The following is a 288,358-nucleotide window of genomic DNA, read 5'->3' as shown; positions in this document are numbered from 1 at the left end:
GAACATTTCCTTCGCTTCCGTGCACTCTGGCAACCTAACTTCAACCAAAATTAATTTCACCCAGTCTCTTATGTAAATTGGACTTTACAGTATTTACACTGTTACAGTATTCGATACGCCCTTTCCAAGGTTCAAAGATCAACCGGACGATTTTTCACAGTGCAGAGAAATTCTAAATATTCCCGGAAGCACGGGATGGATTGTTCGGATGCTGGGCGTAAATTAGCGTGGCGTTGGCCGAGATTTTTTCCTCTTTTCCTCGACTCCTTTGTCCCAGAGCTGCAGCCATTTCCCTGCTCTTTAGGTGGCCCTTCTTCCTGGTCGCTTTGTCGTTCAGGAGAACACGGCAGGTCCGTGCAACTCTACTAAAACGATTATCCTGTCGCGTTCGCGAGAGCAAACGAGGCCACAGCTCGAGCGAGAAGGGCTCCCTTTGATCGGCGCCTTAATGAAAGGATCGCCACGACGACGTCTCCGACCGGTGACCAAACTAGAGGGGAAACCCTCGGTTCTAAGGACCGAAAGACTGCCCATCGTAAAATAACACTCCCGACCTAACGACCTCTCGCCCTATCTCGCTTTCTGTTTTTTTTCTTTTTTTCCTGCCCCGCCACGACTCGCGCCCTGTATCGCCCTTTCGAGAAGCCGAGCGCCTCGGTCAAAGGCCCATACCCACTGGATAATTCGATAATGCAGCCAGTGGGTGCGCGGCCACGCCACCCGAACAACCTTGGGAGTGGCGTGCAACGAGCTTTGATTCGAACGGTCTGAGATTACAGAGAGGAAAATTGGATACCGAATTCCTATGTGCAAGTAGTTTCCGATGCTGCAAGAAAATTAGCCGACCGGGTCAATTACTTCTATGGGAATAGAATCCGTAATCGTTCTGACTATCCATAGAAGCAGATTCGACGGAAGATGTGAATGATGACGGAAGTGACGGTGATCCGTTGGAAAGTTAACAAAGTTTCGTGTGATTCGAGCAACGTGCTCTCGAGCTGGAGACAAGGGCGTGCCGTTTGAAGCGCGGCCCTGACAAATTTCATAAACTCCTACTTAAAATCGTAATTATTATTAACCTCGTTAGGCGAAGGGCGCGGCGAAAATGAGAGACTTTCACGCAGCGAGGGAATAGTCCCCCGAAACGCGGCGTCGAAAAGAGAACCACGCCGTAGGAGGAGTTACGCGAGTGAACAGTTCCACGGGGTGTCTGGCGCGCGCGTTAAGCGATACATGCTCTCACCCTTTGCTTCTTTGTGCGGCGTGACAAAATTTAACGGGCCGCTCTTGTAAGCGCGCCATTAAACAGGAGGGGAGACTACCCCCCGTCGTCGTGACGAAAGCCGCCAATTTACGCTGTGCAGTAGCTACACAGGCCGCTGTTCGAAGGGACCGTCGTGGATGCGGGAAATCTTGCGGGACATAATGGAAAATACGACAGGGAAGGGGAGTTGTCGGCGCCTTTTGCCTCGATTCGACGACCGGCTTTTCTCGGAAAATATTCCTCGCTAGAGATTCGCGCGCGTTTCTGACCGTCTGGCTGCTGCTTTCGTCCGAAACCGCAAGATCTAGCGCGGCTCATAGCGACGCGCTTCAAAGAATCATGGCCATCGAACAGGCTGGATCCATAGAAAGGTACAGGTTGGAAAATAACCAGGGACCGTGTATTAAAGCGACGAAAAACGACGCCGAGCAACGAGAGCAAAGCCAGGTGGCTTTGTGCGCTGGTGTGTCGACTGGAAGCCAGCCTCGGAAACGACGATACGTTCGAAGCTAATTATCGTCGGCTAATTAACGCGCATTACCGCCGCTGGCTGGCGTGCGGCAGCGTTCGTTATCGCCGGTGCGCAATCAAAAATTTGGGCCACGCCGACGGCCGATTGCCAGCCGGGAGATGTAAATTGCAGCTTCCGTCTCTCGTTATCGTCGCTGCGTAATGCTATCTGCTGTCTCTCTCTCGCTCTCTTTTTTATCCTTCTCCATCTTGTACCCCTTGTTTTCCTTTCGTTCTTTGCTTTTTTTTATTCCCTTTACTTTCGTTCCTTTTTCTGTCTGTTGTGCCTCCTTTTTTCGGTGGCACGTCCTGCCGCAATATTGCGTCGCGAGATTTATAGCGACACGGCCAGAAAGGACGCGGAATCCAGTGCGAATCGACGGCTTCTGCGTCCGTGCATCGCGCGCCGTTCGCGATATCGATATGACAAATAAACGTACGAAATCTCCCGTTTCGAAGCTTTCCTACCGCTATATCGGGTTTAACCAGCACGGATACGGACCCGCGTATACTGCCTGCTACCAGACAAATCCGGCCCGGAACAGACGCGCGCGGATTTCCTGCTCGATCGCTCGAGAACGATACGCTCGCGATCGTCCTGGAATTATACGCGTTAGCGCCACGGGATTTTGCGTCTATCGACCCTCGACGATGTCGACGACGATCACGGCGTAGACGCGCGAGTTTCGTTCGCGTAATTTGCATTGGCCGATCGTTAAATCCTAATTGTATCTTACCAAGCACAGTTTTAATATACATCAAGTAGAAATTATATTTTTATACTTCCTTTTTTATCTACTTTAAAATATTTATTGGACTTCTCTTGGTGCAATTTTCTACTAAACGTTTCAGGGAAGTTTCTAAGCTTGCAAGCAGTCGTTTAATATGTCGAACGCACGCCTTCCAGCCGATTACTCGATTTTTCCGTGTCAAGGTATCGCGATTGTCCCGCGTCGCCGCGAATTTTCCCCGCGATAATTAACGGAGCCCCGTACCGGGGAAATAAGCGATCGCGATCAATTACGATGCACGCTAACAGCGTAACCGATTTGAGGTTTCATTAACTCGAGTAAATTCGGCGCGCGTATTAAGCGCGCCTATACGCGCGCCACCCGTGTGCTTACCGCAGTTTCTGCCGGTTCTCCATTATTTCCGAGTGCTTCCAGCGGTAATTCCAGTCTGGAGAGAACGTTCGACTGCAATTATAAACGCGCCCTGCTGGATCGAATACGAATATGTCTGGGCTACCCCTGTTTAGACCTAAACAATGAAAAGGTCCTCTAATTTCGTTCAATTCGATTCTCCTTTGCCTTATTCCGTTTGTAATCCTCCGTATTACTTCGTAGTAAAAGTCTTCTACCGTAAAATAAGCCTGTTGAAGGTCGCTGCATTCTGATCCGTTCCACTCTTCGTTAATTTTGTTAATTTCATTGTATAAATCGCGATCACGCGAATGTGAGGAAAAATTATAAGGCAAAGGGTCAATAATCGAGTTCCTTTGCTTATAACCTACAATATGGCCCTAACCGTGAACTGAAGTAACCTAGAAAGATGTTAACGCCGAGTTGTCGTATTTTCTCGGCTGATACGGCCAGCCGAAAATACGATATGCGAAGATTTACGAGGCGGTGTTGGACTGTTTTATTAGAGCCGTGTTTTTGTGTCAGCAGCCGTTGTCGATCACAATATCGGTCGTAATTATCGCCGGTGGCCGGCATTATCGAAACGTATGGTTCCAATGGTATTCGAAACCTGAAGGGACCGAGGCTCGAGCTGGCGCACGGTGAACGCGAAATTCGACGGGGGAATGGCAGTGCTCTGATATTGGCGAGTTCCTCTGCACGGCGAAATATTCTAACCGCTCGATGCCCGATCGAAATAATTCAGGGTAGACGAGGCAATAGCAGCAGCAGCTTTTAGTCGGAAAAGCTAGCATCGAGAGTGCGTTTCAACCGCTCTCTTGAAATTGTTGCGATACAGTACTCGATCAACAAAAATATCCGAGGAACGTTCCCGCTGATTAACTTTTATCTCTATAGTTTCTATTTGGATCTGCCTTTCCCTCGTTCTCATTTTTCTCGTTGACAGATTTTTTCTTTTTTTTTTTTTCAATTTCTGATTCGAATGTAAAAAGTCTCTGATAAATATTAATGAAATTCTCGGATGGCCGTTGGCGGATTTATTTTGCCGCTGGATAAGCGTACGAATGAAACAAATTATCGACGGGCAAGCTGCTGCTTCGCAGCACGAATCTCGTTATTTTCGAACCTCTCCGGCTATTTATTGATATTGCTTTCGGATATGAAGCCATCGGCGGTAAAACTAATCGCTTTGTAACTATCCATATTGACAGTGTCCGCTGCAATTGCATCCGTAGAACCGCAGCTGCAAGGTTTTGCGATTATAATCCGGACATACTTTGCTACTCGCGATATCTTCGTAAGCCGCGAAAAGAATTGCACCAGGGAAACGAGTAGTGAGATTATAAGTTCCTTTTACGTCACTCCGTGTTTCGACGTCAAAAATAAGCTACCAGGCAGAAACGGGAACATAGCGAAATCGGGGCAACTTCGTTCCGCGGAAGTTACGTCCTCTAAAGACAGCGAAAACAATGGACGATAGCAGTTTGAAAAGCTGCTTAAAAGGAACTTTAATTAGCGGCAGGGAGATGAAAAAAATTTCAAACAGCCGACAGAAAGTATTTGGTGCACGCTGCCGATACTCGCCCGAAATACGTCCGTGACTATGCTCTCTCGTTCGAATGTTGCCAACCTTCGAAATAATCGTCGGCTGACGTGTATCGACCGAGTTGATGTTAGAATTCGCGGCAAAATACGCGAAAAACTCGATATCGGATGAGTTCGTTTGTTCGACGAGAATGTTCGTTGTGCTTTATCCGCGAACTATTCCGGTCCTCTTTTTTCCTTTTTTCATGCACCGGAAAATCTGCAATTCCTTTTCGATTCTTTTTCACTTCTAAAATAGCTATTATTCTCCGAAAGAAAGAGGAATCCTCGGAAACGGCGAAACCTTTGTCTAAAATCAGAGTAGAGGAATTAAAGAAATCGAATATAAAGGAGAAGGCGTGTTGCATGGATACGAATGTTGAATTTTGTGACAAAGCAATGGGGTATCGCGGCAGGCAGCGACGACTCGGCGGCTGGAAAATTTAATTTTCAAGACTGTAAAGTCCTGGTAAGCGTGAAAAAAAATATGGCCTGGCAGGACGAGCAAAAACGAGGGGCTGCGATGTACGAGAAAGTAGCTGGCAATTTTCCGCCGTCGAAATACCAAAGACACGCGGCCTTCGTCGCCCCTTGCGCGTTCGGGAACTCCGCCGCTTCAAACGACCAGCTATAGATCTTTTAATATGACGCGACATAACCTTCTGATTGTGGCCCATCAATTTTTTATGTACTTCTCCCCACATGTTAACCAGCTATTTACCTCGGGATTCGAGGGTGGAGCACGCCTGGCCGATTCCACGAATTTTCTCTTCCCTTTCGTTTTAGAGGGGGTGGTAGCCGAGCAGAACGAATCACGGGGAATTTTATGGATCGCCATCTGCTTTGTACGGTTTTCTTTCGTCTTGGAAACTAAGGATCGAGGCGGTAGAGTATATTGGGAGCGCGAGATGAGCCCGTTTTTCTCCTCCTCGAATCAATTGCCAGGGCCCGAACATATTTATTAGAAACAATTATCGGAAAAGAAAACAACAGGGTCGAACTTTAGCTGCCTTATTACTTTGCTCGTTGTTCGTTAGCCAGCTTGAAAAATCGCGGAGAACGTAACGACCGGCCGTAAAATTTCGTTCGAGCCCCAGCGAACGTTCTCCTCCGAGGGTGAAACTTTCCATTCGTTAGCCGGGGGTTAGCTGCGCGAAAGGATTTGTTCGAGGAGATCGGGACGCGCCGCTTGTAACGCTCTCCGCTAAGAGATCTACCCAGAGGAAAACGTAGTGGCGATCGTACGTTAATGCTTGCCGGGTGAACGGCTTCTAATCGACGATTTCACCCGCAAAAACTACCCCTACCGATTCCGTCTTGCCGCCATCCCTCGAAGAATCGCCGCGATAGAAAACAAGCTTAACGTTATTTTTCCCCGGTAACCGTTGTCCGTTTTTTGGCCGCTCCGATTGTCGATTTAATTTCCTTCGGGCCTGCTCGACCGGATTAAATCCTTTAAACTTTGTTGGCCAGCTCGCGACGACGTTTCGTTAATTACGCTTCGAATTCAATCAGTCTTCCGCCGAACGATCTCACAATCCCTCTTTCTTTTTTTTAAGAAAAGAATTGTTTCTCTCTAACGAGCTGCTTCTTTTCTTACGCGGAACATTCGCAACACTTGGAAATCGTCTTGCGATCGAGATAAGAACGATGACGGCGATTCCGCGCCAACGGAAAACCGCTTTTTCCATCGAGCGGTATTATCGGAAATCGTAGCAGTAATTACGCTTCGATCGACGACGACCGCGATTACGAGCGGGAACGGGTAATGAAATATGCCGAGCGACCGAGGAAAACGTCCTCGGGACGACCAAGGAATCAACGCCTGTCCATCGAAAATTGATTTACCGCTGCACCTCCCCTCCGACTCGATAAAAATTCCGCGATGTCCGTTCGTGCCTCCAAGTAATTTCACAGGTGACTCGACTTCGCGGATAGGCAACGTTTCATCGTCGCTTGGTCGACGTCAGCCGTGAAATAGACGCAAATGGCGTTGCCTTCTGTTCGTTGACGCTGGAGCACGCGAAAATCGATTTCACCGGTGTATAACTTTGCTGGTCTCCAGATATTCAATCAAAGTGGATCACCCTATAGACAAGGGAATACGTACTCGAGCCCTCGAAATTTCATTTTTGCCCATAAATTCCGACACGTCCATGGGGGGGGGGGGGGGGGAGGCAGGAAAAGGAAGAAAGAATGCGAAGTTAAACACACACGCTCGATTCTCGAGAAACGCTGGTGTAGCCATGGCAGTTTTATTTCGGTCACGTTTCGACACAATCAAATGTGCAGTCTGCGTTGAGGCCACCGGTACAAAAACAGCAACCTCGCCAGTCACCACCCCCCAGTGCCGACAAATAGGAAAAACATCGTAGGATAAACTTTAGCGAAAGGGAAGCGATAGAGTGGGGGTGGTAGACGGTCTTTAGACGCGCGAAAAATCCAGAGGCACGATCCGCGTTCGTTGAACGGCCAACCCTTAATCTGGGGAACGTTGGATCCGGGCGCGGGGAGAGATTCGACTGTTCGCGCGAGAGAAACTTTCGCAATACTCCGGTGCGTTTCTCTATTCCAGCGACGCCCTTCCTGCGCGATCAAAATTTTCATTTCTCAACTTCTCCCTTGGTTCTAATTTTCCTCGATTCGCTAAACGAGTCAGCGTTTGCAAGAAGTCGTGCTTGTCTCTCCGCGTTGGAAGATCGCCGACGCCGAGTGGAAAGGGATTCTGCAGCGGATATTTGTGATCGATCAAGCATAGAGAGGACAAGTTTAAAGAAAAAGGGACGACGTCGTTGCTTTCGCAATAGTTTCTTCGCGAACGTTCCTCCGCCGTCTTTTTCCTTTAACGAGGAAATTCTAGAAGTTGAGTAGGAAGTTACAAGAAACCAGGAAGAAAGAAGTTTCATCGAAACGAACCATTTCTCCGTCCGCGTTTCTTCGATTTTTATAAATTTCTAATTTAGGAATCGACGACTCGGCTTCGTACAAACGAAGCAGCGAGAAGAACCGACAGGCGGTTCCACTAAATCTGATCTTCCTGGGCAACGACCACGTGGCACACGGTACGAGCAAGTTATTACGCACTCGAGCGACGCCAAGCCGGCTTCAATTCCGAAGGACGTGTCTAATGGTAAAGCCTCTTACGAGGAATAATTAAACATGGTCGGTCCGAGCGAACAAGCTTCGGAGCAAGATCGAAGCAACCGTCAAGCAAAACGCCAAAGCTTGGTTGCAAGGCGCACGGCCCTCCTCCTTTTAAGAGGATTTCTCCCATTATTGCCGACTGACCGAACGGTCGATCGAAAAACCGTCCGGCTGATACTACGGCCATTAAATATTCAAGCTGGACGCTGATAATTAATTTGCCGGTCTCGTGAATTCGTAATATCGAACGAGCAGGTTCCCTGACTCCTTTCTAATATGCATAGCCCGTTGATGTGAAATTAATTTTCCCACGTGTCGTCCAGATTTTAAGCTGAAATCAATTTCGTGGAATATCTTCGATTTAGTGGGAAAAAGCGTAACGATGTTTCTACAATAATAAAAGGAAGAAACCTACGATATTTCAGCCAAGCGAGACGAAGGTGCAGCGGTATGAGAAAGCGGCGGAACTCGTTTAAACGTGGAGGAAGTCTCGAATCTCTTTCTGGCGAGGAGAAATTAAAACGTCGCGTCGCCAGGAGGAACCGACCGAGTCGGCAGACGCGACAAAAGAAAGAAACTGCGTCGGGAGGAGAGAGCCGCGTAGCGGAGTCAACATTAATTTGCGATCGACGTGCATAAATCTCCGTTAGGGCGCGCGTTTACGAACGCCGCGCCAAAGGGGGAGGCGAAACTCTGAAAAAAGAAGGAGCAGGGTAAAAAGAAGAAGGGTATACGGTGTTTACCTCATCAAATTCTCATCTGTCGGAATGTCGACGAGCAGAAAAGGAGGAACGAAGATCCGGCGGACGATCGACTCGTCCTGTTGGCGCAGAAAATTAACAAACAGGCGAAAAAGCGTGCGAAGGAAAGCAGGGAAGTGGAAGAAAGCGTCGGAGGAAGGAGAAGCGCCGGATAGGAATCGAAAGGGGGCAGAATAAACGAATGAATCGACACTTTGGTAGACGAGTCGAAACGGTGGCGATAAATTACGAAATTCATCCGTCGACAACGCCCATGGCGGATACCTCCTGTTCAAGTGGCTTTGGCTGGCCATCGATCCGCGACGATCGGCGCGACGATGAATCTCTAGAAGCTGGCGGAAGCTATCGTTGTCTAGCACCAGTTTCGCTATTCTACAGTTGCAATGGAAAAGTTCGTGTATTGGAAATCGTCCGAGAAAAAGGAATACCTTCGCCATTGTTAAATTCGTCGCATTTTCCCTTAATTTGAAACGTACCGTTTGAAGGCGAATTAACAAACTACGATTTACGCTTCTACACTTTGGATGTGTAAAGCGTGAAGCATTTTTTGCTCGCTCGAAGACTCGAGCACAGTTGGAAAGTACGATGGACTATCCGGTCGCATTCCACCGCGCGAGTTCCAACGTGGACACGGTTTTCGAAATGTCCGAGGAAGTTGGTTCTCACGGTCGAGCAAAAGAGAGCATTGAAGAGGGCACGAAGGAAGGAGCCGATCTCGATAGACAAAGGAGCCATTCTCGATCGCTGTGACGTCGATAGGGGAGGAAGCTGGACGACTCGCGTCTTCCTCCGGGGAATAAAAGGCGCAGCACGTCGGAGATCGTCATAGCCAGTGAAAAATAAAGGGACACGGGCAAGAGTGTCCCTACAAGATAAATGAACCAGCTGGCGTCACGGTTGAAGACTATGCGACCACTGAATACATTTCCTGTGCAGATATACAGGTAAACACACGTGACCACGGTGGAGAACCGGCATTTTGAACGCGACGTTCTTCCTGGTGCATACTTAAGCGCCGACGATTGCTATTTTCTCCCTTTCTTTCTACGAGAACGTCTCTGTTTCCGGATCGAGTACGTGATGTCATATATCTTACCACCGGTAGTAGTTTAATTCAGCAGGTTAGACATTGAACAGACATTGGACTAGTGTCATTGGTCGAAACGGTAAATGCCATGTGTCTACCAAGAAGTCTATCCAACAATAAGAGGGCAAGACAGACGTGCAGCCCCTTATTTGCTCGATTTAAGGTACGAGTCAAAGGGTTGACATGGTAACATCCGATGGAACCGGCCTACGTCGCCAAGTCACACAAAACTTACTTTTCTACCACTGAAAGTCTAAAAGGGTATGAAAAGGAAGGGTGGAGGAACGTTTCCCCGTACCGCTATCGAATTACATCGCGATCGTACTCGTTAAACATCCCTTCGACCGGTCGAGCCCCTTATCCTTTCACGGTAACACTAATAATAATAACGACGGCCATAATAATAAGATCGTCGAGCTGCGTCACGAGGAGTCTTCCCGGATAACAACCCCCTTTCCATCTACCTGCGCCCCTCTTCTATCGAGCCCGCGAAACGAAGTTAAACGACAGGACCGAAACTCTCCAGTCGAGTGTCACGGGAATCGAGAGACGAGAGCGCGGAGGGACAGGTATCCTTGAGGGATGGGAACGACGCGAGCGCCGAAGAAAAGAAAACAGAACCAACAAGAAGGAAGGGAAGAGAGACGAGTGACAGGCAACGGGGTGCTCGTGTCTATCTTCATTAGAACGTTCGGTGCATTCATCGTGAGGAGCACGGAGCAGCCGGAGCGAACGAGAGAAAGGGAGAGAGGGCAAACTCCGATAGAACACACAAGAGAGAGAAAGAGAGAGAGAGAGAGAGAGGCAGAAGGAAAGGAAGGGTTAGAGCTGGCAGGTTAAACCGCGTATATTGTATTCGAATTTCGTATTCCTATTCCGTTAACGCGCTGAATGCTCCGCGTACCTAAACGAACTCGTACGTGCATGTATAATTTTACGCGATTGTACCGGGCTGGGCGGCATTGTGCTCCGAGCTCGGCCCCCATTGTACCCCGAGGAGCTGTCTGTCAAAACTTATAGCGTCAACCGACGGTGCTACTATTAAAGACATTCATACCCTGGTTTTTACGCCGCATGCCTCCCACCAGGCTAGACCGTAACGCCGCCACGACCATATTCCACGAGAATAGAATATATTAACGGGTATGGCTTGTCCGTGGTTCCAGGGCACCGGCCAAAGGACCACCGGTACCTGCACAGCGCTTGGACGTTTCCGCGGAAGCGTAAACGTTTATTATAGGGAAGCGAGGCCCGTGTATCGCGACCGTGTTCCGGAAGCCGCCCCGTTTGGAAAACTTCCAGCTCGCGATGAACTGCACGACGATAGCTATCTGCCCGTTTATGGGCCAGAAAATGAATTTTTTCGGCCAACCCCTTCCCTCGATGGAGTTGATCGTGCATATTAATTTTTATTGGCTGGTCTCTAGATACCGATCGATGATGAAATGATTTCCAATTTCTAAAGTTGATCGTGAACGCGACGAAACGGTATTGATTAAATTTTTCGGCAACGACCGTGGTTCTTTTGGGAAAAAAAAAAAAAAAAACGAAAAGATCGATTATCAGAATACAGTTAATTCCGCCTTTAAAAACCTCTCGTCGCTTTATACGTAGTTTGTTCAAGCAATTCTCTGACACAGTTCCACACACGTGACTCTCTTTAATACTTTGACGCGTCTCATGCTTCAATATCGCTCTGTTATTATTTGGTTTCCAAATTATGAACGTCATAACGCGTTAATCGAAAGCGTGCAGCATAAATCCGGTTAGTTTCTTACGCGATCGATTCGCCTATGTCTATGTTGGAATCGCCAACGAGGCGATATTTGAATTAGAATACAGAAGACACAGAATACAGGCTCTGTGGCCAAAACAATGTCTGGCCATGACCGTTTGACCGGGCTTGGAGATACGGTGGCCATTCATTTTCCATGGACGCACATGTGGGACTGAAGACAATGTCTCCAAGGAGGAAAAAACAAATTGAACTCAGACTACTAGCCATATCGGACAAGATTATTTCAGTATTGCTTTCTCGTTTCTTACTTGGACAAGACGTCGTTTTATCATACTTATCTTTCCATTATTATCGTCTATCTTATACATATTGTACTGTTTTTTTTTTTATTACGCATTAATTATTTATTGCGTTCCCTGCGTTATCGATATTTTTGACTAAAATTATTCCATGTAACACAGTGATATCGTGTTATATTTATACCCATAATTATCGTTCTATTGCATCGTGGCTGGGATTAATGATCCTTGAGCAACGTTGCACCGTAACCGACATAAGCTTGTCAACCCCGGCTCGTCTGCTCTCCAGACATTCTTTGCGAACTTAGTTGTTATACTGCAGCGCGTCATCTAAGAATCGGCGCTCTCCTTGTAGCTGAAACCCATCGCACGCTTTAGGGCCGATATATCAGGTCTGTAAGTATGAAACCGGAATTTGCCTATAGATGGTCCTAGCTGATAATGTAGTTATCACTAAACTGCGTCATTGATGCCAAAAGTCTTTGTTGACATCTCACAAACATTTTCGACTCAGAACAATACAAGTTTCATACAACAGCATAGTTTGTAATAGCGTTGAACATGTCAAATTTTGTGCCTGGAAACTACGATTTGCGGACAGCATTGATTTTCTGTTACCATTTGAAGAAAACTGCTACAGAATCGCATCGAATGCTTGTCGAAGCTTACTGTGAGCATGCTCTTGGTAAATCACAGTGCTTTGAGTGGTTTAAAAAATTCAGAAGTGGCAATTTTGACGCGAGGAACGAAGAACGTGGAAGACCACCGAAAAAGACCACCGAGCTGTTAAAACCTGGCGAAACCGTTAATACTGAGCGCTACCGACAACAAATGATCGATTTGAATCAAGCTTTGAGTGAAAAACGACCAGAATATCAAAAAAGGCAACACAAACTAATTTTGTTTCATGATAATGCACCATCGCATACAGCAAAACTGGTCAAGGAAACGATCGAAGCGTTCAGTTGGGAAATACTTTCGCACGCGGCTTACTCACCAGACTTGGCTCCGTCCGATTACTATTTATTTGCATCGATGGGACACGCACTTTCTGACCAGCACTTCACTTCTTACGAAAATGTACGAAAATGGCTCGATGACTGGTTTGCCTCAAAAGAGCGACAGTTTTTTTGACGTGGCATCCACCAATTGCCAGACAGGTGGGAAAAATGTATAGCTAGCGATGGGCAATACTTCGAATAAAATATTTTTAATCATTTTCATACAATAAACGTGTATTTTCTATACAAAAATTCCGGTTTCGTATTTACATACCTGGTAACTGGTTTAATCTCGTAAATGCTAACAATTTCTGCGACGAACTTAACCTTTTCTCCTAAAATCGCTTGACTAATCTCCTGCGAATTAATCTTTTTCTCTTCTTCTTTCGCTACGTTTATCTTATACTTTATCAATACCTATGTAATCGTGCATTTTTCGTAACAAACAAATAATAGTAATAGAAAGAGAGACGAAGTCACCTTTCGCTTTCGGTCGAACCTGGCCCTCTATAGCGAATCCAATAACGAGAGGATAAGCGATCGCTTATTAACGATTCAGCAATTTCTTTAAGTGGTCGCACAGAATTATCGTTATTAGCGGTCGGTAGCTGCGCGCCGTTAAAAAAGGACACGGTGAACGATGGTGTTTCTCATGGCGCAGGTGTTATCCGCACCATTTCTGTTAACGATCGTGCCCGATGCTATTTTATTATTCGTAAAATATTTGTGGCGCATCCGTAGAGACGGCCGGTGGTGGTGAGATGACGAGGGTGGGTTGGGACGGAGGAAGGTTGGCGTGTTAATTAATTTTTATCGCGAGTACGTATCGCGCGAACGATTGGAATTCTCCATTGTACAAACGCGAGTGCGCGATTCCCGCCGATGTTACTCGAATAATAATAAAATTGGTCCTGCTTCATCGATCGGCAAAATGTAATTGCGAATAATTGCGAAAGAGCCGAAACCTTTGGCCGCGAACGAGCCGCTTGCTGGAAACCCCGTGACTAATTAAACATCGCGCCCCGCGAACGCGGAAATAAAATACAAGCCCGGAGAGACTTTAAAGCTTGCCTTTCTCTTTCGCTTTTCCACTCTTTTTCCATCCCTCTTTGTTCCGTGGCCCGATCCGTTGTTATATTTTCAACGTTAATTCAATTAATTAACGAGGCACCGAAAACCAGAAAGGGAGAGAGAGAGAGAGAGCAAGTGAGAGAGAGAGAAAGAGAGAGAAAAAAAATAGAATTCGCCTGACAAGTAGCGTACTCGATCCCGCGAGCGGAGAAAAATCTCGGACAACGTATCGATACGAAACCGGAACGACGACTGTAATTACTATGATTGAGCGGATGAAACAATCGACGGCCAGGCTCGGTTACGGCCAGGGCCAAAGAGATCGATAGCAATTTCGTGAAAAGGCAGGAAAAGCGTGGCTCTTTGTTCGACGTTCGTTGCGCAAGATCCGGGAAGCGTAACTTTTCCACCTTGTCCTGTCACCCTTGCCCGTGGTGGGAATACGTCGTGCGGCTCAGTTTTTTATTAGCTCCGTTGTGAAATAAATTAGGGGTGAAATTATAAAGCGGCTTCCTGCCACGTCGCGCCGCCCTCCACTGTTCCTTCGAACGTTCACCGACAACAGCAACGTACAGGCTTCCCGTGCTAGCTTTGCCGTGTTCCAGAGGGTGTAGCGAGGGAAGAAAGAAAAGAGGCGAAGACAGAAGGCGAGGGAGCACCCTCCGAGAATCTGAGCCCATCCATAAGGTTAACCTTCCACGCGACGCCGTAAAAAATCGCTTCCACCCCGCGAAAGGATGGGGTGAGGCCGGCTTTTCGGGGGCAGATCAGTCCCGGCCGCGAGCAGAGAGGAAGACGGATATTTCCTCCCGCGTTGCCTGCATCCACCCCGCAGGACACCGGTTATACGTCAATGCCGACGTGCGAGGGCAGGACGAGGCAGGCAACACCCTTCGAAAAATCTCATTTCGCCTTCTACACGGGTTAACACCGAAAACACGTGCTGCCGACTTATGAACTTCCATTCTTAATGGTTCATGAAATTGCCTTATATTTCACGTCCGGCAAACGCGGACACAGAGCGGAACGAATTTCAGAGGGTTGCACCGGTGTAGAGTAGGCGACCGAGACGAACGGCCGAGCTGAAGAAATATTTAAATTTTTCCTTCGAACATGGCCCACGCCTGTTCCAAGTTACGTCAAATATGTATTTAACCCCGCGACTCGCCCACATGAGGTGTGGTGTTTGCATTCGATTAAAAGCCGTCTATTTTTATCGCGCGATGGTGCAGCGCCTTTGTGGATTCTTAGATGGATCGAAGTTGTACGTTGAACAATTTCCAAACATCCAATTTTTTACTCCGATGTAGCGATACATCTGGGGAAACGCGCGGATTGAATCTTTTTCCTCGGCGAATGGTTGGAGCGGTGGTCGAAAAATGGATTTCAATGGCGCAATAATTTCGACGGCCGGTTATCGGTGGCCGATCGGTCGGCTGCGTCGAAAGATAATTCACGGCAAACTAATTTCACGAGTGCGCATGTATGACGGTGCATCCGAAAGGTCAATAAATAATGGCTAGATCGTATCGCTCGCGCCGGTTTATGAAGTGCCGTTTGTTTACCCGCTAAGCGTGTATGTCCAGATGAAATTCGAGCGTATCAGTTACCGGTGGACGCGGCCTCATTCCGACAGCCCGAATTATTTACCGCTCAATTTTTCCCGCCCTCGAGACCTTGTCGGAGTGGTGTAACGCTGGATCTATCCCATTCCGAAGATTTACCACGAAAACAGACCATTCGCTGGAATCCAAAGCCACGCCAAAGCGCATCCACGCTTCGTACAACCGTTCCAGATAGCTCGCGATTCGACGATACATCTTCTCCTGACGACGTATTGCTGATAATGATCAGCCGACGAAAAAACATCCAAACGTTTCCTGTGCTTAGTCGTTCGATTCTATAGAGATAAACTCGGTGGAGTATTCGATACGTGCCGCGATACAGCTTTTCTCACCTTCCCGTGGTATTTTCGCTTCGCGTCGATCGAGCAGCTAGCACGCGTGGCCGATTTTCAAGGGTCGGAAACGATATCGTGACCGTATTAAAACGCGCGGAACGCCAGGAGACCGGCAGAAGACCGGCAGGAGAACAGCTTATTAGTAAAAAGCATGACAAACGACTGGTGGTTTACCCCGGCTTAGCCTCGTGGACCAACCCCAGTAGGGTCGTAACCGGCATGCAACACGGTGCAACAGTGATATATGGCGATTTTTAGTCACGCCTTTATACAGATATAAATCCCTCCGGTTAACGTGTAGCTCCCCAGATTCCCGTAAGCACGCGGCTCCATATCATTGGCCTGGCCGCCGTCGCCAAGCGACGAGAGAAGTCGTTACGCGGTAAAGTCCCCCTCCGTGGACTGGAATTTTCGCCGATTTATCGCGCCGATTAACTACTCTGGCCAAACCTGTCCGCCGTTGCTTTTTATCGACCGAAGACGGCTGAAGGCTTTGATACCATTCTCGTTGGAGAAAACGCGTGCTTTGCACATTAACGCGTTCATTACGAAGTTACCGCTTTGTTATTTCGTATGTATTTCTTTCCATCGAGACAAACAAAATGGTATTTGTTCGTTGAAACGCGAGAGGACGGAAATATACTCGGCGCTCCATTAACGACTTTTGCACTCGTAAATCTCGGTGAAAAGTTTGCAGGGTTAACAGGCCGGAACGTGTAACTCGAACGTTGATGATACGCATCGGAGAGAGTTGGTCAGAGTACATAATTTTTCGCGGCAGACCTTGAATCCGCCAGCGTTATAGTTTGGCCTAAACTTTCGCAAGCAACGCGGACTAGTACTACGAACTGTCCCACTTCGCGGCGAGATTCGAATTGCACGAAGCAAACCTCGTGTACCTTATCTGGCGCGACAGGATCCCCTTGCCGCGGCTAAGCTCATTAATCTTCAGGAACACGCGGTGGAAGGCAGCCGGAAGTCGGTGAAAACAACGGATCGTTGCCACGATCACTGCGCCACGATCTTCGGCCGCTAACAGGCTAATTCGCTAATCCACGAGGGCTCGTCCTCGATCATCATTATGCGCGATTTGTCGGATAGTCCCGAAGGAAGGTGGAAACGGGACCGTGCGAGGCAATGATGATTAATACGCTGCCTCTTCAAGCGGCGAGCTAATCCTCGCTGGAAATGCGGCCAGGGACTTTAGAGTAGCGACACCGTTTGCGAATGCAACGAAGAGAGAAAGACGAAATGAGACAGAGAACGGCAAAGAGTTAACGAGCAACCGTGACGGGTATTTGCGTGTCGAACGAAAACTTCAGGCCTACTAAGTGACGACCGGATGGGAACGACACTCCCCCGAATTTAAATACGGCTTAACATCTCTCCGGCGCTATTTATTGCGGCGCTTGGTGTCGATTTGCGACCGGCCAATTATGGCAACGCTAATGGATCTCGAGGAGGAACCGCTGTAAATCACGAAATTGAGCATCGTCCAGAGTTTGCGAGGGAGCGACCTGGCTTGGAACGAACCTCTGGGCCCCGGGCCCGCGATCGTAAAATCGTTGTACCTAATGGTCCCTCGTGACTCGCAAGGAACAGTCTTGCTGGTCTGCGTCCTCACGCAGGTGTGCGGCGTCGATTTTATGGCGCGTACTCTATGACCGTCATTAACGTTATAATTAATGGTTAATAATGTGTTTAATAATTCACGTAAAGCGGGTGAGAAGACATTGAGAGGCCAAAAACAGATAGAAATCGAAATCGTTTAAAAATCAGTCGAGAAAATTACAGAGATTGCATCATCGACAGAAAGCCTCTCGATATGAAGTAGATGTATTACGAGCGTAACCTTTCCGAGATAAATCTTTTCCCGAGAAAATCTGGCATGTACTTTTGGAAAGCGAAACGAAGATCGTAGCTACTTTAAAGAGAAACCTCCTTGGCGCTCGGCAATTTGGAAAGGATGTACTAGACAAATTTTCTGGGAGCAAAGTCCATAACGTGTCTCTTTGAAAACACACGCATTTAAGCGTGACGCTGCAACAAAAGTCTGAAAAGTGCAGCCCTTGACCGTGGGAGGTAGTCTATTGAGCTATAACTTCGCATCAGGAGCCTGTCAACGTCCCGCCGTTTCACTTTCTTCCTCCATCCTGTACTTCGAACTACAGAGCGTTACGTCAACGCGAAACACTCACAACCTTGTCTTACAATTGCACGTTACCAACAGCGAAGATTATGACAAAGAGATACTTAACTCCGGGAAACGAGAAATCGATGGCTGACCCGAATTTCTACGTCCATGGAACTCGTCTCGGTCTACGGGTGGTAGGGAGGTAACGATGTCACGGTGTGTTTTCGAACGTTTCAGGTAGCTTTGTTCGCAACGATTTCCAAGCTCGTAATCACCGTTCAATGCCCCGACACCGACTATAATGGACACGGTAGCGACTCCCAACTACGAGTGATTTAGGATCGCGGAATGAAACTAGCAAGGTTACGACGCTGCTGGCTATTTTACGGGCCGAGAGTCATAAACGACGCGCACCGATCATGCTGCTTTCTTACCAGCGACAAAAGGAGAAACGCTTTGTCCTCGGAACGAAAAAAACTTCCGGCTGTGTTACGCTCTCACCACGAATTTTTGAGGAATTTTGTGTACATTTTGTGTACAACGGGTTGATATACATACATCGTAGATCGCCCATGACAACACCTCGAGTACACAGCTTTTATTTCTGCGCCAAGGAGACTTGAGAGAAAATGATCTTTCTCGTAAATAATGTATATTTCTCCCACGATCTTCTCTTGCGTTATGTTGATTCAGAGCTATCGCAACTATATGGTTGTGAACGACGCAGACAAGAGCGATCCGTATCTCCATCAATTTGACGTAAATGCTACAATTTACTGCTTGTAAATATCGGACAATATGTATTTTCTTAGCGTCGGAAATAATAGGATTAAAGAAGGGCGAATACCAGCTGGAAACACGACCGAGGTAATTTTAGCTTGCAGTTGAAACAACGTACGATCTTTGCTCGCTGGTCGTTTCTTTATTTTCCAGAGAAAATTGTAGAGTGAAATGGTTGGATATCGAATCGCGGAATAACCAACGGTGGAAAGTATCGGGGATAACGAAATTGATTCGCCTATAAAAGACGCGGATTTAATTTTAGTAGAATTCGTTGGCGTAATAGCGCGCGGATTTTAAGCGGCACGTGCACTTTGTCGGAGGCAACGGGGCGAGTTTCCGCCGCGATCGTACGCCAACTTCCTCCGCGATCGTCTCTGTTTCGTTGAATTAACGTTTATTAGTTTTCTCGTGAGCGGAACGCGAATTCCGCCGGTTATCGTTTGGCTTCGACTGCGCTAATCCGGAGGCAGGCACGCGATGCACGCGGCAACTATTCCGAAATTTCAGCAGCTTCCTTTAATCTTTCGTTTTATTTGAAAATCGTTCCCTACTCGGTTCCACCTCGCTTCCATCTCGCTTCCATCCTCCATCCGTACTTCGTACCATGGTTCCACGCTTTAATAACTTCGCAAGCTCGAAAACATCGAAGCGACGACAGCTCGAGGCCGAGTCCTTCCGCGAAAACAATTTCCTGGATCCCTCCGGTTACCAGATACCGCTATTCGGTTTCAAAATCAACGCTCGTTTTCGGAAGACGTAGAACGGCTTGGAAAAAGTTGGGATCCCTTGTGCCATGTGCTTCGTCGTGTTTCCATCGCACGCTGTTCCCGCATAAGCACGTGGCAACCAAAAATCGCTCGGCGTTTCCTTTCAGATGATCTGTACCACGTGTTCCAGGACTCCACCCGAGGAAATTAACGGCTATTAGCGTTTCCTGCTGTTCCTTCAACACTCTCCTGAATTACAACCTTGTGGATTCTATAAATCAAGGCCAAACTCCCTGACAAGCGATTACCTCACGTTTTCTACCGTACGTTTCCTTCGAACGCGATCGAACTTCGGAAAAATTCGTCTTGTCCATGTGTTACACGCAGCTACGTGGTATAAACCGTATAAACACGTAGAATGCGCAAATTTCGCGACACGAAATTCGTTGACTCGAGCAGAGGCAGCGGCAGTGGCATTATTTTACAGGCTGAACCGGGTGAGTGGGCTTTAAAATAGCCTGAGAGGTGGGCAAACACGGGAGCCGTTCGTTTCGTACAACTATGCAGCAATGCTTTATCGGATAGGATTGATATACGCGACGAGCGGTGTGCGCTCGCAGAAACAGGATAACCAATTCAATGAAGCCATATTTTATTAATGCTGCCGGAGAGAAAATACTAAATCCATACAGTGACCTCGTTTGAATCGCGAGCGCGCGCGTGCGAGAAGGGCCGGGATCGTGCGCCGATTATAAAAGGTTACAAGGGGGGCGGGCAATTGGACGGGCAGAGGAGCGAATCGGCGCGGAACGCGAGCCGGCTGTTGGCGCGAAATCGCGCGGCAAAAGGGAAACGGTGATAAAGCGACGGTGACGCTTTTAATTCGAACCTCGAACGGTATTTGATTTAGCCTTTTACCGACGGAACGAATGCTCCATTGCGGCCGTATTATTTCACGTGGACGCGCGAACGCGTTGTAGTTTTTACCTGGGAGCAACCTTTGTCATTAGCTCGGTCGGCTAGCGATCTTTGTTCGCGAGCGGTGCCGCGAAAATTTACTCGCATCGAGCTCCATTTTTTCAACTTTTACACCAGCACGCTACTCGATCACCGGCTCGATAAAGATTCACCGCCACCTCTGGTTGGTTAACGATCGGCGATGCTCGACCAACGCCGTTCTGATTATTTTACCATTTCGTGATCCGGTGCCAACTTTTGCGTCCCTTTTTTGCACCAGTTAATGAATTTGTAATAAACCATCGAATGTTTCCCTTTAACAATTCAACTGACCGAACAACCTCGTGAACTCGTTTGCAAATCTGCAGATTCATCCGCTGTAAAGCGCAATTGCGTCGTAACTTTTTAACCGAATCCCAGCAACATGAGCTGCGGCATAATTAAATTAACGAAAGCACCGGCTGCAGATGCGGAAGTTGCTTGCTCGCGTTTATCCAGCTCGTTTCCGGGAGAATGATCGTCTCTCTTTACAACGACCACGTGTTACCACGAGGAGACGCCGCCTTTGGGAAGAACGTCCCGCGACGTTTCCTGGAGCGTGGCTGTCGTCTGAAGCTTCGGTGGCTGCCACCTGTCCCGAGATCCTCCGGCAACGAATTTTGGCTGACGAAACTAGGGCCAGAAGATCTGGAGATGGATACGGAAATTGGGGAAAATCTCAGACAGCCGGTGGAATATAGCGTCACGGGGCGCGCCACGTGCCGGATACGCGAAGAATACTCGCATGTTTACTCGCTCGACTATTACCCGAAAGTTGGAATATCGGTCAACCACGTTCCACGTTCCAGACAACTTTCCCTGCATTTTCCGAACTGAAACGTCGCGGGTGACCAATGGCGGAATACTATTGAAACGCGAAGATAGACGAAAGTAACGAGATTTCGAGGATAATGGCTGGAATGCTGATTCGAGTTTCCATGGCAGGGAGGCAGCCATTTGGTAGCTAATGTGATTTTAAATCTGACGATCAGGGGTCTGCCGTTGATTCGTAACGAGAAAATAAAGTCCGAGCATTGAGGCGGATAATACGATTGCGACGGATTAAGGTGCTCTCGATTTTCATTGTGAGCGCTCGGTGAGAGTTAGGTTTCGCAGTAGCCTGCCACTATTTTGAGGACCTATTTGTGTATACACCGGATTTGGAACATTATAATCTTTTCTTATACAAATGGGATTAGGGTCGAGTTTCGAGGTAAGGATTTAGAGGAAAAGAAGTCGTCGACAGATTGGACAGCATAATTAATACCGGCAGTCACCTGGCAGACGGGTGATCCACGTAGATTCGGCGTCCGATAGGTTGACCGTTTGAACGGGGAAACACGCGATACCTGCTTGAAAATAGCGCTTCGAGCGACAATTTTCCTTTTCCCATTTAGACGTACAAAGACACGAACCGCATAGAAGACACTCCTCTGGAGCCGGGAAATATCGCAGGCGGGAAGAAGCGACGACGTAACGCACGTGTTTCTTTGACCCTTGCGGTTCGCCAGCGCTCGAATGTTTTATAAGGACACCCGTCGATAAATTCACGCGGAACGCAGCCGCACTCCGCCTCTGGGCTCGATAAATTATCCCAGGGATGACAGAGACGTTATAATCCGAGGATGTAATAAAAAGACTGTTCTTGCCGCCGTTACTTAGCAATAATTCGCGTCCGGAAGGTCCATAGGGGCGAGAAGAAAGGGCTGTACCTTAGACAGAGACGGTACGATGAACGGGTCCACCAGACTGGAGAAAGATGGAAGAAGAAGGAGAGAGAAGACGAGGGTAACTAGCGCGGAACTCTGGACGATGGAAAGAGGCGAGCAAGATGGAAGAAAAAAGCGAGACGAAGGAAAAACTAGGAGAGAAGGGAAACGAAGTTTTAGGAGGAGGAGACGAGACAAGTCGCCCCAGATGGAAGCGGCGGTGTCGGACAGATGTCGAAGAGAAGAACGCGCACAAAGCTGTGGACTATCGACAATGAAGAGCCGTCATGGATCCAGCCATACCAAAGAATCGGCAGATGATTTATCGAATCGTATTTGTAGGTAATACGGGAAAACACAATCGACCAGGGTCTCGTTCCACGATCTTCACGGAAAAGGAACCGAAGAGGGTACGCGTTCTCGGTGAACTATGTCGAGCCATTGTCGCGTCGTTCGGCGATTGACCACGGACGAACGTCTTCCCTTCGATTTTTGCATCGAATTCCTTTGGAATTCTTTTCGGCGCGATCGATAGACACCTTGGTGGATTCTCGCAGAATAGTCGTTCTCTCGAGTTTACGTAAACCAGCGAATCGGAAAGGAAGATTAACCGTAAGAAATCATGAAATGTACAAAGTCGAGAGCAGTCGATGAACGGTCGACTTGGTAATTGTTTAAAATAGCACGGGACTGTGAATTCGCCTCGGGGCGGCGTAGAAAACTCTGATTGACTGTTAATCGCGTTTCGTCGCGATCGTCGAGCCGCAGAAACGCCTGGGAAAACGAAATTCCCAGCCGACAGTCAATTATGAATCCGCGGCGCCGTTCAGACAACCGCGTAATCTCGTTGCGAAGATCGCGCTGATAAGAACGCGGATCGCGGCTGATTGGTTCGCGCAATGCATCCTTGATGAGTCTAGACACTCTGCTTCGTGCCTCCGGCTAGGCTTGTCGCCTCGAATCTAATTAAAACGGAATACATTAAACCGTACTTTCTTCTCCGAGCCGATCGCTCGATCCGTTCGAATCTTCGAGCGGTAACGCGTTGTTTGCCGTGGTAGAAACATTTGGAAGAAATAATGGATGGTCGTTCGTTCGTCGGCGTTCAAAAATTCAAACGCAGCCTACACAGCTCCGCTTGCAGACTTATCCGGTTTATCGAAGAATTCGCGCAGCAATTTAGGAACGAAGGTATCGATGTCGTTAGGATAATATCGTTTGTTCTACGCGCGTTCCTAAGAGTCCTTAATGAGGCTGTGGCACGTCTGCCGTCTGGAGTCTCAGGTATCCGGCGCGGTGGATCGACAGCGCAAGTGGCACAAGTATGCAAACTATGCGGACGAAGTTCTCCGTCAGCGACGATACACGACCGTGTCGAACGTGTTCCTTTCGCTGCAGGGGCAAGAGGTGTTTTAATGAAATAGCCTCGTTAAATTCTCTGCCGTACACGAACACGGTCACTACCATTTTTTTCCTTCCAACCGCCTTCAACCTCTGTTAACGCTTCCGTTAGCGACGTTTGCTGCTTCCGATGCTTTCGGAGTGTTCTCGCTTGCGAGTAAACGTCCTAATGCGTTAGCAGAGCTTAGAGGAAGACTCGTTGTTTATCGAGAATGGGCCATTTTCGGCAGGATCCGGCGTTTCAGCGAGAGTAGCCGCTCGAAATAGAACAAATTCGAGCGGTAAATACGGCCGCGTTTAAAGCCACGACAAAGTCGGTCACTCGACGAATGGCTTCGCCTCAACGATGTATAGGATGCCCTCCTTCGTGAAACAATAGCCGCGAGCAGGCGACAGTATCTCACGATAACGGTAACGACAATGGCGATACGCTCTTGCTATCGAGATTGCTGCGTCATTGAGATGCTTCCGTCCTCGCTGACATCTGCTCCGATAATGACACCTATTGGCGAATCCGATGCCATCCACGTACATTCCAAGATACTCCTCGAGATCTCATCCGACACATTCCTCTTCCATCGAATACGCTCGACGAAAGACGCGTCTATTTAATGCATCGAAGCGAGACATTACAATCGCAAAACGATAATTTCCAGAAGGAGTTGCACGAATCGAGACCGTACGTTACAGACGATTGTCTCGGTAAACAATGCTATCGTAGCTTAATATCGTGGCATTCGTTTCCTTCCTGCAGAGGGGAGGCCGAGAGACGACGAGACAGTGAGAATCCGGAGTAAACAGGGCGCAACGAGGTCGAAAACTTGGACCGAACTCCGACGAGGTCAGATATTAAAACAACTGCAGAGCCGGCGGGGTTAGGTAAACGGAAACTGTGACAGTTGCTTCCAAAAATATATGAAATTGCTGGCTCGGCTGCGAGAACTGCTCGCGCGAATTATGCGGGGATTATTAAGTCGAAGAAGGCAGGTTCGTTGAATCAGAGCTGTCTGTTTTTTAGCCGCCGATCTCTTCAACCAACCCGTCTCCGAGATGAAGACGCGCCTGGGATTCAAGGGTTGGCGGTTGGAAGAAAGGCAGAGACTCCGCCCTCTTCGGGACATCCAATTTCTCAAAGAAGTTTACGGCCATAGAAACGAGGAAAATTGCCCGTTATATATTAAAGACGTCTTTAGAACGGTAAACAGAACGACTTCCTGCGGGAAGTTATGCGACAGTCCTTGAAGGAGGATTATCAGACGCGTCTAGGCTGGCTGCTCTTTGACGAAACGCCGTCGTCAACCCCGTCGTCGACGAGCCTCAGCCACACGGTTCCCTCGCAACGCTGGTTCTCCGCCTAATTTTCTACCCCCGGGCCGCGTTCTGGCGGCCGGTTGCGACGCGACCAACTTTTCGGCAAAAGGATATGAGATATCCGGATGAAAGGAATCCCGTCGAGTCTGCTCGTTCCCCTCTTCGTACCACCATTTTTCGCCGCGCCATCGAATCAGTTCATAGTGTACCTTCGTCGTTGAACGCGAGTCCCGTACGACTCGTATCATGGCCAATTACAACGTACAGGCGGGTTATCGAAGAATCGTTTGCACGAGTGACGGCGGTGTTGTTGCTCGATAGTTGGGGGGAAAATTAGGTGGCGGATAAAGTGGCCGCCCGAGGCTACTTGAACGCGAACGATATCGTTGCGACGCGGAAACGTCCACCGGTATATTCATGCTTGGAACTCTCGCTTTCTTTTTACTCGCGCTTACAAGTTTCCGAATTCCGAATCCTCGAGGAACGATACCCGGCCAAGGATACTCGACAAGTTCTCGAAAAGACGCGAGGGACCGATAAAAAGCCAGTCCGCGAGAAATTCAGGGCTGGCTAGAGACAACTTAAAGACTCTCGTTTTATAACGCCAAAAAGGAAGAGTTGGCGGTGCTGCAAGTGCTATTCCAGCCGAAGTTAAACGCTCGTCGAACGCGTTAATGGATGTTTTCGCGTTTTCTCAGCGACGACGAAGCAGCAGCAAGCTAACTGTTTTTCCATGATTTCTTCGTGGAGAACGCGCTCTCGCCTGGATGCTATTAACTTCGTCACGAACAGATCACTCTGGCACGCGAACGCTTTTCCACGTAGCAGGACGTTGATCGATCGCCCCTAAAATTCGCTGAACCGAACCAACGACCAACCTGTACTCGTTGCTCGCGAGATTTTCGCCACTTGGAATCGGTTAAACGCGTCTCGAGACGTCTCCTTTCCAAGATCCCAGTCGTCTATTCCTACGGATTTAAAATTTGAATAAAATCATCTGCCATCCACGGCTCGATTCTCTTCAGACGGAAGCAACTACCGAGAGCACGTATCTCGGATCAAAATATTAGCCGCGTTGAATAGGGCCACGGTGGGCGGTGGCCGACAGAAGAAGGAGGATCCCACGTAATATCGAAGTCGGGTAGCACGCGTACAAAGACGGTGCTCGGTAGGTCGGGACGCGGCGGTGACGTTGGAGCCAGCGGCAACCTGACTTGCTTCGGAAGAATCCACGTAAACGTGGATCTAGAGCAAGGGAAGGGAAGGAAGGGAGAAAATTGTAGAAGCACAGAGATATCGAGAAATCACCTTCCATCTCTGAACGCGACATATGAGATTTAGAAGCGAGAGAAGGTCTAGAGACCTGGAATTTTATTTACTGGTGCTACAGGCGAGCCGCAGTTATCGCAATCTCCAATTCATAAAGCTCACACTACGCTTATTCCGGGTGTACTTTCCTCAAATTTTCCAAGAAGGTTTCACCATTCGGTTACAGATTAGGGTAAGATGGAATTATTCGAATCATCCGAGCTTCGACGTTTCAAGAATCAACAGTTTGTACGCAGTAGCCAAGCTTGCTGGGTATTACAGGAGACATTAGGAGAAGACGAGAAAATATCGCGTACCTTAGGTTGAGCTGGGAAAAAATATGACAAACGAGAAAACAACTGGAACGATCCTATCGTACTTTAACTTCAAATACAACGGCGTAGTTATTTTCGAAGAATTCCGGGCATTCCTGTGTAACTCGGCAATTAACTCGAGCAATGTGTGTAGGAGAAAACTCAGCGACGCGAGAACAAGGGTAAACCGAGGGAAGACACCTCGTAACGTCAGCCTGTCTGCCACGTAACCGCGATCAGTTGCAGCACGAGGCTGGCAATAAATCGTGCGGCAAAAACGAAGGGACGCAGTTTTCCCGACGCCACAGCCTGCTCGCGGACCACGAGGATCGGATAGCATCGCAAAGAGAAACGCGTGCACGGAGAAAGGACAGCGGACGATGCGTAATACGAATATAATAATTTATGGTGTATCGAGGTATCAGCGCAAGGTGTTGCCAGCGGCCCCTTCTTGCGCTGCCTGTTTCAACCCCCTTTCGCGTCGGCCAAAGCCTTCCTCCGCATTATCTACGCACTCCATACGTACAACCACGTTGAAACAGCTCGGCCTGACGTGTCTGCGAGGAAACTAATGCGCCTCGCCGGTGAACCCGTCGTCCTGGCTGATTCGGGATACCGGATGGATTTTGCTCGGATGACGCGAAAATCTCGTGAGCCTGGCTTTTGAATCCTGCTGACGAAGATTAAGGACTTGAAAGTTGGAGATGGCCGACACAAACGCGTAGTTCGGATATTATTGCGAATAGGTTGACGCGTTAGTGGCAGATTTGGAGATCGCTTGAAAATTCGTCACAGATTACGAACGAATGGTAACAGTAGAAAAATATACGATAAACCGCGCGATCTACGGAACAAACGGCAGTTCACGTGTTCCGTCCGATAGGAATCTCCTCGAAATTCTGACAGCGCGCGAAAAATTACACGAATTTGAGCCGCGTATCGGCCGTGTCTTATCGACGAACAGGAGACACCCAGTACATCGAGGTATCAGGCGCGCCGCGACATCGAGTACTGATCAATGCCAGGGGCGCGCGACAAGACCAGATAGAACGGTGAAATATTATTTCTGCGCGACGAGAGGAACGCGGAGGGGAAAGAGAGGAGTCCGCCCGCGTGTTGCAGCGACGACGGTGAGCCAGAACGGTGCGTATAAAGAGAAAATTGCGACCGGTCGCACGTCGATGGAACAACGGGGATCTCTCGAAACGTCGCGTATCGCGAATCGAGCTAATTATGCGTGCTAAATTTACGGCGGCCCGTAAATCAACAAGAGACTCCATCGCGTATTACTTTCATCCACCGACTGTGTACGCGCACTTGGGTGCTCGTGCGCTCCGTGCAAAAAACGCGCCATAAATATCGTTAAAACGGAAGCTGGATAATTGTCTGCTACTCGTTCTCTTTTACGCGGAATCCTGTAAAGTTCTGTAATAAATTTCGCCTCGAGTGTCGCCCGGCCGTTACATCTCGCGCCGCCAAACGTAAATTTGTAAGCTTTTTCTTTTATCAACGAAGGTGCCAAATGGATAAAATTAGGCAACGTTAAAAAAAGGCCTGACGCGTTATTCAACTCGTAACACGCGCACACTGACCGCTACATCCGGAATTTCGTTTCGGTCATAAAAATTTCATCAGCGCGCCGGTTCGCGCTGGTATCAGCGGGAACTTAGGCGCGAGCGTAACACGCGGCCGGAATTAATTTCTCGACCTCGGAATGGCTAATCTGCATATTACGAAATTAAAAAAATTCTCCACTCTAATTCACCCGCTGCGATGAATTCTAATTTGCGGATTCAAGCGAGCCGGCTTACCAGGCGTTTCTTTGCGCTACCGGAGAACTTGCTGATGAATCGTTTTCCGAGCGCGTGCTTTGTTTAATTCCCACCGTGTACAAAAGGGTCGATGTTTCGCGAGGAAGCCACCGCCCGCACCTTTTCCACGTTTCCCTCGCCGCTGGATCGCGCAGCTATTAACGCGAGCAACCCCGCAGATCCACCGTCGAACGGTTTGCTGCTTCGACTCGCGTTACATCCTCGTCAAACGTTCATCCTCCTGCCCCAACGAATCTTTGGCTCGCGTTAACCAGCGCAATTTGCTTCGTAATCTCCGGTCCGTTGATTTATAAGCGACCCACTGACGCGTACGTATTGTCATATTCGCGGGGACGAAAGAAGGGACCGGGTAGGAGATTCGTTTTTCGAAAGCCTGGTTAATCCACGTCCGTTTTTATCCGTCGCAAAATTCTATATAGTTACATTTAGTCCGTATACACGTTACACCCTATATATAGAAGGAGGGTAATAAGTTACGTTGTGGATTTCGATCGGTTCCCTATTCGCTTCGAGGATCCTAGCGGAGTAGCGTTTGATGTGATTCGACCGTTTGGGGATTTGGGATCGCGCGCGACCGAGTAAGCCTCTGGAGCGAAATTGTCCGCTCGTAAAGCACGCCTTAATACATATTATTGGCGTAGCCACCGCTTGTTCCTGCAGTGATTTGGGGCAACTAGGGATAGAGGATAATAGAGTTGGTGCGAAGAGAAAGGATCGATGGAAGAAGAATATTTAGCTTCTGAACGATAAAGAGAATGAGTAGCTTGCGATAAGTTTTTTGCAGGGTGTATTTCCATGCCAGTGAAGTTGCACGTGATTTTTAATAAATTGTTACCACAAAGGAGAATATAGGGGAGAATGCGGTGGATGATAGAACGATAAAACAGGAAGACTTATAAATGAGAAGTCTTCCGAGTACAATTTTCAAAGGATCCCACGACATGTTGCGTAAGTATGATCGACGAGAGTTGCATAAAAGATAGAATAAACAAGCGTTTCTCGTTTCCAGAGAAAAATATCCACGTAGAAAACCAGAGAAACGAGGAATAATCTGAAAATGTTGGAAGCGTGCAAACGAACGAACGATAATAACAACACGATAGAAGAACGTCCTCCGTTGCGATTTCGGTCGCTGACTTGTACCTTGCTTCCGTTTTAACCGTATCCATTGCCGGTCGTTTAATTAACTTAATTCTCAAATAATTTATATTTTCCAGTGGACAGGCGTGAGAGTAAAGGGGCGCGGGGAAAAGAAGAAAGAATCCTACTCGTCGGACACGAGCGTACTCAGCTGGAAATTGGTTCGAAACCTGTTCGGAAGCTATGCCACCCACTGCTGCCCACTCTGCTTCTCTCCCCCCGTCTGTTAGCTCACGCAGGATTATCACGCGAACGACCGAGCCAGCGAACGAACGAGCCGCGAAACTTTATTTGGTTTATTAGCCGCGTCGGTGTTTGCGCTTCTGCCTAGCGTCGAAATAGAGAACGCGCCTCCCGGAAGAGATATTTAATGCTTCACGCGCAAAATGGAACGCGGCTCGGATTATGCCGCGATTTAATCTGCGAATCAGCCGAGGAATTTTTTACGATACCTCGAGCGACCGGTCGTGTCGGGAACAGGCATCGCGATAACATCCACTGAAACCGTATGCAGATAATCATAAAGCGTTTCCCAACGTTTCCCGGTTGACACGCCATTTCGTGGATTATAAAGATTAAATATTTCGAACGTTATTGGGTTCGCGCCGAGCCGAGCCGAGTCGAGCCGTGCGCCACCACGCTATGAAAACGTTCGCTCGGATCGTCGACGCGATTCTCGTCGGTGGATCGACTCGATCCGTGCAATTTTTCGCTGAATGCATGCGAAAGCGTGTCTGCCCTGTCTATTACGATCGTTGGGATTATCGCCGACGCGAAGGATTGAATTGGAAAGTTGAGAGAGCAATTCTAGATGGGTCTGAATCGCTTGGAAAGAGCTGTCCTGGAAACCTAGCGATCTGTTCGTTAACGCGAGACAGAAAAGATCGACGTTACGTTGCATCGCTTGATTCGACTCGTTCGTAGCCGGCGATCGACGATGAAACAACGAGTCTTTGAAGTCTTAGGGAGTAAGAAGGTCAGCCGCGTGGAAATACGGTCAGTCGAGGAGTCGGCCGGAAGTTCGGTGGCGCGGCAAGACACGGCAGCAGCAGAGTAGCGGATAAGAGGACAAGTTGGAGGAAGAAAAGGGAATTCATGACTAGTATCCATTCGCCGTGGAATAGGATATAGGTTGTCGAAAGGAATAGTTTGTGCGCTCGAATAGTAAAGAGAAGGAAGTGGAAGAAGATTCAGAGAGGAGGGTGCAACGAAACGTAGAACGCGGTCGTTTGACTTTCGCGGAATCGAGGGGGATAGAGTACTCGGAGTTCTTTTGTCCTTTGTTCTGCTTCCAGTCACTGAACGTTCTTACGAACGGGGTGTTCCTTTCTACGATTTGACAGTCTGTTGGAAATAGTCGCCGATGCTGCTGCAAAGAAATCAGATTGTCCACTTGTTTTTCATGTACTCGAATATTTCGCTTTATCGCATAAAGACAGTAAAATGGAGGAAACGTTGGAAGATAATTATTTCCTCTGACAGAAATGCCTTTTTAGAAATCTACAAAACGCATTTGTATTCCATCTTTTAAAAGAGATTTTCCGTAGCAAAGAGTGACAGCACGTTGATCGAATTATTGGGGGAACAGAAAGGTCGAGGGAAAGAAGAAAGCGAAACAGGGATCAAAGCGTCGAGGCTAAGGGGGTGAGCCGTCGGACGAGTGGCAATCGCAAGGAGAAAGAATGGCACTCGGTAGTTGGTCACAGAAAAACCGACGTATTTTTTCGTTCGCGAACAATGATCGCCTTAAACGATTCTCATCAGCGTTTTACAAGGTGAATATTCAAAAAAGCAGCCCTGTCGTCTTTGGGAAGACGGCTCCGCGGTTAAGAACTTGAAAGGCAGAGGGTGGAAGACCCCGAGGGCGATGGTAATCCGTCAATGGCTATAGTGGCCAAAATCCACCGGAAAAGCGACCGTTTAGACGCGACGCATTGTGCGGTCGAGCGATGGGATAAATTTAGCGTGAAAATATGAAAACTCGCGGACGCTCTTGTGGTCGTTCGACAACGGAACCATCGAGTGGTCGACGTTCATTGATCGACAAATAGTCGATGTACGGGGTGTTCCGAAAGTGAGGATAAGAAATGTCGTTCGAGTCGACGTTGCCCTTTGCTACGAATCGCTTATACCCAGGTACATCTCCTGGTACACTTACTCTAAGAAATACGAGAATATCGCGCGAAGTGCGATACGTACTCGAGCTTTCAAATTTCATAACGATTATTACGTTTCCAGATGAAGACGGAAAGCAACAAACTTCACGTCGATACATTCCACTTTCAAGACACCCTGTAGAAAGACGTAGCTAGGATTGAAACTCACCGGAACATCGGGAAGAAGTCCTTTGACCGATCCCCATCGCCTGTTAATGCGATTAGGCGAGTGCGTGAATATGCGGATTTTCAGCTTTCCGCGTTCTCTCGCTTCTTCGATCCCGCTTCTGTCCCTCTCTCTATCGACCGGTGCAGTCACGTTTCGAGTTTAACGAACGCATCTACGTCTGACCGGTCACGGGGAAACACCTGAAACGACGACGTCGCTTCACTTGCTGTAAGTCTGATTACGTCGTTGGAAAAATTAGCTGCGCGGCCAGTAGAGCTGAACGATCGTTGTATTTGCGATTGCGCTAACCTGTACACAAAAAAAGACGAACTTGTTAATCCTCTCGGTGTAAAGCAGAAAACGTTACGCGCCATTGAACCACGTTCAACGAAAAATTGACATTTATTGGAAACTATTTTGGCGGTTGCAACGGTATCGATGGCGGAGAAGAAATTGAAACTGCCATCTTGACCTACTTAAACGGATAGTTTAGGTTTAATTGGAAAGTCACATGTACAAAAGGAGACGGGCGTCCGCTTAATCCCCATTCTTGCTCGAGGCTTCGAACCAAAGGAACTCTTACTTAATAATCCTCCGCTGAATGACCCTTCTGTAGCTGCTTTCCACCGTTCTTCCCCTCGTCGATCCCTTTCACGATGACCGTTTGCTTGCTCCGTTTCTTTTCTACCCTTGGCGATCGAGCATCAACCGTCCACGATTTCGCCTTGTTTCCCTCGCAGTTGTTTTCTTAATTACACGGAAGAAAGAAGAGGATCATTGGAAAGACGATTCCGTGGAGCAGGCTTAAAAGCCTGGCTCGAAGGAGGTCGTTTGGTAAGAGAACGAATTAATTAAATTCCCGTAGAAGTCATCGGAGGAGCGCTACCCCTGAAATTGGCCGGAACGGAAGCGTTCTCTTGGTTCGCCGCGTCGCGTCGTGCCGGCTCGACTCGGAGCCCGCCGGCGCTGTTACGACGACTGACTGGCAAGCGAAAAAAATAAATAGCGATCACGAAAGAAAACAAATGGACACGGTGAATCCATGCATAAACGTACGAATATGTGGGCGGTTGCTGTTGCCGGCCGATATATATTCACGGGCCGGGTAAAAGTTAATTAAAAAACGTAATGAAACGCCACGAGCGTATCGCCAGGGACCACCGATAATTACCTTCCTCTCCCCGTTGCCCCGGCATCCATTTCTCTCCCTTTTCACGTTACCGTTCGTTGGTTGTTTCGTTTTCACGAATCGCCAGGTGATCGTGTTGCACCGATGGATGTCTTCATGCGTGGCGAGCACACGCTCTCACCCTGCGTGAAATATATCGATGTAAATAATAAACAAACGCACGGATGGCGCCTACGATAGCGCCGCATCCCCCGTTTCGCTAATTTTCCATTCTCATCTGCCACGCGTCCTACCGCCCCCGCGTAATTTACCGACCCGACTAACTACCCGCTGCCTCGACACTCGTTTCCATTCTCCCGAGCATGCACCGCACATCTCCACCCAAACCAGCCCTCGGTCGTCGCTCACCTGCCCCGCTCAGCTTTAACCCCCCGTGCGTCGTTATATTTCCATCGTTCATTAACATTTCAACCGGCATGAGAATCCATGCGCCATCGATACGAACCGCGCGGCTGCCCGACACGCGTAATTCGATTTCCGTGCGACGCGAATAAAGTTTGTAGATGAAATAGACACTAACGAGGGTGCGGCTAATAGACGTTTCGAACGCGCCCCGCTCTGGGCCCGGTTATTCCGCGAATTTGTCCGATCCCCGTGGCCCTTCACCACCCCCTACAATCCTCTTTCAGCTGCACAACTGCGCTGTAAAATAATTTGTTGACCGTCTGTAAGTAAATATTTCACCTACACTCTGGTCGGTCAACGGCCACGGGGCTAACGAATATTTCGAAAAGCGACCACACTCTCGACGCGAGCCGCGTATCGCGCGAAAATAGAACGGGAAAATTCAGCTGGTTTTGTTTGACGATGACGTACGCTCGCCGCTGCGTTTCCACGCTCGATCCCCGCGTCGCGTGCGCGCCAAATCGAATCTCCGAAAGATTGTTCGAATCCCGAACCACGCTTGAGTGGATTGTCAAAGCGTAGCTAACGTTCGACGGTCTGCGAAGTTGGAAATTTGCGGCGGTTTAAGGTCGACGAATGCCGCATTCGATGAGAGGCGATCCGTCGGTTTAAACGTTTCGAACACTCGTTTCATCCGAACTTCTCTTCTCCAAAGAAAGCTTCCTTTTCAAAGAAGAGACGAGCGAAAGAGTGTTGTTCTTTTTGATGGCGCGTGGACGAGGTTCGCAATGGTCGCCTGCAACGACGATATCCGTCGCGATTTCACGGTTTTGCCAAGTGGACGAGTCTCTACGGAGCGGTATTCCGACGCGTGTTTATCGCCGGAGGGTGGCTGAGTGAATTAACCCTCGGCGAAACGGTGGCGAGAACGGTCCTTGAAGTGGCGAGGCCGCTGCTCGAGCGGTGGCACAACGTTTTACGCGCTAGGACCGGCTTAATTAGAAAATGCTTGACCCTCGTAAAGTCTGGACTGAGCATCGGACGCGTTCCCCACCGTGAGACTGCCATCAACGCTTCCAGTAACACCGACCTACGCGGTCACCTCGTGTCTTTCTGCGAATATTATAATCCCCCTGGGGAAAAGGATGCTCTTACGCCTGCCATCGTCGTAATTTCTTTCCCACCCGCTCGCTCGTGCACGTAAAGCGTTTGAATTCCTTCGTTAACGGTCGCTCGACCCTTTGCAAATTTCGTCTCTAAACGCTCAAGCCACACGGACGCGCGATACACCACGCTCTTCCGACCGTTTTCACCCGATGGTCGTGTCCGTTTCCTGTTTAGCGTTCGCACGGAATACGTCGTTGCAATTTGTACTAGACGTTGTTTGGCAATAGCCTGAAATGCAGGGTAGTTCTTATCAGGCGTTAACGCTCGTGAAATGCAAATTCTCGTTGAACGTAGAAACGTGCTGAGACGAAGCTCGCGTTCGACACTCGTAGGTATTTCATCGTTTCGTTACACCGTGAAATATTCGATTGTTTGGAAAGTTCGTAGTTTCTTTCGCCAACTTGTATCGCATAACGAATCGTTCGAGCGAGTAGAATGGTAGTTGGATATAAAGAGAACGAAGGAGAAATATTTGGAATTCCTTTAACGGAACGTTCAACTCTGCGTGTAACATTCATCGAGTATAGCAGTTTAACGTAATTTCTACAAAACTTATTCAAAAGTTATATGCAAGCGATCGTTTCGATCAACCAGGTAGAAATTTTCTCAACTTAATACTCGCTTAAAGATATACGTGTATATATAACGCGATTAGACGAACAACTTGGACAAAAGGGGTAATTAAAGCGTACGTTTTATAGGAGAATCGTAGGCGAGGGCTCGTCAAAGAGACACTAGTTCTCGCGTAAGATCGACGTACCGTCGTCGGCATTGTTTCGAAGACGCGAAGGACGGAGACGAGGCGGGAATCGCGTTCTCGTCGTAGTCTCGCGGAACAATGGCATCGATAACAGGCTGTACGCGACCGAGATAATGCGAACGACTCGCGGCAGAAGTTGTGAAGGGCGGACTCGTGCGCGAGACATCCAGTTAATTACGGAACTACGGGGACAAGTTTTCCCGTGGAACCGGCTAGGAATCCGTCAGCTGACGCCACGACAGATGTCCTCGTGCCAGCTCAGCTCCGTGCCCGCCCCCTTGCTGCTTTCGGTAATTCTGACAATTTAGCGATTGTGTCCTGAGCATAATGGGGGCCCGGAGTTGGCTGGGACCCCACGAGCTGGGGGTGTGGCACGAGCCGCAACGATACACACGGAAAGAGGAAGAGAGAAGAAACGTTTCTCTCCTTATTGTGTTTAAAATCGCTCGTTCACGAAACTGCGCTTTTGTCCAGGCCAGGAAACGTGGGCGCGATTTGTCCTCCCTGACAAGATTATATTAATGCTCGTTATATTAAGGCAACTGTGCCCATTGAATCGAGGGACCGGGTTTGCCAAGACTGTATTTGGGCAAAGCAGTGCTGGGAGATTTTGCGAGACGAGGGATAGGGTAATGGCGATCTTCTTTCGAAAGCAATCGTCCATAATCCAATGATCTACGAATGGAACTCGTATATACCTTAAACGCTCTTAAATCCTAGTTTAACGAACTTCTTACAGTGGCCATAAGAGGTATCGGCTTTTCCAGAAGAAACTTGATCGTAAAGTTTTCCGGAAAGGGGATGGCGCGGGCGATCGTGTCACTGTCACGGGGGTCGGTTTCGTGTGTCGCGGTGATACGGGCAAAGCGTACGTTTACGGAACTCTATAGCCAGGTCCATTGTCACCGTCTCCATCGATCTTTAATCTCGCGTTGGAGCAAAACGTATCGATTGTACTTTTGTCATGCGACGGCCGAGCGAACGATCGATCCCACACCCTGCCAATAGTGCAAACGCCTCCCTTCACATTCGCATTCTTCTGCGTCCGTAGCATTTTCGGAGGGGCCACGGAAACGTGTCGCTAACTGCACTCCGGCATTATTAAGGACGCGTCCCGCGATGCCATTCCGTCGTTCGTTAGCAGCCAGACGCACCCTTCGTTCTCCGGCGCCCTTTGTACGCCTTATGGCAATTTATCGGACCAGTCAATCCCCGGGCCTCAGGAATCTCCATTACGTGCCCCCCTGTAAATTACTCGATATCGCGATAAGGCGGTACGTCTTCCCCGCGTCGCGTCGCTTCCAGAAATATCGGCGATCGATCATCGTGAACTGATCGTCAGCCCTTTCATTAGCCCGCGGAATCCGACTTATCGCGTTAACGCAGCTGCCATCGGCGGCGTCGCTGCATTTCTTACTCCCTCCCTCGCTCTCTTTCGCTCGAATTTTTCGTTTACCCACATTCCTTCCTCTGCTATCAGGCTCGTTCAGCTATACGGCTTCTCCTTTTTCCACGTTTCGACGGTTTCCACGGGGCAATTAATCGAGCGAAGTCTTTTTTCCCGAACCGCGGTTATTTTTATTGGCACGCCGCGCCGTTTATACGAATGTGCCCCATTTTCCGGAATGGAAATAGGCTGCTGTAAGTCTGACAAATTGTTCGAATCTCACAGCACCGCCGCATCGATTATTATTACCGTTGACCGTAAATAACGCGTTTCCCTATAAGTATATGAAATTAATAATTGTTTTTTTCCTGCCATCTCCGGCTAACGAGAAATCGCTTCATCGGAAAGCGATAACGAGCGAACGGTATTGCGCCAACTTTTCCATAATAATCGTTACCTAACTAACTTAATCTAACAGCTATTGCTACTGTTACTGTATCGTTTGTGCAAAAAAGCTCGCAACAGATCGTCCGAACAGTCTCGGCCAAGAGAAACAAACGGGAAAACGCCGAGGGTGTTTAAGACGCGCGAAAGCTGGCGCGACCACGTTTTTCAAGCGGTAGGTAAATTTAAAGAACCACGCCGGGATGCCTACGGTTCCTTCGATTATGTATGCCAAGTAGCTATAGTGTCGTGCATACGGGACACGGCGCTGCGCGGCGAGCAGAGCCGTACTTCTCGAATCGCGTGTATATTTATGAACCGGAGGGCGTGTGCACGCGCCGCTGCAACGACGCCAGCCACCTTCTAAAAGAAAACAGTTATTCTGGAAGAGAGTCCGCGCACGATCCTGTTTACCGCTGTTTCCCGCGATGAAATATTTAGCGAAACATTTTCAGAAACAGCCGGTTTCGGCATGCTGGAAATCTCGCGCCGCCGCAACCGAACATCTGACGTCGTTCGTATTCACTAGAAGCATCGCGAAAAATGGCTGGTTATTTCTTAGACTTTGCAGGTATATAGGATATAGGACGTACGAAGCAGCCGAACGCCTTCGAAATCGTCGTTTCTTGGATGTTTACCCACGTACGAGACTGCTAATTGAAAGAACTACTACGCGTTTTTCAGTCGAATGCAATCGGCTCGTTGCTCGCCGACGGGAACAAATTAGCCCGTGCATTGGTGTTATCGTTGTGTACTTTTCGATTGCCATAGGTATTACGGCCGTGGGCTGGAAAAACCATCGCCGGTTGTACAGCGTTTGGGTTATTAATAACTTGGCAAGTAAATGTTTACGCGACAAACAGCGAACTTTACGCCTGATTCCTGTAGAAAAGCGATACTACGAAAACAGATCGAATGGCGTGGCACGGTGGGAAAGTTGGCAACACAGAGTGCAAGAGGGGATTGAGAGAATCGGGCATGAAACGTACGGGAAAATATAGGATTTTAATTTGCGTTAACAAAGCGTCATCGGCTGACAAATAATAACTCTATTAATTATGTGGCGGCGTGTCCTTTGGGTCCCGCATCTAACACGCTCGACTTCGCCGATAACGAGTTCAATGATATCGACGTCTCGTACCCGTCTCGTAACCGACCGTGTTAGTTTCGACATTACCGTTTCCCCGTGGATGGCGAATACACGCGAGCGCGCGTAAATACACTGCTAGCAGCCCGGTCCTATTCGCGGATCGAATCTCCATTAATTTCGACGAGCCCCCGTTCCGCTGGAAGCCGCAACATTTTTCCGCTCTCTCGACGCTACGCCCCGCGGCTCAGTTAATTTTTTTTTTTTTTTTTTTTTTACCCGGCAACGAGCGGTCGCTATTTTTCCGCCGCGAGATCATACGTTACCGAGAGGAACAGAAACGAACGGCAGAGGGAAAGGGCAAGAGAGAACGTAGAAGAGAGGGAGCAGGACGGACGATAATCAATCGATCGTTTGTCAGAATCGCCGGCAACGATATAATTGATTTCTATAGAAAAATGATTGGCGGATAATGAAGCCGCGTTCGATTGATCCGATGCAAATATAGCGTCGTCGATCGGCATTCGGTTAAATATATGCGGGCGTAATTCCTAGAAATCGGAACTGTGATTGATAATATATTTATTCGAACAATATCCGCGGTTAATTAGGTCATAATTAGTAATGATTCGATAACGGATTCGGGATAAATTTGATTACGCTACAACAATTTTGATTAGTAAACCGTCGATACGCGGCTGCGATAATTGTTTGTTATGCGACGTTGACGGGCATCGATTTAAAAAAAGATTCTCTAACACGTTGTTATATCGTTCCAAAATTTGTACTATTTTCACTCATCTCTACTATCTTTGCTAATTTTTCCTATTGCCTAAAATTGTCGATACACGCGATTCGATTACTAACGATCTACATTAACGAACACCAAAGTACATCTCGATAAGCAAATTCGATTTTTTGCCAACTATGATCATTTGCCGAATTTTTCGTACGACGTGCCATTATCGCCAGCTAGTTATTCCGTCGTAAACGATGTCCGTGGCTGTACTGTCGGTTCAATTATGAGCCGTGCTACGGTTTCCAAATGACACTCCACGGTCCAGCCGCTTGTTGGCTCGAACGCGCGCGCCGCCGCTCGCGCTCACCGATTCAATCTGCATTATAACCGGCTGTTCCGATATGCGAGGCTGTGTGCTCGATACCTGCCCGTATGAACTGCGGCTACAAATAGCAAACTACGGGGTTAAAGCGGCAGAACCGACACGTAGCAACCCCCGAACTCCGATACGGGCATTACGCGACACGGATTGCTAGAATCTTCGATCAATCGAGCCGGCGAGCTCGTCGAAGCGATTCGACGTTCCAGATACGTCCAGTCGATTCTATGCACAAAGGCGCGTCGAAATAGAAATTTTCTGCCACGGAAGATCGATACGTTCGTTCCTGCGATCGTCTCAGTTTCCTTCGACTTTTCTTCCTCCGGCATGAAATACGCTATGCTTAAATCCGCGATATTTTATCGTCGAGCGACAAATACGAAATTTTCGGACAACTTTAGACAAACCTCTTTGTCATCGTCCACCGAATCGTTTAACGAAACTGCTGCCGGGCATATGAAAAGAAACTCGGACTGTTTCGTTCCACGGAATCACGGCCAAAGAAAACGCGAAGCAGTCGGAGAAATAAACCGGTGATCGAAACAAAGAGTCCGCGGGTCAGACAGTTTGCAGTTTCGAGACTGCGAGCAGCATCTAAGCCAGAAACGCATAGAGGAAGAAAGAGGAAAGACGAGAAGTTGAGAATACGGTGGACGAGTATCCACGAGATGCGCGCGGCGCATCGAATTGAAACTGCGCTGCCAAATGGGACGCGAGTACAACGTGAGCCGCGTCTTGGCTCGCCACGGACTCTGGTAAAAGCCAATAATCCTCGAGGCAATAGAAACCCTTCTGGATATTCCGGCGTATTACTCGGGTTCCGTTCTCCGCCGGCTTTCGTCGCGGCGGAACAATCGCGAGGCGTGCACGATTGCACGACTGTGTGGTTACTTGCGACAACTTTTATCGTCGCCGGTGAAAGTCATCGCCAGGAATAATCTGTACAGCGACAGAAAAATCACTTTGTATATTTTATTTTCAATACAGTGTCTATTGTCTTGGCGATGTTTGTCAGACATAGAGATACCTCGTTAGAGACGATTGTTTCTGCCATCTTGATAAAGCGTTTTATTTGAATGGAAGACTGGTGCTAGCTTACTCCTCAGAGTACGTGTATCTGCGAAATGAAAAAAAGAAGCAGTGGCTCGTTCCAAGTTACCGTACTTCCGCCAGAGAAACAAACAGATCGCATTACCGTTCGAAGCTGGAGAATGTTTCGGAGCGTTCTCATTTCTTCATCCGGAAAAGGAGTAGCGTCGCTTTCGTTCCAGCTTTCGGCCATTTGCATGTTCTCGCGACGTTCGAAAAAATATACGCGCCAATATTCCGTATACGTTAGAGATATGGGCGAAAAGTTGCCAGAGCAGGCACGACCGAGATGGCCAAGATCCCGAGATTCCGAGAAAATGGAACGGAAACGCGGGACGGATGAACGGCGGCTTATCGATCGGCGGAGTCCGTTAATAGTTTCGCGGGCTGGCTGTTCCTTTCATCCGCACAGAGAGAGCTCCAGAGTCTCTTTCTTTGTTTTACACGAGGCATAGAGTACCGGAGGATGGCGATGATGCCGGAGGGCCGAGCAGAAGCGCACACAACCGCCACTTGTATCCATTACGGCTCGCGAAGTTATGAGGCCGACGTTTATTGGCTAACTTGTAACTCCTTGCAGCCAGTCTGAATTATTCCCTGGTCCTTGCAGAAGCCTCGTAAGTTTATTTCAATTTGGACCCGTCCCGTCTCCCCCTCGTCACGTTCCTCCTCGTCTCGAGCCCTGTCTTTCTTTCCTCCGTCGTTTCCGCTCCGAGATTTATTACATAGCTGCAGCTACGAATTTTCACGAGGTCAATGCGAGCTCTGGTCAGAGAAGGAAAAAGAGAGAACGAAGCTAGAGAGAAAATGGACAATGAAAAGAATATTATCTCGCGAGTCTTAATTCGTAACACCTTCAGGACTAGGCGGTGCTTTGAATCCAAAGGTTCTCTGGCTGGCAGTAGAACACAGGCAACGCCGCATCTCCTCGTAAAGCGTACGAGTTTAAAGCGAGTCGCGAAACAAAGAAGAGAATTTTTCTGGCCCGTGGATACACCGCAGGGACGCGGAAAGGAACGCGTAGACAAGAAGAAAATAAAGCGGAAGGTGTTAACGAAACGGGAACCGCTATTATTCCAGCTGCTGGACTTGTCTGCGTGCCAGATTCGTCTCCAGCTACGCTCGTTGAGCTCCGATTGGATGGTAGTGCGTCTCTCGAGGGTGTTCGAATCTCGCCGTCCCTGAATTTCTTACAGGAAGTTTTTTCCGAAAATTCTCCATATAGGCGAGCTCTTAAGGACCCCTCTACTCTTTCGTATTATTAGACAATTAAAAGGCCAGATTGACAGCCAGTCTCTCTCCCCCCATATGCTGTTAATTGTCCCACCCGTGGAGGTTCTAGCCGGTAAAAATCCGGCACTACCTTGTGTTTCCACCTCCGCAGGGAATAAAGGTGTCTATGAAGATTTCCTCCACGTAAAACAAAAAAACTTTTTTTGGCGGCAGCAGTACGAGGCTGTTCGCATTTTTTGCGAGCAAGTTACGATGGAATTCTCAATGCGAGAATTGATTGTAAATTTCAATAAATAAAAAAAAAAAGTTACAATGGTAAAGGAGCGGGCAGAAAGGCAGAGAAAAAGAAGCTCTCACCCTTGTAGAGTACCGTAGTGGAGAGCGACGGCGGTCAGGTGGCCTGGGGCCGCGCTACCGCCGCCCCCCTCGAGCGATGACTAGCAGGGAGGGTAGCTAGGGGCAATGGCCTCCCATAACGCCACATTTAATCAGTTGGGTAGTTTACAGGATTGGCTCAGCGAGAGGACGCGGGGAGTGCACCGCCAGTAATTCGCAAGAGGTCCCGGGGCACTCCTGTCAAACGCGTAGATAGGCCATCGTGGAATTTTAGTCGGTAAGAGTCCGACACTGCTACGCTGTTCCCCCAGAATGCATCGGAGTGTCCATGAGGATTTCTCCAGGTACAAAAAAAAAAGTTTATCTTCTTTAGAAGCGCATGCTGTATCGTTTGCCTCATTAACGAGACAGTGTCATGCATCATCCTCCCTTTTCCTTTTGTCGAATTTACGTCGATCAGCGGAGCGGCGTTAATCGAGAAACGCGGAAATACCAGGTCGGTGCGAGAATCTCGTCGACGCTTGTATTCCTTCTGACTTTTTCAACTTTTCAAACGAAAACCTTCGCCTCGCTAGGATTAGACGGCGCCTGGGACACGCGAGGTAAATTCGTTTCCAGACTCGCGCAGAGGTAATTACGCGATAATTAAACCAAGACAAAGAAAAATTCACGGCTATGAACGTGAAAGACAAGAACCGGAACGAGCTCGAACGTCGCGTCGTCGAATGGAGAAACGTGAACTTCTATAACCTACTTTCCGTTGTCCATAGGAGATGTAAGAAACATAAGAGGTACCCGAGGAGGCCATTAATTTTGAAAGACATTATTAACCGCAAAATCGTTTAGAACGCTTTATACCTATCTTACGTTCAGGGAAGAACTCCCACGGGATCGTTACTTACTTCTCAGAGATAAATATCCTTTTACCGATTTATTTTTCATTCGAAACTCACGCCCGAAAGCGACGAATAATAAATTTATAATTGAAGCGGAGAAAAATGTTTTCCGAGATTCTTCTCTCCTCTCTCTCTCTCTCTCTCTCTCTCTCTCGCTCGCTCATTGCGCCAAGGTATCTCCCGTGGCCGACAAAAATGTAAAGAAGTTCCTCGTCCACCCGACGATTCTTTGGCAAACGACTCGACAATAAAAACGGCAACAACGAAGCTCTTTCCACGGGAGAACTCGAGTAACATCAACGACTCTTTCTATCGTACCAACTCTCCGGTGCGGCTTCTTCGCGGTCTTTAACCGCCGCGATATTTTCCACGGCGAAGTTTCGCCGGAGCAGCCACGACGAACTTTTCCCCGAGTATTTCCGCGAGCGGCAGAGCCGCGAGTGCCACAATTATACGGTTTCCCTGGGTATAAAGCTTCTCGAATGAAAGAGGCCCTCCACGTCGTATGTCGCGGTGTAAACAGTTTGCAAGCAACTTTTTCACGAACCAGCCCATTGTGTCCCGGATGTCTCGCGATTTCATCGTCCAGTCCTTAGAAAAATCAACTGAAAGCCGAGATCGACGCTAGAGAAGAAGAAAGAGACACGACATTTCTCGATGAAAGACAAGGGAAGCGGGTGGTCGTCGGGCGACCGCATTCACAGAAATATCACGAAGTTTCGTAACAACTAGGGCTTGATTCTCCGCGTATCTTGGCGACGCAGTCATGAACATGCGAGTTTATCGTTCGTTATTAGCAAATGTAGCGCGTAAAACGAGGGTGCATCGAAAGGTTGATAAAAGAAGAAGAAAGGGGAGGGGCTGGGAAACGAAAGGAGACAGAAGAGAAGACGAGAAACGGGTGAATGTGAAAGAGTCGTGAGTGAGAGCGGGGTGAGCCATGGATGAGGCAGATATCGGGTGCGCCGAATTTTCGTTGTTTCCACTCCGCTAGACATTGAAAAACTCGAGGAAGAAAATTAAGTCTCGGCTCGAGAATCAATTACGCGCCGGAGAATAAAGGGAACGTAAAGAAAGACAATCGCGTACATCCCTCGAGAGAGAAGTCCGCCCATGACAAGACGACAACTCGCGTGTAATTTGTTTCTCGCGGAGTCAATCGTGCTTCCTTTTTTTTCCATAAACTATCCTGCAGGCACACGCGTCAGGTAGTTTCTTAATACACGAGTAAGATCGCAGAAGTCCGTTTATTCTGTCCGGCGTTTCCCGGAGGACGCATACTGAAACACGGATCGAGCATAACCGAGCACAATGTACAGAACGTTTCTCGAAGAGTGGTCGGAGCTTAACCAGGGAAACGCAGCACGCCGGACGATGCAGCCTTCGCTGATATCAGTCAATTTCTTGTAAATGTTGCAAAATCCTACAGCAAATAAGACGAAACTTATCATACGTGGTTACCCCAGCAAACCTTCGTACTCGAACGTACAACCGGGCTCTGATCGATCCTGTAGACCAGAGGAAAAGCACGGAAAAGGGAGACGTGACGCGGCCAATGGTCAGAAGATTGGCTGGGAAAAAAATGGCAATACCTCGGAGAAGAGCGTTCATTCGGTATTTTATCACGCGGAGGCCGGTCGGTGGCGCAGCAGGCGCGCGATTCCAAGTCCTTGGGGAAGTATTCGGAGGGTTTGGCGGAGGAAATCAGTCGGGCAAGAAATTAAATATTACCCCGAGGAGCGAGGGTGAGCACCGCGAGTTTCGGTGATCGGGTCGCCGTGGAGGGAATTCCATGTCTCGAGTGCTGGCCACCAAAAGGAACGGTCTGGAAGGGGCAGCTTGATACCGCGATGTACGGGCTGTGTCACCGTATCCCACGGGTATCCAGGACAAATAACATCCTGACATGGACGCGGCAAACAAGAAACCGCTCTTCCCCCGTCCGGGCAACCCCGTGTCTCATCTTGGTCCCTTTAAAACGCACCTCGCTGCGTCTCTATTCGTTCGCCCGAGAAATATCGATTCGACACTCTCTCCCCTATGGTTTCACGTCGAAACGAGGCAGCTTCGTTTCGTGCCGGTTCATCCGGTTGTCCCGCGCCGAGAATCCAGCGTACGCAGTCGCCCTGTCAATGTGATCGATCGTCTTAGCCGGTAGTTTTTGCTGCGACAATTTTCGTCGGAAATTAATAACATGCTGCCGGTGATTTATTCTACGCAACAAACTCGCGGCCGCGCGACCATTCCGCGCGAGACTCCATATTAATTATGCGCTTAATTAGGAAGCTTGATTAATCGCACGTCGCTGCAACAAGCCGGCGTAAGCGAGCAACAGCCGCGAAACGGGTTAGTTCGTCGGAGAAAATTCGCAAAGACACGCGCGACCGACGTGAATTTTGGGGACGAACGATGGCGGAATGGCGTGGAATCGAGCGGAAGGTGAAAGAGCCACGGCGAGAATGGTGCTAGAGCGACGCGTTATCCGCGCTTTACGGTTCCGTTGTCTGGCGGGTTTAACGGGCGGCTCAAAGCGCGGCCACGTTTAAGCCGGGCGACAGAGAGGATTCTAATTAAACCAGCCGCGCGGTCCTCCGTCTCCACCTGTGTAGTTGCAGTTATTGTTGTAATTATCGTCGACGCGTGCACTCGCAGCGTGGCTGTTGCCGCCGTTGTTACCGCTCTCGCTCCTCCCGTTGTTGTCGTTCTTGTTGTTGTTATTGTTTGTTGCGAAACTTCTCGATCTCGCCTTGGCTGCCGCGTTCATCCCTCGAGTCCCCGTGAGCTCGCGTTTATCGCGAGTTTCGGTCTACCACCAACTTCTCCTACGTATTCCGGTAACTGGGTTTGCTCAGCACCTCTAGTATCGTCGCGTTTCTAACTATGCTCGAATCGAGTCGTCCACCATGTGTTCGTCCCTTCGGCGAACTGGTTCGTTAAACTTGCCATTTTTTTCGAACCGCGCGTTATCCTAAGCGCGCTGTGGCGTGTACCACTACCGTGGCGATTCAAACATTAATTCGAAAACGAAAGAAATATAAAAATAGTAAGGTCAGGTTTTTTGTTAAAACTTTTCTGTTCCAGAATTATGAATGCCGAATGGCACCACATTGTCACGTTATTCTATACTCTCATCGTTTGGTATAACGCGTCAAGGAAATTTATCAAATCTCGAGAGGTATTCGCCGAGACAGGAGATCCTTTTTAACAGGCGTCTATCGCGCAGCTCTGCGTAATACGGCGAGTTTACATACGCGCGGACGTAAGTAACACTGTTTCGCGGGTTTACAACGTGTTTAGCGCCGTTCCGTCGCGACTCAAAGCAAATGCAGTTGACGAGCTCTTTGTCCCGAGATTGTACGCGATGTCTCAGCTTCCTTCGTCGCCCGCGCTCTCTCGCTTCTTTCTTTAGTATGGCGCAAAAGCTCTTTGACACTGCACGCAAAGAACGTCTTTCCACGCGTTCCGCACCACAAGCATAGATAGAAAGCGATGAGGCGTAGATACAATACGCAAATACCCAAAAATATCGTTCCTCGAGTTTTCGCGTCACGAGAATGTTCTATTCTGAAACCGGATTGCTCGTAACGACGCTCGATTCGTCCGATTCGCCGTTGATAAAGTTTCAACCTACGTTAACACTTTCGCACGAACTTCGTAAAGCGTATTCGGACTTGTTCATCGTGTGTAAAGGGAATTTCGGCCGTTTCAGCGGTAAATGGTTGAGGCAAACAGCGATGTTATTGTGGCTGAATATCTGCTGCACGATGCGACGTGGACAATTGTCTAAGATCTTATTGTTAGACACGTAAAGGTCTCTGCTCTGTAGCGAGAATTCCAACGCTAATAATCCACGGTTCTTGCAAGCACAGTGGCTGTGAAATTCACCAGGCACTAAACCAACGTACCAACGATACTCATCCGGCGCAACTTTTACGGTTTTTGAAAAGTGATAGGGTCGAGGCAACGAAGGTAGCTCGTGAGGGAAAATGAACGCGGTTCGATACGGAAGAACAACCGCGAAATTAATCGCGCGACGCTCGAACCTCGTTTTATGGCGTAGTCTAAATCGGCAGCAGGGAATTGCGAGCGTGCCGCGCGACGCCGATTGCGGCCGACGCGACGCTAAAAACTTTATCGCCCGGCAGCACCGAACTGCATTAACTCCGTTCACCGGAAGCGTCGCTCTATATACAGCTTCATCGAATTCGGCGACGAATACCCAGGGGGAAAAGTAGCCCAACGTTGTCGGGGATACGAGCACTCGTCTCCGTTTTCTCTCTTTCGACCATCACCGCTACCCTAAACCAAATCCCTCGCACGACCGCTCTGCGCGTCTTTTTTCTATCTCTCTCGTTTTTCTTGTTTCTCACTTTTTCGCTCCTTCCGAATCGCTCTTGTTTTAAGCGAGAGAGTCGGAGCTGCGGTTCTGACCGAGCGAAAGTTTTCGTTACTGTTCCGCGGTACGATCGTTACACCGGCCGTGTAATAGAATTTGTTGGAGAAGTTGGCCGCGCGAAATGCCGTCTCGTAAAAAATCGAACTACGCTTACGGCGAGCCTTGGTAGCCACCGTTTCTCTCTCTTTTCCTTATCGTTTGCTGTGAAACTGCGTTCGCCGAGATCCGCCCGATCCGTTTCGAATAGTTTCGCGACCCGAGTATTCCTTGTTGTCGATTAATTCAACGGCCACTGTAATCCTTTGTTCGTTACTTTTCCCAACTGTTCGCCAATCTGCGGATTTTCCTAAGAAAAAAGGCCGGCGTGGAATCGTTCGTTGCTGCCAGAAACGGGATGATAGAATGATTTACAGAGACGTCGGCTTTAAACGGGGGAATTAGTGGGGGAAGGGTGTGTCGTCGTATACCCGCAACATCGATATTCTGGTTATTGTTACGATACGTTCTCCCGTCGCACCATTTTCATATTTTATTCTATCAACGATATTAATAACTTCTAATTTAAGGGAAAACCAATTTCCACGAGAATTAATCTTTCATCCGTGGCGCGCCCTTTTATCCCCACTCACCTCCTCTTTAGGGGGGTGGCGTTGCCAGCCAATAAAATTAATCTTGTTCTATCGACTCCCAATATGAACAGGCTTTCAGAAGACCGAAGCTGTCCCCATATTAAAATCCATCGTCAAAAAGAAAGCGATCTTCCTTTGAACGAATTCATCGTTGCGATAGAAAGACATTGCCACGACACGTGTCGGCGACACGGTTCGACCCGACCTGCCCATCGACCTGCCCGTCGACCTGACAGCCAGTCACGTGGCTTGAATCTCATCAAAGTTTCGTTCTTGGCGCGAACACTGAGCACCCCCGCGGTGCCCAGCGGCGTTTTCCCTTGGAAGAGCGCGTCTACGCACCGCGGGATACCTTCGACACCCGCGTTCCTCGATTTCCGCAACGCAACTGGCATTAAACGCGCTTCCTATTAGCGGCACTCGTAAATATTCGCGCAGACCGGGGGCGAACGGTTATTAAAATCGCGGGATCAACATTAAGGACATTAATCACGCGCGTGTAAACGGTGCCGGCAAGCGGCTAACTCGTAGGGGATGGGGCTAACTCACGGCTAATTTCTTTCTCCAGGGGCTGGTCATCGAGGGGAAACGACTCGCGCGTGTTTCGTGGGCGGGGTGACGTAACGATTGCTCTACGAGCTTTATCGACGGTAGAAGGCCAGAGATAAAGGACAGACGAATCAATTAGGGGGAAAGTTGACGAGCTTTATATCGTTTCGCCGGAGAAGGGTGCAAAGTAGCCCGAGTGCTGTTGTCGCTGAAGGATTCCGTGTTTCGAGACTCGTAACAACGTGCATCGATGGGTACCGAAGTGGTACTTTGTTTCCTTCTCCGTCGATCAATCGAACAATTAAAACGACGAGACTCGGTCGGATCGTGTGGGGTTTAATAGTCCTATCTCTACCGAGTTAAGTATTTTTTTTTTTTTAAGTAATCGTATTTCCACCGATGGTTCGCCTCGATGGAGGGTACTTCGCGGCTTTGTCTATATCACATTGCTCGGAGAATACGAACGTGAATAACCCTACCGAAAGACGAGGAGGAACTGCAAAGTCTGCCTGGAAAGAGAAGATAATACCGTGTTACAAATGCTCGGCAGATTCTCGCGTTCCTTGCCAGCGCGCTCTTCTGCTCTTTGTGTTCCATCAATTTCGCTGCTCGGACCACACGCCATTAACTCCGAAATTTAAATGTACACGAACGTTTAAGCGCGACGCAAGTACCATCGCTCGCGCTCTCGGTAACGAATCGAGAAAGCCTTCTTAGGCGACGAGCTCGCGGAACTTTTTACATGACATCTGGCGAACGTAGACGCCGCAAGGAGAATTGTAGGTGGTAGTTGTTCGTGCAAGAGTCATAACGCGACATCTGGTTGGAATGAGCGAGATTCGAGCTCCGGGGGTGGATAAAGACGACGCGAAAGGAGGAAAGGGAGGTTAACGGCGGGGAGGGGGAGGAGTGGCGCGCGGTCTCGTCGAGAGAGTACGTAGTTTTTGGCGCATCTGCATCGGAGCACGAGACGGTTCACGCGACAAGAAGACGAAGAGAGTACCGACGACACCGAGACCGCATTATCCCGTGTGCAAGGCATTACGTTCTCGACGCTGGTACGTGTCGTACCACGAAAAACACCCCGTCTCCGTACTCTCTCTCACGACTATGCCATGATTTTCGTAGTTTTACACGCTCTGCAGCTCGCGTAATTCGTTTATCGTCGCGCGATGACGACGAAATAATCGCCTCGTAACGTATATTCCTGCGTCGTTCGGTGTGGCAAGGAACGTTAAAGGCGATGCTGTTTGGGGACAGTTGGCCGAAACTCGAGCCGCTTTTTCGAACGCGAAAACCCGCACGTCGAGATTACGTGGTGTCTTGCCACGGCGTTTAATCTCGCGGTCAAAAGAGGAAAATATCTCGATCGTTTATGCACGGATTGCTTTCGTCCGTTTCCTTCTTGCGCGACTACGCGGCCCAGACGCCGTCTGACAGCGGCAATTCCGACGTCTCTGCGCACACAGAATTCCGTGGCCGGGACAGATACGCGATGCGCTCACCGTCCTGGAAACCGAAAGAATGCGAAATGAACAGGGGATTCCGTTTATCTCTCAAATAATGTCATCCGCTCCGTGACCGTTTTTATCGAGTAACGCGCACGCGCTCTCCCCGCGCCGACCGTACCGTCTCGCGTCCCGATTCTGTCACGGGAAACGTTACCTTCTCTCGGGAACATTGAATCGAATCGGGTTTACGCTATGCGTCGGGACGTGTGTCGCTGGTTTTCAAAGTACCCAATCCCTCGCTCGAAGAAATTCGAATTTAATTCTACGCGCGAGTCGAACGTTCGAGGACGAATCGCTTCTAATAACCACGCTTCGGCGCACCGCTTAAGAATCTCACGAGGCGTCTGCCGCCGATTCTCGTGGAGAGTCTGCCGGCGAGATCGCTCGGATTTTTACGACGCTCGCCCGGAACAGATAACAACGTGACCGGAAACGCGGCATTTCGACTAATTCGAGCGAATGACGGAAAGCGAGATAACGGAAAATAGGAGAAAGGGTGGCTCGCTACGGACGCGACAACGGTGTGTGGGTGAGTTGCCAACTGTCGCTACACCGGGCCTCGTCGGGTAATCACGGGGCTAAACTTTCTCTATAAATCACGAAACGGTTCGCGGATGTGCCGTTTCTGCGGCAATGGACGGAAGAAGACGAACGGACGATGGCGGACGGGGAAGGACGCCAGTAGGGAATATAATGGATATTAATGTCGCTTCTATGCTGATTTCGCCCGTGGCCGTATACGCGCATCGCATCTTCCTCCGTTTTCGCGTCTCTTCGCTGCGAATTTCTGCATTCCCGAAGCATCGAATCCTGGTTTGCAGACTATTCGTATCCTATCGTTTCTCCCGTTTTCTTCCGTTTCTCCGCTATTTTTCATGCATAATTCTGCTTCTCTGTGCTGCCTTTTTCGCTCGACTGAAAAGTAGCTTTCTTCCATTTTTTCATTTCTTCTCGCGGGTTCTATCTTCCGTCCTTTCCCTCTACATTGCCTCCTGATTTTTTCACCTCCGTTTGGAGACTCGTTCGATTCGAAGGCCACGGACTCTTCCTGGGAATCCTTCCGTCGGGCGAGCTCTCGCAGAATTATGGACCTCCGGTTCCGAGAAAAGCCAGCCATCGAGATTTAGGTGAGGCACCTTCCTAACTACGTGTCACTCGATCTGCACTCGGCGAGACGACGAAGCTGCGCGCGCTCCGCAACGCCGACTTCCGTTCCCCGGAAACGGAATTATCGAGACCGCAATGACGTAGAATTTCAATTTCGACGTTTTAAACCGAACTTATCCCTGCCCATTTATTTCTCTCCTCGCGCTGACTCTTCTTCCTCTCTGCTGTCTTCCGTCTAGGCGACGGGACGATAAATTTCGTTACCTTTGAAACTCGCCTGCCGCCGAGCTTTGTAGCCATCAAACGGTCTTTCATCGCGACGTGGAGCGCCCTCGCGGCACCGCCGCGTGATATCGTTCATCCCCAACGGTTTCCATTCACTGGCCAAATTGTGGCCAATCCACGGCCATTCGTGCAGCGAATTAACCACGGCAACCTCGCGAGCGCCCTTAAACCGTTTCCGCAAACGCTCAACTTTGTTCCTTGGCGCTAAGCTCGCTCGGGTAATTTTATCGTTCGTCTGCCAGCCAGCTGGCCGGCTTCTGCTCTCCTCCTTCGTGACAACTAATTTATTTGGCCACGGGAGAAAGGAACCGGGGGAAACTGGGCAGACGACGGGAAAGGGACAGAGAGGGGAAACGTTGGATCGAAAGGTGGACTACCGCGAGAGAAAAGGATTGCTCCTCCCTCGCCCAAGGAATCGATCGAGCACTCTTCCAGATTTCGCTCCTCCGGAGCCGCTCTAGCCCGTTTTTGTTCCCTCTTTTTGCCCTTGTTCTCCCTCGATCCGCCGCGCCGCAGGAAATTTTCTACCCGCCAACCGGTTAGTTACAGCCTCCTCTTCTTTCAAGACGATTTCGTGGGATTACGTTATTCGAGTTTAAAGGACACACGGATTAAGCACAGTTCTTCTCGAACGTTGATCAGCGGTGAACCGGTTAATGTAAAGTATATTAATACCCAGGGGACGGACATGCAGGTGTATGTAGCCAGCAGGAACATCGCATGTACTTGCTAGTGAATCCTCGTTGGCGTCTGGAACACGTGTTTCCAGCCACCTCCACGATATTAATTTATCCGAAGAACAGCGGGCGAGAGTATCGGCGAGGCGCAACCATGTCGGAATTTACATTGACGCGGATTTAGTTAATATCGAACCTGGAAACGAGTTTAATTAAGGCCGGTGTATGCGTACGAGCGTGGGTACGATGTCCCGGGACAACAGTCGGGTGTGAAAAAGTGGAAAAGAGCCGTCGTCGAATTTCGAGAACGTTCGGATGTTTGCGGAAAGAAGCGTAAAAAAGGTTTTTGGTAAACACGGCGCCGGTCCCTCAACGGACACGCGATCGCGTTTAATCCGAATAAAAATATCATGGCGAATGCTGTCAAACAACGGGACATTTTTATTCGGATTAAGGGAGGAGAGAATGGAAGAGAGGACAGATGGTTTGCGAAACGTCGTGTAATAACATCCCCAAATAACGGTGGCCAAAGTTTGCCCGGCCGCTTTTGTACCGGTCTGTACGCGCGACAACTTTCCTGAATTATTGTTTCGGTTTCGCGAGATAAGCCTTTGATAAACCGTCTCGTGATAAATGTTCCTTCGACAGCGTGGCGACGACGCGTATCGCCGAATCGTCGATCGGCCGAGAACGGTAATGCGGTTTTTTCCGCGGAAATTGAAAAGTTTTCTTCCACCTTCTCCCTCCCTCTCTCCCCCTCTAGGGGCGCCCGACCTGATAAAGATTTCGCTCGGTCGCGGCTCGAAGAACGCTTTGGGGCTCTGCCTCCGCGAAAGATGAGATATCAAAATTGTTTTAAAGTCCCGATCGAGTTGACGAGTGTCTGCGGAGGTTTGCGACGAGAAATCTTATCGACGATATAAATTCGCCGCGTTATACAGTTTTCGTTCCGATCGCTTCGAAAGAACCTCCATCCTTCGGGAAAAAATCCTGTCCCGATAGTGCGCGCTCGTTGTGTTTTATTTTTTTTATTTTTTATTTTTTTTTTTTGCTTTATTCGAAGCGTTTAGTTGCCTCAATATTCAATATTCAATAAATCAATATTTTACTTAGCCAACGCGTGTTCGCCCTACCATCGGCACGCAGTGTGCGAAAAATTGGGCTCTGTATCACGGATTACGTGTATGAGCCATCGCTGCGCCTCGCAACCACCACCACTCTCCTCTGTTTTCCGTCAAACTTTCCGATAACTAATTCCATTAACCTGGTATAACGAGGCTGTAACTCGGCATTCGAAGGTGTTTGTTGGAAGGGCCGATTCCGGCAAAAAGATCGATCCATCTCTCTTAAGAGGTGATTGATTCGACGTTGAAATCCAGTATCGCGAAGCTTTACCTTAATTTTAATTTTTAAATCGTTGCAATCCATTTTCGTGTCAACACACACGCGGACCGTTTAATAAACCTCGAACGTGACGGAGAAGCACGCGAATTCCGATTCGAAATGGTAAACCGACGATCGAGTCCACGGCCACTTTCTCCATCGACTGGGGCCGTCACTGGAACGAGTTTCTTCACGGCGATGTCCACTCTCGTAGCCCGAGTGTCTCTCGCGTTCTTCCCATCGTAAATTCGACGTGCCGCCGTAGGGACGCGACGGTTTTATCCACGTTCAGGTGAGAGACGAACTCGTATGGCCGCGATTCCCTTGGACTTTCACGCGCGAGGTGGCCGCGACACGTGGGCGTCCAACAGTTTATGGCGTGGGAGCGGTCGGAGCGCTTCTAATTGCCGAGCTTGCTACCGAAACCGCCAATAGGATCCGTAGAGCGGAAGTCGTAGCATCGAACGTCGGAAGAGGCGACCATAAACTGTAGTTTCTATGCAAACGACACGCGCAATGTGCCACTAAAAGCGCCGTATCGACTCCGCTTGTTCCCCGACGTTTGTTCGTCGCGCGCGCGTGAACCAACACCGAGAGAAATTCGATGAAAATTCGCGGCAATTAACGTTGAAAGTTTTCCACCTGATTCTCAACCAGGTCGCCGAACACGGTCGGCCAAGTAATCGAACGGTCATCCCTCGAATTGGTCATCGCGACAGCGTTTTCTAATCGGCGACTGTTTGCTACGAAATCGACTTTTCCCGTTCTCCGCTACAGCCGTTTTTCATCTTTTCTTTTTTTTCTTTTTTCTCACATTCATGTGAATTTTGCAGAATTGTTGCAAATATTCCACGGGAGCGATCGCAGCGACGCTTGGACGAAGCGAAAGCTTGGCGATCAACAGGGTGGCTTCGGGGGAAACGCGTCCCGAGAGATCTCGAAGGGAGATGGTAAACGAAGGGAAATGGTGAACGAGGGGGAGGAACGAAGGGAAACAAAACAGCGGAGAAGAGCAGAGGAGAACGATCGACGAATTCGTAGGAACCTTTTAGTCCCGGCGGGCCACGCCAGAACAGATTATCCATCCATTATTTTGGGGTGCTTACCGAGGGGGCGCATCGCAGATCGAGAGAGGGTCGGACTCGATGGAAAGATGTGGACGATGAGCCGCGAAAATGCGCGCGGCGGCGCTAGAACGGTCAAGTTTTCGAAAGGACACGCGGCGGATAGATTTTAAACGCGCACGCCGCAGTCTCGTTATATTCCGGTGTGCTGCGCTCGATTCGTTTCCGTCGGTCGAAAGGATGTAATTAATATCGTCGCCCGGCTTTCGAATTTGCGACTGCGCGCAGTCCGTCTCGCTCTGGGCCGCTCGCCCTCTCGTTTCAGCCCGCGGCTTGCCTCCCTCTTGCTCTCTGTATCTCGCTCTGCCACCCTCCCGTGGGGGTGGCTCTCGTCGCCGAGGTTCGAGCCTCTCAGTCGTGCCGAGAACCCGCTTCGTTGCGGGATCACCTCCTCTCTCGGTGAGCTTACCTTTGGTATACGCGTTCGCCAACACTTTCGTCGCGACAACAACCGCTCTGACCGGCCGATCGCGTGGCCCTCGACAGCTCGCTGGACTCGTGAATCTCTGGAAACCTCGTGTTCCGTTGTTACATCGTTCGATTACGATCGCCGATAAACGCGGTTTCGATTTCGTTGCGCGAGACCCATCGCGCGACGAGATGTTGGAAATCCCGGGGCAGGTTCGACTGGCGTAATTTGACGTGACTTTCGATCGAACCGTATCTGCCGTTTGTTCGTACCAGCGAACCAGAGACTGTGCAGCGGCGTGGAAAGCGCGCCTGTTACCAAAACAGAGCGTAGTGGCCTGGAGTTCGTTAGGTGGGAACTCGACTGTGGCGATTTCGCGGATCCACGCCTCTCTGTTCCGGGTTAACGAAGACCGCCTGGCAAAGCGGTAGATAAAGCTAGCGGGGATCTTGCGCGACCTTTTTCCGACGGGCGAGGAGCGAGCGTGGAAGAGAAAAAGTGACCGATCGATCCCAGTAATAAGGGAACTTTGCGTTGGGAGCGGTAGCGGCCCGGAGGGATGGTGGTGAATCCGTGGAAAAAGGATCTCGCCACCCTAAGGAGAAGAAAGTGGACGACCCTTCGTGGAGCTCGCGCTCCTTCCCCGTCTGCGAAACTCTTTTGAGGAGAAAGAACGATCCTCTCGGGAAACCGCTGAAGCGCATCGGAGAACCGTAAGAGACCGTTGTCGAAGAGACCGGGAGCGTCGAAGAGCAAACGAGTAGCTTTGCCTTTCTTCTTTCCCTTTTACCTTTAAGGGATCAAATCGCCTGGTCGTCCGTCGTCGTCGCCGATCTCTCACGATTTTCGTCCTCGCTCGCAGCCGATCGTGGGGCCCGTCGAACGGTGAATTCGATCGATCCAGTTCGGATCGTTGAGATTTCGACGTACAACTCGCACGACATTCGAGGCACGCCGTACGTAGCGCACAGTGGGTAATTAAAGATACGATTAATGGCCCGACAATTAAATATAATTAACTCGAGCGACAGGATACGCGGTGTTCGGCTGCCAATTAGCGCATTAGCGCCTTATCGAACATCGACCGATCGTCTGGCCACGTTGCATCCTCTCGACGCAATAAAATCGCCGTAGTCGACGGACCAGCCTAGAGTTAGACAAACGGGCAAGAAGAAAGGGAAGGGATTGGCGAGAGGTTGCGAGATCTGCTTTCGATCAGCGGATCCAGTAGAACGACGATCGAGCTACCGCGTAACGAGGATCGATTAACGGGTCTAACCGCTGCACGCGTTTCTCTCGACCGTTGTCCCATGTAAAAGCAACGACGATTCGTACGACCCTTCGACGATCAACCTGGAGATCGTCGAGCCAAGATAGAAATCCTGGAGAATGGAACGCGTCTGATCCGCTGTGCAAAGTCGGCGAAGGTTTCCTGTTCCGAGACGAGGACGAAAGAAACGCGATGAGAATAGCGAAACGAGTTAGGGGAAGACCTTGAATCTTGGAGAAGTTCAAAGTGAAGGAACGAAGAGACACTTTCGGAAAACGAACCGGATTACATGGTCGAGAATAGAGGGAAGGGAACCCGCTGTCCGTCGCTGGTTTTCCGTGGAAACGTCGGCAACCCTGAACTTGACGGCTGCACGCACGTTGCTCACCGAACGATACGTCGCGAGATCCCATAGAGGACGAACGAAAGTCAGCCAAGGGGAAAAGTGGACACGCCAACTGTCACAGCGAAGAATGCTGGCAGCGCAATCGTGACAAACGGGGCTTCCGTCCAGGATCGAAAGGTAAGTCGCTGCGACGTACGTACTTTATTAGCGGACAAGATTGGCTGTAGGCGCGCACCATAGTCATGCCGGGAGAAGAATCGGAAAAGGAAGAGGGAATGGGACGGGGAACAGACTCTCACGGGAAATGCCGGCGAAGCCCGAAGCAAAAATTTCTTTATGCGCTAGCTGGCTGACTTGGCGACCTTTCGCTCGTCTCCGAGGAATTTCTCGGTCTATTACTTTCTAACCCTCGACGACCGTCAGACTTTCCAGAGTATCGCCCCCGTAATAGCTCTGCGTTATTCTTTCCTTTAACCCGAGCCGTATCTCGCATTTCATCCTGCAATTTAACCATTCTCGCGTGTTCTTTGAAGTTGAACGAACCCCGTTGATTGCTCTTCGGAATTGCACGGGAGGTTAGTCTTTGCCCTTCTCTTCTTTTTTCTTCTTTTCTATTTTATTTTTTTTTATTTCGAAATTAACAAGACACAAGGAGCGCTGCGGTCACTCGACGATCGAATATACACGTAGGACGTGATGCGAAACGGCGATGCACCGCGTATAACGTTTATAGACAAGTAACCACCTAAGCGCTAACCGTGTCTAACGCAGCTTAACTTGGATGATCAAACGAAAACTTCCCGCGCTGCGAAGTTGCCGGTAATTAATAATTTCGAGAACATCAAACCAGGGAGTACTTTCGTATTTACAATATATCTCCGACTAATTCGTATTCCACGGGGACCGGGACTCTCTCTCGGTTATGGGTACTTTCCAGGAAATACGTTTGCGTTTCGCTCTTCAAACAGGTTTGATTTTCCCCGCTCCTCGCCTTGCGCTTCGTCTTCCCACGCGACCAACTTATTCCCAAGAGAATTATTCTTAGCAAATTATTCCGTTTACCCGTATCGTTAAGCTCGAAGATCGCGAGAGGCTGATGCCTCTCGAATCAAGTTTAACGCCCCTGACCGATCTCCTGCGGCAACGACGATTAATTATTTCGTCACCGATGTCGCTCTAAAGAGGTTATCGAATCTCCCTCGAGTACTTAGTAACTTTACGCTGGTGGCGCGAGGAGGGTGGCTTTAGCCGGTCGTAAAGCCGTAGAGAGGCTCAGATTTTGCGAGTCGGTCTGGCAATTCCGGTGCACCTGCGTCCGTCGTGCGCCGCCGGGGGGCCAGACAGGGAAAAGACCAGATACCAGGCGCGCAAGAGAGAAACAGAGAGCAAGAGGCAGAGAGGCAAAGACCACGAGGAAACGGTTCGAGCGCATTATTAAGGACCTCGTGTCTTCGCTCATTACGCCATCCGAGAAAACCGCGCCGTACGTTCTGGCTTATCTCCATTAGGCGGACCCGAATTACGTAGATATCGTATGGTTTAAGTGCGTGCGGACGAGCACCGACATAAATACTTGTCCGTCCCCGATGCGACCGGGTTCGCGGCACCCAGACCGTACGCGGAAACTTTGTAGAACTGTAGCGTGATAAGGGGCGACGATTAAAGACGTCTTTAAACGTATTTCGATCGGGCAACTTTAACGAGAACGGTCGCTCTGATTGCCGCCGGGGGAAACGTCGTGGAATTCGTTAAGGTATCTCGTAACGATCGCGTTCGAAAGATTCGGTATCCTCGTGATATTACGGTTCAGCGACGCGACACTGAGCAACGCGACGAAATCAAATGGAAATACAGCTCGATGGAAAGGAAGGAAGAAAGAGACGCGTGGCGAACGACAAGGGAACGCGTAGCTTTGCCAAAGAACTCGGTACTCGTTAGAGCGCACGATAATTGTTTATCCGTGCGGCTGTCAGCGTGATGGCGTGGCCGGCAACTGCAAAATAATTAATTAGAAGTCACCTAAAGCGCGTGCCGCGTTTCACGGCAGCCCGTTCGATTTGGATAATGCGTTTGCCGTGCCGTGATTCCGCCACTGCTTTCCGCAAACCGTGCAATTTTTCGAGACATTCGACCGGCAGAAATTAATTTCGCGATAGACATGACAGACACAAAGCGGTGTGCAGCTTGCGCCAGACTAATTAGCAGACAAACGATAATCGAACGCGATTTCACTCGTGTTTTGCGTATCGTCTTTATTTGCGGCACGTAATGCTACCATAAATTATTTGAATCCGGCGCTCGGTTTTACACCTTCCAACGAAAACACTTACGTACGCATTGGCGTTAATTAACCGACGCGTCCTATTTTCGTCGGATATTTCTCGGAATCGATTCACACTTTCGAACGTATTTGCGTAACGCGCTCGTTAGTATTCGAATTTTCCCGCGCGGGTAAATAGGAGACAGCGACACCCACGCGAGTCCTTCGCACACGAGGGGAACGATCGCTTAAAATTCCGTGGCCGTGTAAAGAAGCATGTAAATAGGCCCGTCGCGTGTGACTTACTAATTCTCGGCTCACGGTTCCATCAAAACTCCACTCTGTTGCTATATCGAACACGATCTGCCGACACTGCGCGTATTTTCCCTTCCGGCTCACCTATTCGCTCTGGTCCCGTCGACGCTAAATTCATCAAATTTTTCATCGTCGGCTTGCCACGGATTGCAGGGAAAATCTGAGAAATAAACGGTTTCCACTTAAGCGCGGCTATCCAAGTGTCCGCTGGTTGTTACTCGGCTCGCTCGGCCGTTGATCCGCCCCGAGGTCGCGGCAAGGTGTAAAGACGCTCTTAATCAAAAGCTTCCCACCTCTGATATTAGTCAACGTCACCCGAGCTTCCTACCGTTGCCGTCGTAATTTCATACTGCCTCCGTGGACTCTCCGCGAGTTCAAACGCTAAGTTACCGCATAAATCATTGCTTTATCGCGCATCCTTCTCGTCAACGGTTTTTTAACGCGCCGTCGAAAGAAACGAATTAATTAGATATCCGCGTAACGGCGAATATAATGGGATACGCGGTGCTTCTGATCGTACTTCCATCCGCGCCGTTAAAGAAAATTCGCTTACGGAGGGAAAACGAGTCTCTTCGGGCTTCACGGAGAGATTTCACGGTAGCTCGCGTCCCCGAGACACGATAACGATCGCTGTTCGAACGACGCGCTATCGGGCTTCGATTTCAACCGGCAGAATAACCGAGCTCGCGGGAAACGCTCCTGGCGGAACGCCATGGCGAGCAAAATGAATATTGGCTGAATCGTGTATATGGCAATATCCACTAACGATATCCACTTGTAAGAGGTGGAAGTTAGGTCGCGCGAACGAATTACGTTGAAAATTCCAGCTACCGCGTATCTGGCGAAGCGGCAGCAAATTCCTTGACAGAGAAAATTCCCGAAAAAGAGGATCGGCACGAGCGGGCGTTCGTTCGAAAAGAAGGAGAAAGAAAAGTAGAAAAACGAACAGGAAAGAAGTAATTTGGGCTGTTGATTTTCGATTTCGGACAGCGTGCAATTAAATATCCCGCGATGGAAAGCAGCGTGGCGTCTGCCATTAGCGGAGAACCAGTCGCGGAATATATCCGCTGGAACGAGCGGCGAACCAACGTACGAAAGGGAAGCCCGACGGAAAAATGGGAGGGAACGATAGCCCGGAAGCGACCCAGTTCTTGCTGCGTGGCGCGTCAGATAAATTGGATCCGAGCAGTTTTATCGTAAAACGCTCCTTCCCTGTTCTATCGACGGTGCCGCGATGGCCCGGTCATCACCGAGAAAACTTTAACTTCGGATCTCGAGGCTGGCTCGTCTGGTCGCGACAGCCTAGCACCGATCTCCTTTGCCTCTCCGCTCCCTTCGCCCTTCCTCTTTACGAGTCAACTTTCCTCGCCTTTATTCTTCCTTTCCGCCATCGTTTTCCTCGCTCTTGGCGACTCGCCGACCACGTTCCTTCCATCTTTCTTTCTTCCATACACTCGGACGCGTTCCTTCGCAGACTCTCTTCCGTCGCTCGACTCGCGCGATCATTTCACGCCCCCGCCGCTCTCCAATTCCAACGACCAGTACAAATCGACTGTCCTAATTCTCGCCACCGTTGATCGCGTTTCGTCTAACAAACCGAGACTTGCGAGCTTGTTTTCCAGCGACTCTCTACCGGCTTCGGATAAAATATCGTCGTGTTTATTTTCGCGATCACGCGCGAGTTGGCCGCTATGATTCGCGCGTGTATATCGTGTTCGAAGGCGGCCGCCTGTCTCCTTGTAAAATAGGAGGTCGAGCTCCAGCTCTGCTGGCTGATTCTCGTTGGCAAAGGCCGCGCGTTAATCCAGCGCTAAGTATTATTTAGTGGCGGCGGCCGGTGACAAGTCGATTTAATTTATATCTCGCGCGGGGGCGGTCGCTCGCAGGAATACACGACGTCTCACGAAACATCCACGCGCGACGGACCTACGTTTACGAGCTCGTCACGTCTCAAAGACGCCTTTGGAGGCGTTCCAACACCTCATCGTTCGGAGGTCGAAACCCTCGCTTTTATATCGCGATCGAGTCGGCAGGCACGAGGGAGAATCGGAAATTGTGCACGTCCCCCTGCGTTTAAATTATCCTTGATCATCTACCGAAACGCCAGAGACAAGAAATACAGCGGCGTCTGTTTCGCGAATTTCATTTCAAGCCCACTGTATTTTTCTCTTCCTTTTTATGAATTTTTACGCTCGTAAGAAAAGGCCACTGCCGAACGCTGGAGAATCAGCAGCTGCCACCAGACAGAACCTTTACGGCGTTTACGGCGTTAGTTTTTGCGGGTCGATGGACGCGCCCGAACAGATCGCCGCACGCTTCCCGGTAATTATGCAAATAGCGTATCGATTACCGGTTAAATCGCGGACAAAAATAATGCGAATCCGCGGTCGTCTCGTGCTCGCTTATCTCTTGATTCGTACCGAATCGACTACAACGTTGCTGTCGGATACGCGGAATTCTTTAAACGATGCGTTGGAAATTAGGGGACATTAGCGAGATTCGTGATACATCCGTGAACGTCGGCTGGAAACATAACGAAATGAAACACGTAGTTGCAGCGGTTCGTTCTTTCCAACTTCCCTTTCGGACAACGTGTAATTTTCGAGGCATGGAAATGTTTTATAATATTATGACATAGACAAAGGCAACGAGGGGTAAGCTGAACGATCGAAACGGCGAAAAAGGTAGGTTCAACCTCCGCAATCAAACAACGATCACGCCCCTTAATGACCGAGTGACTGCTGTTACTCCTTCGTTCGTTTTGGGGGTGGTTCGTGGCACGGGGTTGAAACAGCTGCGAGTGACACCCCCCACTTGTACACATCTCGTCCTGCCGTTATTTTCTCTGTCTCTCTCGCTCTCCACAACCCTCTCTCCTTGTTTCTCTCTAACTTTTGCCGCTGTCAGAGCAACGCGAGACCCCAGCTCGCCGACACCGCTATGCATAATTGCTGCGTCCACCGCTATGCCTAACCCTCGCGGTAGAAATTTGCATTATCGGTGCCCCCACCGTACTTGAGAGGGCGGGACGATGGATCCTCCGAGCAATCATTAAGAAATCAATCACACGCGCGCCGATTTTATCGCCACCATGAACGTCGTGTTCGCTGTAAACTCCGGCACTCTTCTTTTAAACGGGTTCGGATATTTTTATAGCCTCGTAAATCATAGTACGAAATTTCACGCGACCTTGAACTTGCAGTGGCTCAGTAAGCAACGGAAACCTTGCTTAGCTTGAACCGACTTTCAATCGAAAACGCAACTTGCGTATTTCTCATTTCGATGGAAAATCGAAAGTTTCGCGTTGCTTCAAGCTAAGCAACGTGAAACGACAATACGTTTCAACCCTCTGCACTGCGAATTTTATTTCAATTTCGTTGCCAGCAGCTCTTAACGTTTTTAAGTATTTCGTTTGAAATTTACTTTAACTAAAAAATAAGACAATTTGAAATAATAAAGGAGGAAACAAGTTCGCGTAAATACCAATTTTATTTACACTATTTTTGTATTTTGTAATTTGTAAGTGTACGATACATTTTGAAACAATTTCCAGTATGCAATCCTAGTTTTCTTTCGCGCGTTTCACAAAAGAAATGCGGGACTGAATGAACGTCGAGTGGCACTCGACAAAGGAGCTGCTGAGATAAAAATTGATGTCGAGTCGTACTCGACATAGGAGTGCAAAGGGTTAATGAACAAGCAAACGGCGGTCTGCGATAACGCGATACGGTTCTCGCGCAGCGATTTGCGTTACGGTTCACGTTGCACCGTTAGCTCGCTGACAAATCGCTAGCGAGCGGATGTATAGGAAACCGGATTTCGAAAAGAAGCGGAGCCACGATGTTCTCGGGGGAAGCAGCTTATTCGAAAGCAAGCAGCAGTTCCATGGACTGCGCCGAAAACTTTCGTAATACTCGAGCGAGTACCGGACCGAGATTACGAACGTTATTTATTTCTCGTCTGTCCGTCCTTTGCAATCGGACCCCTCGAGATTTAAGTCGAAGACGTTCGGTCTCTGACCGTGGGACGGTCTTTGTTGGACGATCGAATGGCGGGCAAGGAAACGGAACGAGGGAAACTCGGAGCGATCGTGTCGGAAGCGCGAACACGAGCGTAGAAAGTAAAGATGAATTCGGCACGACATCGTCGAACGCGATCGCGCAAAGACGATGGTATTTATGGAAATCGTCTGTGCGATCACTATTATCCAAGCACTGGCTTCTTCACTACTATGTTCCACACTTGTGAAAATGACTCGTTATCTCGATATACAGGGTGGTTGGTAACTGGTGGTACAAGCGGAAAGGGGGTGATTCTATGCGAAAAAAGAAGTCGAAAATATAGAATAAAAATTTTTTGTTCGAGGCTTTGTTTTCGAGAAAATCGACTTTGAATTTTCACTCGGTACGCGTGCGGTGCGTTATAACGGATCTCACTGTAGATCGTTGTCTCGATAGAAAAATTAAAAAAAAAAAATTAAAAAGAAAAATTTTTATTCTATATTTTCGACTTGTGTTTCCGCGGCCATTTAATCCGCTGCTAACTCGACTTGCGACATCGTAACCTCGTTTTGGACGATCGAGTTTCTTTCGCTCGACTCGAAATGACCAGTTGCTTTGACGGATTCAGCGTTTCCTCGCACTCGCACGCTCGAAAGAATCGAAAAACTCGAGCCTGTAGAAGCGCAACGCGCGTAAGCACTTTGATCCGCGATAACAATAATGTTTTCCCAAACAGGTCACGAAACTATTCGGAAGGGGTGAATTTTTTTTTTTTAGCGACAGAGCCCCCGCGCAACGCAAACGAAATCGAATTAAAAAGGAGTAATAACATTTGCCGCGGTCGTTAGGCGCAGTGCAAGACCGACATCTGTCGCTCGATGGGGGTCCGGTGAAACGTGGAGCGCGTCGATATACCCATAGATTAGACGCCTACGTTACAGTGCCTCCCCCATAGTTGCGCGATATCGTGAAAGCTATGCAGTGGCACCGTAGGGTAGCGCGGTCGAACGAAATGAAACTGATATGTATGGAAATCACTCGCATCTCTATGTATGAGCTGGAAACGTTACGTTACCGTATATAATACACAATTTTATATGTTTACACGCGTGTGTGTGTGTCGAACCGGGCATCCGCTCTGTTATAGTCGACGTTTTAATCGATCGATAAAATCGACTGGCTGAGGGAAACGGGTCGCCTAGCCGAACACGGTAGCTGCAAGCCTTTCGCTGCCGCTGGATCAACAAGTTCATCCTGCGCTTATTATCTCAGCTTTGGAAAAACACGGAAATAATACGGTTCTCGGTGTGACAGGTTGATTCGAAGATTTAGCAAGTTCAACACGGAATCGCGAGAAGTTCTATGCTGCGGTTTCGGGGCTACGAACCGAGGCATTTTTGTTCCCGGAGAACTTTCCACGCTCTCTTGCGAGAAACGTGGCCGCGAGAAGCGACCATGGTATTCGTTTCAACCTTTGCCACGGATTTTGAAAAATATTTCCTAGACAAATTTGACCTTCGTCGAGAGGATCGATTCGTCGCGTTGCATAAGCGAACGAGAAACGCAGAGAGACAGAGGAGCAGACAGAGGTGGGATTCGCCGATTGCCACGCCGGTCGTGTATGTACAAGCGGCGGGACGCGAACAATCGCGCACAAATCACCCGTAACCATCGCGCGCGTGGCCATCAACCATCCTGGCTTGCAAAGCCGCGATGGATCCTTGCATCGCGGATCTTTTGTCCGCGGACAATCCCGTCGATTCCCGGTCCCATGTACCCTCTCGGTAGCGTGTAAACGCGACAGGAGTGGCGCTTTCATCGCTCCAATTCGCGTGCTGGAATTTCAGTCTGCCGCCATAAATCAAACGCTGATTATTTCCGCGGCCGGTGTTCCGTGTGTGTTTTCGTTTTGCCGTGTGTATCCGCACGGCGTTCGGAAATCGCTTCCGTTAGGAGATTCGCGACTTTACGACGTTCCGTAAAACGCTTACGAGGTCGTTCCTGTTATGCATGCGATATCCCTGTTTTCCTTACGACACTGTTGCGATTCGATAGAATGGACGCGCGTATGCGTTCGCGGAATTCGACGTATCAACGGGTCTGTTTGCGCACCAACCGACAAACGTTTCTACGGGCCAGTTTCGAAGTTGCGTAAGATTGTGCGAGTTACGTTGTTTGGTCACCTCCAGCCAAGAATCTGCAAACGGTCGACTGAAATCTAGAAGAAGCGATAGCGTTATTTGCGTTACGATAGCTGCCGCAGCAGCTGAATATATATACATACTTCTAGCGTTACGTATAATGCGACTATTTAGCTGGCGTAATTAACCGAGTATGTAGGGAAAATCTATCCGGCTCACTCTACTCGCTTGTATACGTTTTGGGGTTACGGGGAAATGGACGAGGAACGGGAACGAAGCGGAGAGGAAGAGGCGACGGTCGAAAAAAAGCCGAAACAATTTCGTCGATCGAACGTGTGTAACGTATTGCATACGTTCCCATGCCTTTCCTGGTAGGATCGGTAAATAACTTTCCCGTTACTCTCGCTGCTTTAGGCAACTAACGAACGTGAAATTAACCGCGGCCACCCGGTAACCTGGGAAATAATCAAAGTAACGACGCTTGAATGCTCGAAATCGCATCGTCGTACGCCTCTTCCTCGTCGCCGACGTCCGTGGTATACACACGCTCGTCCAGACAGTAATTATCGACCTCGTCAAAGAGTCCCTTTAACGCGGTGGTACGCGCAATTAAGTGACATAAGCGACGCCGGTATCCCCGGGTCCGCGCGCTCCGGTCGATCCTCTTTTTAATCCCGCCGGGTGGTCCTTCACGACGTATTAAGAGATATCAAAGCCGCTAAATGATTTCCCCTCTACGTCACTGCCTTCCTATCCTCGAATTTTCGTATTTATCTTTGCAATTTTCCTTCTTCTTATCTTTCCTCTCGTTTCCCTCTTCTTCGCCTTTTTCTTTCATCGCGATCAGACGAATCCTGTCGTAAAAGGGTATAAAAAAGAAAGGATATACGGTCGGCTTGCCGAAATATCCTGGCATTCTTCTTGGTTTTACAGTCTCGAAACGACTGTAATCTCGCGTAGATGTGTAAAACCGTCTATCCAAAGTAAACACTGGCAGGCAGTGGATCGATGTTTCGTCGACAGGCTGCGATATCCCTATCGAGGCGAGGCTACGCGTATTCGCCTCGCTCCGTAAATATTGCTCGTGAGCCAAACGATTACGAGTTATCGGTTAGACAGGTCGTGGTGTCGACTATCGCCGTCTCGACGCAACGGTTCCCGGTAGTCCAATCGTTTATCACAGTTGCTACACATGAGCGCAACTTTGTTATCGGAGTGCAAACGCGCGCGTGTCGCGATATCCGATCGTTCCTCGAGGTGTTACGCTCCCGTTGCATTCCGATCTGGCCGTGTCGCTTCGAGCCGATCGTCCACCAGGATGACGTAATCTCGGTCCGTGCGTTATCGGAACATCGGGTCAGAATTTGTTACGTTGAACCTTGCCCTCCTCCATCGCTCTCTTTTTTCTCTGACCGAAGCTATTCGAGCGTGTCTCTTGTAACTTTCCGTTCCGATCTGTGGCGATTCGAATTACGGTTGGAGAACGAGTGCAATCGTTAGATAGTCGACGAAGAGAAACAGGATCAAAGTGGGAAGAATACGGTTCGCATGGAAACTGCTTCGTTACGAAGGCGTCGAGGCTGGCGAACCCCTCGACGCACTTTTCTTCTGGTCTGGCGAACAAACAGCTTAAATAAACGCACGTGATTGGATCCGATGTATGCGCATCTGGCTACTGAACGACAGGGGAAACAACCCGCTTCTTTTTTTTTTCTTCCTTCCCACCGAAGGAACACGCCCCGTTGGCCCGCTTTTTCCACCCCCTTCGAGTAGTCTGGAGTAGGGCACTCGGAAGCACGCGGCTTCTTTCATGCGCAAATTCGCTCACGGTGTGCCGCGACTCTCGGCATCCCCCTTTTAAAATTACTGCCGCCGACTGTGTCGCGCGATCACATTAGATTACCCATCCCTTCCGCGAGCCGCCACCCCTCTGTTGGCGCGGGCTCGCAACCGGGTCGTTCGTGCGCCGAACAAAACTACTTTGTACATGGATACACGTAGTTGCTGCGAGTCGCGGCAGCTGGGTAGGCGAAGGACAAAATTCTGCGATTCCCTCTGGCTCCTCCTTTTCCTCTTCCTATTCCGAGGGGGTGCGATCGCAAATTAACGAAATACGAGCATTAGCGCAGATTGTCTTTATTTTTGCTGACGTCCGCTGCTCGGTTGAGGGAACTGCGACAAATTCACGAAACTTTGGACCGCGCTAAGCCGGATAATGGCTCTAGATCGTCGCCAAGATCGTAGGACAGTGTAGCGAAATTTTCCTCGATCTTGGTTTCAATTTCGACTGGCAAATGCCACGTGACAAAGAACTTCGTCATTTTTCGAGCGCGCGAAATCGCCGGTCTCTTGACGCGAAACACGCGCGCCAGGGTGACGCGTGTCGTTGACTGAAAGGCAGAATAACATTGGATTACCCATCCCCATCGTCGACGCCCTGCTGGCAGCCCCGTACTTTTTACACCCTCTTCAACTCGCCAACCACCCCGGAGCAGGCACCCCGGCGAACAAACGCGTGCGTGCAACGTGCTTGTTTCTTGTGGCGCGTCGTGGACGAGCGCAGCAAAGGGAAAACAATCTTTGGCGGAAAACAGCGCGTCGAATAATTTATCGGTGGTGGGCCGAAGTTGCAGGGGCCACGACCATCTTGTTATCTATCACCCCGGATTCGCCCTGCTCTTTCTCCGTGTACCCTGTCTGCTACAGGCCTCTGCAAACCAACCGCCAGCGTATGTTCTCGGCCTGACAACTTGCCAGTTGCTGGTCCGAATTTTCCACGGAGAAAGTATTTCTTCTCGGTGCGCGGGTTTTCGAAAACTTTGCAGGCGAACTATAGCGGGGAGAAAGTTGTCGGGCAGCGAGCGATAAGCAAAACGAGGAGCCACGAACAGAGTTGGTCCAGGATTTTAATTCGGCCGGTAAACGAGTGGATTTGGTTTTCGCGCGAGCTAAAAACCACGTTCGTACGTTTTTAATCCGAGTAAAAATTTGAGGACGTCGCGCAACTGGATTTGCTGTCGTTCTTCCAGTTGGCCGATGGCACGTCGTTTTAGAGGCGGTCTGTAATCGATGTTGCAGGCGTGAAGTTACATAGCGCGGTCGACTAGCGGCATTAACTTTCCGCGTAGGGTTATTTACCACAAGAGTTTGTGAGTCAGCGGGCGAAAGGGCGCGGAAAGAGAAACAGCGGGAACCGACGTAAACGGCAGTATAGAAGAGTGAAACGACGATGGAAGATGAAACGAAATGGAAGATGGTAGAGAAAGACAGAGAATAGAAGGGTAGGTTGGTGTCGACGGTGTGCATTCCTCGATCTAGTTTCCTCTGGGGACTGGAAGGTAGGGTGGAGAGATATCGTGCAACAGAACTAATCAACGCGAGGCAAGAACGATTTCTCTCTCGTTCACCCCTGTCGTTTCGAATAAAAAATAGTTCCGACCGATAATATCGCTCTCGGGAAGATAGACTTTTTTCAGTTTCTCCCTCGGTTCTCGTCCCCTTCTCCAACGGTCTGTTTATTCTTCCAACCCGATACGGGCAAGCTGCGAATTCCCCGAAGCACTGAAACGACTCGTCTTAAAGCCGCTCGAATATTTTCACCTTTCGGATTAACCTGTCCGAGTAAACGAAGATTCTCGAGGCTGATTAATTGGCCCCGTTGTCTGCCATCAGACGTCGTTCCTTCGCTCTCCGATGAACCCTCCACGCGTTGCATACCCTTAACCACATCGCTTTGGAAAGCAGGCTCCGCGATCGAAAGTTCCATCGCGTCGCGTTAACTAGGAAATTCGCTCGAAATGACGGCACGCGAATACGGGTCCAACTGGAAATCGATTTTTTATTGCCACTCGATCATCGTGTAGACGATTGAAGTGGGTCGTTGGGTCGAAACTTCCTGCTGGTTCTCTCCATCGGCCTTTCCCTCTCTATCTTCTCTCCTATCCCTCTCGTCACTCGTTTAACTGACACATCGGCGTGCTTCTCTCGTTCACACGCTAATTCGTGACTCAGTCGGGCAATTAATCAAGTTCATTCGCATGGCGCTCGATCCGCCGCTCCAGGTTTGGTTAAGTTCGTCGTTGCAACGGACGCGCAGTAACTCGACGATAACTTGGGCTCTCGTGGATGGAAGTGCCCCCAAGAACCAAGCAAAGCGTGGAAAACATCAAAAATGTTGCGTTCACGCGCGCTGCTTCGGAGATACTTTGCCAAACAACTTCCTCTGCGTACTCGTACTTCCTCTTCGAGATCCTGTCTTTGCCACTTATTTATTTTCATTCTTAATTATAGCAGCTTTTTAAGCACGAAGCGTTTTCAAATTTTCCACATATCCGTCCAATGGCAGACTTTTTAATCTTTCGGTGTAATTCAGGTTTGAAGGAGGGGAAAATCGAAGAGACGCGCAGCGTAAGAAGTTAATACGAGGATCGTGTAAACAGGGTCGTAAAGTTGTTTGCTCGTGAAGATCTCCGGAACGACGTAAGTCGAGAGGTACACATATAACTGGAACACGATGAAATAAATCAATGTTCAAACGTATGTAAGAAGTCTGGCGCTAGGATATTAACAAAAAGTATGTGGTACAGAAACCAGTAACGAACAGAAACAGTTGTGTCTGGCGTTACAAAGATGGAACGAAGAGGATGATTGGAGTTAGGCCGGGAGCAAGGGCCACGAATTACGAGGGCATAGGTAGCGGTGGAGCGTATATGAATGACGTGGCTGATCTCTGACATCGGTAACGTAGCTTTAGAGACACTGCAGACATCAGCTGCTGTTTCTTAAACATCGTTCAACATGTCAGCGTGAACACGCGTTCCTGCACCCGTGCACGCGTTCCGAGAATTCGACGGACCTGCTACACGACAGGCGACAGTCGATTAATCGATTCGCCGTGACCTCCCACAACGTTTCTTCCGTTATCGACGTTTCACATTGGCTCGATTCAACCATCGACATTACTCTGATTCTCCTATTTTATCGTCGAAGCTGTAAGTATTCGAGTTTCCTTTCGAATCTTCCGTGAACTTTGCGCAATCAAGAGATCGATACTTCGGCACGATAACTTTGTCGTTCGAAAAATTAAGCTTTTCTCCGATAACTCTACATCTCGTTTTTCGCATCCGGGAATTTCTATACTCTTGGACGAGTCTGTGGTGGAAGGCGACGTTGATCGGTTTGATTACCGAGAGATTCAGCGAGGAATCGAGTGACCTAGCAACAGTTGGATACCTTTTTATCGGGAAAATTGTCGTATCGATGCGCAACACGGTGATCGTTAAGATGATTCGCGTTAGTCCTCGTAATGCACGCATCCATTAACAGAACGATGCATATAATCGATGCTCTATCGAGGCTCGTTCGTATCGATACGATGGCCGAGAGACGGGAAGTCGATAGCGACGAGGTCGCGACACGCCAGGTAATTTAATCGTTTAAAAAGTTTCTCCTCGATCTCGAAAGAATTTTCTCGCGGCTTTGACGTAGCGCCGTCGAGACCGCCCGAGCCTGTCTCCTTAAATATTTGTCGATAAATCGAGAGAAAAGCCTGACAGGAAATTTTCCGCGTTCCTCGTTGTTTCGAAACAGCCCGATACTCGGTCGCGACAACCGAGTTTACCAGACATTTTCACGGAAAGGTACAAGTTTTACGAACGAGTCGACGGATCGATCGTCGTAATTATTTGGTAGAAGCTTTGGCAAACAAACGAGCGTTCGTTGGGAGAGAAGCGAAGGAAAAGCGAACAACGAGCAGCGACTGCGGCAAGTAAGTAACCCGTAACTCGGGTGAGAGTGAAAAAGTTGGAGCGCCGTTAAAAATAACGTGGTCCTTCCTGGCCTGGTTGCCCGGCAAAACTATTGCCGCTCTTCATTCTGAGATTCCACGGGAACCGATTGGTCGACGACTAAATATACCAAGCCGCCGCGAGTATAAATATTTATAAAATAGCGCTGGCAGATGCTGGCTGGTTTTAGTTACGGCACTGGACTCGCTTTCCACGCGTCTCTCGTATAGTTATTACCACTGGCCGTCCTTATATTGGACATGTCGTGGATCACGACCCGCGTCGCCAATTTCTCATTCACGGGCGAACGCGTAAACTACACGGAAAACCTCTACGGTGTATAGAAAGTAAACGCGAAGTTTGAAATATGAAAAGGGGCGGAGGTCCGCTATTCAATTTCATCGTGGTCTTTTTATCGAAGCGGCAACTTTCCCAAAACAACTTGTCCACTCTTGGTCGACTTAGTCCCGTTCTCGTAGACTCGATGCAACCTGAACGTCCGGGATAACCAGGAGAACAGCTATCTGTTAGCGTTACCGTTGTCGCCGGTGCCGTTGCTTTTGGATGCTGTTTTATCGTGGGTGTGTGTACTCATTAATAATTTATGTTGGAGTAACCGTTACGTGTACCGGACGTGCCGTGTTCCGTCCTGACTTTACCCACGCAAATGCCGGAGCATCGGTGTACACGAATTTCAGATGAGAATTTCAACCGGCAGCCAGTAATTTTTCTTATCCAACAAACGGAGGTTATAGTCGATGGCAGACGTGGCTTCCAGCTGGGAAGCCACGAATTTGTTGCACGAATTTCCGAATAATTCAGAGACCGTTCTTTGTTCCAGTTTCTTAGTTCGTTTCATTTTTAGCTCGTTTTACATTTAGTTTTACTTCGTCGTGATCCAAGATGTTCGATGATAAGTTTCGAGGCTTAGGTTCGCGATGACGAAGCACAAGTACGAAACTCGTACGACACACTTATACCGCCTATTTCTTGCTAATTCTCTAATCAGCGTGACTAATCTCTCCAGTAGGTTCCAACTGGTTTCACTACGATCTCTTGTTTCAACAAAATGCCAGCTATCTTTCATCAACGAACATCGCTTCATCGAAGGTCCGATCAATTCTCGTTGTAGCATGACGAACGAAGTTTTTAGTCAAATGTATAATGCATTCCTCTGTGGTGTACTTTCCTTTCCAAAATAACCGCCGATTCTTCCGGATTCCGTCGTTCAATTCCGCGAACGTTTCCGCGCGATTTATTCGCACGCGGTTTCATCGGACTTTCGGAGGCCTATATTTCATTTTTAATATCGCGCGTATGGTTTGCGGCGATATGTTTCAACACCGGCCGACCATCGCGTGGTGGAATCGCCCTTCGGATCAACCCGATTCCCGATCGCTTCATCCGCCAGTCGATTCGTTCCGACTCATTATCGATCGATACTTTCATCGCAGCTGTGTACTTCTATTTTTTCCGCTTCTCTGCTTCGACACAGAAGCGATCCATCCCGTAAAAAAATGAGTAAATAATTACACAGGCAGTGTGCGTAATCACCGTTCACGCAACACAACGTTAAATTTCGTGGGAACGATAATTCGTAGGCGTGAAACGGCATAATCGCGCGTAATTAAGTGGTTTGCTTCTTAGCACGCTTTCTTGGACCATCGGTTCGTCGTTTCGGACACTCGTCAGCGAACATTTGCGTTTCTCTATGGAACGAGCTCACCCGTTTATTTGGTTTGCTCGCGAACGTTACACCAAGTACGTAACAGTGTGTGTACTTACACGACAACGTGTACGCGTTGTTCACGTACATGCGTGGAAAATGTAACAGCCAACGTTTGCCCGGTGCTTCGAATAACGAGCTGGCAGCTGGTGCTGCACGGAATCGATAAACACCGCGGCGAGAAGTCGCGATTGCTACGCGAAAACGCGGGCGTCTGCGATTAAGGTGTAGGTGCGATGTCGTGAAAATTCTCTGGTGGAAATCGATGAATGGCCTTCGGCAGTGGCAGCGTGTGATTATGACGTAACGAAGCCTGATTCCCCGGCAAAACACACCGCAACTCGCTCCTTCGTTTCCGCCTTTCAATCGAACCGCTCGCGACAATTGCCGCCAGGTAATTTTCAGCGCGTCGATTTCCCTCGATCCGTGGAAGGAACAACGCAATTAATGGCGGCGAACGACGAAGCTGGATATCGCGGACGCGCGGCATCACTACGGACTTTGTTGTTCCGGGAAATGTGTGTCACCGAGATCGCGAAGGTGGGCGATTCAGCGACTATCCGAGTCCATGGGGACGCTGATTTTCTTAATTAAAATCGCGAGACTGCCAAAGACGCGAGATCTTTTCATTTTCAAGTAAGAAGCGAAGTTTTATCTCGTGAGAAACGGTAAATTACCGCTTGCTTCGACACAACCCGGATTCGAGTGTTTGCGACTTTCGCCGATCGTAAATCCGCGAGAATCTGCTGCGGCACGGCAATCGGATGAAATTAATGCTCGACAGAATAATTCCCGTGAATTTTTTTTCTCTCTTTATGCTCGCCGCCCGGCGAACTTCCAACGCGAGGATCCTTTTTGTTCGAACTTAATCCCGGCACCGACCGGAGAAGGGAAGTTTTCTTCCTCCGGCTGCAGCCACCCCCGGTTGCAGAGAGAACCTTCGGAGACTTTAAATTTCGACTTCGCCAGCGCCAACGACCGAGAGTCGAGCGTTCAAACTTTTCATCCCTGAACCATTACTGGATTTCGAGCACAGTTTAATCTCGTCGTTTACGTGGAATAATCGCGAGACGCCTCGAGGATGTGCATTAAAAGTCATACTTTCCCCCCTGGAATTCCTCATCCTTGCCAGTCTTCCTCGAGTGCTTCGTCGTTTACGATCCTTCGGCTCTGTGCGTAATTTCGCCGAGGCGAGGCAAAACATAACAATCGAAATTTCAATATTTCGATAACTCGTACGATACGCGATCGCCGATTACCTGCAGCGATTCAGCGATACTAATTCCCCCCGCGAGGAAACATCCGACACACTAGGGTGCTCGATAGGAACAATTACGAGTTACCGTGCGAATTTCTGAAGTTACATCTCGGCAATGCACGCCTACCGCGTAAACGCAACTAGCAGCAGGTACAGGCGATTTTACGTGACACAGGACCGTCGCGTGCCCAACGAATGCGAAATTGGCGAAACCAAAGGCGAATCGCGGCTGCGAGCTTTCGACCTCTTCGTTTACTAGTTTTCCATGTTGACGTAATAAGAAGACGGGTGAACGATCGGGGAACGTGGAAGGAAAAAAAGAAAAAGAAACACGTGATTCGAGTAATCTCGTTATTTTCAGTCGAACGGCATCGTAGCGAACCGCGGACGGACGAAAGTTATTTCGCCGGTTACGACGTCCGTGAAAACCAGACTCGGTTAAATGGAAGCGTAATTGACTATGAAAAACAGCATCCATGGAAAATCGAGTGGATCTCTGCGGGGCTGGCTCGGTGTCGATTCGGTTTCGCCCGCTACGTCAAAGAATCGCGTTCCATTTTCTCGATCACCGGATCGTCCCTCCCTCGAGCTTTCGAATTCCAGCAAGGAAATGGCGCGATATTCGATTATCCGTGGAAAATTCGGCGTGATTGCAAGCTGACCGGAACAATGGCGATATTTATCGAGGCGCGCGATACGCTGCAACGTTTACAACGATAACAACGGTGCATTGTGTTATAATAATACATGCTGATGCATAGACGAGAGATAATGAAGGGCGAAAACAAAGACTCGTTCTACTTTTTCAGAGCGTTCTGTTGGACGTTACGACCCGCATGCCGGCGTCCGTTCTCGTCCAAAATTATCGACTCGTTCGACCGGCCGCAAAATTCTCATCCGCGAATTATCCGCAAAGGTGGCGCGTATTGATATGACTCCCCGATGCGGCACTGGGCGTAATTAATCTAATGCACGAACGAATATCGGCGTTGCGCGCCAACGATACGAGTGACAATGACCGGTCCACGGAACGGATAAGCCTGCAACTGTACCGTTTGTACTTCCGTACGACCGCACCCTGGCCGATCGCTTTGTGAAAGCTATCCATACGCATCCGTGATCAAGGTATCAGCGACGATTTTATCCGACGAGAATCTATGCCGAGGACACGCTGCTCGATTCCCACTCGCCACCCATTCGCCCACTCACCCAGTGGCGTGCACGGCTGAGCCACCCAATGCTGCCAGTAGCCGGCCACCCTTCTCTGTTCAACGAGTTTAATCGCGTCCTCTGGCGCGCAGAATCGTATAATTTTCATGGAACAGCTTCCGCGTTATTTGAACTACTTCAAGCCGCGTCACTGGCTGGCCTTTGTTCACTCGATACGGAAAATTCGATACTTTTGGCGATTGGAATCGAACGTTGGGAAAATTGCTCGCTGCCTTTACCCTGTCACCGTGGCGCGGCTAAATTGCTCTTCGATTAATAAAATATATGTCGACGAGTATTCGAGTGGGTGAAAAATTGCAGTGGCCGCGGTGAATATGGAGATATGGCCCGTAATATGTACGGCGTTTGACGTTTGCTCTAAGCTTGGCGATTTCTAGATTTCGCCGCGGTCGAGCAAGGAATCGATCTGTTATTAATTTTAACCGATATTTTCGATAACAATACGAACAACGAGGCTCGTGCCAATTCCCAGCCGCGCTCTTTCATTTTTCTCGCTGTTGTTTTAATCAAACTCGAACGTCGCTTTTTATAATGGAAAACAATTTCTTTTGGAACACCCGGCCGACGCTTTTTTCATTAAAACTGCACGTAACTGATCCAATCGACGGCCGTATGTAGATCGTTCTTGTTTCAACAATTCAACAGATACACCATAATCTCGTCTTGAATTTCTCCTTTAGATTGTACGTAGCATCGTCAAAGTCCCTTTCTTCGTCGACGTTTGCAACTATAAATAGATATCTGTCAGCGAACGAGTAATAAATTCACGATTATGAGCAGCGTTTCGTTGAAACGAGGGGTAAAGTTTGCGGCGGTACGTTGCACGACTCCGCTCTCCCCATGAAATTAATTTCTATTTTGCTGGTTGCAGCGGCACTAAAATGAGCCAAATTTGCCGAGCGTAGCCTGCGGCTGCGTCACGGCCTGCCTACAGACGAGTGGCGAGTTTGATTTTTATCAAGTGTATCGAGCACAAACGGAGAGCCCGAGGCAGCGAGCCACCGATCGTCCCCGTGCGGCTAATGGTTTCGCGTGCGAGCCAAAAGAGGAGTCGCGACAGGATGTGGCTGAAGCCAGCGAAAAATCGCCAGGACCCGAATGAAATTGCCGAGTGCAACCTGCTACGAAGCCACCGCATCGCATGAAAATCGAACGTTGTTCGTTCTGCCAATGTCGCAGATGCGTGCACTGTACACCGGCCTCGTATATGTATCGTATATTATAGATATGTGCGTTGCGTGTATATGAACATTTGGTCCAGGCAACAAAAAGGCAAGTCAAAAAACTCTCGAAGCGGAACAGGCTTGCAGCTCGGTCTCTCTGTTTTTGTTTCCTCGTTGGCCCGGAAAGTTCAACGTGACACACTGAAACTCAGCGAACGCTCGCATTCCAAATACCGATCCTTGCAATCGGAAATAATGCACTCGCGAGTCTTTTTTTCTCTGAAGGATACGCGTTGTCTCGTCGTCTAAAAATTCTTCGATGTTTCGAGGGGAATATGGAACGAGGATGAGAGACTGGGTGACAAAGAAAACTTTAATATCCGTCAAAATGCAGCGCGATAACATGGTGACCGGCGAAACGTTCCGATCGAATCAGACGCGGTCCGTTCAAACTGAAAGATGCGCGATATCGTGAAGCGAAGTTTTTCCTCGCGACGAGACAGAGATTTATTTCGACCGTACGAAGAAATTCGTTGGTGAATCGCGGCGAATTGAGAAGAAGCAAGATCGAGAGAAACGCGTTACGTCCTGGAAGAAGAGGTTCCTTTAACGCGTTTTCTCTGGCTCCCGTCAGCTTTATCGCTTCGAAGAATCGTAGCACCGTGTATGAGGGCTCGATGCAGTCAAGGGAACACCTACGCTGCTATCCAATCTCGCGTTAGTGGATTCGGCTTGTTTCGCGCTGCGATATGTTTCGAGAAGAAGGAACATCTGGCAAATAAAGCTGGTTGTTGCGCGATTGTATCGTCTCTGGACCATCCTCCAGAATAAAGTGGACCGTTTAAACGCTTCCATTCGATCTTCCCTCTTTCAGCTTTCCTCTTTCGTTTCCACTTTGTAGCGTGGTCGCAAACCGTCCTAACCGTTGTTGGAATTTCGCAACAATGTCGCACCGTCACGCCCCTAAGCCGTCAAAATGCGAGACGCCTCGACCAAGTTGCAAAGAGTTTTGACATCTCGCAACTTCGCCACCATATCGCGCAAAGTTACAAGATGCTCTGGGGCATAACGAAATCTCACAATTGCGTTCCACGTACACACGACGCGGTATGTCTCGACGTTGCAAACTACCCTAGGACAGTGTTGACATCTATTTTCCTCGATGTATAGTTTATAGCATTTCGATGCGATTCCATTCGCGGACAATATCTTTTAATTTCATTAGAAAGCCGATAGTAGATGCGCGTAGGTGGAAAATCGGTCGATTTCACGCGACTTTTAAATCATTCGCAGCGTCGTATCCGCTCGGGAAATCAGCAGCCGCCGGTGCTGCTTGTTTCTGTGGGGATTTTACGTATGCCGTAGTCGCTATCGGCGCTCGCACATCTCGAAAATCCGAACACGCGCAGGGCGCAACGGCACGGCGTTAACGCGGATATTAATGTAACCGTGTTCGTGCTTGCAGGCCACTCGCGTCCCTATATAATATTCGGGACTGACAGTAAGTGCTAACTCGTCGCCATTTCCTCGGCACCGGCCGTGCGGCGAACGACCACTATTCTCGAGCTACGAGTTGCAACTTTCTCTCTTGCTCGCTCATAGTCGGTTCCGTCGCGTTTTCATCCGCGCCACGTCGTGTTTCCGGTATCGCAAAAAGAGAAAGAGCTGTCGCGACACCAACCGAAACACCACCGCGTTCGCTCGCTGCCGACACTAATTCTGTAACGAAACTGTTTGCACCTCCCTGCGAGCTTCCTTCCATCGCTGCCGCAAGTTACAACCTTGTCTCCGCGTAAATTTAGTCGTTCGTTCGTTTTGATAGTTTGGAATTGCCCTCTTTCCGAGTCGAGACGTCGCTCAAGTTACCACCTTCCCTTGGCCATTGTTATTCAGAAAGCGAAAAATGCACGTGAAACGGGGAAAAAATTTTCCTCTCGCGTAGATTCATCTATTTTGCGTTCGTAAAAATCGTGGACGAGTGAAATAGGCGCGTTCGCGTACGTCGCGAGTTCGTTTCATACTCGAGTTGCCGTATTCTCAATTATGTGAATTTTTCGTTTGCTTGGAACTCTGTCGCGTTGGCTTCATTTCGGTCAATTTTACGGGTCTTTCAGCGCGACGCTCGGCTCGAATCAGCGCGTGCACCCGGTTTAGCTGCAAAATTGAAATTAACGATGGAAAAAGCTCGCATGAAAATGCGCCTGAAAAACGGGCAGCAGTCCGGTTCGAGTTTCGAACAGCGGCTCAGGAAAACGTAATTACGAGACGCATAACTGCACGCCACGCGACTTCCTCTCTTTCTCTCTCGCGATAATCAATCTTGTTCTTTTAATCCGTTGGTCAAAGATTCGCTTCATTAGTCTCGCGTACCGCTGATAAGCCTCTGCTCCTTGCTCGCTGTGTTTCTGTACCTCGTTTCCGAGACATTCCGCCGAAACGAACTAACTTTTCGTCTAATTGAAAACTCTCGCACTGGTGCAACGATATCGTTGTTTAACAGTTTTCCGTTCGTTTTCTGTGAAAACGATCCGCGTTGAAAAGCGGCCGTTGCGGATTTATTTTGTCAATCGACGCAGCGTGCATAGCGCGATGGTATAAAACGATGTAAAAGGATCACCCGCGAGATTGCGAATGTCGCGACACAGAAACACGTGGCACTGTGGAAAAACCGACCACGTTAACCGTCGAATCCTTCGTTTCCTTATCTCGCGGCACACGACGAGTCTTCGCAAACGATCGCTCGTACAACGAGAACTTCAGCGAGTTCTGCTCTTGCCGTGATTTCACGAGATTCTCGGCTCGTCGAGTTGCGAAATGTTTGCGATAACGACGACGGTTCGAGCGTGGCGTGAACGAGACGCTGCCGCAGCGAGAGAGGTCAAAACGATATCGTGGCGCGATTTTCGCAGCGTCGACAGAAGTCGTACACGATCGTTGAACACGAACGCGAGCTGCTTCATAGCACACGGCGAAACCAGACTTCCCGATACACTTCCTTAAGGAGTTTCGATTCTCCAGTGGCTTAACTCGCCTCTGCTCGCACGTGCCACGCTTACGGAATTCCTTTCGTGATTTTACAAAAAAAGAAAAAAACATTGCCTCTTTGTCAACGTATAAGTTCGTAGCAAGTGACAAACGCGCCGGATTTTAGCAGAGTAACCAACTCGCTCGCGTCTTGCGGCCGTCGTAAGCTGTTAACGGTGGAACGACGGTCAAAAGAACTAATTTCCAGCAGGCTGAATGCATCTTTGTTAGGCGCGCGCGCGGTAGTTATGTTTTTGTAAATGGATTCTCTCGGTCCGCGGAAAGAATCGCAACACGCGCGAATAAATTCTCGACTGGCGGCTGACGCGGCCCGGTAACGAGACACGTTACACAGCGAAAGCAAGTTAGCCTTTTGTGCTGTGCGATGAGATTCATAAAATCTCGTCGTCCCTTTCGTTTCGCTGGTTTGATTACCGTCGAGGGATGTGCTCGCGAACCTCGGCGCGACTACTTTATTTGCACGTTGTTCGCGCTGCTATCGCGATGAGAGCTGGGAAAAAAGGGCGCAGGCACGCGGTGGGAGCGGGCGCGAGTATAAATCCGGACAACGACGTGAAACGGGCATAAATCTCCGGTTCAGAACAAAGACTTTCGCAGGCAGTGTTTGCACAGAGTCCGTTAGGCAAACTCAATGGCCGAACGCGAACGACGGCCAACGGACATTCGCGCTTTTTGTTCGTCCATCCGTCTTCTTCCTGCCCTTCGTTCCCTTTTTTCTTCGGCCATGTCGTCGTTGTCCTTTGCCTCTTCTCGCGCATCTATCTGGCTCCACGAGCGCGGATATTATTTTCTCTCGTCTCTGCCGCGCCCCTCTCTCTTTTGCGTCCGTTCGATGCGGTTAACAGCGCGAAACGACGATTTCCAACAAAGCGTCTCGCATCGACAAACCTACTACCAAGAGCTTCTCCCTTTTTCTCTGTCCGCCGTCCTTCTCCTTTCGATCGCCAGTCTTCCCAGCCCAGACTCTGCGACTCTTTCTTTCCCGCACTCGTTTCGCGACACAACCTCGGACGCACACGTGGCGCACGCGATAAAATGGGGTAAGGCGGTCGATTTAAGAACCACCCGAGCCGCCACTTGCCCGACAATGGGCTGTTTAGTATCCCCCTTCGTTGCAATTCGTCCTCTCCTGTTTAGTCGCGCCCCTCCAAATTGAATTGTCGTTTCTTCGAACGGAGAAGAGCACTTCATCCAGCTTCCACGAGTAATTCCCGGCCGATGGAAAGCCTATGCGTGGCCCTGTCTCGTGGCACTCGCTCTCGCGCCGTTTTCCAGCCCCGCGTCACCTACTCGCGTTCCTTTATTCGTTCCATTTGGTTGCCTCGCGGGGAGAGCGGATAAAGCGACCGCTCCTTCAATTTGCAAACGAGGGTGTATCTCGAGGCGTTGCCGCACCTCCAAGCCCAACAGGGCTGTATTCGACGGTTAATTTAGGTGTTGTGTTTCCTCGGGGAGTCGTCTACCACTGTCGACTTGTCTTCTCTCCCCTTAGGTCATTCCTATCCATACGTCGTTGAAAAATACCATCCACGATGGGGTACTGAGGTCGACGAGATCCTTAACGCGTCGCGCGATACTTTCCAGCTTAGTCGCTACGTGTTTCTGCTTTTCTATTTACACGGCCGCCATCTGTTCGATTTGACGAGACTCTTGGGCGGAATTTAACCCGGCGATCTCGTCGTCGTCTGGGCAAAATCCTCGCCTTCTTTCGTTTCGCGATGGATAAGCAGCGCAGACAAATGACGAAGCGTCTGAAGCACTTATCGAAATGACGACGCGCGGATCGATCTTCTCGACACGCGTAAACATCGTCGAATATCTGCAGCGCGATCCTTACGTCGACTCGTGTCGCGTATTATTCCAGCTCACCCTATTCGCCTCTTAAGTGGCGCGTCCACGCCACGGGGCTCACCCTCCTAAGGACTCGTCTCGTTGCTTGCCGCCGATCAAATGGAGTTGCGTCGGAAATGTCACGCTCATAATGCCACTCGACTTTGATTTGATCTGAACACCAACGAAAACCACTTATACCTACTTTCCCTTCGTTACGGGCAATCTTACGTCCCAGGAAACGTACTTTGCGTCCCTGTGGGAAGGATACGGTGAACGACGAGGCAAGACACTTGATAAAAAGAACAACGCCATACGTTTACTCCGACCCTGTAGAAATTGTTATCATCCCGAGATATTCGCGGCGCGGTAGATCGCGCATTTCCTGATTTCCCGACAAAGCTGTGCTTATACGTGAAACGAGAGTAGAAGATCCAAACGAAGCCACCGCAGGGAGTAAACGTTAAAAGGGGACACGAAGCCCGATGAATAGCTCGGAAGTGGTTGTTCTGAAACTCACGGCACCGCTCTAATTTCAGCTCGGCTTGTTGGAAAGCAAGACGCGAGAAACGGTCCCCGCGACCGAACTCTCAGCTCGACAATCGTGTCCCGAATGAGTGTCGTCGCGGTGCGTACGTCGCATTGTAGGAGCTCATTGTAGGAGCGCATTGTACGCGAGTTTCTGTTGGGTTCTCTAATGACTCGGGACTGTCTCGCGACAGCTTTGGGTCCCGCCACCAACGACGCACTCACCGACCGTGATCCACTACCTACAGACTCTCGCTGGCTCTCTGTTCAACCCCTTCTTTGTTTATGCGTCTGTCCTAATGCGGCCGCGTAATGGCGGAGTTATGTTTTCGGCGGCCACACACGAGACACCCTGGTGCGCGCCTCGAGGGTGTAGCTCTCGTTGCCAACGAGCCACGAAATTCTCTAGCCGCTATTGTTACTTCGCCGAAAATTATCTTCTCAGAATTCTGCTCCGGTCTAGCTGCGTTTTCCTCTTTGCACCATCAGACGTTCGTTATCATTGCGGTCGCTCGCGTCTCGCTGCGCCGCGAGACAAACGCGAGCTCCGGCTCGTAAACGTTTGTCACGGAGCCGAAGCGAGCGCGTGCTTGCGTCAGGTAGACGAATAGCCCAGCAGACTGCTTCTACGACCGCGTTACCTAGATTCTTCCTCGACGTAATTAACAGCATTCGAGTATTTTTAGCGGCAGACGAGTCTATCGCAAAATTTTAACGCTGGAAAGCGCATGTCCGTTTCTCAGGATTTGTATTGTTCTTTCGCGATTAGCTCTTCCCCGCGGACGTTCGTTTTCGTCGCGTTGTCCCGGTTACGACCCGATAAACCAGAGTTTCCACCGAGTTTGAATTAAAACTGTAACTTTCCATTTAAATTGCGCACGCGGCCAATCGCGCCGCGCTGAATTCCACTTCGCCACGGCTAAATTTGAAGCCGCCCTTGTCCCCGCCGCGGGCAACCCGCGTTATTTTGTCAGCCGTCCTCGTCGCGGATTATCACCAGTAATAATAATCAATTTCAACAGCGAGGCCCTCTCGGTCGGTCGGTCGCTCGGCTTTATTTGCCGCTCGTTGTCGGCCTGGCGACGCCTACGATAGAAAACGAGAGCGTTGCTCCGTGGTAGCTCGCAAATCTTTCGTTTCCGGCTCAACGCGTATCCAGTTAAACGACACCATCGCGGCACCGCGGGCACGGAACGCTAACTCGTTCTGAATTATGCCCTGCGTGTGACACCGAACTCCGCGTCGTTTCGTCGCTCGCCTACGATCTTCGTCAAGCTACGAATATAGACTACGGAGATGTCGTCGAACGATCAAAATTTAACTATACCGAACATCGTGTAACAAGCATCACGCGTGCACGTGACAAATGAATACGACGCAGGTTGCTTATAGCTACAAGAATTGCGCGCGAAGTTTAGATTTTGTTGAAACCAGAAGCTGAGGATCAACAGAGATTAAGATCGATTACTCGTCAGAAGATACATCAAGAAGCTACTCGTAATATCGTAATTCGAGGAAAAACAGATATTAAGAACGCTTCCGATTGGAATACGGACACGTCCATGGTGTACGTGTCTCGTTATCAATCACGCGACTCGTTAAACATTGATAATCCATGGCAGTATTTCCCGACGACCTAGATAATCGATGTCGAGTGGATTAAATTCAGATTAAGATCACCGCTTTCCACGGCAGCAATTATAAGGGTACGTATTCCTTTCGGATTATTCTTTTGCCGGTGTACCGCGATGCTCATTGTCCCGAGTATTAAAGAGAGAGTCTGGAAGAAGGAAGTGGCGCGATTTCCCCGTTCAAGTTGGTCCCAGTTCGCGGAGAATGGCTGGCAGCGCTTAGCAACCGAGTAATTATTTTATAAATATTCCGCTCATTAAGGCGATATCGGTTCGCCGATTCCAGCTTCCTTCTCTCTTAAATAACCTCCCCCAGTTTTCTTGCTTTTTCGTTTCATCCTCGCTTTCTTCTTCGTCGATGAATCGCAGAAAAGATTGGCAAATCCCAAAAAATTGTATTATCGCGGTACTTCTTGTAGAAGCTAACGAACGAGTCTTCGCGGACTTCCTTCGTTTTCCAAACACAGCATGTGGTACTTTCGTACAATGCAATTTACTCGATCGACACTCGGCCACAGGACGACGAGGCATATTTTCGTGCAACGTAACGGCGCGTATTTCCTTCGATTCGCGAGGAGGAATTAGGGCGGAGGATAAAGGCGATTCGACTGTTCGAAAGTGGATTAGAGCAGCGAGTAACGTTGAAACCAGAAGAGTCGACGGATGCGGGCGTATTATCCATAAAACACAAGAGATGTCGTAACGATACTTTACGCCTTCCAGTTCCGTACGCGAAATTCCTCGTTCCTGGGTAGTTTCGAGTTGGCGAGCGGTAGATTTCAATATCCTGCCCTTTGATACCCTTAAAACTCGCCACGTTCAGTCTCCAGATATCTCCAGGTACGATCCAATTCCCCGAATAGAGGGCTTGAAACGAATGGAGGTAGATACACCGAGTTACGTGGCCTCAGTCTCTTCCTCCGTTTTCTACCTATATACCTGGCGAGTGCCAGCTACCTTATCGTCCCCGATACAGCTTTTGCCCTACCTATAAAACACCCGAATCCGCGATCAGAGATTTAGTTCGTGGTAAGAGGCATCGGGCCAGCATCGAGGACGCGGCTGAATTTATTTCACATTTAAATAGTACGGCGTTATTATTAAACAGATGGAGGGTGCACCGCTATACACAATTATGCAACGAGACTTAGAGGTTCGAGGGATGTAGGAGGACGCGTTAACGGAAATTCTAAAGGGAATTGGGGAATCGGTTGCTCGCGGTAGAGAGAAGCTTCGTGTAGGTTCGAATGGCTCGATTCGATGCCGCGATCTCTGCGAAGGATTTTTGATTTGGGTCAAACATTCTCCTGCCGATTCATTTTCCCTTTTCCGTTGATTCCATCGGCATCGATACCTTTACAACGAATGTATCGCGAATGCATCGGCCCAAGTCCGGTTTTCGTCGGTCGGTTACGACGATACATCCATTCCGTCGTCGAATCAACCGAAAAGATGTACCTTTAGTGATCGAGGATCACCGAGAATTTCACATCAAAGTGTTCCTCCATTGAAAGGCTCCGACCGTTTCCATCGTTTAACCTCGATCCACTTTCGCCCGATGAAACGGTCCGCGAGGAAACGGAAAATCAGTAGCGAGAATCGAATGGCAATCCAGTGGATGTAGCGGCAATGGCAGCAACGAAGGGCGAGAGAGGGTGGTGGTAGTTGGCCAGGGTTACCGGGCGAGCTAACTTCGCCGTCGTTCTTGGGGGGAAAGAGGATAGTGGCACCCTTTGTCGGCCGGCGGCACATTGTTTCCAGTGGCCATAAATTGTCTCGCGACTCTCCCCGCTAGGCTCGAGCTTCCTTCCTTCTCACCCTTCGCTTACAGAGGCCAGCATCTCTTCCTCCCTGATTTTCTTTACCGTCGTCTAGCTCGATCTACGACGCCGGCCAGGAGGGTGAAACTCGCGTTGCAACCCTCTTTCCACTAAAAGCGGTCTCTCCGTTTTACCTTGACCGTACTTGTTTACGCGACAAAACGCGAACGTCGCCGAGTAAAAACTTTCTTCGACGAAAACGCCCTCCGTTGCTTTTAATCCGTTGCTCTTCCATTCCCCGTCGCCGTTTCCTTCGAGTCTCTTTCTAACTCGTAACCTTCTCGATATCGCCCGCACTGTTTCCCTTATGCTCGTATCCTCGAGTTGCGGCGTTCCATACACCGTCTGAATACTTACACTACAAAACATCCCCCCATGGCAACATACGTTGGCTCATGTTCGTATACATCGTCAGGCCAGCCGAGGCTAACCTCGCGTTAGTCTCTCCGACGCCATTTCCTTCAGCTAGCGTCGTCCCTTAGGTGGCATCGCGGTTTCTGCCAACCTTCCATATACGGCTTTCTGCTCTTCGCCTGTTCGACGTAACGTCACTTCTTTCCACCCCCGGGGACCAACTTATCGACTTGGAAACAATATCTTTACCTACGGGAGATCTTCGTATCGCCACTATTTACGTTGCTTACCACCTAGAACGCGTTGTCGACGACGACTAGCTACTTCTCTTTCTGTTCTAGCGCTCTGCGTTATGTCGACTCGCGTTCGTTCCAGTCATACTCGTACTCTTACACATCCAACTTTTTCTGTCCCTTATATCGTAATACGTATTTAGTTGGATTATCCGATAAAATATCGAGTCACGGAAAGCGTGGAAGGGAAACGAAGCCATGAAGGATTGATAATTCATAGCTGTTCGCGAGCGAGGATCCTTATCTGGGATTTCCACGTTTTCAATAGCGAACAATACAGGCAGAAGGCTGTTTGCAGAGGCGCGTGCTTGTTGGGGACGGCGAATCGTGCGACTTAAATCCGGAAGGGTATTACGCGCGTGCTCTTCCCTTTCGTTCGCGTCCCACTCGACTTGCCACTCGAGGGAATCAGAATCGCGAGATAACGCCTCCTCGTGCAGCTGTTGCCATAAGGGTTGCGTGAACGTCTCGGTCAAAGTTATCTCGCTATTAATTCGATCGCACCCGCTATCTGCCGCTGTCTGCTCGCGTGGATCCCGATCATTTTTCAACCGGCGTTTCGTCGCTGAACGCTTCGATTCCGCTTGTGGAAATTTCTGGTCGGAAACGGTTTCGAAACGATCGCTCGACTGGCGACTGTCACCCTCGAAATTCGCTCGCTTCGATGCCAGGGAAATTTATCGAACTTTCGTCATTCGATTGGATGGCACGGTCGTTTCGTTTCTCTGCCGCGAATATAAGCTTCTCTTTTTTACGGTTAATCCCAGCCATATCGAACATTTCTGGCGTGCTTCTCCGTTAGAGAAAGGAAAAGAAGAACGAGATGAAAAAGGGTGAATTCTTGTAGAAAACGAAAGACGATTCATCGAGGTACATCCTTTGCAGGAGAAATCGAACTTGCATTCCCTGGTGCAGACAGACGCGCAAACTTTGGATTGGCCGTGATCCAGTCGCATGGTTTATTAGATCTCCCCGCGGGCCAGCCAATCGATGCATTTCGATATTGTAGCCGGAGATTTTATTTGCCTGCCTTTAGACGCTCATCCGTGTAACGTCTTCCATCTTATCGAACCGTATTTCGCGGAAACAAGCACCGACGTTCCTCTGCACGATGGTCCAAGGAAAGCGTAGCGATTTCTCGTTCTCGATAATCGTGGAGAAAAATCGTAACGACGATTTCCCATCTTCTGCCTCTTCACTCTTCCCGACTTTTTACCAAGATCACAACTATCCCCGATCGCTCTGTCTTCGTCACGCGGGCCCACCCCTTTGCTACGCTCCGCTTTCTCCTATAGTAACCCCTTCGCGTTCATTTCCTCCCACGGGTGGCCGGATGCGGAACCACTCGGAAAGGCGATCCTAAATTTTCTGCCGGTCGGTGGGTTTCAAGGAGATGAAACCAAGCAGGACCCCGGCATAAGAGTCGAAGGACGACTCGGTGCGTAATCACAGACTCTGCCCTCGAAAGGGGTACACGAGCGTGAACGCATACAAAGAGGCAAGTCGACCGAACTTCCTGGACCGTGGGCTGTCTGCCTATGAGCCGTTACACGCTTATGGTCCCGCCGCGGATATGCAAAGCCGGGAAAGCCAAGCGGGGACGATCAAACGTGTGCGTGTAAATATTCATTTCGACGACAGAGAGAGGTGGAGAAAAAGAGAGAGTAAGAGGGAGGGTTGCGCGGTGAATACGCGCGAGTTTAGCAGGGCAGAAGTTGGCCAAGGGAGGGTTGGCCGACGACCGAGGGCTTAGATTATACCGCGACAGAGTTTGGAACCGGCCGTATTGTCGGGGATCTCTGGGTACACAGAGATAATGTCGAAGCAACGAAGGGTTAGCGGTTGTCCTACATGGCGAACCGTGCGACGATGATCTCTAGCGACTCTCCGTGGAGGGTACACCGGTCGTCCTTCGATCCTTTCCCTGCCACGCAATCATCTTTCGACCCTCGGCGAGGATTTCACCCGCAACCCACTAATTGAAAGCTTCTACCACATCCGCGAAGAAAGAAAGAAGGACCGGTGTGTAGCTGAGTCTCGTTCGACCGACGTAATTGTTTCCCAGTAGCGAGGAAAGCGGCTTTTCCTTCTCGTCTGTTTTCCCCTGTTTCCTCTTTTCCTTCCTTCAACGACTTCTCAACAAAGACGCCAACACACCTCCGGTTGCAAAGCGAAAATCCGAGAGGGTGGCGAACGCCGGCAAAGCGTATCGGGAGCGTAAACTCTTCTTTAAATTTCCACTCTTTCTTGTATACTCTCTCCATCCGCCGAGAGCGGCCAACCGCTTTGTTTCTCGCGGTACAAACGATTCCACCCAGAGAGCTGAAGAAATCGATATAACGACGCGTCCAGTGGGTCGCTGATTTTCCGCGTGAAAAAAAGATAAGCACGGAAAGGATAATCGAAGATTAACAGACAGCCGGGGATATCGTTTTCTTCTTTTTTTCTTTTTTCTGAATTCTACCGGACTTCTCCGCAAAGGTTTTCGAAACTCGAGTTCGAAGCAAGCCGTCAACGGCGGAGAATAGACGGAATTTCATGGAGAATCCGAAGGAACGTTCTATCGGTCTTTGGGTGTTGAATGGAGAAAGAGAAGTTCTTCTATTCTTCGAACAGGTGACGTTACTTGCGCGAAAAATCCGCCGCGAAACTTTTTCCTCACCGCGGTGAAGGTACTTAAAGTCCCGTTAGATCGCGCGAGAACGACGTGGAAGTGAGTTTCAAGAAAGTTTTCTCGAATGACCTGCCACGTACACGATCTTTCTTGTGCACGCACGCGTGTGGCTATTGTACGCTGTGTTTGCCATTAGAAATGAAAGAGGGTAAAACGCGCCATAAATTTCCAGTCCGTTTCAACTTTAAGTCCTTGTCGAATAGGGGGGAAATTTTATGCATTCCGCAGTCGAGTGCCTGTGCCACGTTCGCTGCAGGCAAAAGAAAATTCGCCGAGTCGAAGAAGAAGGCGAAACGTCACGTACCAAACCAGACGAAAAATCCTGAGGAAACTACTACTACCACTACTACTATTACTACTGAGCACCGAAAAACCGCACCGTATTTCTAATTTTGCCCTGTCTGAATTTCTAAATGGAGCCGTGAAATACAACGCGGACAATGCTCGTACTCTCTCGCGCTTCCGTATCGCGGTTAAGCAGGAAGAGTCGCGCAGAGAGCAGCTTCGAAATTGCGAATCTGGAACGTGGTTGGTTAACTGACGTAGAATCGTGGAACGTGGCAAAACCGCGCGACGCTCTGCAAGTATGTACAAACAATTGCTACACGATAGACAAATTGCAGCGGCACGTGACCGTAGAAAAAGTTTCAAGTTGAAGCGGAAAATTCAGAACTGAGAGACCATAATATTGTGCCTTGGAACACTAACTGTGTTTTGAGTTATAAGGTTTAGAAGCAAAAGAACTTTGAATATGTTGTCATTGCTGTTCCTTGTAATCTTCAGCTGCGAGTATGTACAAACTATTGCTACACGATGGACAAATTGCAGCGGCACGTGACCGTAGAAAAAGTTTCAAGTTGAAGCGGAAAATTCAGAACTGAGAGACCATAATATTGTGCCTTGGAACACTAACTGTGTTTTGAGTTATAAGGTTTAGAAGCAAAAGAACTTTGAATATGTTGTCATTGCTGTTCCTTGTAATCTTCAGCTGCGAGTACGTACAAACTATTGCTACACGATGGACAAATTGCAGCGGTCCGTGACCGTAGAAAAAGTTTCAAGTTGAAGCGGAAAATTCAAAACTGAGAGATCCATAATATTGTGTCTTGGAACATTAACTATGTTTTGAGTAATAAGGTCTAGAAGCAAAAGAACTTTGAATAGATTGTTATTGCTGTTTCTTGTAATCTTCAGCTAGAGTTACACAAGAAGGTTAACTTTCTGTGGTAACATCCGTTGATGTAAATGTATGAACGCGCTCCCTATGAGATTATTATTGTTTCTTCGATTGCTATAGAGACTGAGCGAGCAATTATTAAAACCGGCGCACAATATCTCTGCATTTGTACTTACTCTTTAATTTCAATACATCTGACTATTACAAATTGATCCACTCGTTGCTTTATTAAATAAGCCTACACGTTACGATCAGCTGAGAATCTTCGTGCTCGCGGAAACGCGTAAATGGTGATGGCGCGTGCGAGGGAAACGCGAGAAGAAGCGAAGAGCTGAAGGGGCGACCGTGCTACCTACAAATGAAAACATCTCGCCCCCGTTTCATCGCGCTGCGCCGGGAGGAACGTGTCCCCGGGACACGGGATACTCGGGAAGGAAATTCCAGCGTCGACTCTCTTCTGTGTTGACGAGCACCGCGAATAGAAAGAGTGGAAGAGAACGAGGGCAAGAGACGTCCACGGGGCATGCAAGTTCGTGCAAAGTTGACTTAAAAAGTCAAAAGTAGAGAAGGGGAAAACGAAGCGAGCCAAGTGAACGAGGAAAAACGAGGAGCGGGCGAGCGTACAGCCGCCGTCTCTATTGGAACAAACTCTTGTTATTCGAACAGAAACCGCTTCGAGCATGGTATATTCGATAAAATTCACGGCACTGTGCTTCGCTGCCGAAGCAATTACGGTCGCGCGTACTCTACGCGATCTTTCCCAAAGAAATCTCTTTTACTCTTTCTCTATCCTCGTTGTTTCGAGTGTCCCCTCGATCGAAGGGGAAACTTCAACGAGCATTTGTACGTAACGCGATTGTTATATTTTCTTCTTGTTTCTCTAGCAACAACGTTTCAGCCGGCAGAGAAACTTGAGGCGACGCGGCGCGTCTACGCAGCTCGCAATTAAATCTCCACCGTGAACAATATCGCGCGCAGATAACGCCGCGACGTACGTCGCATGTTTTCGCCAAGTGTCGCGACGCATTTACAACGCGTCGCGGTTACGAGCGATAAGCCGAGTTACGAGTTTCGAATGGATGGGCCTGCGTCTCTGCAGCCTCCGTTACCCACGATCTGCTAACCGAACCCGTGCTTATCAACCAAGTTGCGAATAATAAAGATACGCCGGTTTGCGCGTCGGTATCGCGTGTGTACGTACCGCGTTCGTCGTGGTCTTGCCCCTGTTTGTCCTTGTTGAAAGCGATTACATCAAGGCTCTTAATTAATGCTCCTTTTACGAAACATTAACCACGTCTTTCAACGTTACATCGGTTCAAAGCCCGTCACTCTCGAACGCTCCAAAGCTATCGAACGGAGGCGAAAGTGTGCGTGTCTACAGATAAGATATCGCGATTCGAAGGATTCGAGGCGTAAACGCATTCCCCTTTTCAACTACTCCCCCTGTTAAGGTTCGTGAAAACGGACCGTCTTTGGATATAAAATCCGGCCTGCTCTCCGTGATCTCTTCGATATTGCAGAAACAAATTCCTCGATTTTGGTAGAAGGAAAGGAAAACGTATCCTGTTAGAGTATGGAAACGTTGGTAAACCGATCAGGTGTCTTTCGTAATAAAGACAGACGCAGCCGGTGTTGAAAGAGGCTTGCAACGAGCGTGTTCGACTCTTGCATAATGCAGCGGCCTCGGTAATGCACATTTTAATTACGTTAGGTATGGAAGGTTGGGCCGTCAGCCGCTGGTATATAGAATGCGAACACTTCTGGTTTAACGGCTACGTATCCGCCCATTATCGGTCCAGCAACACGGAAAATCAAATTCGGATCCGCATTAGCCGGCTGACGAAGGTTGCGCGCGAGGAGAGACCTGACCTCGTATCCAACCCGGTCAATGTTCCATTGCACTCGGTTAGTTCCACTTTGTAATCGCGTAATCGAGTCAAGCACTGGGAAAAAGTCGCAACGTGGCGGTTCCAGCGGCGGGAAAGTCACACCGCCGGAAATTCTTAAAGGGGACAGAGCGGCCAAGCTTTCGTGCACAGCCTCGAAGTCATTTTGTCCAGAAAGCTTTCGCCGCAATCCCGTTGTATTTTCTGCAAATTCCAGAATTCCCCGGTAAACACCAGGATTGGCGAAGTAATTAACCGCAGTTGAACGAAAAGTTTCGTCAAGTTCGGTAGAATGTAAAATCGATTCGCGCGTAAATGCCGCCGCTCCCAGGTAAACAGCGTCGGTTTACCCAATGCTAAGGCTGGCTTATAGTCGGCCGGATGAATAATTAAGCAATGGACCTCGTAATTCTTAACGCTAACCCTCGCAACCCTTTCTGTTCGTACCTTTCGCGTGGCTCGCTGTAGCCGGAGTTTCGCCGTGGCGCACGATCAAATATTAAAATCTCGGCGGCGAAAGACCACAGCTTTTTACGACTTGGCCCGTGTCTAGACGCGAAGGGTTGCTTCCAGGAAGTCGACATGGCCGCTTCTCGCGTCTCCCTCTTTCCGTGGCGAACACACTTTAATTTCTATTTATTGATTTTTACGAATGACATAAATTCCCGCTCGTCAGATAAATTTTCGCCCTTCCACGGAATCTCCCAGTGGACGAGTTTTCCCGTGTTTGAATCGTTAAATTTCAACCGATCGAATCTCTTTAAAGCTGTGATCGTGTTCTCTCTGGCAGAAGCAAGCAGACGAAACTATTTGGAAAGTTAGAAGAAACATGTGAAGCCAGATTGTGGTCAGCTTCGCAAATTGTTTGATACGACGCTCTGTCGCGCCTTAAAGTAATTCCGCTTCTTTTGCTGTATGTCCTTTTCTCCTTTTTCAGTCCATCTTCGACGCGCGTTCTCCCTCGCCAAGCTGACTGCGAATGGTCGCGTTATGATAACGCAGCCACGCATCGAATCGTGAACGGAAGAGAGTACACGAGCCACGTGCACGCAACCATAACGGAGATTAGCCAAAGCGCAGAACGCGTTAACGTAGTGCACCTAAATCGAGGGTTTATCAAAATAATTACGCGTAGTGGTGAAATAATAACCGAACTGTGTTTCTTGCTACTGGTTTGTAGAAATCTGAAATTCTCTTTAATATGCTTAAAATAAACTTACAGAAAATCTTTTACCGTGTCATGCATAGAAACTCGTCTATACAACCGAATCGACTGTAACAAGCTTAATGTACATAAGTACACGAATAGTGCGTGACACGGGCACGTGACCATTAAGCAAGACGTTATCGTAATACCGCATTAGCGCGTAATACCCAGTGCGGATATTATAATAAGCGGCCCTCAAGAATTCGCTCATTACACGTCCATAAATCTTCTGCCTTGTTTCGTTCGTTCAACAACCATTTTCTCGTATCCGTGTTACGTGGTGTGTTTTACCGGTTTAAACGCGTGCTAATACTCCAACTGTAGCGACATTTTCGTTAATCACATTCGAAACACGAATTCGACTCGACATCCTGTCAATGACTCATCATTGGAAGTTGATCCTGGCGTTAAGCGGAGATGGTGAACGTAATGAACTGTAAGCCGTGCAAGGACTGTATATTTGGAGTTGCAGGAGTAGCCGGTTCCGCGTGTATCGAGCAAGTCCTACGGCAGAACCAGGCCGTTCATAGAGAGAAGTTAGCCCTCGTAATTCAGAGTTCACGAGGCATTAGCATTTAGTGGCAAACTGTGTACACTAAACACGGATATGGTTTCATCACCGACGCTGTCCGTGTTAGTATCTGTATTCCACGATTCATGAGATGAGCTATCGGAAGGTCGTTTATGGGTTGCCACAAGGAAGGTCGACCTTTGGTACGGCCGGACTGCCTTGAGTAGCTGGATACAGCTGTTGTAGCGTTCTATCGGCGCATCAAATGCCGCGTTAGTTCTCTGAATTACTGTAACGGTAACTGGCTAACGCTCTCCCCGCTTTCTATCACCTATACGGTGTTCAATAACGAACACGTTCTCCTGACAGGCAGACATCCACGAGTGTTCCGTAGCTCTGGGCTTTGAAGCTCGACACGATTTCACCTTTACATGTTGCATGGTCTGAGAAACGAGAAACGCAAATTTAATATCCCAGCCAGAGCGTGAACTGTCCGATAAAGCGGCCGGAGCTGACAAGCCAGTTCTTCGTTAACGTCTTTCACGAAATTCTTGAAACAAGCGCGGACACCAAGTTCGCCCCATAAAACCAAATTAATCCGGATGGACAAGGATATTCGCTCGGGTCGCACAGCCTCGCAGATCCTCGCAATGGCAAACACACGGAGCCGCTATATCATCGGACGCGCGACACGTCAACACTTAGTCCTAAACTCTCGGTCTACGAAATGCGAGAACGTTTCCGGCGGATGACGTGTCTCGTTGCCGTGGAATATTGGACACGGAAGTGCAGCCAGCCGGTATTTCGCGAATTGCAAAGCCAACCTAGTCGGAAGTCAGGCTACAACTTACCCTTTCGCCACAATGCATTCCCTCGGAGCAGCTCGTAGCGTCGTTGCGTTTTCGTCGGATTTTAGGATTCCCGTTTTCCTCGTTATCATCCGCCACTAATATCTCGAACATTGAAACGAATTTTCATCGAGTGGAAGCTGAGCGTTTCGAAATACGCTGCGTTCGGTGGAAACGAAGAATTACGTCGTCGTCGCGAAGAAACCGATGTTGAAACCCGTTCCAACTTACCGAAAGACGAGAGAACGTAGTCGAGATGCGTGCAACAGGGCCGTCGCTTGCTCCCGCCGATCTCTTTCCCTGTCCTACACGCTGCGCCGTGATCCGGCGAGCGACAAAGCAGGCGTATCGCGTGATTCGAGCAACGAAGAGCAGTTCTCGGTCGTGAAACGTATGCCGCTACATGCGACGCTGAAGAATTCGCCGTCGAGAAGATTCCCAATTCTCTGGCGAATGCTTTCGGTTCGCGCAGGGAGGCAACCATGAAAATATTGCAAGGCAACAAATAAGAACGTGCTTCTGACATTTGTGGAGTGCCCCGTGCTCGGTATCCAGCCTGCGTACATTTCCCTTGCACCGTCAAAGGCAACGAGTTTGACCTAGAAACAGAAGCTCGAGCTACTTGCCACTTAAAAAAATTTGCCGAAATTGCTTCATCGACGACTCTCTCGACCGAACAATTGGCGAGTTTCTGCGCAAGTAACGTTTTGCCGGGTAATTCGATAAAAGTATCGTTCGCCGTTCATCGGTTAGGAAAACATACGCAAGATTTCACGAGCCAACGATGCCCGATTGCGTGAGGAAACGGTTCGTTCTCAAACAGGAATACTCAATTAATCTAGCAACTCGAAACGAGACCGAAGGCCGTCAAACTCTTTCCTCGAGCACAGAAACATTTTACGTGATACTAATTAGTTACGGGAAGTGGAAACCATTAAAGTATCGGTCGTGCCACTTGAAGAATTTCTTCGCTTAACGAAGCTTAATTAGTCACCTCATTATCCTGCCGCGCGTTCCACAGGCCTTAACTTCTTATAACGTTCTATTTTAAATTTATTTGCCGAACGGTAGAAGGCGCGACCAACCGTTCGGTTTCGGCCTGGGTGTTCTCGATCCGCCGCGACGTAACTTTCTACCGGGGACAAATTGCCCGCCGAGTCTGTCGATCGTCGAGCAACCGAACATATTGCTTTCTAAATTTATCCGGTTGCGAGTGGATCTCTGTTAACGAGATCGCGTCGTAAGCCAAACACTCTTTTAACCGCCACTACATGCTGGGTAAACATTGTGTGGTATGGATCAAAGCGAGTCGGTCTATTATTTGCCGGCATCGGTAAACTAACGCGACATGGCGAAGGGTGCCACGTAGCCATCGATCATACTCGTAATCTCGTAGATGTAAGCGATCAGATGGTACGAACGTTTTAATTAAACTTAGCAAGTTGTCCGTCGAAGACAAATATAGGTGGCCCTGCGTTAATCGACAACGTATCTCCATCGTTCTCCCCCAAAACCAAACGATAGTTTATCGGCTAAGCGTTTTTTCTCCGACGTTTTAATCTTACGGAAAGCATCGGGATCGGGCAGGAAAGTCGAAATAGTCGATAAGGGGCGAAACGTTATCATCGATCGAATCCGTTAATCAAGATAATTGTCCGATAACCTACGCGCGGTTTTAGGCAATCTTTCGGCTCTGCACTTAGGAATAATTGCATTGTTGCACGTCGCGCCTCGTGGATAGGAGCCATGTTGGTTTTAGCGTCGATGCTGATGACGCTGGCCAAAGGGAGAAGGGGAGCCAGCAACCGGGCAGGGTTTCGAACGGCTGGCTGATCTGATTATGTTAATGCATAGCGGACTCTCGATTGATAATTGCATCGGGGATCGCGGATGCGGAGAGCTTGAATGCCATTCAGCCTACACTTCTCGTTCCCGGGAGTGATTATCTATGCTAAACGCTTGGCTCGTTAATCGTCATACGCTCGAAAGGACGGTCATGTGCGTGTGCTGCGTGGCTCTTTTTTTCGCTCGCAAACGTTCGATTTATCGGGGTGCCTGTCGCAGCGGACAATCAGAGAGAACCGTACCATCCCGCGTTTCGTTCCAATTCGTCGGCAGCTGGCAGCTGAGCTTCTGGAGAAATAATCTGTCATCACTTTGCGCACATGTCATAACCGATAGAGATTAGAGCTCTAACGTGCAAGAAGTTACTGTCCTATTACTTACACCTCGTCGTTTCATCGTGTCTCAACGTCTCGCGCAACACCTGCCGTTTCAATTTGTCTAACGACGATCCGAGGGTGCAGTTTGATCCACGTTGATCCAACGCACGTTTAACGAAGTTTTACACGGTCGAATTTCTACGGACAGAGGAAAGCGCAGATTCGGTAAACCCGAGCGAAGGGAAGTCGAACTTTTGTTCCCATTCGAATGACAGTCGGCCATCCGCGACGTAATTGCGGTCAGGATTTCGGTGACGATTCGCGCGTTACGAACAAAAATGGCCGTGAACCGGACCGTTAACGAGGAAAGAATTAAAAATAACGGTGACCCGGTTGGCTCGTGCGCTACCGGGACACACGCGAGCGCCGCGTCTGTGCACGCGTGCCAATAAACGGCAGCTTTATTGTTCTGGAAATTAGGGGAATCACGAGTAATGCGGTCTTTTAATCGCACGCTGCATTGCGGAAAGTGCGCACCGGACTTTATCGCCGTTTTTACTACTCGCGCGACACCGGCCGCGAACTATAATTTAAATTTCAATCGGACTTCAGCGTCCGCAGAGCGGCGCGAATTACGAGACGCTTCGTAAAACAGGCAGTGGAACGGCGAAATATACCGATGTCGCCGTTAGTGGCGCCATAAACGCGGAAACTGCGCACTATCCCGTCCGAAAATTATAGTAATTGTCGCTAATTTGACTGTTTAATTAGTCAGCAACGCGACAGAAGTATGCGCCGGAATTTGTCAGGGTCCACACGCGTCCGGCCGTGATACGCGCGCGATCGTTCCGGGATGACGTGTACGCGCATCAGCTCATCGTCCCCGCGATTATTTAAAATTCCAACGAAACTGCGATTGCTGCGTCGGTCGTGCTTTAATCCGTCAAGCTTCCGCGTCGGGTCTATCCGCTGCGCGAGTTTGGAATTCCCGCGCAACCGAAGATATTTCCGGAGCAACGGCTTAACTGCCGGAAGCCCGTCCGAACGAAACGTTCCTTCGAACGCACTTTCGACCAGAATCGAGGCTTTTTATTTTTCGTTCACGGAAAAAAGAGAGCTTTAACATGGGTGAATGACGTCAGAGCGGACGTCGAAACGGAGAGAGAAAATGGTATCGGAGCGACACACCATATTACGTACCGCAGAGGCCAATGTTGTATTTCGCAGGGTGCAACTTGGTTACCTCGGTTGCATTAATTTACCCTTTGTACACAATTCTTTTTTCTTTTCCTCTTTTTAGCACGCTCGATCGGTCAATTTCGAATGCAAAAAACGCTGGTGAATCGAAGCAATCACTGGCCGACAATGTTTGCGCAGTTAGGCTGACTATGCGCATTGTTTTTGCGCTCTTTGTCTCGCTTGCTTTTCCCGTTCTTCTTTTTTATCTTTCCACGTACAGGCGAACGCGCGTTCGCGTGCACACACCCCCGCACACGGTCACTCTTTTTCTCTTTGTATCGTTCTAGTTTGGCCGGGCACCGTTTATTCCACTGTTACGGGCTGTTTAGCCGAATCAATCTCCCGGCAGCACGTGGCTCCACCGACGCCTCTCACCCCCGCCCACCCCCTGCTTCGGTCTCTGGCCGGGGGAGGAAATAATTAAAAGTTAGTGTTTACCAAACGAAAGCAATCGGTTGCCCATCAACGGTAACAACTGGATTCAATTATAAAACTAAACGCGCCACCGCTGCCGCTAGCATCGCCGCATGCTCCACCCCCGTCTGCTGACCGAATCGAAGGAAACTGAACGACGCGACGAATCGACGGATATTTCCATTACTGCAGAAGGTAAGTCGAGGGAAACCTGTTAGACTTTCGCGAGAAGACGCAATGGATTTCTGATCCATCGCCCAACCCTCTCCCTGCTCGTCCCATCGAACCTCTTTAATTGGAAATCCACGTGACAATGGCACGCCTTCGTCTTCGTCCACCTTCGTCTCTCGTCTTCATCCCCTTTGACTCTTCTTCCTTCGTTTTCTCATCCTTCTCGCGTACCCTTTCTATGCGACTTCTTACTCTGATACCACCACCACCACCACCGCCACCGCTTCCTTCATCTCCTCCTCCTCTTCATCCGTCACTTCTTTCTCTTCTTCCGCTCGGTCGAGAACGAGAACTCGACTTTTCTCTCGAGAGAGGAAAGTCCAAATCCGAGAATCTTCAACGACTCCGATCTCCGACGGCCATTCAGTCCGTCTCGACTCAATCTCTGGCCGTCGAAGATTACTGGAAAATTTCTCGTTTCGTTCTATCCGCGAGGCGTTAGGTAAACCCCTCCATGACGGCGTTGCTTTTCTTCCAAAGGTGAAAGTGTTAAGACGAGAACGAGGAAGAAAAGGAAGTCACGTCGGGGAGACTTAATCTCCGTTCGATCGGGTAGATCTCTAATCTGCTTTCGAACAGTGATTCACGACTTGGAAAGGGCGTCGGCTAACTTAAACAAATTAATTGGAATGCCGCAATCGCCTTTTTCTTCTCTGTAATCTCCCTTCTTGTCTTTTCTCTATCGCGCACTCGATGGCTTTTTGTCGTCGATCAGGGAACAAATATCATAGAAATCATCGGTTTTTCTCTGCTTGGTGAAATAACGCGTCCAAGTGGTTGGTGTGCCGAGGTCATCGGCTTAGATCGTTAATCTTGCCATGGAAAAGATTGCTACGATGCTGGTAGAGAGAAACGAGATTGGACTGCTCGTCAATAGACTGCGTGCCAACGATCCAACCGCGTTCTCCCAAAAATCTTGCGGCGTGTGAATTAGGGTCGAGAGTGAAGGATCAAAGGACACGTCCAATTATTGGCTGTCGCAAACCTCGAGAGTGTAATGGTGGGGAAAGTGCGTAAATCTATCCCTTGCTGGAAATCTTTTCCTTCCTGATTGTTCGTCGGTATACAAACAGGAAATCCAGACCGGAAAAGCGAAACTTTTGTCGTCTCCTTTTTCCTTTTTTCGGCTGTAACGTACGTCCGAGAGAAAAACCGTTGATTAACCAAGAGAAAATTGAAATTGCGATGTTTCGATTTGTTTTCTCTCCACCTGTCGTGCCCGCATCACGCGAGTTTCGGGTTTTTACGATTCTCGTCTCTCGGTAAAGTTTGTTCAACTTTTTCACCGATGTAAACGGCACAGAGCGTTGGAAAATGCAAGAAAATAAAAGCGAAGAGAAATAAAGGAGAGCGAAAAGGAAGAAAATTTTTCAGAGAAAAAGACCGCGACCAAACTAGAACGTGGATACGTAATATTCCGGGATCGCGAAATAGAATGAAACGGAATAAAAATAAACGGCGACGGGGATTACAACGGAACGATACGCGGAGCCGATATTATGCGGTATTTAAAACTCGATTATTGAAACGCTCGCAGGCCGAAACAGCAAATCCATTTACCCGATTCCATCGGACACAATGTTTTTCGTACACACGGTCAAACAAATCGTTAGTTATAATTCGAACGGTTACGCCGCCGCGTGGTTTACATACCGATCGCAAACAGAATTCCGATTTGTAATGTTGGAACCGGATCGAACGATCGTCGGCTGTATCAAACGAACGTTTAGACTGTTGGAAAATCGCGTCGTGATGCGTTCTAACGAATGAAAACAGGTAACGCGGTTATTGTAGCCAGGCTCCGGGCGAAAATATCAAACGGGCGTCGCTAACGGAACAGCGCAAATTTTCCATCTTTAAAGGGAATCTGTCCAATGCTTTACATACGCTCGCTCGTTCGCACGCGTCCTGGTTTGTCCGATTCGAAGATAATTATAACAATGGCGGAATTCCCATTTCTACACCAATTCGTGGCTGTGAATGACAAATTACTTATTACCATCGCTTCCGTGTTTCCCCGTGATCATCGGCAACGACTAAATTGCGACCCAAATTCTCCGGCCGACTAATTGAAACGGCTTCCTTTGAAATTTACCGTCGAATTTCCTTTGCAGAATTTGCCCCAGCTCGCCTCCTGCTCCCAATCCCCCAATAATATGACACGGACAAGGTAAACGTGAGCACAGCTCGATGCACGATCGGTAGCACATGCCACGCGACAAAGAACCGATAGTCGATCACGGCGTGTCGATAATGGACCGTGTATTTGTGTGCTCGGTAGAGCGAGAAAAGCGTGGGTGGCAAGGAGAATCGGGCCGGTTAAACCAAACAGCAGAGAAAGAAAAGGAAAAAGGAGGGAAGACGAATGAAGTACATTTCTAGTGGAATGTACTGTTTACGTACATCGTAACACGCTTTCGTGTTACCGACTTTGTACTTCGCCTCCCTCTTGCTACGCTCGAAATTCGCAATTTCACACTCCCGAGTATATTATTGTCTTTATTTATCGATATACGGCTGAAGTCTATTAATGTGCATAAGCTGAAGCCTGCGAAGTTAGACAGCATATGCTTCTTACGATCGCATTTATACTCAATCGAACAAAAAATCCAGAAAATGCTCGCAGAAAGCGAAACTCTTGGAAATTGGAAATTTACGCTCCTAGAGAAATTTGTCTTCCTAAAGCAAATGGCTTAGGATTTATCGATAATCTTCTAGCGGGTACGGGAGAAAGAATGGCACCGCGAGAACCAGTTTCGGGTCGAAACGTGGCCACGTGACGTCGTTATAAAGGTACGGGCCTACAGATCCGTTCAGGATGGAACAAAGATTTTCCTGGCACGTGTACTTCATGAAGAAGATCGTATCGCGTATTATACAAGAAAATGAGGCCTCGTGGTAAAGAACGGTCGATGAGAGCTGCAGGTTCACGTGGCCCCGGCGACGAAATAACGAAAGCGATCGATCAAGCACAGCTTCTCCGGTACGCCGGCTCTTTCGCAACTTCATGCGAAATATCGCAAAGTTGCAAAGACTGGCTATTACATTTGGCTTGATAAAAGTTTAAGAAAAAGGAAGTATCCTTTATATTTTCCCGATGGTATCGATGGCCGGCTCGATACCTCTGGGAGCAGTCGATACACAAAACGCTGCAAGTATTTTCACAGCTTCGCGATGTCGGACGTAGTATAGCTTTATTAAAGTAAGAATAAAAAGAGATCGTATCGCGTTCCCTGTTTCGCTTTCTTTCTCCTTTGGCCGCTTCTTTCATAAAGTCACGAAAGAAACTTTTCCAATCTCACCGTTACAAATACCAGGTTAATCTACAATTGCTCTTCCTTTTTACGCAGACGGAATTGCCCGGGAAAAGGAAGCGCAACTAGATTTTTTAGTCCCTCGTACGTACATTCCTTGTTGTATTCTCTTCTTGATACGTCTTTCAAAATTTTTGTTCTTTTCAAATGGAACGAACCGAATTGTAGGTTAGATTATTTAAAAGACGAAAATCCATTGTCTGGAAATCGAGATCGCTTTCACGTGCCACCTAAACAAAGCGAGATTTCTTTCGAAAAGGACGAGAAGCGGGAAAAAAGAACGATAAAGAGCAGCCTGGTGATCGATGGCCGTCGATTCAAGAATGCGTAGCATCCATAGCCGTTTCTTTTGAGGTGGCTCATTTCCTTCGCGAATTCTCTGTCGTTTTCTGCTCCGGCGAGTGGGCCGGGCTTGGGAATGTCGCTTAATTTTAGCGCCGCTAGAGAGAACGAATGGCGGTCTGTGATCTCTGCGGGACATATATTTTCACGTCGACGGAACGCGTCGAGTGTGCGCCACTGAACCGCAACGCCACGCGTCTCCGATGTTATCGGTCTGGTCGCCGACTGGATATCATCGGAAAACTATAAAATTTACCTAGCACCGCTCAATCTTCCGTAGAATCCGCGAAACCTCGGCGTAATTTATGCCATATGATTTATAACGTCTAGTTTACGAGTCCCGCCATTCTCGCGCTACCTCAAATCCTTTCAAACGACGACTCGGAATGGAATCACGTGCGTTTGGCACGTCAAGAACGCTTAGACAAATATTGCACATAAAGCGGTATATGACACACGTTTTGGAACGTAAATGCTCGTTACCGCGATACGATGAATTGCCTGAGAATTGCGCCAAAAACAAACTTACCTCCGACGATCCTTTTCAACGAGATGTTCAAAGAATAAGTTTATTCGGTTAACCAAGTGTTTACGCAGCGTTCCGCGTTGAATCGAGTTGTTAAGAAGGTCTTTGATTCGGCGGCAATGTAGTCGGAAACGCAATTGTTATCCGGTTAGGTGGTAAACGGCGGAACAAGTTGAAGTAGCGCGGCGTAAAGGGCGTCTCTGGTTGAGCGGGCCGAGAGAGACGCGACGAGTGTCGCTCGAGGCGGAGCGAAAAATTTGAATGCTCGCCGCAACAGCTGCACCGAGGAGCATCTGAAGGTGAGACAGAATGCCGAAAATGTTGGCCGCGTTAACGAGCACCCGGGGAGACGTCGACGACAAAACAATTCCGCGGGGAATGCGCCAGCCCTAACTTTATTTATCGGCCGGCCGAACGTAGCCGACGAGGATCTTGCGAGGCGTGTCCCGCGGACCGCGTATCAATCTCTCCGCCGCTGTCTTTGATCTGCTAAAATAGCCTGAGCCGTTGGCAGAGGTTTAACGCGCGGCGAGCACGGGGTCGACGGGGATTCAGCCGATTAAACCCGGCCACCACGGAAAACAGAAAAAAAATACCTGAGACTCGCAAGGACCGTACGTTGGGAATACGAGCGAAGTGAGACGAAGAGGACTCCATTACAAAATTTAGAAGATCGTCTGCTCGAATGTTTATTAAGAGACAGAGTGTCGCGAGTTTGCTGTATAATCGACGATTATTGGTACCAAGATAAGAAGAATAGAAAAGAAGAATCTCCGGTATAAATTATCGAGAAATAATTTTCCTCGTTTACCGATACACGGACGATGGTTTATTTCGCGTGCTCGATCGAACAGTCCCTGATACCCTCGCAAGCCGCAAGCCAAAAGAATGAATCAGTCTACGACGGGGACAAAACCAACAGGGGCGGAGAGGGCGCGGCCAAGGAAGAATAAGAAGAAAGGATCGAGCGTGTTCTCGGTAACCGGCTTAGGTCGATGCAATTTTCGCAAGGATCCATTAAGGAGCTGGCTGCAATTAGTGGGTGCCTTAACAAGACCATTGTCGCCCAAACCCTTCGCTGTCTTCCGCCAGGATTCCCTCTCGGCCCTTCTATTCGGGGACCACGCGATTTTACTTGCGGATTTAATTTGCCTTTTTCGTAGACACCCCCACCCGAACGAAACGTCCGTCAAAGGGGTGGCTGTGGACGAGCTTTCAGCCGGGATCCAATGGGTAGGATGGGTAGGGTTATCGGTCGAGCTATATCGAGTTTCATTAAGCGCATTGTGCGCCTGCTGGGGGTGGCTCGTCACACAGGGGTTGGAGGTGAATGTCGAAAAGGAACGGCGGGGAGAAAGGGCGTGGAAGGGTTGTCACGCCAACCAAATGACCTCTGCTGTGGGGGGGGGCGAGGGGTGGAAAGACCCGATGCTCGTGGCAAGCGGTAATTTTCTCTGTTTACCCCATTGTTAACGTACCGTGGCCAGCCGTGTGCGACGGTGACGCGATGTTGAATTAAAGGTATACCTGTGCAACGGTTGGGCCTGCATTTGCATGCGTTTACTCTAGCACCCTGCGTAAAGTGATCGTGCTAAGTCGACCTCTCCACGCCATTATATCGTTCGATCGTATTTTCGCTACACGATACAATTTCTGCAAATTCGAATTTATTAAATCGTCGTCATTACATCGCAACGGATCTGTGTATATTCGAAAATGTAACTTCGTCGAATTTAAAATACAAGCAAATGGTGGTAACGAAGCAGAAATACGGAGTTGACGGTGCAGAGCGAATAGAAACGAGCAGAATATCGTAACGTGGCGATTCAGTTGACGAATCAGAGGCACGATCGTTGGAGCTGACGAACAAAGGGAACAAGCGGCGCGTGGCGATAGAGGTTTTTCAGAGATTTCACAAGCAAAGCAGATGAATCGCGGAGCGCATCGTGGGAAGAAATCTCGGTAATGGGTAAGGAGAACGAAGTACCTGCTGCGTTACTCTCAATGATGATGGATCTACTTATATCGTGCACCGCGTCCCGGAGTGGATCTCTGCTCCGTGTTAATGGGTGGTGCGCCGTGAATGCAACGTTCCTTCAGTCGTCGTGCGCTTAGCGAACGCGTATCGCTCTAATTGTGAACGATAGTGTACCGTCGTTTGCATCGCTCTACTTGTCTACTTTGATAAATACCTCGGCAGATTCGCTGTATTAAATCGCGGAGCCACGGTCGGTCGTCTCGATAACGATAATCGATATCAGCTTAGCGCCGCTATTGCTCGATAAATAACGTAAACGTTCCTCTTAATTAATTCTTAGCCATCTCGAACGCGGTATAAACATGCGGCCGACCATTCTATTAACGAATAACAAGTGCACCTGGCGCGAATCACGCTAATAGGGAACGACGCCGCTAACAGAAAAACTCTCTGACGCGATTAAAATAAACTCCACCTAATTGTGACAGGTGTTCGTTAAACTGACGTCAAGTTCCGAGAGATTAAACATCATCGCGGCTGAATTAACAAGCGGTCTGACGCGATAAAAATGAATAACAACGGCCGCGAGACCGTACGAACGGGCGACATTCGCTGGTATACGCCGCGCTGGTTGATTGTATCAATTAGAACTCGCTCTGAGCTTCTTTACACAATTAATCTTAACGCAAAGTTACTACCGCAAAACGAGCAGCACGTAATTGTCCGAATGACGAGTGAACAGCTCGAGAGACAATTATACGGGCTCACTGGTGCCGCACCTGAAAATGTTGCTTTTTCCACGAATTAAACGCGACCGAGTCGAGATAAAGAACGACGCACGGCATGTATGCCATAAAGAGAGCGAGGAAATGCGGAACAGATTTTACGACTGTGCTCTATTATCCAGCTAGATAGAAGGTGAACGACACACCCACGCCGAGCACATTCCTCGGCGAGCTCAATTAAAATCGCGCTTGCTTTTCTCCCACAATGTAAAATCCAATTTTATTTCGCGATAGAACAATTTCCACCGTAAATCCTTCTCCTTTCTGCTAAATGGACTTCTTGCGCGACAACCCTACGGTTCCTTCGAATATATTTGCAAATGACAAGATAGCTGGGAAAAAAGGCGACGACACGCACGTTTAGCTATCATGGAAGAACGCACCACGCCATGCTGAGTCAGGATGTCTCTCGTGGCGATGGGAGCTGACCGCGGCTGGCGGCGTTAATGGATTTGACAAGATTGAATTATAGGCTGCTTCGTCACCGGCAATACGCTCGAAAAGGGACCAGGCATCGGTTCGCACATATCGGCGGCCCATTCGAAAGTAATGGACCGATCCTGGAGGGAAAGATTCGGCGGACACGCGACCGCTGTCGATAATTGCTCGGTGTCGAAAATTCCACGTCGATATTTCGACGAAACGCGGAAAAGCGCTGGAACCCGAGGGGGGATTGTAATGTAACCAAGCACTTTATTGCCAGAGATTTCCTCCGTTCGAAAGGGATCGACTTTACGCGATCACGATTCCCATCTCAATGGAATTTTTCAAGTTTCCCGGCTTGTCGAACCGAAATTTACGGAGTTGAAGCATCGCTTGAGAATACGTTTAGATATAAATCAAGCGATTCTCGACGCGCTATATTAGCTTGCTGCTTAATGGAGAAGAAATTATTTCTTAGGAGCATCTGGATCAAGATGAAACGCACCCAAGGAAATTAGAACCTTTCTCGGTAATTAGGAAGGCCGCGTGCAATTTCTCAACGAGACAGAAGGTAAAGGCACTTGCTTAAGAGAATGAGAGCCGAAGCACGACATTCAGTAGCAGTATTTCAGTTACTTTCATTAGAGTCTCGCCTCCGCGAAAGGCGTTGGGAGATCGGCCAGAACAGAAACGCTCTGACCTCAATTGGCCTCAAACAATTTGCCTGTTGAATTAGTCTTGCCAGAGTTCTGCTTGGTAAGGCCTCGATACCATATACGCGCATTTCGGCTGCATCCAGACCTTACCGATGTAATTTTCCTATTGCATTAAATTCTCGAGCAACTCGTGTCGCCGTTGTCGCTGAATCGCCATACAGCTTGAACGAACGAAAATTATCGGCTCGTTGCATCTTAAACGAGGAAGTTAGCGTATCACGGCAGCCGACATCCTCGCAATTCCCCGGCAGAAAAGGAAAAACATCGTAGCAAATAAGATGATACTAGGAGCGTAATTGAATCGTCGTTGAAGACGCATCACGACAATGCCACCGGAGGAGATTGGCACCGTTAGCGCTGTATCGCTCCGCGGCATGCGGGTAGAAGCTTATTATTGTTTGATTAACAACCCCAGGAGTTTGTGATATTTCATAAGCAAGCAAAGGGTTGCGCAACGAGATTGGATGGCAAATGTACACACGTACATATACAGCCGCCGGCCTAAGCGCAACGCTAGACGTTTGCGAATTTCCATCCCTATTTCTCTCTTAACGTACGAGTACGTAAACGCAACGCATACCATCCCACCAAAAGTACACAGACTTCCGTCCTATTTTTGCCTGTATCACTGGCAATTTCCCGCGATTTACCACGTCCCTCTTTTCCTAACATTAATTTCGATCAAATTCGAACGAAACGAGGTTACGTTTCGACTATGGATTATAAAGTTCGTTGCTAGAGTATAAATTTTCCTGTTGACTTCCTGTTCGCTACATTTTTTCCCCCGAATACGCTTCGTGTAACGTAGTAATCGATTTTTGTGCGCCAACTAGACGCAGTATAAACAAACGGTCAATGTTGTAACTAATTGTAAGTAGAACATGTAAACGAATAAACACGAAAATGTCAATAAACAACTTCGAAATGTAAACAAACAAAGCTTAGAATGGCAATTCTCAACTGTTGTCAAACCAATTCTACAATGTAAGCAATCGAACAAACTCAAAATATGAGCAATCGTGTTAAGATATGTGTAAATGAATCTTTCGAATTCGTAGTTACAGCATACAAAATATGTACCGTCGATCAGTATGTTACATGTCTATGCATAGAGTAGTTGTAAAAGACTAAATGGAAAATCGTACGATAACGGCGGTTGCACGATGTGTATTAAATAAAATCTTTGAATCCCGTGCGAAAATTGAAACTAGAAACCGTGGAGTGGAAACCATAGCATTGCCACTGCTTTAGGCGTTTTCCTTTTCAACGACTGTAAAGTTAAGCGAGATGTTACCGAGGTCTGGCGCTGGATTTCGCTGGTTGTTACTAGCTTCGCTCGAAAAGACCTCGTTTCCTAGCTACTTCGCTCTCGAACGTTTCTATATTCCTAGGAAAGTTGCGCCATACTTGAGCTCGCAAAAATCCTGCCAGTACACACAGCTACCACGGCTGTTTCTTCGTGTTCCATCCGGCTTCAATACCATTTTCGAGAGTCCTCCACGATTTCTTTCCCTTCCTGGTCCGTTTCCATATCTAGGGCACTCCGTCGTGAATCGCGACAGTGCATCGACCTCGCAACATCAAACCCGTCACGAGGCTCGATCTCCCGTGTTTCTCTTCGGTCGAGCACCCAGACTCTTGAATCTTGGACATTAACGCTTGGCAATTTCGTCTCGCCACTTGACTACTTTAACGTGACGCTTAAAGAGTTTACACGCTGGTGTAACCTTAAAAGTCCTCGGTATACATCTTCGCGTTCGCATTTGCGCGATACTGAATAACCCGTAAACGTCAGACCGTGACATTCTTACGGTTGCTTTCAATTTTCAATGCTCGTGTTCCAATACTCGTGCAGTTAACGTTGAGAGAGGTACGAATAGATCCGATAAAAGCTTCTCTAATCGCGTTGACATTGCACGGTTTGTCGCAATAATACACTTGCTGATAGCCAGAGGGGTTTGTGAATCACGAAGTACATTCGCGGAATGATACGGTTGAAGAAACCGAGTTCACAGATTTAGGGGAAGCACAGGTATTGTTAACCAACCGGTGGATACATTAATTCTACCTTCTTTCCCTTCAAACGAAACCATTGGTCCCTTTAGGGGAGTATGTTGACACGAATTAAATACCAGTGAGTGACCCGCGACACGGCTGTTTTCTCCACTTTGTGCCACAATCTGGACGCTTGGGAGCAGCGAATCGTTATTTTGCCAGTTTAACGAAATAATTATAAAAGCCTTTGAGGATCCTCACCGGCTACGAACACATAAAACCGTTGATAGACCTATACTCGAAAGTGATAAAATGTGATTCTCTTGCATTTCTACAGCTTCGTTCTGATCCAGAAACCTTTAGATCGCACCAACGATAACAAGGTGTATATTTTGTGATTTTGTGACTGCAATAGAAATCGGGAATGAACGCCTCGTCATAAATGTATCGCGTATACGAGAAACAAAAATAGTTTTGACACATCGTTAACCGTTGACTGAGCACGCACGCCATGTAAAAGCTCATACGTATTGCGACTTATAAGAAGCAGATTGGCAACGAGCCAGAAACTATGCGGTCGATGGTTGCTTTCAAATTTATGTTTCTGTAATATCCGCCATACTTTGGCTCCTTACCCTGCGTTCGAATGGTCTTTTTGTTCGTTCGCAGACCACCCCAGGTGAATTGACGTTTCGCGAAAGAAAGTTGCACGGCAAAGAACGACGCGTTTCGTGGAACACGGATCGCGTTTACATTGTCGATGAAACAGCGATCGAGAATTTCCACTTAATCCTTTTACGCCGCGTCGACGTCCGTCATCAATAAAATTGCGCAGATTTTTCATAATATTCGACAGTGAAAAGTATAAACACCTGGCAAGTTTCTCCCTATCGACAAACGGAAATCTGAGAAATGGAGTTACACCGTTTCTCGATCTCGAGTCGTTAAATATCATTGGAAAAGTAGGTCGCGTCGCGAGAATAAGAAGAATCGCTTGCTTCTTAGAAAATAGAATTTCTGTGGAAAAGCCATATCGGTTCTCGAGAGGCAAAAGGTATATCGAATTCGCAGCGATAACGAGTCGTCGATAAAATAAATTTGACGTTACAATTTATCGATACGTTCTCGTCCTTTCGTCATTTCTTCCTGCCCCTCCCTTGCCCGTTTCTTAACACAGGCTGAATACAGTCGACGCGAAATCCTTCACGGTGCCGCAAACTTCGGCAAAGAAGTACGCGGCTACATGCACACGATCGACTTCCTCATAATATTATAGAATCTCGAGGGCAGGTAACGAACCAAGTACTTGTCCCATAAGTAAATCAGTGTAACAAGCCGGTCTATCCACCGTTCGAGCGGAAGCTCGCAACGCTTCGAGCCGGAACGAAGAAACCTCGAACTTCTTTCATCACGCCTCAGCGAGTTCCTGCAATTCGATTTAAGGGTCGATCCCGTTTGAACCACGGCTCCGACGACAAACGAAATCTGGGCCGATGACGAATTTAGAATTTCAAGTGCCACACTGACTCTACAATCTGAATACTTATGACACCGCAGAGATTTTATAAGGTATTACGATCACGGTAAATAATACTCTCTCGCTCTCGAATCAAGCTCTTGAAATGAAAAGCTGTACCATTTACGATCGATACCAATGTAACGATACCTTAAAAGGAAACTAGAGATTCTAACGATTCAAGATTAATCGCGAGATTAATCGCTTAGCCTCGTGTGGCCTTTTGAAAAGTTTGCCAGGACTGCAGGACGAGCTCGATAGCCTTCGGAGTGATAAGAATAGAGCCGCAGAGAAAATCGAAGGAAAGACGAAGGCGAGGTTGAAATAAAATGTGAGGCCATAACTATCCGGCTCCGTATATCTTTCGGCAACGTTATCTATCCCGGTGGTTAAGCCAGACGCAGACATAACGCCCTTCCTTGGTCGTTGGTCGGCTTAATCCGCAAATCCCAGGGACATGTCCCGATCCATTGGCCCGGATATCCTAGAACGGCGGTAAGTAAAGATCCGAACCCTTTCCCTCTTCCCTGTTGATATAACCTTGACTCGTCGCCTGGCGCCAGACTGCGAAAATAAGGTGATCGAGATCGGTGTGCCTTCGCTTGTAACCAAAGGACCATTTAAATCTATCGAGTTGAGTAATTTACGAAGACATCGCTTTGATCCAATTTCAAGGGGTGCATCCCGCGTGGATCTTTACCCTTTTAGCGCCACCGTTTAAGCGTTTGCGTCAAATTTATCAAAGGTTATTCGCCTGGTAGGAGCAGCACGAATGCTCTATACGCTCGCGATCTATTTCGCGATCTAATTTAAGTCACCCCGTTGACTTGGCGTTACTTACGACCGTTAATAATTGCCGTTACAACGTCCAGAATAGATCATCACCGTTTTCTGGGGTAAAAGAATTCGACGCGACAACGCAACGAAATTTTCTGTCGGATCAACGCTATATTTGATAGCGCTTGATAGCGAAAAATATTTCAAGTTATATTTATTCAGATATGTGTAGTTTTGTGTATTACACTAGATTAGCCGCGTAGTAGTAACGCACATATATGAGTATGAGTGTGTTGGAGCGCGTACGTGCACAGCGTCTCATAAAACAGATGAATACAACTGTTCCGTTGGTAGTGTGGTATGGAAAATGATGAGGCAAAGAAAGTGCTGAGACGCGTGCAAATGTGTATCGACGAAGATCTTGTAAATCACATATTAAACAAGTCTGAAACTATTTTGATATCAATTGTAAGTGTAATCTAAGTATTCCTATACATTTATTTCGGCGATTAAGATGCACAATTGTCAACAATATTTGATACAAATTATCTGTTTCGTTCGGCGCTGCTTTGCGATTCACTTGTACCTCTGAAGAATACACCTATGTACGTAAACGTCGGGAAACTCGATTCGAAATGTAATTTCAATGACGGGGAACGCTTCCTCTTAAACGTCAGGAATACCTTATCAAGCAGGAGAACTGCTCCGACGAAACGACGCTTCTACAGTATATTCGACCTAATAACTTTCGATTGCGAATGCAAAAGACCTATAAGCACTCGTGGCATGTACTTACCGTAACCGAGCAAGTTTACCGCATGTGCGAAGTTTCTCGATCGATATTATCAGGAAACTTGTCGATGAAATTAATTGATGCTAATACCGTAAAGAGAGCCACGTCATGGTTATTAGCTGCAGAAGTCGCCCTAATGGCATACTTTGAAGCACTTGAACCGCCAGTCGCCGCGAGTAAGATATATTTTAGTCTCATTCCTCATTCTCTGTGCGTGGCATTCCGGCGAGCTAAGTACCCGGACAAAATCTAGCGAACTCTAGTTCTAAGCCTGTCGTTTAAAAATCCCGATTTTCGACCCTCTACGATCGTTCTACCTTCGTACCTACCAACCAGCTAACGGTTTTTCGTAAATAATCGGTGGATGAATAGAAAAAAAATTCACGAAAGAAACGAAATTCGAATCAGGAGATTAAGTGGCAGTTTAAACCGCTTTTACCGAACGATGTCATTTCTTTGCAACACCCGAGCTAATCTGCATAATAATATCGGCGGCGATTAAAAACGTCTACGTGTATCCGCAGGGGCTGTAAATTAATATTCCAGTGAACTTGAGCAAGTGGCTGGAAATACTCTCTCGGACGCGGCAAGAAACTCGCTAAGTCCCGAGGGTTTCATTAAGATATTTCGACCGAGCAAACGAGCCTTGCTTATTAGAGTTTTCGGCATTAATTAGTATACGACAGAGACGAACTTTGAGCGCCATTTGTTTCGCGTAACAGCCCCTCGTTACTTTTCGCTTCGAGTCGTGCAAACGCGTGTCATTATCCGCCATTACCAACGACTTTCTTCCCGACGTTAAAAAGCATACTTAACGAGCGTGACTTAACACCGTCGCCTTTCCTATACGATGCCCCTGTACACAGACGGAAATATTATCAGAGCAACATTGAGTTCTGTTAAAACGAAAGCCTTCGGAAATCCTTGGAGTTTCTTCGGGCCAGAGCCGAGTTTAGTCAGTCGGCGAATCGATGGCTTTAATTAAGGAAACGTCTTACAACGGGATGGCTAGGTGTGGCTAGGTTAATACCCTAATGTATACGCCACCTACATATGCCTGTATTCATATTCGTACATGCACGCGACACGAGATTACATTCACAAAGGACGCCGCAGAACCGACGCATTTCGAGCTGTTCGCAATGCTCCTTACAGCAATCGACTTAGCAGGAATAGTGCTTTCCATCGTGGCATACTCCGCCGATTCGCGCTATCTACAACGGTAACTTCTCCTACAATCTCAATCGCGATGTAATCCTCCGAGCGTGAACGCGAAGCGGTAAGAAAAGGAAAATTCGGCAAGGGAAGGGAAAAAAGAGAATAAACGGAGTTTTGTGAAATGAATTGCTTATCGACCAACACCTCGCGGTGGCCTATAAAAGTCAGCCAGGTCCTATCTATCCACCGTACAATCTCCCGTTGCCTGGAGGCTCTTACATCGGTTTTCGATCGTAAAACTATTCCGCGCTAGATTTCCTGATTTTATTTACGCTCCGTAAATTGAATCGTCCTTTTTTTTTTAGTACTGACAAAGGATCGTGTAAATTCGTTTACATACGTACAGATGAATCGTTGTGTATTTAGATCGATGGAAACACGACCATTCGCTGGTACGATTTTATCGAGTCTATCTACGTAGGAACATCACCTTCAGTGACGTTATTCGACACTCAAATTCAGGTTTCCACGGAATCGAGTCCGAGAGCGATTTAATCGACATCGACGGCAGGCAGCCGATCAGGACGAAGCCAAGCAGCGAAATTGGCCTGCATCGGGGGCGATCAACAACGGTGCGTGAACGACGTTGTACACGCATTTGACACGCACACCAAGGGGTCCCGTGACGTGTCGTACCGCCTTGTTTCCCACGAGTCTGTTGGAGGAACGGGGGCAGCGCTTGAGGAAGGACGGAGAGATCCTGAGAGAAACACATCGAAAGAGAGAGAGAGAGAGAGAGTAATCCGCTTAGCTCGTCCGCACGCATGCTATGCAACGTCTCTCTTACATTAGAGAGAAGCACCACGAGAATGCATGTAACATGACCGGAGATATCGAGGATGGAAATAGAGAAGTCCAGTGCGGCGGAAAATCGTGGAACATCGTGATTTGCACGCGTGTCATACGCCTCTCAGAGACGATGATTCATCCAGAATACAGAGCAAGCTAATTTCTAGAGATTATGACGCTTAGAAAGATCTCGTCTGTGGATAATTACGATAATTGCCCTTAAAGGTGCGGCTTCTCTCTTTGCTGATTTTCAATCGGTGCGATGTAGCTACATATACGTACGTACATGCACGGTGTGTATCAAAGGAGGAGAAATGGTTACATTGGCTTCGTTCCAGTTGTCGCAATTTTGTATCGTACGCTGCCGGACTAGTGGCGAATTTTTTTTTTTTTTTTTTTTTATCGTGTATTTAAGTCAAGGGAATGATGACCAAAGGGTTTTCGAGGGGCCGCGTTATTAGTGGACTCAATATCCTGAATCCAGTCCGATACCTTCGGGGTATTCCACGCAGTTTGACGCCGGATATGAACGACCGATGTCACGTCACTGACAACGATAGATACGTTACAGGCCGTATTTCGACTATTTTGATATCTGTCAGTCGGCACGCCGGAGATCTGACACCTGTCGAAATTAATCGAGCATAGCGAACACGATCGATGAGAAATTTCTTCGAGTAGAAACGATTTCCAAAACGTAGTACACCGTGTGTTTTAACATTCAGCCTTGGCATACCAATTTTCCGATCGAATTTATGTATCCGTATCTCGGAAGGAAAGAAATATGATAGCATAACACCGAGTAAAGGTACACAAAGAAGCAAAATATCGAGCGAGCTACATCATACGCTATCAGTGATAGGTTAAGACTCACGTTCGGACCACATTGTTCAGGTGTTTGCTTCTGATAAGCTAGGTTATATGTTTGCAAATATGTATAACCAAGAAGAACAATTTGTAATGAATCAAAGACAATTTCATCGTTCCTGTATTCAAATAACTCTACAACGTTGTTTCTAAATACATATCTCTCGGATTTGTCGCCATTGTCGCGGCGCCATTAAATCGTATTGTTCTTTTGTGCTATGTATATTTGACGTACAATACACAATCGCATCGCATAATACTGTATATAATTATTCCGTACTCATCTCAATAAAACAGACGTCTCGAAATCACGATGCATTACAGTATTACACGATACCACGAACAATTACAAAGTGATCATCAAACACTGTATTATATTGTACGTAACTGTGTATCTACATGGGAGTACGCATGCGACGCACCTGCGATCCGTAGAAGAGAGTTGGTAGCAATGCGAGAACGCAGGAACTCGTGTTTTCCGTTCCATCCATGTTGTATCCAACTGCTCACAAAGGTTACGATGGATCGTAAATACATTTATGCCGCTGCGTGCTCACACAACCGTTCAACCACGTTCGTTTATATACACGCACACTATCTAATGTTTCACAGTTCGGCTGCACGGGACACGGTATTCTAACATACGGATCGCGTAAACATACTTCGACGTCTCAATTAAACTTAAGCTTCGCTACACGAGCGCGCGTCAATCGTGCACGATTTCACTGGAAACCGTGGTGGAAGTAAGAGTCGCGAAAGTCGACTCGAAGCCCTTCGAGTCGTAATTCACGCCATCTCTCGACCTAAAAAATAACGATTCGTCGTTTAGTTCGATAATAGTTTCGCACTTTCTACCAGCGTAATCGCGTAATTAATTTAATAGATGGGAAATAAGTATGTGCGACATATAAATAACAGTGACCACGACAAACGAGGCGGATGGAAAGCATTCCATGGACGGCGTAGTGGCGTAGGAAATGAATAAACATCAACATTACGGTGAGTTTTGTGATTTTATTGTTCGCAGCTTTTGTGCCACCATGATGCATATGGCGTCATGTTCGTTTTCGAACGTAGCTGCTTTTATCTCACGATTCAATTCTATATCTGACCTATAAACCCATAATTAGACTTCGTGTGCACAATTGCACGTTAAAATAAACATGACTTTTTATCGTACATAATTGTACGTTTCTCATTTACTTGTTTACCTTGCCTGGGAAATGGCTCTCTGGAAACAGTTCGATATTTATCCGTTTTCATTAAGTTGTATTAATTAATTTCCATCTGCAAGAGGAACGGGAGTAAAGGGAAGGGGCTGAAGAGAGAGATGGAGTTGATATGAAAGTTCAGGATTGCTATATTCCACTTCCCCTGTACCCGATGTGAAATCTATTTCGCCATAATTATACAATACTACGATAGCGTATATATATCGTTTAATTTCTCGCAAGAAACAGTCTTGAGTCAGTTTGACTCTCGAGTAAAGAATTAGCATGAAAAATACAAATTACGTGCATATGTATATACATATACGTAACACCGACTGTGTATCCGATAAAAGTAATGGCGGTATTCCATTGAGCGTAATTCCGACGGTAAATACTAGGTGGGAAGTCAACGATTGCGTGATAGTCGTGATATCTGCCACTAGACTTTCATCCTCTGTTCGATGTACACGAAAACGAGCGCGGGTAATGGATCCATTCGTGGCATGTAATTCGAGTGTTTCGCATTATCCACTGCAAACTCGTGTTCGTGTACATCAGCACGAACTGCATTCGGTGCAATGGGCCGCAACGTGCAACACAGCCTGCGCCAATGCATTGATCTTGAATCGGTAAACTGACTGGAACTGGTCATGAATTCCCATGATTCCGCGTCGATACGTTTTATCGTACGTAGAAATTGTTTTCGCTAGCTAACGACCGTCCGTCATGAAATTTCTGTGCTCGTAAGAAAAGCCATAGGGTGAATACCGAAGGGGGCTGATTTGCATGAAAATGTTTCGTTCATGATAGCTCTATGACCCGTATGTATAACGTATAAATGCGAAATTACGACCAACTATATTTTATGACCCAAAAAAAAAAAAAAAAAAAATTCCATAAAACTCGCTCACGTTTCTGTTATTGGATTATTTGATTTTTTAATTTGCAACGAACCACTGTATGAAATTTGTTCACGATATTTCAAAAAATATCGATGGTCAATCTTAAAAACGTATAAAATTTCCATACGTTCTGATTGTATTCATATCGTGCAAATGAAGTCTATAATCGTAGTATAATTCGGAATACATTTTTTTCAAAACGGTAATTTCCCAACGTTCGATTCGATGTTTAGAAATTACCTGGATATCTAAGGGATGCTAGCAATTACCCTGCGCAACTATAATATGCCTTGTATGTATGTAATTGCTCCGGGAAGCGAGAAAGTGAATATGTCCGCAGACGTGTAACATTTAGAGATTACCTGGATGGTCTTAATAATTGGCTAAAGGCATCTTATAACGTTATATATTACGTATAATCGCTAAAACGTTATTACTGTAAAGTGCTTGAAATATCAATTTTCCGCAACCTTCTTGTATCGAAGATTGATTAAATTTAAAAATTACACTTACATATAATGTATACAAAGGTTAATGAAACATAATGAAACTCAAATTTACTTCCATTTGAGATCTAAGATGAAAAACCTAACGATAAAATGTTTTTGATTAGAAAAGGCGGAGGAGCTTGGTGAAATCGAAGGACATTAAAGTCAGACTAAAGCGAAGCGTGGAAAATTAATCCCTTGCGCAATTGCGCCGTAAAATGGCTGGAGATTGCGTTTGTCTGTCGTAAGGGGAAGGTGCAAATCCGCGTGGGAGATGCTCGCAGGTTCGGAATCGCGCAACCGTGCTTTCGCTCACGCACGCGAACATAACGCACCCCTGGTCTCGCGCCGTCGTAGAATTTGCATATTTATGACTGTTTATAATGTATAATTGACGGGAATCCGCATACCATCGGGCTAAAGCTACTGGGCTGAAGGCTACACTGCCTTCTGCGAGCCGCCAAATCAGATTACCGGCTTTGCATTTTGGCTCGACCTCGGTCACCACCACCACCGACCGCGACCTTTGCCCGTCTCTCACTTCCTCTTTCTCTTGCTCTCCCTTTCATCCAAAACTCGGTCTCGCGACTAACGCATTTTTCCCCTGAATATTCTTCGGTCCCTGTTTGCCAATTGGCGCGAGGGCCAAACCACCGCTGATTTCTTTTTTTCTTTTTGCAACTTGGTCGCCGGTTGAGGGTGCAATTAAAACCGACGCGGCGTGGCGCGTGCACGGAAGTGGTTAAGGTCTTGACAGAGCCAGGTCGCTTTTTCACCTGTCAAGTGCCTCATGGACAGACGTGAATTTTACAGCCACGCAATTATGCAAGAAGAGGAACCGCGTGATGCCCAGCTGCCACTCGCGACTCGTCAACGCGCGCGAGCACAGCCTTCACGCTCTTAAACGTGATTATCAGGACGATGAATTATTCAGGAAGCTGTCGTATAATTGTTTGTTGTACCTCGTCGAGGCAAAAGACTCGTCGAAATCTTGGACGTTGCATCGTGTTAATTTATTTTCGACCTCGTGTTTCGTGAATGAAGATGTGGCTCTTTGTTGTTGCGCTGGTCAATCTTGATAATGTCCGTCCAATCCGGAGGTGGACGCACCTTCGTACTGTCCTCCAATCAGCTTATCCGGATAAAGCGTTGCGACAAGCGGCTCCAACAAATTCACGCGTGACGTTAGATCACCGTCCGACATCTCTTCTAACACAATTGCTCTTACCATTTCACGGTTTCCTGCGTTGCGGTTTAACTCTGGATTCTCTTTGACGTTTCTCGAGCGTTGCATTCTCCGCATTAGATCCTCGCGTGCCAGCAAAAAGCTTAATCCATCTGCAAAGGAATCTTTGTTTTTGCAAGTTCGTTTTCAGCTCCATTCGCAGCGCTCGAGAATCCGGATAAAGCTGCTATCGTTCTTCGCGTGGAGCTCGCGAACCAAGCTAAAATACACGCGATTTCGCCATTGCTGACGCGAATTTCGCGAGTAGGAATCAAAGTTGCTCGTCTTATTTCACACTTACTACAAGCGAACTACAGTACAAAAGTACTGCGTCTCCTTTCGCTCAAGGCGCACAACGTTCTTGATAAAAGGTCGCAGGCAGCTAATTTTCTCGTTAACGAGAACGACTGTTTCGTACGCGTGACGAACGAGCTTACGCGCCGTTCTCTTTGCAATTTCTGCACTACGGCCGCTGTAAAGTAGCTTACATCGTGTCCGCGCTCGAAAACTTTAGCTACGTAACCTCTGACATCACCTACTTTGCTAAAGCGCTTTCTGGCCAACCAATTTCTGCTACCTCATCCTCTACCGCGTTTCGCGGTCTCTTCCATTGCGCCACAGTTTGCTGGCAACCTGAAAAATTTGTGCACTCGTATCTGTAGCGCTTGTTCTGGCTTTCACAGCTAAGAGTGTGTATTTTTAAGCGAACGTGTTCCCGGCGATACTTTCAAGTTTTCGCAACTACCTATCAAACACGGCGCTTAGATTTTGAATAATTTATCGTTGCAAATTTGGTGTTTGAAATTTTGTCTACGAGGCTGAGGTTTGCTCCGCGTGAAAATCCATCGCTCGGCAGGAATAAAATAAACGCTACGAGACAAAGATTGGTAGAACTACAACGCATGCAAAATTGATCATTCAAATGCGTCAAGACGAAGAACGCCGAGTATTTCGTGCGACTCTCTCTCTATTCAAAGGTAATAAAACGGATAATAAAATACAGAATGGCCAGATGTAGTTGATGGTATAACAAATTTTCATGGCTAATGCCAGCACGCGCCCAAGAGTGTGTTAAAAGTGAGAGGTGTAAATTTCTACATCGAGAAACACGCATAAATGTTGGAGCATACAAAGAGGAGCGAATGAAATGGACGTGTACGTTATGCCGAGAACAAAACTTTTGACGGTCGAAATCGTTTAACAAACATTTCGCGATAATGGAATTTCATAGCCGATTCATCGTCAGTGCGTTGCAGCGGTGAATTTTTTTGTACTTTTGTTTCAATGAAAATTAATGGATAACGCGTACGATTCGACGATCCTGAAAATGAGCATAAATTTCACGACATTATACACGTAGCAACCGCCGCACGTTTCACGGATGCAATTCACCGCATAGAATCGCGGCGTAAGCTTGTGCAATCGGAAAAAGCGTGCGTTAAAGAGGAAACGCGTGCGGAATGGCAACGAAAAAGGGGAAACATGCGAATTGAATAGCTGGCCGAAGCCATGCGTGATATAACGTGGCGACGAGGTCCGAACGGGACACGACAAATGGCTCGCCATTTGCGAAATAACGCATCGATAAACCTGCTGGCAAAACGAACGTCAGAATCGTTTCCTCTAGCCGTTTCAGCTTCGCCTCGGCTTCGAATTCGCCGTGGATTCATTTGAATAGGAGGGTGTGGTCACATCTTTCGAGCAAGAAAATGCTCGGCATTTCGTATTCATCCATAAAGACCATGACTTCCCAATGAGAAGCGCTCTTTCCGGAAACGCTCTTGAACTTTCATCGATCGTCGACCCCTCGCCATTATGTGAACGATTTCCTCGAGTTTTGCTTTCTGCCAATAACTCCAATGGACCACCGAAAATTTCCCCAACCTTTTCCGGTGACATAGTCCGAGCTCACGTCGAAAAAATCCTTGCTTCTTCGCCCTTCTTCGCCCTTCTTTGTCCTTCTTCGCTATCTCCTCCCTCGCGGAAACGTTGAAGTCTCAGAAAAATTTTCCAGCGTAGCCCTCTTTATTCCGAGAGGTCTTTGTCCAGCCAATGGAAATATTGGCCGCCAACCAAATTGCGTGGCTCTTCGTGTCGCATTCGGCAGAACGAAGGGAAGGAGTGGTACAGGGAATCGAAAGAGTGCTGCACGCTAGCGAATTTGAAAGAGAACGAGAGAGGAAGAGAGGGTGGCAACGGGTGAGAGAGTCAGGCTGCGATACGGTGAGAAGGAAGAGAAGGGTGAAGGTTGCACGAGGTAGACATGGGCGTGCCAGGCACTGTTTGGTCTCCAGAGAGAATAGAGAGGGTGCAAGAGGGTCTGGTTGCCGGAGAGTGACTGGATAGATCGGCGTCAAAGAGGGAGGCTGATGTATATGCATGCTACTCCTGGGTCAACGGGATGGCCCGAATTACCATAAACACGCTAGATAGTAGGCTAACTGCCGCTGTACCTCTTCATCCTTGCCCATTCTCCACCCTCTCTGGCCGTCTACCTCTTTCGATTCATCAAACTCCGTCACGAATTTCTGCACTCTCATTGTTTACTATCGAGACAAGTTTCGCGTTTTCATAGCCTAGCACGCTGTTTATCCCTTTTACGACACGTTGCCTTCCATTGCGTACACCTTTTTCATTATCTCGCTAACTTCTGACAACATTTCCATTTCAATTTTAGAAAAGTTTCCCTTACACGTACTGAGACAGCAGTCGCAGCATTTTAATGCTCGTGTTCGTCTGATCGTCGACTCGTACCTATAGAAAAGTTAAATATTTATAAACGTACAACTCGCGAAATTGTCAGGTTATTACAGCTTCCAAATTACAGACTTCGATTATATATTCTATCTGCCGAGTTTCACGATCATCCGACTTTCACACTGGCAGCCTCTATTTATCGACCTTTGCCGTAGCAGATTACAGGGATCTGTCTCCTTGGTGTTTCTCTCAGTATGCCGAGCAAAGGGCAAGGGCAGCCTTTAGCGTGCCGTCAGCTTTATTCGTTCCACGGCCGCGTTTGATCGATTCTTCCGTTCGAAGTCTCAAACACCTAGTCCAAGTTGTTCTTTGAACCCTCCACTGACCTGTAATGGAAGAGAAGATCCGGTTCTTGGACCGTGGACTTTTTCATGTTTCGTGGCTGATATCGAATTTAATATTCGCTTCGTTTGCGTCGTCGCGTATTAAAGGCAGGATCAAGTGGCAAACGTCAGAAATCGACAAGCTGTTTTACACGTAGAAGAAGGAAACTCTGATGGGCTCGCAAATTCGAGAAAGTAGAGGATAAAACAACGTTCCAATGGACGCGTTGTTTGCGAAACGGTGGAACGAACTGAATCTGCATTGGATCTGTTTATTAGTAGAACCGTCCGAAGTTGTCTGTTACTTTCACCTTGCAGTTGCACGTCGTTGCACGCACAAATCACCCGGCGCCACACTCGATCGGTTACTTTCCCACAGGAATCACCGACCGAACGCTCGCGAAACAGATAACACGATTTGAGACTACTCGAAACCGCAGAGAATTCGTTCGTCCTCCACTTGGCAACTCTCGTTCTCTACGAAACCAAGTTGCACGACGCGGTCACTTTTTTTTTATCTCTTTCCTCTTTACGATTTATTCGATCGAGTTCACGTAAATCTCGTCGACGAAAATGCCGAACGATATTATTAGCAATAATTCCGCGATATTATGGCGCTTCTTCGACAAAGCAATTAGCCCGAGGATCGATAAACGCTGTATCCGGCGCGATGCCAGTGACTCGTGTGTCATTCGAGCTTTTGCGGGCGGAAAAGATAGTCGCTTTGTAATTCGTATAGCCGTTGAACGCGTTTAATACAGAGGATGAAGCAAAGCGAAACCATTAAAAGGATAGTTGAAATAGCAGAGCAAACTTGCCAAATGTTCATTATCTATTCGCGAGTTGCTTCGATCCTGCGTTGTCCAGAATTCGTTTCCCAGCTAAACCGATCGCGGCGTCGTATTAAAAACGCATTCAAGGTCCTTGGTGAATTCTTTTGTTTCGCGACTAACTACTGACTAATTAAAGAGAGCGTAAGCAAGCAATCGCCTTTGATTAGATCTTTTCCGCGTATCTCGAGAAAACGAAGACGGAAATTTCGCAAGGAAAAGTCCAAGGTCTCGACGGCGCTCTCGAATGTTAGTTCGACTCTTGGCGGAAAAGCGCGAGCAGCGAAGCGTGTAGAAAGCGTTTCAACGATGCCTGGCGTTCACCAGATTCTCGGCTGGGTCAGGAAGGGAACTCTAAGGAATGCAATTTTCCTCGGATGTACTTTGTGCTTTCCGTCGTTTCCACGATGAACTTTCTCGTCAAGGCCGATTACCAAGATACCGAGGCCACGATCGATATTGCGTTCGCGAAACGGCCACATTCTTGCACGGTCAATTTCGATGATCTATCGACCGGTCCTTGCCCTTAACAAATTTCATCCAGCTCCCTTATTTATTAGCCGAATTCGCGAGCGAGAAGAACAGTTAAATGAAGAACGATTCACAACGTGAACAAACGTTCACGGTACAGTTGTGCTTTAGTAGCCGTGAATAGTCTTGTTCGGAATTCAAAACGGCGAGAATTTCATTCCACAGTATCGTTTCATAAAATTTTACGTTCACGGACGTCTTCGATGGGTTCCCAGAAGGACACTGGAATCGCGACACCTTGAATTGAATATTAAAGCAACGCGCACGACAAAGCGCGATGAATTTGGTATTATTTTTACCGAGAGATCAGGGTGTTTCCCGTCTCTTACTTTCGTGCGAGAATTAGCGCGAAAGAAGATGCGCTGCCGAGATAAAGTTATTATTGGTAGAATTATTTTAGATTAAAATAAGGGAATAAAAGCTCGGCAGGTCTAGGTAGGGCGGAGAAACGAGGAGAGTAAGCTTGAAAGACAGGAAACTCGGAAAAGCAGACAACGAGGAGGCAGACAAAGAGTCTGAGACAGAGCCTACCCGGATAAAACCGCGGCCCCCTGCGCGTATTCTCCGGACGAGTACGACGAAGAACGAAAGACGAGAAAACGAAACGGCGTGCGACGGAAATCTGATATCCGCGGGGGTGGCAAGACTTTTTAAAGTTATTTAAATTAAATAGACTGTTGGGAAGGTGGAAAAGGCACGAGGGAGGGAGGAGAGAGGAAAAAAAAAGAAATGAGAGCAAGGAAACGTGGAGGGTGAGATAAGGGTTGATTGTAAAGAGGGTAAAGGTCGAGGCGAAGAGAGAAGAAACCCCGTCGGTATTGATAGCGACAACACCCCCGGATAAAATATAACGCGCGTCTCAGCGGAGGGAATTAAAAGGTGTTTCTGCCCCCTTTTAACGGCCTCGCCATCGTCCTCCGACTCGAATACGCAAAAAGCCAGACCCCTTCGAGGTCGATGCCGGAAGAGGGTTCTTCTTCCCATTGAACGCCGCTGTCTGCTGTCTCGGTTCTCTGTTCAGTCTTCCAGGATGGAAGAGAACAACAGATAATAACTCCCTTTATACTTCTTAACTGGTACATTCTTGGGAAACGCGAACACCCATCAACGTTTACGAAATTACGGTCTTTTTGGTCCTATTTCGATACTTGGCGAGTCGTGGCTTTGTTCGGTCCGTAGATACCATACTTCAACTGTATTAGAAGTCAGGATTGATTTTCGCGAGACCTTTGTATCTCGCCCTGCACGATCCGTCGTACGTCCCTCGTGCGACTAATCGATTTCACCGCGTCCATTACACGCCGCTGGTGTACAGACTTCGTTTCGTATGCCTGGGATTCTCGAGCCGCCGGCAGAGTTCGTAAACTGGTGTATGCTTAGCGATCCGAGTAACCTGATGGATCGATCATCCATTTCCACCCACTCCATCCCTCTGTCGGCGTAAATAGGATGGTATTAAGTTCCCAATAAAAGTGGGAGCGATTCGAGAACGGCGTAATTCAACGTAGATCTCGAGCTGCTCTCTAGAGGCTAGGCCTCGCCCCAATCCGTAGAGTTCCAGTTACACCAAAGTTTCGGCGGCAATAATGGACGCTGTCGGCCCGAAACTTCGAGTATTGTTTTATCGCTTTTAATACTCACCCTTCAGATAACGCAGAGCAGGTACCTATCGCCTCGTCCGACTTCCATTTCCACGGCCCTTTCCGCTCTTCGTCCTTGCCAACCTCGCTCTAACCCCTACCCTGTCTTTTTCTATGGCGGTGCTCCGCGATAAGTGATTTCGTATGCACGAAAGCGGCCCGAGGTTCCCTTAATTTTAACGCTCGTAAAACCCGACCCGTGACTCACGATTGCTCCGACAAGCAGGCAATTTTTCGGACCGACTTCTTACACGTTACCCACTCGGCTTACTTGATGAGCAGTCGTTCGTGTGCCAATTTTTCGCCAGACAATTTATTCCGTCTCTCCGGAGGTGTCGCGACTGTGTTCTAACAAAACTGATCGTTAAGACAATCAATGCGGGACGGAAGAGCGAAACAGTGACGCTTCCTCTGAACTCCTTCGAATTCGAGCGAAGAAGTAATTAAAGTTGGCTTTCCTAATTAACGTTGCAGTATCCACCGTCGTTTCTCCGTAGCATCGTTCCTAATTGCGCATTGCAGCACACGGCTCGATATGAGCAGCGGCCTGACGAGGAAGGCAAGTGAGACGAAAGGAGGACAATAAATCAGGTGTAGCGATCAACAGCGTGACGAAAACCAGTCGCTGTTATCGCAGATGCTAATCAAATAAGATTCACTGAAAGTGCCAAAGTACCATTGAAAATTGACCCCATTCCAGCGTAGCTGCTCTGTGTGTTGGTAATCGCCGATAGAAAAGCCCATCGAGTAGCGCTTCTCGATGGAATCTCGCGTTTGATCGCGGACATAAAACAGTGGGAGGTGAATCCTCTCGTATTAATTGAAAAGCCGCGGTGGGGCGCAACAATGAAGGGACCGAACGCGGTCGGCGTTTCCGCATTACGCGGATAATATTTTGTCCGGAAGCGGCCGGGTGAACGTCACCGACGCCGCTGGCCGTTAATTTTCCCGAGTGTAGACCGAAAGGGCAAGTGCGAAACGTGTGTGTGGCCGAGAGGGCAAAGAGAATAGAAGAGAAGGAAGGACGAACGAGCGAAAGGGGTACAGGGGACCGGGGAAAGAGACGAGTCGGTAATTTATGGTAGAAGTTTTGATATACTGCGCATTTAGGGTAGAACTTTAAAATATTAAAATAGCTACGGCGATACGATAGAGGCTTGAACCGCGACGGGAGATTTATCATGCGCGGGAGATATCGTCGTGTATAAAGGTTGCGACACAACAGCAACACCCACCCCTCCGACTCTCGAACGCTGTCTCTGTTTCTCTAACAGTAGCCGACACCGCGACATTTTGCCGTACACTCACACCTACTGCGTCCTCCTCTATGCCCATGAATACATCGCTGGGTTTAGCTTGGTTCGAATGCGATTTCGCCCCCATCGTGTCTCGTCGCGGAGATTCATACACCCGTGTTACCCGATTCATCGACCCTCCTGCTAGCGCGTGATATTTTAGAGCCGAGGGGGACCCAAAAGCACGCCCGTTCCTTGACCGATACCGCGATCTAGACGACCGATCTCCAACGAGAGACCTTCCGTTCATAAATTCACCAACCCGTGCCAAGATACACGCTTTATGAATATGCGTCGCCATAGTTGCTCGATAAGGAAAGGTCCCGAAAACGACGTTATCACGGCGCACGTCGTTGCGTCCTCAATGGTATTCTTTGCGTGACGTTTCTCGTGTCGGAGGGCAAACACAATGACCCACTATCGAACCGTATCGGAATTACTCGTTCCAATGGAAAAGATTCCCGGCCGATTAGTTGTCCGAATGATATAGAAAAGTTGCTATATAGTTGGAAACATGTCGCGATGAAAGAGTTCCTTCGAAGAAGAAAAGCCGTACACGACTCGATTACGGCGATTACGTAATCGATGATCATCGACGGTAAGTCATGAATCACGTGGCAAACGACGTGACCTACTGCCACGGTCTTAGTTATACGCGCAACCCTTGGTAGTGGATGGTACAAAAAAAAAAGCAGCACCCTCGAGGAACGTAACCCTACTTGGTGTAGGGTACGTGCGGGCTGAAAGTGCAAGCCAGAACGACGACACCGCGCAGCATGTGGGGCCGCATATGGCGCGTGGCTTGCCATTGTTAAAGGCGCGGCTTACCTAACTGACTTTACGGTTGACCGTAGTTCCAGGGAGAATCCAAGCTGTCCTCCTGGGGCCCATGTGTGCAAGGTGTCCTGGAACGATTCATCGATAACTATCGTTGGTCGCAACTCTCGTTACGTTTTTACCGCGTTCGTTCTACGCTGTCAGCAACGAGTTCGAAGAATGGATAAACGCGTTTGCTGCTGAAATGCTTTCAATCGTTTCGCTGGAAGGGTCGCTTTAAAAAGTCGGATAATTTTTCGTCGTTACGTAACGTTACTAGTATCTGGGTTATCGGAGTAACTCTCGCCTCGAGAGGCACGTACGAAACGAACGCGTCGAACGGTCTTGTGATTTCGTTAATTAAATCGATTCATTTAGCCGTGAATTCGTTATTATGCAACAATCTTGCCAGCAGCCTCACCGGGCCAATTCGTAGAGAACGATCGTTACCCCGATTGTGTGGGGTGTTGGAACGTTGGAAGTCGGAGTTAAGAGAGAGTAGCATCGCGAACAGTATTTACCGGCAAAGAAAATCGTGCTGCCGTTAGTTGCAGGGACGCGCGTCGGGAATTCCTCTTCGACTTAATTGCGTACCGTGCATCTCATCAGCGAGAGAGACGGTGGATCCAACTCGGGGCGCTTGGGAAACTGTACCAGGAAATAAATTGCAGTTTTATCCAGCGATAGTTTTCATTTCTCGCGAATCATCGATCGCTCGGGCGAACAATGCGCAATTCGACGCGAAGCTTTTTAAAGTTATCTCCCCGATGGCGCGGAAGGCGACGCTGCCTGCCAGTTGGAAAGTATGAATACTAAGGGGTGTCTGTAATTCACGGGGAAGGACCAGCATAGCAATCAGCGATTCTCTCGAAAAGGAGGAGGAAACTAGGACGCGGGACATTTAAATTATGCATTCCTCCTGAAGAGGAGGAACTCGATAGCGGTGGGAACGAGATGAGGTGAGGAATGGAAGGAGGCGGTGGTAGTTGGAGAATCGAGCACGCGGCAGCTAGAAATCGCGCTTGCATAACGGATAAGCCTGCGAATCGATATACGCGTTGCATTCCCTTTGCCTGAAACTCAACAGGCTCCGTGGAATCGCAGAAGCTCGAAGCGGGAACGCAGTCGAGTGCATCTTGTTGGTCGATTATCGGCTACGTAACCAGAGCGTATTTAACTCGTTACCGAATCCTCAAACCGCTGCGTGCTCCTCCGACGTACAAACAAGAGCGAGCGTTCACCAGGAATGACGAGAAGAGGGGCTCGAATAATCTCGAACGCTCCACTTCGTTCTTCGGTTATTCTGCGCGGCTGTTTCCGTTAATTAAGAGCAGTACGTAGCTTGGCCGCTCTCGCTCCGTTGCCTCGCAGCGCAATCGCGTCTCTCCTGTTTCCGCCGTTGGATAAATAGGTGTCCACTTTCAGGCATTAGGAATTCCTCGATGTCCCTTGTAATTTAATCGCTGATACGATACGATGCAGGATGGTTACTCGATAAACACACGAACCACGTTTACGAACCGACGTAAAAGGCGTTCGAGTAGAGGCAAAAACTTTAACACGATGGCGAAACGTCTATTTATCTACGACTGAAAATTCAACTTTCGTGTCGTGTATGCTCCAACTGTTCCCGTCTCTTGGCCTGACCAGCTCTGTTTTGATGGTTAATGCACTTAACTTCCGGATAATCAAACGAACATTGTTTGCCGAGTTACGAAACGCCGTACCATGCGAAATAGAGTTAGAAGCCGCACACTGTGTGCAACCGCGCATATCCTTTGGGACACCGAGAACCGGTCCATCCGACAAGCTGTACGTCAAGTACATCACAGTCCGGACAACTGAGAGGCGGTGGGACCTGCGGGAACCTGAGGATATTTGAAAAGCGTCCTAGGCGTCCCCCTTCTACGCCAAAGTTCCGACTTTCCTCCACCTCCTCGCGTCTTTTCTCTTCCGTTCGCTGTTTGTACTTTCGGCCGCTCGCTGGCTTTTCACCGACTGGCTTAACTCGCGTAAACCGAACGACGATAACTCGTTTAGAAAGGTCACTGTCACAGCGCACGCGTTACTCGCTGGTTTACGCGGCTTAATCGCTAGAGTTACGCTTGAAACCGCGTTGAGTGGTCGCTCGTAACTTACCGGAAGTTTGACGATACAATTTAGCGGTCGGATAAGTGGATTGTGGAGCGTTCCCTGTCGCTTCCTGGCGATTGGTTTCCTTTTGTATTGCAGAGATGCGTGACGTACGCGTGAAAATAAACGATATTTCATTTGGATCGAAAACTCGATGATCGTTCGAGCAAGAAAGAGGAACAATGAATGAGAGAGGGTGGGACAGGAAATATTTGCCAATATTATATAATGGGAAGATAGGAGGAGGAAGGAAAAAGGAAGTTAACGGGAGGAGGAAATGGAAAACGAGCTCGTTTATCGGTGTGAAAGGGAGCGCGGAATGGCGAGGACAGATTGAAACACACGATGGCTTTATGCAAAGCAATGGGAAGGGTGTGTGTATCAAGCTGGTTATCGATAATCGAAATTATCCTGAATTATTATTAGTTCGTGAGTTGGAAGCGGTGGTTCGATCTGTCCCTTCTACCGGATTCCATTAGATTATACGATACTGTTCCATCTAGTCGGTCAGGAACGGTCGTCTATTAGCTAAAATCCATTTTAACCCAACGAAAAGCGAGCACGCATTCGCGCGCGCAGTGACGCGACCCAACTTACAAGCGAGTGGATTAACGGAGAAGTAGGTTGTCGGCGAAGTTTAGATTACGTCGAAGTTGGGCTCGAGCTACGTTAATTTGCACCAAGCGACGATTACAATAACGTCGCTGATCTCTCGGGATTTCGGCCGGCAAGTTTCCGCGAAATATCGCGCAAGTACGAAGTGTTGCGGTCCGCGGCTGTTCGTAACTTGCGCGCTGTATGTCACTGACGCCTTTGCGAACTCAACGATTTCAGCTAGCTACCTGTTATCAGAAGTTGCCGCCTCGCCTCGATAACAATCACGCTCTCTCGTCATTTACGAACCGAGTTCTCGATCGATGGAAATATTCCGCTCCCCGAAACATCCGTTCGTGCGGAATCGGTAACGCGAAACAAAGGAGGAATATAAAGCGGCGAAGCGTGGGTTGAAATTTTTGAAAAGCGTGTCTCGAAACGGTAATAACGGAGCGCGGGCCTGTTTTATATTCCTTCCCATTGTTCCCGAGCGAAAGATGCGTTCCGCACGCCATATCACGGCAAATTCGTTCGGGCTCGTTCCGGCGGTGAACGGTATGGCCAATCCGACCACGACCCTCGCCGGACGACAGTTTAATACGCATCAAATGGTCGAGATGCATGGGGTAGTAGAATGAAAAAAAAAATAGGCGAAAGCATTCCCCTTGGTATATAAATCGCGATGGCGTGCAGGATGACGCGTACGTGCCGACTTTGCACGGAACGCGAGCCTCGATTGGCGTTTTGATTTGATCCCGAACGTGAATTGGGTTGAACCGGCTCGAGCTGGCGTATAACACGGGGACACGCGAACTCGTGGCGTCTCCGAGACGTTCGATGTCTTGGAAGGCGCCGCTGGCTCCGATCTAATGGAGACGTTTCCCAGTACGAGACTTGATTTACAATTCGATCGGACTTAGCAATAAGTTTCGTCAGCCGGTATTACCTGTCAGGTGTGTCAGCGGACCGATTGCCTCGACCGCTATTTTGTCGTACGATCGATCGTCCTAGCACCCCTAAACGAGCCGCTATACCTTCCCAGGTGGAGAACGGATGCCGTTGGCATCCAACAGGAACTCGATGCTTTTGCCACCGGCTAAACTTGTATCGATAATTCAGCGCCGGGAACTGTGTGGCTCGACTTTCACGTTAGCTTCCACTCAAGTTTCGCGAGGCTTGGAACAAGTACTTGTCGCGGTGGTTTGGACGGTACGGCCGACGGAAATTTACTTCGTTAGGAATTCGATTGGAACGTTCTTCGACGTTGAACACGACGACGACGCTTCGATAAGGCGCATCGTCGGTCGATAAATTTTTGACCATCTCGACTCGGCTGACATACGTAGCCTGTGCGATATACCGAGACATGTTGGAGTATTAACGAGACATTCTGCTACCCTGGATAAGGTCTAGACCATATCCTGGCCATGCTTCCAAGCTCTTATCCTCTCAAAATTCTGTTAAGTCGCCGATTAAAATGTTAGAAAGTACAAAGTTTGACAGCTAACCGACCTACTTTCACGATACTTTTATTAATTCATTTAATGATCATACGATACAGCATGTACAATGATTAAAGCACATTTATGATAGGATGAAATTGAACTAAAAACTTCCCAACGGAGCTGAGAATCGTTCCCGATGCAATTGACACTGCAATTACATAATTGTTAATACAATTGCACGAGTGAAACAATATTTATAGGCTCTCGTTACTGCGATTTGCGTTGAAAATTCTACGTGTTGGGTATTGATATCCTCTCTCAAACTCTCCAAGCCACGATACGATAAAAAACAAAATGTCCTCGTAGTTATCGTTTCCATTTTCGTGGCAATTTTCGATTTCCCTTTCGATCTGCAACGATTTCCGTCGATTAAAATGCACGCCAACACGTCCAGGACCACTGAACGGAAATACGATCAACCTGATGGATTAGATCGCTACCCAATCCAGCTAAACTCATTCCGTTCGAAATTCAAGCGCTGAAAGGAAAATTAAAATCTCTCTGCTAATTTGATTATCGTTCGACGAAATAAACGTACGCGTCCATACCTCTACGCTCTTGACCAGTGATTTTACTGCCAAAAACGTATTATCGAAGTTACAAAATAATTACTTTATACGAGCTACGGATATACACGATGTAGTACAGCTCTGCGGCAATCAAGATGCAAGAGGAACAAGGAGGACGAGAAACTCCTTTCGCAAAATTAATTCAGGATTAACATTGACCTCCCGAGTTTCGATCGGTGGTTGCGGCCATGGTGGTGCCAGTGGTCACCGGGATATCAACTATGAAGCAGACCGCGATACAGAAGCAGCTTGGTTACCGTGCACCGTGACCCCTGTCGTTGTACCGTGTCACGTGCACCTACCACACGTGGTTGGTGGCTTGTCAGTTCTGCGTTTGACAGCGTACACGTGCTAGCTTTTCTCGTGGATGTCTGTTAGCGTGAAGTACGATCACAGCGAACGCGAGAACTTTCAACCAACTCCTGACTCCTTCGAATAATCTAGAATCTCCGATTTACAAATGAATTGCTATGGAATTAAAGCGACAAAACTTGGATGTACCGACGTTTAATTGGTGCTTGTTACACGGAGCGCTGACAATTCCCGTAGCCGTGGAGATGTTCGAAAATAATGTCGGATTTTCCCAAGGGACGGTGAGATCTAAATGGTTGGTTTCGAGAGTAACGGAACAACGAAGGCAAAGTCAGGATGTCCCGATGGTTACAAATTTTTCAAGAGAGCCACGCAACGAAAGAGAATGGGAATTTCGGTGCGGTGTCGCGGCCCTAGTGATAAATCCTGGTGAAAGATGACCCTCGGTGCTCCTGGGACGAGGATTTCCTGGCGCGCGAAACCGAGTCCTCGTGCTGTCTAGCCTGAGGGGTGATGGCGTGGGGGTGGTGTCGTGGGCCAGCAGGGGAGGCTTTTGACTCTCTGCCAAGAGTCAGACTCTCGCCCTCTGCTCTTCTGGCATCCTGGCATCGCACGCATCGGGATTAGCGACGTACAGGGCCAGACTACGTTAGGATTTATGAGTGAAACTCCGCTTGACCGCGGTAAATGGTAGGAGGTAAAGAGAATGAAAAGGAAGGATGAAGGAGAGACCAGCGCGGATAGGGATCGTGGCTTCGCCGAGAGATGGAACCGGAGAACTCGTAAAATTTGGCATCTGGCACGGCTGCCTCTGCTTCTGCTTGCCTCTGTTCATTCCTACCAATGTACCTACTTCTTTCGCTCCGGTAGGCTCGGAATAGATTCCCCTCGGAATGGGTTAACCCTCGCATCCTCCGCTTTTACGATTGGGAATCGGAGTTCCGGTGTTCCACGCTGTCTGAAGTCAAGTGGTCCTGGACGAACGTCTTTATAGACTTTCTTCTTTACCTCTTCCTCTTTTCTCCCTTTTATTTCGTTTGTATTTGGTGCTCTAGGGGACCCTTCTCGAGTATCCATATACCAATTCGAATTAACATGCACACTCGAATATTTTTTCCCTGCTCTCCTCGTTTTAGCTCTTCCATTTTCTATACTCGTAAGGTTTTCCAAATAACCGGACTGCATAACGCTCCTCGACGATGTTTCGCGACGAACAGCCTCTACCGAAAGATATCGGAACTCTCGCGGAAAATTCTCGCGGAACTCGTTTCTCTTGAATTTTCACCCTTTGCTTCTGCCTCTTTTTCGCTTTCGAATGTTCTTCACGGTGTCGGCTTAAATCGAGCCGCGGCCACTTCCATTCTGTCTCGCGCGAACTCGATCCTTTGACTCTTCTTCTACTTCGATTTCTCTCTTTTCCCGCTGAAAGCGACTTAAAGACTGCGCTGGAATCCAGAGAGGCGTTCTCGAGAGTCTTTGCTTGTAAATCGTAGCGGCGCATAATAGACAAGCGGCTACAAGTCGAAGCACGGCTCGTTTCACGGCGCTCCGATCGTGTTCGAGTATTTGAACCGCTTGTTTTACCTCGAAAGGCATATTACGATCTTCCGATACTCCGGTAATACGTGGCTAGTAACTTGTCGTACGAAGCAACAGAGGTCGGAGGTCCAAACGCTCGATCGCCCGATCGAGGCAGATTATTCCGCAACGTGACTGATTACTCGCCGATCGATCGATTTATCCAGCCACCGCGATTCGTTCGACTGAATTTTATCTTCCGCGTTTACGATATTCCTGGCCTCCAAAAGCGCTTCGGTGTTCGTTAATGCCAGGCAAATTCCGGCAGTCGTATCTGGTTGCAACGTTGAAAAACGAGACGTTCGCGTTGCCACTGTGCTACAGTAGGGATAATTCGTTTAAAACGCCTTAACGAAGTGATTGCAACTATTAAGGCCGGTTTCAATCATCGACATTTGTATCGGCCATCTGTAGGTAAAATCTTATCGTTGAAAAGATGACGACATTAATTGAAGCTAAATTTTAGAAGCGTGGAATTATTCGCGACATCCGAATCACAACCGTCGATCTTCGTCCCGGAGCTAAATTTAATTTCGCTGTCTCGAGGATCGTCGATCAGGGGATAATTTAACGCGTTTGAAGACTCGTAGGCGGGGAGGTCGTTCGGTAAGATCGATGGCTCAGCGATGGACTGTCGGAGAGAGGATTGTAGAAAGCGTACAGGCCACGCTTATAACTTTGAAGTGTAAGATACACGCACGAAAGCGTATTTACCTTCGTCACCGTGTACAAACATTCGCATATAATTGTACGCCGCGCGACTCTGTCTTTCGCACGTATAAAGTGCGCGTTTACCTAGGTTTACGTTCGCGCGGATGTTCACTTACGCGCTAAGTGGCAAGACACGAGCATTCATGCCAATTAAATCCATTACGTGTGAATTCAGTGAACCATAAGTTACTCCATTTTCCTTCCATTTACGGAGAAACTCTGTTGCCGCTTGCTAGAAACGAACGAGCATAGTCGCAACGCTGTAGCAAAGTAAAGAAGCCATTCACTTCGATCGTATCTTAGCCAACGATTCAAAATAGAATTACGAAGTTCGTTCGTTCTGGTATTAAGGAAGCAATGAAACCATCGATTCGAGATGTTTCGAGATCATGCCGAAGCGTTACGTTTTACATCGGCCCCAATTGGTCGTTCATTTACGACGGTGAACGACCAAAGGGCGTCTACTCCCGAGGAACGTAAACCACTTTATCGCGATCCTATGTATTTCCGCGAGCGCTGCGAGATATCGCGTTTTAATCGAGTCTCCTAAATCTCGGAGGAGGATCATAAAACAGTTACGTCGCCATTAACCTCCGCGAATTTAAGGAAATTATCTTCGTTTAACGTGCATCTAACTGCGCTCATCACGATGGAAGCGATGTGAATATCCTCCTCTCGCTTATTTATCCGGCCAAGCCAATATATAACCTGTTTCCCGAAGCTTCGCCCCGTTCCACGAGCCTTTGACACCAGGATCCAGCTTAAACCGTTGATCGCGAGCCAAATACTTTCATCCGGCCGGCGTCGTGCGAACGTTGACGTTAATTACATCGAACAGCACGGTATCTTGGCGAAGATCGAAGCATTAAGCGCAAGTTTATCCATCGTCGCGTGATGCGAAAAAAGAGAGCACGGGGAACGTTCGTCTCTCGTGTTGGCGAGAGACCGGAGGGAAAGCGGAAGATGCGGAAACATCGGCACGGGACGTAGGTAGCTCCGTAACCCGAGCACGGCTTCCTGGGAAATGGTCCGTGAGCCTTCCTCATGTATATCCCAGCGTGCACATACTCGCGAGCTCACCGACCACGTACAAGTCTCCACGGAGCGTCTTATAGCTCGTGTATCTTGCGTTGAGACTTGCCACATCGTCGACCGTGCAAACTGCACACACTGGCGTAGACACTCACCGAACACCACCCCGAAGTAGTACGCGGTTACACTCGCTGGTCTACTCTCTGCACTGTCTGTAAGCATACGGCTGTAGGCGCGCATAGGAATACACGAAGAAATATCAAGGGACACGGCGTATTTATTCGATATGGAGTTATCGATGACTCCCGCCACCGGGGGATGCGGCTATCCCGGTTTCGTTGGATTCGGTATCCTTGGAATATCTTATAGGCAGCGAATAAAGGGATTGGAAGCTGGAAGTTTAATATTCTGACGAGTGATCGTGGCTCGGTATAGTGAGAGAACGAAGAACGGTTCCTTAACAATTCCGAAAGCCGGAAGCTCGGAAAGGGCAGACGAAAGGGTGAATTCCGCAATTTTGGAAGTCTACGAGCCAAGAAGGTGGTGAACTGCTTGAGAAAGTTACAGTGGAAGAATCAAGTTGCTGGAGTGGCCGGCACAAAGGTATGCGCCGGCTCCTCAGCGGTCTGACGATGAGGTCCTCTCGATTCGAGGAGCAATTCTCGTGAAAGGGAAGAAGCTTAAGTAACGTCTAACTATAGTAAACGTTTCCGACGTGTTCTGTGGTTATAGCCGGGTCTCGGTCACGCCAACAGCCATTATTAATTACACCAGACGGTGGCCAGCGACCAGCTGACCCGGATTACGTACATAGTCGCGAAATTACTTTGGACGTAATATATTATATGCGGAGATATTCGGAGCCTCAACTGGAGGCAAATGGCGGTGTAAATATAGCAGAACGTAACGTTTATAAATCGTCGCAGTTTGGTCGTACCAACGCATTATCCGTTTCTCGTAAATTCATCAAGTCGAAACTTTTTCAAGGCTTCGTCAAACCTCTGAATATCGATAGTCGAATTAATTAATGAAAATCGTAATATACGCGAATGTTTCGATATTCCAGTAAGATTTCGTGCGGCCGGAGGTAGCCGGCTGTGCCGAAGCTGGTGCATGCGGTCACAATGTGCGACACAATACGCGTTATATTCTCCTGCTGGGACCGGGGTTTATTTGCACGCTGGCCTTGTTAGTTTTTCTGATCTGTTTTCTCGCGTACGGTCAGTCATTTCCGTCAGCGAGGGCCAAACTGAAGACGGAGCCAGTGTTCTGCACGTGTACACGTACGCAGAACGCGTTTCTCGGTGTACGTGAATCATCGTACCATTCTCTGGCTCTTCCATTCTCGCCCTCTCTCTCTCTCTCTCACTCTCTCTCTCTCTCTCTCTCTCTCTCATTGCCGATGTATGCAAATCCTGTCTGCGAACTTGCTAAGTGCATGCGCAAGTGTATTAGGAAGACGATAAATTGTAGATCGAGTCAAGGAAGTGTTACGGAACTACTGGAAGTTCCGCGAAATTGAGTCAACCCTGGTATTCCGAATTTTACCGATAACCGTCGTGGCGTCGATATCTTTGAGTACTTATCTATGTTGGGCCCTTCCTTGATAGCCGTTTAAACGGAAGAACACGCCGTTTCAATGAAACGCGAACGACCGCGACACAGTTCGGAAGACACGCGAAATCAATCGCTTCGTTAAAAAGCTAACGACGACCGCGAGCTCGATACCATTCCGCGAGACAAGGACCCTCGTCCGTAGAACGCATTGTATCTGAGGAACGGCTCGTAGATAGGACGAACGAGGTTGACAAAAATCTCGAGATAGAGCCACGAAAAACGACCATCCACTTCCATTGATTTCTCTATCATCGGCCAAGTACGAACGCTTTAACTTCTTCCTTTCGCGCCATTGTGCACGACGCTCTTTAAAAGTATTTTACCGTCGTTCACCATCTACTATTGTCGTCTCGTATATACGTGCCACAGAGCCCGTGTGTACATGCCAGATATAACGGTCTGTCGCGTGTAAGTGCTATGTGCATGGAAGTCGCGCAACCGATTGAAACTTGCCGACTTTTCTCATCGGGTGGACGTTCAAACAGAAGCGAGCTTATCGTGGATATCGCAGAGAAAGTTTCGAACAGAGCCAGCTTTTCATCGTACACCCTATCGAGCATCGTGTTATCGCGATATCGACAGCCAGCGCTTTAAATTCCCGAAACGATGAACACCGGTTGCGATGGATCGACGTTTGCTCTGTAACACATCCGTTTTCCTTCTCGATGACCCGATCCGTTTTCGAACTCAACGAACGTTTCACCAGGGGATCCTCGGGCAAACGTTTTTTCACGTTCCGCGTACAGATTCGCTTGATAAGAGGGAGAAAGAAACGAGATAAAGCTAGAAGAGAGTCGGTAATTTACGTAAAGATGAACGTTCAGTTAAAGCATATCACAAAGAGTGAGTGTGTGTGAGAGAGAGAGAGAGAGAGAGAAACTGGGGGTCGAGGAAAGTAATTTGCGAAGGTTAGTAGGAAATCCGATTTACATTTAATGCGAGACGAAAATCCCGCGGACTCGAAACCAACGGACAATTAATGCGTTCCGCAGGTACGCGGAGGGAAAAGGATCGTTAAAGCGTGAAGCTTTCGCCCTCGAGAGAGCAAGAGGTACGCAACAGTAAATTTGCATCCATTTCGAAATACATGTCGGTCTGTCGGTTCGAAAGGGACGAATGGGGGAGAGGAAAGGGTGTCGGTGGATAGCGCGCGAAACCTCCCGCCTTTTAAGGGGAGACTACTCGGGGAATTGAGTAGAAAAGAGGGAGCGCTTAATCGGCTTTAATTGCAAACATCGCGGCGTTTCAGATTCCCGCGAGCATTTCACGGTTTTGAATCGTTGCGCCACGCTCTAGCTAACCCTCGTGTCTCCTTCCTCTTTTTTTCATGCTGCTGTTTTATTCGTTCGACAGCCGCGATCCGAGCGACGTCTACCTGCCGCGCCATTCTTTCTCCTCTCGATTTTTCTTTCTTTTCGTTTTCCAACAGACGAGCAGGCAGACGAATTGTCGCGCGATGTTTAAACTCATCCGCGATTCGTATTAATTTATTCGTACGTCAAGGGACGCACGAGGATGAAATTTAATCAGAAGAGCATCGACCGACACGGCTATCGAAGAAAAAAGCTGCTTGAATTACGCGGAATTCAAAATTCATCGTGGCACGCGTGTCCGAGCGCTCGTGCATCGACGAGAGCTTCGCGAAATATCTTACAAATAATTATTTTAACGTACCGCTGCTTGTTACAGCTGTAAACTTCACGTAGCGATAAAATGGAGAAAACGTACGAAAATCTCGTGCATCGTGGAACGGGAACCGAGAAAGTTTCATTAACGTTGAAACGTAGTTTACGAGTGCCTAAGCGTTTTCACGACCGAAATGTGCTCGTGATAAAACACTTTTATTCGATTCGAACCTTTTAGCCTAAATTTCGACGATCGAATTGGGGAATAGAGTTTGTAAGAAGAATACATTCGTACGTAGCAACGCGTAAACCAGTGAAAAAACCTGGAAATTTCTTCGAATCGAGACTCGACTTAGAGAGAGGAAGATAGGAAAGAAATTCTGTACTTTGCATGACAGAGAACCGAGACGGGAGGTCAAATTCGTCAGCGAAAACGCGAGTAGGAGCATTTTCTTGGAAGAATAACGCAACGAACGTTTGTCTCGATTTAGTCTACTTATACGAGATACTGTAAAACGTAAATCGAACCACGTGTGGTGCCAAGAAAACGGTAGGATGATGCGAGCGAAGAAGAAAAGGGAAGAAGAATAAGGGTGGAAGAACAGAACAGCATTCCACCTCTGCCCCTCCTGGGGGAAATCACATGCTTCCAGGTTTTATGAGTACTCCCACTTTGTTGGCGACCCACGGGAAAGCCTCTCCCCTATCTTACCCGAGACCCCACTTCCCCCGAACAACTCGTACACCGCCTTGCTTCTTCCCCGCGTTTTTCTTCCATCTCGTTTTCCCCGTACCGTCTCTGTCTTCTCGCTATACGTTGTGGTGTTTGCGTTCTTTCTTCCTTCGCACTCGCTCGTCTCTCGCGGGAGTACGAATGCTTGATCCTTTGTCTTGCCGGATTATGTCGGCGATACGCTTCGATGTTTAAGACGATCCTTCTTCTGGCCCTCGCGAAGCAAGGGGGTTCTCGTAACCGCGACAACGTAAAGCCCGATCTTTAGGACTACTCCCCTAGGTGAGCGGCTCTCGGTGTCATCAAAGCGGCATGGTTTTATGCGAGAACCTCGGAACGATTCACTCTGTACCGGAGGCTTACGAGTAGAACGCGCGGCGGCTTTTACGTTCTCCTGCAGGCAAGAAGTTGAAGCGATGTTGAAATTAAAAATTCTTCCGACCCCGGACGGTATTAATAATTTCCAAGACGTAAGAACGCCGCGTTACCAGCAAGGATCTCGCTGTAGATTCTTCATCCGACTTTTAAAGAATATTGTCTGTGCAACTAAAGCTAAATACACGTTCGCCAGCGGCTTTATAAAGCAATAACACGACAGGTTAACTGGAGACGGTGATTAACGTTGCGATTAATCAGCTCGTTCGAACGCACGCGCCGATTACCAGGCCTTTTATCGAGCGACGCACGAAACACAGGCGTCACGAACCTGCATCCGTACGAGTCTCGTTGCGCGCATTTCGGGAACGTTCGATCGCGCGAACGATAGAAACTCATGCTGACGAATCGCCAACATTTCGTTTAATTTAATTTCAACGAAACTGAGTTTCCCGAACGCGAAATAAAACATTTCTCGCCTCGTTCTTATCGATTTTCCTGCTGATATTACGCGAGCAACATAGAGCATGTTCGGATACCGTGAAGACAGCTGGCGCAGCCCGGAGAAGGGCGGCGATAGAAAAGGGTGGAAAATGGAGACGGAGGCCACCTCGATGGCATACCTACGTGTACCTACTCCATCTCCAGCGGGGCGTACAGACCGACGGCTAGAATATCGATTGACTACCGTATCCCGATAGATAGCGCGTTCCGGCTCTCCGACCGATTCCACTTCCTCACCCTCTTTCACCCTGCCTGCACGCTCTTTCAGGATTCTTGGGTTGCTCATGCATGTTGGTCGTTCACACCCTTGCGTCTCTGCCGCCCAAAGCCTTCGCCGTTCCGATGCTATTATCACCCTTCTCCAACCTTCTTTCTCCCGCTTGCATCTTCTTACGTACACCCGACTACGTTGCTACTGGAAGTTTGAAGCTTCACGCTCCGATGTATTGTATCCCGAAGAGGTGCTTTACGCGTCCTCTTCCTTTTTTCTAACCCCTCGTTCTCGTCTTTTTCGGCTGACTGGAAGCAAGCGCCAGCCCTTAGTCCGTTTACGCCTTTCCTCTCGCAGGATCTCTGAAATCAAGCAGAACATTTTAACGCCGTTAGCTTTTCGAGCTTTCGCACATTTTTCACCATTCCGTCTCGCATGATCGGCTCGCGCAACTTCACGATGCCTGTCGAATTTTCCAGGTAATGGACAAAATACGTGGAAAGTAGAAAGGCAAATGTTGGCTTTTCCATAGATGTGGAGGATGGCTGGTAGAGACCATTCGACGAACACGGTTCAACTTAAGAACTTAAGTAATCGATCTCTGGGGCGGTGAGTGCTGCTATGTTGCTACGCTTTGAAGATGGGCCTGAAAGGAACGTTAATACGTGGGAACGTGTACATCGACCCTTTAATTTTCGAGGAAATTCGATCGCGCTCACTGGCCTCGTGAAATAATTCATTGTTTAACGATGTTTGCCCTCGCTTCCATCAGCGTGTTTTAATGAAAATTATACACGGCAAATATTTGAGAGGTGCGTTCATATTACAGTCCCTCTGACACATTAACGAGATATTTTTTAAGAGATGTTTTTCAACGAGCAACCGCACCCCACAACTTGTCAGCTTGCGCGCGTAAAATACCCACCCTTTTGTACCGTACCCCGTGCAAAGTCGTTTGTATATACACACAGCATCCACGAGCGAAGTAGTTTACTAAAATCTCATCTGGCTTATCGAGTCACGCTTGTTCCGTGCGTCGCGATGTAACCCACGCGAGAATCTCAATTCCGCCTACGTCGTAATCGTAATTTCGCGTTTTTTAACCTCCGCGAAACGCGACGTGACTCGCGAACCGTGGAACAAAAACGACGTGAATTCGTCTCTCGATAGAAAGTTTTCAAAGCGCTACGCGGATAGAAGCTCGCGGTGTTCCTTCGAGTAAAACCAAGCGACCGCTTTTCATGCTACTTTCTAACCGTACGTTCGATCGACGAGTGTTTTATCTCGCGTCGTCGACAAGAATTTCAACCGTATTTTCCAACTTTCCTCGGCGAAATAGCGGGTTACAAATGGACACGGACGGGTTCTTGCGCGCGCACGCTTCTCTTCGCATAGCAAACGTTTACGAGTTCGCCACCTTTTTCCGCGGATACATTTCCACGCAATGATATCAGGGCCACGACACGGTCGAGAATAAAGAGTTATAGCATATAAGTCTCAGCCGTATTTTTCGTTCAAAGAAGCAGGATATGCTCGGCTTGCACCGGTTGCGCCAGGATTATCGTTCGGACGTTTTCCGTCGGCGTAGTAGCGGCAGCCGATATCGGAAATACGATACGTGTCTTGGTTCTCGGAGAATTCCAGGTTGAAAGTTGTTTCGCGCGAATGAAAGTCGCAGCTTCGATGCGAGAACGACAGACTTGGAATATCCAAAGATGCAGAGGAAAGGAATGCATATCGTTCTCGTCTGGCCGGAATTATCTTTAACGCTAGGAATATTCGGATGGAACTCGATGAATTCACATGTTCTCTTTCGTACGATCCCTCTAAGGTTCGATCGCTTTCGAGTCTGAGTTTTATTTCCCTTTACCACTCGGCTGTCTCTTCGAACTTGAAACTCGAATCAGCGAGCTATTGGAAAAACCCGTTCGTTCGAAAATTACGATCTCCATCGCGTACATTCGCTCTCGCGGTGGCATTTTTCTCAGCTCGAATTCCAGCTTCGCCGGGCCGTGGTATTACGAATAAGCATCGAGAAGGAATGGTCGATGATCGGCATAAAACCACCAGCTTCACGGAATTCCCTTGCTATGCGGGGGATTCGAACGACGGCCTTAAATTCGGCGAAGTGGTTCGAAGTCGATTGCGAAGGGTAAGTTTGGATCTCTGTTAAGAGGTGCAGAAACAGAGGTGTCATTTCGACGGAACGTCTTCGATAAACGTTCGAGGAATTAAGAGCGGTCGGACCAAGGATGAAAGTCTGACGGAGGTGCGAGGTGGCAAGGGGTGGGTGAGTCGTAGGGAGGATGGGACTGGCGAGCGTGCCTCGAATCGCTTATGATATTGTTCCTCCAACCCCGTAGTTCCGTTCGTTTCGCCTTCTTCTCCGTCGCAAAGTCTGCCCCGAGCTTCTGTTCTCTTTCTATCGTCGACTGGATAGGATTATCTCATAAACCGTGGCGCCTTTTTTCCTCTTATCGAATAATCAATGTCGCCTGCAGGCAGGGAACACGTTCGCCTGACTGGCATTTTCAAGCGGTACCGACGTGTACCGCTTCGATCATCATCCGATCTGCGAACTATATTATTCTCGTACAAAGTTCTTGGTCGCTCGCCACAAATCATTTAAAGTTTCATCCACCACGACGTCCAAATGCTAGTTTAGATCGACTTATCGAAGGACGGTGTCCCGAAATACCCGCGATTCATCCGTCCCCGAATAGGCTTACGTCATTTAACGTGCCTCCTTTAATTAGTACAAATGTACCCAGTGCGGCAATTTTTAATCGGCGTGCATTATGTTCTGGCCGGTGGAGGTTGGTAAAGTCTGGAAAACGAGACTTTACGCAGGGTCGACGCGTATAAACTTTGGCACCGTCAACTTCTCAGCCTCGCGTTTCCTCTTCTCGCTCTGCCGTGGGCTTTCAAAATCACTGCGTGCATAAGTCATGCTGCTCAAAAACTTCCGCGTCACCCTTGCCGGCAGAAGTACGCAGGAGGGTGAGGGTCACGATGGATCGCGATAGAACAAAGCTCGTGATATATAGAGCGCGTGGAATTATTTATACAGACTATTCCGCATCGAATCAAAGTCTATTCAGGATCCCCACTTTTCTGCAAATGATACGCATTTTTTCCCAGTTGCGATGTATCTTATACGAAAGTTGAACGGTGCAGGATATTTCCAGCCCCGAAGTTCAACGACTCTCTTCCCCTACGCTCTATCCCCTGAGCTCGCGCGAGGGCTGCGAATATAAATTAGGCGAGGAGAGAAAGCCGTATGTTTTAGACTACACGGAAACGTTAGCCGGCTTCGTGCGCCACGAAGGACGTATCCGGAACTGTAGCCTGTCAAACGGGTACGAATATTGAATTCACGTGGTAAGGTGGAAACGCGTTCTCGAGAAAAATTGCGTCGGACGGCGTGCAAGTTAATTTACGGTCTGATCCTCGAACGAGTTCGAGCTTCGAATTGTAGTCGCGCGGCGCCAAACTAATCGACCGACACGTCCTTCTCCGCGTATCTATCGAACGAGCGAGGCCGGTTCTCTCTTTCTCCAACCCCCTTTGTCCGCCATCTAACTCCCTACCGCCTTCCGTTGCGGTGTCAGTCGTGCGAGATGGTGCATAATCGATGAGTAACAGACAACTTCGCACTTTCGCGCGACATTGCCGCGCGGAGAACCTACTCGCCGCGTTACACTGTCTTCTTCATTCTCTCCCACACACTTCTATCCCGTAGATTTTGATAAAATTCGTAATTTCCATTAACTGACGTAGCTTCTCCGACAGAGATCGCTGAATGTCGGATTTAATAAATCGAGTTTGGAGATGATCGTCACCGAGCTGGTTCCCCTCTAACAATCTCCTTCGCGAAAAAGAGGAGGAGCTGCGCGCCGAAGTTGCTGCACTAGACGCTCGTAAAATATAGTTGTTTGAAAGGGCAAAGGAAAAGCGAGGCTTCCTTTCATTTATGCGAACCCCTCGTGATAGCAATTAGTAATGGTAATGGCCAGGCACGTGATACCGGCGCATAATTAATCCTATTCGTTAACATAATTTTGCATGATAACCGTCTGGCCGCGAGTGCATCAGTCGGGCCGGATATCTCCAGCTAACTCGCTAGAAGTTATCTCGGACGAAGCGGTAAAAAATTATCATGTAAAACAACCCGCCAGCCTCGCCGGCTGCGAAACCTTTGAGGCTCGTAGTTTAGATTCCCTGTTTCTTTTTCCTGTTTTCCCTACATCCACGCCGTTTTGTTTTGCCACTGGTCAATTTTCTCTGGCCGTGGCCCGTGTGTGTTTCGTGGCTCGTTTGCTAGCCGTTCGACAAGAGACGTGTTGCATCGCGATTGCATTCGACAAAGAGTCATCGGTTCTCTTTCTCCACTACGTCTCTGATAACGCCTTTGTGTCGTTGCCGCTCTGTTTCGGAGTTCTTCGGCCCGATAAACAATGTCTGCGAATGGGAAGCAAGAGGGACGAAAAATGTGTGATAGATCGTTACACGCGTGACGCACTCCGCGCCACAAACGTAGCAAAGACTCTGTTGAATATATGCATTATAACTCCGTATGGTAAGTTCGTGGAAAGGAAAATCACCATCTATCGTGTTTTGAGGTTGTTACGTTTTAACACGCCGAGGCGTTATAAACGCGAGGAGCGGCGTTTTTATGTTTGCTTCGAAGAAATCTCTCGTTCGTGTAACGAATGACTAAATTAAACCGAAGAGGGATGAAACAGGTATAACAAAGTATCGCGGTATCCTAAAGGTAAATTATTACTTTGCTATGCCGTGCGCACTAAATTATGCGAAATCGATTATCCACGATGCGGAGGATCCACGCGCGTAATCGTCCATAAACAAAACATCAGCTTTGCGTCCAGACGATTACGCGAATTTACATTAATTCGATGCCGTAATTTGACGCGGGAACAGGTTTCCACCATGTGCATCCCATCATTTTCTACCACCGTCTTTCATAGCGTTCGGGCAGGTAGCGTTCGTAAGAAATCTACGAGAAGAAAACGTTGAAACAGTAGAGCAGCGTGACGACGAGACGTTACGAATGAGAGCTACACCACCTACGAAATGGCGTGGACCTCGTAACGACAAAATGGACGAAATGAAAAATCGTGACGCTACGCGGAAGCATCGAGCTGCGTTTATGTATTGGATCGCATCGGTGAAAGCGCTGCGAGCAGCCTGTCTGGAAGGTGGATGTCTGCGCGTCGCGACGTCGTGAAAGGACCTCTCGGGACGCATCAGTCCACGCGCGACGCAATGTCTGCCGATTGGTCGAAGGTCATGTAAATGAAAGTGTACGCTTAACTCGAGCCTCGACAAGGAAAGGGGCGGCTTTACCAAAGGGGGAAATAACAGTGAAAGACGGGGGAGCAAGAGGGGCTGTAAGTTCGTTGCGAAAATGAAATTACCGCACCATGAAAGCAGTGCTTTGCATGAAATCGGAGGAAGAGAGAGGATCGCAGACGAAAGAGCAGAGAAGAAAGGGAAGACGATGCGACAACATCGTCGGTTTTCTTCGTCCCTTTTCTCTCCCCTTCGCCTGTCCCTGGCCATTCTAGTTCCGTTGGCGTCGAATAAGTGAATTTTCGCATACTTTAGACTTTTTCAAGAGACACAGGATGCGGCACAGGTCGACGTTGTCTCCTCTCGTTACCATCGAACACCAGACGTCTGCCTTTCCTCTTTGTTCCCTCAGGATCGCGCCGATATAAATGTTTTCTGCTCGGCTGTTTGCTCTCCGAGCCGATGTTTGTCCTGCCAATCGCAGCCGCGTCCCTCTCCCCGTCACCATTTTCCAGCTGGCAAATAAAGGTATTGCGAAACGTCGTTCGAGTTGCGCCCATATCGAAAGTCGAATTCGCAAACATGTTCGAGATAATGTCACGGATAGATTGCCGAAGGATCTCGTGGGTCGACTGCGAGGATAATGCGACGGGAGTGAGAACTCTGATCGAGGAAGGACCCTCGGAAAGACACGGTCGGAAGGATGGTGTAATCGAGGGCGACTTTGCATTTTATATTTTCCAATTTGCAGCTAGTTGTCTGGGTCGTTCGAGAAGACGGCCTTTCCTGTCCTCTCCGCCTTATCCCAAGATCGCGATAACGGTCGCACCGGGAATGGTAGTTAGAGCCGCGAATAGAAAGCGAGAGTGAACGAGAGACACGCTCGAGCGAGCGAGGAAAGAGGAAGAGAGTTTGTTAGTAAGTTTTATAGACAATCAGTCGACTCGTTAACTGGTAACTACGAGACCCCTTTCCGGCTGCGTTCCACCGTGTTATTTCCATTCGCCTCCTGCTGCCACTCTCCGCCTCCCTCCACCCCCGTCTTGCAGACGTTAGACAGGCCATTCTCGGCCTATTTGACGCTCCCCTTGTCCCGTGAGGGCAACCCTCTCCGATGTTCCGCGCACGAAACTTCCATCCAACTTTGCAACCTTGTCGGCTATGCTAATGTCTCGGAATTACCATACCGCGACAACTATGCGAAACAAACAAGCGAAAAATTCTATTCCGAGTCGACGAGATATAAAACGGGGTGTCTAGTTGTTGCAGTGCAGTCGTGTACCGTATTCCCTATCGATCTTTCCCGCTTCTACAGACCGAAAGATTTACAGAGGCAAGCTTTCACGTTCTAATTTTCCTCCTGATTTTCTTAACGAAACGTCCAGTTTCACGGTGATAGATTTACCATCGAACCGGCAGACGATCCGACGATAGCAATTAATCGTGATTAGACGATAATACGCCGTCGTGACGCCGCAGATTCTTTTACCGTTGTCATCGTTCATTGTTCCACCAAGCAACGGTCCATAATGATTTTTTTTTCCTCTGTTTACCCCGCTTCTCGTCTGTTTTCGCCAAGATGAATCACACGAGGTCTCGTTCGTCGGATGGAAAAAAGGCACAAGCCAAGAGATGTTAGGAACAATATTCGGCGCAAATGGATACAAACGAGGTGATTGGCCCCAGCCAATCCATCACCGCGTGCCTCCTCGTTCCGCTCAACTTTTTCCCCTTCGCACCCTCTGCTTGCTTCTGCTCGTTCTTGCTTTATCCCTCCTCCGTTCCCCGTCTCCTGCCCCTTTTCTTCTTCCCGTTCTTTCTTTCTCTCGGGGGAAGAAGGGTCGCGTGGCTCGAAATAAAACACATCCATCACCATCCGTATGCAGTGTCTGTCGATAAACAAGCCCTGAATAACGTTATGAAGCCGGCCTTTCTCTTTTTCCACGTTTCTATAATGTTCGATGGGCGAGCTACGGCTCGTATTTACGCGTCGCCGAAACAATGGGTCTCGGCCGCGGAATAGAAAAGCGTTTATCGCTTTTTGATGCATTCGTCGTTAATGCACTCGCCGCGTAATTTCGCGCTCGCCTTGTGGTTTTGTTCGATGAAATTCACCCCTTGCCACGATCGAAATTGATTCGCGTTTCTTCGTCGCTCCAGCCCCGTCTCTTTTTTACCTTTCGCCCTCTAGATGATTGGATAAAAAGTGGCTGCACGGTAAACATCGCCGTTTCCGTGGGATCGAGCGCCGCGAAGAGACAGGTGGCCTTTTCGACGAAACCATGAATTATGGGGCAACGAAACGCGAACCGTAACAACTTTACCTGGCAGTTAATGGTCGGTTTTACACGTGGTGCGTGACACTCGTGTCCGCGTTTACGCGCAGTTCGCGCGAATGATTTCTCTGCGTGGTCGTAGCCCCACTCTCCGGTGCGACCAAGCGCCACGTTTCACTTGCTACGGACCGGCCTCGTGAAACGGCGGAACGAAATAAAATTAACGAGGATGGATTTACGATGGCAGCTTCCCGTGGCCGTTTTTCAAACCGGGAAACGGTATCGGGGAGAACGGTATTGCGAGAAATCCAAGTCGTAAGTCGTAACAGTTATGAAAGGCTGATTTCTTTCGTTGGTTTCACGATACTCCGTGATTAACGCGAGTGTTAACGGTGGAAAGTTTTTAAAAAATGGACGAATCAAGATCATCGTTAACAAGGAGAATATAACAGAATTGTAATTATTATCCGCGTCTCGCGTAGGCCACTCAGCCTTTCCGCGGCGGAGCAAAAGTTTCCTTTAAACGGTGCGGGGTGAGTGGTGAATTTTTTATCCGCGGTCCGTTCTCGCTAAAGCAACAGTTACGATTAACTCCGCCGCAAAAGTTCATACGCGGGCCGCTTCACCTTTTGGGAGACACATTTCATGATAACGGCGCCGAGAAAAAATTCAAATTTAATTTGCCCCGGCCGTTGTGCGAGAATTACGCGAGCCCCGGGTAAAAATTAATTCCACGGGAATTTCAGCTGCAAAGGGCGAAGAAAAAAGTACCCCACTTTTTTCTAGTCTTTTTTTATTTTTTCTAGTTTTTTTTTTTTTTTTTTGTACGCTATTTCAACCCGGAGGCGGGAATCCAGCCAGTTCGATTCTCCGACCGGCGAAGTCGGGATATTTCGCGTATCGCGGCCGTTATTCGCGGTTGATTTTCGATTAAAATTCCTCCGACACGTAGCGGGCTTCTGGTTGCGAATAATCTGGGTCGGTCCACGTGGGATCGTCCTTCTACCCTCTGTCCGCGGTATTGTTTGTTGTTACATTCTCGGCAACGCGAAATCGCGATAGGCGCGCGATACTCGCCGGTTCTCGCGATTTACGAGTGGCAAAACACGCGAGCCGCATTGAAGTATTTCGATGCAAAGTATCAGATAGCGTGACAAATCGGCAAACCTGGATTTAAAAAACTCGCAACACCGTGAATCGATCGTGCAACGGCGATTGTAACTCTTGAAAACTGGCCGCGATAAGGATCCCGGCTACGCGTAAATCGCAACGAAACAAAAACCAAATAAAGGTGAAGAAATCGTATAGACTGCACCGCATTGGTTATAGTACTCTCCGTTTCTCTAACGAACAAGGACGGAAATTCATTTGTACGATCGGGAAATCTGCGCCAAAATGGGTAAGAGCGTAGGACACGTTATTCAAGGACGGTGGATGTAAATTACGAATTCTCGGAACGGTCGTTTTACTCGATGAGAAGACCGAGCTCGATTCGGGGTTTGGTCGTACACTCTTTGCGTTCGCCAACTGTCGCAGATTCGGCAACGAGTTTACGTCCAGATGGACACGTGCCGACCGCCCTCGCATTGTAGTCGAAGAGAACGAGGACGACCACGTCGCAGTGGTCCGCGAATTTACCGTGATCCATATCCCTCGTGATACATTCTCCGCGTAGATATGTAGCCCGCCTCCTGGTCGACGAACGGGAACGTTAACCACCGACGGTGTCTTTCTCTTCTGGAAATTCCCTCGGTTTTCCTCGTTTATCCCCCTTTTACGTTCGCTGACAAGCCCCATCTTCTCCGTCTCGTTGCCCGTTGTCTCGCGGCAGTTGCCAGAGCAAGAGACGGCCTCTGGTATTTCAACGAGTACCCCTGGCAAGCATCGCATCTCATTTACATGCATTAAGGAATAGATCACTACCGCGAAGCGAAGCGGCGAGAGGAGGACAGAGACGACGCAAGAGCCACGACGATAGGCACGGCGAGTCGCGGGGGAAGTTTTGTTGCCTTGTAACCGTACGTTGCGCGCGTGTATACGAAGCCCCGGGGAATGCTCGAATGAAATTTATATCGAGAGAAATACGAATAATTTGTCGCGAGTTCCCTTTGAATTTACTCGAATTCGCTCGTTTGTGTATGTACGCTTTCTTTCGAACGAGTTTCGAAAAACCGTACACCGTGTCGCTTTGCCTTCGCGTCGAAGAAATCAGGAAGCAACTTTCGTAATAATCGACAGCCAGGGTTCGTGCGACGAACGAGCGGAGAAGCCGTCGCGCCTCGTCTCCAGTCGACTCTCGAGCACCGGGATAAATAAGATCGAATAATTTCTGGATTCGTGCTAGGCGGAGCGCGACAGAGACACGCTCGATAGAATCGGGGAGAGAAGCGTGCCCGGCGTAACGAAGTTAACGTACACACAGAGAATCACGAAGGGAGGCAAATCGAGAGACAGACTCTTATTCCGAGAGGAGTCGAGCGGCAAGGAAGAAACTTGTTCCGGGCTACAGTCGGCTCTATTGTCGCGAATTGTGCCGTAAGACGACCGATTCTCGGCAAAGTGACTTCCATCGTTCCGTACAGCGAAGATCGGTAACGAGCTCTCTTGATTCCTTCGACAAAAGGAGCTGCTCCTTAGCCCGAAGACAAAACTTTCCTCTTTCCGTCCGTCTATTCCGCTCTCTGTGCCTGTATGCCCTTCCGTGCTCCGCGCCGACCGACTCGCGAAAGAAAGGTGCGAGTCTGCCTCTGCGTTTACGTAATTGCGAAAACAGCCTCGAACTAAGAAGTTTCCGTGCCGTTATAATTGGCCGATCGACCGAACCCCGAGATGCGAGAACCAGAGACAAAAAGGGGAAGGGTTGGATCGACGCGGGGAACAACGAGGAACGAACGAGGATGGGGAAGTTAAGGAACAGGGAATGAGAGTAGAAGGGGATGGTAGATGGTTGAAATTGCAGTTAAAACAGTGCGTGCAGACGCTGGCGTTCGATGCTCTGGCGCGGCGCAAGATACGACTACTCGTGCCGGGCACATCGTAAAGACATAGCCGTCGAGAGTGTACGTTTCGATTAAACTTCTCAGACGGCAGGAATTATCGCTGTCGCGCGATCGTCCTCGAATATAATTCGTACGTGGTGGTTATACGTGTTCCTTTATGCGGCTAAGTTGGAGAACAAGCCACGGGCTAACGCACGATCTACCGGCACACTTTCGGCTATTACGACCTTCGTAATGGACACTGTCGATGAGGTAACGACCGTTCCATCGAGCTGCAGACAGCCGCGATTCTTCTCCGTACGAGACATCAGACCGTAGTTGTACGCTATCGATCTCCTCCGTCTCTCTTACCTGACGTCGTTAATTTCTTCTAGTCCGATGTTCGCTGAACTGCCGTCAGCCACGGAAAACTCGATTATAATCGTGTCTTGGATGGTGAAACGCGCCACACCTAGGATTCCCTGATATCTCCTATTTTCGAATTACCATTTTTATGGCACGATAACGTGGATCCTGCGGCAGAAGGCTCCCTTCCATGCATATGCATGAAGTTGAAAAGCGGAATCGTACTTAAGGGTACCGCGTTGTTCGATTTACGAGAATTATCGTTCGATCGTGATCTGTTTGCGCGCGCTACTTAAACGTCCCTGTAAACGAGTATAGATACTAGCGTGAGACCATCGAAGAGAAATCTTCTGCGGATTTTCAACAGCCACCGTTCCACGTCCATCTTACGAGAATTAGAATCCGTTCCGTTTATCGACTAGATCCGACTCAAAGTTCATTTCACCGAATCGTGTTTCGGGTCGTTCTTCTCTTCTACTGCACTCCGGGTAATCCTGACTGACTACGGTGGATTCACAGCGGCGATACTTTCCCCTGTCTTTCCGTTTTTATGGCGTCGCGCTGTCTATTCTCGTGGAAAACGGAATAACGTGGAGAACAGAAGTCAATTCGATCGAAGTCGTTACGGGAAAGCTAACAACGGCATATCGGCACCGGTTATAGTTCGCGTGGGATTGGTTCCATACGCGTTCGAGGACACTCCAACTCGCTCTTCATTCTAGAAACTTTTCAGAAGCTTTTTGGTTGCAAGAGAACGCGACAGCCTAGATCGGATTTTAACGCTTACGTCTAATCTTTATCTTCAAGAAGCTAACCATGACACGGAAGTCTTAGTTTCCTCGATTAGTCGGATCTTTAATGGCGATACACGGTCTGAGTGGCGCTTGAAGATCATACTCGAGCTCGTGCACAGGCGCGTAAAACTCGCCGGTTTACACCGTTAATCGCGGTTTTACGCGAACTCGAATAGCCCTTGAAGAATAACACCGGTGAAACTGCTCTTCGCGGTCGTGTGCGTTCTCTCTCTCTCTCTCTCTCTCTCTCTCTCTCTCTCTCTCTCTCTGACATTCGTTGGCAGGGAGATCGTTTGTTAACGGCGCGTACGCTCCATAACCGGATAACCGGATTCGTACTGTTACGATGTCGGCTTACGTCAGGAGGAAGATACTTACTTCGCGTCGGTAATAACGGCTGGCATAATAGATACTAGTTGCCGTTCACCTATCTGTATCCTGAATAGATCTCGTATAATGCCGGTCGGGTTGCGGCCGATACTACTCGGTTACCGTAAACCATAATATCTCGTAATGGTAAGGCGTGGGAGTGGCGTATATAGCGATATCGAAAGGGGAGTGCGCGAAACGAGAGAAGTTCGTAAAGCGGATGATGCGATGATAAAGGTGAAAAGAAAAGATCCCGATTCGAGGGGTTAGGTCCTGGGGTGAAAGAACCTCGAAAACGGTCTGAAAAGGGTATCCGAGATACTTTCTTAGGGCGTGGAGTCGGGGTTTTGCAGTTTTTTCACGAAATTTGCATGCGATCTAGACACCTCCGTAACTGCGCAGGCAAGATATTCTGAATAAGGGATCGACTTGTTCGCGCGAAAAAAGGTGGAGATCTCGGTTCTAGGTGGACGCGTACCGTCTCCACGTGGGATGCGATCCAGAACGATGAAATATTCAGGAAATTCTTTTCGCTTCTCGGTCGATCCGTGCATCGACGACCGATCGCGGAGATGTTAGGAGGATTTCGCCTAGTTCTCAGCACCAAGCAACTTGCAGATACTTTCTAAAGTCGCACAGCTGAATTAAAAAGGTGTATTGAAATTACAGACCCTGTGTGCTCTTGCTCTTTTGTATGCAAACTGAAATGGCTATCGGGAAAATAGCGCGTGGAGAACGTGCGAACGTAGGAAACCGGATTCGTTTGTTTTTGGAAAAAAAGGCACGCGGCAGTTCATCGTGACGGAGTCACGGAAGCGCAAAGAGCAACATTTTTCGCTGTCCGCGGAACGGAAAGACGTGACGGTGCAACCTGAACGTGGCTAGGCAAAAAAACACATGCGCACGCAGACACACGGCATTCCCGTCGAAATTTTCGTACCCCTAATTTATGGGTCTAACCCGGTTCCCTTTTGTCGTCGCCACCCCCTCGTGTACTCCGGCACGAGACTGCTCCCGTGGTGGCAGTTCCGTCGCCCTGGGGATTAAAATAACGCCGCGCGTGCCGAATCTGCCCGAGAATAACGCGGAAATAAAGAACGGCTGAATTAAAAATTAACGATCGGCTGTACGTCACGCATCGAAGGAATCCTGCGAATTAAATTGCCTTCCATTCTACCGGCGAAGAGAGAACAGGGGTTGCCCTGTGCAACGCCTCGTACCGTGTCCAACCCCTAAAATAAATCGTTCTTCCCCGGTCCTTTCCTATTCCTTCCCCTTCCCTTTGTTCGAACGCGGACGATCTTTACCTGCCGAACGACCGAAACATCTGCATCGGAAGCGCGAAAGAGCGGCCTTTCGCCGCGCCAATCGAACGATACACCTACGAGGCCAATTAAGACAGCCAATTTACGGAACAGCCTTAAAAGGGTAGTCGGTGGAATGGTTCGGCAGAACGTACGATTATCGCGGTGGAAAAATGCGCGGCCGGGCTTTTTATGCTGCGTGGCGCGGTTCGTTAGTCGTTTCCCGCCTTTAAGGGCTGTGAATAAAGCGAACGATAGGCCAGCAGCGTTACCTAAAATTTTCTTTCCATCCAGCCAGACGTGGGAGGAGGCGATCTCTTTAGGAAACCGGTGGATTCTCGAGGGAGCTGGTTAAATTCAGCCACTCGCGGAAGGAGACTTTCATTGAGGTGAGCCAGCCAGTGGCCGTTACCGCGTCGGATTGCACGTAGATATGTATATGCAAGCGGGCGAAGCTCGAACCGGCTGAAGCGGAATGCGCATATGAAATTTACAGCCACTATAACGCAGGAAATGCGCCCCCGGCCACCACCCTCGCTTCAGTCAGCCAGACCCGAGCCTACAACCGTTCCGACGTTTCTCCTCCGCCTCTCTTCGCCCCGACTTCTCTCCTTACATTCCATTCTCCGATTCCGTATCTTTCCTTCTCTTGTCTCCGGCAACGTGCCCGGCGACGACGTCACATCTGCGGGATATTTCTCCACTGCCACGCACACGATCGTCAAGAAAACGTCGAAAATTGGAGCGGAAGGAACCTGTCTACCGCGAATTGTACATAACTGGACCTTTGGATAATTTTATATTTTGCTGTAGCATAAAATCTCGCGTTCCAAGCGTACGTTTGCCAAATTACAATTGCGCGATAGTCGTTTGCCAGTCATTGATCGTACCGTCGGGGATTGTACTGTTCGCTTTCGCAACTTTCGTGTTTTCGCAATGTGTTGTCTGTATTTATTCTTCGCAGTTCTCCAACTGAATTTTTCAAGCAGTCGGCTTTAAAATGCTGATTCCTCAGTGACATCGGAGGCGCGAGTTCAAGCGGTACAAATGATCCTTCCGCGCCCAGTTGCCGTGGTCGACGCTCATTTGAAATGCGAAATAGCAATGGGAAATCTCCACAGAGCTAACGCGTCTATTCATTTTTCATTACGATCGCTTAACGTCACTGCTACGTCCTCGCACCTCTTGTACATCTATCGTTTACGTGATTTGTTTATTTGCATTTCCATTTGTCCTATTTACGTTTGTGGCTGGTCCTAGCGTATGTATAACGTAACGAATCAAAGTAAATTCTTTGTTCCTGTAATTATCGTACCATTGCCTTGCAACAAACCGATTTTACGATTTTACGACGTGTTCACCAGGCTGAGCCGAAAAAGCGGCACATGGACGAACAGACAAGCGCGGAGGATTTGAAGACTCGGGGGAGGGTAGTTGTAGGATGAAGGTCTCGGCACCTCGTAACCCGCGAGAAAGTCAATTGACTCCCGCGGGATTGAGGGATTTACGGTAAAGACAAGCAGAGTCGTAAAAGAGGCGAGGCAAGGAAAGGTGGTTGCCGCGGAGGCGGGGCTGCGTCGTCGTAAAAGAAAGAAAACTTAATATCCTTCATGGTTCCCGTAGGCTCGACTATCGCGCTAAATCTCGAATCCGGTGCGCGACGAAATTCGTTTCTTTGTCGAGATGATGAACAAAGCGGGAAACAAGGGAGGACGAAAAATCAATTTCCCGGCGTTGCCGGTTGGAGCGTAATCTCGAGCCAAACGCTACGGCCTCGGCATATTGGTTTACGTAAAACGACGAGTCCTTCGCTGAACGGCGAGGAGGCAACGATACGCGTAAAATCCTAAACCTCTTAGCGGATGCAAGATGGTGGCCGCACAGATCGAAAGGGGAGCGCGAGAGCTTTCGACAGAAATTTGATTTTCGGTATTTGCATTTGCGCGCCGCGTTCATGCCGCGTTGGTCACGGTTTCGCCTTGCTGTGGGATTTGTTTCTCGAGCTACGAGCGCTATTACGCGACGAGTGAACCGTGTTTTCTCGCAAATAGTTTAAAGTAAACGCGCGCTGCAACGCACCAACTCGAGAACGTTCGAGAACGTGCTTTGCCAGCCGGTCCCCTCTGCCTTTATTCCTCGTCTAAACACCAACTAAGCGTTTTCTTGTTTAATTTCGCGAAACTTCCCGACGAACGTGTAGCACGATTGAGAGTAATTTTAATTCAAAAAATTAAGAATAATTTTTTAATACGACGAATACTCTGAATTTCTCTTGGAAACGTTCTGGCAACGGTTAACCGGATATTCTGCTTTATACCTGACGTGTTTCGAGCAGGAACAAAGGCGTGGACGAGCGCAGATTACTTCAATTCGCTCGGGAACGAATGCTGGTCGGACGGGAAGCGAGAATTCTCGGAAGAAAGAAGATCTGGCGCACGACGGATCTCGTTCACGAGCTCCGCTTTCTTTTCCATTCCATGCTATTGGCCGGGTGTCGGTATTTTAACCAGCCGGCTCTAATCGTCGCGTCCGTCTGTCAGCACCTCGTAGAGAAAAGGTGAGCACGAGCTCACGAGCGCCACGATGATACGACGAAATCCGTCGCCTCGTGTCGTGCTCGGCTGAGTAACGAAGTCCTCGTGACCGTGGCTGTCGTGGCGGAAGAAGCGGTCAGCTGTCTGTCAAAAATCGGCTTCCGCGAGCGTAAAAGCTACGAGAAGTGGCGGATCGTCGCGTCCTTGAATTAATGATGAACACGAGCTATTCGAGTTCCAGCCAGGTTGGCTAAAAGCTTTCTATTTTTTCCCTGGTCGAAGCTTGGCCCAACGCGGGGCGAATAAACGACCCAGGGAAAAATTTTGCGTCACAGCGAACAGCGAATCGGATGGAAGATACAGCAACGAACAGGAGCTCGCACGAGTAATTTCATCAGGGTCGTACGCAATGAACGTTCAGGGGTGCGTAAACGAGAACCAGGTCCTCGTAATAAATCGCGGCCCATTACAAACTCATCGCGGGAAATATTCGACCAGTCGTAAATAAATAGCGCGCGACTTACGGGATCGCGTGCATATTACCAAGCAGAAATCGTATACCGAGGTCGATCGGCTCGTAAGATCTTGGCGAAATAGAATCCTCCGCGCTTAAACCGCGTTTTATGGGACATGGAAGTTTTATACGCATCCCTTTATCGCAGGGCGAATAATTTCGTTGCTATATGTAGATCGGAATTACATCTGGATTCGTATTCCGTACACGGTCGGAGTTACATCGTCCGGCAAAGGAAAATAAACTTGAGCGTGAAATTTTTATTCCGTCGGCCTCGATCCGCTTCGTTTCGGCCAGCATCCGAACCGATAGCCGCCTCCACTCGCGCTTCGGTTCTTGCGGTTCGTTCACCGAAATCGTATTATCCGGCGTGTCGGCTGCCCGATACATCTGGCTCACTTCGATTCACCGAATTGAAATATTCACAAACCGAAATGGATTCCACCGGTCGTTCTTTAATATCCTTTGGTTCTAGATGGGGAACTGGCGCGAATTCGCGCGCCAGAGAGAGCCTGTATTTTTAGCACGGATTTAGTGGATGCGGCTACATTAGCGATCCGGCTGAGCCAGCCGAGTTTCGAGACCCGCTTTCAGTTTCATCGGTCCATTGACAGCTGGTTGACGAGGCGTTTCAGAGGGTGCTTCACCATCTAAATATAATGTCGCCGCGAACGTTCTGACAGCTCAGTGACACGCTCGCTGTAGATAGAGTCGAAAGCTAAGGGAGACGGAGGCTAACGTCTGCGGAGCCGATGGTCGGGCTAATGCGTTGTCAGATGTTGCATGCGCCTACGCTCCTGCCATTCCTCTCGCCGCGTCCATTTTTTCTGCCGGTGGCGCGCGATTAATGCCACCGATTATGGAGGAAGAATAGCCCCTCGTGGCTTGGAAATTGATTCCCGACAGATGCTTCTGACTCTCGAATTAATTTCCGCAGCCTTGTGTCAACGAAGAAACGACGACGGGGCTACGAACCCGTTATCCGCGGCTCGTACGAGATTTATGCTCGGTAGATGATCGCGGCGATTGACAAGACGGGCGTCGTGACGTCGAACGAAGCAACGGGACGCGTCATCCTCGAATAATTTGTCAGAGTCGTGGCGATACTATAATTTCATCGCGTCTCGTCATTCGAAGACTTGAGTTGGCAATAATCGTTGGCTATTTGTCAACGAGCGTCTCCTCCTCGTCGCTCTAACCTTATTCTCTACTATTCGGCAGCGGAATTTTCACGGAAAAAGGCTTCGCGTCGCTGTAACGAGAAGAATCGGAGAAACTATCCGGGAACGTTAGCGTTTTACGGAACAAATAGTCTCGTTGGATAGAGTTTTTATCCTCGAGAAGGAAGTAGGTAGCGAGAAAACACGCGCGGAACGAACAAACGAACGAATGAACGAACGAATATCTTGGATAAATTTTGCGGTCGGATAAATTTGAGCGTTTCGAAAGCACGTTACGCACGAGTTTGCCGGTAATCAGTTGAAGATGTAATTAAGGCTCGACTTCTGGAACCGTTCGGAGAAAGAGAAGGAAGGCAAAGCACGGTTTCCGTTGGTGCTCTTGGTAATCGCATCAATCGTAATTGGCCGAGAGTTTAGCGCTTAAAGGTGGCCTGCCGCGTTCATAGTCGTCTGGCTACGCGGCACGGAAAAGCCGATTTGTCGGTCAACCCTGGCGAGATCGATTCCGCAGCAAGGGAAGAAAAGTAATGCCGTAGGAAGGCGACTTTGCTAAGGGGGCCATGACCTTTCTCTCTTTCTCTCTTTATTCGCTGGTTCCGACTAGAAGTGTCTTATACGTGATTGGCTGCGTTATTTCCGAGCCATCTCGCTCCAAGCTCCTGTCCGGTCATGCGCTGCTGGATGTGTACAAGGAAAATTGGAAGAGCTTTCGAAAAGAAGCCAAACGGTTGTAGAATTCGCTCCGCTCGGAGCCAAGTCGCTCGCCCGCTCGCTGTACTCGCATCTTCTTCTTTCGCGATTTTTCAATTTCCTCGTATTTCTCGAATCGTACTTCTTCGATGTGTTTACCCTTCACCGACTCTTGCTCTCTCTCTCTCTCATTCTATACACGTCACTGTTTGCCGAAGTTGCGACGTCGAGGCAGAAACGGAGACGAAATGGGAAAGTTTGCGTGTTTATTCGCCTCACTTGTCCCGCCTAACGATTACAACTAGTAAATCGCTCGCAGTTACTATTTTACCGAGTATTCGCGCGATCTCGATAAGTGCATTAAAGTGACTGGCTGCAAGTAAATTACCGATTTCCGATAGACGCGTTTATCCCAAGTTTTAGTCCTCTTCAAACCACCACCCCTTCACCCTTTTACCGTGATCCTTGCAAACATCTATAGTCACATCTTATTGCATCCGTCCAACTATTTCCCCAGTTAGCTTCGACTCTGAAACACATTCCTTGGCTGCAGGTTTCCTAACATCGGGATAACTCCGGTTTATCCAGGGAAATTGAAGTCGTTATATTCATCTCGTAATTCCATTTCGCTAACTGTTTGCCAGTACCGTGGTGAACGTTTATACGACTGCCTTGGAATTCCAATCATCGAAAGCGTGCTGCTTCATGTTCCGCTTTAATATACCGCGCATCCGGTTTTAGCGCACGAAAATTTTCGAGTTTCGCGTCCGTTGCAACGAGTGCTTGCGGACCTTGGTATTCGCGTGAACCGCGAGCGAATTTCGGCCAACTCGGCGAAATCTTCTAAGAAGAAATAATCCAGGGATTCCTTTGACCTAGATTCCGTAGCTCCTCTCGGTGGATGGTCACGTATATCACGTCGATATGGTCAATTGGCACGCCTCGTCGAATTCCATTGTCTTCGGTGGCAGGCGAAGTTTCCTCGCGACTGTTACAACTCCCTTCCTACCCGTAGCTTTCAGCAGTGGTCGTAGTTTAGCCGGGTTTCTGGCGGAAACGTTTCGAGAATTCCCGGGGATTTTTCGTGGAACGTGAATCGCGGCTTTAAGTACAAAACGTCGATAATACCCCCGGTATGGCAACGCCGTCGTTCTACTTTTCTTTGCGTCCAACAAGAACGAAGAGAGAAAGAAAGAGGGAAAAAGGAGGAATAAAATTACTCGAACTCAAAGTCGAGGTTCTGCAAAGTAGACGGCGAAACTTCTTCTCCATCCACGCTGACATTTTCCGACGAACGAAAGTTTACTGTCTACTAGTCCCGCTTCCTGCGACGCCTCTAAACGATTTTAAACAGACAAAAAAACCTACAGATACCCACCTTTCGACATTTTACGCTACTTGTCTTCTGCCCGAGTAAACAGGACGTTTTAACCGAACGTTAATCCACCATCAGCCGTAACAGTACACCTTCCGCTTCTACGAATTGGATTCTCGTGCAGAGAGAATTAACGAAACGGAACTTGATAGCATTCTTATTGTCGGATAAGATCTGAGCTATGCTTAGCAATTTCCGCGACGCGACCGTGAATTCGTCGGTCGCCAGAAGCTCGATAACGATCTCGAGCACGCGTGAAACGTTTTTACTCGAGACAGGTCGGATTTTAACACGGCACCACTGTCCGCTTACGAACCGGCTCGCAGAGGCTCGCCTTAGCCTTTACGTTAGAAGAAACGTTTTTGCTGCCACTGGTTCCCTCGGGAAACCGGCGGAGAAAGTTTCCTACCGTGCAACTGAGCGAGTGCTTGATTTAGAATGCAAGAAACACCTGTTAAGACGTCCCGTTAAAAATTAAACGCTGCAACCCAGTCCCATTTCTCGAGTCGAAACGTCAGTAGTTGAAAGAGAAAGGTCGGCCTTGCTATAGGTAGGTCAATAACTTGCTGAATCTTTTTCCACCGTGAGAATCGAACGAAAGAGATTGTTTGGCGAAAATTGAATTCCTTTGGCCCGGCTGATCAGCTTACTTGGAGAAACAGCAGAAGGAAAACGCGTTCCCGCGATAGGATAAGCTTTCGACCATTGTTTCCTGCTCGGCCACCGGATGAACAGAGCAAATACGCGAGCTAATTTACAGCGATGTTTGCTCGAAAATTCGCGCTGCACCGCGAGCGGTTTGACGCGCGGTTGCTTCGCGGTCGTCGCTCTGAGGAATTTCTGCTCGTTTGCTTAAAAATTCCATTACTCCAGGTTGCTGTAGCCAGAATTCTCCAGGCCGCTTTGTTTGTTTTTATTAATTAAAATCAAACCGACCCTGTCTTCGTTCTAGATCCGATCAAATCGGTTCACGGGCTTCGTAAACGTTTACGTGATTTTAGGCAGCGACCACGCCGAGCAAAATTGAATTTTCCCTTGCCAAGATAAATCGAAATTTCGAAATAATACACGGCCGGGATGGTCCTGGGAACCGGACCAGACCACCGAAAATACAAACGATTCTATTAATTCGTTATGCGAAATTGTTCAATCCCGACAGCACAGTGCAAGTAGAAGACGAGGGAAAAGCGGAAAAACTCGACGTGCCGATGCGGACGAGTCTTTTATTACTGCATGCATTTAAATACAAAGCATCTGCCGGTCGACAGCGGTGAGCTTACCACTTGCGTAGAATTCATCGGATGTACCTGAAAGAAGCTCAGCGCGAGCCGTGTTACGTGGATGCTCTTTGTGCAATTCGCGTGCCTCAACCCTGGCTACGCCTCCAACCCACACGCCCCCGTTCTCTTCGTTTCCCCTTCGTTTCCTCTTCGTTCCTTTCTACGCGACGTCCCGACGTTATTTTTCTATCTTCTGTGTTTTATTTTTTTTTTTTTTTTTGCGACTAAGTATTACGAGTAGGAAGAGTCGGAGGTGGAGCAGCACCGGAGGAACGGTCCAGGATCTCTCGTTACATAGGTAGAAACTCAAAGAAGCTGCAGTAGAGGCGCGAGCCATCGAGCGTACGAGCGGGCGGAACGAGCACGGAATATTCCACGAGCGAAGGAGCGCCTCGACGGGGATGATCCGCGTTAATAAAGATAAGAGTAACGCCGTGCCGGTTCGCTCGCACGGGGAGAACAGCGAAATTAAATGTTCGCCGGCCGCGTCTCGGATTCGTAACGAGCTGCTATTTTTTAATAGCGGGACGAAACACGGGCTACGACGCATTGCCGCGGAAACGAGCGTGGAAACTGTTGAACATCGCGGATTGAATTTCATCAAGAGGCCTTTCAGCCCCTTAGCTCCGAAGGTTTTCGTTGAATGGGGCTCGTTCCGGATTACTGTTATTATTTTTCGTTTATACGTAATTCGTATACGAACATACAAGCGACACGTCGAAGAACTTTTATATGGAGAAAAAAATATACCGGAGAACGAGAGCTTCTCCTTAATATCTTTCTATTTTTTTACATTTCGTTGACTATTTTCTCGTTTCAACGGCGACATCGAATTTCGTTTCGCTATCCGTATCGAGCTTCCACTATCCTAGCGGAACGTTCGAGGAGACCAATCGCACTAATCCATTTCACCACTCGAATGCTTACTCGAGCGAGCTTTCAAGTGTGCGCGCGAGCTAAGCCGAAGGTTATGGTATCTGTATCCCCGGTAATTCGATTGATAAGGCGCAACGGGTCGATTGTGCGAGTAACGAAGCTCGAAAATGCTCCACGCTTTGTCCCGTGTCTCCATTTCGATCCTTTGAGGATCAGATCCTCGTTAGATCTCGTTCCTTTCACCACGTTGATAGCGCAAGATGGCGCAGTCGAGTTCGTACGACGCGCAAAAAAGCCAACTAATTACGTACGAGCAGGGCAAGGAAGATTAATCGACCGATTCGCGTAAGCGCGAACGTTTTAATCGGTGGAGATACCCGAGAACAAAATCATTTACCGCGATGCTGATCGAACCGCGTGAACGGAGAAAAAATAGCGCTGACGGAGACACGAAATAAAAAGTAATTATCGACTGTGTCACTCTCGAAGCTCCGAACACTTCTCTCCTCTCTCTGTACGAAAATCTCGAATGAGATGAAAAGTTTGAGAAAAAGCACCGGTATACGGCTGTTGCTACTGCCCCTCCTCCGCTTTATCAGGTATTTCGTCCGCTTCGAACCATCTGGTTCGAGTATTTACTTTCGATTTAATTTTTACTTTCTACACCTCGCAACCTTCCTATAACCTGCGTATTATAAATTGTAGCCTGTTTTGCGTAGCAAAATCAACTTGCATCGTTTACCTGGAATTGTACCTGTAGAAAGGAGCAGGTGACTCAGTCACACGGTAGCTACTTCCGCTCGAGGATCGAGAATTGCAGCATGGTCAGCGTTTAGATACGATCTGTAACGGATGTAATAGAATCACGTAGACGATTCGCCGTCGAACTTGAATACTCGTGGATGCGTCCCGAAGGTCGCTGCAAAACAGAGTAACGCGATCCTCGCAAAACAGCTCGTAGTTAGCGCGGCGGAGTCAACCCATTTGCCGCCGCTAATAACCCGGCCCGACTGAAACGCGAGCTACCAGTCGCAGGTACAGGTTAGCTCGTTCTACCTGCTGGTCTCGCGTGTTCTCACGTGCTTATCGCCCGTACACCGTACTGGCTATCTGATCCGCCTACTGGACCTACCTCCGTTCTCCGATGTAGACGTCAGGCCCATCCGCTGCTATCTGACGGCTCGATGGAAGCTGGATCTATCGAATGGAGTCTACGAAGGTGTTTGACGAAGCTGTCGTAATTCGAGGGTCTCAGGTGTTACCTGGGTGTCGAGTTAATGAAACTTTCTTAGCACGTCGAGCGAGAATTTTGTAAGATGCGAAGCAGAACGTGAGAGAATGCGAGAATTCAAGGTTAGAGAATTTTCACCCAACGGGACGTGGAAAAATATTTATGGGCGTGTTGCGTGAATTGCCTGTACAGCGTAGGTGCAATGGAAGTGAAGGAAAAGATTGATAGAGTAGTGTTTGAACGCTTGTTAGCGAGCTACCGAGAGTCTACGAATCCACCTACTCCATTCCCCGTTTACCATGCATAAAGAGACACACATGAGATGGTCGCGCTAATTACCAGCGCATAGATCACGACAAACCTCACCGTGTTTTACTTGGCCGAGTAACAAGTTAATTAGAAACAACGCCGCAAGTCTCCAACTTTGTATCGTTGCATCTAGAGCTTCTCGATAAGCTCGTGGTACCATTAGCTTGTATTCTATACGGGGCAATAGTCGTGACTTTCGAAAAGCTTGAAACTTACAGGAATTTGGCAGCGGTGCCCGAAGACAGCTGATGAAGAACATTTTTCTAAAGCTATCGCGGCCACTCGTATCGATAATACTCCTCCGAATCGATAAGGCATTTCTATCCTGCAGCTTATATGCGGCCGTTTTTCGACCATCACCGATAAGGCGAATCTTCCTCGACGAAGGGTAGATTACCCGAGGCAGAAGCAGAGGGAACTCGGTGGTCGTGCGAGTCGATAACGAAACGTCGCTCTCGACGTACGCGCGTTTTCCTAGGTGAAAGCGTAACCACGTTACGCACGCTAATGGAGAAGCTAGACTCGCGAATTCAACCGGAATGTCTCCGGTCATCCAACAGCCTCGCCGAGCGATAGCTTCGAGATACACTTAAGGCTTAATTGAATTCCGACCACCGGCAACTTCGGACTCCACCCTTGGACCCGTGCTTGCCTAAATCACATTGCCATTTACGGGCAGGATGGAGCGAGGAAGGAGGAAGCGAACTCCCACGATCGATGAATGAAATCGTCGTTCGCCGGAACCGTCGTATAACGAAGATCGACGATCCTCACTTTTCCTCCCCCTGGCTGGCGAACTTGCGCGACCAGACCGCGGCGAATAGAGGAGTTCCCTGTTCTCCGTCAGGCGTGGTTGGCCTCGTGATCGGTGCAATTTACAATCGTACTCGAAAACGTACTAGGATTACCATCTTCCCTGGAGGAACGTGGGATTAGTTAAGATATTCGGTGGAACTGTCTGAAAGAGGGTGGTTGGTATTGTTCGTGGAAAATCGTGAAGCCTGAAACGGAATAGGCCAGCGAGTACAGTGAAAGACTACGTCTCACTTTCGTCGCGTGCGACGTTCGTGCAGAAACAATTTCCTCAAATTTCTTTTCGATGTCGCCTTCGCGTAGAAGCGAAGATCGATGGAAGAGTGTCTACGGCTATCGTTTCTCTTCGTTCGATCTTCCCCATGCGTGTACAGAGCCTCGAAGCTAGCTTACGAAAGGATCTCAAAGTATTGAAAAGAGACAGTCGAGAAACCCTTTGAAACCCTGCAAGATTATTGAATGTCTCAAGGGGTGGCGATTTGTCGAGAGCGGCGCGAAAGGAGTCGCGGCCACCCACTCGCAGCTGTGTCGAGATAAAGAGAAGTGGTCGCGGTTACTTCCGCTTTACTCGCGCGACTGTAAACCACCGAGTAAACGTGTTGCTTTCATTGGCGCGATAAAAGGTTATACAACAAGCGGACCAGCGCGAAAAGGGGTGTCGGCATTGACTCCGGAGGAAAAGCACCGAGAGAGTTTCGCTCATTAGCGACGGCCGAGGAAAGAGAAGGTGAAAAGAGGTGAAAGGAACGCGGCTGGCTTTTCTCGGCGTTGAATGCCGCGCGAGTTAGAACGGCCGCGTCACCCTTCCAATCGACCTCGTGATTACTTATTAATTACAGAGCGAGAGCAACTAATCGTTCCGAAGATTCAAAGGGAAGCCCGCCACCGAAATTGGAAGTGGACGAGCGTTATTAGAAGATTCATTCTCGCGAGACCAGCCGGTGTGAGTCAGCAGGATATTTCAGGGACGAGGATAGTTTGCCAACGACATTCCGGTCTCACGCTCGGTTACCCTTCGACGATCTTGTCCGGCGCACAAGCGGACACTCTGTCGAAAACGAAAAGCTCGGCGAACTTAATTAATTAACGCTTCCGCGATGCATCGTTTTAACGAGGCGCGTGTCGAAGATAAATTCACCAAGTTTCGTTGAAAGTGGCACGGTGGTGCACGGGCGCTGAAAGAACCCGGGGCTATTATCCTTGGTTTCACGCTGGTTCGCCTATTAATTTCGATTAGTCGGCTCGGTAGCTTCCATTCTTCGACAGGGCAACGTATCGTGGATCGATCTTTTTCTTCGTCCATTCGTTCTTCGATTTTTATCGCGTTACGAATCGAGGCGTGGTTATGGTGTTCTCTTAACCGCAACTTTCCATCGTTGACCGATCATCGTCGGTCTATACTACGATAAACACGACGTATCCATGAAATGTAGGTATCTTCGGCAGCGGAACCACGCCACGGCCACCTTCTTCTTCCTCTTTTTCTACTTCTCTTAACGATGTTCAGCGAAAGAATAATACGAATCCCAGAAGGTTCCGCTTTACGATCCACCTTCTCCTTTTCTCGTTATCCCCGCGGCTTTTCCCTTTTTCACCACCGCCCCGTTTCTCGTTCGCGCGGCACAGACTCGATTGTGTTTTTCCTGCAGCTGCCTCAGCCCTCCGAGAAACTGCCGGGTACTCTAATCGCGTTCCTCTGCAACGCCCTGTTTCACGTTCCGTGCTCGATTATGCGAACGTCGCGTTTACGATTGCGGAAGATCCAAGTCCTGAGAAATTTTGTTCCCTTCCGCGCGGTGCTTTCCAAATGAGTCATCGTGTGTATGCGTGTGTATGTGCATTCCGGTTTCTTAGTTCGATAGGAAAAGAGGATCGAAGCTGTTTTTACACGCGCGTCAAACGCGCGCGCTTCTAAATCTCACAAAGCGGCAACCGAAGGAACCGTCGTAGTCCAACGCGAGGTGTCTCTTCCGAACGATAGCAACGTCTTGCTATAAAATCCGAAGCATCCTGCAAATATATCGCAGCGTCTTTGACGGTTCGAGCAGAAGAGGAGCGTTTGGAAGCAGCGGCTTTGAGCCGCGAGAATAAGAGGAACTCGCAGATTCTGACGTCGAGCGTGTTCACAGACTCGTCAAACGTTTTCTCGTCGCAGAATTTCCGCGTGACCTGTTTGCCTGTCTGCCCAGGAGGTCGCTCGCTTTGAATACAGTCTCCGGTGTACGCGAGAGAAGAAATGGAAACGAAATGGAGACGAAATTTCATTTCGAGTAACGATAAACTCATTTCTTGCTTAGTTTTACGTCGTTGGCTAGTTTATCCCGCGGAGACGTCGTTGCGCGTTTCGTATCCTTGTCGAACCGTGACGTGATCAAGAGAGGAACAACGAGATGCGCTGTAAAAGCAAAGCAAAGTGTTGGTTTACGTTCAGACAGTAAACGCGGCTCGTCTTGGTCGAGACGAAGTTACACGTTACACGTTGTCGGGCTGAGGTGCCTAACAGAAACGAGCGAGTACCATTCTTTGCGAGGCCATTTCGTTGCATGACACTCGCCCGCCGTGAAACAGCCTATCAAACGTTTTACGACACGGCCCTCTGCCGTCAGGCACTGGCGCAATTACGCGTGCACGGTTTTGTCACCAAGCCAAAAGTCGATCGGCACAAAAATTGAATGGCACGGAATCCCAGGCTCGCGTCGCTTTACGACGCCAGATGAAATCGACGGGTAATTGATTCGCGAAAGCTAAAGGCCAGTATCGCGAGGATTTTCATTCTACTTTTACACGCCTCGGCTGCGAGATTTTGGTTCCATTGAGAAGAGATTCCTTTCGCGAAATCTCTTCTTTCAGAGCGAGCCTCGCCGCTTGTATGAAGTCTCGGGATAAGAGGCGGGGGAATAATTGATTCGGGAATAGTTGATAAAAATAGCTCGACGCGAGAGCTTTTCGCCGGTTGCAGAGCTCGATCCATTCAAATCGGCGCGGTAGCAGCGGCTGTAAAGATCCGATAGGGAACAGACAGCGGAGTCGAGAGAGATCCGATGTCCACGGAAGGCGGCGAGATGCAAGTCCGATAAGTGAGAGACGCTTAGGCGAAGCGAAACGAGGATTATCCAAAGTCCTCCGTTGAGTCCCGTGGGATGTTCGCCTCCACCTTCCCACCTTCGCTTCGGCCCGTCTAGACGAAACGTGGTAGCGCGGTGGAAAGGGTGAAAAGGAACGAGCTGACCAGTCGAGAAACCAGTGATCCACCGTCGACACCTACTCGCTCGCACCAACCAACGAACCAAGTGGACGAAAAGTGGCTCGGAGATTCTGAAACGTGAACGTTCGTTGGGCACTCGCGTTCGGGGCAGCGACCACCGAAAGCCGGATCCGGAAAGAGAAACGTACCGAAGGGAAAATAGAGAAAGAGTTTCCCTGATAGATTACGCCGATACATCGACGCTCGTCGATTCGTTCTCCGAATAGAGATTCTCGGTTCTTTTTATTTGTCCAGCCTGCGCTCGTTCAACGCCTCGCTAATCCCGCAGTTCGTTTCGGCCGGAGACCGGCCGAGGGACAGCTGGATCGGACTACGCATTTCCGCGGATTAATCCGTCTAGACGTTTCTTCCGATCGTGCCATTGTCTCTTGCAAATTTCATACCCGATTCGTCGATTATTTATTGAAACGGACAAGTGGAGGTGCGCTCTTTCCATCAACCTCGAATCCTCCATACGCTAACACGGAACTGCGTGTACCGTGTACCACCTGTAGTGTTGCCGCGAAACCACCGAAGTTTCCATTGTTTGGCAAATTCTCAGGAATGTTGTGAAACCGAGTAAATCCGGTATTAACAAACAAATAGAAAATATCAACAAATAAACAAGAGATGAAAAATACAAACAGACGAAATACAAAATAAATATCTAAAGCATACAGTGAATATAGTATCGCCGTATGTTACCTATTTCTTCCAACTACGAAGTTGAAGATACTTCGAATTTGGCGCGTGACGTATTAATTAAATCATCATCGATCCATCTATTGATCTCGCGATGAGATCAGATGCAGTACGTTATCGACAGGCGAAGCGAAGACGACGTGTCGAGAAGAAGCGATCGATGCCCTCGTTGCTACCCTGTTCGCACTTTTCCGTGTTCTCGCTGTGTGCCATGATGTTCGCAGCTTTTTTCCACTCGCGGCGTATCCATACACCGAACGGAGAAGAAACCACGCGAGAAACTGGCAGAGCTGATCCTGCTGAGGCAGCATCTGCACTCTCGCCGCGTGAGCACCGCTCCTGTTAGCGCGACCGGCCTGAATTCACCACGTTGCAGATCGTCGAGTACAACCTCGAGATATCGTCGCGCCGCATCGAGTGTATCTCGTCGCCGCGACAGCGATCCATCGCGGTAAAAACCCACGTCCGTCCTGCGTCGTTCGTATTGTTTTTCCAAGCAACTCGCGATAATAACAATAATGAAACAGCAGCAGATTGTGGTAATTAAGAAGCGGGTTTCTACTTTACGAAGCTGCGCTTCAGAAAATTATGGGTCTTTAAATCGGAATATCCACCGATTCGCAAAAAGTATTTCAACACTTGCCGATTGAAAAGTTTTATGTCCATGTTGTATATGATTATGGAGAACCGTGATGCCAACTGGACCAGGTAAACGGTCGATGACGAACGATCGTTGACGTTTTAACGACAGCGTGGTGCGAGCGAGCGGGCCACTTTTTGTCGGAACAAAGCTGGTACTTTTCGCGGTAATTGGAATGAATGGAAAGGTCGATGAAGCGACGCGGTGATTCGAACGAGACGAAAAAGGAAGCGGGTCGTGACTCGATTTATAGATTCGAAGGGAGAGGTCGAGCGAAAAAAGCGGCTAAGATTCGCTTTAATTTCACCATCTTCGAGAAACCGAATAATCGTGGCAACTAGCGAGACGGAGCTACGATCTCGATCGACCAATTAATTTCACGACGCACACCGACACGGCTGCGAGGTAGCCTCGACAACTCGGACTTCTTTCACTCGCGAAACACCTGTCCTCGAAAGCTGCAAAGATGCCATTACGTGAGCCCCGATGATGAACGTAACGCGTTCATTCTCGATTCGCTTTCGCTAAATTGTACGGTGAGATTCGACGCACGTCGAACGCAGTCTTTGAATTTTGCAAAAAGCCTATCGCAAATCGATTATATCGCTCTCGTTTTGATGTAAAGAAAGAAAGTAATTCCATTAAGGTTCTTCACAGCCACGCGTTCATTTCGCAGGAGTTTCAGGCGCGATAAAAACGATATCACGACGCTTGAAAGCCAATACGCGGTGATCGGGAGTCGTTCATTGACAGGCTTCTCGCTACTTTTCCCCTTCCAAACAAGCACCAGTGTTTCTTCTAAAGCTTAGCTTTGACAAGTTTTCGCCGAAGCTCGGAAATTTCTTCGTTTCTGAAACGCTGGCGTGAGTGCAGCTTTTACTTTGCCCTGTTTATTTCAACCGAGAACAAACCCGAAGATACAAGACCTTTCAAGAGAAAGCTAAACGTACATTTTCCTCTATTTTATCCTGGGAAGCTTCTTGCACCGCCAATTTAGAAATCCCGATATCGTTTCTTGGGAAGAGCTCGCGGGAATTTTACGCGAAGCATCGAAGAAACGGCATCTACAGTGGCATCCCGTTAAGCCGCCTAATATTTTGTCACGATCTCGTTTAATGGAAGTTTGAGAAAGGAATTAACCCGATTTCAAAGCCGCATATTCCGAGCCCAGGCGGTCTAAACGTCTACTAAACAAAACTCGTTTCCGAGTGGATGACGCGGCAACAACGAAAATCTACTTTTCATCGGCCTGTGCCCTAACCGTACCAGTTTTTCTCATCGAGCTAAACCAATCTTTCGACTTTCAATTTTTCCTACACCGACAACAAGAGAAGATACAGCGGAACACGGTATCGCGTTCCTGTCGATCAACCCGCGGTAACAGCTCGGAGAAGTTAGCCATATTATAATCACATTAAGAATTGTCTAACGTTACAGTTTCTCGCTACGAGATAATGTCAGACGCGATACGCATTTCGTACGATGTCTGTCGTTATTAAAACTTATATTAGAAGGTTTCGGGCCATTAACTAGGATCGTATAGACCTCGAGGTTGGCATTTGCCGAAAGTTCAGCGACGGGGCGGAAGCCTCGAAAGCATCCAACCCACGATCCTCGCGACAAACAAGCGTCGAAGGAGCAGTGTAAATTGGCTGCAGTTGGTTGACAAGAGACGAGAGGGGTCCGTGAAAATATTCGAGGTCCTATTAGTCTACGGAGAGTCGGTCGGTGGAGCGCGTCGCCGCGGTTTCGTACGCTGCCGCTCGAAAATACGTTTCCAGCGAACCGATCCGATCGTTTAGGCAAGCGGCGCGCGCGACCCGGGCCTCGTTAGTTCCGGAGAATTCGTCTTTCTTCCGCGCAATTACGAGCTCGCCTTGGAACGCGGGCTATTACAAAGCCGGCTCGTTTAATTCCCGCGGATAAATCACCAACAGCCCCGAACCAGCTCGTTTCTTTCGGCCGTTCGAGTCCCACCGCGCGAGGAACGTGCTGCTGAAAGCCATTGTCTCTCGTTCGTGCGTTGGAGAACAGAGGACAGAGCGATCGATGGTGGCACGCTCGCCAACCATTGCTGAGAAAGTATATGGAGCGTAAGAGAAACGTAACTATTGGACGTTTTATTGTAAATCGTACTACTTGGTACAATGTTCGATAAACTCTGGCGGCACGATCGGAACGACAGGTTCTCTGACCTCGTTCCAAAGTGTTTCGAATAAGCGACTGATCGCGTCAGACGTTCTCAGTTCGTTATTGGGCAAATCGGAAGGCAACTCGCAAGGGAGTTCAATATTCTCTCAGTTGCTGCTAAAACTGCACGTCGTTTCGAAAATTCTTGGCATAAATTGTATGGATGAAAAGGAGGAACCAATCTTCCATCTCACCTGTGCGATTTTCTGCCCTCGTCTAATTTCTCAGCACTTTTCTCAGTTGCCATCGATTGGATAACATCTGGAAATAGCGTGCAGTTGACACGATCCGCAAACATCTCGTTCCCTGTACGTTATCGAGCCGCGACAGCAAGTCGTTCCACGCTGCTTCGTTTTCTTTTACGTCGTCGATACGTTCGATCCTCGAAAACCGACGCGATTCGCCTCGTGACTTATCTCCTTTTAACGTAGCTGCCGTACCTTTGGTTAACTAATTCCATTATCAGGCCAAACCGTATGAAAACGAGACGATTTTGAAAAATAATCGGAGGAAAAGGAAACAGGAAACGTTTTTGGGGCTACGATTCGTCCCAATGGAAGCAAAGATGGAACACGGTCGATCGGTCACGGTATCGATGGATCGAACTTTGGAGGAAGGCCGAGGAAATTTATTACCACGCAGATAGCGTCGCGCGGCCTGAGAAACGGATTTCCAATAATTTTCCACAATCTCGTGGACGCTGGCAGGCAACGTCCGCGCCCGTGTCACGCGACCGACTCGATAGCTCGATTCCGTGAACGTGCACGCATTCGTCGAATCCGGGACGCTCGTAAAACCCTGATCGACGGTACGAACAGGGAAACTCGGCTCTTATGTCGTTTCCAATAAGTTGTCGGAAACGCGCGCGATACTGGATCTGGATATTTACACGTTGGAAGTTGTACACGACTGGACATTTGTACCGTGAAGAAAGAAACTTTCCGAGGCGGAATGCGTCTGTCCGGATATAACAAGGATCTGGCGAAGCGATATCGGCCAACTTGTTTCGAACTTTTGACGTGACCGTTCGGACCCTGTCCGTTCCTCGGTCGGACGAGCTTTTCGACGAATCATGGAAAATTGGGTTGGCCCGAGTTTCCATCCATCGAACGCATGTTGTGTTCTCCGCTTCGGGACTGGATTAACGTCAGAGTCGAGCAACCCGTGCACTCGCTGCACTTCCGACGGCTGCCTGCAGCCGAATACGTATCGATGGAAACGTCGATCATCTTCTGTCTCGTTGCAAGTTACGCGCTCGGTATTTCGCGATGATGTATCCGAATTATTGCAAGGGATGGTGTTCAGATGCTTGGCAACTCTGGAAATTCAGCGAATTCTACTCGCGTTGTTTTCGTCGCGCTTTCGATCAGCCGTGGAAACGGAAATTACGCGGTATTAGTGCGGTATATCTCGATAAGCAAGAACCAAAGGAATGGAAGGCGAACGAAGCGATTACCAGTGGCGGTCGGCAGACACCTCGGTCGATTTTCCAGCGATATCGGTTATTGCGATAATAGTCGTCGCTAATCCATCGATTATCGTTAGCGTGGCAATAACATTACCGGTTTGACAATAATTTGATATATCACCATTGGCGTATCCCCCAGGGGTGGCCAGAGCTTCCGATTCTACGCGCGCCATCCCCCTTAACCGCTAACAGACGGTCGACTCGATTGCTCGATATCGATCGGTACCGCATCAATATTACGCGCAAACAGGCTGCTCCGACTGTTGCCGAATTTATCTGCACGATTAATAAAGCGCTTAATCACGCGGCACCGATACGATATTATTGCCGGAAAATTGTTTCGCGGTGGTCGTACGGCAGCGGACTATCCAAAGAAGTCGTCGCTAGGAATCGGTGCGAGAGAAGGTCGATATCACGGCTCGATGAATCCTCGACGTTAGGATAACGTCGCATTATGCAATTACGTCGTTGCTCCGTGACACCGATGCGCTCATTGCGTAACAACGATTATTCCTATTGAGGTTATTCGATGTGTAAACAGAGAAAACTCGTGGATAAATTGTAGGGTAGAAAATATATTTAATTAGAAGTGTAATTATAAGTAAGAATACAATTTCAGCTGGTCCAGATCCACACGCTTACTGTGTTACCCAGCAACTGAAAACCCCGAAGCCAACGTCGCCTGTCTACTGTTTATGGTCTGTCTTCGTCGCAGTCTTTTGTCTACACGCTGTCGATGGCTTCAGTGCTTGAGAAAACTAAAAAAGACCAAATGTAAGGTTTTCTTAGAAGTGGTGACCACTTCAACGATTCGATACCGACGACATAGCGCGACAGGAAATATTGTCGGTCGATCGATCACGCGCATTGTTACATATTTTTGGAAACTTATTCTTGAATCATATTTCTATAATTGTTCTTATTATCTGGCGCTTTCGTCACCGAAACGTCCACGTGGTTCGACGATCTCGCACATGCGGTAACGTAAACTGCGTTGATAAATCTCGCGACAAGGATACGAAGCCTCGGCGCTACGATACGACGTAAAGAGCAAACCGAAGGAACATCGGCTTTGAATCTCGGTTTATCAAATTCCGGCGAATGGGAGTAGATCACGGCAGACAGATGCCGGTTTTCCGTCGGCTCGATCGGTAATAAACTCCGGCTCTCTTTACTCGCTGAGAGTTACCGCGCAACAAGGATATCCGTAATTTATCGGCGACTTTTGCGTACACCGGTGAGATTTGCGATCTTCATAAATCCGGCGTGGAAACAACAGGGCGGAAGATGAACGCACAGATATGGAGTACGGGCGTGCACGGCCTAGCCGGTGCAGCATCGATAAAAATACCCGGATATCCGAAAGGCGAGTCGAAGATCGATGGCGCGGCGGCTAACGCGGCACGACCGTGTCATCTGTTTCGGTGATTGGTTGCACGGCGAAGAAATTTCATCGGAAAGCGAGAAACGAGAACGACCGCTGGGTTCGACGCGATACGATATATCGAGCGGAGACAATGGGACTCTGCTCGCATCGGGAGATCGCGCGGCGGGCATCCACGAGAGGACGGACGCAGGAAGAGCGTGATAGAGCGTCGTGGCGAGAGAATAATGCAACGATGGCGTGATAGAACAGCGACGACGACAACTGGGAAGCGGAGGGTTGTCCGGGACGGGCGGAGAATGGAAAAATTTCTTGGCCCCGCATTATCATAGAGATAGCGGGAAAATTCAGCTGGGAAATAATAAAAAAGAATTAGAATGGGTGCCAAGCGCATTTCCATAATTCGATGACGAGACCTCGGAGAAGCGCTCACCGCGTGGTGCTCGGCTAGCCGACCGAGTCTCGGCGAAGCTAGCTAACGATGAATAATGCTTCCGAATGCGAGAACCGTGACGTTCCCGGGAAACATCGAATCGCTTCGAATCGTTGTTACGACGTAGTTCGTGTCGTGGCGCCGTACAGCTTCGGACGATGCTTTATCGTCCAGTGGAATAAACCCTTCAACGTGGAAGAATCACGGAATAAAAGATACGCTCGCTTCGAACACCGACAGGAAGATTGCAGTTGGGATCGATGCATCTAACTTTCCACTTTGATAACCTATTAACTTCGACTGTGAATAGACGTGCCTTTGCAATCGCGAGAGGGAACATTTCTATGGAATACGGAAGAGGCACTCGTACGAGGTTGTAAAACAGAATAGACCGAACTGAGAGAGCGCAAACAGGTGAAAATTCCTGGGAAATAGGAAACGGGCGTGGAGGGATACTTGGCTGATAGGGGATCCTAGGAAATTAGATATCGAGGACAAAATGATCCTAGCTTCGGTGTCGAAGGTCGATTACGCCTAGGGTTACCCTCCGCGGATGGAAACCGCAAGCGAACAGATAGCTGCTGGGGGTCGAAATACGGTGACGATCGATCCTCCAACGACTCCTCGTGTCTCCGTAGAATCGCGTAGAATAGACGAACCACGCGTGTATATACTATATACACGAACCACCGTTGTCCGCGCTCTCGATCAAACCGATCTGACCGGGCAAATAAAATTCTCGCAGCTCTACAACGATAGTTTTTTTCCTTTTCTTTCTCGACGCGCCATTACCATCACCCTTCGTTCTACGCGTTCCGTAATGCACCTTTCGTGTCAAGCGAGGACCAGCGTCAAAGCGTCAAAGCGGCAAAGCAGGAGCGATCGAGTCCACGGTTCCATCGACGAAAATCACGCTTTCCATCTTCTTCTCGCGTCGCGGCCCATTGTGCGCGGCAGAAAGGGCTCGCCATCGGCGTACGAGCCTACCTGCTTCCCTTGGGATCGAAGAGGATCGAGATATTTATTCGCGATCAATAGGCGATCCCTCGGCAGAAGGGTTCCCTGGTCAAGGTTCCAGGGTATATCGGTTAGTCGACACACGGCCGGATTCGACGGTCCGCGCGTCGAATATAATCGCCGGCCGGAATCTACAGGATCTCTGACTTCAGGAGTAAATAGTGAAAGCTCGAAAGGGCGAGGAAGGATGGCGAGGAAGGGTGACGCGGACCGGTGAGAGCCCGTTAACCAAGAGACGACCTAGGAATACTATACGTGAGTCGAATCACCGGATGAAGGGGATGAAAGGAGTTTCTCAGATAAAATCGGCACGTTCCACGGCAGGAACGAAGAAGGGCTCGAGGATCTCGTTACCCCTGGGCCGGCGACTCGCTCTCGAGATTCGGAAACGCTTCTTCGCCGAGACGGAGATGTTACGGACAGATACGCTGCGAGGGGACGGGCAAGCGGCCGGAGCGATGGAACCAGTGGCCAGAGTCCCCGTTACCGCCTCTACTCCCACGGGAACATCTCCGATTCACGGCTGCGACCGCGCCGCGTCCGGTCACGTAACCAATTATTCAATAAATGGAATGCCGGCTCGCGGCCACCGAACCACCACCAACCGCACCGAATTATTTCGGATACGTTTTGGATTATACACGACTAATTGCTGGTGCACCGTCGAAGCGTTGAATTTTCAATCGCGAATTTGAATCTCTCAGATTATGCATTACGTACAGTGGACAACGAAAGAGAGACAGTGGAAATTGAATAGACCGATTAATCGGAGCTGGAAAACGCGTGAAAGAGAATAGAGGAGAAATAAGAACACCCCGGTCTGTTCTCTGTCCAGGAAGTAACGATGGCCCGCCTATCGGGCCGTGTAACCAGTCGTTTAATAGCTACCGCACGCGGAAGCGTATTATACAGCGTTGTTGTGTATTATGCGAGAAGGTCCAGCGCAGAATACGCCAGCCTTTAAGCATTCAGAATTCCTGCACGAGGAGCGTGTATGCGCGTGTACGCCGCGCGCCTGACCGAACCGGCGAGCACGCGGAGGGTGGGCGATCGAAGAAGCAGGAAGAGGAACGGCGGGGGAAAAGAAAGGGAGAAAGATCTGCACGCTCGCGAGGAAGTACGTATATGTAGAGCCCGAGCTCGTTAAGCACCACCGACTTCCATAACATTCTTCCATGGATATTCCATAAAGGAGCGCGGCGTATCGGCTCCCTGCCGATGTTCCATGCCTGTACACCGCAAGACCAGCGTCTTGCACCCCCATAGAAATCCATTCTGTCGCGAAACCGCGTAAAAATCGTAACGAGCCACTTCCGCGGAATCTGTTGAGGGCTTATTAACGAGCGCACGATAGTCGACGCGTTTATCTTTCGCTGCTGAGCGCGCGTCCAGACGTATTCCCCTTAGAATCGTCGACTCTGTCGCGATTAGTACACGCGCGCATTTTACATTCGCACGAACGCGAATGGTAGATTTTTTGGTCGCCTACCCCGCGCACCTGCCGCTAAATATGGCGGCGTGTACGCTGCGTGGAATGCGACGGAATTCCACTGACCGGAGGCTGGAGAGTACGCTGCGGCCTCGAAGGCCACAAAAATGTCGCACGCCAAACGTTTTAAAGTTCGATTTGTCGGCCGAATCGCGGCTTTCACATCGTCGTTTCTGCTGTTATTTACAAGCCAACGTTCCATCGTTACCCGTACGCTTTGGCGCTTTTGTGCAACGCTACGTGCGTTTTTCATTCTTTCTTTGCGCTCGTTAGTCCGCACAAAGACAACTTTGCCGCCCGAATAACTTGGCTAACGTCATTTCCGTCATGGAGGTACGCAGAGCTTCCAAATGGCCAGATTTTTTTACCAGGGCAATTTTTCTACCCTTTGTCCCGATGGGCATTGTCGATTCGCTCATCCGGCTACATCATCTTCGATCGATTGGTTAACTATCGGAAAAATTGCACCAGGTGTCTGTAACGAACGGTGCACCTTATTCTACGGTCAATGGGAATAAAATGGACGTGGAAAGGGACGCATTAGCCTATCAGGTTTACCCATCCGCTTACCTGTCTCACGATTCCTGTTTCCTTTCTACCATTTCTTTCTCATTCGCCATGAATCTTCTAGTTTACGACCACGGAATATTCTAATGTAATGGTTAGCCTTCGCGTTAGAAAGTTTATTTGCATAGAAATTTCAAATGAAACGCCGGCCACGAAGGCGCCGTTCCAACGCTCCTCAGACTACCGGCCATTTCCTTGAACAGAGCACAGACTTGTAGGCTGATTATTAGGTTTGTCACGACGCACGTCGTACGGAGCAGCGGTCGCTACCGATCGGATCAAAGACGCCAGGCGTCGCGCCCACAGGACAGACAGCCGGCTTCCACTCGTTTGATCTTCACCGGCTGCGAACGGAAGCGTGGCATCGTGTCGACAAGCGTGTCCCTGGCATACGCGTTGGTAAACTGACCGTCTCGTTGACTTCTCCCACGCCAAGTAACACGATCAGCACAGCGTGGCACGCGTTCACCATGTTATTTCAACGAATCAAGAGGCCATGCGGATATTTTTCGGCTATGGTGTCGCGTGGCCTCAAGAGCGCAGCGAATCGCGTAGCACGCTCTTCAAACTCTCGTTGGAGGGTTTCAACCGAAAAGTGTGTGACGAATGCTCGCACCATGATCGTACAATACCATTTTGGTGGAGTACGAGCGACAGTCGAAGAAAGCTACAACTATTTAACAAGAAATAAAGAAGCAATTGAAGCGGTGGCAACCGTCGACGTATAATATCCGTATAAAAGCTTGTGTACGACGTCAAATTATCGACAAACGATTCCCAGGATGTCGATGAATGGCGGACGGAAAAAAAACGTCAGGAAATATTTGCCAAGCCTCTCCCAATGGGCGGAACGTGGACGCGACGGCGTGCATGGCGTTTGAGCACGTTCGAGCGATTGGCGCGAACGATTCGGTCGGTGCCAGATTCGATTAGTCGGTGACAATGAGCGCTGATGATCCCGCGTCTCGACGCGAATTGTCCTGGCACAATGGAAACGACCTTAGTGGCATGGGTTCGCTCGCGTGGCAAGGGTCTGGCGAGGGTTGAAATCGGGGGATGGCAACGCCACGGCCAGCCAGACCCCCATAAAAATCCGCAGCATATGTCCCTAGGCTCGAGGACTTCCTAGCCAGCCCCATGAAACCATTGTGAATCCACCTGATCTCCGGGATTGCACCGACCATACGTTGCCTCCTAACTGCTCCCTCTCCCCCTTTATCTCTCTTCCTCTCTCTCCCCGGGCATTGTCACTACAAATACGGCCAGATACGTGCACATGTGCTCGCATTATGCGCGCATAGGCGTGTGTGTACCGTGCGCATCGTGCGACGTATGTACACGCGCCACGTCCGCGGGGGCAACTCCGAGTTTCCAATTACCGGTCGCCGTATGACAATTGGGAAATCAATTGGCCGGAATGGAGGAATTTTTGTTTTCATCGGCCGCGATTAAACCGACAAAATAACCGGATCGTCCTGTGAAGAGCGGTCCGTCGAGTGGCCGATTAAAAGCGGAAACGAGCTCGAATCGGCCATGATATTTTTCGCACACGTTGCGTGAAATTACCACGGCGAATGGCGTTTCCACTACGATACGGGAAAATACGAAAAAATATCGTCCGACGATCCGACTGGTATCATCGAGGCACCTCTCCAAAGGCCAGCTCCCATTATTATGCGCGCGTTTTACCATACGACGCGACAAAAACAGATCTTGACTTTTTGCCAATGTATGACACGAAATTTGTCGCTAATAATGCGTACGCGATACCTTTTTCAAATTATTCATTGAACTTTCCACTGTTTGCTTAATAAACCATTTGGTGGCCACACGATATAAAATGATCCAAACCCCAAGCATTCTCTTAACGTGCTTGTAAATTATAACAGCAGAAAAGTGTCTCGTATATCAGTGACTGGTAAAAAATCAGAGTTACTTAGAGAATAAAAAAGGCTAGACTTTTCTTCCTAAGCGAACGCAGTTACGTTTTTGCGACCGGTCTGGGTGCACAGCGAGTATGGAGAGCAGCGTGCGTGTGCACGGAAAGGGGAAACAGATGTCCTTTCGCACATTAACATGCATGACCGTGCCGGACCGATACCCCACTCGATCAATTGGCATAATTAATTGCTGGCGGCCACGGAGCCCGGGGTCGGCATCAGAACAACGAGCAGCGATCGTTCGAGCGGCAATAGGATAAGCCGGCGAGGGGATGGGATAATCTGAAATCGAGAAAAAGGTACAGCTTCCACTTATTTCGAATCCAGTGGTGTAACCAAATAATACTACGCTCTAAAAAAAATCGTCGTTACAATTAACGCTGCATCGACGGAGAAGCGTTCAGAAGATTTTCCGCTGTGTTTAAACGACCGCCTCACCCCTCAGCGAAGGGTAGCAGGTTGACTCTAAAAAAAGCTCTACAGCAATTTGTAACCGCGTCAGTCCGGTGGAACGTCCTGACAGCTATGTCGCAGCGCCGTAAAGGCAAGTATCGTTTCGACAGCTGGATACTGGCATGTTCGTCGAGGGTGAGTCTCGTCTCTCCGCGAGAACATTACTCGCATATGGCGACCGCTTCGCGTCACCTGCCGTTCTACTCCGCGGAAATCACGTGCGGGTCGATCATTTGAATAATTGATCGGCCATTCAGAACGGCCGGAACGCGCGTTCATTGATTTCGCTTAATGTTCCTGTTCGGATTGCGGCGGTCGCTTCCTCGATGCCTCCTAGAGAATAGCCGCGTCTATGTACGGGGGTGTGTCCCGTGAAACGAGAAATATATTGCCAACGCCGATCCAACGGAATGGAGGGGAGAAAAGGAAAGAAACGGGGTCCTCGTGGAACGAGCTCGTTATTAATACATTATCGCGGCACGGTTGCCCGCTCGTCCGCGTCCGTTCGCTCGTTTTTTATCCCGCTTGGGCGCGTACATATTTCACGGAGCGTGGAGTTAGCTAGACGAAGGTCCGTCCATGGCCAAGACGAAAAATAAAGGAAGCAAAGCGGCGAGTTACGCTCTTATGAAATTTTTAACGAGCCCGCCGCCACCGGCGGAAAGTTGGATTATAGGTAACTAAGCGAAGACAATGATGAATGGGAGAGGAATCGATGAGCGGAATATTAATAGTAATGCGAGTCCGCATTGCGGTCGCGCGAGGAAACTTTCCGCCACGGATCCCGACGAAGGAATCTCGACGAACGCCGCTCTATCTTCCCGCACGCTATTATCGTCCCGCGTTTTTAATCGAACTGATCCTCGAATCGCCACTTCTCTTAATCGATTTGTCAGAGTTTGCCAACTTCGTGATGGCGGTTCTTAAATTTTGGCGAAGGCGTTGAAGAGCGGTCGTATGCCGTCTGCTTGAAGAACAAGCGAATAGCGTTCGTTCGGCTACGTATTTTAACACGTTGGATCGCGCGTGGCAAAGTTAAAGTCAACACGACGATACACTGGAACGAAGACTCTACGTTTGAGAAATGATGAAATTTCCATTCGTGCGTACTTGTTCCAACGAAGAGAAATGAGAAATTTTCCAAAATGACGAAAAGATTCAGTGCATTCAGCGTATTATTTGGGACGATAATAAACCACGGCCGGTGGTGCACTCGAAAATTGCCACGAGTGCGACGAATTCGGGCATAAATTATGCTCATCTAATGCAAATAACGGCGGCTAATAAAGAGGAATGGATCGAAAAGTGGGCTAATTGGCCCAGATCCGCGGCAAAGAATCATGACCCAATTTCCTTGGCCAGTCGGGCAAAAAGATACGTGTCGCAATCCCGCGGGCAACGACGCTCTATTCCAAGAGATATAATTTCCGAGAAATTACTTGGGACACATAGAGTGACGCGCGAGCGTGTCAAAAGATCGCGTGGAAAAGCAGGACGAGCTTGAAATGTCTGCGGGTGCAGAAATAGCCGGCCATCCAGCGAACGTCTCCGATGGCCAATGCATTATGACGTCTTTTCTTCGCTCGTAGAATATTCAATCGAGTGGGAACGTCATAGACGCCGTGTTGGTCACGGCTTATGACGCACCGGATCAATGCAGGGCATAAATGGTCGAGTCGTGGAACAAACGCGGTTCGAGCGATGTTTTTCGCGTGAACTTAGACGTGATTTACGTCGAACACGATAAAGTCGAGGCTGGGTTCGAACGAACCTTTACCTTTCCACGAAACGAACAGCATCGAACGAATATCAAAGTTCAAGCGGATAGAAATACGAATCTTTAGAAGTTCGACATTTACGCTTGCGATGAGCGAACTGGAAATACAGATGAAAGATCACGGGAGAAAATCACGCTGTCCTGACGAAGCGAGCAACTTAAACGTCCTTAAACGAGGATCAAAGGGAGCTTCCCTTGATGACAAAGTAGAGGCCAGATATGGTTAACGAGATTTCGAAGGTTTATTTGCGCGGGTTGCCTCGTTCCAAAGTTTTCGGCCATTTCGATGTAACGTAGTGGCATATTTCGAATCGACGAACACGAATCGAGGGAACGTACAAGGGAAACGGGGAAGAACTTATCAAGAAAGAACTAAGAAGTCGCATGATCGCTGAGGGCTTAACGACTCTTAGCTTAGACGAGGGAAAAAGGGCGCGGAGAGGAGGAAAACCGAGAAACTTCGTGTCGCTGGAAGGGACGAACCGTCGGTTCCTCGACGTAACAGCGGGCTGTGTTCTCGTTAACTGCACGCGATTCCTTTTCCTCGAATCGCCTATCTCTCTGAAATCGACGTTCACCGTTTCGCCTCTTTGGTTTCAGTCGGAGCTACCGCCGCTGGAATAATTGCCAGCTATTACCGCGAATCGCCGATAAACCCGGCTCCGAACCATAGAATCGAAGTTATTGCGGTTATCAGCGTTTTGCGAGGATTAAGGGCGACGACAATGAGAGAATGTCGATGTTACTGGGTTAGCGAGGCGTCGCATTTATTTGCACGTGGCGTTTATTTGCACGCCGCTCCGGGCAAACAGAGCAGGAACGCGACGAGAGACGAGACGATACCTTCCGCGCGACACGTTACACTCCGTATTTAGATATCGTTAGAACAAGTTGTCAGAACCAGTTCCTAAGATCCACGTAGGTGGGCCAGGAACGAGCGTAGTGGCTCGAACCAGTGGTCCTAGAACGACGAACGCTTGGCAACACTGACTCAGCAGGTAGATTCGACAAAGTACCTTTTGTCTACGCTCGTGCGTTCGTCGTGTTCCTCGGAATCCTCTTCGCAGCGACTCTATCGCTTCGAGGATCCTCGTCGAACGAGATGCTTTCGAGAGATTCGTCCGAATTTTGCCGTGTTCCACTAATCGGCCAAAGGAAAGAACGTACAAACGCCTAAACGCTTGACCAAGTGTTTCTCGTTAGTAGACGTGGAAGTAACATTCTTAGGTCGAAACATCTTTCTTATTGACACGCGTCAGGAATTCTCGATTGCACGTGGAACAATGGCACTCCGTGTTCCTGCTGCCACGATGACAGGTCGAAAGACACGAAACTAAAGGCGTTTGTCTATACGTTTTATCCGGACAATCGCGCGTGTCTTTTTTCCGCGCGATATCAAGAATCCGAGACATTGTCTGGCTCGTCGCACCACGTCGTAGAACGAGGATTAGCCGGTCTTTCTTACGGTTTTATACTTGCCACAGAAACCAACGTTCGTGTCCAAGCTTCGGAGCTACGACGCGGTTTTATTGGCTCGGTGGCAGCGTGTTCCACGCGGAAAAACAATCGAGTGCCACGCGCGGAAAACTTGGCTCGTCTTAACTGCCAAGAGCCAGCGCTTTTACCCAGTCTCCGACTCCTGGCAGACACCTCTTTTGTTCCTCATTCCCGAAGATTCTTTTTCCGACAGTGCCCGACGCTTCGACAATAGAAATCGCGCGAGGTCGCGACCGCTAGACCGTTTCTTCGATGTAGACGGTCCACGTCGCACTCTTTCAAAATCTGCTCCCGTTTCGTCGCGTTCCAGAATCTTTCCCTTCCCTTCTCTGTGTTTCTTTGTTTCCACCGATGCAATCCGGTCGGTGAAACCGAGAGAAACCGTGGTTCTGTGTCGCGGTAATTTTGTCAAGCAGAAAATGAACATCGAAGGTTCTTTAACTTTACTCGTCCTTGGATTTCGTTCGCTGGATAAATGATAATAACTTAAGAGAGAAGCGGAACAAAGATTTAAGGAAACTTTGTGGACATAATAGAAGGAGGTTCTAATCAATTATTTCTGACTCCTTCTGACTGATCGGAAGCTGATCGAGCAGCAAGGGAGGATTGATAGTGTGGCAAGTTATTAGGTCAGAACGAAAGTTCTAGCTGATTGGTTTTTGATGTTAACGGAAACGAGCTTGCGTAAATGAGAAGCAATTAATCATCGACATCGGCTTCCTGTTTTCCTGTAATATCGCTTTTTCATCGACTTTTTGGCTCCGCTTTGCCGAGAAAAAGTTCACCAACATCGCGAAGTACTTCCACGCAAAGAAACATCAACTTTCGCTCTCCGAGATGCTGAGAATTAGTTGCCATTACTTTTCCATTTATCCCCGCGTCGTTTTCTCGTCGTATGTCGTATCAATTACTTTCAACCATAAAAGTGTCTTCACGCGTTGCCTGCGATTTTCTTTACACGTGGCTCGATCAAACGCGTGCAAAATCGAACGATAGCGGCCAGATGAAAGCACCTGTGTTTTGAGAATATTCGCGACTCGTGGCGACGAAAGTTCCATCGCTCGCAATATTATAACAAGAAAGGGGTTAATCTTGCACAGAGCGCGATTCACCGTCGTCACTCGCGAACAAACCAACGTATATTTAAAGTCTTTGAAAAATGCATCGTGTCTCCCGAGATACCTTTGTGCGGCTATACGTATGTCGGCAATTCTCGTGTTGCGATATTTACGCAAAATCCGATTACGACTGAATATATTCTTGTATATTCTTAGATGTTGCCGGTAGTCGTATTCTCGCCTGCTTTCTATGCGCCAGGTATTAAGAATATTCTCGGTAAACGATCGATCTTCGTAGAAAGTTCTGGACGAAAGGTCGGTTGGAATATTAAAGTTTCATTACTGTTGTCGATTCGTTTCCGTTCTTAATCGCTGCTGATTACGGATGCATGAATCGCGATACGTGGAAAGGTTATCTATCACCCGCCGTATTCTCATCGGATCGATGCGATTCTCTTCTAAAATACCAACCAGCTCGAAATAAAGTCGTATTCATACCGGAAACGTCAGGCGAGTCGAACGAGTTGTCCGCCAATCTTGCAAGATGACACGTTTCGTTACGGTCGCGAGCAATGCCATTTCGGGAATCCAAGCGAGCACGCGATCGATCGACGACCGACAACGCTATATCCAGGCGAGAGCCCCCGGGACCACCTACGCGCGATGCGGAAGATCAATGTATTCGCGTCTCGTCGCTTATTTATTTCTGACCTGGTCACTGTTTAAAGAAACATTAACGACACTTGGATACGGAAAACCAGGCTGTGATCGATTCCTCCAGTATACGAGGAATGCTCTGTCAGCCGTCGCCTGGCAATTCCATTTTCCGCTACCTCGAAATCGATAAAACGTACGATGGAGCGTACGGGAGCGCGACGAAACGACAGCAAATACCGGGAACAGGTCGGAATTGGTCGTTGAGAGACGAGAGGTCGCGCGTATTTTTGAGAGCGTCGCGTCAGGGCTATCGCTGACGGATATTCGAAATAACGACGTCGCGGCCAGCCTCCGCGGAGTACATTTGGCCGCGACACGGCCGCATCGTGTCGTGTGACGCGCTTTACTCGACGCGTTCTGCGGTCAGGCCGGAGCCTAGCGCGGCCATTGTTCCTGCCCTCGTACGTCGTCAAAGCTTGTCAGCTTAATTATAGGCGGGCCACCGCGTACGAGCCGTTGTTCCAACGCGCGACACGCATGGCTCTCCCGTCATTGCGCCAACGATCTGCGATTGACGTGGCGCTCTCGCGATGAACATCGCGTCCGTCAAAATGCTTATTATTATTACGATTACTAGAAGGGCGACGCACGAATTAATCGGCACTTGGCCGCTGTGCTGGATCCGCGTACGAGCGATCAATTCGCGGCGACGATAGCGTCGAATTCCGTGAGACCAGCGAGATTCACGAGAATGACGCAACCAATCTTCCATGCGCGGCCGTTTATGGTTTCGAACGCTCGTTACAAAACGGTGGAACGGGGCGTGACACACTTTGCCAGTTTCCAGGCTTGCGAAAGTTTCTTTCGAAGTCGCGCCAATCCTGACGAGTCAATAGGCTCGAAAAAAAGCGCCTTTCGTCGGCGTGTGTACGGCCAGGCATCGGTGAATCTTATCAAGATCGGCCCCGTGACGCTCAAAGGTACCGACTCAGAGGAACCACTCGGCGAAATGGTCGTTGGTCAAACAGAAGTCGACCCAGAAGAAGTCTGAAAAAGGGCCGAGTGGACTGGTTTAACCGGGTCACAGACCGACATACTCGCTTCAGCCGCAGCGCCAACTTCCCAATCCAAAGTTTCCAATCCAACCCTGCCGTTAATTAACAGATCCTCCTCCGATTCCAAGACAAACGTCGCGTGTGCTTACCGTGAAAGTCGTGGAAACTGTAGGATGGACTAATGGCGCGAGAGTTGGAGCGGAACAAAGCCAGGAACGAGTGGGAACTGCGAGCGATGTACGGTACCTGGTCCTTCCAGACGCTCTGTTCGATCGCGAGAACTCGCGGAAATACGCGGTGTGCGCGTGACTCGCGCGTGTTCGCGTGGCGGTGTACACGAGGCGTTGATACTTTGTCGTAGGGGACGGAGCAAAGAGGAGGCGCACAAAACGTTGTCTCCAGTTTTAAACGCCTCACGAAGTATATTTAGCCGGCACTGTCACTGGCAAACGACGGTGTGCGCCTGATCCCGCTTTGGGAGACAACTCGCGACGTTGTTGGCTTGTCTCCGAGAACGCGTACGCTCCAGCGAGCTTCTCGCTTTCGTCGACTCCGAATCCTCGTTGTAGTTAATTCGATCGTGCTTGTTTAGACTCGTCCGATGTTTCGTCGTTTCATCGTTTCACCCGTTTACTGATCCGCCGACGCGACAGCAAGGGATCACGAGAGTCAGGAAACAGACGGATGGACAGCGTCGTGTTCCTCGGGACTATTACTTAATAGATCGTTCAGCTGGCAGTCGGAAAGCAGATACGTTTACAAATCGCCCCGTCGCACGGAACAGCGGTAATACATTATTCCCGATTCCCGGCCGACTGTCGTCGATCTCGCGGCACCCACGCAAATAGCTACGCCGCTGGACCAGTCGTTACAACGTTCATTACTAAATTGTACGACACGGTTAGGCGAGCGGAGCTCACGCTCGCGTCCACGCGCCCGCCCATCGTCGAACCTTGCCAGTCACCGAAATAGCACGATGAAGGCGAGATAAAGTGAAGCTTCTGCGAGATACACGCGTAGAATGGAAAAACCTATCGCGGAAAGAACGTTCAGTGTCGCGTTTAATAGATTTGAAACTCTGTTTGATCTTGATCTTTGATATCGAACGAGACAAGAATAATTTCGTGGATAATTAATTGGATCGTAAGACGAGGACTATTATTAACACAGAAACCATTATTACAATTACGAAAGCAAATGGAGCGACCGTCGAATATTCCGAATAATTCTAAAGAATTCCATTTCAAAATTATTGTCACAGTGACAAAAGAATTCGTGTAAAATGTGCTCGCACGGAACAAGTTATTTAAGTCGATCGTCTCGAATATCTAAATTCGTGTAGATGTAGCTACCCGTGACACGACCGCGACAGCTGGACACTCGTATAACCAGCCGGCTCCTAGTTTCCACGTATCGTCATCGATCTTCGCCGAGATCGCGTCGCGGTGCTCCTCGGTTTGCCCGCGTGTCGGTGTAAGCGGGACGCGATCCTACAGATCGGTGATGTGTACATTTGGATCGGCGACTGCGTCGCCATGGCGTCGGTGATTTACGCGCGAAGCGCAGGAAATGAGCACACACGGCGATTCCCTGTAGCTTTCTGTTTCTCGTGATAACGTTGTTCTCTCTGATAACGTAGAAGCAACAAGAATCCAGCGTGTCGGATTCCAACTGGAAATCCTTCTTTCCACCGACGCATCGATCCAGCTGAGATGAAATCTTCGATGCTCGGGCAACGAGACGTCGCCGCCGGATCAAAGCTTCTCTTGCTTTTCACTTGCCACTGTACCACGCATCGAGAATGAGATCGATAAGAAATTACGTTAAGAGGTAGAGAGCTCACTGCGAAATTCGGCGACCGCCTCTCGCTGGTATTCACTTTTGGACGAGTTTGCAACAGCTCCCGAGATTACCCATATATCGTCGTTCCGCGTTGATCTCCGCGTTCATAAATCTACTTTAAGCCCGACGGAGGAACGTGCCCCGCGGTAATTTCGTTCCGGGTACGTCGTCGCGAACTGAGACGTCACGCCGCCGCGCCGACCTGGCAGCCTTTCCACGATGAGCTCGACTAACAGAGACGTCCCGATACGCTCGTCGGAACCGTGAAAATTGCCCCGTTTACGAGTATGGTTCTCAGTGATCTCCTTTATTTTCTACCTGATGCTCACCGTAAAATCACCGGTCTATGGAGCAACGTACCAACTATATTGTGCGAAAGAATGAAATGAAAATTATAGCGGAGAGCAAGACGAGAATGGAATATTTCTCAGCCAGGGATTAGACGTTTATCTCCTAGCATCTGAACCCGATTCGTTCGAAGAGTAGCAAGTTGTCGCGTTCCTGCATGACTCGTCGAATCTTGTCGCCGGACGTGTAGCGCGCCGTGAAAGAATCGCAAAACGAGATCACAGCGCGTCGAGAACGCCGCGTCCCATTCGACGGAACGACGAGACGTTAAACGAACGTAACATTGACTTATGCGCGTGGTGTTGCTGGAAGACGCGCATCGCGATTCGTGTGCGCTTCGCCTAGCCTTGACGCGAATAAACGCGCGACTGCTATAGTGGTCGCTTTGTCCGACGAAGCAGCAGCAGCAGCAGGAAGAGACACAGAACTGGCGATATTGTCGCGCGATTTGATCGACGAAAGGGTCAATGGAAGGATCCATGGTGTATCCGTTGGCGCGATACAAAGCGCGCAATTGTAAACGTCTGGCGTAAGGTGTAATTTATTTGAAGATTAAGTCGCGAACGTTGAAAGCGCGTAACATCCGCGCTTCCCGCACGAGCTCCATTATCCTCCGCACATCTTTCAATGGAAGTACGGAAGCTTGTCGCAAGGACCAAGCGCGAGTATCACTGGTCCCGGTGACACGACTACAAGCCATGGATCCGCGAAGGTGGACTACGGCGTGAAACGGAAGGAACGTTGATTTATGAACGGTAGCCGGTCACAGTGTGTACAAGTCCCGTCTAATCGCTACAATACCCGCTGGCTGTTGCCTCTGTGCGCCATTGGAAGATGACAAACGCCGACCGACAAACACGTCGAACGGAACACAGCCGTGTGGAACGACGTCGTCCCCAGGACGGAATCATTAATCCTTCTAATTGCCACTCGGGGGCCACGCCGTGTTTTTCTTCGCGGTTCCGGTCTATCTTTTCCCTCCGCTATCGGTTTCTTTCGCTCGGGTCTCTTTCGACCCGCTCTAACCGCGCAACCGACGAGGACGAATGCTGTCGAGGAGGATGGGGGACGAAAACAAACCGTGGCTTCTTTTGACCGATTCGGGTGGAAGGGAGAATTAGGGAGAGCCAGGGATATATACTATATACCCGCAGCTTGGTAACACATTCGGTCGACAGATGTAGGATTGTTTATTTGATTAGCACGGCCATTAATCAGAAAGCCCGGAGCCACCCTGAAGCGGAGGTGCGTCCTATTAACGAGCTATAGGAGCGTCTGCCTTTCTCTTATTGCAACCAGAATACCAGGGGAAAGCGAGTGGAATCTACCCTGGCCCCGCCAGACAGATATAAAAATGCTTTTTACGTGAATCGTGCTTCGTTTCGAGCTTCCTCTCGATTACGCTCGCGTGATGTCTCGCGTTGTCGTTATGGGGGGCAAGACGCCCCTTATGGTATATTTATCGCGTTTCTCTGATACATTAATACGCGGATGAAGATTGGATTGGATAGGAGAGTAGATAGCTGCTAACAATAACTGACGCTCTATAAGTGGAGCAAGTCTCGATTAAAAATCGATATCGTCGATAAAGTTTAATCAACCGTCCCTCGTGTTTTTATTCGACTCGCATCCATAAACGTTGGAAATGGAGACGCACGAGGTTTCCAAACGAACGACGTTTCCAGATGTCAGGAAGCAATCGCGTTCCATTAAGTTTGAAGCGCGCGGGCAAACATTCGATCGGCTTTAATCCAGTTCGACGCATAAATTTAGCCGTTTCGGGGACGGCGGAAGCGAGTCGTTTTCTTCCGAAACTACGGCGCTCGTTTGCGAACAGAGACGGCGCGCACGGCTCGTTAAACGACAGCCCCTATATTTACACGACCTGATTCTCGACCAGCCACCACAAGATTCGACCGCAACGAATTCGAATCCGCCGGCTCGTCGGCGCGACGGGACGCTGCGGTTCGCGCGGAATTTTTTTCCGTCGGTGGTCGCGCCATCCAGACGAGAAATCGAAAATTCTACTGCACGGTTTCGTGCTAGCGTGAAAATCACCAGCGTTCTCCGTTCCGCGGCTCGGCGCGGCCGCCAAAACTCGATTCGACATGTCCGAAACTGCATCGGCGTTCGCTCGAGCTTGAAATTCAACGTTGCCTCTCGTTACTTTAGCTATTGCTACGTCCCCTATGAAGTATGAATACATACTTGATAAACATACGTCTTTTAACGTTTGAACAGCTCGGTGTTTCTCTTACGGTTGCTTCGATGGAAGAAAGCGGTTAAAAAGAGCGGCTGGAAACGCGACTAAGAAGCTCGCGGCCGACAATTCGAACGAGTTTAAACGGAATTCTCGAGACACGGAACACGAGGGGTGGAAAAAGGTGGAAAACGCGGCAAGGGCCGGCGAAGACTGCAAGCAGACACAAAGAACAGCGTAGCACGGTGGTTAATGAGTCGTCCAGTCGCTCTTCTTAGCTTTCTGTTCGCGTGGACACCGAACGAAAGCCCCGGGCTGCCCTTTGCGTCCCTTAAGACCAGAAACCTACCCCCTTGCCGGTATGAGAAGCAACGGAATCGTGGACGAGGAAAGCAAGGAAAAAGACAGAGAGGCCGGTTCTGTGTCTGAGGCTTATATATCTGCCGGAACTAATTGTCCCATAATTCACTCTGTCCGGCAGTAACGTTGCTCTCTGCTTATCCGCCGCTGCTTCTTTCCTTTCTTCTCTATCTCCTTCTTCTTCTTCTTCTTCAGCTCCTCCTTCGTCTTCTTTTTTCGTCGCTACTGCTGTTGCCTCCTCTTTCTTCCTTGTTCTTTCTTTCGATTCCAGCATCCCCCGTGTACGCAGCAGACATTTGGCTTCTGCCTCGTTGTCTTCCCTCGCGCACCGCGGCTACACAGACACGACCGTCTCTGTTTCCTGCTCGGTGTCTAGACCGATTATTCTTCTCGCGGATCTACGCTCGAGTCACCCGATTTTATACTCGTCGAATCCGATACTCGATGACGATTAATCTGTGTAAATATCTATACATACATACGTGTTTTCAAGGCGTTAATTTGCAAGCGAATACGGTGTTAGAAACCGTAATGCTTGAGGTGCAACAAGACCTTGTACCCTGCAAAGTCTTCGGCCACCGGTCCACAGGCGCATCAGATTTTCCGTAAATTCGCCATTCGCTTCGGAAACGCTATCACGAGCCGTTACTTCCGTGAAGCTGGCCAGACGACCGACGCTAATGCACTTTTGCGGCTAACTGTGGCGCACAAGGCTCTTCCTTACCCAGAATGCCACTTCCTCTTCCTCCGAGCCACCCTCGGACAATCTAAGGAGAAGCGTGTCTGCTGTTCTCGCGGCGTGCCAACAGACTCGACTTTTCTCTCCGACGACCCGTACGATCGATCGGCTTACTCTACCGATTGACCAGTTTGTTTGCTTTCGTTAATTCGTCGAGCCACGTACGGCCAGTAAAGCCTCGCCGAAAATGCAGAGCACGTTGACCGCGCGTGGCTTCTCATGACGAAAGCGCCACTTGACCGGTTCACGGATTAAATCGTTTCGCCGTTAACTCGATTTCCGCAACGTTGAAACTTCTTCAACTCGCGTATGTGATAAAAGTAATTTCAGAATCGCTGTAAAAGGTAGCAACGGTGAAAAAATACAGCCTTGAGTCGTTAAAAAAGCCAAAGTGGTCTCTACCTCTTGGAAACTTAATTTTCTGAAACACTTCACCGCTAGGCAAACACGTCATTCCAAACAATACGGTGGAATAACTGACGAAGCGCGTTCACGAACGCTCTTGCTGGAAAGTGTGCCCAGTTCTACGTTCCGAGAGCTGCTCTTTCCTCACGGAAGGGGATTAAACTGGTGTCTCTGTTCCACCCGGGGTCTCGTGTAGCCTGTCCTTGAAGACCAAGTCCGTGACTCCGTCAAGTTTCCGCGAAGTTCAACCGACGACCTTCCCCGATGGACGAGTTGTCCAGAAGTAGACGCGACGGACAGATACTCATCGTTCATCCACGGCGTATGAATAACGTAGAAGTTTGCTCAGTGTAGAGGGAAGGCGGACGGGGATCGAGGAAAGGACGGAACTGAACGCTGGCCACGTAACTTTCATACATAAGTAAGCGAGACAGGACTATGAGGCCAGCGATCTCCGGCGGAGTTTTAGTTTGCGCTGCAGTATTTTCTACGGGAAAGTGGCAGACGCCCCTGTTCTTCGCCAGCGGTCTTAGCTCGACGCCGTCATCCGTGAAAATATCAAACACCGAGAGACGGAAACGCTCTGACACGGCCGTTCTTCCTTCTTCATCTTAATAACATTTTTCTACCAATCATAACCGCCGTCTTTAATGGAACGCTTCACCGTGATTGCACAGGCGATTCTTTTTCGTTTTGCCAGAAATATCACAGAAACGAACGCCGTGGCTCTTTTCTATCCTGTCTAGAACAGGCTGCATGATGCTGTTCCTCCGTGACTGTTGCACGCGACACAAATGTAAACATCGGCCTAATATCGTACGAGCGCAGTCGCGTTCGCGTCGACGTATGTACATCGTGGCCTACCTGTCCACAGGTAACGCGCGCGTATATTCACCGTGAAGCGCGTACGTCTTCCTTCCGCGGAAAGAAGATCCTAGCGGCTCTCGCCAGTCAGCTTCTAAGGAGGACAATGGGATTAGCGTTCGTTCGCACTGTACCTCTCGTGTCCGTCCTTCGAGAAAGTCAAGAACGTCCGCTTCCAAGAGCTCGTATCCCAAGGTCTCTCTCGGTGTGTTTCTTTGAGAAACGTCTCCTACCTCATCTTCTTTCAGGATCTTCTTCCGAATGAATTTTTCATAACAAAGAATCGCGTGCATCTTAATAACTTCTGTCGCTTTGTGTTAAGATCTTTTATTACGAAAGTTAAAAGAGTTGAAAGACAAACTATCCACGTCGATTAATCATCCCTCCCCCCGCCCCCAGACGATTTACGTATCGTTACGGTTTCGGGTCCATTTATTTCACGAACTTTCCAGACGAAATCTTGCGCCGGGTCATAGAGCGCGATTAATCCGAGCACTCGTGTCACAAGTTCGTAGTCCACGTACGTAGCAGACACGCATACGCACGCTCCGACAATACGCGTTGGTCCGTCGGTTATTACAACGACGTAACACCGATATCTCCGCGGAATTTCAAACAACCCTAGGGCTCGATGCACGCTAGGTGCGAGCTCCATGTTCGCGTACGTACGTCGACCGAGGCAAGAGGTTTCCTTTGAAAACAGAAGGAACAATCTCTAGTACCTGGTAATTCGTTATCACGCAATCTCGGATCTGTGGAAGCTGCGGATTCGTTGTCGTGGTTTCTCCAGTGGATGATACGTTGTAGCTGGAGATAGTAGAAAGAAGATTTTGTGTTTACGAACGGGGAATCTGCTCCGCGCGGCAAATAACAACGATGAAGTTAGAGAAAAAGCGGAGGTGGAATGAAACTCGTTGACCCTTTATCGCGATAAGTGTCAGAAAAAGATGATTAGACGGGAAATTGGAGGTTGGTGGACGTTGGAACGCGCGAAGTTTCTTGAGTTCGAAAGATGGAAAAGTCGCTGGTGTTATTTATAGCGAAATTTAGTCGCGAAATCTAGCTGCAGCTGCATACTCCGGCAACGCAAGAATAATATCTTGATTTATTCCGACGACGCGGTGGGTTTACGGCGCGAGCAAACCGAAGAAAAACGGAGGACCAGATGCCTGTTCGGAAAATCCTCGACTTTCTGCTGCTTTTGTCGCAAGAAACTTTTTCTCCAATCGACCGGCAACGATGGGAGGATCGAGCGAACCGTAATTTTTGCCACAAATTTGTCTCGAGGTTGTCTGAAAATATGAATGCGCGCGGCGGAAGAGTTTCAAGCGAAAATTGAAACATGTTTGTTCGATTAGAAGCATCCTCGATAAAATAGAAGAAAACGAAGTGACAAAAGATTCAGCGTGCTCCAGGAACTTTTATTCGAACCAGAACCATCGACGTAAAACTCTCCTTATTCCTGACAAGGTACTTACTCAAAGCCCTCGAAGAATAGGAAGAAAGTCTGGAAATGGGATAGCCAAGGTGATAGGCGTTATTTCTCGATGTCGCAGATTAGACTGACAAAGTCGTCGAGATGCGAATAACTTCGTCTCTCTCGTTCTCTCTTTGCTCGATAAGAAGCTTCCTTTGGTCTATCGAACGACCGCGCGATTTTATGCACGCGTTCTCGGGCCACTTGAAATTCCAAAGGAAACGAGTGAAAATTGCAAAAGAATAACTCGATTAATTGCTCGTCTCCTGTTATGTCCGAACAAACTTCTCCGCGATTGTTATTGCCGCGGAACGTCTATCTCCGAGGTCGGAGAGGAAAGAAAATCTCGGAGTCAAAGCTCGGTGGAAAGAACAGGCTCTTCCACGTGCATCTTTAAATTTCCCTTCGCGTTCCGCCGACTACGAAAGAACCTCTCATTTGCAAATACCGACTCTGCCGCCGATACAACGTCTTTCTGTTACGTCTCCTCGAGATCGTTTGCTTTTTTCTTGTTCCTCGGCAATGCAATGCCTGGATCCCGGCTCGTCTTTCCTTTGACGAGTGGGAGGCGCGTCCTCGACCCTGTACCAAGCAACGGTTTCCTCGATTGAACGGTAAACGGAATTTTCCTGTTCTGAAGAAAAGATTTCTGGCTCGTGTGGCGAAAACGCGTCGCAACGCTATCAAACTGCGAATCCGCTGTATCCGATCATCATCGTTCCAAGAGATACGAATGGAGACCAGTTGTGACACGGTAGTTATCGTGCTGGCTGTATCGGTGCGCCTCGAAGAAGACTAAGTTGCCCGACTGGCCGGGGTCGGGGTCACTGACTGAAAGATAGACGTGGCCCGGAGCCACGCGACAACCATATACCCCGGTTCGTGTTTACCGTGTGTCCAAGTCTCGCACGCTCCTGTCGAGCGTGGCTAGCAAACCGCCCGCAGACTATGCTGAATTAACTAACGTTGCCTCTGATATTCCTGCCTGCGGAACTCTCGAGTACATACTCGTTGCCGACGTCGTGATCGAACGATGATTTCCTCATGGTCGGGTCCCTTACACGTGCATTTTCCCGTGAATATTGTTACGGTAACGTTCCACGTTGCCTCGAGTGTTTGCAGATCTTCGCGAAACATTAATAAGCTTCGCGTTAATCCGTGACGACCGCTACGCTAAATAACGCAACGATGTTCTTTTATGTTTCAGGTAAGCGAAAACGGAGATCTGACAAGCTGCGCTGCCAAGTACGTGTCGAGTAAGTAACTGTCGAAGACGCGACAAGCGAAAAGGCGCGAGAGCGTATTAAATTCGCGTGGGAGGACCGAACGGGTATCATGCAACAGACACCGGTTATTAATGGACCGCGTAACTGGTAGAACGCGATCGGCCGTACGGCGATCTATCGTACGATAGAAGGGAGAAACGAAGCGTGTAATTATTCCGACCAGCGATTCGTAGCGAGATCGCTAGCTCTCTAATGCTTTAATAAAGACGCGGCGTGACGTTCCCCTTGTCCCTGCCACGAGGAAACGTCTTATTTTAGGAAACGATGCCATGTGGTAAACCGGTCGGCCCCCGGGATATCCCACTTATTCTCCTTCTGCATGAAGACATTAACACGCGAAACCGGTGATTACCAGACTAGTAGACAGCCGGTGCTGAAACAGAAAGAACCAATCGGAGGATCGTGCAAACGCGACACCGATACTCGTCACATTCCCGTTGATAATACCATTGGTCGTTGCATTGCGTGGCCCACGATCGACTAGGGTGTGCCTATGATCGGAACTCACGCAACACGAGTATTTATTAAAGCTACCCTTAGCCTCCACCCCCTTCTGGTCGCGTCGTTTCCTCGAAAAGCGAACAATTTCGATACCATGCTGTGGAAACCGTGACTCGGTTGAATCGTGTCTCCGAGCAAACTCTATGTGTTCGTCTCTTTTCATCTTCTTCGTGTTGCGCTGTATATAGTTGGGTTAGCGGACGGTTCGCGTGCGTACGAGTACGAGCACGGTATCGAGAGTAATTAAGCGATTATCTCATCCGGTGTAGACGCATCGCGCCGTAGCATCGCGTTCCAATTGCGGACAAAGACCAATAAAGGCTACGTTTTTGTTCCGGCCGTTCCTCCCGGTGCCGACCTACGCGATGCTTACTAGCCACGTTCGTCCGACTCTCTTTCTCTTTTTCTCTCCTACGCCTTCGCGTTTCACTCCGCCCTTATCTCCTCTCTCTTTCTGCCGTTCGGTTTATCCTTTCTATTTTCTACCCTGCACGACTGCTTTCAAACTAGACCTCTCTGCGGATTCTAATTCCTTTTTTACGCGGCTCCCTCCATGCAGACGAAGATAACGCCATGACCACGCTGCTGGCTGTAACGAATTACAACGCCGGAAAGAAATATTATTTCTGCCGCGGAAACGTCCATGCCGGAATTCCAATTACCGGCCAACGTTATTATTGTATTTTACTAGGCTCGCACGCGTTCCCCGGACCAAACTCGGACCCGGACCACGAAAATTCTCGAATTTTTCCTTCGACGACCGAAACGCCGCCGCTTCGTGCGTAAACATTCCCGATAGAATTAATATTCTGCGAAAAGTTTGTTTTCGAGAGCAATTTGCGAAAGTAGCCCTGCTTCGCGTACTCTTTCCTGGCAATTTTGCCCGCGAGATTCCCACACCCTCGTTGTAAAGTGTTCTTTTTTTTTTTTTTCGTTGTCCGAGAAAATAAAAATTCGCGGGAAACATTATCGTTGCACGAGCGAGCGTATTATTTCGATATTTACGCGCGTAAAAAATGTTACACAGCTTGTCCGTAAACAGGCAGCAACGCAGCAACGCTGCGTTCCTATGTTTATCGCATTCTACACGCTGTAACTTTTGGCGAGGATGAAGGGCGAGAGAGGATAACCCTCTTCGGGCGATTCTCGAAAATATGACACAGGACGCATAAATTTTCGCTAACCACCGTGCTCGAAACACAATTTCTCGTGGTTTATCGTTGCGGAAGAGCGACGCAAGAATACATCCAGTCCTATAGCTATCTAGCTCAGTGCTATGTATACAAAGTCGGACGAGATAGGATCGGAATTTTTTCCGAAAAACAATGTGAAACGCGTTTTCACCGTGATTGTGGGTTAACCGGTCGCGTGCAAGTCCGTGCTTGAGATCGCTCGCAGCCATATCGTGTCGTTTAAGCGAGAGATACGTCTTCTAGCGCGCGATACCTCGGACAACGTAGGCTCTCGAGAAGCCCATTAAAATTTTTCTGACCGGACGCCGATGACGAGGCGTCCGTAGGACAAAGAAAAATCAGTATCGAAGACGAGGTGAAGCGTGGAACAACAGGCGTTCTACTCTCGCCTCCTTTATCTCCGACATCTCGCTTCCGAGGGACTTTCTCCGCCTATTCGCGGCCTGGTGCTACCGATCCGTTGCTTTCGATCCGAGATACACTCCGACAAATTACAGCTTGCCCCGAGCTGCAGGCCGGGAACAGTCAACGTCGAACCTGATAATGTCATTATCGCGTTACGGCAATTCCCCCGATTTTTACCTCGTCACGGAAACGATCGGTCATGGTCCCGGCTAGACGATGAACCTGGAAACTAGAATTTTCTCATTTCTCCGCGGTACCCTTCTGGACACGCCTACTTCTGGGGTAACGTGTTACTTCTAACTGTTACCTTCTTTCAATATCCACCACTTTTCCTTTTGAGAAATTGGCTCTAAACGCAAGGTTGCGTCGATTGTCTTGTGGCAGACACGCTTGAAATCGCATAAACGCGCTCCACAGGATGTACACTATGATATATAATTTTATTCGCAACACTTGCAAATTAACGGTTCTTTATTCGGAAAAATTGTGTTGATTTGGACGCGCCTAGAGAACACAACAGCTAGCCACAATTTTAATAACGGCAAGTGAAAATATTTTTCATCTAGGCGCGTCACCTGCCCAAACTAGCCGAGAAAGCGGAAAGCATCCGACCTGTCGGAAAGAATAACCGCGAGACCGAACGTAGGAAACACGAAACGCGCGGAACTTGCAGGAAGCGGGAAATCTCATCGATTAAATCTGTTCGTTATTAATCGAGCGTGCTGTGACTGGCTCGCTCGCTGGTCAATGTTCGGTCCGTTCGGAGCGTCCTTCCTGAAAGGAATCGGCGTATCCGTGTGAACTTCCTTCCGATCGTGTGCAGCAGCTCGTCAACGATAGAACGAGATCCGAGTAACGAGAGGTCGAACGCGTCCGCTGGTCGACGGCAGACAAGGAGAGAGCTGGCGAGGACAGCAGGTCGAAGAGAAAAGTCAGGCAACGGGGAAGAAACGACGACAGAGACAGTAGGACGAAGAGAGAAAGAGAAACGAGATCTAGTACGCCCGCCATATGTCACGGGGTCCTTACGTAGGTATCCTGCACGGTATCTTATCTTCCGCTTATGGCCGCGAGAGTAATCCGAGCGGAAGACAAACGCGCACGAAATAAAATCCAGACCGGTTCGGACCAACGAAACGAGACTTCCTTACCTTCTGTTACCTCTTGGCCTGACGAGAAAAGGGAAACGTTGCCGTCCGTTTCGAAACTACCGCTTCCTAGTCGGAATTACGAGTCCCCGGCGCTCTGTCGACCCGATGACACTCTCGGATACTCGAGAGTCGTCCAGGAATTCGTCGGAAAGAAATCGCAGAACACGATCTTTCTGGAGTGAAAATACGTACGGTCCTCTATCGATAAAGTTCACGTGTTATATGTTCAATCTGAACGCTGTCTCGTAACGTGTCCGCAAGTTTCAACCTTCCTCTTCACATTCACATTCTATTCTTTAATTTTCACTTGCTAGTTTATCGAATCGTTTACCATCTATTGCGATGTTTAGACTTTCTACTAATTAAATCGTCGTGTATCACACACTAGATACTAGACAGATATCGCACGACACGATCTAACCCGAATATCAAGCATTCTGTAAGTCGTGCAACGTGTGAACGTCTGAGTATCTTTCTCCCGAACTCTAGCTCCCAGCAACATCATTCTCCAGGATAGTCCTCGACGATACAAATTATCGTGCTCCGTACAATTCTCACACGAACCACGAATTACGAAGGAAAACGAGATCGAGCCGGGATAAACGAGACTTCGTGGAATCGTCGACCCAGGACCGGTTGAACCAATTCCTACAATCTCGGCCGCCAAATCTGAACTCGTGATAACCATACGCATCGTGTAGAATACGAAAACACGAAGAAACCTCTTCCCTAACTTCCGTTATGGGTTACGACACTTTTCAAAGAGCGAGACGCGTCTTTCCCTGGCCGGCTAACGAGAACAGGATGTTATCGGTGCATCTCATTAGCAGGAGCAGGCAGAGAAGAGATGGTCTGGTTGTTGTTCGAAATTTGTGCAGCCGACACCTGTTCCTGTCAAGGAAGCCGGAGCTACGAACTTTCCACGCGTCGCTCGTTTCGCCTCCGCTCTCTCGGTTTCAAACCGCAGCCTGTCGAGGACAGTCGAGTAATTAGCGGGCCGAACAACTCGAGGAACACCAGGTCTTTAACGCGTGGCCGATCGATTACTACTCCGTGACTGTCACTTTCTCGAAGATACCCGGTGAAAAACTGCCAGGTCTCCCGGTGACGCTTCGGCAAACTACCCAAAACGTAGACAGAGTTAGACAGAGCGAACAAACGTCCACTGAAATACACAACCAATTCCATTGTAAGTCGTTGAATCTTTTTCTCGTTTTTTTCATCAAGGATATTGGTTAAGGTTCGTATTTCGTCGCGGAACGATGTCGCAAGAAGAAACTGTCCGCTCCTTTGTACTCTTTCTCAAAGAAATCTTCACTGATCGAATTATGCGTGAAACAGTGAGGCGTTGATATTGTATGAGGATGGCGATTGGTAAGTGGCTGGCTACGGAAGAGAGCGAAGGACAGTATCACGGTGGAGTGTCCTCGATGGAAGATTCTTTGGGAATCAACGAGTCGCACGTGCACGCGCGGCCAGTCCTCCTCGGTCGCCAATGACCAGGAAGAAAATTACAAATATCTGACCAGCAGGAACTCAGGAACGTGCTTCTCGCCCGAGCCGTGGCATTATCGTTGTCGGTGTGTATACTCGGTCGGTCGCCGTGGTTCGCACGTTTCGCCCAGAGACAACGGAGAAGCACACAGGGGGATCGGCTATAGAATGTTCATATATTCGTACTCGCACGTGCGCCTTAGACGACGACGACGATGATTCCTTTTATTATATTTTTCCTCTTACTACGCTGTCCCAGTCTTCCTCGCGCGTTTCACCTATCGTGGATCGACATGATATTAGATATGATTTAATTAAACGAACCATCTCATCGCCGAGAAAATTAGTAAGTTTCAGCGACGGTGTTTCTTTCAACGTTGCGACCTCGTTGTTTGTCCGATTATACGAAATTTCCATTGGTCGAATGTTCTTCTCTTGTTTAGTGAGAGTTGCTTCGCGCCAGGCACTTGTCTCGTCCGTTTTGAGACTGAATGCGCAACGGAATCGTTGGATTCCGTGGCGTCCTGCGATGAAAGAAACAGATGCGATCGAGGGGAATTGCTTGGCAAACACGGCCAACGATAGGACGTCACATTATTTTAAACGCGAATAAAGCCACTGTGTCGCTCGGATGTTTCAACTGGTTCGGGTAATGAGTAGGATGAGTAGGAGCTTCCGACCTGGAAATGACGGACCTATTGTTGGCGGATTGTTGGAGAAAACGTGCGCCAGATAGCGGAGAAAAACGGGGAAAGTTTCGTTGCGTGTCGTGGCTGTGTATCGATGTGGTTCGTATGGAAAATCGAAAAACGGCGCGCAATCCGATCAAATGGAGTCTGTGCGTCGTTGCTCGAACGGCCGATCGATTCGGTCGAAAACGAAATTCGGTGTATCCGGACTCGTGATTTCGGTGGACGTTCTAAAAGAGAGGCGAGCCGCCACAGTCCTCGTTCACTCGCCAACCATCCAGGTTATTCCAGGGATAATAACGGTCATAAAAAATAATAGGGTTCGAGGTGAATCCTCCAACAGTCCGGATGATATTTAGAGGATCTAATGATACCGAATTTATGGGCCAGGTGTGCCGCAATCCGACGCGATTTCAGCGCGAAACACCGTGCAGAGGTACGGTCAAAAAAATAAAGTTAACGTTTGATCGCGTTTGTTTCATCTTCCATTATATAAATCACAAGCGAGTCGCGTCGTCGTAATTCAGTCCCTTTCCCTCCGTGGAGTATTACAGACGTGACAAAAACGGAATTGTTCGCGATGGATAAGCGGTCTGTTGGTCTTGCAGCGCGTGTCCTCACGTACGCGACCGGCCAATTCTTTTCGTCAGGAACGTCGAGGAGGTTGATCCAAAACCCTCGAAGAAGAGAGTTCAGAATATTAATGGCGTGGCCCGTGAAGGGTGTAGCGCACGTACCGGACGAGTTATCGCCGAAAGAAAGCGGTCGTACGTGGCGCTGGAAAGGTAGACTTGCTAGAAACACGAATCTTCCGAGACAGGTAGACCGGATCTTGCTCGGTTCCTTATTCTTTCACAGGGACACGGCGTCGGCTCTGTGTCCAAACTTACCCTTTGCAACGTATTTGTTTCTACTTTGCATCCGTCGATGAACGAATATCCCGAAAATCCCTCGGTACTTGGGAGGAGTCGAAAAAGTTGTATTTATTGCGGAATAGACTGGCCTCTGGTAATCCTTTCATAAATAACGAAGTATTTACGTAAGGTTTCCGGGAAGGTGAATGGACCGGCGAGTTTCAGATTATGGCCAGCCACGGTCTTCCACGACAATGGCTGCTCGTGTTTTCCGTTTCCTGGCCCGTTCGGCGTCCGCCTTTCCTCCGGACCCTCGTCCTGGCACGAGCCTCTCCTTCGCGCGTTCGCTTATAAGGTATACGCGGTGGCCGTGGATGTGCGCGAACGCGACCAAAGAGGGAACCTTTTACGGGCTTTACCGTGGCATAAAGCGTTCGAATAGACCGGCTTGACTCGAGAGTTTCTTCCGTTTGCTCGCGTTTGCACGGTCGCGCCAAGCTCCGTGTGCATGCGATTTTATCTTCGCACACTCGTTTGTCGAGATTCAGACGAGGCTGGAATTCGACGATTCGATTCGCAGAGCGAATTCGTTGCTGGAATGTATGAAAACTGGGAAACCGATGGAAGATGAACTATCGCACCGGCTGGCTCAGAGCGAATGTAATCGAAATCAAACCAACACGAAAAAATATAGGAAAATACATAGTTTTACGAGCGAAACAATAACAAGCTGTTCTCCTTTCGCGTTTTTTCGTATTCCAAAGTACAATATGTGACGAGTTACGTTGCGTAACTACGATATCCCATTTTTTCCAACAACTTCCCATTACCCGTGAATATCATATTCGCGCGATTCGTTTTATCACGCAGGAGACCACGGTATCGGGCGCATAATAACGTTCGATCGGGAGAGTATTACGTCCGCATGAGATCGGGCTACATTCTGCCCGACGCAAACTCAATATTTGCCGTCCGGTTCAGCCTGGTGACTTTGGTCGGCGCAGCGTCAAGCAGCACTCGAGGACTCTTTAATTAAGTTGGATCGCCGGGATGGACAATCAACATCGAGGTTCCCGCGGTTCTCCCGTTGCTATTATGAAATTTGCCGCGAACCCCGGGAAACTAGGTTGGCGGAACCGACAGCAACAACAGCAAGAGAGAAAGAGAGAGAGAGAGAGAGCAAGAGAGAGGCAAATCCCATGCCGGCCGGAGCGGAATCGTGTAACAGCGTGTACGCGCGTGCGTTTCGGCTTCGGCCTTGGGAACCAGTCCACGGTTTTGTCACGCCAGCTACTTCGTTTGTTCGCCGTTTCTCTTTGGTCAGGTGCGCGTCTGTCCTCTCCTTTTGTTCTTCCGCTTGCTCACTTTTCTTTCTTTTCTTCGCTATACATCCCCGCTGGTCGCCAGCCACCTTTCACGTTGCCGCTCGAACGATAACTTCTTCTGCAGTTGGAGAAATCCGCTTGTTGTCAATACTGGCACGAATTCTAGAGATGACTGACAGCAGGCAAACGAGCGAACGAACGGAAGCGTAATTCGGCCAACGGTTCGAATATCACGCCGACGATAATTATGCGCGGCAAGAGCTGGCTGCAGGCTCATAAGCGGCATGTATCGACGAAATTGACCGGGATTATTCGCATATCCCGGCATTTCCAGGCCGCGTCCAGATACGAGGATATTCGATCGAACGTGTCCGCGTTCGAGCTTTCGTCGATGATAATTGTCTGGCGTTTCGCTCAGCTCTGCATTGCTCGTTACGACGATTCATTATCGAAGGAACATAGCCGCACGGTCATTCGACGAGAACCATAGAAACGGTTCGCTCTCGAGGAAGAATTCAACGAAATAGAGTCACTGCTTCTTCGGATAGAAGGATAGACGAGCGATGGATTAAACGATCGTTTAGCAAGCTGACGCGAGGTTCGGATGAAGGAAGCCGCCAGGGTGTCGGTGAGATACCCGAAAAGCCAGGATCCGATACGAGCCACGAAAGGTGACGGCCCGGCAGGAAGGTGCCAGGACCTCAAGCTGAGAGCATAATGAGCGACCGGCGAGTAATGAAGACCGCTCAATCTCCTCTCGGAGCCGCGCGCTGTCTCTTCAAAGAACATACTCCCGTTCCCTTAACTCCGATCTCCACCGCTAATCCGTTTAATCTCCGGATAATTAATGACCGTAACGCTTTAATAATTCTTGGCCTCCTGCGGCAAACGTGGTAAGCTACACCGTTTACGTCGAATGCAATCGAGCAAGTAACGTGCTACGGGCTTCTTCGAATACGAATCAACGTTCGAACAAAGCTTGTCATAGTGGTTGACATTAATTTGCATTTTCTTGCAACTACTTACAAAATAGTTAGCTTTCGATCTTTCCTCTGCATCTGTTCTATGGCTGAAGAAACTCGAGTTTTGGATGCAGGTGTTTTCAACGTTTCCTCCGGACACGACGCAAAGGGGACATCGAAGCAGGCCCCTGTCATCGTCCCAGGAAGCCGTTTACCGCTCACAGTTTACACAGGATTTTCGAACGAGACGGCTTTATCCATGTACAAGACGCGTTTACACCGACGCCGCTGTATAGGGACGTGTTTGTAGACGAGGACCCTGCCTAAATGCACTCCGAAATGTTTGCGCAGACTCTGTTGTGGTCTTTTACGATGAATTTCTGTATATGCAAATACGACAGCCCGCGTGGTAGCCGAATAAACGAGAGGCCCTGCGAGAGCGTTATTTCCATCCGACCTGGACGACGCGAAGCCGTTTATTACGAGCGGAATCCGGCACTCTTGTTCGCGTTACGAATCGCTGATTCTTGATCGCTTTCGACGGATAACGAGGATTCGCCGTAGCATTTTAAAGCTAACGCAACTGTTCCTTGGCTATCAAAATGCAGATCGAGAAAACGACGAACAGATGTGTACATATAAATGAACGATATCCCGATACGTGGAAAGGATACGCTTTGCAAATTTCTCGTAGAATAGTTTAAAAGGTGAAATAATCAGACAGCGAGGAAAAAAATGCTCCGGTGAACGCAAAGGAACAAGGAGCGTATTGTTAAAACAAAGTACACGTACGTGTAGACTGAAGGAGGTGCGCGTCTTCAACGAGTCGGTGTATTTCAACAATACAAATCTGAGGGAGTTAGAGCGAAGCGAATATAGGCATCGGAGTGGATCGAACGAGCCGGCATACCTGACCACCAATTATCTCCGCGTCTCACCCAACTGTTCGCCTCGCTGCCTGTTGTTTTTCGGACGTTTTAACGGACCTCCACGGTCAAACACCGGTCTGCGAAGATAATTCAGATATCATCCCTTCGATATATCTGGCAATCCCGGTGAACGAGGATCGACCCGTCGACGGTCGAACGAGGGGATGCCTTAGGGGCTCGCGTGCCAACTGACGTCTCCCAAAGCGGACCAGATTATAAACTGCGGATCGCGGACCAACCCCGAGTGCGAGTAGGACCACTGCATCAGTAGCCTCGCTGGAAAAACAAAGAGGGAGGAGCGTGGTGCGAGACCGAGCGTGAGATAAACAGGTTTTCCGTACGAAAATGGGAATTCCGAGACGAATTCGGGACGACTGGAGAAGGAGGGCGAGCGAGATAAACGCGCGAGAGAGGCAGGAGGCCTCTTTTACTTGCCAGGAGCCTCCGGTTCCAAAGCCCGGAGCTACGGCCGAGGGATTAAAGCGTTAAGAGAGCACGCCGATCCCACTGACGGCGAGGCGCGAAGCCTCGCACGCTCGAATCGATCTTCAGGGATTTCTCCTGCGTGGCAGGGCTCCGGTGTCCTCGATCATGGGGACGAGACAGGCTCTCGAACTCGGATTCGCCGAGTGGATGGGCTTCTTCACGGCCGATTAAGTAGCGAAGCTCGTGTATCGAACGAGTCGGCGAAAAGCTTCGTGGAAATTTCGACGTTGATCGCAGCTTTCGAATCGACAGATTCTTCTCGCGCGTTTCCCATCCTGATGATTCTTGACGAAAAATATTTGCGAACTGTGGTAGAATGAACGAGGAGGGAGGACACAGAAGGAAAAATTCCGCACTGCGTAAACGCTCGATCGTGGGAGCTCGTTTAAGAGAGGATTTAGTTGCTTGTTAGCTTTCTAAATAACGCGTGGCGAAGATTCGAGCGAGAAGCGGCGCGCGGTAGGCGTGCAAGAACGATGGTCCAATTAAGGATGTGCTGCCGGTTACTTTCGGTTAATCCGCGTGAAGAGCGATCTCCGGGCCGAAACTCTTAACTTCTAGAAAACTTTCCGGTTTCATCGCCCGGCGAAACTCTAACGCTTCTCCTCTCAGCCGCGAAAGCCACGAATTACCCACGGTCGTTCGGCGTGTACCCGCGGGAGAATCTCCTCGCGACGCCTGGCATCTTTAATTAAACGTAGCTTTAATCGTTACACCTTCGAGTTTCGTTACACCGTTGCGTCCAACAAAGTGCGCGACAGTAAACGTTCTTTCGTTGCAAAGACTAGTCTGTGGCTACAGCGGATGCATAATTCGCGTTCTAACGTATAAGACGCGTGTGAATAGCACGCATTCATAGAAATCTATTACGCGATCAATTCTAGAAAAATTGAAACTAAATTTTATTCAATGTCGTTGTCAGCTTCCTCTTTTTATTCGGCACGACGTCATCGCTTGATATATTTTCAAGATTACTACTACCGATTCGTTGATCGTTAATGTTTAGGACCTTGGCAGACGTATATAAACGTTCACTGGAAACCTCGTCATTGTTGGCAACATAGTCTGTACGTTCAATAAAAATATAATCCTGGAAGAATATTTCTTCTTATCGCGTAAATTTAGAGCCGTGTGTACGCATATTTCGCTGCTTTGGCGTATCAAATTCGTCGCATACGTTCGCTGTAACCGTGGCCGAATAAACCGGGCCTCGAATAAATGCTGTTTCAACTTCCAGCCTTCAGACTATCCTAAACTATAATACGTACGCAGTAACAAGGGCCGTAAGTATTGTTGCACGGTCGACCATCGATTAGGCCTCCGGATACGACGTGCAACTGTGACGAAATCGTCTCGACTCGGTCAACCAACTTTCCAGAAGGCTCGCATATCCGAAAACGGATATGGAGCCAGCAAGTGACTGGCAAGCGTTACGAACTCACGGGAGTGCGGATGCCCGATTTCGTCTGGAAACCCAAAAGCATTGTTCTCCGTGTTCCGGCACCCCGTTGAGGCACTCATCGCGTCCAAAGCTCTCCAAGACGTTCTCCGGACTCTGACTGATGGATTTATGAATTTACGGTCACCCCGATCCACAGGGGGTTAATTGGTGGCAGCGTGAAGCGACCAGGTCGGAATCCAGAGAAGAAGAGGAAAGTGGAGACGCGGTGATGCACGTGAATCTCTTTTCGTTTCGCGAGCAACCGGTCCTCGCGATAATTGCCGTCATTTCCTAAGCATCGTCAAGGTCGGTGCTGAAACCGGCTCGCCTTTCATGCCACCATCTCGCGTCCTTTTCCTGGCAGACCTTCCAGCTGGGTCATCGTAATCCTTTAACGACTCGTGATTATGATTCATTAACCGTTTCGTTCTGTCCGAATGGCTTCGCTCGGAGAATTAGATCTGACCGAGACAGAGTTATAATTGCTCGTCCAATCTTTCGCCATCTGGACATGCCGAGTGTGACAGAAACGTTGTCGTTCGGATCTCTTTCTGCGAGAGATGGCGCGCGATCCAGTGGGAAATTAACACGGAAAACGGATTTATCGGAGGATTGAAATGCTTCTCGGAGGTTGTTAGCCATTACGAATTCGGAATTAATCGAACGAGTTGAGAACCGTTGACAGATCTTCCTTCGAAAGATTGGATAACGAGATGCGTAAGTTTCTCCTCGTTAAAGCGGCGTTCACACCGAACGAACATGGAAGAACCGGTCCTCGCCGACGTTCGTAGCGTTGGAAACGCGTGGAGAAAAAGCGACGGGGCCGTTTCTAGGTTGCAACGCCTAGCATTTCCATGTCGAGATAAGCTAATGAGACGTACGACGGTTAGAGGTAAACACGCTTCAAGTTTCCATTCCACGTAACGCGACTGCCGTTTCGGCTATTGGACCGCCGATAGCGACGCTCGTCGAAAACCGACTTATCGTCCATTCTGGTCTGGTTTTTTGCTCCTTCGCCTACCTAGCCCCGGGTAAATTTTTTAATTCGTCCGTTTTAGTCACGTGAAACGCTAGAATACTTAGTACACTTAGTACAAATGAAGGCAACAGAGTTACAAGATACCAAGCTCTATGCCCCAGAAAAGATTAGATGGAAGAATTGGAGAGAGTACAACGACAGTAGCGTTTCGCAAAATTCAGCGTACGTGCTGGAAATTTTCGGTTACGTCACGTTCACGTCACAGCGTAACTCGAAATCCTGGAAATAAATCCGCCTGTTCATCACGAATCCAGCCCTTTTCAAGCCCCGTTTCTCCTTTTTTCAAGAGCGAGAACAATGGAAAAGCGAAGGAACGGATCTAAACGCGAGGCGGTGCATCGCATTTTTCTTGGTATATTTCCCGAGCGCGTGGCAACCGGACGTTTTGAAATTCATCACGAGAGCTACTTCATATAACACGGCGGAATGAATTATGTCGCGGCGTATCTCGCCGCGGTATCTTCGTTTTTCTCCGGTCGTAATCCTGGCCGGGCGCACGTGCCGCTGAATTCGAGGTTTAAATTCGCGGCGACGTTTCGAGTATGCGACCGCGGAACGTACGAGCTGCCGGCGCGTATCTCGCCGTGAAATAATTTCGCCAACGTCGCACCAAACCTGCGCACGATCGCTTCACGCGTTCCACGGATATATTAACAGCCACTTTGCGTCGCACTGATTAACCACCAGTATTCCCAACTTTCCTTTCGACCGTTGGCGAATTAATCTTCCGCCACTATCAACTGAATTCTAAGTATCTCGACGCGCTGAAATAGTTTTCGGTCATCGTATTTCGATTTTAGTCGTCGAAAAAGCGAATTGGAAAACGCGAACGATGGATTGTTCGGTTCCTGGAGATTGCTTTACGACGACCTGGTGAAAGCACAGATAGATCGGCGCACCTCCATCGTCGAAGGCAATAAACACGGTAATAAGCAAAGGTCGAGAAATTTACGTCGCGGCCGATTGCGTTTCCCTTGAACGTTCGAGTGGAAACCGTTATCAGGCCAAACGAGTAGATAGCGAGCACTGCGAACTCGATGGACAGTCTTCGCGTTTATCGTTGTTCGACTACGTTCGCGCGGCACTCCGCGGACTGACGACCCCTGCCAGCCGAAGGTATACGCAATTTATTCCCGGGCGATAAATCATCGTCCACCTACGTTCGTAATTTCTTTTTGGATCATAAATCAGTTGCGCGTCGGAACCCATACGGAGACGTTCGCGTAACCACCACTGTGCGTGTAGTCACGATGCGTGTAAGTACGATGCGCGTAGACACGGCGAGCGAAGAACACGTGGAAGGAACAGCGGATACCGGTGCATCGGTTACACAACCTGTCCGCTTTTTGCCAGCACCGCGAATACTCGGAACGAAGAAAAATCGCAACTGTTTCGCGCGATGACCGTTTATTAACACGTCAACCAGAGGAAATTCATGGAATCTGGCACGCTGTTCTAACGGATCCCATATCGCAGATGTCGGAAAGAGTGAATAGTTTATTTAGTATTTTTAAGCAACAAAATTTACGACGATTCAAGTTACAAATGCTATTACCGATCGAAGAAGATAAAGAAACAATCTGAAGGGGAGATACGATCTTTAGATAGAAAACGATTCTCATCGACGTTGACAAAGGGGTTAAAGAAGCCGCTCTGTAAATGACCGGGAAGAATTACCAGAGGTATACCGCTCGTAACTCCATTAATATCAATTTTATTGTCGCGATCAGGGTAGCGCGTGCGCGAGTCGTCATGAGTCACGCTGTTTATAGCGGCGATATTTTAATGACCCCTTCTCGTCTCGTTCACGAACACGACAAACAGTTGGGTCAGCGTTCCGGTTGACACGGTGCCGCCTTTGAAGATCGAACAGCATCGGGGAAAATCGTTTCGGCGTCGACACGGGTTCGGGACAGCACGGCTCTTTGTACCGGTGCTGTTTAATCTTATCGACGTTCCCGTTATCGTCTTTACACGATCTGGTACGATGTTCGTATCCATTGCTGTGGTAATCGCGTTCAAACGTGAACGTGGAATCGGTCGTGACTCTCCACGACGCGTCCCATGTTTATTTAAAAGCAGGTAACGATCATCGGTGGTAATCGAGAACGTTGATCACCTCGCTCGAGCAAACGCACGCGGTCGGACGAGGAGTTCGTCGACCGATAACGCGTCGATAAGTTTCACGACGAGTTTCGGAAGAAATCGTGGAAAGTCGGTGAAAAGCGCGGTCGAGTCGAACTCAGCGAGTATACATACTTTGTGATTCGAGAGTTTCGTGCTCACCGGTGTTGTTTCGGCTTTCCAGCACCGGCGAAAGAATGTCGTTCGAAGGTATTAGCGCTTTATCGCTGGTTTTTCCAACGAATTTCCGAGAGCAACGAACTTCACGTTGCTCGACGCGGTTATCGCGTGTTTTTGTCGAAAGGTTCCTCTCTCCAGAGATACGACAAGTTCCTCGGTCTATTTGCCCGGTTAGATACACCGGCTATCTCGCGTGTTTTTGAGGAAGGTTAAACAAACTTCTGACGCCCGAAAACCGACGAAGATTACCCGTGTTTGTCGAACGATGCATCATCCCTTGCAAACAGACTGCGCAATCTTCCTTCACTATGGAATCCACTGGCGCGGCCAGCCCGAGAACCGTATTTGTTCGCGTTAAAACTCTTAACCAAAGCATCGATTTCGGTCAGTCTGTCGAGGTACGTTGATAACGCTCGAAAGATTCCGCTGTCCTGGTCGTTTTCGCTAATTTTCAGAAGAAAACGAATATTCCGCGAACGATCTCGTATACAAATACGCGCTACCCTCACGAATCGCCTTGTTACGTTGCCGTGTCGAGAGAAGCATTGTCGTGACGAAGCAAGACGAATCCTTCCCTACGATGCAACGTTCCTACCGACGATAAATCGCGGAACAGAGCACGGCAACGACCACTTACGGTACCACGGTTTCCGTCAAGCCGTGTCCACTTTCTCACGGAATGCATTAACGCCTTTGCAGCGACACGCGAAGGCCCGTCGACGAGCATCCACTCGGCGTTACGGTGCACAAGCTCCAGAAGGATGTTTAGCAAACACTCGGAAAATTCGCTGCATCACCTTTCGGCTCGGCGTTTGGCAAACAAGCCTCGGTTGGAGCGCTTCCAGAAAAGCTGTCGCCGCTCGGCGTAGGCGCCGGCGTCCGCCCATCGAGCATCGTCGACGAATAATCTGCGCGAGTCTGGCCCGGCTCCGCGGAATCCGATCGCTATCCGCCTCTACCCGCTCTCCAAAGACCTTATTCGTTTCTTTCGCTTCTTTTTTTCGACCGATGACTCTTTCCATCAACGTCTGCGGTCGACGCGCGGCGGTTTAGGTACAGAGAGAACGCGCGCAACCCTCTGGCAAAACGCGGGCCATTTACCGACGAACAGGTCGATGACGAGTACAATATCGCGAGTAATACGATAACCACAATGGACTATTTCGGCATCAACCTGTTTCGCAAAGCCCGTTTGAAGTTACCGACGCCAGGCGCCGGGGCCACTCTGCTTCCCTTTCGCAATCCACCGGCCCGAACGAAAGGATTTCTAAATACTCGTTGGCGGTATTTGCGGATGTCCGCCGGTAGTCCCCGCTAGGCCTCGAAATACCGCTGCCTGGAACCATGCAACCGCCGTGAGAGTAACGAAGGGCGTACGAGGACAGGGGGTGCGATGAGGATAGGGAAAGAGGGAAAGAGAGAGGTCGGATGAAAAGGAGGAGTGAACAAACGACGGGACCTTCTCTCACGGGGCGCCTGCAATCCGATCCTCAAAGCCCATCGGGTAAATACGCCTACGCTGGCCAAGCGTAGGGGAGGGGGTTTGGAGAAGGAGCGTTTAATTAATTCCGTCCAATATGCCGGTACACCGCTGGAACATAGCCGGCAATTCCGGCTGCGTTTTCACGATACGTCCGCCTTGTTGCGTTTATATGCGCGTAGGAGCGCGTGGCTAAGTGTTTGGTCAAAGCGAGCCGCCGCCCCGGCTCTCTAACCGCGCTCGTACGCTACGAGATGATTAGGCATTTGCTCGATGGTTTCTGGAAAACTTGGAATCGCTGGAGAGCGTTGTACTTTATCCCTTTAAATCGACGTAAATCGCGATTGACAACAACAGGGGGAACGAGTGGTTGTGCCAATGACGTCAGTTTGATATTCCAACGACGAGAGCTCGCAGTCCGGTCGCAGGAAGATTGCAGGTGTTCGCGATAGGAGAAACGCTTAGTTGGCCGTGCTTCTGACCCATATCTTACGCGTGAGTTCCGTTCCTCTTCCACACGCCACGCCACGCTCGCTATCTCGTTGTCAGTGTTACGATAAGCTACAGATGTTTCGTCAAAGAAACTTCTGATCCTCCCAAATCCTTCGCGAAAGCCTACGCGAACCCGAACTAGTAAAAGAGCTTACAGTGTCGCGCGGTGAATCGACACGCGATAGACGTTAAATACAGACTCGTGGAAAGAACAGACAGCAAAATCATCCGTATTGTCTCGAGCTAAACGCTCGCCAGTGCAAACAGCAACAACGCGCGTCACTTTACTCGGCGACTTTGTTTCGTTGCAGCCCCCGCGGAATTACCCCGACACGGAGAGTCCTGTCATTGAACCCGGTGAGCGGCTCGTCGGCGTATTGTGTCAGCCCGTCGACACGAAACAACCCCCGTGAAGGCAGCACGGGACGGTGGAGGGCACCACGGTACAGGCTCGTAGCGAAGGGCGTAAAACCACGGAGAGAAGCTGGACTCGTTGCGTGCACCCTCCTGGCTGCGTGGTGCAGCTTCTTTTTTTCCAGGCCGAGTCACCGTTGTGTTCACGCTGTAAAAGGACGACACCGGTTTCCATCCTTGTCCGGTGTAGCATCGCCACTCCACCCCTTGGCGATCTCGCTTTCACCCTCGTGAAAGGAGTCTGCCACGCAGAATACGAAGAAAGAAGAGTCGCGACCCGGAGGAGTGGGGGGTTGGTAGCGCAACGCGACGAGAGTAGGGAGACCAGGCATCGGATGGGGGTAGCTGGCAACGTGGTAGAGGAAGCTTTCGGTGGGAACGGTGGGGGCAGAAACGAAACGAAGCCTCCGAGCGGTCGGGCGAAACGGCGAGCAACAGTGTGCCGCGCGCCGCTGACAAGCGAGCGTAGTCGTTGAGAGTTTAGTGCGAGAGATAGCGCGTGTCTTGACGAGTTGGAAGGTGTTGCAGGGTGGTGAGACTGGCGTGCAGGAACGTTTCGTGTTCGGTCACGCGGGTGCGTTCGAGCTTCCATGAACACATGTTCCGCAGCAACGTCGGAAGCGCAAGGGGACAGCTGACACCGGAGGATACGAGCTCGATCGTGCCCGTGGAAGTCTTCGGCTTGTGCGAAACGGTGTGAGGTTTCCCATGGCGGGTTCCGTGCGTATGCATACTCGACGTGTCTACGAGTGAGAGAAGGGAATGATCGACAGTGCGAGGAATAATAGTGTAACGTTGTCGACGACGGTGGTTCCGGTTGATCATCGTGTTCGTTGACAGCGTATGGCTCGCGATCGCTCGACCCCGTTGCTTCGTCTACCGTGCAGATTCGTAACAACGCTTCGGCACAAAAAGCCGCCGACCGGTGACTTTTTCGCAAACGGAACGAGCGCACGATCGACGAGCAGGGACGGTCGTCGACGGGTGATTTCGAGGAAAGTGATCGTTGCCGTTGAGACACGCTTACGGTGCTTCAGTGATTCGTGAGAGCAAGCGACAGAGTGATCGAAATTGGCGCACCGGATATATCATTTTGCGAGTAAAGGAAGATCGTTGTGTTTGCTGTGATACGAGTGGTGCGCGGAGAAGCAAGCTACGAGAAGAAGGGTGTCCGTATTTTCGAAGGAAATGCGCTGCTAGCAAATCGGCAAGGTGTCGCCCGAATTTTTGAGGTAGGCATCCTTCTCATTATTGCTCTTTGCAAGCTCGAAATAATAGCTGGTAAAAGCGACGACAGAATATGAGAACGGACGGGGCTACAATTATTCGTGAAAACGTGCGTGAGTGGTACGGTAATTGCGTCGGGAAATGGGCCGTATCGTCCAGGTTGAAAGCCCGTTACGCTGAAAACGTAGGTTTCCGAGGTGCGTGCAAATTACGATCGGTGTATATCGCGTCGGCACGTGGACCTCGACCGATACAGAAACCGCAAAGTTGCCACCGTTCCGTGAGATTTTTCTCCCGCAAGAGGATTACCCTGGATACCATTCTAAAAACCGGCTGTTCCGCCGGATATCATCCGGATCGTAAAAGCCTTACGATCGTGTCGGAGCACGGAGTGGCACTAGTCGTTCGGCAAATCGATTTTGGATTCGCAAGCGTCCGTCGGATTCGCTCGATGTGACAATTTTCCAACTTATCCGTCGTCGGGATCATGGCGCGTTACGCAACGAGTACTTCATTTCAATTAAAAACGCTTCTATGCGAGCGTCTTTCTTGTAACGATTGCGTCACAGCAACGCGGAGTTTCGTTGGCGTTCGCGAATTCGACGAGTTCGCAGCGCGACCGTGGTATCTCGCTTGGATCCGGAAGACCGACATTTTTCCGCGGTTAACGTAAAACGATATCTCTGCGAGCTGCGGATCCAATTCAACGTGAGACGCGCGCGGACGATGGCGCACGAAAGGAAAAACGAGCGAAACGGTGAAAAGAGAGGCGGAAAGGTGGAGGATATAGAGAAAAATTCCGCGAGCGCGTGTCTCGTGGGTGGCAGAGAAAGGCAGAACTTAATGCAGCGAGCAAACAAATAAAGCATCTCCGACGGGGATTGAATAGAGTCGACGTGCCACGGAGATCGATATTCGCGACTCGCAGCGAAACGTCGAGCGAGATTAACACACGCTACCGCGGAAATACGCGTCGACGGTCCCGCGCACTCTTTCGCGCTTTTTCGCCGTCCTCTTCTCTTTTTTTTTTCGTTTTTGTTCCTTCTCCGACGAATTAAATCGGCACCGTCGTCGGTTCGGTTCTGCTTGTTCGGCCTTTTCAATGGCGAGGGCTCGTGTTCGTTCACCTGTTGGTTAATTTCCATCGAATCACGGGTATGTTTACTCTCGATTACCCAGCATAATGGAGAATTTTCATCGCGATAATTAAGCGAATCCAGGGGCCAGGCAGCGCCGGAAATGCGCTCGTTCCATTTGCGAAATTACCGGAACCGTGTCTGTCGGGACGAAGCACTAGCATCGTGATACTTTTCGGACTGGCAAGCGTTAAAACGTGCTCGCCGGTACGCTCGAAGAGGAACGTTTCCGCCGCGATACGATTTAAACGAGTTACGACGAACGACGCGAGTTGCTCTCTATGCGCGCGAGGTCATGCCACCGAACGAACGCAGATGAAATTAGAAATAATCTCGAGACTCCCACGAACTCGGTCAGAATCGGGTGGTGTAGCGAGCGCGCCTGTCGCTGACAGTTATTAGGAACTTATGGGGCGAGAGTTCACGGTGAAAATTCGAGTCAGACCAGCACCGGGGGAGTCCGTTTTCTGTTCGAGACGTGGCACGGTTTATTTTGACTGCGCACCAAACCGCGTCTCGACCCTCTGCGAACGTCACTTTTTCTTCCCATCACTTTGCGCCCGTTTCTTCTTCGAATTTCGATTCTCTTCCTCTTTGCACGTATGCCTTTTTCGAAAACGATCACGCTCTGATAATTAAAGGCAGAAAGAAAACCGTATGCGTATGTATCGTGAAAATCGTTCTAACGTTGCAAAGCTTAAATATTGATGGACATCAATGGGTCTCTAATTGCAGACAGGGTAGCTCGATTGGAATCAGATTTCCAAAGGCGATCGCAGTTAGAAAAGTTGTTGGTTCATATATACATACAGTAGAACAGACGATACCGCGTTAGCTAAAATCGAGCTGGAAATATAAACTCGTTTGTGTTCGTTGCAAAGCATCGTGTAGCGCGTTAACACTAGAACTACCGATAGTTAACAGCAAGCTATTTCTACCAAAACCAGTGAAAATGGTCTGGTCTTTAAAAAATACGTAATAATAGAATATTTGTATATTTATTGATTTATTACTTTCTTACAGAAGGAATTCCATGTTATGTAATACATTTTTGGTATTATTAATCCATCTGGGACTATGATCCCTGAACGAGGGTTGACAAATTTATAAAATTGTAGAACCAGTCATTTCGACTGGTGTGATATTTCTAGTGTTAGATCCAGAACCTTCCTGATAACTGATATCATCGTATTGAACGATACGCAGTGAAAATTTTAAAAACGTGCGGGGAAATTGTACAGAACGAGGAAACTGTTCAATTGGGGTTCGATAAACAGATCGCAAGACCCTTTTACACTTTGACAAGTACCAGTCATGTTAACTGGCATTGGTATAAGTAGCCTTGATACAAAATTATTTTCAGTTTGATTACATAAAGAACAAAATAAAATTCATTACATTATTCTTTTAGTTATTGTTGCGAAAGTCGTTGCATCATTGCGAAAAGAAATATAACATGAAGTAGGAAGATTAAAATAGAGTTCTAAAACCATTCAATTTGACTGGTGTGGTAGTTCTAGCGTTAATCCGAGAGACACCCGAGAGAGACGAGCTCGATGACCGCTTCAGCATCTAAATCTCTCCGCCTTCGTTTTCCTGGCAAAATCGTGGGAAAGTTGCCGTTGCTTGGCGGAGAGAAGGCGCGTCATAATCGAGCGTCAAATTCGTTGAATAAATCTACGGTTGCGCGTAAATATTCCACGACGAACTCCGCTCGAAAAGACGAGCTGATCGCGCTCTTGGCAATGGATAGTCCACGGGATGGGCGGCAGATGGAAGCACATCACGGCCGGTGCACCATCGTGCCACGCGGGTCGACATTCCGCTCAGAGCCACACGTTCTCTTCGATGACGCAAACAACGAATACCGAAATACCACGATGATAGTCGTTATCGCTTTGTAACGTTTGAATTGTTCTTTTTCACGATAATACCAATTGCCATTGAAACTCGTCGGTCTGACGCGTCACGCAGGAATGTTAATGTTTTCTCGTTTCTAGAGCAAATACCTAGCTAGATAACGGTCGGAAACTAAACGACTCAATTGACAACGCGAGGGAACGAACAGCTCTGGCCGAGTCTGCTGGAATTCCTCGTTTCCGATGATTCGGTAGAACAGCGTTGGTAAAAAATACGAGACGTTAACGAGCCACCAGTTAAAGGCTGATAAACTGGCGTTCCAGTTGCTAAACGCTGCAACGAAGGTTCTCCGATCGTAAACTCGGTTTCAAGCGAAATCTCGCAGGGGTTACCGAACCGGCATGCAACGCACAGACGCCGGCGACACCTGCTCCCGCACCCTCGTGTCACCGAATACCTGATTAGCGGGGGAGGACTCTCTGGAAGTCGGTACCCTTGGCGGAGGGTCTCGGTTTAATAAAGCACCGCGCCGGTGAGAAACGCGAAACACGTGCGTGCAAAAGTTCTCCCCATGGAGCGTGTAACGACGTTCCACGGCCGAAAGAGGAAGGAAGGAAGGATGGAAGAAAGTTACGAGAGTGGTTGCGAGGACGCACGAGTGGAGGAGGGTGGCCGGGAGTAGTTTTAGATGTCCCGTTGCCTTCCCTTCTATCGCGATACTTTACTCGCAAGGAGCGAGGCGAACGAGCCGCGCAGCACGCTCGGATTTTCCAGCGGTGAAATTATACCGATAGATCCGCGTCAAATGGAAATACGATGGCGTTGGTTCGCGGGGCGCAATATCGGTAATGGGGCCAACGGTTTAACGGCGGAGTTTGGCGAAAGTGGCCCGGGGTACGCCGTACTCCCTGGTCGCTCGCTAAACTTGGATATTGGAAAATTGAGTTAACTTATGCCAGAGTAGAACGATTTTCTCCAGTTACCGCGTACGGCCATGATTTTCAGCCGTTTGGCCTCTAAATTCGCTTCGCCGGATTCGTTTGATCGCGAGCGCTAAACGATATATCCACGACGACGTAGAATGAATCCTGCAATCGAGAAGGAAACGAAACGAAACGAGAGAGGTGGGAACCGACGACCCTCGTCGTATTTCGCTGCTTCGTATAACCGCTGACCGAAGAGGGTGCGAACTTTGTTTCTATGGCCCGCGAACAGGGGAGTTTTGCGACAGTTTCGAGGGCTGCGAGTTTCTGGGAGGCTGAACACCGGCGTTCCACGCTGGCGACACTCGTGACGAGAGTATCGATACCGGTTGAGAGACGGGATGATCCTGCGAGATTGCCGACTGTCATTTTAACCCCCATCGCGCACTCTCTTCTGTCTTCGCGTATCTACAAACACTCTCTGTCGCTGTATCATCGGCAAATCGATGGCGACTCGTCAAACTACAAATATTTAAAGAGCACTCGACGCGCGGAATCGTCGATGACTACGCGTAATGCGTTTCATAAATTTATCCCGAAACTCGAGCGATCGATATCGATGATCTTGATGCGATCTCGCGCGAGAGAACGAACGACCGCTAGACTCCGCAGTGGAGATTCCTACCGATTTCTTGCTCCACGCTTTTTACGCCGTGTCGGTCGAAGACGATACGAAGAAAGAAATCGTTGGTATTAAATCGCGAAGACTTATAGGACACCGTGACAAACGTCGTTTACACGCGCTTTATTTACGACTCGCGTCGTCTACTTGCGAATTCGCGCGAACGCGGATCGTTACGAGGGAAAATTATAGCGCGTAGGCGGCCCGCGTATTTCCCGATGCCCACAGATTTACGGATCGTTAAGTCTTACGAATTTACACGTTTCTTTCCCCCTGACCGCTATTTGCGGCCATGCCCAGATTTTATTGTACGCTGGGCGCCTACGCTCACGCTTACGTTCGTGCTCGTTCACAGGCGCCGCTATCGATCTGTCCCGTCGAGGATCGATGATATTTCTTATCTTCGAATACTGACAGACGGTATAATAAATAGCAGGTATAGTTCTTTCTTCCTAGCTACGTACATGATTCAGAATATAATAGAATCCGTCCATTTTGAGATAAGCGGGGATCTTGGGTTTTTATTGTTTTTACTGCCACGAACTGGAAGAGGAAAATTTCCAAGACGGGAAAGAAGAGTCGACGCGGCGGAACGATCCTCGGGTACAAAGGAATCCAATGAAAAATTGCCTGGATGAGTTCGAAATATCCCATCGTCTGCAATTCGATGGGGTTGAAAGCGGAAGGTGAGGTATCCAAGAGAACGTACGATTTTCCTGGATATCCTCGATTCGACGTCGGGTAACGTGTCTGGAAAAGGAGAGACGTTTGGTGGAACAAAGGGAAGAACTGTGCGTGAGACGGTACGCATCGCGGCAACGCGTAACTCCGACAGATCTTGGGAAATGTTACGAACGAGAGAGATCACCCGCCAGGGAATAGCGGTGGGCGCAGAGGTTATTTCTGGATTGCGAAAAACTTTTAATAGCTTTCTGATAGCTTATTGGCCTTATAAATACTTCGGTACCTCGCGTCCTATCCGACTGTCGGCTCTTCTTTTCCTCGATCCGATGCTACTTTTTTCTCATCTCGTCCTCCATTGTGTGTCCACCTCTGCCCCTAGGAGACCTAAATCCCGAAGAAACTGGTATCCCCTGCAGAAGAAATTGTCGCCATTATTTATTTATTAGACGGGGCAGATCGCGCGCGGTGCACCGCAGGTATTACACGCGTCTAGGAAGTGGAGCGGTGAAATATTACACGCCAGACACGCTCCTCGCAGTCAGGGTCGCTTTAAGCCTTTTCACGCGGCAGGTAATTTCGCGTCCGCACCTATTCAACCTCCTACCCCGTCGTAATCTGGTAAAAAGATTACGATCTTCTAACGGAGAATTAATGCCGGGGGAGAAAACGACGGAAGCGTTCCATCAAGAAGAACGAGGCATAAAGGTTGATTAGTTATTCGATTAGAGGAATTATCGGTGTTTCTGCCTTTCAACCGGTAGTTCCTCGGTACAAAACTTGCCTCGGCCTGGCAGCTTTCCCAACGACAGTTTCTCCCTTCCCTCTCTTCCTCTTAAAAGAGACACAATCCCGCGAAACAGTGGCACTGAATTAAAAAAAAAAAAAAAAAGAACAAGGAAGGAAAAGAAAGGAAAGATAGTGCAGGTCAGGCCAGACAGAAACGAACCGGAGGATCATCGAGAGCAGCCGGTGTCGCGCGGCCATTCAAGGGCGGAATTATTAAATTCGTCGGTGTCCCCTAATTAAAAGCGAACCACGGCCGATTCGGAATCGCACGAAAGTTAGGCGGACAGCAGCAAGTGGAAAGAGCAAGAGACAAAGAGAGAAAAAGAGAAGAAGCAGAGAAAGGGTTGGTCGTTGCACGCGCGCTGCCATCGCAGAAATAATCGAGTGCTGCGGGCGTAGCCGCGCCCTTCGCTCGACCCTTCGTTTCGTAAGCGCACCGCCACCCTTCCTGCCGTCCGCGTCCACCTATAAATAACGTCCCTTACGCACGTTGCAGCAATTTTCTCGCGGAGATACCGCCGGAAACGATCCCGGCTGCATGCATAATCATAATGAGCGGGGCCCGGGCGAAAATTCGGCTGGAATAATTGCGCGTCCGGGCCGGTGCGCAAGGAACGCGACTGCCTCGTTATCAGATGATACGAAAAATGCTCTCGTGCGAGAGTCTGCCCTCTCGTAACTCGCTAATAGGCATTGTCAGGAGCCGTTCGTGCGGTTAAACATGGCCTCGGCACGCTGGAATCGCGCGCTGCCTCGGTTCTAGCTTCGAAATCGCGGCAGAGTCGCGGTTAGACAGGAGCAAAAACCGTCGGTGGAAAGTCGGACGTTACGCGCCGGTAGTCGCGCGTTAACGCGCACTGGTAAATGGACAGAAAATGTGGAATTCGCGCGACAGGCGTTCCAAGCGTGGATCGATACGATTTTCGTTTATAGCGCGATAAATATTTATTACACGCCAGGTGTACTTCGCTATGGGAACGTTTTGCGGGGACATAAAACGAACCTTACAGCGTGTGATCGAGCTTTTTGTGGCGCCTCGTGGCGTAGCCAGCCTCTAGTCGCAAAATAACAATTTTCGCGCGGATTAACTTCTTCGCTTGTTACCACGTGTACTGTATATCTTGGCGTCGCACTCGTTCTTTCCAGTCTTGAAAAGTACCTACTCGTTGGACTCGTCCCAGTCGCTCCATCTTAATTTCCATTCATTATACCAGCCCGATCTCGTTCGATCAAAATAAAGCCACTTAAGGTGCAAATTCATCAGCCATTATGGGCGATCGCATTATCATACGCGCGACGAGGCTCCTTGGCGACACAAAATGTCGCGCGAGATAATAAGCCGGTACACGGTCGCGCCAGCGCGAAAGGGTTTCATCGTTGGCAACTTGCTCTTGGCAATTATCGCCAATTTCAACCATACCAGTCGCGCGCCAAGGAACACCTATTCCGATCTTTATTCGCGTGGTACAGCGAGCTTGCACGTTCAGTCTCCGCGAGTCGCGTCGTTCGGTGTGGTCCGACCAGTTGAAGCCGGTAATCGGCGATCCTCGTATAAACGAGCCGCGAGAAAGAAGGGAAGAAAGAAGGAGACGCGCGCCGGTACAACGCCGCCGGGCCACGGGGAAGGGAAGATTAACATAGAGATGAGGTCGTCTTGAGTCTTTTCCGCGTGAGTTATGTTCCCGTGACCGTGCACCATGGCTACATGCGCAAGTCTGCTCTTTCTTTCTCCCTTTCTCGTGCGTGCATGACGTAGCAGAATTACGTTGCATTAAACATTGCGTCATAGAACACCGGAGCTCCTTTTATCGTCGTCGACTAAGAAGAAGCGCTCCGGGGGATGATATGTTTCGCTCGTTTCTCGCCAGCAACGCCAGACGTACCGATAACTCGGTTACCGTCCTCCGGGATTAATTGCCACTCCGGATTAGCTCCGCCGGCGAACGAAGAAAAGAATCGTTGAAACGGATCCATACTACGCGCTGAATTGCAGCGAGTCGCGAGCTCCTCGAACGATTTCACGGGACTGGGATTCGCGGAGCTAGTCGGTGGAAATTCCCCATCGGTCGAGCAGAGTTTCGAAAGAGTCGCCAAGAATGGTAAATCGGGACCGTGTGCCTCGAAGCTCGGCGAAATGGATCTTCAGCGTGGGTGGAGCACGCCACGCGTCGTTCGCGAGGATAACAATTGATGGCAGACTCTGGACGCGAGAGAAAGCGGACAAATTGGGAACGCTGTGGGTGGAGAATATCGTTCAAAAACGTTCACCTTTGGCCTTTATGGTCTCTCCGATGATATTCCGAATCCGTGGCTCTTTGTGCTGTCGAGAAGATACTTTTAAACCCGCAAGTGTTCTCGTGGCAGAGAGAAAGGCGTATATAGATGGCTGAACGAGACGACAAAGTCGACACCATCGTTGGCATTAGCGGCGTGCCGGCTGTTTGCAAACAGCAATAATCATCTTTGTGACGTGTATCGGGTGCAGCTAGGGACTGCGTGTATCAGGAACAGGGAATGCGTGCGTTGGTAGAGTTTGTATCACTTAACCGCTGGCGGTGGATACGGGGCTCGGTAAGCGAAGCTAATGCTGAAATAATGCGACACTGGTCGGTGTTCGCCGCGCGTATGCCAACCGAAAACGCAAATGCCAGTCCCCTGTCGACAGACTGCACGCCTACGCGAGCCGATTTCCGATCGTGCGCTTCGACGCTTTCCACAGCGTCAGGCCAACGCACCGTACACGTTTCACGTTCTTTATTCTCCATTTCAGCGGCAGCCGTGCTAACTCGTGCGACGATTTGGTTACTTTATTGTTTGCAATTAAACGTTTGCTTGTTTTTCCTTTTAACCATCGACAGGAAATTATTCGTTCGTCGCTCAAGACAGAAGAAACGTTAGGCTTTCTCTTTTCTACCTTTTCCATTCTCGTTCGTTAACGAGCGTATTTGCGCAATTACCACGGAGACCAAACGCACTTACAAACCGTTGTTTCGCTGGAGAACATCGAACGAGATTAACGCCGTTTCTGCGGTTCTCGGAGCGGAAAGTATTGGATTCCTGACCGCTGTAATTGTCTGTTGGAGCAGACACGAGCGAAGGAAGAAACGCGTCACTGAAACCGTACTTTACGCTCCAAGGTCCGCTCTCGTACTTTTTTCCCATTGCCTGCAGCTTATAGCAGTCGCGATGAACTTTGAAGCTCGTCGAATCGACGTTGCTCGTAAATGTTTCAAAGTTCTCTGCTCTCTCCGCTGGTAACGATGGATGCAGCGATGAAACGAAATACCGTGCCGGAGCCGGAGAGCGCAACGATAATAATTAACGCCCAAAGTTTCTGGCGTCGAATCGCGCGTCAAAATCTCGAGACGTTCCAAATTAATCTCGTCTACTTTCGCCGTCCCTGGGGAAACCTCGTTTCTCTCTCCCTCTCTCTCTCTCTCTCTCTCTCTCTGCTTCTTTCCTTCTTCCTTTTTTCACAAAAACTTGTTCGCGAAGGGCTAAATTATGGATCAATGAACGCGCAGGCATTTGTCTTTTCCATAGCCTCTTTTTTAAACGATTATACGAAAATTTTGGTAGTTAACAGTCTCGAAAATAAATTAACGCAATTTCCGCAACGTTGCAAGGCTGCGTTTGATTCACAGTAATTGGTTATTTAAGCGATTGCTAGAACTCATTATCATCGGAACGAGCCAAACATTTTTATGTTCTCTACAAATTTCCAATCGAATCTCCGTTTCGTCGTTGAATTTTAACGATCGATTTTCTGAATCTTTCAAGATGCTTCGCGTTTAATCGATGATGGCGATTCGTTTCGTAAATGAAAGGTGTTCGTTGCGCAACGAAGTACGTTAAACGAAACCACGGTCGACTATAAATACGAGTCACGGCGACATTCGTTTCGGGAAAATGGTGAACGTGGTGAATTTCGGTGCAAGGGCGGCAACGTTATGAAATTTCGCGCGACGCGGTTCACGAAATCTCGCCCCTTCCCACCCAATGTCCGCTGTTTCGTATCGCGACCGCCGTTCTTTTTCCACGCTACCGTTTCAGTCCCGTCACACCGCGAATATATTTTCCTGCGTGTCGCTCACCAACGCGAAAGGTTCGTCGGATTTTCATAATGAAATTACCACGCGTGTCAGTGGCGCGAAGACACGGTTTTACGTGCTCGTTTTGGGCCATGGCCAAGACCATCCAGCAAAAGTCACTCAATTCTCGTCATTTCATCGCGGAGACGTTAAAAAATCTCTGCAAAAGAGGGAGATGGTCGAGATCGTTTGGTTACGTTGTATAATTCCAAACGACGCGGTTTTGCTCAGATTCTAATTTATACGCCAACATAATCTAGTTACAGAAACTTTCTCCACTAGCTTTCAACGATCGTTCCGCTTCGAATTTTTTCACCGCGTAATCCTCTTATCGCTTCGACGCAGCGGTTTATAGTGACACTTAATTAACGTGATAATTACTTCTGGCCTGTTCCTGCTACTATGCACATGTATCGGTATTATTTATTCACTGGCCATCGCCATACTTCCAAATCGCGTTTCTCTCCGTCAAAATTAGCCACCGCTGGCTAGACTAGCCGCTGCTATATTCGTATTTATTAGCGTAGCGGGTGTCGGTACAGCGGGCGTGAGCTGGACTGTGCGCTTTTTTTCAGGAACGGCCACTCTCGAGCGCACAATTTCATTAGGACCGACGTCCACTTTCCTGTTTTCCGCGCATCATTTCTAATTCCAGGCCCCGGCCGAATTTTCAGCCGCGGTCCGGCTCCAGTCCAGCCTTGGACGCGTCGTTGTTCCAGACTATTTTGAGAAAGAGGTTGTCCCTCGTGGCTCCTAGACGCGACCGGCGAGATTTATCGCACGAAATCGCGCGGCGCACTTCCAATTAACCCTCGAATAAATTTTTGCTTCAGCCTCACCTTTTTCCCCGTCAACGAAATACAATGGATGACATATTGTTCTTTTTCGCGGTTCCATCGTTCGGACGCCAAATTCTCGATAATTCTACGGCCTGTAACTTGTCTTTAAATTTATCAAACTCGGTATCAGATATTTTTCTTCTTTTTTTCTTAGAATACAGAGACAGGGAAGAAGGTAGGGTAAGGGTGTTTGGTGGCTTTTACGCTGGTGAATATCAGACGGTGTCTTTCTATCTGCGAAAAGCCGCAATCCCATCGGGCCTCGTCGGCCGACGAATATTTAACGCGCGGAAGACGCGGTTTCCTGTTCGCCTGGAAAATACCGATAGGCTCCGCGAGACGGTATTGTGCCGGTCTCAGCCATTCAATTTCCCCATCTACCACCACTCCCTATCTTGCTTTTGTATATTTTGATCCGCAGACCCTTCGTTGCGCGAAAAGCTCGTCGTGCAGGCGCTGGTAAACTACATCTCTCGCGACGTTCGGTTTCTTGGCAAATTGCGCGAGGTATTCTTTGTTCCAATCTACGGTGGCGCAAATTTCGCCGACCACGATTTTAACCTCGCGCGGATACAACGGAGGAATTCGAAATTATTCGAAATTGTGCGGCGTAATCGTATTTTCACGTCGAGATTCCATCGGTTGAGTTTCGGCGTTCGTGAAAACGCGAGAACAGAATGCGACCCGTAGCACGGCGAGAAGCGGGCGCTGGAAAAGCAGCGTGACGACGCCGTAAGGGATTGTATCGGGCAGAATTAAATAAAAATCACGCGAACTGGAGATTTGGTGAACACGGAACCGAGCCAGAAACGAGATGAGCGCTTCACGGCGCTCGCTTGGCTGCTCGTCCGCATTCTGCTCTGCATATGAATGAGAGGAGAACGGAGGTTGAGAGCGAGCAAGTGAATACTGGAGAAACGGAGACGCACCGTGGGGTTCCAACGTCGCCAGCGTCGAGCTGGAATATCGGCCGAGCCAAGAAACGGAACGGAAGGAACGCTGCGTTTATTAAACTGAGCGCGGACGTGTTCCTCTTTTGCTTCCTCGACTTCATCCACCGACACGGCGCTCGCCCCCACTTCCCTCTATTCGATCCACCTCTCTCTACCCATTCTTTTGCCTGTAGTCTAGCTACGCCACGTGCAAAATACTGACCCGACACGCTCTTCATCATCGATGCCTTTTTCTTTTCGCCGTTTTCGTCTCTCTCGCTCTTCTGGTTACACCTTCGAACGAGCCCTAACTTCCGTACAAAGTCGTTTCCAAGCGAATGTCAACGACATCGTGGAGCCTCGGCTGTTTCCACGCTGTTGTCTCCAACTTTGCTTTCGTACAAATCATCTAACCTTCCGAGGGTTTGTTTGGAAAGGGCTGCTGGATGTTTCCTTTTCAGTTTTCCTAAGCTGGCGACGGATCGAGTTAAACGTTCGAACGATCGTTAGTCGAAAGTTGCAGTATGATGGACGAAGGTTAATAGGTCCCCTGTTTTGCCAAGCTCTAATGGAGTATTTTTTTGCGTCTCGTTTTCGTGAGTCATTCCACTTGTCGACTCGAACGAGCTACCAGCGGGCAAGTGTTCCTCGAATACGCAAACGGCTTGAGAAGCGTAGAGTTACGCCGCAGCCGGTGTCCACTTGAACAAGAACAGTCTCATTATACGAGAAACGGAGAACCTCGCTACATTGGTCTTAGCGCGTGTTAAAAAATACGAAACTCATCGCACAAAGTACTGCCGCGTCGTGCCACCCACCCACGGAGTTTCCGGCAGGCTTTCACCGTCAGCGTATCGCTACGTCGATTAAAGAAAGTCAGAGTGCATGAGGGGAGGAATCAATCAGCGAAATCACGCGTTGGATGACGAATAGAGGTGGCGTCGTATCGGCGGATCGTCTATTCCGTCTCGATGATATACGCCGTGTATCCTCGGCTAGAACGTCGCGGCGTCGGTGCTTACGGGGATGCCGAAACAATTAATCAAGAGAATACAATCGTGTGTGCCCGGACGAGGGAGGAGGAATGGGAGGTAGCGAGCAGACGAACCGCTGGCGTGACTGATTCATTATGAGACTGTAATTAAGTCCCTGTATTAGCATACCGACTAGATGGAGACCGTTCCACAACCAGTCGGCAGCGGCTGGAACGACTTGACCCAAAGGTGCTTCCTATGCTAACGAGATACCTCCCCCGTGGGTCGGTTGTATAGGCGCGTGTGTGCGTTTGTGCATGCGGTGCGTAGAAAAAATAACACGTTTACCCCGTTGGCGCACGAGTTGCACCGGTCAAGAGTTTCCCCTCTCTCTATTCTCTGGTCAGCGGCCATTAGAACCGGCTACCAGACGCGTATCTCTTAATTAGCCGGCGAAATCCACTCTCCGGCCGCCGTTGGGAGCCTGGCCCGTTATCAATTTAACCCCCGGCCGCGAACTTTCTCGGTCAACCGGCATTTCTCTTTTCTTTTTTTTTCTCTCTCTCTCCCAAGCCTGGAATCTCCAGTCTCGTGCTCCGGTTCTCCTTGCTTCGCCTAGACCACCGCCGTAGCCACCGCCTGTTTTCCCTCGACGATACCCGTTGCTAACGAGTTTATCCGACCGACGGCCCAGCGTTGTCCCTTCCGTTCCGCAGCTTCTCTTCGACGCTTTCTTTTTTCCTCTTCGTCCGTTCTTTGCTCTCCGTCTTTGTCTCTCGTTAGAAGAACGTCCGGTTCACGTACGTACGATCGCTGTTCCGCCGAGTAACGAGATTTCCGCGAAGCGCACGTAGATTGTTTTCCGTGCAGGCGTTTTGCACGGCATTCCAAGGGTAGACAGGTGGAACACCGAGGGTAACTCGGTTTCCAGGGTTCCGGGGAAAACGTTCGACCCGCGAACAACTCGGGCTCGGAGGAGAGGAAAAAAGTGAAAAAAAAAGATCGATGCCGCGCTAGTTGGAAGCTACTCCTACACGCGAGAGGAAAAGAGGAAGAATAAATTACGAGAGGCGGCGCAGCCTTGGGGAGGAGATAAAGCTTCTCCCACGTGCCGATTAATAGTTCTGTCAATAAGATTAATCGAGCGTTGATTTTCCATGTGGTTTTCAGCACGCTGAGGTGGAGGATGGAGGAGCTGGAAACGCTGGAGAGCACGGAGTGCCCTGAGTGCCCCGGGCCACCCCCCGAGTTCCGGTTGCCGCCACCGCCTCGGCCACCCTTCCTCACCGACGGCACCTTTTGCTCGGAGGAGCCCCTCACCGAGATCGAAGATTGCGTCGCCATTCCGGTAAGTTCGATTCCTTCGATTATCCCTCCCGTTACTCCTACAACGTTTCGTGAATTCTCGCGAATTCTCCAATTGACCAAAGCCATTGTTCGATCATTGGCGAGCGATCGTGCGAAAACGTCGATGTAGGATTCTTATCGAGCTTCTTGCGGATTCGTACAACTTCGTACTTGAACCTGTAAAGGGACTGCCGCGTCGTGGCACATCATCACGTTCGTTAATTCTTGATACAACCCGCGCCGTGCATTCGTAACTCTCCTGTTTGATCTTGAAGTCTTACGTTGGTTTGCTTCGGTCATCCATCTTTGAGAAAGTTGGCGTACCTTCGTCACCTACCAAGTACTCCCCGGCGTAATCCACGCATCCGAAAGTATCTACTCGAATATTCCATTTTAACTTCCATTTTGTATCCTAACGGTGAACCGTGAAACACGAGCAAGGCAAAGTAATCTTCTCCTCGAAAAGCCATAACCCAAGTCGATGGAACTAACCGGCGGCCACCGGAATCGGGAGTTTGATGAGTCCGGTGGAATAGAAATTCCTGAATAGGGCGGTCGAAATGGCGGAACAGGTGGCAGAAAAGAACCGGTGGAAGAAAGAGCATGGAGCCACGGTTGCTCGATTCATATCGAAAGGACGGGATTTTAAGGCGGGATAAATTCCGGAACTCCTTATCCGACGCCAGCAAATTGAATCGGGAACGTGCGGGGACAAAAACGAGATCTCGCGCTGTCCTCCTCTCTTCTTCGTTCGTCGTCGTGTAACTTCTTCCTCGTGAGAAATCATCTCTTGACAAAATATCCCTCTGGAATTCGGCTCTCGGCGATAGAAGTTCTTAAAAGAGAAAAACGACCATACTCCGACTGTACGATGTTTAAACGTTGAAATAAGAAAGGCAACTATTAACAGCGATCCGGGAACACGTATAGCAGTTCTAACTTTCCGTTCGCTTGGAAACGATTCAGGAGATGAGGAAAGAATTCCAATTAAAGTAGTTCGGCCAATATTCTCCACCCGTGCACCGTACAGGTAACTTTCGAATAAGTTGCGACGCGTAGTTTGCCGCAACCAGTCTTTACAATTCTCCGTGGATCCCGTGGACACCAAAAGGCTTCATTTTTCCTCTTTCACAGCAATAAATCTTGGCCGGCGGCTCGATTAATCCTCGTCGCTCGTTTTATTATCGTCGTGGCGCGACCATTCCTAAGGATTCCTCCGTCTTGAAGAAAATCGGAGAATCGGTACGTGATAGCGTACGAGCGATACCGACCGCGGTTCGTTCCTACCAATTAAACGATTTCTTCCGGCTCTAGCTCTATACTTTTTAACGAGGTAACTCGTTATTAAAATATGCCCAAGTTTTACGACCTCCCGTAATCTCCGCACACGTTCTCTAAAATTTCATTTATGCGAGACACTCTAACGGAGCTTAGTGTACGCGTCGCTCTCGCTCGTTAAGCTTTATCGTCGAGCAAATCGGCCAGGCCGGCGACACGGAACGTTGGGAAAAGAGAACGCAAAGGAGAATCAAGGGTAGAGAAAGGAGAGTAGGATCATCGGGACGGATGTTAAAAATGAGACCAGTTGGTTAGAGTAATCGGTTCCTCCGGTCTGTTGCTCCGGATCGAGAGGTAGCTCACGGTTTGCTCTCTCGGTGCACCAACAAAAGAGGGACGGACGATAGAACGACGCGCTGTTTCTGTTATTGTCTTTAGCGGCCCGTTAAAAAACTGTATTTACCCGTGTCAGGCGCCATCGGTCTGCCACCGCGTCTCCTCTTTTTCATCGTCTTCCCCATCCTCTTCCTCTCTCGACTTTTTTCCTCGCCGCGTGGCGAAGACCGGTGCGCTGGCCGGATAAAAACGGCGCGGGCCTATTAATAGAGAACACGTGTCTCGGCAGCGTCGTGAACTCGGGGACCCATTATCGCCCGACGATTTTACATCATTACGCGTAATTGGAGGATCTGCCGGCCGCGCCGTGCCTCGAGATTTATCTTCCGTTTCGTTTCGATTAAACGGCCTGCGGAATCTCGCGGGAATTTCCAGAGGGAAAAACCGGCGAAGCAGAGCACGGGGCATGGGACGAAGAGAAAGGACGCTGGTGGTGTGACGAACCAGGAAAAGGCGGAGAGGTACGATCGCTTTAATCGCGAATCGGTTCGCCCGTAAAATTCGCGTTATTTACAGCGGCGAACAGCGGCCATTTATAATTTCTAATTTCGCGCCGGCCGCGTTCTATTAAATCACTTTAATATCGGGCCAGTGTCTTGCAGCGAGCGAGAGTTTAATCTAAAATAATTATTTAGCGGCACGAGGTAGGCGACCATCGGGTAAGCTACGCCAGCTTACGGTTGCCCTCGCGCCGAACGAGACATCCGCTGCTGTGCTAGGGGCAAGGGGTTGCCAACGTTTCACAGTGCACATGCAAATCCCGCGAGTTTCGAAGGAAAGCCCCGCTCTGGTTTTTGCCACCTCTCGTCTGGCTTTACGGGGTGTTAAACGCATCGGGCGTCCTTAATTGAATTCTCTCGCTCCTGTCTATCCCCCCGCACACCCTCTCGCGCCAGCAGTAACTACCGAAATTGCAGTAAACATTTTGTCTGTCCTCCAACGCTCCTTGACCGAGCTCCTCCAGCTTCCATGACGCGACCTGGAAATTAGAACGACGAGAACCCTTTGTCTCTCGTTTCGCCACCGTCTTTGTCTTCCCCTGCGCGTACCAACCCCTCCCAAGACGTTCGATCTGCGGGCGTGCACTGGGAGGCGCTGCCTTTTCAGTCCTCGGTCTTTAGCTACCAACGATCCGTCGATTTGTTCCGAGAATCATATTACGATTCTCCCTCTCGACGATTCATGCCTGCCCCGGTTGATACCCGCGAACGAAATTACATCTTCCTACGCTTAATATCAAAGGATGCGTCTCGTAAGGGAAACTTCGAAGATGCTTCGTTTGAGAAAAGGAGAGAAAGAAGTCGTCGTGCAGGGAATCGTCGTAAAGAGCGTAAGAGAATTGAAAAGATGGGGATACAGACGGAGGACGAGAACCGGATGACAGTAATTAAAAAGCAGTTGGCGAATACAACTCCTGTAAGTCGTTTCGAGTTTATTACGCGATATTTAATAAGCTTCACTTCATGCTTTTAGCCGAGCGTTTCTTCGCCATCTTTCATCGATGGCTCCGTCAAGCTTTTCTACTCTATCGCCACGTATACATAGCGACAGTTTCCAGCGAATATTTTCAGAATTAATATCTTCCTCCTTTCGCGTGTTCGAGGATGACAATGGTGGCAATGACGGCTCTCTGTACGCGAGCAACCACCAGCTACCCAGCGTCCGCCTCTTTATCAACCACCGTGAAAAATTACGTTAACTCTCCGGTACAATGCGGCGGTATAGTGCAACCAATTGGACTCTGCGTTTGAGTTACGAGTCGCGCGAGATCGCGTCCGCCACCGTCTGGCTACGAAAAGCAACGCGTTTAAGGATGCGCGGCTTCGAAACGCGCAAACGGAGAAAGTTGAGCCGGCCGTTGAACCAAGAAAAGGGAACGAGAAGAAACTGCTAGCCGCAGGTCGCGGCGAGATCGGGGTCGCTTCCCTTTCGGCTAACCTTCGATCGAGGAGCGGCCACAACGAGGGCGGAGAGTGGAAAAGGGAAAAAGTCTTGGGTGATGGCGTTTTTGCATCGACCGAGTCTCTTTATTACGCCTGGGAATCCGCTTTGTTTCTGGCGGTGTGCTGGGGGCGATAGGTGGGGACGAAGGGATGACAAAGAACAGCGTGGCAGTGGCGAGGCGGAAAAGCGAGAAAAAGGACGCGAAGAAAGATGAGAAGAGGGGGGGGGGAAGAATGGCCGCGTTCCCCTAGGCAGAAGTTTGCGCGGCGGCTAAGCACGCCGAGAGGACTAAAAAGTGAACCAGCCTGGAAAATGGGAAGAAAAGGGGTAGTTATTGCCGATTTCGCGGCGGCGGCAGCGAAGGTGGGCTATCCTCCGGCTGGCGCTGTATCGTTGCTGCAGCTACGGTTAATTACAGCACGAGTGGAATTGGTTTCGTTTATCGGGCAAAGCTCGATGGAACGTATCGTCATTTCGAGCGTCCGGATAGCAAATCGATGCCAGACGTCGACGTTCTCCTCCTGGGTATCGACAGAGGACCCTCGTCCGGATTATCTCGAACCGATTGTGTCTCTTCCTCTTCTCTTTCGTCCATAGTCCGGATTTCCTGTCAGTCTGTTCGACGACTCGTGGCCAGAGGTCCGGCCGATTTCGCTACTGCAATAACCGACGCTCTGTACACCACGTTAATTTCCACGATTATTTATCGAATTTATTCGCTCCACCTGGACGACTGTTTCACCTTCTTATTTACAGAATGATATCGAAATCCTGAAGCCGTCTAAGAGCAGATGTTTCGCTGTACTATCATCAAATTGGAGCACGTGAAACGCTCATGAACATGGCCATTGAAAAATCACAATATCGTTGGAGATAGAGTGGAGTCGATAAAGCAGGAAGCGAAATCCTTTGATCGTCTTCGGTCGTCCTCCCTTCTGGTCCGAAGATTCCATCGCACAGAAGATAAAACCTCGGGGCAGACAGTTACGCGCTTTGTTCCAGTGTATATACAAAGCAGCGATTTATCCTGTTCGTTCCGCGGCGCACGTAATATTTTCCCGCTTCGTGTGTGCCCCTGCATATCGTTGTACCTAGGAATTCTTTAGCATACTCCTCTCCGCTTTTCAATCCATCCGCCATCCTCTGCGCTTCTTCTGCGAATAACGAACGTACCTCATCAAGATGTCACAACTAAATCCTCCGCAAAGAGAAACACGTGATCCTGCAAGCTTTTCCACGTCTGATGGTCAAACGAAGCAAAAACACGAACAACGTGCAAGGAAATAGACCGCTGTGCCACGTTGGACAAACGTAAAAGTCACTTTTCTCCTGCTACCGAGCATTTATTTTTATCGTCGAGTATCCTCCGATCGTCGCGTAGCAAAGCAAAAGGTTGGATAAGCGAAGAAAGGCGATAGTTGGAGAAATATCTCGGCGCAATAAATCCGGCTCCCGTGTAAACCAGTTGGTTATTAAATGGCTATTAAACGGAAAGCGAGCAGATACCCGTGGCGCGAACTACGTGTTCGTTATCTCGGATTAGAGTCGATATTAAATGGCAAGTATCGCGTCCGTTTGGGCTGCGATCGAGCGTGACGTAATCAGCGAGTGTGTAAGCGCGTAAAGTACCGGCTGAAACGTCCGGTATGCGCGCGCACGTACGCGTATCCCGTGAGCGCGTTAAGTTTGGCCGGAAAATCGCGGTAAATCATCGACGTCGCTGCATACTGCGCGTAAATCACCGATTAATCCGCCACGGCCCACCGCATTATCGGTCTCCTTGCTCGTTCGACGGTTTTCGCGTTCGAAATTTCGATCGATTTGCAAACGATAAGACGTACGAACGGAGGTGCGTTCGAGCAGAGTAGGTGAACGGTAGTTGCGGGTGAAGAAGCGTCGGAAGCCCGGGGCGGCTGTTTGCACGGTAGAACCGTAGAAACATCGAGGTAGAACCGACGAGAGGTTGCTGTAATGTGAGCGTCACGCGTCAAGTTAATCTTCTGTCGAGAGACGAGGAAGATGTACCGAGAGAGCTGGCTCGACAACGTGTTTAGATAGCGTTGTTGTTGTTTGTCTAACTCGTTGGAAGAGAAGACCTGTTTTTCGACGATAGGAGCTGGTCTTTCCGGGATTTCTCTAGGTAGGAATCACGCAAGGATCGTGGCACGCTTAACGAACCGATAAACCTTCCCAGCACGAGACGAAACCAATCGTGACAATTTTTTTTTTTAACGATCGAACAAACAATTTTTTTACAGTCACAGCTTTCTCGTTAATATCCTTGAAATATAGGAATCCATGGGTATAAACGATTTTGAGATAACTTAATGTTGGTAGAGCTATCTAAATACGATTTCAGCGTGCGAACTGGAGGTAAGTCGAGGACGTTTAACGCGGTATATATGGTAAGGCTGTGTGTCGAGCCTCTTATTCTTTCGTTAGACGTAGGCGACGAAGAAGGGGATCGACGAGAGCCCTTAGCCGAGATTCTTCCCGGCGGCTGATATCGCCTCGCGTCGTTAGCCCCATTATTATATCCGCGAATAACCGCGTTCCGCCCGATTCCATCGCTGTTCACGGGTTTTACTTCGACATAAAAGCCACCAATAACCGTCCCGACCGCGTAATAACATCGCTCCCTTGTCCTTGAAAGGGCGCGATAAATCGAGCGCGACAGCGACCACCCCCTTTTCCCACCAAGATAGAATCGTCTTGAAAGATCGGTGAGTTCGCCGGAATAAACGTCGCATGATAGAACTTGCTTGTCTCGGTTCCAGAATAAAGGAGATTGTACTTAAGAAGATGCGGTTCAAGTGGTCGTTTCTTACGGAACTGTTTAGTCTGCGGCAATGACTCTCGTAAAGGGACTCTGGAAAGTGTTACGCGATAATCTCGATGGAACTCGAAGAAGAGCTTAGGAGATATTTAACTCTCGGAATATGAGAAATGTAAACAAAAGCGAACTCGAATACGAAGAAAATTTCTCGTTGAAAGAAATGAAAATTCTCTTGCTAGTTAGAGAGAACTGCGTCTAAGACGCTGGTCGTTTCAGAAACATTTCTTTCGTTGCGTGTACTGTGTATAGCTTTAAACTCGACGGTTCTACCAGTCCAGGCATAGAAACGCGGAGCTTCACAATAAAGATCGTGTTTCACACGAATGCTCGAACCATCTATAACTTTCTTGATTTCATTAAGATAAGAGGCAAATGGCGAGGGCTCAGCTTCGTTCATTGGAAGCACAATTTAACGCTAAAGAGTAGTAATGGAAGTAAAACACCGTGGTAAAACTTCCACTAGATTGTCGGATAATCTATAGATACGAGAAGTTATCGCCATAAGCGACGTAGCATAGACTATGAGGCGAAATCCTTCTAAACTCGTGTCGAGTATCTACGGGATTTATAAATTACACGCTTTAAGGTCTCGTGCGCACCGTGCTACATCTACGACCGGAAGGGTAACGTTGCTGTGCATTCGTTGCTTCAGGGAAAAAAAGAGGACATGGTTTTCCCATGTCAAATAAGGACCAAACAGTCGATTATAATTAGATCAAAGAAACAAGACAGAATCGTAGAAGACGCCAGACACGAGAAAAGTGTGCAGGCCTGCGTCGACTCCCTGTCGTCGCCTGGCGGCGTGTTTACACAGCACGCTTCCGTGGAAACGAGCACGTGAAAACTTTCTCGACCTTGTGAACGAACACGGGTCACGACCAACCCTTGGGAAAAATAATCACTTTTCGTTCCGTGCTTCCGCTTCGTTCGCTCGTCCGATAAAATGCAGAACGAAAAATTTCTCCTACACGTTTTACACGAACAATTTCCCCGCGACTGAACGCACGTCCTCTGGACGACGTGGAAATTTCCTCGAGAACTCGTTTCGCGTATCCATAATTCAGCGGAAAATAAGCAGCGGGGCGTGCAGCGAGAGAATTTGCGGTCAGCGAGAGAATTCCGGCGTTAACGGGGGTTCGTCGTCGTCGGATCGCTGACAGTCCAAATGTTGACGAGGTTTACGGTTTCTCCAGTTTCGCGGGACGAGCCGTGTTTACGCGTATCCGGAATAATCAAGGGCTGGTCGGGGATCGTAACGAGGGTGTAGCGAAACCGCAGCCGCTAAGCCGTGCGCTCCACCGACCGACATGGACTCGGTTCGCGTGAACCAAACGACCCTTTGCACCCAGGATCCACATCCCTGGCGTCGTTAGTCGTCGCTTCGTACCGGGTCATGCGGAAAAATTTTGCGGGCTTCAACCCTTCGAAGCTCTGCGGTCCATTAAAATCGCTCGCGTGCTAAGGAACCTCGTGTTTCGAACCGATTCCTTCTGCCCTTGTGCTTGTTAGGATTTGCTGATACGCATCCCGTGTTTACGAGTGTTTGCAGGGTCCGATGGTGAAATTCACGCTGCTATTTATTGGCGAAAGTGCGAAAGGTAACCATTACGTAAAATTGGGAGAAAGGCCAATAAGGTCACGCAAGAGAATTGCACGTGAGATTTTTCAGGAAGTATCTTGTTCAAGCGGAAGAAAGGAGGATGAGAGAAGAATAAAATCCTTAATTGGAATGATAATCGTGAAACAAAAACGTTGACGGACTTCGCTACAGGATAACGTAAATAAGAACGAGTCGTATGAGAATAGAGGTTTGAGAAAAGCAATGGAAGAAATTCGTTGTCTAGACACGTGTCTCTTAATCGCAGCTTGCGGGGAAAAGCGGGAGAAAACGGACAAAACAAGAGCAACGCGGAAGCGTGGCGCGCGTCAAAACGTGCCAAACGGAGTGAAACGCATTTCGAAGGAAAGAAGAAGAGGCTAGAAAAGAGGCGACGTTTCTGGGAATCTCCTGAATCTCGTGGAGAATGACGATGGTAATCGCGTCGCGCGAACGTCGTCTGCTTCTTTTTCCCGAATGCTCGAGAAATAAAAGCATTCGCAGCGCGCCAGAGTCAACTTCTTTCCGGAAGGATCGTCGTCGGTGAAAAACGATTACCTCGTTTTCTCGTGAAAGTAACCGCATTGGAATACTTTGATTACGCTTAACGCCACGCCGACTGTACTCGGTTGGTTCCGCGGTACTTACAGCGCATCGTTAACGATCCTGGCCCTAGGTTACGTCTAATGGCATCATTAACTCTTAATGAACACTTGCGCGAACTTTAATGACTAACGAGCTACCTCTCTGTCCCTAGAAATTTCTAGAAAACTTGGATTCCTTGGGCGTGACGATCGACCGAGCCAAATGCGAAATATCCCTCAGGAATGTTAAATCTAGACTAAAAGAAACAATCTTATCGTTGGAATAGGAACGGTAGCTTCGTTAAATTCTTCTCAATCTTCGTTTAAGGGACGATGAAATTCGGAACGACGCGAAATCAGCATCGATGACAGGGTCGAATAAAGGCCACATCTTCATTAGCCGATAGCAGAGAACACCGCGTAGAACAATATCGTTTCGACGCGCACACAAGCGAGGTTCGTGTTTAATTTTCCGACCGGAAGCACGAACGCGTCCCATCGAATATGCCAGCGTCTTCTCTATCCCTGCTAATATCTAATTCCCAGAGGTTGCGGTAAACGAGACGATCGGCGAAAACAAGTGGCGAGGGTGACGACGAAAAGAGGATAAGGAGGAGCTTTGTCCCTCGAAATCCTCGAAAGTTCCGTTCACGCTCGAACGACGCCCAACTTCCTTCGTCACAGGCGGCAGAGACTAACGAGGGGCTGCTCGGTAACCGTACCGACGTTTCTCCAACGTCGAACGATTAATACAATCGAGCTTCGTTTTGAATCTTCCTGCGAAAATATTCAATAAATTAGATAGGACATTCCAGACGAGTCTGCTGAAATCTAAATCGACTGCAAACGGAATAATAACAATGACAGATGTTTTAATAAATTTCCCTAGATTTTTGGAATTTTACACGTTGTAAGCGTTAACTAATTAACTGATAGTTAACGAGAGAACGGTTCTATCGAATGTTATAAAAAGGAGGGTGGAATATTAGTCAGCGATCAATTTTCTCGCCGCGATGTTCCCATTTCTCGGGTCTTCGTTAAAGTCGTGGCCCGAGTTTTTTTGTTTGAAACACAATTTCGCCACGTTGCAGACCGCCCCGGTTTCGCGCTTTAATCTCGCGGCTGCCGGCCGAGCATCAAACGAAAGGGCGGCTTAAACTTTAATACCGTTGATATTCACCGCGCTCGCTCCGTTTTCATTCGCGGTTTGGCCTTCGTGTCACCATGGCACAGATTCTCCGGCGGTACAGTGCGAAAAAGGCCGCGGTTGCCCGGGAATTAATGTCGCGTCGAACTCCGTAAACGAGGCTACTTCGAAACTCCATGGAGAGTTCCGCCGCGGCGAGCACGAGACCGCGTCATCCATTCTCGGCTGAACGCGTTTCCTCCGGGGAAAGCGAGAGTTCCTTGAAAAGGGATCGTTTCCCAGAGCAAGGGTATCAAAGAGCTACGATTAGCGAAAAGCTGGGTTATTCCGGGCTTTTCCGGAGGGAAGCTTCATGACTCGAGGCAACAACGGGACCACAGGTGATATCGTTGATTCTGTTTCGCAACTATATAAATTTAAATCGACCCTTCCAAACTACATTTTTCTTTTCCTTTTTTTCTATTTCTTCGGCCCGTGTCTTTGAATGGATAACCTCCTTTTCTTGCTTTAACGATGATAAAGTGGAAGCCCTTCTAGGCTGATGTTCGAATATGATGGATAGGAGAAAGAATCTTTTTCTCCTATCTTTGAACTGGTCGGGAATGAGCTTGCTAAACGCGGCCAATCCAACGAGAAAAGAAAGAATCGAAATGTGCGGTGCAGGGGCGAAGCGCGGGGAACAGCGGAGCCGTAGCTTCACCCCGTTCCGGTTCAGACACCGACATCGTCTGTCGGGGCTAGATTAAAGGGTGAATGTATACATTCGATGAGAATCGTGTCCCTGGTCGGCCTAACGATCCCTTTGGCGGCTGCTCGAATGTCACACACGGCGAACCTCGACGTGAACGACGCGGAGTCCACCCCTCGAATCGTCGCCGTTCGTGAAAAAGGAGGATCCGGCAGCGACAGCTACCGTTTCCTTCCTCGGATTACTTCATTATCGGGTGCCGCCCACCTACCCGTTCCAGCCGAGCAAAAAACTTTCTAATCCCGTCGACGACAAGAATTTCTCATCCGATATTCGATTCTTCTTCGAACTGGACACGGCGACCGCCCCTTTCCAACGGAAAATCGCATCGTTCGTTCTGGATCTCGCGAGATTCCAACGTTCGAGTTTCCCCTGTCCCATAGACTTCGAATCGATGGTGATTCGCCGTTTGCTCTGGAAGCTGAAAATCGCGAATTCGCGGTCGCGTGCACGCGTCGATTCAATATGCATCAGCAAACGCGCGGGATTCTTGTTAAGATCAATAATAGCCACTGGTTAACCGGTTGTGTAAGCCGCAGAGCTTCTGACTGATATTGACACAGGTAATACACCGTTTACTGGGTTAGTGGATCGATAGCGATGTAAAGAGCGCGTCTGGTTAAGCGTTTCGGCACTCGAAAGCAAACGAATCCGGCGATATCGCTGGTCTACCGTCTACGAGAAACGGTTCGTCCTGGCAAGGTACAAGGCGGGAGAAAATTACGTGTTGCGAGCAACGAACGTGAAAGCTTGTAACATTGTCCACAGGGATCAAAGCTAAAACCACGCGAACCCCTTTGTGAAAGGATGGCGCGCAAACAGTTTGGGTGGCTCTGGTTCTTCTGTTGCTGGACGAGCAGCTTCTCGAAACGAACCATCGGATCGATTTCCGAGGATGACGAGACGAGTCTCGTCTTCTCGTCCTCGTCCTCGTCCTCGTCCTCTTCCTCTTTCTCTCGTTCCGCGGTAGATAAATTTCCATGGTGAACGGAGCTAGCAGAGATTGACGTTGAAACGATGAATCAGCGGGGACGAAATTTAAATAATGGCCACCCCGGCGGCCGACTGACGAGACAAGGAGAGGGTGAGAGAAAATGATGGCCGCGTATGCTGGCGGTTCACGGTGAGCAGCGCGAATCTTCCCGATAAAACTGACACATTTTAAATCATTATGAATTACGACTCGATTGTAAGATGGCAAAGGGAAATTTCTGAATGTATTTTACGGCTTAGGACGAGAGATCAGCTAGCGAAACGAATAATCGATACCCGAGATTAAATGAAAATTCCCTGGAAGCCACGCGTAATTTTCACGGGAGATTGGTTTTTCGAATAGTTTGATATGTCGGAGGGGTAACGAAGTCGAGGTGTCGCCATTGTGGGATTCATTTTTCGATCACGATCGAGGGTGTCACGGCGAAGAAAGGAAATTCTCGGCTTCGCCGTTTAATCCCGCGGTTTGGGGGAATATTATGTGCGACGCCCGAAATGAAACAGAATCCCCGATAAAAGGGAAATTGGAACTTTTCCTAGGGATCGATGGGCGTCGATCTTTCGCAAAGAAGCCGAACAAGCCTGTAAAAACGCGCTCGCCCCTCCTCCTTTTTCCCTTCTAGTTCCTTTCTGTTAACCTGGTAACCGACGAATGGATTACACGAAAGAGTTGCCGCGAGATCGATGAGAAAAGAAGCGACCGAGAAAGGTGAAGCGCTCTATTTTTCACCAAGAGGATATTCGAATCTCGCGAACGAATATTCCACCCCACTCGAGAACGCGAGTTTGGCTAAACGCTTTCGCCGAGCTTTCATCGACTACAGACTATGGCTTTCGAGTCGCCGCTTCACCGACTTTCTTCTTTTTCCTACTTCGTGAGTCTACAACAAACGAGAAATTAACAGAAAGAGGAGAGATTGCAGGAGCGTGCATCTTCGCGAAGATTTCCATTTCCTGGCAAATAACATCGTTCAATTTACAGACTGTTCGGCTTTCTTCCCCTCCCTCTCTCTCTCTCTCTCTCTCTCTCTCTCTCTCTCTTTCTCCGTTCTTTCTCTCCCTCGGTAACCTCGTTCCAACAGTCTACGAGAAGAAACGGAGGCGAAGAGGGAGAGAGTCTTTGCATGGAGAAGGTTCATTTGTCTTCGATTCCCGGTACGCACCTGTGAATAGAGACTTACCGCTCGTTATAGAGCTTACCGATACAGAAAGCCAGCCACGCACGGCAGCAACCGCGTTTCCCGTAATTTCGTTGCTCGCGAGCAATCGCCTTTGACGAATTTCGCTGGAAACTCGACGAACGAAAGACCAGCTTCGTTACCGTTTCGTCAGTTTATCATTCTCTGCCTGTTACGATTATTTTTATAGCGACGCGAGGGCAATGACGGGAAAACGAATGGACCATCGGATGAAAATGGAAGGAAAAGACGCGGTAAGAAACGGATGGTAACGATAGGACGGAAGATTTAATCGAGCCGGCCGAGATAACAACCACGGGCTGCGTTAAGACAGAGGTATAATTAATTCGCTTAGAGGCGGACTTATTTTCCCTTAGCGAGTAAATATTCCTCGAAATAAAGTGGGAAATATTAATGCAACGTTAGCCGATTCTCGGCTCTGGCTGACGTACGAGATAACGAGCTTTTTCCAAATGAAAATTTCATCCCACTGGAAGCCCGTGTCTTGCGTACGCAGCCGCTGACGCAGAATTCAATCTTTCGCTACATTTTTCCAGCTACCCTGGAATCTCGGTCGAATAATATTTTTCCACAACAGCGAGCCGAATTCGCGACTCCGCTCTCATTCTCTGCGTTACGAAAGCACGCGAAACTTGCTTTGCGAGAATAACGCGTTTGAACGATACAAGAAAAAGTTATCGCTCTTCTGTTCTGCACGCGTCGAACCTAATAAAAATCGCTATCGATATCCGACGATGAGCATCGAAACGTCGACTTTCTTTACCCCCTTCGAAACTCACGAACGTACACGCGATAGGATAGAAATGCTGGCAGCCTGGATTCCAGAGGTTGAAACCTCCGAGGAAATGGAGAAAGGAGAAACATTGTTTACCGGTGGAACACAGAGCTAACTAAGTTGCCATCTTAACGGAGTGACTTAATTGAAAGGAAAACCTGGTTGCTCGAGACGCCATCGTCGAGCAGCAAATTTTCATTCTCGTGGAGACAGCCGGCGGAAAAATCGGCCAAAGCCCGGAGGCGTGCGCGATAATTCCGACTGCTTCGGACGGCGGCTAGTCAGCCAGAGGCAACAGAGACAGCATTGTAAAAGGAGGCAGAAAGGGTGAGTGGGTTGCCGCGGAGCGTTCACCGAAGCGGCACCGCAATTCGTTCCGTTTCGAATATCAAAAACAATTCGCCCCACGGGTGCCACGTGGCTGGCAGAAGGGTTAGTGGATCTTCCTAACTGTGACGAGATAGGGTGAGTAGGTTTTAGCCGAAATATCTAACAGGGTAGAAGGCGAGGGTAGGCCATCCTGGAGCGTCACGCGTCCTGAATGAAACGGTAGGCGATATTAAAGCACGTCCGGAATGTTGCTCTCCGTGTCGTTAAACACTCCTACACACAGCATCCCCCTGTCTTGTCTTCTCCACCCCGCGCTTTCATCCTCCATGATATTGCGCCATTTCGGGGGACCAGATATTATACGCTTGGAATTGCCGTTCCGCGAGCTCTTCCAAATAATGTGCCATCTAATGGCTGAAACGATCCGGGCGATAATGTCGAAGACTGGAACGATTCGAGTGTTGTTTCGTTGCTAATCGTGCATCTACTCGATTCGACGAAGGGTCGAAGAATCGGCGAAAGTTCTCTCGTTTCGAACAAGTTTCCCACCAATAAAGGAGATTCTCTGCTAAACGTAGAAGTAGGCTGGTGAAGTATGGCTTTGAAAAGGAAATGGAGAGGCAAGATGTCGTAGACGTCGTCACGATCAACTGGAAAGTCGTCGTAAAGTCTGCGTGAAGTCGCCGTCTTCGAATTTCATTAACGGCGAAATGATTTACGAGACTCATCGACGCGTCGATATTAAACCCGCGTTCGGAATGTTGAGATCCGCGTCGGTTAAGCGCTGCTCCGGCACATAATCTTTGTCATCTGCCTCCCTCTGTCGCCCCAGGCGTTTTCCAACCCCGACGAAGGCGAGGGTAAAGAAAAAATGGCAGCTCCTTGGTCGTCGATTGTTTCCAAAAGGAATTAAGAAGCTCAGACTCGATTCGACTTCGATATCCCTTGGAAACGTCGTTCATCCTCGCGTATCCACGATGATTTATTCATACGTTTCCCGAGTCGACTCCAGATATTTTAAAGATAAAACTGGGAGTCTCGCGGGCCGCGTACCGAGAATCGACTCGAAACTCTGGTCCAGTGACAAGCACCGCGAAGAACGAGGGCATATTTATGGAAATATTCAGCAGCGACTGGATTCCATTCATCATCGAGCATATCGACAGCGAATGTTCGTCGAACAGCTCGAAATAAATACGTTTTTATCAACGACCGTCAACGGGACGATCGACGTGCAAATAGTTGCTGGCGTTTGCGGCAAATCGAGCGAGAGGACGCAAATTAATCGAGGCGCGGCGCCTCGGCGAAAACAACGAGTCTCGTGGTCGTTTAACGTTCGTTCCCGTTTGAATCCGATCGAAGCGGCGGGCTCGCGCCAGTTGTATGACATTTCATTACGCGCATCAAATATTTATGAACTTCTTCCGTCGCCGGCGGAGAAAACAACGGTAGTAAAACGCGCGTTGTTTTATTGAGACGCGAAGAGAGTAGCGTGGAAGGCGGTGTAACAGAGAATAAAGACGGAAAGAGAGAGAAAACAATGAGGCAGACGAAGAGAAGAAAGCGCGCACGGATTTTACGCGTCTGTTGGTTCGGCTTTTTCTCGTCGCGACGAATCCGCAGAGATAAAAGGGGACGACAGGGGATGGAAGGAGGCTGGCAAATAAACAAGAGCGCTCCAAGTACCGACCTTTCGTTCCGGCCCGAGATAAAAAGGGTTTCTTCCGATCATTCGACCGCCTGGAAGCTACTCCACTCTCGCTTCTCGACCTTCGTCTCCCCTCATCAACGATCCCCTGCTTCTTCTGCTTGTCGGCTAATCCGTCGACGAAAAACGGTCGGTGTTTCCCGTGGATGCGTAAGCCGTGGAGACGTTCTTTTCCATCGGATTCAATTTCGATATTATCTATAATAAATAATTCTTTGGCAACGGCGATGTCGCATCGCGAAGATAGTAGGATACGATGCGAGGAAATCATGAAAAACTATCAAATATTTTTTCTCAGCATCGAGACAGTTGAAAATGTTTCGCAAGCAATTTTCTCTGCAAATTACTCATCGGCGGAGGGACGAGACACGCAAGGGAACGACACACAGTCGGAACAATAGAGACGCGAGCGTGCCGCGTTCCCCGTGGATAAAAGGAGCGATCGATGTCGGACGGTGATTGGAAAACAATAAAGAAGAAACGGAATGGAAAAATAACCGGGAAATATTTGCTCGATAAATAGTCGGTCGGCAGCGGGCCGAAACAACGGAGAGCGACCGTGTACGGGACGCTCGACGACCACCGGAACGAGAATCAACCTCGTGCTTGCGTGCAATCTTCGTCTGGAAGAGAGTAGAGCTGATTGGAAAAGACCCGAGGCGTATACGAGCGAGACTGTTCTAGGATTGCCGCCGTCCTGTCAAGAATCTCTCGTCTCGTTTTCTGCTTTGCCCGGTTTTACAGAAGACATCGGTTATTCTTTCTGAATTACGAACTACGTGGCGCGGTAGTATAGACCCGTCGGTGGGCAGACGAGAGCGGTAGCAATCAGTGGAATATGCCGCGAATATCGCAGACTTGGTTAGGCGAGCCCATCGTCACGAAGAAAGAGCTCACAGAGGGGAAAAAGCGGAACATCAGCGATTCAGCGGGGTGCGTTGGACAGAATCGTTGCTCTAACGAGACGATTTTCAATGGGACAATTTCGGCCAGCGACACGGCAACAAATGCACGGTAAACGTGGCGATCGTGACCCTCCGGGACAACAGGAATCGGACGAGCCAGCTCGAGAGTCGCTCGGCGCGATCGTTGCGGCTCGTAACGAATCGTTACGACGAATCGCGGGGACACGTAAACTCTTGGTAACGCGATGGCGTAACGCATGCAAATTCCTGAACAAATGCGTAATTAGCGTGTCCCAGTCGAATGGAGACGTGTTCCGGTGACGAGTGGCGACCAAGCCAGACCCCATTCGGGCTGTATACGGCCAGCAGATAGTTGTTAAATCAACGAGAGACGATTTTCGATTGACCGATCCAACCGGTGCTGTCGCGTCTGCTCTCGTCTCTCGCTATTGTTACGAACGTGCCGTTCATGCTAATGTTTCCCCTGCAAATCGAATGTTTTACAGACTCATGCATGTTCATACGCGCCAGGGGAACATCCACGCCCTTGTTATGCGCATATTTATTTTGGTGGCGCTGAGATTTAGGGACCGAAGGGATGGCGGATGGCGTAATTCCGCGACAGTTACGTCGATGCGACACCTTCACAACGCGCGGGTCGATTTTTGCCAATCGTAGTACGATACCTCGATTCCCAGTTGGAAATCGACGCGAGATCTGAAAAGCGATGTCGCGACGATGAGCGAGACTGGCGTTCGAGTCCTTCCTCTTCTAGCGATGGTGGGAAAAGCTCGATGAAACTACGATGTACGTTCATCGTAGCGTCGAACGGCGAATTATACGGGGCGCCGCGAATCCATTAATAACCGGAATCAAGTGAAATTCAAACTGGCCGCGTCCCGCTGCTGAATCACTCGCATGATAAATGAGGAGAAGCTTTTTGGAAAGTAGCGGTCGCTTTAAGCGGCGGGCATATACGTCACGTGAGGTGACATTAAAATATACGTTACACCAGCCATGAACGGTTATTTATATCCGGAATGAACTGTGCTTTTCGAATCTCTGGCCCCCTTTTTCCACCCTCGAACAGTGGACGATACGTGCACAGTCCGACGAACATAATATCCGCGCTCTCAACCAAAGAGATCGCATTACGCGATATCGATTCCACAAGGCCGAGAGAACCGAGAAACGCTTCCTCTCCTTCTCTCTCCCTCTCTCCTTTCCTCTATGGCCCTTGCGAACCCTCAAACTCGCCCCTTTTGCCCTGTTGTTCGGCCTGGCTTCATTAACCACGGCACGCTAATTAATCGAGAGACTCCGCCGCGGAATCAAGATGGCACGAAACCGTTTGTGTCTGTTCTCTGTGTGCTGGCGCGGGGACAGGCCGAAACTTCGATGGAAACGAAACCACCGAGGCGCCCTTGCGTCGCCGAATGATCTGATATTCCCCTTGACTCTACCTGCGACGCGCTCGAGACCGAACGATACCTCCTCGCTTTGATTTCCAGCGTTGATCGTCTCGCGTATATACGTTCGTCGCTCTGATAGCTTCCGAGCAGATCCGACCGCAGGGCAATCTGCAACAGGCACGTCTAATGGTTATGTATGCGGACCTTTTAATTTCTATCGTGGGACCTCTATACTCGTTCGCCAAACATCGCAGTTCGTCGGAGAAACGATCGTGCAACCGGTTTCCGTTGCTCGATCTGAATTTCGCGTTCGATCCGTGGGAAACGACGAATCCGTGCGTAAAACAACGAGGCCCACGGTCGACAACGCGATGCAACGTCCGTGTGTCGCTATGCAAATTAAGCGTACCGAGCAATAACGTGCTCTCGCCGTTGTACGACCGCATTTACTGCTCGACGACGAAGGACATCATAAACTGGTAGTCATAAAGCAGGATGAACGTGTCCCGCTCAGGGCATATGCCGACTTCCAAGAATCTACAAGTAATTTTCGCCGTGGAAATGGAAGCGTTCGCTTAATTGCTTCGCTATCTGCTTGCGACATTTTCAATGTCCATCTCGCACGCTGTGCTACCTGTTAATTTGAAGCTACGTTCCGTATCACAGTCAACGCTGATCCGCGATATCTGCGAATTACATGTGCGTGCACGCGTTGAATTCTTCAGCATCTACGTACAACGAAACAGGCTTTGCCCGTTCTAATCGTAAATTCTTCAAAGCCTCAGCGTAAATATTATCATTGAAAGTTACGAGTGCCACGAAGAACTCGTAAAACACGCTTTATCCTCTGAACGAAACACATACAAAGCGCGCTTAGAGTCACCATGAACGATATTCGGCCAAGTAAACGCAGCAAGTTTGTAACTCTCTGTCACGTTCTCATCATCGCGGCGCATTCCTCAACTGGCAGGATAGGTTGGCAGATAAGGCGCTGCTGTCTGTTCACGAAGCACCGAAACGTCTCGCGCATTTACGAGGAATTTCAAGGGACTCGGAAGAGGATAGAGGAAACGGACGACGTCGAGGTCCATGATAGTTGAAATCTACGATAGCAACTCGAGAACAAAGAGCTAGAGTAGTCCATAAACGAAGATGGAACTATATCGTAGTCAGTCTATCGCGGTGTGTGTATGATGGAATTCTCTAATCGATCGACCGATGCTGTTACGTTTACTTCTTGTACAGTTCGCGCGAACGAATCAGCGACTAATCAGTTCCTCCTTTCATAAACATTGCGAAACTTTGAGAAATCTGAATCTAACGCGTGTTCTAGATCGACTGGAGAACGTGAGAAATCTTAACGTTATGTTTCCCAATGGTGATGCTGTGTTCTGCTTGGCTATCGTTTGTGCAGCCTATCACACAGCGTTGCAAACCGCGGCGAGAGATTTCTTGGAGTTAATCCGATAGCAAACTTTCGGGCCTAAACCCAAGAACCGTCTGAGAGCCTTGATTTTCTGAAGTATAATTCGACGAAGCGACCCTTCTCCCGAGTAGTTGTTTAAGTAGATTATGTCGGAGATTAGCGAGTTTACCATTCGACCGCCGAGTAGACGCAGATTTCTAAAAGTCTCGTCCAGCGGAACGGTCCTGTTCCTGTTACAGATCTGTCCTGCTCTTTCTTCCAAACGATAGTAAGTAGCTAAACCGAAATTAATCGACATTATCGGGTATCGATGAGAACTCTGGTGACTCACTTTCGCAAGAAGGCTAGTCCGAGATGAAATCATCGGGGACCAGTCACCCTTAGCCCTGTTTCCGAGTTCGACAATCGAGACGCGTTCCCAGCCCCCCGCGATACGATTCCATTGGAAACGTAAGGTCGTTATTGCATTTCGTAGGGACACGCGCTCCACTATGCTCTAGGATTCCATTAATTGGATCTGGAGTCGGGTTACGGGTTTCTGTACCGGGCGATGCTGAATCAGAGCAATCGTAAGTAGCGTGTACAGCGCGGAGGAAACGTATGGTTTCCCTGAGGGGAGGGTATCGTAACAGCCTGACAGCGGCTTACGTTCCATCCCGAGCCTAACAACGCTATGTGTAGCCTTTGTCCGCGGTTTGATTACTCTTTTCCTCTTAGTTCTCAGAAGCTCGTAATTACTTGCCGCATTTTTCCGTACTAATTGGACGTCCAGCTTCCGACTTGATATAGCCCTTGCTCTACTGTTTCTTCCCTATGGCTTGCACGTAGTTGCACAGAATGAAAGATCGTGGACGATCGGTTGTGAAACGCTTTCTATCACTGTATTCTGGTCGTACGAAAGATGCACGGGTTTATCGAATATTGCGGAGACGCGCGTATGCCAATCGCATGGACCTGGAAAACTTGGCGGCTGCGCGCTGGTATCTGTTAACAGAAATTCTATTTTGTATCTTTTGCACGATCCACAAGTTTCCCGTTTTCTGGGTAGAAAGAGAAAAAGAGAGGCAGCCCTTCGTTCTATCCGGCGGTTCGCAGTCTTACGGTTTTATCGAACAGCGGCCTGCCTGCGGATTCTGCGTCAGTTTCCGATAAATGTGAGTCGCTCGCGAGGAGGGAGGAAACGCCTGGCCACCTTCGCTTTTCTCCTCTTATCGTCCCTGGACGTACGAACCCTTGGTACCGTCTCGACGTCGTGGCGTAAAACACGAGCATTCGACGGACAATGTCTGGAAAGGGAGGCGCGTCCCGAAATCTCGGGAGGAAATCACGTTCTCAGTCAGACGATACATCATCTCCGTTGGCTTTATTTCCTCTGCGTGAGGAAAAACGCGACGCAGAGTGGTGGAGACCGGGTGTAGGGAATTCTCTAGCCGGCTGCTAAGCTCTCGGCTGAATCCATTAGCTGACGCCATTAATATCTCCGTAATGATGAGCGATGAGCCACCGCGAGAAGGAAGAGAATCGCGTAGTCGAGTCGCTTCTAAGTGCGTGGAAGGGATGGGGTGATTCTCGACAAAGAGCAACTTACATGCTCGCGCGCACGGGCAAACCGCGATCCTATCGAGACTCTCACACATACACTCATCAACGAAACCTTTGATAAATGCTGCTTCTCTTGGACCGCTGCCAAACAACACGTAGCACAATATTCCATCGCGCGTATACTCCCACTCTCAGCGAGGCAGTCTACTTATCGATGTACATCGAATCGCCACTGTTCCCGGGCTCCTATGTATATGGAAAACAAAAGGGAACGACCCGTTTGCTCCGCACTGCTTCCGAGTCTCTTGAATTTCTTGGAACGATTTTAAGAAGGGAAATAGATTTTTCCAATTGCAAAGATTCGCAAAAGGACGTCGTTTCGCCCGCGATCGTCTGACGATCGAGCGCGTCACTGGCGCGTCGCCAACCCCCGAAACATGCGCGATTCGAGTATAATACCGGGCGGGCGGGGGGCCATAGCAGGGGTAGCTTATCGATACGCATTAAATCCACAGTCCCAAAGCGACTGGTCGTTCTTTCCATTTATCCAGCATCCCTCTCCAGCCACGCGTTTCGCACCTCCAGGTCAATGAGTCTCGTACTCACAATACGCAACGATCGATTCGCGCGGATCTCGCGACAATGGCCACGAACCGACGAAGAAAGCCGATAGAATGGCACCGGAAATCTGACCCACCGCCATGGAAATTCCAGCAAAAATCACTTTCCCTTTTCATCGGAGCTGCGCGTAAAACGCCGCCAGCCGACGCCCTGCTCTCTGCCTCCTCTTCGCGCAAACCAGGCACGTGTCGCGTGTGTTTTCCAAGGGCCGCCCTCGTCTAGGCGCATCTCTCGCGGAGAATGTTAGACGACGTTACATGCGAATCTCGTGTTTTCCGAGCTGGATTCTCGCGCGTTAGATTTTCTCGTTGATTCGACTGTCGCTATTCGTGTGTCTAGCGTTTGACAGAGAAAAACAATGGTGCAACGTTTGAAGAATAAATCCAGTTTCACGGCTGCTAATACGCCTTTTCCGCTATTACCGCATCCGCATAGTACGAGAAACGGTGTTTCGTCATACGGCTTTCGACCGTGTCGTGATTACACGCCGGTTTCGTAACTGGCCGAGTTGCTATCTTTGTCGAGGAAACGCTAACGACGTCCTGTTGATCGATCGGTAGCGAGAAATAGTTATTTGCAGTTCTATCGCAGAAATGGCTTTTTAATAATTTGAACGCTCATTAAAAAATCCATCGAGGCCAATGATCTGAACGACTATTTAAAAGCACCCAATAACCCTTTGAAATATCGTATCCAGCCGAAAGTGAATGCAACTTCCAAAAAAGCTGTGTTCGCGTACAATCTTGTTGAAAGCGTGGGCATAAATCAATATCACTAAAGTTACTATCAACGAAGTTCCTATAACTTTTAGCGATATCCATGATTCGTTGAAAGGGTTCGGTCGATGTTGTACAGCTTTCAGAGCTGGTACACGCTTTTAAGATGCTTCTAATGGCACGAATATTTCACCGCTATTATTCGTATTCACTCTACACTTTTCCCTAACATATCCTAAAGTACAGTGAACGAAGATCGTAAATATTCATTACGAAATAAATTAATACCGGGACAATCATAAATCGCACGACTTACCTAACGAACGATCTGTTTTGTTTCCAGATGATCGATGCATCCTACCACACGAATCCATCGCTACAAAGCACTGCCCTAATCATCACCTGCGCGGTGGTGCTGCTCCTGATGGCAGCGATCGTGTCCGTCGTTTTCTGGAAGTGAGTACAAATTCTAAAATTCTACGAGTTTACAAATAGTTCCGATGACGGTATAGAACGACGTACGACAGGATAGAAAATAGCAAAGCGCTATGTTTGACGGCGTAAAACTCTTCAGGGTCGTGTCATGAAGGAGCTTGTGACTCCATAGTAATAAAGACTAGGTTTCATTCCGGCTGGGCATCGTAACGTGTTCGAGGTTCGAGGTCGTTCGGCTTGTAACCATATTTCAAGGGTTCGAGTGGCCATTCAGAAGGTGAAGGAGGGACAAGAAAACGTCTGGTAGATAGCACGAAGAAAAAAGGAGGAACGCGTCATTGACATTCGAGTGACCATTAAATTAGCCAAAAATAGGTCATTTCGCTTCACTGCCTTCGCGTGTAAATGACATCGTTGCTTCGTTTACGAGCAATCTGCCAAACCTACTCCAGGCTCCCTGTCATTTGTCTCGTTTGTCATAGAAAGTTTGCCAACAGCTAATCAGATAGGCTTCGCGAATGCATAGTAAAAAGAATCTAAAATGTATGCAGGAAGCGGAGCTAATTGCCATTCCAGTGAGCGTTGAATTATCGAACCATAGCTCGTTACCATCGTTAGAATTGCTTAATCGTGTTGTAACTACAGCGGTTACGAAAAAATATACTTCTCGCAAATACTTTCGCAAATGTACCTACCTTTATTTTACAACGAAACATTAATTTTTTTAACTGCTTTTACGTTTAATCTTCATACGAAGCTGCTACTAAATCAGATTTAATCTAATTAATATGTGTAAACGCGACAATAAATACGATAGTCGGGTAACTTTAACAGCAACTGTAAGAACAGCTTAAGTCGTGCGACATGTGTCAACAACGACAGAATGCGATTTTTGAATATACGCGAGGTACGTGTGATAAAGTACACCATACCATATTCGTTGACAAGAATCATCTTAGAATTGCAACAATGTTGAGAAAGTCAGATTACAAAGAAGCCTTTCCTCGACGACGCGGACAAAGGGCCAAAGAAGGTAAAGCGCACTTCAGGCAGTCCGAAATTAGCCAGAAATAGGGCATTGAAGGAATGACGTGCGTCGAGACGGTGTTACGCGCCGGTAACGAGAGAACAACGTTACACTGATAATTTCCGACACGGTGCGGCGGTTGTACAGAACTCCCTCGCTTTTGTGCCCGCGTAAGCAAGTTGGCCGCAGATCCGCGCGACTATCGAGCCTCGTACAGGGAAGAAATATGCATTCACCGCAGAAACGCGGCTGCGAGATTTACAGGGCCCCACTTTACCTCCATTCGGACATTGTCTCTCGTTGCTTTATGCGGCAAGTCGTCCGCTCGACGTAGTAAAATATGAAATACGACTGGGAAAAAATGCTCACAGAGATTGGGACATTCTCTCCTAGCGGCGCGTATGAAAGCAATTTTCAGGAATAAAAATTTGTTTAGATCCAGCGTTTCTTATTTTAACCTTCTCGAACGATCTTGCTTTTATTACAAATTCACACGACTCTTATATTTCAAAATCATAGGTAAAAATATGATACGTCACATTTTCCCTATCTCAGACAATAGAGGAGCACTTTGAAAGTTTCAAGACGTTCCAATTCCATACCGAAGCCTTCGAATTAGATACGCTTGGTGTTTATTTGTTCCGCGTGTTTTCGAGACATTCCCGCGATTGAAAATAAAATCAGTCGAGGTATGGATCGATGAAAAAGCCGGAACGAAATGAGTTGCTTGGCAAAGAGGTACGACGACTAATTTCGCGTGCACCAGGAGGGTCGCCGGTAAAAAGACGCGGCGGGCGATGATGCCACGATCGATGAACTCTGGCCGAGAGATCGGCAGCGGGCCAAGACGATTTTGGATCGGACAGAGGCCCGCATTCAGGATTCACCGGTGGCGTGTTGTATTTTTATCGACACAAACCTCTCGAAGGTCCACCGGTCGTGACAATGCCGGCCCTGTGTGCTTCGCTATTCGCGCGGTTATCGTAACGCACATTCGTTATCGCTAGCTCTCGGTGATATCTCTGCTGATAGTTCTGGTATTTGTGCTCCTATTTTCCCCTTTTCCTCTCTTCTCCAGAGGTCAAGAGATTCTTCACGCGTCAAATTTTCCTGGATTCTCGCGAGTGTATTATTTGTTACGAGCAAGATGAACCATTGCGTTTTAAAGCGGGCTCGCACGAGCGTTGAAACGACGTCCGTTGTATAAATGTGTATATCGTCGTATATCAAAGTGACGCACGTTCCTAGCGTGTGGGCTGCATCGTAGGACAGTATATTTCTACAACGAACGTCACGCGACGGACGTCGCGCCGTTTCAACGCTCGTGTGTCCCCGGCCTTACTCGGCGATGTAGGTACAGCGGTGCAGCTTTTTATTCCACAAGGTTTTCGCGCTCGATCAACTGGACGTCCACGTGGATAATTTGTTTCCACGCCATTCGAAAGCAACGTCTGTTTGCACAACCGCGTCTCTGTTGTATCCCGTTTTTTCAATTTATCGTAATAGCCGGCCATTATCGTAGCCCACAAGCGTGGTATCTCGAGTGTTACCGCTCCGCAACTCGCCGACTCTCGGCGTCGAGTTGCCGGACTTTGTGGGTGGTATCTTCTTCTACATTGTGCTTGGAGCAGCTTCTTCTCCTCCACTTGACGGCAAACGGCGTGTTCTGTCGCCTCGCAGCATTTCAGCTCACCCAACGCGCCGAACGACACGTGCATTTCCTCGTGTAATAAACCTTACTATTCTACCTGGTGTCTCCAGAGTTAACGTATATTATTCATCTCGTTTCTACCGAATATGTAAACGATAAAAATTCATTGGAACTTCTTAATCGTTCCAAACGTACGTAAATGTACGTAACGCAAGAATAAATTTATACAAAATTTATAAAAGACACTCGAGCGATTGTACTAAATAACTTTAACCTTAACATCGATAAACTACAGACTGTCTTTTTTCGCATTACCTCTATTCGGCGCGCGACGTTATAAAAAGCATCCCTGTCCGTACTTGAACTTTCACCATGTACGGACGTATTGCAGTAAAAGTAATGACAACCTGTGTCCATAAACCTGTAAACACAAGATTGCTTTGCCTTTTCTTCCCTGCAGCGTGAAAGTAAAACTCGCCTACTTTTCCACGCAGTAGGTCACCGTTTCCTTGATCGAAATCGCGCGTGTCTTTTTAATCACGATCTTAGATAGCCGGTGCACGAGTGTAGGAGCGTAAGAAGCGCAGGGACGGGAGAGCGGAACGCTCTCGGCTTGTTCGTGTTCCAGGCAAACGCGGAGAACCAACACGACCACGCGTAGTTTGTATGCTAATCAGAGCCGTGTTCACTCCCATCTCCGCGTTCTCCCTTCTTCGTCCCATGAACGTTCATTCCGTCCTCGCTGTCGTCGTAGTCGTCGTCGCTCTTTCTCTACGCCGCTATGCTATTTCCTGCCTGACCCGATGCGTCGTCGCAGTCGTTCGGCCGATTCGCGATAATTCGACGCCGTTGTTTTAAACGGCCACGCGAACCGGACGATTCGTCGAGAACCGATTTTCTCCCGCTTTTAACCATCCAAGCTATTCCAATCGCTCACCGCGACAAATTGTAAGTGATGTAACCGAGCCACGATATCAGTCGGTTAGCGTCGGCTGAGTTACTGCAGAGGCAATTATTCGATCGTGTTGTAGCTTGCGGTGGATCGAAGACAGTAGTAGTCGGTATTATTTATAGCGACAAACTGGACAGAGGCTGATAGCAAAGGACGAAACGTGTCCGAAGTCGAATATCCTTTTCCTGGTAATAATGGAACATATCTCTGTCGTTAATCCTGAGGTGGATGTTAAACGTGTTGGTTGGTTTAATAAAGAAACGAGTGATAAAATTGTAATAGTGTATATTAAAATCGCTGTAAGTACAAGTACAGAGATAGGGTCGTAATCGTCGCTCGTTCAATGCTATTGTTCGACTCTACGCTCGCTATTCGATTGTATGACTCGCTATAATGACTCCTTATAATGACTGTCCTAGAGAGCACATTCGTCTATTTCTATCGACCGGTGTTATTATAAAAAGTTCAAATGTAACTCCGGTTGACGATTACAAACAACGGCGATAGTATTTTGTTCGTTCGTTTACCTTTGAACCTAGCAAACTAAAACAACGTTGGTATTCCAATGCACAAAAATATGAGTCTCACCCGATTCAAATCTTCCACTGACAATCCAAAAATGGTTTCTATCTAGACACGACGAGTTCGTTTCCATTTGCTTTGGCAATAAATATCTGGACGAATCGCAGCTGATGGAAATTTCGCAATAATAAAAATGTTGTTGTACACGCGACATAAATGTACCAATGATGGAAGAAACGAGAGCGTTACGTAACCGACGCAAGGCCGCGCGATAATTCTTATTCCGATGTCGTTGACCGATCCCACCCCTAGTCCCGACCGCTGTATCGGTCGCGTCTCACGCGGAAGCGCATGCCGGGGACGACCGCTCGAGGATATCGATACCCGCGGCCACGGAATAGTCCCTCTTTCCCTCGTTTATTTTCCTTATCCCAGCCTTGGAAGAGAAACGGCGTGGCAAGCTTTAAAATCTGAAAGAAATGCCTCCGTCGCGTCGAACTCAGCGAACGAGGGAAGGGGGATTAGGGGGTGGAGAAGAGATCCCGTAGTCTTTATTTAACCGGCAGTCTCCCGATGCTACGAGGTTCCTGGCAATACCTCTTCGCCTAATCTAACCTATATTTTTCAGTGTTTCGCCCGAGCAGCCGACTATCGGCCGCCTTTGCGCACCTTTTCTGCGGTAACTATCCCTTATGGAACGAAACTACGTCTAGACAGAACTCTGCTCGTAACGCCTCCATTTCGCGTAAACGCGCCGTTGCGTTCAATGCTCGCTGCGAAATCCTGGTGAAACCTCGCGCCAACAGGGCGGCCGTCTGAGAAAAGAAACACACCCCTATATAGCCATTAAGGGGTGATCCGACACTTAAAATCGGATCGAACTGCCTGATACGAGTCCCATGGAACTTTTTTTCAGCTGCCTTTCGATGTTACTTTCCTCCAACGACTTCTTTGTAAATCGATGATAATCGATTCCAATGGGATTCGAGTTATGATCTTCGACGAGGCTTTGAATCAGACGACTGTAATCCTATCACCGTACCTTTCCAGTCAATGGCTAATGTTCGCTTTCTTCGCCAAATCGGATCGTTAGAAGAAAATAGGATTTCTGAGGGTCGTTCACGAGGCAGGAAAAAGCTTTTCGGTGAAACGAAACCCGCTTCCTCACGGCGTGCATACTCGTTAATTCGAATCTTCGATTGGCCGGGCAGAAATTGCACCCGTGGTAATAACGATAAACATCGGAGGGTTGTTCCGAGGTCAAATTGTCGCGCGAGCCAGTGGCGACGAACGCGATGCTGGAAGCCGGCGGAATGGAGAAAAAGGGGCAAAAAAAGACAGTCCAGGGAACGGTCGGTTCAACGATATTTCTCAGTTGCGCGGTGGGAGGGTAGCATTACTTACGTTCCACTTGCCACGACACAGATTCGAGAGACGATGTAAACGAGAAACAGGGAATCGCGAGAACGAGGAAACGGACGGGGGCTACTCGCTACTCTTTCCTCTATTTCCTCTTTCTTTTTCCTCTGTCTTCCTACACCTTTTTGGCCCTCGCTTTGTCTCCGTAAGCCACATTCGGGTCACCGGCGCAACGCGCGCCGGTATGCTTTAACGATCTGCATTGCATGAGCACTTCGCTTTCTCCTGCCATCTCTGTACAGTTCGTTTCTCCGACGAGGCGAGAAACTCTTCTCTCCTTCTCTCGGATGTTCTTGCGACCCACTACACCCAACCCCCGCCGGCGTCGTCACAGTTTCGGCTTGTACACGATGCCTGACAAACAAGCCCCGGTTATTTCGCATGGCAAACAAGCGGTTACCGAATCCCTTTCCATTCCCGTTTTCGGTGGCGCGCGCGTTTATTTCGGGGAAATCCGATTACTCGCTCCATCGGGACGTACCGCGCTCGTTCTCGCCGGAATTCTCTCGCGAACCATATCGAAAAAGCGAGTATCCCGAAACGATACTACAGCAAATTTATTAAAATCCCCTAACGAAATCTATTGCCTCTTTTGCTTGTTGAAAGATTGTTTTGCGCTGGCTAGTTTCTAGCTATTTGGGTCGCGAAACATCCCCTTTTTTTTGTGCCTGTTTTTCGCCTAAATCCAAACATTGCGTCGCTGCGACCGTACGAATGTCCCATGTGAGGAAAAAAATACGCTTGCCCCCAGAGACGCTGTAGGGGCTGATGCCAAGTCGCAGAGGGGATGCAGCACGCACACACTATACAACAGTCAGCAATTATGTAGAGTGGCCGGTGTCTGAACCGACTCGGTCTAGTTGGCCGCTGCATTCGCCGTGCACTTACTCGTCTTCGTTGTCGTCGATGGCCGACGATGGCGTCGTTGCTTGTTAACGTTGTGCCTCGGGTGTCTTGGAAACGTGCACAGTCCTTTCCGCTTTTCTCTCTCACGTTTCATCCCTCTCGATCGCAGAGGCAGAAGGACACGGAGCTGGCTTCTGTTGCGAGCCAGAGACATTGGTAAGAAGTGCACGTGCAAGAAAATCGCGGGATGCACTTACGGATATTACCGGGGAACGCAGCCGGTGTAAGAAACGGGGCGAACGTCGCAAGACTCGTTGTTAAAGGGACCCGGCTGGCAAGAATTAAATCTTCTGGGAAACGTACGCGTTCGCGGTGTAAATCGTCTTGACGCGTTTTGCTGATTCTGCGTCACGTCTCGAAAATCTTTCTCCTCGAAGGTACCCAGGGGCATTCAGAGTAAATTAAAATGGAACATCGAGCTAATTGAAAGCGAGGAAATCGAGAAGGACGTACTTAAAGGGATGGACGATTTACTCATAACAGGACCGCTTAACAAAGATTCTGCTAAATGAGGGACGTCGCTATTCGAGTTGCCGGAAAACCTCGCTCGTCGTTCCATGGAACACCGGCTGGTAATTAAGCGAAGACAAAAATCCTCGTCACCCACCGCCGATTCAGCCGTTTTTTCTTCTGTTTACCCGGGAATTAGTTGCCGTTCCACTACTTTGGGTCGCGCTTTAAAGCTTGTCCTCTCTGCCGCCGCTCGTGTTTTCTCTACGTTTCCTCCGGTTTTTCACTTGCGTTTGTTTTGGTACGCGTCTCCGATATTGCGCGTAATCAAGGGCCCATTGTGAGTGTTCTGCGGGGCCATTAGACGGACCTACACGAAGGTACGAAACGCGGCCAAGTCCGGTGCATACACGCGTAGCTGCACGGAACGCGTACATCACTCGATAATTTCGGCCGGGCCTTCCTCGACTTGGACGATGCCTCGTTCAGGGAACAGTGAATCATGCTCGTTGTTTCTGTATATGCAGAGCGGCGGATACCCGTGAGGGGGAAACGGTAGTCCATGGGTAATTTAACCCGTGCCAGCCCTGAATGGGTTATAATTGGTGATGACAGGCCGTCAGGAGAGGCAGCATTCAACGCGACGAAAGTGTCGCCCTCGAGGATGAGCGCGTCGTGCCAGACGTCGGAGACACCCGCCGGATTTCTCTCTGTATGTGTGGGTGACGTCGATTCAACCGGGTGCCGTGGAAGGTTACGATCCCTGAATGGCTTGTCAGTTTCTAGACGCGAGCTGTTCGCGGTGTAATCGCCTCTGATGAGGTCCTCTCTCTCTCTCTCTCTCTGTCTTCCATCGTTTCTTCCCCTCTTCTTGCCTGCGATCCATCTTCATATTGCCCGAATCGAAAGTCTATTACGCTCCACTTTGTCGACGAGAAACAGAGGCTTTGAACGATGCACGGATAATTCGATTAGATTGGATGGTGGAGAGCCAATTCACGGAAGGTAGTGTTGAGAGGTAACCGTGGCCCGCGTTATGAACGGATTCTGTTCCTGAAACGATGCACCTTATAGCAGCTGTTCGAGCTGTGGTGCATCGAGCACTTCCTCCGTTCCCTTTGTAACTGTAGCCCTGGCCTACGGTCGGATTCCTCCATTGGTTAAGCGAGTAGACATAATTCCATTCTAGCAGTGATATGCTCGTGAACGCAGCGTTCGAGAGAACAGTCAGGGTTTCTCATACGCTTCAAGGATTGCAAATTACGACAGTTAAAAATCCATAATCTTACACTCCCCTAAGAAGTAGCTACGCGTATCGTTTAAACACCAACGATGATGCCATCAATGGAATACGCTTTTAACGCATTAATCGACGTAAACAACGAGGGCAATGGGTCCGCGAATAGCGAAGGAGGGTGAGAATCCCTGGAGCAGCGGAGGAAACACGCCGGACTACCATCGTTCTAATCCCATTCCATTGCAGCTTCGCAGTCTGGAATATTACCCTAACTAGCTATAATTACGTCATCGTCATTGTCTCCTCGCATACATCGGCATTGAATGCTAGACAGCCGTTTCTCCACCAGCTCCGACCCCTTCGCGCAGGAGGTCGTCTCTCTGCTTTTCGATCCCTTGTTCCTCTCTCTCTCTGTCTCTCTCTGTCGGCCTGGTCTGGCTCATTTGCAAGGGCCAGCGAGGCTGTACGTGCATAAATGCCGCGCGGATTTCCACGGTGCGAGCCCCGTTTTCGACGGTTGCTGCCCGTTGCAGCCGAAATTGTAACCTCCGTCCTCTCTTTCGCTTGTTTATTCCGCGCACCTGTGACTCTTGCGGCGGAGCCGTTTCCACACACTCCATTCACCGGCTGAATGTGTGTAGCTGGCTCGTTACGTTTTCATTCGCGCACTCGACGCTTTCGCGCGGACGGTCGTTCACCCGGTGACTTTTTTTTGTCCCCGGCTTTCACAGCTCGTAATTGGGGAAAGAAAATCGTCAACCGCCGCGCGGAACAGCCGACGAAAAAAGCGTCGAGTGTCGCGGAAAACAGCTCTTCCTGCGAGAAAGCAACGGCAATGACGTGGCGGAACACGGAATCGTACATATGTAGCCTAGATACTTTAGATTATTATTTTACGACGTCTCGTGACCGCGACTGCTGCTTCAAAAAACCTCTGTTCTCACGTGCGAAACGTCACTGAACGAAAAGTACGAGATGTCAGGTGTCAATGAACCACGATAAATACGAACGATGTACTTAAGCCTTTGTATAAATTCCAAACTAAACCGTTCTTGAGTCTTTCGATATTCGTTTGATCGTTTCTACGGTTCACGTCACTTTCTACAAGTGTGCTATTACTTATGAACGAAATTGTACGTATACCAGTAGCAGCAAGTGGAGCAACGTGGAATTCAGATTGACGCAGCGCGCGTTTCGATCAGATTCGAGGCCGTACCACAGGGACATCCATATTCATAGACGGAGCCAGGGATATCCGCGAAGGCGCCGATCGTCGACGGGCCAGGAAGCGCGGTTGGGATGCAGCTGCGCGTCGATGGTATTCGTCCGCTTGCATATCTGGCGCGGAGTGCATGCTCGGATGGCGTGTAGCCCTGTGTTAATACAGAGACAGGATCTGAGCGCGCGTTAATATAAGCCGGTCGCACCGGCGTCGATTAGTTGGTGCATGCAGCGACGCGCGGCCGCTCTAATGCGACGTTACGCCAGTTATGTTATGTCGAGTATGCGAACCGCACTCAGGGGAACGCTGCACCCGAGATGGAGCCCCATAGAGCGTCCTGATCTGCCTGCACCGCAGACTCTATGTGCTGCGGACAAGCACCGTGCGTCCAATACCAAACTGTATCGGGTGGTCCGGCCACCACGAAGGCTGCGCAATTGCATTTCGCGAATTATTGGCGTATCGCCGGCAATTTCGATCCTGCACTCTACGCCCTGTGCAGAATTCGAGGCCATTGGAGGAAACGTCGAGACAGAGGCGAGCCGGACCACCGTCTTCTGCCAGACCCGAATTCCTTTGGTTATCGAAGCAAACCTCGAGAAGGTCTCGCTTCCCTGTCAATTAGGCAAGAATGGTTCGTATCGTCGGCTCGTATTGTCCATGGCACGCTGACTATATCGTCTTCTTGATATTCTCTCGTAAAGGAATTCGTGGACAACGTACATAAAAGGAACGCCGGGATCGGAAACGTCCGAACGTTTATTTGTATTGTCCTGTATTTTGCCGATTGTTTCGATTGAAAATCAATTTGTAACAATATGTAAAAGCAACGAATGAACCCCCTGGTGCTTCATCAAGAGTATAGAGAACGCGTTCATGGATGTTTCCCGTTACACAAGTAGCTAGTAACGAGTTTATTCGATTTAGATTCGTAATATATAGGACGTTGATTAACGGTAGTTGCCGGCTACGAGTCCGCGGAAAATTGGCATTTGTCGCGTGCACGCGTTTACAGCGACCACAACTGCGCGACAAATGGAAATTTGACGGGAGTAGTTCTTTGGCAAGTTACTGATTGAATTAATACCGTGCGCCGGCTTCGAATGGAATTCGATTACATCGGTAGTTGCACCTCATCGATGGTGATTGCGGCGTGGAAAACACTGGGTTTGATCGCGATCGAAACCGTTTCTAGGTCTTTCGTACGCTGCCGAGGGAAAATTTTTCACGCGAGCAGTGCACGATAATGGGAAGGGGAAAAAAGAGGGCGAAGAAGGAAGCGACGAGTAAAGCGGAAAAAGGGAAGAAATAGGAAAAACGGTAGAGAATTGGTGGAGTTTCATAAACAGAATTATGCTAACTACTCGTGGCAGCGAGGCGAGATAAGACGGAAAATCGAATTCAGACTGAGTTGAACCTTCTCGAGAAGACACTCGCAAGTTCTCGTTAATGCAGCGTTCCTCGTCTTCCAGCTATCGCGATGCTGCTGCCGCTTACTCGATTTCTCTCGTCTCTTGGAAAAATGAAAGGGACCGACGAGTCGAAGTAACACGATCGTTACGGCAACGCTGCAAACTAGTTTTCCTATCTAATATAGTTCCTTGCGCTGATAACTCTCGGCTGAAATTGTTTTCACTTTTTGGGTTAATAACTTGTTTCAACAGCGTCGGAAACGACAGGGTTTTCCAAGGTACTTGCGAGTACAAAGCAATTCCGGTTGGTCTCGAGAGGGTGACGATTCGCGCAGGAAAGCATAAAGATAGAAATCCTCCGGACGAATTAAAGACCGCGCGGACGGCAATACTGACGAGCCTCTTAATCTCTTCGTCGCTTAATTATTCCCTCACGTAGCAATAATGAGAAGCCGTGGCAGCGTACCTGACCTCGTTCAAAGGAGATCGTCATTTAGGCCGGTCGTCGGGTACCAAGCCAGAGAGAACAAACGAGATGGAAGATCATTTAGAGGTGATTTACCTCTGTTGCGGCGCGTCCAACTTACCCTCTGGTTACGGTCTATTTAGTAATCTCAAGAAATACAAGCGAGTGGAACGACGTTAAGAGGGAACAACCGACTCGCCTCGACGTTTGTTACTTAAATTAATTTCACGAATTTACATCAGTGGCGGGTAGAAGGAGACTGCGAAGTGGCGTCCGATTCGTGGAACTTTCATTTCGTCGTTGAGAGTACCTGCACGAAGATCGAATCGTGCATATTCTATGAACGTGAAAGTGGATTCGAAGCATGACAGCGCATTATTAAAAATTTTAATTAAACTATAAGCTGGATAAAGCAGCGCCACTCTGCCGCTTACATCGACAATGTGAGCGCTGTCTCGAGTTACGTCGACAGATCCAGCTTTAGCGTAGAATTGATAGATTCAAGGCGTACGAAAATTAAATTTCTACGTGGCGGAAAATAATCCTTACGTAGGAAATTGGTTGGTGAATTCTGCACCCTTTCGATTTCGCGTCTCCCTTCTATGTTCGTGATCCCTCGCGACGATACCTTCACGAGGTATCGGCATCCTGCGAGCCGAGAAAGAGAGAAGAAAGCCACGCAACGTAACGGGTCCGGTCGAGCATCCTGGCGCGAAATAAAATAAAACGGATATTAAAACTGGCGAGAGCTAATTTCCTCGCCTTCCCAACCATAATACCCGTTCTCCACCTATCGGAATACCCTCTTCCTCTTCTTTCTTTCGGCTTCTTTCTCCCGATTTTTTCCCTCTTATCGCGCCGCTAAGCTATCCATCGAACGAACGCCTTCTGAATATTCAGCGGAGACCGGAATGGCAGGAGGAGAGAAATATTCTCTGGTCGAAGGGACAGAGCCGATGCGACCGACCGAGAGAGAAGAGGAGGGACGAGGTGGTGCGGGACGAACAAATCGAATTCGAGGCTCGAGCATGACGAGTGACAGGCCGCTGAACGTACGCTGCAGATGCGATTAAAGTCTGCCAACACGTCAACGTGATGCTCCTGAAATGCGAATTCCCTTCCAACCAACCGCTCGGCCCTTGACCCATATTCACACAGACACGAAGATTGAATCGCTCTCGTGAAAATCCATCGAAGTCACCCGCTGATAAAAATCGACGTAGCCTCGTTGATATACGATATCTGGATTTTTATTAATTTCCATCCACGCGTCAAATATTGTCGCGACAAGAATGACGGAGCTGACAACAGTGCCGTCAGAATTCCCAGAAGAAACAGGCGATCGCGCGAGGAATAGCATTAAAGCGAGCATCGAACGAGAAAAGATTTATCCCAGTAACGTTCTCTAACGTGATTTACTTCCCTTCGGTCGTACTGCCCTTGAAATTGCCACGATTCCACTGAAATCTCTCTGTTTCTTACTGGACTGTCTCTCGTGTAAAACGTGTCTCATCGATCGACCGTACAAAATCAAGAGAAGAGATAAGCGAGAGAGGAAGAGTATGGGTGAGAGGAAAGGAAAGCCGAAAAGGAAACGGTCTGTTCATCCGACCGCAATCTCCGTTCGGAGGTAGGAGATCCGCGTTATCCTTCGAAATCGGAGGATGATGCTCCTTCGGGACGTAAACGGTAATCGGACACCGGGAAACGTATATGCTAGACGCCAGGACATCCGATACTACATCCATATAATATTGCCGATGCTTTTAGCCACGACAAACAGTGACCTCGTGCACCGTGCTCGTCGATCATCCCTTTCACGCGCCCCAACCCGCCCTGTGGACTATAGAACATCATGGACATTTCGATTCTCTCGTTAGAGCGGCGTTAATCTTGTCTCGAATATCTAAACAAAGATCAGCCTGTAGATTCTTTTAGTTTTAAAAGGTATCGTAGACCTGTCGGAGAGTCGATCGTTTCGAATTCGAAAGAACAATGGAAGAACAGTTGCTACATCCTACTTGGTCAGCCTTATCTGTCCGAAGATGCTTGAAACGACGTTAATGCCTTCCGTCAAAGGGGTCTCCACTTTATCTACGTGTCTATCTTCTGGTAATGCACAATGTGCCTGGTTATACCAAGTGGTGCCACTCGAGGGACATTCTACAACTGCAGAGACGTTTGACGTGACTGCACACCTTCCACGCGAATCCAAGTACCTTTGAGATCATTACGGCGCTATCCTCCGTCCTGTTTCGACCCGCACTCGAGCTACAGCCTCATAGTCAGACGGTTGGTTAATCAAGCTCCATTTCACTTACTAACCCCCTTGCTACGCCGCTCCCTTAGTATCTCTTCCTGTTGGGCGGCAAACTCTCGCTCGCCTTCCCGTTTGCTAACTTCTCCGCATCTTCAATGACCCTCGCACCTGCCACCGCCTACCTATTAGACACATCGGCTTAGTCGCAAACCACCACGTTTATTGCTTGAAGATCGGACGATCCTTTAAAGATGGAATCGATGGTGAAATCGAGAAGGTACTAAGTCCGCTCTAGGAATTGTTCTATCGAGCTAATTTTCTAACGTTCACGCTCTTTCTTTGGAGTCAGATTTAGAGTTGCGAATAAGCGCGACGCGTATCGGACTTGCTTAAAGTCGCTATAGAAGCGAAGGAAACATGCAGGCGTTAAGCGACTCGATAGAAGGACAATCCGCACGTTTTTCAATGGCTTTCCACCGGACGCTGGTGAGGAAGGCGCGAGTCGGTTGTATTTGTTCGGCGGCGGGCAGCAGCTCATTAGGTAAATCCCAAAAAAACAGGGTAAACTCGGGCGGAGGAACAGCACGACGAGAAGTACCTTAGCACACAAATTTATTCGTAAACTTTCGCAATTTAAATATCCGCGGTGTTTCAATCAAGCGGCGCCGCACGTTGCGGCACGTGCGCGTACACACCTACGCGCCTCTGTATACAGCCCTCGAGATTACTTTCTTGCCCCTTTAGACTTTCATCGACTCCTCACCCCCTGCTCGCCCTTCCTGGTCGGTGCTCGAGTATCAGCGTCAAGAGATTTTCGTGTCGGCGCGTTACGCCGTTAAATATTAAATGGCATTGCGAACCCATCGTCCCCTCGAGAACTTTTGCAATAGCTTCGGAACCAGCCTCCCTTTCATATCTTCTATTCCTCCACTGAATTCGAGCATTTTTCGCCCCTATGCAGGCGAACAGCTCGAGAAACGAAAGAACGCGATTCTCTTCGATGCCACCTTTGTCCCCGTGTTATCTACGATCGTCGGAGAAAACGGCGGCCCTGGTCGTTGCACGACGTACACCGTAGCCATAAAGGGTCGTCCATGCATGGACGATCCCAGGGAGGGCAGTCGCAGACGCCGAGGACCCGGATCAGTTCGTGGACGATAACCAACGCGTGGGAGGTCACTTGACCGGACGGAAATAATGCCTCCACCATGGTAACCCTTCCTGATAAGCGTGTGTACCGTTCTACGACCGTCGCGATAGCGGCAAAACAATATCCCTGCTTGTACAACTTGGACATGGGGGTCGGATTTGGTTTTGCACGACGGTGTACGCGTACGTCGAGCCTCCAGAGATAAATCGTCGGGATTTATGTCTCTCCTGAAGGGACCATAAACTTTGAAGTCTGATATATCGTTTGCGTACGGAAGGATCTGGCACGTGTAATTAAGTTTTTGCACGGTGATACGTGTACCGTACGGACATTGATTTTTAAGTAATTCTCGGAACGAAAGGTCGTCTGGTTTGATTGAATTTCCTACGGACGTAGTGTCATTCGTACAAAACGTTCTACGGTAGTCTAACTCGGAAAGGGTAGGCGGTACCCTGTATATCCACGAATAGCGGAGAAGCAACGATATTACCGACTGGGAAGAGGAATCCTGCGGGTTATGGAAGGTAAAAGGATATCGGTGGAGAGAGGCGGGGTATGGTAAGTCGTTTATCGAGTCGACAGGCTGGGGCTGGATGTATCTATGCGCATTGATATGCAAAATTTGTAGTTTCGAGAAGCTTACGAGAAACTGCAGCGGCGAGTAAACTTCAAAATCCTATGCGCTTGTCGGCGAGGGTCGCTACACCGAGCTCCACGAGCTCGGGTTTAACCGGTTCGTGCTTCCGGTTACCAGCTACCATGTACGCTTACCTTCGAACGGATAGCAATGATCGAGTACCCTTCTACGTAAAAACGTGGTTCTAAATATTCTGTTATTTTTGCAAGTGTCGAAAGTAGCGTAAGTTGACCCATCTCTAATAAAATTCTTCCGTTGCATTGCTCCTATCAGCCTCAATTTCCAAATCTAGTTGATTCGATCAGCGATAGAGCGAGTCTTTGCACGGCGAGGATCTCTTTGTCCATTCGTGGAGACGGCAACGAGAGAATTATCGAGCGAGTCTACAATAACCACGCGTTCCTGGATACGCGCGACGCGTAATATGGCGAAAGAGCGAGCCTTGAAAGCAGGCAGAACGAAACGAAAGGCGCTATCCAGCTGCACGCGTCGGAACCAGATAGAAACATAGAAAAGGCAGTTAATTAGCTCGAGTTAAAAGCTCCGCTTAAACGACCTATTCACTGTTCGGTCGACAGAGAATTCGTTGGAGCTTGAAGCGCAGCTTTCCGAAGGAACAGACCGAGGATCGAGGCGAGAAAGAAGCTGATCGCTATTGAAACGCGTTTCAACGTCGCACCACCTCCTTACGCAACGCGGAATCCCTTTATTTCAACCCTCTTTGTTTCACGCTTGTGCGCCGTCTACGTTTTCCTCGAGCTTCGATGCTTTCTTCTTCCTGCTAGCGCCTAGGAAACTAATCGCGAAGAAGCTTCTCCGGTAGAACCAAATGAAATCCATTCGGAGATGGCCGATGGAGCGTCGTTGAGAGAAAGCAACAAAGAAATGGTAAAAGAAAATGAAACAGATTTCAGGCTTAAATGGAAACTCGTTACACTATTTATGGAGAAATATAAAGAGCGGAGAGAAGCTAAAAGACAAAAGCCAGGGGCTGGATTTTGACCGCTCCATAGCCCACCGGAATTGATTAGAAACGCCGCAAGTTTCATCTGTTTCTGTGGAAGCTGTTTCACAACGGGCAACTCCAGTTTGAAATTCATCAGGACGAATTCCTGCGCGGCTCTTCGACATCCCCAAAGGGCAAATTCGAACTTCGCCTGTTTTATATGGACTACTAATTAACGGGTTCCCTAGAATTTTCCAGAGTGAAAATCCAGTAACTTTGATATCACGAACAATAGCGTCGAGGTATGTGGATTTTCGCAAATCATCATAGGTAAAAAAAATGGGGAGAAACGCAAACACGAGCTTGCGCGTGTCCAACACGATCACCGAGGGATGGAGGGAAAGCTCTTGGACGAATGCGTGCGCGTATACTCGAAGGGTCGACACTCCACAAAGCGCTTTATGGTCCGTTATACTACCGCAAGCTCGCGATACCGTGTTTAGCACGGGTACAGAATCACGAACACGACTAGCCTATTCCAGGTGCATTCAACGGGCCCAGTGTCTCTCATGCAATATGCGCTTTACGACTCGCCTTCTCTGTGACTCGTCGAACGACAGAGTCTTTGAAATGCCGTAATATTCCCACAGACGTACGCGATATCCTTGACAATTGTTCGAGTAATCCTACCGGCATAGAGATTTCCAGCATTTACTTCGAGTCCTACACACGCGAAACAAAGTAATCGCTGCCTATTGAACGTTATTTAACCACACGTCTGAAAATAGAGAGCGAGGTGAGGTAAGTGGATGAATCCATTTAGAAAGAGGACGTACGATTGAGAACCAAACTGCACAGGGTGCACCGGGTGCCATCGTTTCCACGTGCATCTAGTACGCAGCTTTCATCGGGAAACGAAGCAAGTGCCACAAGCGTGCAACGATGCAACGAGGAGAGAGAGCTCACGGAGCGTGTTGGCGGTCTGCGTGCGTTAAGAGCATCGCTAAGTGCGGTCGCGCTATGGCTGACAGTCGACGGCATTAGGCAAATTGAAATCTTGCCGGCAGAGGAAGCAGAGGAATACCTAGTTTACGCTCGTCTCTCTGTCCAGATCCGGCTCGGCGTGAATCTGCCGCGATGGTTTCAGCTCCCGGACCGTGGACCGTGAAACACGAAGCACATCAAACCACGAACGTCCGCGAGGAACGTCTGCTCTGTTGCGGCTCGACCTCTGCTTACCACGAGTTCTCTCCGGAACCGGAAGAGAGGTCTCTCTCGCTCGCTCTCTGGGTTTCTCATTTAAACCGCCTTTGCCTGCTGTTTTACGACGTAACTGGCTCTTTGCCCGGGCTGGAATAATCTTTTAGGGCTCGACCACCTCTCGAACTAATTTTGTTTGCTCCCCCCCGCCCCCACATCTTTGCGACCTTCATTATACTACCCGGCTAGGTAACTATCCTGTCCCTTGAATTAAGACCAAGATCGTGGTCGTTTTTCGAGAAATGATACCTCCTTTACAGCCTTTACGAACAATAGAGAAAGCAAGGAACGACTTTCCTTCGTCTCTTATATTTGTTCGTTCGATCAACCTTCGGCCTTAAGGAAAAAAGATCGAGTAGTTCAGTAATTAAATCGCTTATTATACCTTTACCACCTATTTTCGCGTAATACATACAGATATACTACGTTCTCGGTTCGGTCGAGCCATTCACCTCGACGACCTACTATTGAAAGTGCGCCACAAGTTGTTAACCTTAGTTGGTGGTTTAATTACATGGGCAAATATTATCGAACTGATAGAGTTAATTAGATAATTAAAACTTGAAGGGTAAACTACTTTGCCATGCGGCGTATCCACGCCAGCGTATACGTACCAGGGTCCATCCATGAGACGATCCTCTGCTCGTATAGGGGTGCGCCTCGAAAGATGGAAGGCGAGATTGACGGCGCACCGCAAATCGAGCTTCTTCCACGTCCCACCATCCACCGAAGAACTTTGCGTAGAGACGTAGATGAAAGCAAGATCTACCTGGTCACGAGCCGTAATAGAGGTATCCTTAACGAGGAATTCCTGGATCTTGTTTTTTTTTACGAACGCTGGTAAATTTGTTCGCCTCTTTCTGGTTTATTTCACCAGCAAAGGAGATTTCGCTGTAATCCCGAGGACGTTTTATCATCGTCGGCGACATGTCTGTGGAAAGTTTACCTATGCCGCGAATATAGCCCAGATAAAATGAAATATCAGACAAACCCTCGAACTATATATTTTACAATGACGCGAACCGCTTCACGACCGAAAACAGTCGCAACAAACATCCGATTAATCTGGTACGGCGATGGTTAAACGTAACGCAAGGGAAGGAAGCAAACGCAAAAGCGAATCGATGAGAGCCAACCGAGTAGAATATCAACATAGCTTTTCAAAGTATGTCGACTGCCGCCGGTGTCCTCGATGTCGCTCGATTTTCAATCTGCTAGAAGCGAAGTGAAATCGTGATATTTCACTTGCTTCCGATTTTCGTTTATTCGATACCTCTATTCGCGTTTGATAAATCTTTTTCTCTTGCATGAACAGGATGAAACATTCGAGTTAACCTGAACATTTATAACACGTCTATCTAGTCGGTGATCTACGAGTGATCGTGACCGTCAATGACACTGCCCAGTTACCTTCAAATGATCTCCACCATTCGACTCGATTTATACTATCTATTAACGATACGACTTGCAAGCAACGTCTATTTACTCTTGCAGCTGCTCGAGACTGTATCTCGCGTGTCACTAGATGCCCCCGTCATCGAGTTGCATCTAGTCGTCGCAATAAATTGGTATACGAATCACATAACATTAACGGTGGTTATTGGGTTTCTGTTGCAGACACAAGCGGAAAGTGCAGAACCTGTTACCGTGCAAGAGCGCAGCAGGAGCTGCAGCGGCCGCAGCCGCAGCCGCGGCCGGTGGTCGGAGTCGAGTGCTGGCTGACGGACAGTCACACGGTGGAACCGGCAGCGCGGGTGGCGCGGTGCTGTACGAGGACCTGCCGGAAGCGGTGACGCACTCGCAGCTGCATCACAGACAGAATCACCTGCCCAGTCATCACCCTAGCCAGGCGCCCACGATCGAGGTACGAAATCCCGATCAGCGACACAGCCTAAGGGAACGACAGCCGCAGCAGTTGCAGCGTGCGCGCGCCCCGGCGCCTCATCATCTCGACTATCTCGACTACCGGGACCCGAGGGCGATACTTCGCGTCCAGGACAAGCCCTCGAGGGCGGTCTTAGGCGGATATCGAACGCCACGAGCTCTGCTCGCCAAGTCCCAGGGTGTTCCACTTTCGATAGCCACGCACACGCCTTCCTCGCGATGCATCACCGCGACCAGTCCGCTCTTGCAAAACGGCAGTAACGTTCTTCGAAACAGTCACATGCTACTGGCCAGTCAGAACGCCCTGATCACCAGCCAACAGCCTCTGCCCCCCACTCCGACACCCGGTGTTCCTTGTATCTCAACTTGTTCCGACATCGAAGCGAACCTGACCAACGAGAATTATCTGGCCAACAGTTGCGTATCACCTAGTCGACCGATAGATTCTCGTCTTCCCATCACACCGACCCACCGACCCAGACTCCAAGCACCCTCGGATCGTTCTCAGACATCCGTCAATTCCTCCGGTCAGACGCAACCTGTTCAAAGACTCGTATCTCGGGATGATGCTTCGAACGGCAGAAGACCGTCCGTCGATTCCGAGGGATATTCGTACATCGATTTCAAAGACACGGAACTGGAGTCCACGAGGTACGATTCGAGAAATCACTCGGAAACGATAAGCGCAGTCAAGGTGCCCAAGTTGCTCCGTTCGTCCTCGCCCAGGTCGAACTCGGTAGATTCGGACGGTTACTCGTACATCGTGGACTCTGGATCTAGAAAAGCGCCGGGTACAGCCAGAAGGATCGTGGCCGAGGGCACGGAGGAGGAAGTGTGCCCGCTTTGCACGATGCAACAGATACACAACCTCCTGAGCAAGCCCGAGGACATCTATTTGAACGTACAGACCACGTGACACATGTCTTTCGCGAGCGACATCTTCTTATAGAGACTGCTCTGTCTCGGATGTCTGTCCCCGACTAGTTCCAAGCATTCTCGAACGTCCCGATCACGGGAACGAGAGACGATTTACATATCCCGTGATATCGTTGGCCACGATCATTGGCCGCCGCGTTTTCCGTATAAACTCGTCGTAGGTACGTTCCATCTTAAGGTAGTCTAGTGTCTTTCCGGGTTCAGCGAACAGATACAAGTGACACGAGGCGTGTTCCTCCTAGACGAGCCACCGCCTCGACGTTCTTTCTTTCGTTTCCATTCGCGTTTTCGCGCCAGAGTACAGTCGTCCTTTTTCTTCCGTTATTTTGCATTCCACGAGCAAGAGAGCCGCCGGCCATTCCGTTTCACGTACATTTTTCCTATTTGTTTCGTTCACATTGGCCGGCCAAGCTCTCGTTCCTCTTGCTCGCTATCATCGATGACGAGGCGAAGACACTAGCGCCGACTAGTCAGTATTTATTTTGTTACGCGACCGTGCTTGCACAATCTTCTTTGAAAATACGCTGTAGAGTGAATTAAAAAAGGGGGTGAGGTAGTATAAATTGTAAGGGGCCGGGTGGGAAGGATAGAAAAGAAAGCTTAAGGGATAAGAACCGAAGGCCTTACTATCCACCTTTGGTTGTGTGAGCACGGCGTCTAGATGCACTCCATGGTTGTAAATAGATTAGATCGTGCAACTGGCAAATTGTAAATAATATACACAGAGTGAGACAGAGACTTACGCGACAGCGTGAAAGAGAAAGAGAAATCGTATATTAATATAAAATATTAAACAGATGGTGGAGTGTCCGTGAGTAACTGTGCACCCGTGTGAACGCAGTTATCGGACACGCTTGTGTTTCTCGTTTGTATAGACGTTCGGCAAACGATTATCGCGATTAATTATTATCGTCGCGCAGATTATTATTATTTATTGTCGTTACGTATTATTCAATTACCGTAGCCGGTGTACGGTAAGCTGTGTCTTGTAAATAAATTCCGGAACGGGTTCGAGAAAGTAGAATTAAAGGGAGAGATAGAAAAACAGCGAGAAGATACGACAAACAGAGAAAGTTCTGTATATATTGAAGTACTGAGAAAAGGAGGAGAGTTTGAGAAAATAAAATTACTTTACTGAAAAATTTGACGAGGAGTGGTTATTGACCCGGTCCACAATCCCATCCCATCCCCCGTATCCCTCGTAACGCGCACTGAATCTTGGTCGATGGCGCGAATCGCACGATAATTTACGGGAAAAGAGAAGGAAATCGATGCGGTACGCGAAAAATCTACGCTAGATTCTCGTGGCAGACTCGAAACGAGGCGAACGTAATCCACGCGACAATAGAGACCGCCGGCTATGTCTAATGAAAAAGATATTTTCGCGCGCGGACCTATCGTCTCCCGACACAATACACGTGGACACGGAATAACCACTTCTGTGTTCAAACTTTTTCTAAAGGGAATGAAAAATGTACGTCCGGTTTCCCTTTTTTAGAGGAGGCCCGGTAAGAGGTGAAAGGCTTTTCCGCGTAGATAAAGACGCGCGTGAAGGACGAGGATGGAGAAAGAAAGAGAACAGGAGGCACAATGAAAAAGAGTGAGACGTCACGGACAGAAAATAGCAGACGGGAAGCAGAGAGGAAAAAAGAGGCCAAAGGAAAGCCGAAGAGAAATCAAGGAAAAGATTGACGAGTTACCATTGTGCCGCGTCACCGTTGCCTCTCCGACCGATTGCGCAATCTCGAACCTCTCTAATTTCGCAAATGGAGTCCGCGCCATGATCTCTCCCTCGAACGTAATTTAATTGTTCGAATACATCTTCCGTTTGCCCTTGTGGCGCCCGAATTTGGACAGTTCACCTTCGAAAGCTGTGCTTGTTTCTGCGCTACGTCCAACCGGTGTCGAAATTTCAAGAATTCTTTTCTTTTCGAATTTCCAAATTTCGATTCAAACGTAGACCGAGCGTCGAGTAACAAAATAATTTGTGCAACCGACAGTCGAACGACTTAATATCCACCTGTTGTTGTCTGGATCGCTAGTCGCGATCGATGTCGTGCCACGTCGTTAACCAACGAGGCCAGGGCTGTTGGAAGCTATCGAACGCAATGTTTCGATGTTCGCAAACTCGGACGTTTCGTTTCGAACGATTCTTCCATAAAAGAATCTCTCACGCTCTCGAAGCTAACTTAAATCAACCTGGAAACCTTCGATCGTTCGCCCACCTCGAAACTGAACGATCTTTTTTCGTTAGACCGCGTCAGATAAGCCAATAAATATCCAATCTTGAGGCTGTTGGCCCTCGATTCTCTGTCCCACCTGTTGTTGGCTCAATTACGCCGCTCTAATCCATATCCTGGCACGTCGTTAGGCCACGAAACCGCGCTAGCATCGTAGCAATGACGATATAACGATGGCCAACGGGCAAAGGAGGGATTGAACTTAGGAAGCTAATGCAATTGTCACCGTAACTAACAATTAGCAGGTTACGGTAACGTTCCGTGACCACGACATCGCTATCATGTGTACGTCCTGCCGTTACCTGGTCAGAACGACGGTCGATCTTCATTTCGAGGAACACGCTTGCGCGAATGTTCGATCGAGATACACCAAGTTCAATCGTATCCAAGCATCGTATATTCGAATCGTTCGAATACTCGACGTACTTGTCCGCGAAATCGTGTACGATCAGATCGTTTGGCCATCGAAATAGTGCTAGATCGGTCAAAATTAATGGACGTGTGGTCTCAAAATTTATGAGATTCGTTACGTTTATCGGGACGACGCGACGGAACGTCAGGAAATGGAAGTGGTCCGGTTCGTAGAATCGGCAGGCTGACCGATAGCGTCGTATTCTTCGAGTATATCCGGTAATTGGAAGAGATGCAGTAAATTAGTCGATTAGGGGAACGCGTTATCAGGATACAATGTGACGGCTAGGTGGATCAGACGCGCGATGAGCAGACACACGGAGAACGTGGGGCAGGTTAGGCGCGTTAGGGACAACCCATTAACCTCCGTGCTCCACGCTATTACGGTACGGACATATTGCTTCCTGCTGTTGGATACGATGGCTTAAGCCTCTATCTCAATCTCACTCAACGTTCGTCCTTCTCTTTCTCGTGTTTTCTTTTGCGCCTCCGTAGCTTGATCTAGGCTTTCCGCTTTCACTCTTTATCTATAATGTTTCATCTCTTCGTAACCCTTTCGTTTCATCTCTTTTCCGTCCTCTTCTCCCCTCTCCCTCTTTTCCTCGTTCCCTTTCGTCGTATATAGTAAAGGCATATACGAGATTCCTTATATTACGCGAATCATGCGGAAAGCAAATTTATGGCTATTATTCCACGAAAGTGTTTACCGTTCGCGCCGATACCATAGCCGATCGGCGAAACATCCAAATCGTTTCCACTTTGGAAATAATAACAGGCTATCCTTACAGGGGAAATTGAAAGCTGCCGGCTGAAATCGATTATCTTTTCGCTTTCGTTGATTCCACGCGAGTTTCCTCTTCTTCTTTCTTTCTTCTTTTTTTTTTTTTTTTTTTTTTGTATGTTGCTTCCCACAGAAGATTCTCGCAGCTTTAGGTAAATTCGAAACGGCGAGAGTTGCGCAAAATTTACGTGATTCAAGGAGGAATCGGTCGATTCACGATGCGCCGCTATTAGAAAGAACCCTCGAGGTACATGGTGCGCCGGGGCCATGACTCGCTAAGGGCGACAATTACCTTCGTCCGGAGCCGCCGTTCTAAACGAGACGCCGGTAATCGAGTGATCCTCTTTCGGCGACGATAATATCGCCCCCCTGGAATCTGTATTCAGAGCAAAGAGCTTCGGGCGTTTGCTCTGCCCGTCTATCATCCGGCTGCATCTCGATCGCGCCCAGGTTAAATGTAATCGCGATCTCACAAGAGATCACGAGCCGATTCTTCGCACCTTCTGCTATGACTTTGCAAACTGTGTTAATGAAGATCAACTGCGAGGATGAATTTCGAATATGAAACAAAGAAGGTAGAAGTATTTTAAAGGAACTTGAACTACTTTCCACGTAGTCTGTTATCTCGTTCAACGGAGGTACTTTTCGTGCCTTTGTGAAAAAAGGCCAATAATCGAGTTATCGAGTAGTCAGAAAGGCAATCGAAAGAAAGTTGGAAGACGAAGGGCAAGACGCGTGATTAGGCGAGATGCGAGTAGACAGACAGAAGGACCAAGGGAGAAACGCCCTCGAGTACGCGGTATACGGCAGAAAAGGAAGCAAAAGTAATAGAGTGATCCTCTTTTGTGGCTGATATCGCCGCCTGCGGGACTTCAATTCATTCGAGGGAAGCTCGCCGGTTTCGTTTGCCTTGGCTCCCTCGTGATTCCCTAGATTACCGGAGTAACTCGATTTCGGCGATTCGAGGTCACGGGGACGACGAGTTCGTTCCGGATACCCGATCGCAGAACGTTCAACGCCTTCCATTTTCTTCGCGAAATTGCCAAGCAATTTTCGGGCTAACAAGCAACCAGGCGCTGCGTGAACGTTGTCAACCACTAATTTGCAATATTCCACGCGTTCCGTGCACGAAACGTGGCTCCGTAGATTGCAAAGAAACCAGCTCGACGACGACTACGTACATATAGTGGCGGAAAATCGGCTCCATCAAATTTTATTAGGAAGTACTTGGAAAGTGCTTGAACCTCTTCACGCTATTGTCTTCTTCCGCCATCGTTGCGTTGTTACAAAGCAGCGCGATTTAACTCTTCCAACCACTCGACGTTCGTTCATACCGGAACATCGTTCTTGTGTCTCGCAAAAACTTGTAAAGAGAAGCTGGAAACTTTGCGAGCGAGAAATTTCACTTGGCAAAGTTACGTTTTCCCAAATTGTCGACCGAATACGTTATTCGATCCCTGTTAACGCGTACAGTTATCCCCTCATTAGGTAGAATTCAGGAATATCAGATCTCTGGAAGCTACCTATGCGGAGATCTCTGTTTCAGGATTTCAGTATCTACGTTAATAGAAAGTAAAGATTAAATCATGCGATGCCATATCGATCGGCTCGTCACAGTCGCTCCGCCATTCTTACTCCTTCAATTCTTCGTCGAGTTGAGCGGATGATTCGAGGAATTAATTACTGCTTCCAAGTTTCTTGAATTCATCGCAACTTTTCTACGTCGTTGCAAGGCAGGGCGATCAGATTATGTTTGCCCGACAAAGTAGTTGGAGAAATAAAATTAGCGTCCAATAAAACTGACGTCAAGATCGTTCTTTATTATTTGCCCAAGCCAGGATCTTCGTCGATTTAAGGATTAACTTACGACTCCCTCGCTTCCGCGTGGTTCGCACCGAGTCAGCGTTTCTTCGATCAGGGCTCGCCCGAAGGTACAGCTTGCGTGGATGATCTCGACGGTCTTTAAGGACAAGAACGAGTTAATCGTCGAGCGGAAACGCAATGAAACCGTGTTACTACTATTCTCCCTGGGACTCTCGTTTCTCCTTGAGATTATTACGCCCACTTTAGTAAACATTTAGTTTATCACTTGAAGTAACCTTTAACATGTACCCAACACATTGGCTAAATATCTTGGAAATCCGCAATGGTATATACGTCGATAGCAAGTGACAAGTATTCGTTAAAAAAATTTGCAAAACTTTATACAAAAACTTCACTGGTCTAACTCGACCATCGGTGGTGCACGTATCGCTCGTTTCTTGATACAACATGAATTTTCGTGGCATGCGTGTGATTTTCGTCGCGCGAAGAATCGTCCTCCCAACACACGCGCGTAACAGCTTTAAAAGCGAGCGAAAAATCTGGAAACGCGATAGGTTCTAATTATTTTTATTCGCTATTTTTCACGACAGATGTTGGACGTGAAGGACACCAACAGAGGCGTATTCGTATGTAGCAGTCCTGGGCCTGATCCGTACACGTCGCAGGACCTCTACAATCCTGTTTACGAGGAGCTCAGTAACGGTAAGTAACACAACGAATGAAATTCCTCGGTTTCAATGGTTTGCGATATTCCAATCTCCGCATCTCCTATTGGTAAACGTCTTAACGTCCCGCGTATAAACGTCAATTACACGATCTCCTTCTAGATGAGACTCAGCTGTGAAGACTTTGAGGAATTGCGCGCGATCTTCGGGCTCGATCCTGCTGAGGCAGAACGTAGGTAGAATTCGAGTGCACAGTGTCGCCATTAATCCACGATAGAGAGTTGAATCTGGGTGTTCTTTGCTGTTGGCTAACACTGAATTGCAAGCTTCTTCCAACTCTTCTTCTTCTTTGCCTCTCGATTAATCGCGTTGTTTACCTTTCCTAACTCTCCAAGCTAAACCACGATTCCAAATATTGGCGAGGGAAAACAAAGTTCACCCTCTATTCCTCTAACTTTCCCAGAGTTTTCCTCGTTGCTGTTCGTTGCCGAGAGAATTTTCTCTCTTCGCGTGACACGGTTGACGAAAGAACGCTCGATTTATTCGTCGCTATCATTTTTCTCTGTTCGCTTATCTCCCAATTAATTCGACGAACTGTCGGCGATGAAGTTAGCCGGGTCGGCGTCTAATCTCCGTCAGAACGGAATCGGAAGCTGTTCATCTTCTTCCCCGTGTATCTTGCTCCTTTCACGTGGCGAGTATCTTGATAGCCTGGTCCTCTGGGTGTCGCGCAAGGGATCCACACTACTCCACATCTATTCCTCCGTTCACCGCCCGACCTTCGGTGCAAGGAGATAAGCGTGACACGACCTCTGACTTATATTTCCCATTAGTCGGATAGCTAATTAGCATGGTGATGAGACTTTCGACGTTTGACGAGGACGCAGTAATCGAATACACTACATGCTGCGCGACTCGATGCGCCTCGCTTCTAACTTATTGTACACTCACACACGAGCATACGCGATATTATGCGAGATCGTATTCCTGCGCTGCCACGGAATAATTTGTCTTGGTTAACGTCACGCGGGGTGGTCTCTTATCTACGCGGATCCTTTTTCATTAAAAAGTTAGGTCGAATCTCATCGGAGACCTTGGCTGTTTTTGCACGGCACTCGAATCGCGCGAGCCGATGGAGGAACAGAATGCGACTGGCAGCTGTTGTTCGAAGGGAACGTATATATTTTACGCTTTCGAAATGATTTCGCCCGACAACGAATACCACTTCGCTTCGCGGAATTCAAGTTTCATCCCCCGGGAAAATCCTAGTTTACTCGCTATCGCTTAAACCGATGATAAATACGCCAAGATATAAAATAACGGAGATTAAAAGTGCAACCGCAGTAATCCGTGAAGCGTCCTCCAGTTTTTCCATCGTTTTCTCATCGTTTTGCTCTCTTTTCTCTGTGTACATAAGGACGTTGTGTGTAGAACGAAGCGAAGGCGATACACCTCCGATGTCTCGAGGGATCGTCAAACAGAAAACTCTAACGTTGATTAGAGCGAACCGATAAACTTTCGTTTAACGTTAAGCGTCTTCTCGTTCGTGCTCCCCTCGCGCTTTGCTTTTACGAACCGAAATATCTCGCGATTCTTCGCGTTCCTTCGGCATGCCAATCGAACATTCTCGCTTTGTACGTTTCGCTTTTCTTATTGATAATCGTCAACCGTCAAGTTTATCGAACGTATTGCGCGCCTTCCTGTATTGTTTCACATTTTTGCGCGAAATGCGCTGGATCGAACAAAAAAGAACGAAAAGTGGAGAGAGAATGGAAACGTGAAATTGGATGGACCGTATATAATTGAAGAGACGAAAATTCAAACTCGAATAGCGACGTAGCATTCTAGCAGCTCGTTAGTTAAAATAGCTGTTTTGATTTTTAACCACCAAGCTACCCCTGGTTCCTTCATTTTTTAATGACCCCGATATAAACGACGGTTATTCTCGTTAGCGTCGAACTGATACCAAGTACCCGCAACAATACGATCGGTTAACAATCGCGGAGGTAACGCGGTTCAATTATCGAATGTAAAAGTAGAAACCGCGATCGATCGAATAACGGAAGAAAGAAAAACTGTGCGTCAAGCACGGGCATAAGAAAAGAAACAGAGATGGACAACGTTTTGCGTTTGTAAACACGGCAAGGTGTCGATCGCGTCGCATGCATCGTGCCTGCTAGATTGTGTTTCGACGACTAATGACGACAGCACGCTTTGCTTTCCGTGGAGACTTTCACTTAACAACCGCCCCGTAACCCGCCATTCTCCCGGCAAACTTGTCCTCGCATTTAAATAAAACAACGGCTACGACAATGGCGGATCTTTCTAACTAATTAATTCTGACGCCGATTGCCCAGCTGAGTACCGAAAGCACGGCAATTCCACTTGATTTCCACGCCGGATGATCGTAACTTTGACACGCGAAAGAGATTGTCTGTTAATTAATTAACGAGGCGTCTAATTAATTATCGTGTTCATGCCACCGACACCTATGAATTATTCATTCGTTCCAGGGGACCATCCGGAAACGGACGAGGAGAGCGAGCTGAACGCACGGAATCGTCTTCATCATCATCACCGCCATCATCATCGGCCCTCGTCGTCGAAACCGGCGAGCGAGGACGAGTTCGCCGAGGACGAGCTTTCCGTGGGTGAACCGTCCGAGGCGAGAATGCTCACTTCGACGGGTCCAACCTGGGGCACCTGTCCGGCTGGTGGCAGGCCACCGCGAGAAAGACGAGGAAGGAGCCCCAGAAGTCTGGACAGGCATAGGAGAGACAAGAATCACGATGTTGGAGAGTTCCACGAGGGGATGCTGCTGGACGCGTTACTGCAGCTCTACCCTAGCGTCGCGGGTGAGCTTTTACGAACTCAAATTGTGTATTACTTGAGTACAGGCTTCAAAGACGCAGCTAACGTTTGCAAATAATTTCAGGTGTAGCTGGCAACCGATCGAATAGCAATCAACGACAACAGTCCGTCCCATCGGTGGCCCACAGGTTACCATATTTCGTGCCACCGATGCCAGCGACGCAGGCCCTCAGGGTTGAGGAGAATCCGTACGAGAGTGTGCCGGTGCTCGGCCCTCTCCATCATTATTCGAGCCAAAGCAGAAGCAACAAGGAGAGGTCTCGCAAGTCAAACGACAAGTACAAGTACTCGGCGCAATACGGGGCCGAGTATTACGGACTACAAAACCAGGACACCGCTGCCGTTTACACGCAAGTAGGTGGCGAATACTCGGACACCTACTCGCAACCCACAGACCGTCTGTATAACGACGATAAGTACACGCAGCCGGTGTATTATGCGGCACGCGACAGCAACCAGATACCTTCCGGTAGACTGTACCAAGGTCAACCGGACAGTAGTTTCGGCAGCGACAGTGGTTACAGTCATCATACTTCCGGTACCACCGGAACTACCGGCACGCGCAGCAGTAATTCAAGGACGAATCATAGGAAGGACAAGCATCGAAATTCTCATCATTCCCATCATTCCGCGGACTACATCGTGTCTTAATGTACGTGAAACGAAAGGCAAAGAGGAAGAAGTCTGCGAAGAAGAGGAAGTAGAGACAAAAAAAAGGAAACTTAGATGGTAGTTCGATCGTCCGATCGAAACATGCTTGTAACACTTCTCTAAAAGGTAGTGACCTTGTGTTTTCTTTCGCCTATTTATTTTGTAAATTGTTTTTTCTTTTTGTTGTTTTTACTACGAACGAGAGTATTTTATTTTTCATACACGAGACGGCGTGTCATCTTTTTTTTTTCTTTTTTCGTTGTTGCGCGTGATATATAGGAAGTATTTTAATATTTTAAGAAACGTATCGTTGAGTATCCTAGGGAATACTTTAATATTTTTGGTCTATTGTTGGTCTGTCCTTTGATTTTTGAAAGTACATGGAAGAACTTTCGAACAACACGGAGGAGATATCAGCAGAGCAATAGCAGGAGACTATATAAACGCGACGATCATATTATAGGAAACAGAACACTAACGGAAACAGTGATCTCTTAGTGATTTAGTAAGACTATTTAACAAATTATTTGTAATGTAATGAGACTCAGGCTGGTACCAAAGCTACTAAGTAACTTCGACTTTTTAGCCTTCTAGTTTGTAATTTATACGAAAGTAGAGATGATTTTTAACATTGACGAATTTCGTGCGAGACGTGCGACTACCATCTTCTTTTTCAGCGTCAGACGATTCTACAAATTAGAATCGAAGAAAAGAAACGAGGCGAATGATCCGATTTACTGCCGAACCGCAATATCGATATATAATACCGCGAACACTGCCCCCGATTAAAGGGATCAGCCACAACTGGTTTCATACGACTAATTTGATACGACGCGTTAGTAGTATAATTCGTCCCACGCGGGCACCTCCACACACATAACATCGCATCAGATTGTAAAATAGCATCTAACCAACACTTTCAAACGCGCACTTAGAGAGAAACAAAAGACTCGTAACGAGTGTCGTAGCCATACACGCACACTACAGTAGATTCACCAGAGTAACGTTAAACATTTAAGCGTACACTTAATCGAGTTGCAATTTTCCTTCGTCAATTACCAAGTTACGATTATAGGTCGTACACCGGACAGTGTGAAACGCAGGAACGCGTGGGCTTTTTGAACTCGGACGATCAAAGGGAGCACCTACTTTCGCAATGCCTGAACGAGGTCGCGACGCGTACTCAATCAGAAGGACCATTGGGAAGAAAAAGAAAGAGAAATAGAAAGAAAGAACGAGAGGTGGGTTTCGCGGAAGCCTTGATGCTTCTGCAAAGAGAATATATAGTGTTCCTTCTGCACAAGCCCTTTCTAGCTCGTCCTACATTCTCAAAGCCGAATCCCGCGACGAAAGATAATCTGCAAGCCCAGAAACAACGGTTCGTCGTGTGTCGCGATGTATCCTTCTACGACGGATCAAACTGTGGTAGCCGGTCGTCTTTTGCATATAGATGTAAAAGGATTCTTTTCGTGAAACCGAAATCGTATTTGAGGAAGCGCGCTCGCGGAAGGAACGAAAGAATACGCGTCGAGCTACGTTAATAATATTCTCCTTAGACTTGATCTCCTTTTGCTCTTTCCCCGTCATAAGAAACGATTATTTTTCCCTTGGTAATTTCTTATTAACGTTCGTTCGCGCGTCTTCTACATTATACACGCGTATATCAGAATCGAGGCTCTTAACTGCCGGTAGTCGCACGATTTTCCGCTCGCGATGCACCTCGATCACGCTGACAGAGAGACAGACCAAGGTGAGACGGATAACCAAGGAACAGTGTTCTTATTAAGCTGTACAGGCACACGCTGGTACATATGCATATATACAGAGAAACAAGCATAGGTATACATACTATAGGTGTAAGACAAACGAATAAACTATTCGCGAATGACCCCGTGTAAATACTATACGCGAGAAGCAAAGGGAGATGGAGAGAGAAAATAAAAGAGAGAAGCGTCCGGATCAGTCCGGTGTAGCATAGCTGTATCATATCGTTATCAAACTTTCTCGCGTGTGCGTGCGTGTGTGACGTGTATGTGTGGGCGAACGGCGAGCAAAATATAGAAGAAGAAGAACGAAGATCGCAGAGAGAATCGATTTAATATATAAAAATATATAATTTTTAAATTATTTATAACGAGGAGTGCGTCGTATATTGCCGAGGACAAGTTGCACGAGTACGAGGTGACATAAGAGTGAGCCGGCAAAATGCGAGAGCGAAGAGAGAAAGAACGAGATGAAACAATGGCGGAAACAAGCGATTCTTTTAGATTCTCGCCAATCTCCCTTCTGCTTCTTGATACTGTACACTCTTTAGATGCATGTAGGGCGAATACCTCACGACAAAAAAGAAAAAGAAAAAGAAAAGAAAAGATCACTCTGTTGTAAATATAATTTTATATGTACAAGCCGAGAAATGAGGTGTGTGCTTAGCGAGCACGCTATTGGACACGTTCGCCCGGGGAGAAAGCTACCCTCTCGACTACCTTTGCACTCTCGAAATCTATCTTCCCTTGTCTATTCTGTAAGATTGTATAACCACTAATCACCTAACATACTTCGCAACCACTATACTTTTCGTGATTCTCGTTTCTCCGTGCATTAATCTCCATTTGAATCTGGCGCAACAACAACAGGAAATTTAAAATTCTAATCACCTGATATTCGGTGGTATTCGGCCGTCCCTCTTTTCCACGCGATGTCAAAACCGCGAGAAACGCTGGACGATATCGATCCGCGAGAGCAGCAGAGATACGCGAGAGGGAACGAGTTCACGGGCGAAAATAAAGGTGAACTGTAGGTGGTGTTACACGTACTTATCGCGAGGGACGAAAGCGCGCGACCAGTCACGTACGATCAAAGATGCGTACAATCAAAGAGTGCAAAAGAGAGAGAGTCAGGGGAAAAGAGAAAGGAAGAAAGAAGGAAAGAAACGCGAAACGGCGAGTCACGTTTGATCGGTTCTCGACGTGGAAACTCGCGTGAAAGGAAAAAATGGGCGCGCACCACACAACTAGAAGAAGGACACAAACGCTTTTTGTACGATTTTACGTCCATGTTAGTCAAACGTTTTTCAAGACCGTTTTTTATATATACAGTATATAAGTATATATACACGCGCGTGTACAGTAGGTACGACGAAACCTAATTTATTATCATTGTTCTTATTTAACGAGACAGGGATATGCCGTTTTATCCCGCCCTGCAATTCTATATTCGCTACCAAGTACTTTGTCGCAGTCGAAAATGTTGTTGTATTGACATTAACAAAGAGCGTGTAGAACGTATTGATTATTATTATTATTATTATTATTATTATTATTATTATTATTATTATTATTATTATTATTATTGGCATTATTATCGCTGTTGCGTATCGCGACCATAAGAAAAAGTGAGGACTGGGGTAGTTTGACTTCGCTCTTTCGTTTTTTCGTCCCTTGCGAAAATTTCGTTGGCCGGCCAGCTAGTACGCGAGAACTAATAAAAGCGGAAGTACTTATAGATATCTAAGAAAGAAGGGAGCTGAACGAACGAAAGAGCGGAAGATCTCTTTCCCTTTTTGAACGCGTATACGAGTCGCGAGATTATTAATTTATTGTTACGTTCGAACGGGAGAACGGAGGTGTCACGTTCCTCCCCTTCAATCTCGCTAATTTTAGCTGCGATTTAGCGATATAGGCAGAACGGAAGAAGAAGACAGAGAAAAAAAAATCATAGGCACTAGAGTACCTCGAAAGATAACAAGTAGCACTCTTGAAAGTTAGCTTGCACGGACGTTCTCCTTTTCCATCGTGCCGCCTTGCAATTTAACGACGAGGAGGAAGCTCGGAGGGGTGAATCGGCGGGTGAATAGAAAAGGGCGAGAGATCGATCGTCCGAAGGGAGAGCAGATGAGACACGAAAGTCGGTGAATCGTGACGTGATCGTGTAAAAGAGCACGCGAAATCGGCCCGATCGATGGGGAGAACACCAGCTCGCAGAACAGGGTAACTAGCTCTAACATCTATCTCTTACATCACTTAAGAAAGAAAATAAAAAAAACTCTATCACACTCGTTCACCTTATGGTATCACAGGTTCACTCTAATCACGAATGTCGGCCAAGGCTAACTCGAAACACTATCACACCTTCGTACTAATAAACGATTTACTATTCAATTTCACTCCATGTCTATGTGATTTCACCCTATCCTTTGTATCGTATCGAATAACTTCATTGAATGATCGTTGAACATAGGTGTAAGAAACACCTGGTGCTGATATTTAAATATTAATCGATCGGCGGAAACAAACGCGCGTATGTAACGTATAGTAACACTGAATGGCAGAGATAACTCGATCGTAAGTTCAATTTTGCGCGCATATTTTCCATTAAGCATGCATCGGTTAGCGTGAATGTAAATTTCATTGAGAAATCATTTGTCACGGTATAAACTTTTCATCATCCTCGACGCATTTACCATAGAAAATTGTACGTTCGGCCGAGAACCACGCGACCGAAAATCCAATCAAAATTACATTGTTATCGGCTTCGAGATCGAGTTTCGAAATCGTCGAATGCTAGAGCGAAAATTTCGCGTACGCGTGAAAGCTGCGGAGTGATTTTTCATCGGAAAAAAGATTCACTGCGATCTAATTAGATATACGTTTCTACATATCATCCTGCCTCTCCCACTCTTTCTCCCCTCTTCCTCTTCAAAAACAGTCGAAGAGGAGATACGATTGCGACGAAAATGAAGCTAATTAGTTGCAGATGCACCCCAATTCCCAACGTTTGTCGGTGTACGCGCGATCGCGACAAACGGGACACAATAATTACAGTCGTATCGAAACGATTCTCGTTGCTTGCAGAAGCTTTTTAGAAAACCTCGGTGTTCCAGGGTAATAATATTGTTTTTTATGTAAAAAGAGAAAATGGCTTCTCGAGTAGGAGAAAAATCTTGGCGGAGATTTGCCTGAAGAAAGAAGCGCTTAAGGAGCTCTAAAGGGAATGAATTCGCTGTGAATTTTCATTGAGATTTCTTGCCATCAACTTTGAAGCAATGAAACATTATTAATTAAGGTAAGAGCGAAAGAAATTAATTATCGTTCCTTAAGACAACGGATGACGGGAAATCTCGCGGAGCTTTGGAAAATGAAACGTCCAGGGCGCGAGAAACGGCCAGCTGGATGCAAACAAGAACCGCATGACTGAGCAGTCGCGATGATCGATATTAATGAAAATCAGACGCGATGGCGGAGTAGCGTGAACATACTTGTACATAAAACCTTGTTTTCTTCTTTCAACGCTTGGATTAATCATAACTTCGCGATATTTCTCGGCTTAAATTAAATTTTGCCAACGACACCAGAGCGCTTTGTTCTATCCTAAGCTGCTCTTTAATTAAATAGTTGGTAGTTCGTTGAGAAACGTTTCTATATAAATTAAACACGGTAAACTCTTCGAGTCTGATATCGAATACAAACAGCGTGGCAATTTTGTTTCCTCGATGTTCCGTTTTATTCCCTTCGTTTACAAGTAGAATTTTCTTCTCTTGATAAAATTTACCCCTTGGTCAATTCTTGGTACTTTGTACGAGTAAATACAAAAGATCTAAAAACAATTCCACGAACCGTTTCAACAAAGCGGAAATAATTTCTTTAAGAAAACGAACGCGAGGATTCGCGGGAGATGTTGTTAACAGTCGTTGACGGAGGAAGAATCGAAAATAAGCTGGAATGGAAGGTTGGAAAGATACGATGTAAGATAGACACGAAGAAGGGCAGAAAAGAAAAATATTACCATCGGGATGGGGAGCGGAGATGAAATTAAGTGGTCGCGATTCTCCGAGAGGAAGAAGAGAGGGCAAAAAGAAAAACACAGAGAGGGAAATCTCCGGTTGAAGCGTATCTTTGCAGGCTTTCAGGGACGAAAGCTTCTCCAGGCGCGGATTGGGGTGTCGCGCTAGAACAAATTTTCGTATGCAAGGGTTCTACGTCTTTAAAAACGTTCGGTCACCGTGGCCTAGTTTTGTCTTTCGTATTTTCGTTTTTTCTGCTTGGAAGATTAGAGACATCGGTCCAGCGTTGGACAAACGAGGGTTGACCCGCAATTAACACGCGGCCTTCCTTCTCTGCGTGTGTATATATCCAGTGAATGCGCGCATCTCCGCGTGTTGACCGTGGCAGTAAAGAGCGGACCGAGATGGACTCGCTGGAGCAAGTACGAAAAAAGAAAAGCCAACGGTGACGCTAATTGCGCAATGGCCGAGTAGTAGTGACCCTTTAGAGCGGCTTTCTCGCGTACTAAGGAGCTAGCTGAAAAGAAAACTGACGAATGCAGATGCTTACAGACCACCTTGCGGTACACTGTACTCGTTCTGGCCGTTTCAAGTGCCTCGCATAATGTAACCACCGGTGTAATGATGCTTTCGTACACTTCCTCGCGATAATCACTGCTGGGCCGTGCCACGGACACGAAAACGCAGACTACGTTATCCTTGTTCGCGTAAGAATGTGATTCGCCTTAATGTAACCGAATTGCCCGGAGATCCTGGGAGACGACTAAAATCTTTAATCAACGAAAGAGAAGTTTAGTTTGATACGAGAAACTTGGCGTTCGTTCTCGTTCGACGATTTTATCGGCGCTTCGATTCTGAAAGACGAGTCTCGCCGATCCATCGCTTTAAACGAATCAACGAGCAAATGTATAGCACGCGACACAACCACTGGCGTTTATATAACCAGATTCAGGGAGAAGAAGCATCAACAAGCAGGGGGAACTTGGATGAAACGCGGTGCAAGCGTGGTTTAATCCCCGGATTTCGGAACGTTTTAAATTCCAATTATAGATCGAGAGGGAAGCTCACACGAACCACGTCGCTCGTATGTGTAAATATGCGCTCCGATTGTCCGGTTGGTCAATAAAATGCTGTATTCTGAATATATGTCTGGCAACGGGGGCCGATGTCACGCGGGTGGGAGGCACCGCTAATAATTAAATGCCGGCCGGATTGGTCCGAACGTTGTTTTAATCCTGTCATTACCCACAATGACGATAGTACCTATGCCGCGGTCATTCATTGAGGCGAGTCAATTACGGGAAAGCATTATCGAGTTTCGAAGGGTGTAAAACGGAAATAATGATATTTTGATCGCGACCGGCCTACACGTGCTTTCAGATCGCACTCACCGATGTAAACCCCTTTGTCAAAGTGACGAAGCAACAAAGAATGTGTGCACGGTCAAACGCACCGCTGATTTATGCACACCGACAAATATTCGTCAACGTAATTCGCCAACCGATCGAATCGATTGATTGATTTAATGAGAATTTCCTGCGAAATAAAGAAGTCCAGTTCGCGTCCTCTCGTTGATAAAACCGTTCAGGGACGAGTATTATTTCGCTAAATTCCGTACGCGAGATAAATTCGCATCACGTTCACCGAAATAAATGTCCTTTCAGATCGTTGACAGTTAACGTAAAAACTGAGAACACGATAATTCTATCGATCACGAGTGAAACTATTTGAATGTAGAATTCCGTGGATAAAATATTGTGATATACGTCGACGCGGCTTTCATCACACTTCGCTGTTTTCCTCTCAAACGAGACTCTTCTAGCGCACAGACCCTTGTTTTTATTGATATCGCGCGGAGATGATAATTAATAATAGTGCGATGCCTACCGCTGGTACGATCCGTATAAGGCACATTGGCCGTGATTTATGGGAGCGTAATGAAGCCTGTTCCCCACAGGAGCCTCGAGAACCGAGAGGATATATGCGGTTGAAGACCTACCAGCAGGGATGCGAAGGAACGAACGAAGGAGGAACGCTGGAAGATACGTACTTCCTCCTTAGGTGCAATAACGCGTGTCGGATTAAGGAGAGAGAACTCCATCTTTTAAAGATGCCTGACATTGTAAATCACGCATCGTGTATGTGTAACTACCCGCTTATTTTCCGGATGAAGGGAGACTAACGTGTCCAAAATTACGCGTCTTTCTAAATTGTCCCTTACATGTACAACATTGTGCTTAAAGACGCGTCGTTTAAATTAATTACGATTAAATGCAAGAGTCGCATTCGTGAAATAAACTAGATGAAATTGAATTAAATGTTGGCGAGTATAGTACAACCCCTTTTAGAGTAATAAAAAATACAACGACGAGATAGTACATAATAATTTAACGATAAAAATTCGTATTCGTCGTCTTCTGGCCTGTATGGGATTGGTATCGAATTGTGCACGTAACACGAGGTAAGGCAGCGACGTTTTAAAGAAATGTTTCTCTCAAGAGAGAACAGTCGGAAGAAATTGGTTTGACGAAAATTTATGCAGGATCGAATGGCCGGACACGACATCCACGAAGAAAGGTACGCCGTGCGGCTTGTTTTATATTCCGTGGTTGGATAGCACGCAGCTCCGTTCCTTCTTTTCTAGATGGCTCTTTTTAAAAATTTACAACGACGTTGTACAATCGACGTCCCTTCCCTTCGAATGATACCAGAAATAATACGATGTACA

At 48.7% G+C, this 288,358-nt stretch overlaps 1 protein-coding gene across 7 annotated transcripts; it reads left to right on the top strand.

The window, feature by feature from the left end:
• Positions 1-54,600: 54,600 nt before the first annotated feature.
• pxb (putative Hedgehog signaling attenuator pxb) lies at positions 54,601-282,220 on the top strand. Of its 7 annotated transcripts, XM_069126041.1 has the most exons (10): positions 114,693-115,026; positions 140,024-140,153; positions 194,761-194,809; positions 211,896-213,230; positions 227,303-227,480; positions 249,980-250,092; positions 269,206-269,452; positions 276,255-276,366; positions 278,843-279,184; positions 279,265-282,220. In XM_069126041.1, the coding sequence occupies exons 5-10, from the start codon at positions 227,319-227,321 to the stop codon at positions 279,849-279,851; spliced, it is 1,563 nt and encodes a 520-aa protein (XP_068982142.1). In that variant the 5' UTR covers positions 114,693-115,026; positions 140,024-140,153; positions 194,761-194,809; positions 211,896-213,230; positions 227,303-227,318; the 3' UTR covers positions 279,852-282,220. The 7 variants fall into 7 exon arrangements, with proteins under 7 accessions (XP_068982143.1, XP_068982141.1, XP_068982145.1 ...); XM_069126042.1 differs by lacking the exons at positions 114,693-115,026; positions 140,024-140,153; positions 194,761-194,809 and adding exons at positions 54,601-56,435; positions 97,631-97,952; XM_069126040.1 differs by lacking the exons at positions 114,693-115,026; positions 140,024-140,153; positions 194,761-194,809 and adding an exon at positions 54,601-56,435.
• Positions 282,221-288,358: the final 6,138 nt, after the last annotated feature.

Source organism: Bombus flavifrons, chromosome 13, assembly GCF_040668555.2.
Source record: "Bombus flavifrons isolate JBK064 chromosome 13, iyBomFlav1_principal, whole genome shotgun sequence".
NCBI classification, from domain to species: domain Eukaryota; kingdom Metazoa; phylum Arthropoda; class Insecta; order Hymenoptera; family Apidae; genus Bombus; species Bombus flavifrons.
Note: the sequence above shows the minus strand (reverse complement) of the source record. Positions and strands in the feature narration are given on the sequence as shown.

What these genes read in the sequence shown, in the direction of transcription:
- pxb (XM_069126045.1), top strand. Translation starts at nt 227,319, where the DNA reads ATGGAGGAGCTGGAAACGCTGGAGAGCACGGAGTGCCCTGAGTGCCCC. An exon ending in GTGTCCGTCGTTTTCTGGAA is followed by an intron (nt 250,093 to 269,205) that starts GTGAGTACAAAT and finishes TTTCTGTTGCAG; the next exon opens with ACACAAGCGGAAAGTGCAGA. An exon ending in GCCAGGCGCCCACGATCGAG is followed by an intron (nt 269,453 to 276,254) that starts GTACGAAATCCC and finishes TTTTCACGACAG; the next exon opens with ATGTTGGACGTGAAGGACAC.